The sequence below is a fragment of the Chlorocebus sabaeus genome, chromosome X (assembly GCF_047675955.1).
Source record: "Chlorocebus sabaeus isolate Y175 chromosome X, mChlSab1.0.hap1, whole genome shotgun sequence".
NCBI classification, from domain to species: domain Eukaryota; kingdom Metazoa; phylum Chordata; class Mammalia; order Primates; family Cercopithecidae; genus Chlorocebus; species Chlorocebus sabaeus.
The window spans coordinates 72595456-72883813 of NC_132933.1; the positions used below are offsets into that span (position 1 = coordinate 72595456).

Consider the following 288358-nt stretch of genomic DNA (forward strand, 5'->3'; position numbering starts at 1 on the left):
ATTAGAAATGGCTGCAGAATTGTCAACATACATTATTTATGTCTGCTAGATGTCAAAATTTGGTATGAGGGTTATAAATCTGTAAATGCGGCTCAAAAGAATTATCTTTGTTTACATAAAATGTAATAAATAAGGCATTTAATACTGGTTGGTTAATGAAAACAACTAAATCTTGACTTATTGGCAAACAAACAAATAACATCAAAACAAAAAACTCACATTTATCTAATCTTAATGATCTTACTTAGGAAAACCTGGAATCCATAGGTTATAAAAATGTTTAACAAGAAAACTTTGAACTTTAACTATCATAGTTTTCATAAGTAATCTGGGTAAACTATTAAAAAATGATAATTAATTATGACAAAAATGCTGATAGTGACATGAACAATAAGGTCTAGGCTGAGGTGGTCTCAGACGGAGATGAGGAACTTGTTAGGAACTAGAGCAAAGGTGATTCTTATTATGTTTTAGCAAAGTGACTGGCAGCATTTTGCCCCTGCCCCAGAGATTTGTGGAACTTTGAACTTGAGAGAGATGATTTAGCGTTATCTGGCAGAAGAAATTGCTAAGCAGCAAAGCATTCAAAAGGTGACTTGTGTGCTGTTAAAAGCATTCCATTTTAAAAGGAAAACAGAGCAAAAAGTTCAGAAAACATGCAGCTTGACAATGCAGTGGAAAAGAAAAACAAATTTTTTGAAGAGAAATTCAAGCCAGCTGCAGAAATTTGCATAAGTATCAAGGAGCCTAATGTTAATCCCCAAGACCATGGGGAAAATGTCTCCAGGCCATGTCAGAGACCTTCATGGCAACCTCTCCTGTCACAGGCCCCGGGGCCCAGGAGGAAAACGTGGTTTCGTGGGCCAGGTCCAGGGTCCTCCTGCTGTGTGCAGCTTAGGGACTTGGTGTCCTGTGTCCCAGCCGCTCCAACTATGGCTGAAAGGGGCCAACATACAGCTCGAGCTGTGACTCCAGAGGGTGGAAGCCCCAATCCTTGGCAGCTTCCATGTGGCATTGAGCCTGCAGGTGCACAGAAGTCAAGAATTGAGGTTTGGGAACCTCTGCCTAGATTTTAGAATATGTACGGAAATGCCTGGATGCCCAGGCAAAAGTTTGCTGCAGGGCTGGGGCCCCTCTGTTAGGGCAGTGTGGAAGGGAAATGTGGGGTTGGAGCACCCATACAGAGTCCTTACTAGGGCACTGCCTAGTGGAGCTGTGAGAAGATGGCCACCATCCTCCAGATCCCAGAATGGTAGATCCCCTGGCAGTTTGCACTGTGTGCCTCGAAAAGCCATAGACTCTCAAAGTAAATTAATAATTAATTAGGTAAATGTAATGGAATAAATGCTTGTAGATAATCTTGTCATATAATTTAAAATCTAAAGTTATATTAAGCTAAATAATAGATAGTTATTAAATGTCTGGATCATTTCCAATTTTTTTATTACAAGAAAACATTTTTTTCTGAAAAAAATAAATGTGCTCTTATTAAAAAACACTTTTTGTCTAATTCAAAAGTTATTTAAAAGTTATTTAAAAAATGATGTAAATGTAATCAGTAAATAAGAACAATGTAAAGAAAGTTATAAACATAAAGAGGAATTTTTTGCAAGAAAAGTTAAAAGAAAAATAATTTTATATGAGAAAAAATCTTGTACAGTAAATTTTTGTCCCAAAATAAAATGACTGGTTAAGAAAGAGGAATGCCTAGGATAAAACAGGAAGTTCAAGCATGTAGTAAATGATTTGTATCAATTTGTCTATAATTAAAGAGAAATTATAATAGTCTTTCTAGAGATTGGGTTTTGACGTTAAGAAAACCACTTATACACTAAAGACTTGGTTAGAACACTGAAATTTTCTTAACGGATTGATTTACTCTTAATAAATTATAAGAGATTTTAATTCTTTATAAACTCGAAGTTCAACTTTTATTGTGTCTCACTGTTTTCAGTTTTCTCTCCTCTTTTAAAGGGTGCAAAATAATAACGCTCTCCTGCAACTCATTTTCAGTTCATATAATTTTCTTCCCCCTCGGGTTCTGTTTCTTGTGGCCTGATGCTAAAGATGTTTTCTCAAGGTCTAAAGGAAGTGTTTCCTTCCAACATAATATTCTGTGTACCGCAGAAGGTCTTTTCTTTTGCCTTTTCCTGGCCTAACAGATTTATGTTTTATTGAAATAATTCCTATTTCAGTATTATTAAGTTTTGGTTTGCTTAGAAAAAAAACTCGAAATTATAAAAATTCTTTAAATTAAGGTTATTACATCCATGTAACTTTCTTGTGCCATTGTGCCAAAAGTCCTTGTGCCATTGAGTTACAGGGCTTTGACTCCTGTGTCTAAAAAGGACACCAGGTCCTGCTAAATTTTAAACACTGACAGCAATTAAAGCCACATTTTCAGGCCTGGTAGAAGATGCCAGTAAAAATAAACTGCATTTGTGAAACACAGGGCCAGAAATTAAAACGATAGTTTTTATTGGTTTTTTTTTTTTTTTTTTTTACTCTTTTTTATTGTTTTATTTACTCCTCAAGGCCCAAAAAGTATTGTGTAAGAGGTGAGTGCAGGAAATTGTAAGGGCCGATTTTAAGAGATAATATTAGTTCAGTTTCTATAGAAATTAACCATTAATATCAAAGGCACACTGATACAAAACCAGTATGTGGGCCCCTGTGTCAGATAAACAAGGTTTTCTTGGAGCATTAACACACTCCTTAATTCAAAATTATAAAGGTTACAAGCAAGTTTATGGAAATTATATCTTATGGTCAAGATTCTTAAAACTTTATAGATTGTTTACAAGATTTTGAGATACAGATTTAACTGGTCTTGTGCTATCTTTATTAAGTCATATTGTTTCAGAAATTAAGTCTCCTCTCTCAAAGAATAAAGGTATCTTTTTTTTTGAAATCTCTGAGTTATCACTTTGGCTAAATGAATGACTTATTTTACAATGACCCGTGATCCTATTCTGATGATATGGTTTTAAACTTTTTATAAATGTTATTATTTTATTAATGTTATTAAATGCAGATTAACTGAACTAGACTAAATTGTGTATTCAGTGGAAGGCTGGTCAAGAACTCAAACAAATGCAGTCTTTTTGTCTCTTATCTATTTCTAACCTGCAAGCCCCTACTTCAAGTTGTCCCACCTTACCGGACCAAACCAATGTACATCACACATATATTGATTGATGTCTCATGTCTTGCTAAAATGTATAAAAGCAAACTGTACTCCTGACCACCTTGGGTACATGTCTCAGGACTTCCTCAGGGGTGTGTTCTTAACCTTGGCAAAATAAACTTTCTAAATTGACTGAGACATGTCTCAGATATTTGGGGCTCACAATTGTTACAAGGGTCAAACCGCCCAAAGTAATCTACAAATTCCACCCAAGCAGATATCTGGCAATGTCTGGAGGCATTTGTGGTTGGCACCACTAGGGGCAAGAGGACTGCTACTGGCCATCTAGTGGATAGAAGCTAGGGATACTCTAAACATCTTATAAAGCACAGGGAAGCTTGCCACAACAAAGAATTATCTAGCCTAAATGTCAACAGTGTTGAGGTTGAGAAACCCAGTGTTATTAGAAAACACTGATATATACTCAGATTCGATGAGATGTATTGCTAGTAAAAGATGCCAAGGTCTCTAAAACCATCAGATATCATTTTGTAAAAACTGCGAGAAAATGCTGGTTTAAGAAGAGAAAATAAGAGCATGTTATCAGGTAAATAACAATGTCTTAAGGGTATTTTACCTTGTCATTGGGCTAATTTTTGTGTAAGATTCAATTTTTTAAACCTTAAGAAAAAATCAGACTATTTTTAATTTTTACTTGAAATGTATTTAATTGTTTATGAGTGTATTTTAATATCATTGATACATGTTCACTTGAAAATATTTGAGCAACAGTAAAAAATACAAATATGAGTGAAACAAATTACCTTTAAACCTACCAGCATCAACATTTGAAGAACCACTCTCTGGAGCACTTTGCTCTCACTGTGCATGCATCATATGGACGTTAAAAATAAATAATTTTACACCATAGGGAGAGATAGATTGCAATGCAATAATAGTAGGGGGCTTCAGCACCCCACTTTCAATAATGGAAAGATCATCCAGACATAAAATTAATAAGCAAACATGGATGTGAAAATATTTTAGGCCAAATGGACCTAACAGCCATATACTGAACATTCTATCTAATGGCAACAGAATACACATTTTCTTAAGTACACACACAACATTCTACAGAATGGATCATGTTAGCCTATGAGGCAAGTCTTAGAAAGTTTAAGAACACTGATATTATATCAAGTAACTTTTCCAGCCACAATGGTATGAGACCAAAAATGAGTAACAGGAGAAATTATATAAAATTCACAAATACATGAAAATTAAACATGTATAATAGAATGAAAGACATAAATCATATGATCATCTCATTAAATGCAGAAAAAAATGACAAAATTCACCATCCTTTTATAGTAAATACACTCCTGAAAAAACAATGGGCCAATTAAGAAAAGGGAGACTTAAATATTTCTGGAGACAAATGGATACGGAAACACAACATACCAAATTTATGGGCTGCAGCAAAAGCAGTTCTAAAAGGAAAGTCTTTAGCAATAAATACTTATAACAAAAAAGAAGACTGCAGATAAACAAGTTAATGTGCTGTTAATGAAACAGAAAAAATAACAAACTAAGACCAAAGTTAGCAGAAGGAAAAAATAATAAATATCAGAGAAGAAATAAATGGAACCACAACTAGAAAAACAGTACAAGAAATCTACAAAACTGAGTTAGTTTATTGAAAAGACAAACAAAATTGGCAAACCCTTAACTAGTCTAACCAAGAACAAAAGAGAAGGAACTCAAATAAATAAAATCAGAAATAAAATAAGAGACATTACAATTGACACCACAGAAATACAATGGATCCTAGCAGACTACTATCAACAATTATATGCCAAAAATTAGATAACCTAGGAAAAACAGATAAATTTCTAGACACGTACAACCCCTACCAAGATTGAATCCTGAAAAATATAGAAAATCTTAACAGATCAATAACAAGTGAGAAGATTGAATCAGTAACAAAAAGTCTCTCATCAAAGAAAAGCCCAAGTGCTGATGGTTTCACTGTTGAATTTTACCAAACATTTAAAGAAGAGCTAATACCAATTCTCCACAAACTTTATCAAAACATTTCAGAGAGAATACTTCCAAACTCGTTATATAAGGCCAGAATTATCCTGATACCAAAGCCAGACCAAGAATGTCACAAGAAAAGAAACCTACAGGCCAGTATTCTTGATTAACATAGTTTAAAAATCCTCAACAAAATACGAGCAAGCTAAATTCAACAACATATTAGAAGGATCATTCGCCATGATCAAGTGGATTTATCCCTAGATGCAAAGATAGTTCAACATTCACACATTAATAAATGTGAGATATCACATTAACAGAATGAAAGACATAAATCATATGATCATCTCATTAAATGCAGAAAAAAATGACAAAATTCACCATCCTTTTATAGTAAACACACTAAAAAAAGCAGGTATAGGAAGAATGTACTTCAACACAAAAAAGTCACAAATAATAGGCCCACTACTAACATTATACTTGAAGGTAAAAAAGTAGAACCTTTTTCTTTAAGATCATGAACAAGATAAGGAAACCTACTTTTACCACATCTATTCAACATAGTAGTGCACATCCTTGCCAGAACAATAAGGCAAAAGAAAGAAATAAAAGGCATCTGAACAGGAAAAGAGGTGAAACTTTTGCTGTTTGCTGATGACACGATCTTATATATAGAATACCCTAAACACCTTAGCAGAAACCTGTTAAAACTGATAAATGAATTCAGTAAAGTTACAGAATGCAAAGTTAATATGCAAAAATTGGTAGCATTTCTCTACATTAACAACATACTTTCCAAAAAAGATATCAAGAATAATCTTGTTTATGATAGCTACAAAAATATATATGGTTAAAAATAAATTTAACCAAAAACGTGAAAGACTTTTATAATGAAAACTATAAAATGTTATCAAAAGAGACTGAAGAAGACATAAATAAATGGAAAGATAGCCTACATTCGTGGATTTAAAAACACAATATTGTTATAATGTCCATACTATTCAAAGTGATCTACAGATTCAATGCAATCACTATAAAAATTCCAATGTCACTTTTCAAACATATAGAAAAAATAATCCAAAAATTAATATGGAGCACCAAAACATAAAACCCAAATAGCCAAGGCAATCGTGAGCAAAAGGAACAAAGATGGAGACATCATACTACTTGATTTCAAACTATACTACAAGGTGCCTATCATAATTCTGAAAGACACAATTCCGAATGCCATAATCCCGAATGTCGAAATCCTGAACTGAAACCATGAAAAATGACAATCCCTAAAGTCTAAATCCCTAGGGTCTAAAAATCTCTAACATCAAATCCAGAAAATCACAATCACAAAACATTAAAATTCTGAATGCTGAAATCCTGAAAGTCAAATTCGGGAGAACAGATTAGTGCGTTTTCAGTCGCCTATAGGGTATTTGCATCATATTCACTGCATCGTGTTAGGCAGAACTATAACCCTGTTATTGTCATTATTTGGAAATTAAGTATTGTTGAAGGAGATGTGTGTGGATGCCAAGTTGACAAGAGATGAATTCGTGGGCTTCATTTTAGGTGTAAACTTGAGTGGATTAAGAAATCCCTGGAAACCCAGTAAAGCGTTATTTTGGGTGTACCCGTGAGGGTGTTTCCATAGGAAATTAGGATGTGAGTCTGTCCTTAGTGAAGATCTGTCCTCAGTGTTGGTGGGCACAATTTAATAGGCCAGAGACCCATAAAGAACACATTCAGAAGGCAAATTGGTCTCTCTTTGATAGCTGAGACTTTTCTTCTGCTGCCTTGGACATCAGAACTCTAGATTCACTGGCCTTTGGACTACAGGACTTAACAGTAATATCCCTCTGGGTCCTGAGGTTTTTGGCTCTGGACTGAGAGTTACACCATCAGCTAGCTTCCCTGGTTCTGGAGCCTTCAGACTTGGACTGAGTCATATTACCTGCATCCCAGGATGTCCAGCTTGCAGAAGGCCTGTCATGGGATACCTTGGCCACCTTAATCATCTGAGCCAATTCCCCTAATATATTCCCTCCCAAATATCTATATGCATATCTTATTGCTTCTGTCTCTCTGGAGAGCCCTGACTAATATAGATTTGGTGTTTGGGAAGTCAAATATAATTTCTTCTTACTGTATTCCCTACAACACAATGGAAGAGATCTGTGAAATTGTTTCCTCACTAAAAGGCTGTAATAAGTGTATAAGGCTACTTAATGGTGAAAAAAAAAAAAGTTTAAAAGCTAATCATTATTGGTGCTGTGAAAGCAGAGAATCACTTAATTGCAATTTTATTGTGTAAAATGGCCTATGCAGTGTTCTGTTGTATTTTTGCTTCTCCAATAATTCCCCTTTAAAAATGTTAATACGTGTCTTTTGAATAGTTTTAACATTCTTTTTTACTGAATTATATTTTCGGGATTTTGATTTTTCAGGTTTTCAACATTCAGGATTATGGCATTCAGATTGTGTCTGCTGGGATTATGTCCAAAACCCACTACAAAGTGATAGTAATTAAAATAGCATGGCACTAGCATAAACATAGACACATCAATGAATGGGAAAGAAAAGAAAGCCTTGAAATAAATTCACATATCTATAGTCAATTTATTTTCTAAAAGGATGCCAAGACTATACAATGCAAAAAGGATAGCCTCTCCAAAAGTAGTGTTGGGAAAACCAATATCCACATGCAAAAGAATTAAATTGGACTCTCATTTCACACAATATATAAAAATTAATTCAAAATGAATTAAAGACTTAAATATGAGACTTGAAACTATAAGACAATGAGTAGAAAAACACAGGGGAGAAAACTACATGACACTGTTCTGGGTAATGATCTTTTACATTTGATCCCCAAAGCTCAGGTAACAAAAGCAAAAATAGACAAGTGAGATTTCATCAAAATAAAAAGATTCTGCACAACAAAGGACACATTAACAAAATGAAGAGACAACCTAGAGATTGGGAGAAAATATCTGCAAACCATACATATGGGAAGGGATTATTGTCCAAAATATATAAGGAACTTAACACTTAACACTACAGAATGAAAACAATCTAATTTAAAAATGAGTAAGGTCTGGTAGTACGATACATGCAACTTTGTTATTTTTGGTCAGGTTTTCTTTGGCTATTCCGGGTCTTCTGTGGTTCCATAGAAATTTTAGTATTTTGTTTCTGACCCCAAAATGTACCACAAAGCTGTAGTAACCAAAACAGCAAGGCACTGGCATTAAAAAAAAAAGACACATAGATCTATGGAACAGAATAGAAAATCCAGAAATTAATCCACATGTCTTCAGCCAATTGATCTTTGACAAAGGTACCAAGAAAATTAATTGGTGAAAGGACAATCTCTTCAATAAATGGTACTGGGAAAACTAGATATCCACATACACGAGGATGAAACTAGGCTACCACTCCTTACCCTACATAAAAATCAACTCGAAATAGAACAAAACATAAATGTAAGGCCTGAAATGATAAAACGACTGAAAGAAAACACAGGTGAAATATTTCAAAACATGGGTCTGGGAAAAGATTGTATAAATAAAGACCCCAAGATGCAGGTAACAAAAGCAAATACAGAAAACAGGATTATATCAAACCAAAAACTTCTGCACAGCAAAGGAAATGTTCCATATAACAGAGTGGAAAGACAATGTACAGAATAGTAGAAAATATTTGCAAGCTACTCATCTGAGGGGATTAATATCCAGAATATATAATGTAACCTTTGACTATCATTTCCTTATTCCCATCACCTCCCAGCCTCTGATAACCACCATTTTACTCCCTGCTTTTATGAGCTACATTATTCTAGAGTCCCTGTATAAGTGAAACCATGCAGTATTTGTTTTTTTTGTGTGTGTGTGTTTGGCTTATTACAACTTAGCATAATATTCTGCAATTCTATCCATGTTTTTGCAAATGACAGAATATCTTCCATTTCAAGGCTGAATAACATTCCATTATTTATATATACCATATTTTTACCCACTCAATTGATGGAATGAACACTTAAGTTATTTCCACGTCTTGGTTATTGTGAATAGTGCTGCAATGAACATTACAATGCAGACATTTCTACAACATATTGGTCTCAAATATTTCATGTAAATGCCTAGAAGTGGGATTGCTGGATCATGTGGTAATCCTATCTTTAGTTTTTTGAGGAACCTGCATTGCCAAGACAATTCTAAGCAAAAAAACAAAGGTGGAGGCATCATGCTACCTTCATTTTGCTTTTGAAAAAAGCAAAGGACCTGAATAGATATTTCTCAAAAGAAAACATACAAATGGCCAATGAATACATGGAAAAAAAAAAAAAACAAACCAAAACTGCTCAACATCACTAATCGTTAAGGAAATGAAATTCAAAAGTTAATTCAAGATGGATTAAAGACTTAAATGTTGGACCTAAACCCATAAAAACCCTAGAAGAAAACCTAGGCAATACCATTCAGGACACAGGCATGGACAAGGACTTCATGTCTAAAACACCAAAAGCAATGTCAACAAATGCCAAAATTGACAAATGGGAACTAACGAAACTAAAGAGCTTCTGTACAGCAAAAGAAACTGCCATCAGAGTAAAGAGGCAACCTACAGAATGGGAGAACATTTTTGCAATCTACCCATCTGACAAACGGCTAACATCCACAATCTACAAAGAACTTACACAAATTTACAAGAAAAAATGAAACAACCCCATCAAAAAGTGGGCAAAGGATATGAACAGACACTTTTCAAAAGAAGACATTTATGCAGTCAACAGTCACATGAAAAAATGCTCATCATCACTAGCCATCAGAGAAATGTAAATCAAAACTACAATGAGATACCATCTCACACCAGTTAGAATGGCGATCATTAAAAAGTCAGGAAACCACAGGTGCTGGAGAGGATGTGGAGAAATAGGAATGCTTTTACACTGTTGGTGGGAGTGTAAACTAGTTCAACCATTGTGGAAGACAGTGTGGTGATTCCTCAAGGATCTAAAACTAGAAATACCATTTGACCCAATGATCCCATTACTGGGTATATACCCAAAGGATTATAAATCATGCTACTATAAAGACACATGCACATGTATGTTTATTGTGGCACTATTCACAATAGCAAAGACTTGGAACCAACCCAAATGTCCATCAATGATAGATTGGATAAAGGAAATGTGGCACATATACACCATGGAATACTATGTAGCCATAAAAAGGATGAGTTCATGTCCTTTGTAGGGACATAGATGAAGCTAGAAACCATTATTCTGAGGAAACTATCGCAAGGATAGAAAACCAAACACCACATGTTCTCACTCATAGGTGGGAACTGAACAATGAGAACACTTGGACACAGGGTGGGGAACATCACACACTGGGGCCTGTCATGGGTTGGGGGGTTGGGGGAGGGATAGCATTAGGAGAAATACCTAATGTAAATGATGAGTTAATGGGTGCAGCAAACCACCATGGCACAGGTATACATATGTAACAAACCTGCACGTTGTGCACTTGTTCCCTAGAACTTAAAGTACAATTTAAAAAAAGAACCATTTTGCATAATGATTAATGATTATCACCAATCTAGCAACATTATAATCAATTAATATAAAAGTTAAGTTTGGGTAAGTATATGAATTAAAGTCATCGCCAATTATTTGATAGGAAGTTGTAATAATCCTTCCCTTTAAGATTATTATCTGTAAGGATCACTTTCACTTGGAGTGTCTGTTGACCATAAAGACTAAACATGAAAAAAATAAAAATTGGGGAAATAAGCAGACTGACCCCAGTAGCCCCCTATAATAGTCATTATCCCTACTGATAGTGTCCTCTCCCTGACTCAGGTGCTCACTATATTCTTAACATGTCTTGAATTTCCTATTGTAATTAACTATGTATCATGATCTAGGAAGTAAAGTGTTAAATATTTATTATGAGTGCTAAAACGGAAGTGAAAAGATATAAATAATTCAAAACAATGGATAACACCCCAAACTGCTATGTTTGACTTTAAAATACATTACAGCTATGTTTGACCTTAAAATACATTACAGACCTGTGACAGAAAATTCACTTTTCTATGGGATTTCTGATTAGAGAATATAATAAGATTAAATTTTAATTCCTTGAATATACATACATTGGCTACTCAGCAAGAAAAACCTACATGGGGAAAGCTAAAATCTAGCAAGGATTTTATGCACAAAATAATCAGCACATGAACAACAGAGACCCAATAACATGATAGTATGTAGCCAATTTTAAAATAGTTTTTTAAAACACATATGCTTATTGCACATTCTGTTAAATTCAAAAAGAATGTTTGACCAAAGATGGCCTAGACACGAGAAATTAGGAGAGGATGTGAAAATTTACTACAATACATAAAGGAAAGTAACATGCCAAAGGAAAAGGTGAATTTTAGCCATCCGTGTTTAAATAAAAGACATAATTATCTGACTACAGCCGTCTAACAGATACATTTTTGATATATATTCTGTTACCTAATTATGATAGAAAACAGCAATACTGTAAAGGTACAGAAACTTTTCAGTACTTTACTGATTTTATAAAGGAAGAATAACAAAAAAGAAAAAAATAAGATTTAAAATTCAGTATTTACTTCTTGTTTTTTAAACAGAGGAAAATTAAAATCAAATGGTAAAAACAATTGGGCCGTAAACGTTAATTACTACAAGTAGTGAAATATACCAAACTGTCTTAGAGATCTATCATATACTCCTCAAAGAAAAATAAACAAAACTCTGAAACTTCTTATGTAGTCCAACAGTGTGAACATTTCAGAAAACTTGTTATTCAATTTACTATCTAGACACATAAAAATATATTTCAATCAAATAAAAACAAAACATCATATGGCACATAGTACTTATGGCCTTACTTATTACAATCAGGTATTCCATTTCGCCAGAACATCAATAAATACAAAGCTAAAATCTTAAGAGAATAAAAATAACAACAGCACTCTACAAAATTTATCAGAACTCTGCAGGCTAGATATTTGAGTTTTCAAATTATTTGTCATTAAACGTTTCTGATTTTTGTTAAGAGATACTATGAAATAATTATCATGTAAGGTTTCACTAAAAATTAACATGAGTTGCATTAACATCATAGAAACAGTGCTTTCCGTGGAGAAGTTTCTTGTCCAGAAATGAGTACATAAAGGAGGTATAAAATAAAGAGAAAAAAAGCAAATGGATGAAAGGTCACCTGAATTAAACTGACTGAATATATACATGGACAAATTGTACAAAATACAATTAGAAACCTGTAAACAATGAGGACTTTATCAGTGCAGCAAAACAGATAAAGTTATCATGCCTTCAATATTGCAAACCACATGCTTATTGAGCACCTATTGCAATAAGACACTTTAGGAACCACAAAAAAATTAGGCACTGTCCTTGCCTACTAAGAATTTACAAGCAAGCTAGGAAAATAAGATACATACACCTGAGAAGTCAACTAGCAACATAAGCAGTGCATACACAAGCAGTACATACAATACACAATTAACTGCACAGAAAATGAGTGTAACAGGTAAGAGAACAGAGAGAATGAGTATGATCAGAAAAGGTTTCTAGACGTAAAGGTGAACAATTCTACTAGCAGGGGCTCGGGACTGCCTAGTTTCATTAGAAGCTGCATGTCAAACACTGGGTCATTCTGAGTGAAAGCTCAAAGGACTGTCCCCGGGAGCTCTAGGCCCCCCCAACGGAAGCCAATTGTAAAGGAAATAAGTGTTTTATTCTTTTTTTTTATTATTATACTTTAAGTTCTGGGTTACATGTGCAGAACGTGCAGTTTTGTTACATAGGTATACACGTGCCCTGGTGGTTTATTGCACCCATCAACCTGTCACCTACATTAGGTATTTTATTCTTTAAATATTCTCATACCACAGTGAACATCTAATGTCTTATTTATTTATTTATTTATTTATTTATTTATTTAATTTTTATTTATTTATTTATTTATTTATTAATTATTATTATTATACTTTAAGTTCTAGGGTACATGTGCATAATGTGTAGGTTTGTTACATATGTATACTTGTGCCATGTTGGTGTGCTGCACCTATCAACTCGTCAGCACCCATCAATTCGTCATTTACATCAGGTATAACTCCCAATGCAATCCCTCCCCCTTCCCCCTCCCTGTGATAGGCCCCAGTGTGTGATGTTCCCCTTCCCGAGTCCAAGTGATCTCATTGGGAAAACACCTGAACCTGCATGTGTCCTGTGTCCAGCCAGACTTCAAGGAGTTGGTGCTGTGAGACCTGAAGTGAAAGTTCTCTAAAACTGAATCCTATGTCAGCAGGGCCTGTGGTGGTTCCATGTGTGCTGCGTGTGCTCGTGACAGGACCAAGTGTGCTTTCCTTATTGAGGAGCAGAATATTGTTGTGGAAGTGTCGAAGGCACAGTCAGAAAGCTAAATAAAAAATGAAGCTTTTGTGAGTAACAAAAAAAAAAAAGAAAGAAAAGGTTTCTAAGTATGAAACAAGTTTTATTTTGAATTCTGATAGGTAGAATTCTGATAAATGGATAACAGGGATAAAATGAATATTCCAGAAAAGAAAAAAATTTAAACTAGAAGTGGAAACAGAATGCAAGACAATAGCAATGAAAGAACAGAAATGGAATACACAAAGCATACATGTGGGAGGCAATGAAAAAATCAGACAGGTTTATATAGACAATAGAATAGTTGTAGGAGACCAAGTTGAAAACACAGGTTGATCATCCAAAATCCAAAAATCTGAAAGTTGAAATGCTCCAGAATCCAAAACTTTCTGAAAGCTGACATGACACCACCCAAAAATGCTCAATAGAGTATTTCTTATTTTCAGATTTAGGATGTTTAACCAGTAAAATGCAAATATTCCAAAGTCCAAAACAATTTGAAATCCGAAACCCTTCTGGTCCTAAGTATTTTGGATAAGGGATACTCAACCTGTATATCTATATGTTAGGTTTCATCTTGTAGGTCACAGGGAGACTGAAAATTTCTGAGTATGACAGTGAACTATTAAAAATGATGCTTTTAACTGCAACAAAAGCAAAAATTGACAAATGAGATCTAATTAAACTTTTGCATGTCAAAAGAAACTATCAACATTACTGATCATGACAGAAAGGTAAATCAAAACCACAATGAGATACCATCTCACAACAGTCAGAATGGCTATTATTAAAAAGTCAAAAAAATAAAAAAATCACCAAACAGGTGCTAGCAAGGTTATGGAGAAAAAGGAATACTTGTATACTGCTGGTGGGAGAGGAAATTAGTTCAACAATTGTTGAAAACAGTGTGGTGAGTCCTCAAAAACTTAAGAACACAACTACCACTTGACCCAGCAACAGTAATCCCATTACTGGGTATATATCCAAAGGAATATAAATCTTCTATTATGCACACGTGTGTTCACTGCAGCACTATTCACAATAGAAAATACATGGAATCAACCTAAATGCCTGCCCATCAATGGTAGACTGGATAAAGAAAATGTGGTGTATACACACCATGGAATACTACACAGCCAAAAAACACTTGAGATCATGTCCTTTGCAGGGACATGGTTGGAATTGGAGGTCATTAACCTTAGCAAACTAATGCGGGAACAGAAAACCAAATACTACATGTTCTCACTTATAAGTGGGAGCTAAATGATGAGAACACATGGACACATAGGGGAAACAACACACAATGAGGACTTTCAGAGGGTGGGGGGTGGAAGGAGGGAGAGCAACAGGAAAATAACTAATCAGTACTAGGCTTAATACCTGGGTGACAAAGTAATCTGTAAAACAAACCCAATGACATATGAGTTTACCTACATAACAAACCTGCACATGTACCCCTGAACTTAAAAGTTTAAAAAATGCTTTTGTGAAGATTAATCTAAAAAATGTACATAAAATATATTAGATGGGTAACAGACAAAAGCCCAGGAGCATGATAACAGCAGAGAAAGCAGAAAAATGGGGAGATGCCAAGCATTATAGCTTTAGAATCAATTGCACTTGGTAATGTGATTAAATATATATGGGAGAAAAGGATTAACCAAGAGGAATAGATATATAGCTTTGGCCAAATTATTTAACCTTCCTGTGCCTCATTTTCTTTATCTATTTTAAGAAGTTTCTCCAGAGTTCATTCCAAATTCAAATCTAAGTCCAGCCTCATGACTAAAAGAACAATGGAAATTAGGCTAATTAATAACCCTACAGTGGCCTCTAAATGGTCAAGCAAAAGGAAGAGTCACATGTCTCTCACCTTAAATCACAAGCTAAAAACAATTAAGCTTAGTGAATAAGGCATTTCAAAAGCTACAACGGGTTGAAAATTAGAAGCAGATCATATTCCAAAAAGACAGGATCCTGAATGCCAAGATCCCAAATATTGAAATTCCGAGAAATCAAAATCCCTAAATTATAAAGTCTAGAACATCACAATCCTGAATGATCAAAATTCTGGAAATGTAATTCTGAAAAAAATAATTTTAAAAATTACTTTTAAAAATATCTATTTACATTTTAAAGGGGAAACTTATTTGAGAAACATATACACATGACAGGATACTTCAGAGGCCATTTTACACAATGAAATAGGTAATAGCAACACACATATTTTTGCAATACTAGCGACAGTCGTGTAGGTATAACAGTTAAGAGCAGACAAATGGTATTCATTAAGATACAGGCAAAAAGGGAAATGCATAAATACATATCACTATGGTTGATAATTATGTGCACCTAGCTTTGGAACTTTGGTAATATGAAATATAGTAACAAGCAATCTAATCCTTTTTTTTTTTTTTTTTTGAGATGGAGTCTCACTCCGTTGCCCAGGCTGGAGTGCAGTGGCATGATCTCGGCTCACTGCAACCTCCACCGCCCGGGTTCAAGCGATTCTCCTGCCTCAGCCTCCTGAGTAGCTGGGATTACAGGTGCGTGCTACCACGCTTGGCTAGTTTTTGTATTTTTAGCACCGACGGAGTTTCACCATGTTGGTCAGGCTGTTCTCAAACTCCTGACCTCAAGTGATCTGCACACCTCAGCCTTCCAAAGTGCTGGGATTACAGGCGTGAGCCACTGCACCTGGCTCAACCTAATCCTTTTTATGAGATCAATCAAAATCCATGATGGTTCAACATTACATATGCAATCATCCAACAAGACGAGAGCTCTAGAAATTTTATCTTTCACAAATATAGATATACAAAAAAGACTTCTCTTCATTTACTGAAGAAGTTTCAATGTTTTTACATACACACACAATGCTTACACACAGCCAATATCATGATAATGTGCTTTTGTAAAGTTAAATTTGCAAAAATAAATGCACAAAATGAATTAAAATTCTCTAAAGTCTCTACCCAATTTATACCTATAGTATTGAAAATAATGTGAAGATGAAATACATAGTATAACAAATTGCTTTACCAGGTTTCTAGGTATTCCTGAATCTAGTCAAGTTGACAGCTAAAATTAAATCTACAAGTCCACCCCTTGTCAACTTGACATCCTTACACCATCTCCTTAAACTATACTTAATTTACACATAAAGACAACTAAAAGGTTAGAGTTCTGCCTAACATAATGCAACTATCTTCAGATTGGGATTTTTGGAATTTTAGATGTTAGAAATTGAAGACTTTAGTAATTTAAACTTCAGGGAATTTGCTCTTTCAGGATTTTGATCAACATTTGGTATCATGGCGTTCAGGATTGAGTCTTTTGGGATTGTGATGATCCAACTCCTGTAAACTAAGCCTCTTGCCCCAAATAGCCAATTTGTGAATGCAAATAAAAAGCTATTAAAGGACATTAAAAGTGATACTCTAGTGAACACAGCATTGATGAGAAATATGAATGCAGTGATAAGAAATCGTAAGAGCCTTATTGTTGATATGGAGAAAGTTTTAGTGGTCTGGATAGAAGTTCAAAGGAGCCACAACATTCCCTTGAATGAAAGCCTAATCCAAAGCAAGGCCCCAACTCTTTCCAATTCTATGAAGGCTGAGAGCAGCGAGAATGCTACACAAGAAATGTTTGAAGCTAGCAGAGGTTGGTTCATGAGGTTTAAGGAAAGAAGCTATCTCCAAAACATAAACATGCAAAGTGAAACAGGTGCTGAAGGAGAAGCTACAGGAAGATCTAAGATAAATGATAAAGGTGGCTACATTAAACAAAATATTTTCAGTGTAGATGAAAAAGTCTTCTATTGGAAGAAGATGCAATCTATGAGTTGCATAGCTGTAGAAGAGAAGTCAGTGCCTAGCTTCACAGCTTCAAAGGACAGTCTGACTCCCCATTGTTAGGGGATAATGCAGCTGGTGACTTTGAGTTGAAGCCAATGCTCTTTTACCATCCTGAAAATCCTAGAACTCTTACTAATTATGATAAATGTACTCTTTCTATGCCCTATAAATAGAAAAACAAAGCCTGGATGATAGCCTATATCTCTACAGCATGGTTTAGAGGATATTTTAAGCCCACTGTTAAGACCTACTGCTCAGAAAAAAAAAAAAAAAAAAAGATTTCTCTCAAAATAGTACTTCCAAGTTCCCAGGTAATGCTGACACTGCCAGTCTAGGGATCATACTCTGAGAAAGTCTCTCTTAGGAGATGAGAAGAAGTTCAACAAAATGGAATCATTATACACTTCCATTTGGAATGGTTCTCATGATAATTTCCCAAATACTCAAGAAATTATTCTCCTTATCACTGCTGAATAACTAAGTTTTGTGAAATTTTACATGAGCAAGTGAAATCAAAGAATTATATAGTTTCATACAGAGTTATAGTTGTTTCCTCCTCTGATTTCCTTAGCATATTGACATATACATAGTTTTTCATATTGTATTGTTAAAACTTCATATTGTATTGCCATATCATTTGTTTACAAGTCTGTCTCCTTCATTAGATCCTCAAGTCCCAGAAGTAACAACATATCTTATTTATCTTTTATTGCCAATGTCTATTAATTCTGTAAATATACTAAAAAAATACAATGAGATAGCATATTTGCTTAAACTAGGAATTAAAAAATAAATATAAACAAAGATTTACGCACAAAGATATTTACTGAAACTTAAGCCTCTAGTAAAAGAAAAGTCAGACACATTTTAGATAACAGACTATTAAGCAGCCATTTAAAGTCATTTTAAAATATTACTTAATAGTATTGAAAAACATTCAATATGTTAAAACTGTATACAAAATTGCATATAATATGATCCAAATTGTGAAACATATGCTATACAGATACACATGAGTAGAAAACTATTGGGAAAAATATAAATTGTGTACCTCGTGGTGATTTTTAAAGACTTTTTCTGTATTTTCAACAATTAACATGTATTTTATAATCAGAAAAGTACTTTAAGTCAAAAAAGTATATAATTTCATCATCCACTCAAGGTTTAATTGTAGCATATCACATCAGAGTTGAATGCAAACAATTTGGCTGTTTTTTTATTTGTCTCCTATAATTAGCAAGGTTTATGGGCCAGGCGTGGTGGCTCATACAAGTAATCCCATCACTTTGGAGGCCAAGACAGGAAGAATACTTGAGGTCAGTAGTTTGAGGCCAGCATGGGTTGCACAGTGAGACTCTATCTCTACCAAAAATGAATTTTAAGAAATTAAAAAAAACATAGTTGGGTATGGTGGCACGTGCCTGTCACCCCAGCTACTCAGGAGAATGAGGTGGAAGGATCCCTTGAGCCCAGGAGTTTGAGGCTATAGTGAGCTATGGTCTGATCTTGTCACTCACTCCAGGCTGAGAGACAGCAAGAGACTCTCTCTAAAAAATAAAAATAAAAAATAAATAAATGCTTATGAAGAAACTACAGTCATCCCTTGGTATCCACTGGGGACTGATTCAAGGACACCACCCCCTCAACACCTACAGATATCAAAATCCATAATACTCATGTCCTACAGGCAGCCCTGCCAAACCTGCATATAAGACAAATGGGACTTACGTATCTATGGGTTCACATCTCACTAATACTGTATTTTCCATCTGTATTTGGCTGTAGATGGGGAACCTGTAAGTATGGAGGATCTAACTACATTTGTTTTTTTAAAAATATAGAAGTGAACAAGTGCAATTCAAACCATGTTGTTAAAGGGTCAACTGTACTCTAGGTAACCATAATATAAGCTGTTGGGGATAAAAAGTATTTTGACCTGTTTTCTTTGGAACTTACCAATTGACATATAAAGTTTCCTTCTAAATGCTAGCTAACTCATTTCAAATGTTAGGGATCTGGCATTTTTTCTGTCTTGATCTTTCATAGTTGTATTTTTCAAAATTCCCTTTATTTTACGCATTCAGAATGGAATGTTTCTTCAGGACAAAGATGAAAATCTAAGTATAGTCTAAATATGATTCTCCTTATGTTTGGATTTTTATTTTGAATTCCTATTTGAGAACATTTGCATGTGCTATGAAACATCTCTTTCCTTTAAGTCATGATATAGAATTAATAATGTTCATGTCCATGAAAAACTTCAAGATTCTTGATTAAAATTTGTCTAACACAAGTGAAATATCATACAAAGAAAACAGACACTAATTGAATAATCCAAGCCCTCAAGTCACTTGTACCTGATATCATTGGATAACTGCAGCAAAAATCAGCACAATGTGTATACACAAGGGCAAGTCCAGAGATATTTTATATTTCTGGGTTTTCTTGACAGTATCTAGGGAAAGACCTGGCAAAAAAAATAAGAGCTGAAGAAATACTTATTGAAATAACATAGACATAATGTTGAACTTTTGCCATTCACAAGTGATAGTAACTGGTGTTTTAAAGAAAAAAAAGTTGATATAAGCAGCAAGTTCCTGATTTACAAGGTCCCCAAGCTTTCTGAGTATGAGGAGCTATTTTAAACACCAAAAAGATTCACACAACCCCACCTGACAGTTGTCATCTTCAGCGTCACTGACTGAACAACTATATAACAATAATACTAATTCAGTAACAGGTCTAAGTAATTGTGTTTTAAAAATATATACATTTGTATAAGGCATTTTATTTAAGCTACGGTCAATTCTTGTTGCCAATAAAAACATGTCAACCTCTTGCAATGACTCAGATCAGTTGGTGGAAGATAATCACTGCTCAAATGTGTACAGCTTTGGCAAAGATATAAAAAAATTTAAATCAATTGACTGCAATAAATAATTCTCAAACACCTACTAGGTGCCAGGCACTATGAGAGACCAACAAGATAAAAGATGAATAGAGTCTCTGCCTTCAAAAAGTTCAATAGAGTTGAAAACAATAACCCAAAAAGTAGAAATGTAACCTGTCAGTGCAGAGAATAGTATACAAGAAGGCAGTGGGGAATGGCCAAGAAAAGGTTCCTATAATTGACACCTTAGCCAAGTCTTAAATGCATGAATTACTGGGGTTTGAGAAAAGATGGAACTCCAGGCTGAGTGAAAGTCAAGGAGGACCTCACTGTTCTAGGAAATATAATTCCAGAGTTTGCTAACTCAAACCAGGGAATATGTACAGAGAATGGATCCTGCAGATAAGTTTTTCTTCAACTAGTTTCAGAATTGTTTCTTCTGGGTAATTTTAAAATTATTTTAATTTTATGGGTACACAGTAAATGTATATATTTATAGAATACATGAGGTATTTTGGTACAGGAATGCAACACATAATAATCACATGAGAAGATGGATGAACAGGAACAGCTCCAGGCTACAGCTCCCAGCGTGAGCTACACAGAAGACGGGTGATTTCTGCATTTCCAACTGAGGTACTGGGTTCATCTCACTGGGGCATGTCAGACAGTGGGTGCAGGACAGTGGGTGCAGCCCATTGAGTGAGAGTCAAAGCAGAGTGAAGCATCACCTCTCCTGGGAAGCGCAAGGGGTAAGGGAATATCCTTTCCTAGCCAAGGGAAACCGTGGCACACAGCACCTGGAAAATTGGGTCACTCGCACCCTAATACTGCGCTTTTCCAAGGGTCTTAGCAAACGGCACACCAGGAGATTATATCTCACGCCTGGCTCAGAGGGTCCCATGCCTGGCTCAGAGGGTCCCACGCCCACAGAGCCTCCCTCATTGCTAGCACAGCAGTCTGAGATCTAACAGCAAGGCAGCAGCGAGGCTGGGGGAGGGGTGCCCCCCACTGCTGAGGCTTGAGTAGGTAAACAAAGGGGCAGGGAAGCTCGAACTGAGTGGAGCCCACCACAGCTCAAGGAGGCCTGCCTGCCTGCCTCTGTAAACTCTACCTCTGGGGACAGGGCATAGCCAAACAAAAGGCAGCAGAAACCTCTGCAGATTTAAATGTCCCTGTCTGACAGCTTTGAAGACAGTAGAGGTTCTCCCAGCACGGAGTTTGAGATCTGAGAATGGACAGACTGCCTGCTCAAGTGCGTCCCTGACCCCCGAGTAGCCTAACTGAGAAGCACCCCCCAGTAGGGGCAGACTGATACCTCACATGGCCGGGTACACCTCTGAGACGAAGCTTCCAGAAGAATGATCAGGCAGCAATATTTGCTGTTCAGCAATATTCACTCTTCTGCAGCCTCTGGTGCTGATGCCCAGGCAAACAGGGTCTGGAGTGGACATCCAGCAAACTCCAACAGACCTGCAGCTGAGGGTCCTGACTGTTAGAAGGAAAACTAACAAACAGAAAGCACATCCACAGCAAAAACCCATCTGTACGTCACCATCATCAAAGACCAAAGGTAGATAAAACCTCAAAGATGGGGAAAAAACAGAGCAGAAAAGCTGAAAATTCTAAAAATCAGAGCACCTCTCTCCCTCCCAAGGAACACAGCTCCTCGCCAGCAACAGAACAAAGCTGGACAGAGAATGACATTGACAAGTTGAGAGAAGAAGGCTTCAGACGATCAAACTTCTCTGAGCTAAAGGAGGAAGTTCGAGCCCATTGCAAAGAAGCTAAAAACCTTGAAAAAAGATTAGACAAATGCCTAACTAGAATAACCAATGTAGAGAAGTCCTTAAATTACTTGAGAGAGCTGAAAACCATGGCACAAGAACTACATGACAAACGCACAAGCTTCAATAACCAATTTGATCAACTGGAAGAAAGGGTATCAGTGATTGAAGAGCAAATGAATGAAATGAAGCGAGAAGAGAAATTTAGAGAAAAAAAGAGTAAAAAGAGACAAACAAAGTCTCCAAGAAATATGAGGCTGTGTGCAAAGACCACATCTACATCTGTCTGGTGTACCTGAAAGTGACGGGGAGAATGGAACCAAGTTGGAAAACACTCTGCAGGATATTACCCAAAAGAACTTCCCCAACCTAGCAAGGCAGGCCAACATTCAAATTCAGGAAGTGCAGAGAACACCACAAAGATATTCCTCGAGAAGAGCAACTCCAAGACACATAATTGTCAGATTCACCAAAGTTGAAATGAAGGAAAAAATGTTAAGGGCAGCCAGAGAGAAAGGTCAGGTTACTGACAAAGGGAAGCCCATCAGACTAACAGCGGATCTCTCGGCAGAAACTTGACAAGCCAGAAGAGACTGGGGGCCAATATTCAACATTCTTAAAGAAAAGAATTTTCAACCCAGAATTCATATCAGCCAAACTAAGTTTCATAAGTGAAGGAGAAATAAAATCCTTTACACACAAGCAAATGCTAAGAGATTCTGTCACCACCAGGCCTGCCTTACAAGAGCTCCTGAAGGAAGCACTAAACATGGAAAGGAACAACCGGTACCAGCCACTGCAAAAACATGCCAAAATGTAAAGACCATAGAAGCTAGGAAGAAACTGCATCAACTAACAAGCAAAAAAACCAGCTAACATCATAATGACAAGATCAGATGCATACATAACAATATTAACCTTAAATGTAAAAGGGCTAAATGCCCCAATAAAAAGACACAGACTGGCAAATTGGATAAAGAGTCAAGACCCATCAGGGTGCTGTATTCAGGAGACCTATCTCACGTGAGAAACACACATAGGCTCAAAATAAAGGGATGGAGGAAGATCTACCAAGCAAATGGAAAACAAAAAAAGGCAGGGGTTGCAATCTTAATCTCTGATAAAACAGACTTTAAATCAACAAACATCAAAAGAGACAAAGAAGGCCGTTACATAATGGTAGAGGGATCAATTCAACAAGAAGAGCTAACTATCGTAAATATATATGCACCCAATACAGGAGCACCCAGATTCACAAAGCTAGTTCTTAGAGACCTACAAAGAGACTTACACTCCCACACAATAATAATGGGAGACTTTAACACTCCACTGTCAATATTCGACAGATCAATGAGACAGAAGGTTAACAAAGATACCCAGGACTTGAACTGAGCTCTGCACCAAGCAGACCTAACAGACATCTACAGAACTCTCCACCCCAAATCAACAGAATATACATTCATCTCAGCATCACATCACACTTATTCCAAAACTGACCACATAGTTGGAAGTAAAGCACTCCTCAGCAAATGTAAAAGAACAGAAATTATAACAAACTGTCTCTCACACCACAGTGCAATCAAACTAGAACACAGGATTAAGAAACTCACTCAAAACCACTCAACTACATGGAAACTGAACAAGTTGCTCCTGAATGACTACTGGGTACATAATGAAATGAAGGCAGAAATAAAGATGTTCCTTGAAACCAATGAGAACAAAGGTACAACATACCTGAATCTCTCGGACACATTTAAAGCAGTGTGTAGAGGGAAATTTATAGAACTAAATGCCCACAAGAGAAAGCTGGAAAGATCTAAAATTGACACTCTAACATCACAATTAAAAGAACTAGAGAAGCAAGAGCAAAAACATTCAAAAGCTAGCAGAAGGCAAGAAATAACTAAGATCAGAGCAGAACTGAAGGAGATAGAGACACAAAAACCCTTCAAAAAATCAATGAATCCAGGAGATGTTTTTTTGAAAAGATCAACAAAATTGATAGACCACTAGCCAGACTAGTAAAGAAGAAAAGAGAGAAGAATCAAACAGATGCAATAAAAAATGATAAAGGGGATATCACCACCAACCCCACAGAAATCCAAACTACCATCAGAGAATACTATAAACACCTCTACGCAAATAAACTAGAAAACCTATAAGAAATGCATAAATTCCTGGACACATACACTCTCCCAAGACCAAACCAGGAAGTTGAATCCCCGAATAGACCAATAACAGGCTCTGAAATTGAGGCAATAATAAATAGCCTACCAACCAAAAAAAGTCCAGGACCAGATAGATTCACAGCCGAATTCTACCAGAAGTACGAGGAGCTGGTACCATTCCTTCTGAAACTACTTCAATCAATAGAAAAAGAGGGTATCCTCCCTAACTCATTTTATGAGGCCAACATCATCCAGAAACCAAAGCCTGACAGAGAAACAACAAACAAAGAGAATTTTAGACTAATATCCCTGATGAACATCGATGCAAAAATCCTCAATAAAATACTGACAAACCAAATCCAACAGCACATCAAAAAGCTTATCCAGCATGATCAAGTAGGCTTCATCCCTGGGATGCAAGGCTGGTACATACGCAAATCAGTAAACGTAATCCAGCGTATACACAGAACCAAAGACAAAAACCACATGATTATCTCAATAGATGCAGAAAAGGCCTTTGACAAAATTCAACAGCCCTTCATGCTAAAAACTTTCAATAAATTTGGTATTGATGGAACGTATCTCAAAATAATATGAGCTATTTATCACAAACCCACAGCCAATATCATACTGAATGGGCAAAAACTGGAAGCGTCCCCTTTGAAAACCGGCTCAAGACAGGGATGCCCTCTCTCACCACTCCTATTCAACATAGTGTTGGAGGTGCTGGCCAGGGCAATCAGGCAAGAGAAAGAAATAAAGAGTATTCAATTAGAAAAAGAGGAAGTCAAATTGTCCCTGTTCACAGGTGACACGATTGTATATTTAGAAAACCCCATCGTCTCAGCTCCAAATCTCCTCAAGCTGATAAGCAACTTCAGCAAAGTCTCAGGATACAAAATCAATGTGCAAAAATCACAAGCTTTCCTATACATCGATAACAGACAAACAGAGAGCCAAATCATGAGTGAACTCCCATTCACAATTGCTTCAAAGAGAATGAAATTCCTAGGAATCCAACTTACAAGGGATGTGAAGGACCTCTTCAAGAACTAGAAACCACTGCTCAACGAAATAAAAGAGGACACAAACAAATGGAAGAACATTTCATGCTCATGAATCAGTATCGTGAAAATGGCCATACTGCCCAAGGTAATTTATAGATTCAATGCCATCCCCATTAAGCTACCAATGACTTTCTTCACAGAATTGGAAAACACTACTTTAAAGTTCAGATGGAACCAAAAAAGACCCCACATTGCCAAGACAATCCTAAGCCAAAAGAACAAAGCTGGAGGCATCACGCTACCTGACTTCAAACTATACTACAAGGCTACAGTAACCAAAACAGCATGGTACTGGTACCAAAACAGAGATATAGACCAATGGAACAGAACAGAGCCCTCAGAAGTAATACCACAAATCTACAACCATCTGATCTTTGACAAACCTCAGAAAAACAAGAAATGGGGAAAGGATTACCTACTTAATAAATGGCGCTGGGAAAACTGGCTAGCCATATGTAGAAAGCTGAAACTGGATCCCTTCCTTATACAAAAACTAATTCAAGATGGATTAGAGACTTAAATGTAAGACCTAAAACCATAAAAATCCTAGAAGAAAACCTAGGCAATACCATTCAGGACATAGGTATGGGCAAGGACTTCATGTCTAAAACACCAAAAGCAATGGCAACAAAAGCCAAAATTGACAAATGGGATCTAATTAAACTAAAGAGCTTCGGCACAGGAAAAGAAACTACCATCAGAGTGAACAGGCAACCTACAGAATGGGAGAAAATTTTTGCAATCTACTCATCTGACAAAGGGCTAATATCCAGAGTCTACAAAGAACTCAAACAAATTTGCAAGAAAAAAACAAACAATCCCATCAAAAAGTGGGCAAAGGATATGAACAGACACTTCTCAAAAGAAGACATTTATGTGGCCAACAGACACATCCAAAAATGCTCACATGGTTGTTATGAAAATTAAGATATTATGTAAGTGTACCCAGCATGGTACCTTGAACATTATAGATTCTTCAATAAAGATTTAAAGCAGAATTGTATAGTAGAAAATATGATCTTCTTGGAGTCCTAACATACCTGCCCTTTAATCTGAATATCTGTAATTCATAAACTATGCTATTATGAATAAATTACTTAATCTTTGTTACTTTAGTTTTCTCATCAATTAAATGTGGAAAACAATAATATACTTCATATGGCTATTTGATGATTAAGTCAGAAAATGTGTAGTGAGTATTTAATAAAGCATTCATTCTCTTATCCCTTTTCTAAAAATCAAGCAGAATACATGACTTTTTCTTTTAAAAACTGCTTATCTGTTATGCAACTTCAAAAACATTTAGCACTTGTGTTTTCTGTGAGAAAGGGATAATTGCAAAATTTCTTTAACAAGTAAAATGATAAGCAATAGGCAAAAACTTGTTTTTACTTGTTTGGGAAAGTATTACTACTTTAAGTGCATGGCAATAAAAAGGTAAAATTCTAAAGGTACTTCATAGAGTAAATTATATTAAGATCTACATTAAACCCAAAGTACTAGGTAAAGAAGACATCTTACTATTTTCTCAATAAGAATGTTTACTTCATTAAATAACTTGTATAATTAAGACTTCATAATACATTTGTGGAATAAGTCCGTATGGAACACATACACACACACTCACACACACACACACACACAATCCCTGTCTTCTTTCTTTTTCTCTCTCTCAAGCTCACCACTAGAGCAATCTATTTAATATTATAAGAAATGACACTGTCAATACTTTCAACTTTTCTTAACATACCATGAAATACTAATGAACAGTACAAGTGAGACCTTTGAATTAATCAGTTAGTTAAAAGTCTCCTGGGAGAGAGTCCACATTTGCTATGACACAATAAAATATGGTGACAAGAACAACTACTATTACTATTACAATTATTCTATTACTGCTGCTTTTTAATAAAATAATGACTCCTACCTTTCACTGAACATTGTCTGCCTTGTAGTTTGCTAAATACTTTAAGTATATTGTCTCATTTAATCTCTTTTAAGTCATTTATTTATTTATTTATTTGAGGCAGAGTCTTGCTCTATCCCCCAGGCTGGAGTGCAGTGGCACAATCTCGGCTCACTGTAACCTCTGTCTCTTGGGTTCAAGTGATTCTCCTGCCTCAGTCTCCCAAGTAGCTGGGATTGCAGGCGTCTGCCACTGTGCCTGTATATTTTTTGTATTTTTAGTAGAGACGGGGTTTCTCCATGTCAGCCAGGCTGGTCTCGAACTCCTGACCTCAAGTGATCCACCTGCCTTGGCCTCCCAAAGTGCTGGGATTACGGGCATAAGCCACCGAGCTCGGCCTAAAACTACTCTTTATGGACTCCTATATTTCTGGGAGCTTTAGTTTTAGACAGCTCTAAATATATAAAATTTCATAAATTTTTTTCACGCATTTAAAAAGTAAACACCAAGCCATGAAAACATATGCAGTGGATGATTCTGATGTTTCTTACATAGAAAATAAGCAGAATACTTACTCTGTATCAGGCAATTTTCCATAAACAATAGGCTTCTTAACATTTGGAATACTACTAACTATATCATTAAAAATTTTTTAAAAAGTACTTTGAAAACTTGGAAATATAATTCCTGACTATTTTTTTCCTGATCTCACAAAATTTTAAGTATAATCTACAATGTCTTGGTAACACCAAAATTTGAATACCAGCATCTAAGTTCCATAACTCCCAATTTCCCATGAAAATGGCCAAAGGAATACGTAAAGAAGAAAAACAACCCTTGTCATTACTAGAGATTCTGGAGTGGTATTTCCATACCAGAAAGAAACTTTGAGATATTTCTGTTCTATATAGGTGAAGCTAGGCTGAAGGAAGGCACCAAGGACTTACTTTATGCTCTCCATCCTGACAAAGAAAAGTGGCATCAACAAATGAGGGAGGACCTTGCTATGGATTTTTTATGCAGGATTTCCCATATGAAAAAAAAGAAAAACAAAACCTCTCTTGGAGATAAAATATCACTATATATTTATATTTTCAAACAGAAACTCTAGAATAATGTTTTTAAAGTAAAAAGTTACCTAATTGTGGGTAGGGTAGATCAGCCAGTGAGAAATACAAATAAAGAGGAAACTTCTCACTAATATATAGTAATATATTTTATATATCTATATGTAATATATAGATATATATTTTAAGCCAAGACTTCAAAGTTACATATTCAAACAAAATATTAATAAAAACAAAGAAAAGTGACCCCTGATCTTTCATCCTCCTCTTCAAAAGAGTCTTTTCACTCACTTTTAACCCTATGCAATCTTACCTTCCCTATCCTAACTGTATTAAAACTCTTAAGTTTATATATCTATATATAAGATATATAAATTTTGAGAAACCCAGTGAGTAGTTTTCAGTACCATTTCATTTTAAATAGAGATACATTAACAGATCCAGAAATGTTTTTGAGGTAGAGTCCATATGAACTAATAATGGATCAAATGTGAAATGTGAGAAAGAGGAGTAAAGAATTAATCTCTACCTTCTGGTTTGACAAAGTGGGCAAATACCGGTGTAATTTACTGCGCGTGGAGTAAATAGAGTAACAAAAAGTGTGTGTGTATGGGTGTGTATGCACCTGTCCTGAAGTAGGGGGAATCATTAGTTCATTTATAGACATGCTAAATTTGAGATGCCTGAGAGACATCAGCTTGTAAAATAGGCAGTGGGGTTTTTGAGGCTAGAGTTCAGGGTTTTGGAGATCTAAATTTGGGAGTAATTTGTATAAAGATGCTGTTAAAAGTTATGAAAATGGTCAAATGGCACAAGTTTTCAGCTATAAGATGAGTAAGTTCTAGAGACCTAATAATGTACAGGATGGTGACTACAGTTAATAATACTGTATTGTTTACTTGAAATTTGCTAAGACAGTAGATCTCAAGTGTTCTCATCACACATGCACAAAGGTAATTATGTCAGGTAATGGATATGTTAATTAGCTTGATTGTGGTTAAACATTTCACAATGTCTACATGTATCAAAACATCACACCGTATATCTTAAATAAACACAATTTTTACTTGTCAAAAATATTATGGAAATAGAAGAACCAATCTAGGAAGAAAACATAGAGACAGAAGAGGAACCAGGACAAATGCTTTATGAACTACAACTTTAGAGAACAGATACAGGAGAAGGCAACAAAGGAGACTGAGAAGACATGGGCAGAGTCAGGAGTAAAATAAGAACAGTATGTTATGGAAACTAAGACAGGAAATGATTTTACAAAGAACAGTGTTTCTAACTTTATGGCACATTGCAATTAATGAACACTGGATTATATAATCAAATAAAATATTAAATAAAGCCATTAAATAGTTTTGTATAAAAAACATAAAAGTATGCACTTTTTAAAGTCACTGTTAGTAGTAGGGTTTAGAACAAAACATTAACTTTGTAAAGTTTACGGGACTAACAGTAAAATTTTAACATTGGTCAAAATATCCTCTAACCTGGATATACTCATAAAATGACTTCTATGCCACATCTTGCATTAAGAAAGTTAATTTAACAGGAAACTTTGGTTTTTATATTCAATGTGTTCTAAGTTAATGCTATACATTAGGAAATGCAGTAATTGGTTTATTATCAATTCAATAATTATATATCAAAATGTCATGGTATTTTAAAATATTCAGTTAACAAAGACCCTATTCTAAGCTTGCCAAGGACACAGAAAAGCAGTGTAATAGCTGGTTAAAATAAATATTGAATGAGAATCGTAAAGACATTTTAAGTACCTTTTAACACCCCCCCCCAATTCTTCATTATAATTACATGGCTTTTATTAAACTAATAACAGCTTAGACAAAACAAAAATTTTACTGTATGACTAGATTTATTTGTAGAGCAATATACAAAGCTTTCCACATGTTAATTTATCTTAAACAGGTTTGAGATTTTTATTCAGTCTTGTTTATGCTTTTATATTTACCTTAACCTAGAAACACTTTTTTTTCTGACAATGAAAATAATAGGTGAAGGTATTGACACTGATTAATTACATCTAAGAATTGTCTAATGCATTTGGCTGATTTCTGGTTTTATCTCACAATCTTTAGCAAGAGCAATGGCAACTTCTGGATTAAATGGAATAGAGTCCCATTAGAAGGAAGAGGCTCTTGGACCACAGTGAGCTGTATTATTATGCTAAGTCTTTAGGATAAGGATTTTAGGAAAAATTGGATCAGTTGACAGGGAACTAATTAGGTGGAAAAAATGGACACAAAGGAGATATAGCAAGGAAAAGGGCAAAACTCCAAGATGCTGGCAGTCAGCTACTACACAGGGAGTAGAAGATAACTAAAGTATTTACCTTAAAAATTGGGCTGAGATGAAATACTATAAAGTCATAAAAAATGATAAAATTGGCCAGGTGTGGTGGCTCATGTCTGTAATCCCAGCACTTTGCGAGGCCAAGGCAGGCAGATCACGAGGTCAGGAGATCGAGACCATCCTGGTAAAACCCCGTCTCCATTAAAAGTATAAAAAATTAGGCAGGTGTGGTGGCATGCACCTATAGTCCCAGCTACTCGGGAGGCTGAGGCAGGAGAATGGCGTGAACCCGGGAAGTGGAGCTTCCAGTGAGCTGAGATGGCACCACTGCACTCCACCCTAGTCAACAGAGCGAGACTCCGTCTCAAAAAAAAAAAAAAAAAAAAAAGATAAAATCATGTTTTTTGCAGCAACATGGATGCAGCTGGAGGCCATTATCCTATGTGAATTAATGCAGGAACAGAAAACCGAATAGCACATATTCTCACATTTAAGTACAACACCTGGTACATATGGATACAAAGATGGGAACAAGAGACACTGAGGACTCCAAAAAAGGGGGAATGGAGGAAGAGGAGAAAGGGATAAAAAACTACCTATTGGGTCCTATGCTTACTACCTCAGCGTCACATACCCCAAACCTCAGCATCACATACCCCAAACCTTAGCATCATGCAATATACCAATGTAACCAACCTGCACATGCAGCACCTGAATCTAAAATAAAAGTTGAAATTTAAATGAATAAATAATGACATTTAAAAAATAGTGCTGAGTACATGTTATCAAGGCTGTAGACACATGTCCAAGGATTGTATCTATATTAGGTGGCACTGCAATATTAAAAGCATCTGATGCAACTCAGGTTACTTATAACACTATAAACCGAGGTTTTTTGAGATAATTTGTATTTAATTACAAAATAAAGATATACTAAAGTTATCATCAAAAAATTTCAACATGATAAATAAAATACAAAATGAAGAGAGATAATTCCACATACGTACTTAAGTTTGAGAGCAGCTATACATCATTAACTGGAGTGAAAGAAATGATAAAAACATACCAAAAAAAAGACATTTCCTATCAGACTAGGAAGCACTAAAAACACAGTAAGAATACATGTACAGTTGATTCTCATTATTTGCAGTAATTACGTTTTATAAAGTCACCATAAACACTGAATTAGCAAATACTGAATCATTGCTCCTAGGGGAAATATGGGGTTAAGTCTCCTTGAACCTCTGGTCATAACATTTTCTAGACCTTTCCTTTTCCCTTTCTGTATCAGAACTTACCCGAGCCCCATCTTCTCTAGATTTTGAAATTTTTAACTACTGATAAACTAATGCATGCTGAAATGTTGCTGGCCATATTGTGTTATCTCCTTTGGGAATATCAAAACAGGATAACATAAGAATCATGAATACTGAGGTGTATGAGAGGACAGTGATGAAGTATATTTGGGTTAGTACCTTTTAAACAACAAACTTTAAATCACATAGGAAATACAGTAAAAACAAAGACTAGATTGGAAGGAAGGAGATCTTGATGCTAAGATTGACTCTAATATTGTATATGGCACTTGGCAAGTCACCTGACCACTATGAACCTCAGTTTGCTTCTCTGCAAAATGGAAGTGCTAAACTAGATCTTTAAGAGTTACCATATCCAGGGGGCGGAGCAAGATGGCCGAATAGGAACAGCTCCAGTCTCCAACTCCCAGCGCGAGTGACACAGAAGACTGGTGATTTCTGCATTTTCAACTGAGGTACTGGGTTCATCTCACTGGGGAGTGCCAGACGATCGGTGCTGGTCAGCTGCTGCAGCCCGACCAGCGAGAGCTGAAGCAGGGCGAGGCATTGCCTCACCTGGAAAGCGCAAGGGGGAAGGGAATCCCTTTTCCTAGCCAGGGGAACTGAGACACACAACACCTGGAAAATCGGGTAACTCCCACCCCAAAACTGCGCTTTAAGCAAACAGGCACACCAGGAGATCATATCCCACACCTGGCCGGGAGGGTCCCACACCCACGGAGCCTCCCTCATTGCTAGCACAGCAGTCTGTGATCTACCGGCAAGGCAGCAGCGAGGCTGGGGGAGGGGCGCCCGCCATTGCTGAGGCTTAAGTAGGTAAACAAAGCTGCTGGGAAGCTCGAACTGGGTGGAGCTCACAGCAGCTCAAGGAAACCTGCCTGTCTCTGTAGACTCCACCTCTGGGGACAGGGCACAGTAAACAATAACAAACGCAGCAGCTCTGCAGATGCAAACGACTCTGTCTGACAGCTTTGAAGAGAGCAGTGGATCTCCCATCACGGAGGTTGAGATCTGAGAAGGGACAGACTCCCTGCTCAAGTGGGTCCCTGACCCCTGAGTAGCCTAACAGGGAGACATCCCCCACTAGGGGCAGTCTGACACCCCACACCTCACAGGGTGGAGTACACCCCTGAGAGGAAGCTTTCAAAGCAAGAATCAGACAGGTACACTCGCTGTTCAGAAATATTCTATCTTCTGCAGCCTCTGCTGCTGATACCCAGGCAAACAGGGTCTGGAGTGGACCTCAAGCAATCTCCTACAGCTACAACCTACAGCTGAGGATCCTGACTGTTAGAAGGAAAGCTATCAAACAGGAAGGACACCTACACCAAAACCCCATCAGTACATCACCATCATCAAAGACCAGAGGCAGATAAAACCACAAAGATGGGGAAAAAGCAGGGCAGAAAAGCTGGAAATTCAAAAAATAAGAGTGCATCTCCCCCAGCAAAGGAGCGCAGCTCATCGCCAGCAACGGATCAAAGCTGGACGGAGAATGACTTTGACGACATGAGAGAAGAAGGCTTCAGTCCATCAAATTCCTCAGAGCTAAAGGAGGAATTACGTACCCAGCGCAAAGAAACTAAAAATCTTGAAAAAAAAGTGGAAGAATTGATGGCTAGAGTAATTAATGCAGAGAAGCTCACAAATGAAATGAAAGAGACGAAAACCATGGCACGAGAAATACGTGACAAATGCACAAGCTTCAGTAACCGACTCGATCAACTGGAAGAAAGAATGTCAGCGATGGAGGATCAAATGAATGAAATGAAGCGAGAAGAGAAACCAAAAGAAAAAAGAAGAAAAAGAAATGAACAAAGCCTGCAAGAAGTATGGGATTATGTAAAAAGACCACATCTACGTCTGATTGGGGTGCCTGAAAGTGAGGGGGAAAATGGAACCAAGTTGGAAAACACTCTTCAGGATATCATCCAGGAGAACTTCTCCAACCTAGTAGGGCAGGCCAACATTCAAATCCAGGAAATACAGAGAACGCCACAAAGATACTCCTCGAGAAGAGCAACTCCAAGACACATAATTGCCAGATTCACCAAAGTTGAAATGAAGGAAAAAATCTTAAGGGCAGCCAGAGAGAAAGGTCGGGTTACCCACAAAGGGAAGCCCATCAGACTAACAGCAGATCTCTCGGCAGAAACTCTTCAAGCCAGAAGAGAGTGGGGGCCAATATTCAACATTCTTAAAGAAAAGAATTTTAAACCCAGAATTTTATATCCAGCCAAACTAAGTTTCATAAGCGAAAGAGAAATAAAATCCTTTACAAATAAGCAAATGCTTAGAGATTTTGTCACCACTAGGCCTGCCTTACAAGAGACCCTGAAGGAAGCACTAAACATGGAAAGGAACAACCGGTACCAGCCATTGCAAAAACATGCCAAAATGTAAAGACCATCAAGGCTAGGAAGAAACTGCATCAACTAACGAGCAAAATAACCAGTTAATATCATAATGGCAGGATCAAGTTCACACATAACAATCTTAACCTTAAATGTAAATGGACTAAATGCTCCAATTAAAAGACACAGACTGGCAAACTGGATAAAGAGTCAAGATCCATCAGTCTGCTGTATTCAGGAGACCCATCTCACACGCAGAGACATACATAGGCTCAAAATAAAGGGATGGAGGAAGATTTACCAAGCAAATGGAGAACACAAAAAAGCGGGGGTTGCAATACTAGTCTCTGATAAAACAGACTTTAAACCATCAAAGATCAAAAGAGACAAAGAAGGCCATTACATAATGGTAAAGGGATCAATTCAAAAGGAAGAGCTAACTATCCTAAATATATATGCACCCAATACAGGAGCACCCAGATTCATAAAGCAAGTCCTTAGAGACTTACAAAGAGACTTAGACTCCCATACAATAATCATGGGAGACTTCAACACTCCACTGTCAACATTAGACAGATCAACGAGACAGAAAGTTAACAAGGATATCCAGGAATTGAACTCATCTCTGCAGCAAGCAGACCTAATAGACATCTATAGAACTCTCCACCCCAAATCAACAGAATATACATTCTTCTCAGCACCACATCGTACTTACTCCAAAATTGACCACGTAATTGGAAGTAAAGCACTCCTCAGCAAATGTACAAGAACAGAAATTATAACAAACTGTCTCTCAGACCACAGTGCAATCAAATTAGAACTCAGAACTAAGAAACTCAATCAAAACTGCTCAACTACATGGAAACTGAACAACCTGCTCCTGAATGACTACTGGGTACATAAGGAAATGAAGGCAGAAATAAAGATGTTCTTTGAAACCAATGAGAACAAAGATACAACATACCAGAATCTCTGGGACACATTTAAAGCAGTGTGTAGAGGGAAATTTATAGCACTAAATGCCCACAAGAGAAAGCAGGAAAGATCTAAAATTGACACTCTAACATCGCAATTAAAAGAACTAGAGAAGCAAGAGCAAACACATTCGAAAGCTAGCAGAAGGCAAGAAATAACTAAGATCAGAGCAGAACTGAAGGAGATAGAGACACAAAAAACCCTCCAAAAAATCAATGAATCCAGGAGTTGGTTTTTTGAAAAGATCAACAAAATTGACAGACCACTAGCAAGACTAATAAAGAAGAAAAGAGAGAAGAATCAAATCGACGCAATTAAAAATGATAAAGGGGATATCACCACCGACCCCACAGAAATACAAACTACCATCAGAGAATACTATAAACACCTCTATGCAAATAAACTGGAAAATCTAGAAGAAATGGATAATTTCCTGGACACTTACACTCTTCCAAGACTAAACCAGGAAGAAGTTGAATCCCTGAATAGACCAATAGTAGGCTCTGAAATTGAGGCAATAATTAATAGCCTACCAACCAAAAAAAGTCCAGGACCAGATGGATTCACAGCTGAATTCTACCAGAGGTACAAGGAGGAGCTGGTACCATTCCTTCTGAAACTATTCCAATCAATAGAAAAAGAGGGAATCCTCCCTAACTCATTTTATGAGGCCAACATCATCCTGATACCAAAGCCTGGCAGAGACACAACAAAAAAAGAGAATTTTAGACCAATATCCCTGATGAACATCGATGCAAAAATCCTCAATAAAATACTGGCAAACCGGATTCAGCAACACATCAAAAAGCTTATCCACCATGATCAAGTGGGCTTCATCCCTGGGATGCAGGGCTGGTTCAACATTCGCAAATCAATAAACATAATCCAGCATATAAACAGCACCAAAGACAAGAACCACATCATTATCTCAATAGATGCAGAAAAGGCTTTTGACAAAATTCAACAGCCCTTCATGCTAAAAACGCTCAATAAATTCGGTATTGATGGAATGTACCTCAAAATAATAAGAGCTATTTATGACAAACCCACAGCCAATATCATACTGAATGGGCAAAAACTGGAAAATTTCCCGTTGAAAACTGGCACAAGACAGGGATGCCCTCTCTCACCACTCCTATTCAACGTAGTGTTGGAAGTTCTGGCTAGGGCAATCAGGCAAGAGAAAGAAATCAAGGGGATTCAGTTAGGAAAAGAAGAAGTCAAATTGTCCCTGTTTGCAGACGACATGATTGTATATTTAGAAAACCCCATTGTCTCAGCCCAAAATCTCCTTAAGCTGATAAGCAACTTCAGCAAAGTCTCAGGATACAAAATTAATGTGCAAAAATCACAAGCATTCTTATACACCAGTGACAGTCAAACAGAGAGCCAAATCAGGAATGAACTTCCATTCACAATTGCTTCAAAGAGAATAAAATACCTAGGAATCCAACTTACAAGGGATGTAAAGGACCTCTTCAAGGAGAACTACAAACCACTGCTCAGTGAAATCAAAGAGGACACAAACAAATGGAAGAACATACCATGCTCATGGATAGGAAGAATCAATATCGTGAAAATGGCCATACTGCCCAAGGTAATTTATAGATTCAATGCCATTCCCATCAAGCTACCAATGAGCTTCTTCACAGAATTGGAAAAAACTGCTTTAAAGTTCATATGGAACCAAAAAAGAGCCCGCATCTCCAAGACAATCCTAAGTCAAAAGAACAAAGCTGGAGGCATCACGCTACCTGACTTCAAACTATACTACAAGGCTACAGTAACCAAAACAGTATGGTACTGGTACCAAAACAGAGATATAGACCAATGGAACAGAACAGAGTCCTCAGAAATAATACCACACATCTACAGCCATCTGATCTTTGACAAACCTGAGAGAAACAAGAAATGGGGAAAGGATTCCCTATTTAATAAATGGTGCTGGGAAAATTGGCTAGCCATAAGTAGAAAGCTGAAACTGGATCCTTTCCTTACTCCTTATACGAAAATTAATTCAAGATGGATTAGAGACTTAAATGTTAGACCTAATACCATAAAAATCCTAGAGGAAAACCTAGGTAGTACCATTCAGGACATAGGCATGGGCAAAGACTTCATGTCTAAAACACCAAAAGCAACGGCAGCAAAAGCCAAAATTGACAAATGGGATCTCATTAAACTAAAGAGCTTCTGCACAGCAAAAGAAACTACCATCAGAGTGAACAGGCAACCTACAGAATGGGAGAAAATTTTTGCAATCTACTCATCTGACAAAGGGCTAATATCCAGAACCTACAGAGAACTCAAACAAATTTACAAGAAAAAAACAAACAACCCCATCAAAAAGTGGGCAAAGGATATGAACAGACATTTCTCAAAAGAAGACATTCATACAGCCAACAGACACATGAAAAAATGCTCATCATCACTGGCCATCAGAGAAATGCAAATCAAAACCACAATGAGATACCATCTCACACCAGTTAGAATGGCGATCATTAAAAAGTCAGGAAACAACAGGTGCTGGAGAGGATGTGGAGAAATAGGAACACTTTTACACTGTTGGTGGGATTGTAAACTAGTTCAACCATTATGGAAAACAGTATGGCGATTCCTCAAGGATCTAGAACTAGATGTACCATATGACCCAGCCATCCCATTACTAGGTATATACCCAAAGGATTATAAATCATGCTGCTATAAAGACACATGCACACGTATGTTTATTGCAACACTATTCACAATAGCAAAGACTTGGAATCAACCCAAATGTCCATCAGTGACAGATTGGATTAAGAAAATGTGGCACATATACACCATGGAATACTATGCAGCCATAAAAAAGGATGAGTTTGTGTCCTTTGTAGGGACATGGATGCAGCTGGAAACCATCATTCTTAGCAAACTATCACAAGAACAGAAAACCAAACACCGCATGTTCTCACTCATAGGCGGGAACTGAACAATGAGATCACTTGGACTCGGGAAGGGGAACATCACACACAGGGGCCTATCATGGGGAGGGGGGAGGGGGGAGGGATTGCATTGGGAGTTATACCTGATGTAAATGACGAGTTGATGGGTGCAGCACACCAACATGGCACAAGTATACATATGTAACAAACCTGCACGTTGTGCACATGTACCCTACAACTTGAAGTTTAATAATAATAAATAAATTAAAAAAAAAAAATGAGAGACAATATAAAGAACCCATAATAAAGAAGAAACAAAAAAAAAAAAAAAAAGAGTTACCATATCCAGCTTTTTAAGATTCTCATCTAAAAAACCTTAAGGCCAACTATACTGAGAATACTGCATAAAACTAATTTGCTTGACTTGGAACTATATTTTTAATACTTTTCAAGTTTACTTCAATATGTACAGTTATCAGTAAAGAGTTTCCTTGGTTCTTCCAATATATGTGCCTTTATCCCATATATCCAGAGAATCTGAGCTACTCTTCTGTAACCTCTCTGAACACAGACTATCATAAACCACATTCTCTCATATTACGTGTAGCCAACAATAATCTGCAACCCTCCTAGTAACTTCTTAAGACCAAAAACTTTAAGAAAAATAATTATCATAATTTAATGAAAACTATTTCATAGTTCTAGTTTAGACTAAATGCAAAATTATTTTATTCTAAAATTCTGACTTAAATAACATTTAGCCAGTTTGAATAGGGCTAGCACTAACAATTTCTAAAATAAATGACTCAAACTATCAAAATATTAACCAATTTATACTTGAACTAAAATGTCGCTTATTTTGGTTGAAATGCCTAAATTGGATTCTATGTTATTCCTCTATTAAAACTGTAAACATCTCATTCAAAAAAAAATGGTAGTTATTTAAAATTTCTTCAAAGGAGAAAAAAGAACATGGTTTTCAATATCAACAACCTAAATTTTATTCACAAATTATAAATTGCCTAGTTCTCTGGCCATTGAGTTAGTTCTAATGAGATCTTATTGTGGCATCATTACTTTTGTATTATATTAAGTGCAATGGGGAAAGATGATGTTGTAATTAGGTAGTATAGGAAAAGCTATAAACTGATTTCTCAATCTCACTCATCTGATTCAGAAACGTATAAAACTCTTTTAATATCACATAGCCCTGAACCAACTGCGATCTTTAATATGGATTTACTAGTTAGGAGAAAGTTGATTATCTTTAATATGCTTATTTGATTTATAGTGGTTTTGCTAGTGAACATATGCTATAAAATAAACAAGAAATACCTCGTTTAATTATATAAAAACCAGAATTCTATAATCTCCCAGTTAGGATTTAACGTAGAGTTCCTGACTCAACCAACACAGCCATATCTCTAGAGTGGAAACAGGTATTAATTTTTAAAAATATACTTTAAGTTCTGGAATACATGTGCAGAATATGCAGGTTACATAGGTATACATGTGCCATGGTGGTTTGCTTCACCCATCAACCTGCCATCTACATTAGGTATTTCTCCAAATGCTATCCCTCCCCAGCCCCCTACTCCCTGACAGGTCCTGGTGTGTGATGTTCCCCTCCCTGTGTCCATGTGTTCTCATTGTACAACTCCCACTTACGAGTGAGAACATGCGGTGCTTGGTTTTCTGTTGTTGTGTTAGTGTGCTGAGAATTATGGTTTCTAGCTTCATCCATGATGAACTCATCCTTTTTTATGGTTGCATTGTATTTCATGGTGTACATGTGCCACATTTTCTTTTTTTTTTTTTTATACTTTCAGTTCTAGGGTACATGTGCACAATGTGCAGGTTTGTTACAAATGTATACATATGCCATGTTGGTGTGCTGCACCCATTAACTCGTCATTTACATTAGATATATCTCCTAATGCTATCCCTCCCCCCTCCCCACAATAGGCCCCAGTGTGTGATGTTACCTTTCCTGTGTCCAAGTGATCTCATTGTTCAATTCCCACCTATGAGTGGGAATATGCGGTGTTTGGTTTTCCGTTCTTGCGATAGTTTGCTGGGAATGATGGTTTCCAGAGGCACCCATGTCCCTACAAAGGACACAAAGGACACGAACTCATCCTTTTTTATGGCTGCATAGTATTCCATGGTGTATATGTGCCATATTTTCTTAATCCAGTCTGTCACTGATGGACATCTGGGTTGATTCCAAGTCTTTGCTATTGTGAATAGTGCCGCAATAAGCATACGTGTGCAGCCACATTTTCTTTATCCAGTCTATCATTGATGGACATTTGGGTTGGTGTGTAGCCACATTTTCTTTATTCAGTCTATCACTGATGGACATTTGGGTTGGTTCCAAGTCTTTGCTATTGTAAACAGTGCTGCAATAAACATATGTGTGCATGTGTCTTTATAGTAGAATGATTTACAATTCTTTGGGTATATACCTAGTAATGGGATTGCTGGGTCAAATTGTATTTTTGGTTCCAGATCCCTGAGGAATCACCACACTGTCTTCCACAATGGTTGAAGTAATCTATACTCCCACCAACAGTGTAAAAGCATTCCTATTTCTCCACATCCTCTCCAGCATCTGTTGTTTCCTGACTTTTTAATGATTGCCATTCTAACTGGCGTGAGATGGTAACTCATTGTGGTTTTGATTTGCATTTCTCTAATGACCAATGATGATGAGCTTTTTTTCATATGTTTGCTGGCCGCATAAACGTTTTCTTTTGAGAAGTGTTGGAAACAGGTATTAATCTTTACTTCTGTGTATTTGATCTAGTTGTTCTACCTATCTGGCAATACTTTCCTTCATCCCTTGGCCTATCCAAATTTTTTAAGTCTGATCTCTTTCATGAAACCTTAAACCTTCTAGTCAACACTATTTTCTTAAACTTAGAGCCAGTGCTGCAAAGTTAACACAATGTTCTCTACGTGTTTAATATACGCCAGTTTGGTTTCTACAACTGAATTTTAACTTCCTTGAGGACAGAATTCACGTTTTACATTTCTTTCTTATACTGAGCTGTGAAATAATAGAAGATATCCAAAAATGTATACTAATTGACTGGTTAGATTTAACAAAGATATCACCTGACTATTATGACATTTGTACAAAGATATTATATAAGAAACTATTCTCCACAGAATATTTCCAAAAAATAAAAAATAAATAAAACCATAGACAGCTTCATGCAAAAGGTAAACTATTGGTTATAATACGATATGTGTATTCTTTGTGAAGTGTCTGATCACAATTTTTCTGTGATTACAAGCTTCACTATAGTTCATTTTTACTCCATTTTGGAGAGAGTATTTTAAAACTTCTTTCTATATTTCTATACTAAAATACTTAATATACAATTAAAAATAATAATAAAACAGAACTTGCTCCCTTTAATACTTAACTATATTGGTATTGTAAGTTCTTTTCAAGATATTCACAATAAGAATCTTTCGTGTTAGGATAATACATTTCTCTTAAAAAGTAATCTAACAACAAGGGTGTTCTAACTGATATATATTTAATAACTGTAAAATTATAAGATCAGTCAACTAACTTGTAATTATACCACTCATAAAGATATCAGAGTCATAAAATCAGGAACAATTTTACTATCACCAAAGTTGGTCAGTTTTTCTCATTATTTGCCCAAAGACACCTACGGCCCATAAGAGACTATTTTACACTGGTCATTTTATTTGAAGTTGATTCATGCTGTTACTGATATCAAAAGTAGCCAAAAGACTCTGTTATTTATATTGAATAGGCTATTCTCAACTTTAGATATATTCACTTAAAGAGAAAGATGATTTTAACAGACATTTTTGTCTGTTGTAAATAAACTAGGAGTTTCTCTTCCAAGCCATTTATCTGTTCCAAATTTCTTACCCCTCAAACATTTACATATCTCTCCGAATTACAGATATGTAACTGAATATGAAGACAGCTCTATGTCTGAATAAAAGGAAGAGCTCTAATACAAAAAGTAATAATAAAAGCTTAAAATATTTAAAGTGGGACTGCCTTCCTAGATGGGGTATCATCTCCATGGCTGCATCCTCTTGGCTTTGGCACTCACCAGGTGGCTCTGCCTCAGCCTCTGTGGCCCCATGAACTGCAGGTACTGGGAGTTCCACAGATAGGATACCGGGACACCCTAGAAGTCGGGAAATAAACAAGAGCCAAGATGGTCAACTAGTCCAGCTGGGAAGAGCTTCTCCTGCCGAGAGAGACCATGGCATCAAGTAGACTGGCCCACTCCTAACAGATCTTTGGAAAGAATGCACTGAAAGTAGACAGAAAGAGGTTGCAGACCCCAGGCTGAAAAGGGAGGAAGCTGGGAACCCTACACAAGGTTGTGGAGCAACAGGAATCAATCCTGGCCCCCAGCAGCTCTAGAAAAGAGGTGAATGACAAGGGAATAGAATGGCTCACTCTGGTCACAAACCTCCAGGATCCCTAGCTGTAGGAGACCCAACAACCCCCATAGACATTTGAGCTGGCAGAGAAAACTGCCTGGAGAGTTGGCAGAGACATAATTCCAGCCTGTGCAGAGCCCAGAAGGTTTGCCCCAGGAACAGCTGCAGTGGACCATGGCCATAGGCACCCATCTCTCAAGGTTTGCCATATTCCTTTAGGTGGCTTTATCTTTTGTTAGCTGCTGAACCCGGACAGAGCAGGGCTGTCTTGGCCGTGGGACAGGGTCAGTCTAATCTCAGCAACCCTCTCTCCCAGAGCCTCTGCCTGGCCACACCCACTTGCAAAACAGCCTCAGCTGCCCAAAGTGCTTGCCTGCAGTCACCATTACAGCTCTTTTGCCAGCAAAGCCCAACTACCCACTGAAGTGCTTTTGCAGGCGGAACCCCACTAGAGCTCACTCACCCATGACTAGCTACTACCCTGCCAGTGGAATTCGCCAGCAGCCCCTTTTGGAGTGTTGTTGCCGGCTGACTAAAAACACCTCTGCCACTCTAGTATAGCAGGTACTTAGCTTCAAAGGGCCAGAGAACAAAGCTGTGGTTCTGGTCAAAGCCCTCGGGGTTAGAACAAATGGCCCAGGTGTGCTGAGCTGAGCACTGGTCCCCCGAAAGCATCCAGAAACAAAGCTAATTGACTAAATGCAACTCATGTCACAATCAAACCCTCAAGGGCATCAAGGAATAAAAGTAAAAGGCCCCATCGAAAAGACAGCAACTTCAAATATCAAAAGAACATCAGCCCACACGGATGATTAAAAACAACAACAAACAAAAACAGAAACAAAAACAAAAACAAAAAACAGCGCAATAACTCTGTCCACTCTAAAAGTCAGAGTATTTTCCTTCCTCCAAACGAATGCAGTAGCTTCTCAGCAGTGGTTCTTAACCAGACTGAAATGGATGAAATGACAGGCATAGAATTCAGAATCTGGATAACAAGGAAGCCCAATGACATACAGAAGGTTGAAACCTAATCCAAAAAATACAGTAAAACAGCCCAAGAATTGAAAGATAACATTGCCATTTTAAGAAAGAACCAAACTGAACTTCTGGAAAAGAAAAAAAAAATCACTACAGGAATTTCAGAAAGCATTGGAACCATTAATAACAGAATAGATTGAGCTGAGGAAAGAATTTCACAGCTTGAAGACCCCTCCTGTGAATCAATACAGGTAGACAAAAATTTTAAAAGGTAGGAAATTGAACAAAATCTCCAAGAAATATAGGGTAAAGAAACCAAACCTATGATTCACTGGCAGTCCTGAAAGACATGGAGAGAGAGCAAACAACTTGAAAAACATATCTGAGGATATTGTCCACAAAAATTTCTTCAACCTCGCTAGAAAGATCAACACGCAAATTCAGAGAATCCCTGTGAGATACCATACAAGACAACTGTCCCCTAGACACATAGTCATTAGATTCTCCAAAGTCAATACAAAAGAAAAATTCTTGAAGGCAGGTAGGAAAAAATGACAGGTCACAGACATTTTTGTAAAGAAGACATACATGTGGCCAACAAGCATATGAAAAAATGCTCAACATCACTAATCATAAGGAAAATGCAAATCAAAGCCACAATGAGATACCATTTCATATCAGACAGAATGGTAATTGTTCAAAAGTAAAAATAATAATAATAATAATAATAATAATAATAATAATAACAACACATTCTGCCAAAGCTGTGGAAACAAGGGAATGCTTGTACACTCCAGGTGGGAATGTAAATTAGTTCAGCCACTGTGAAAGGCAGTTTGGCAATGTCTCTAAGAATTTAAAACAGATCTACCATTCAACCCAGCAATTCCAGTGTTGGGTGTATACCCAAAGGAATATACATTGCTCTACCTACCATAAAGATACATGCATGCATATGTTCATTTTAGCACTATTCACAATAGCAAAGACATAGAATCAAACTCAATGACCTTTAATGGTAGTCTGGATTAAAAATTGGGGTACACACACACCATGGAACACTATGCAGCCATAAAAAGAATGAGATCATCTCCTTTGCAGCAACATGGATGGAGCTGGAGGTAAGTATCCTAAGTAAGGTAACACGGAAAAAGAAAAGCAAACACCACATGCTCTCGCTTATAAGTGGGAGCTAAACATTGAGTACACATAGACACAAAGAAGGGCACAATAGACACCAGGGCCTAGATGAAGGCGGAGGATAGGAGGAGGGCGACAATTAAAAACAAAACAAAACAAAACAAAATTACCTATAGGGTACTATGCTTATTGCCTATGTGACAAAATAATATGTAAACCAAACTCCCATGAAACACAATTTATCTATTGAACAAACCTGCATATGCATCCCTGAAAGTAAAACAAAAGTTGAAAAATAAGATAATGAAAGAACAAGCCATAAGCTGGGAGATAATATTTGCAAGTCACATACCCTACAAAGAACTTATAGCCAGATTATGCAAAGAAATCTCAAAACTTAAGAATAAGACAAACCAATTAAAAAGCAAACAAGGGCTGCTGGCAAGATGGCCAAAGAGGAACAGCTCCAGTCTGCAGCTTCCAGGGAGACCAATGCAGAAGGCAGGTGATTTCTGCATTTCCAACTGAGGTAGCCTGTTCATCTCACTGGGACTGGTTAGGCAGTGGGTGCAGCCCACGGAAGGTCAGCAGAAGCAGGGTGGGGTGTTGACTCACCCAGGAAGTGCAAGGAGTTGGGGGCCTCCCTCCCCCAGCCAAGGAAATCCGTGAGAGACTGTGCTACCTGGCCCAGATACTATGCTTTTCCCATGGTTTTTCCAGTCCACAGACCAGGAGATTCCTTTGTGTGCCTCTACCATCAGAACCCTGGGTTTCAAGGACAAAACTGGGCAGCTGTTCAGGCAGACACCAAGCTAGCTGCAGGAGTTTTTGTTTTGTTTTGTTTTGTTTTTTCTTCGCACCGCAGCGGCACCTGGAACACCAGAGAGACAGAACCATTCATTCCCCCGGAAAGGGGGCTCAAGTCAGGGAGCCAAGTGGTCTCGTTCAACAGGTCCCACTCCCAAAGAGCCCAGCAAGCTAAGAACCACTGGCTTGAAATTCTTGCTGCCAGCACAGCAGTCTGAAGTCCACCTGGAACAACGCAGCTTGCAGGGGGGAGGGGCATCCACCATTACTGAGGCTTGAGTAGGTGGTTTTCCCGACAGCGCTAAAAAGGCCTGGAAGTTCGCACTGGGGATAACTCAACAAAGTGCCGCAAAGCGACTGTGGCCAGACTGCCTCTCTAGATTCCTCTTCACTGGGCAGGCCATCTCTGAAAGAAAGGCAGCAGCCTGTCAGTGGCTTATAGATAAAACTCCCATCTCACTGGGACAGAGCACTTGGAGGAAGTGGGGGCTGTGGCCGTAACTTCAGCGGACTTAAACATTCCTGCCTGCCAGTTCTGAAGAGAGCAGCAGATCCTGAGAAGGAGGATTCTACCATCACAGTGCTCGAGCTCTGCTAAGGGGCGGACTGCCTCTTCAAGTGGGTCCCTGACCTCTGTGCCTCCTGACTGGGAGAACACCTCCCAACAAGGGTTGATATATACCTCATACAGGAGAGTTCTGGCTGGTATCAGGCTGGCGCCCCTCTGGGACGAAGCTTCCAGAGAAAGGAACAGGCCACAGTCTTTGCTGTTCTGCAGCCTCCACTAGTGATACCCAAGCAAATAGGGTCTAGAGTGGACCTCCAGCAAACTGCAGCAGAGCTGCAGAAGAGAGGCCTATCAGAAGAAAACTACCAAACAGAAAGCAATAACATCAACATCAACAAAAAGAACCCCCACACAGAAACCCCATCCAAGGTCATCAACCTCAAAGATCAAAGGTAGATAAATCCACGAACATGCGAAAAAACCAGCGAAAAAGACTGAAAATTCCAAAAACCAGAATGCCTCCTCTCCTCCAAATGATCGCAACTCCTCTCCAGCAAGGGCACAAAACTGGGCAGAGAAGGAGTTTGATGAGTTGAAGAAGTAGGCTTCAGAAGTTGGGTAATAACAAACCTCTTTGAGCTAAAGGCACATGCTGTAACTGAATGCAAGGAAGCTAAGAACCTTGACGAAGATGACAGGACTGCTAACTAGAATAACCAGTTTAGAGAAGAACATAAATGACCCAATGGAGCTGAAAAACAGCACAAGAAGTTCGTGAAGCATACACAAGTATCAACAGCCAAATCAATCAAGCAGAAGAAAGAATACCAGAGACTGAAGATCAACTTACTGAAATGAGGAGTGAAGAAGATAAGATTAGAGAAAAAAACACTGAAAAGGAATGAACAAGCCTCCAAAAAATATGGGACCATGTAAAAAGACCAAACCTACGATTGATTGGGGTCCTGAAAGTGATGGGGGGAATGCAACCAAGTCGAAAAACACACTTCAGGATATTATCCAGGAGAACTTCCCCAACCTAGCAAGACAGGTCAACACTCAAACTCAGGAAACATAGAGAACATCACTAAGATACTCCTTGAGAAGAGCAACCCCAAGACACATAATCGTCAGATTCTCCAAGGTTGAAATGAAGGAAAAAATGTTAAGGGCAGCCAGAGAGAAAGGTCAGGATACCTTAAAAGGTAAGCCCATCAGACTAACAGCAGATCTCTCTGCAGAAACCCTACAAGCCAGAAGAGAATGGAGGTCAATATTCAACATTATTAAAGAATTTTCAACCCAGAATTTCATATCCAGCCAAACTAAGTTTCATAAGTGAAGGAGAAATAAAATCATTTACAGACAGCAAATGCTGAGGGATTTTGTCACCACCAGGCTTGACATACAAGAGCTCCTGAAGGAAGCACTAAATATGGAAAGGAAAAACCGATACCAGTAACTGCAAAAACATGCTAAAATATAAAGACCAATGACACTATGAAGAAACTGCATCAAATAGTGTGCAAAATAATCAGTTAGCATCATGATGACAAGATCAAATTCACAAATAACAATATTAACCTTAAATGTAAATGGACTAAATGCCCCAATTAAAAGACACAAAGTGCCAAATCAGATAAAGAGACAAGACCCATCGGTGTGCTATATTCAGGAGACCCATCTCATGTGCAAAGACACAGATAGGCTCAAAATAAGGGGATAGGGGAATATTTATCAAGCAAATGGAAAGCAAAAAACAAAAAACAAAAAACAAAAAGCAGGGGTGGCAACACTAGCTTGTGATAAAACAGACTTTAAACCAACAAAGATAAAAAAGACAAGGGCATTATGAAATGATAAAGGGATCAATGTAACAAGAAGAGCTAACTAACCTAAATAAATATGTACCCAACACATGAGCAACCAGATTTACAAAACAAGTTCTTAGGGAACTACAAAGAGACTTAGACTCCCACACAATTATAGTAGGAGACTTTAACACCCCACTGTCAATATCAGACAGATCAACAAGACAGAAAATTAACAAGGATATTCAGGACTTGAACTCACCTCTGGACCAAGCAGACCTAGTACACATCAACAGAACTCTCCACTGAAATCAACAGAATATACATTCTTCTCAGAACCACATAGCACTTATTCTAAAATCGTCCACATAATTGGAAGTAAAACACTCCTCGGCAAATGCAAAATAATGGAAATCATAATAAACAGCCTCTCAGACAACAGTGCAATCAAATTAGAACTCAGGATTAAGAAACTCACTCAAAACTGCACAACTACATGAAAACTGAACAACCTGCTCCTGAATGACTATAGGGTAAATAATGAAATTAAGGCAAAAATAACGAAGTTCTTTGAAAACAAGGAGAACAAAGAGAAAATGTATCAGAATCTCTGGAACACAGGTAAAGCAGAGGTTAGAGGGAAATTTAAAGTACTAAATGCCCACATCAGAAAGTAGGAAAGAGCTAAAATCGACACCCTAACATCATAATTAAAAGAACTAGAGAAGCAAGAGCAAACAAATTTAAAAGCTAGCAGAAGACAAGAAATAGCTAAGATCAGAGCAGAACTGAAGGAGATAGAGACAGGAAAAACCCTTCAAAAAATCAATGAATCCAGAAGCTTCTTTTTAAAAAAAAAGATTAACAAAATAGACCACTAGCAAGACTAATAAAGAAGACAAGACAGACAAATCAAACAGACACACAAAAAAAATTATAAAGGGGATACACCACTGATCCCACAGAAATACAAACTATCATCAGAGAATACTATAAACACCTCTATGCAAATAAACTAGAAAATCTAGAACCAACAGATAAATTCTTGAACACATACACCATCCTAAGACTAAACCAGGAAGAAGTCGAATCCCTGAATAGACCAATAACCAGTTCTGTAATTGAGGAAGTAATTAATAGCTTAACAACAACAACAACAACAACAACAAAACAGCCCAGGACCAGATAGAATAACAGTCAAATTCTACCAGAGGTACAAAGAGGAGCTGGTACATTCCTTCTAAAACTATTCCAATCAATAGAAAAAGAGGAACTCCCCGTTAACTCATTTTATGAGGCCAGCATCATCCTGATTCCAAAACCTGGTAAAGACACAAAAACAACAAAAATTCAGGACAATATCGTTGATGAACATAGATGTGAAAATCCTCAATAAAATATTGGCAAACCAAATCCAGCAGCACATCAAAAAGGTTATCCACCACAATCAAGATGGCTTCATCCCTGGGATTCAAGGCTGATTCAACATACATAAATCAATAAGTGTAATCCAACACATACACAGAACCAATGACAAAAACCACATGATTATCTCAGTAGATGCAGAAAAGATGCTGGGCGCGGTGGCTCACGCCTGTAATCCCAGCACTTTGGAAGGCCAAGGCGGGCGGATCACAAGGTCAGGAGATCGAGACCACGGTGAAACCCCGTCTCTACTAAAAATACAAAAAATTAGCCGGGCGCGGTTGCGGGCGCCTGTAGTCCCAGCTACTCGGGAGGCTGAGCCAGGAGAATGGCGGGAACCTGGGAGGCGGAGCTTGCAGCGAGCCGAGACCGCGCCACTGCACTCCAGCCTGGGCGACAGAGGGAGACTCTGTCTCAAAAAAAAAAAAAAAAAAAAAAAAAAAAAAAAAAAAAAAAAAATAGGACTTCAATAAAATTCAACACCCCTTCATGTTAAAGACTCTCAGTAAACTTGGTATTGACGGAACACATCTCAAAATAATAAGAGCTATTTATAACGAACCCATAGCCAATATCATACTGAATGGGCAAAAGTTGGAAGCATTCCCTTTGAAAACCAGCACAAGACAAGGACGCCCTCTCTTACCACTCCTATTCAACATAATGTTGGAAGTTCTGGCCACAGCAATCACGCAAGAGAAAGAAATAAAGGGTATTCAAATAGGAAGAGGGGAAGTCAAATTGTCTCAGTTTGCAGATGACATGATTGCATATTTAGGAAACCCCACCATCTCAGCCCAAAATCTCCTTAAGCTGATAAACAACTGCAGCAAAGTCTCAGGATACAAAATCAATGTACAAAAATCACAAGCATTCCTATACACCAATAATAGACAAGCAGAGAGCCAAATTATGAGTGAACTCCCATTCACAATTGCTACCAAGATAATAAAATACCTAGAAATACAACTTGCAAGGGATGTGAAGGGCCTCTTCAAGGAGAGCTACATACCATTACTCAAGGAAATAAGAGAGGACACAAACAAATTGAAAAAACATTCCATGCTTATGGATAGGAAGAATCAATATCGTGAAAATGTCCATACTGTCCAAAGTAATTTATAGATTTAAGGGTATCTCCATCAAGCTACCACTGACTTTCTTCAAATAATTAGAAAAAAATACTTTAAATTTCATGTGGAACCAAAAAGGAGCCAAGATCATCTTAAGCAAAAAGAGCAAAGCTAGAGGCATCACGCTACCTGACTTCCAACTATACAAGGCTACAGTAACCAAAACAGGATGATACTGGTGCCAAAACAGATATATAGACCAATGGAATAGAACAGAGGCCTCAGAAAAAAACACCACACATCTACAACCATGTTATCTTCAACAAATCTGAGAAAAACTAAGCAATGGGGAAAGGATTCCCTATTTAATATGGTGCTGGGAAAACTGGCTAGCCACATGCAGAAAACAGAAACCGGACCCCTTCCTTACACCTTATACAAATATTAACTCAAGATGTATTAAAGACTTAAATGTAAAACGTGAAACTATGAAAACCATAGAAGAAAACCTAGGAGATACCATTCAGGACATAGGCATGGGCAAAGACTTCATGACGAAAACACCTAAAGCAATTGCAACAAAAGCCAAAATTGACAAATGGGATCTAATTAAACTAAAGAGCTTCTGCTCAGCAAAAGAAACTATCATCAGAGTGAACAGGCAACCTACAGAATGGGAGAGAAGTTTTGCAATCTATCCATCTGACAAAAGTTTAATATCTAGAATCTACAAGGAACTTAAACAAATTTACAAGAAAAAAACCAAACAACTCCATCAAAAAGTAGACAAAGGATATGAACAGATACTTCTCAAAAGAAGACATTTATGTGGCTAACAAACATATGAAAAAAAGCTAATCATCACTGGTCATTAGAGAAATGCAAATCAAAACCATAACGAGATAGCATCTCACACCAGTTAGAATGGCGATCATTAAAAAGTCTGGAAACAACAGATGCTGGTAAGGATGTGGAGAAATAGGAATGCTTTTAAGCTGTTGGTGGTAGTGTAAATTAGTTCAACCACTGTGGAAGACAGTGTGGCAATTCCTCAAGGATCTAGAACCAGGAATACCATTTGACCCAGCAATCCCATTACTGGGTATATACCCACAGGATTATAAATCATTCTCCTATAAAGAAACATGCACACATATGTTTATTGCAGCAATATTTACAATAGAAAAGACTTGCAACTAACCCAAATGCCCATCAATGATATACTGGATAAAGAAAATGTGGTCCATATACACTATGGAATATTATGCAGCCATAAAAAAGAATGAGTTCATTTCCTTTGCAGGGACATGGATGAAGCTGGAAACCATCATCCTCGCAAACTAACACTGGAACAGAAAACCAAACACCGCATGTTCTCACTCATAAGAGGGAGCTGAACAATGAGAACACATGGACATAGGGAGGGGAACATCACACACTAGGGCCTCTCGAGGGCTGGCGGGAAAGGGGAGGGAGAGCATTAGGACAAATACCTAATGCATGCAGGGCTGAAAATCTAGATGATGAGTTGATAGGTGCAGCAAACCACCATGGCACATGTATACCTATGTAACAAACCCGTACATTCAGCACATGTATCCCAGAACTTAAAGTAAAAAACAAAAAAGTAAACAAAATAATCAACAGACACTTGACTAAAGATGATATAAATATGACAAGTAAGCACATTAAAGCGGTGCACTCTCATGAGCCTTTAGATAAACGCAAATGAAAAATGTGATGAGATACAAGCACACACCTATAAGAATAGCTAAAATAAAAGATAATGACAATACTCAGTGCTGGTGAAGGCATGTGGCAACTAGAACTCTTGTATAGTACTGGTAAGAATGCAAGATGGTACTACAACTCCAGAAAACAGTTTTGAAGTTTCTTATAAAGTTAAGCATACTTATCACATGACCCAGCAATCCCATACCTGGCTGTTGGTATACCAATGTACACAGCAGTTATATTTGTAAATATCCCAAAGATATTTGGGAATAACTGAAATATCATTCTGCAGGTGTATGGACAAACAAACTTGGTACATTCATATAATGGGATACTACTCAGCAATAAAAAGGAATACTTTTTTTATACAGTGAACAACTTATAGATGAATCCCAAAGGCATTATGCTGAGTTAAAGAAGCCAGTCACATATTACATGCTGTATGATTCCATTTAAATGACAATTCTTGAAGGGTTATAACTGTTCAGTGATTGCCAGGGTTAGTCAACGAAGAATATGACTATAACAGATCTACACACAGGGTTATTAAATAGACAAGAATAGGAATGAAAAATGTAAGAGTTACTCCTCAATAATTAGGGAGAGAGGACATAAAAAGGCAAGGAAGACACTGGATTAGGACAAAATGGTCTTTCTTCAGAGTTTGGTCATGGCAAAAGCCAGAGTGACAAGAGAATTACAGCAAGGACAAAAGGGACCCTTATGGAAACCCTGAAGATTACCATTGTATGCTCTGACGAGGCAACTCTGGCAATAGAAAGAAAAGAGGAGAAGCTAAGTTAGCTAAAGAGAGAGCCAAGATTTGCTACAGAGAGGGCTTGAAGACAAAATGATAAATGGATATCCTAGTTTTTATTGCTCCAGAGAGTATGCAGGAAAAAGGGAATCCTTCTATTAACAATCACTCATATGTTTGGAAAATTAAAGTGGGACAAGTAAGGCAGCGATGCTAATAGGGTAATCCCTGGGAGCACCTTTCCCACTTTATCACAGTGATGATATGCTAGGTAGACTCCTCATCATTATGTCGTAACTCCTCACCTCCAATATACACCTGGATTGTGACCCCAGGTGATGAAGAAATATGTCTCAAGTCAAATAGTCTGCACTCCAAAAGGAATGTTCCAGTTAGAAGACCTACTAGAATGTTTGGTAGATCTTTCAAGATCCCCTTAGGAATTAAGTTCTAAGGAAGTCAAGATGAAGAGGTGAGGACAAAGGGGAAATGGTCTGGCATTTTACAAAGGGACTCTCAAGCGAAACTGGAAGGAATCTCTAGAATCTCTGATGATATAGGGATATAGGGTTCACAAAGCAAGAAAAACCAGACATATGACAAAGAACTAGGTGTAAGGGGAAGTGATAATAAAAAATGTTCCAACTTTTCTGACCATTCTTTGAAGAAGGAGCTAGTTTCTTAAACTGTCACTATTTCTGAGTACTAGCACTCATTATAAATAAACATTATTGAGAGTAATTCTGTTTTTAAAAGTGAGTGTTCTTTAATCTTTCTATACTTACAGGTAAAGACCTAGATCTTCTATGTATAAGAGCAAATATAAGAGGTACTGACATTGAGTGAGTGTGCTATGAATGAAAGCACTGGAAACTAACTTGGGTTAAAATTAGTGTTCACAGGCTTCAAAATATATAAATTAATCTTTTGCTTGGGAAGGGGTCTCTTAAGCAAACAGGTAATAATATTTAATTGAGAACACAACATTTCCATTCTTAATATTATTTAGGAAATTGTTTATTGAAATTTCTTTGTGAAATGTGTGCTTAACCTAGAAGAGTGCTACTCATGGAATGTTATTAAGCACTACTAGTTCTGCTATGATCCATGAATATCAAAGTTATTGAAGTTCAATAACCTTGTGACAATTCAACTAAAGTGTTATCAGGAAAAAAGAAGACACATACATGGTCAACAAGCATAAAAAATGCTCATCTTCATTAATCATCAGAGAAATGCAAATCAAAACCATAAGATATACCATTGCACATCAGTCAGTATGGCTGTTATTAAAAAACCAAACCATAACAGATGTTGGTGAGTTTGCAGAGAAAAGGCAATGCTTATATACTGCTGGTGGGAATGCAAATTAGTTCAGCCACTGTGGAAAGCAGTTTAGAGATTTCTCAAAAAACTTTAATTTAAAACAGAACTACCATTTGACCCAGGAATCTCATTACTGGGTATATACCCAAAGAAATATAAGTTGTTCTACCAAAATGACACATGCACTCATATGTTCACTACAACACTATTCACAATAGCAAAGAGATGGAATCAACTCAGGTACCCATCAATGGTGGACTAGATAAAGAAAATGTGGTACATATACACCATGGAATGTTACACAGCCATAAGAAAGAACAAAATCATGTCCTTTGCAGCAACATAGATGCATCTTGAGGCCATTATCCTAAGGGAATTAGTTCAGGAAAAGAAAACCAAATATCACATGTTCTCATTCAGAAGTGAGAGCTAAACCTTGAGTACCCATTGATTCAGAGGGGAAAAACAGACACCAGGGCCTACTTGAGGGTGGAGGATGGAAGGAGGGTGAGATTCAGAAAAGTGCCTATTGGGTATTATGTTCACTCTACCAGGTAACAAAATAATTTGTATACCAAACCCTAGCAACTTGCATGTAACAAATCTGTTACCCATGTAACAAATCTGCACATGTACCCCCTGAACCTAAAATAAAAGGCGACTAATTAAAAAAATAAACCATTAAAAGTATACAAAGTTTATTTGCAAGGAGTTCTTATGGTTCCAGGTGTCCAAAGTCATATAAGAAATAAAATGGGCCGGGTGCAGTGGCTCATGCCTGTAATCTCAGCACTTTGGGAGGCTGAGGCGGGTGGATCACCTGAGGTTGGGAGTTGGAGACCAGCCTGACCAACATGGTCTCTACCCGTCTCTACTAAAAATACAAAAAAATCAATCAGGCGTGGAGGCGCATGCCTGTAATCCCAGCTACTCGGGAGGCTGAGGCAGGAGAATGGCTTAAACTCAGCAGGTGGAGGTTGCGGTGAGCCAAGATCATGCCATTGCACTCCAGTCAGGGTGACAAGAGTGAAACTTCATCTCAAAAACAAAAATAAAATATAAAATTAAATAAATAAATAAATAAATAAAATGACCTGGGAAAGTTATAAACTAAAGAAATAAGGCACACATATTAAAATATAATAACAATTTATGTTTTAACCAAAGTTGTTTACTAGGGGATGCCACAGTGATTGCACTACTCTGAATATTCAGTACGAAATTTCTAGATGGCACCTTGTCAGAAGTTAATAGGCTTCTAGCAAATATCAAGAAACGTGATATCTGAGCATTAATGCACTCCTGCACCTGGTATGAGCTGCATTTGTATAATATGACTATTAACTAAATCTTCATCTTAATTGTACTGCATTCTATGAATTCCTGTAGATCCTATTCTGGGTGTAAAGTATAGAAAATAGGTTGAACTAGAGTTTCCTTTATAAAGTTGACTTAAAAGTATCCAGAGAGTTGTAATGAGAATTAATATGGCAATTTGCAAAAAAAAAAAATAATAATAATAATAATTAAAAGTAGACTAATAAGGAGAAACTAACAGAAAAAATGCTTGCCAAATACATGTACATAATATTTTCTCTCTGTTCAAATTTGAACAACTGCTTATTGAAATCATACATTATTTATTAATTTAATCGTCAAAGAGAATTTTCGAGATACTCTTTTCTACCCTGTTCATAAATACATCTTGAATTATGGGTTGTCTAAAAGCTGAAATAAAAGATGAAAGGGTTAATTCACACTAATCTGATGTTTGGTCTTTGACAAGTTAAATAATCCCTCATTATTCCTCCAATTTATACATTTATTTCTCTCTGACCTTTTTATCTTACCTCCAGCTAGAGAAATTCCAGTTAGATAGATGAGAAGTATTGGATAATTTCTTTTCACAAATAATTAATCTGAATAAAAAAGAAATAGAAAGTTATTAATTTCTGTATAGTCTGGATCATTGCCTCATTCTGATTAAGCTTCAGTTTAGGACCTGACTTAGAAATGGGTCAGTTGAACTCAGTTACCATAGACTCTCACTGTTTTGTTTTCAGGCAGCTTAGACACACAATCATTTATGAAACAAAATTGTATGGTTTTGGGGCCAAATATGGAATTTGAGACATGTTGTAGTGAAAGTGAACATCTTAATGAAAAGTTCTATGAAAAGTCTGTTAAATATCATTTGAGTAAGTTGCTGTCATCTAAGGCCAAAGGTACCCATGAGATTGGCTTCTTATAGTTCCTTTTTAAAATAAATTATTATTTTGAATTTATCTTTTAATTGAATGTCTCTTTTATTCTAGTTACATGGTAGGTTAAATGATATGTATTTTTCTCTATATATCTTCGCATGCCTTACCCAATACACATTTTAAGAAAAGAATTATTTTCAGTATACCTTAGCTACAACTGACAAACAATGGTTTTTACAATTCTGAGGTTCAGAGAGGATAAAAGCATATTACCAACCTAGATCAGAGCTAGCAATGAAAATCAGATAGGAATTTAACCTGATATACTTATGCTTTATGGACTTTTGCCTTATACACTGATCTTGTCCTGTAAATAATATTTCCTTTTGAATGAACAAGAACATAATAAAAGCCATTTTGGATCAGACCCATAGTCTATCCAGCTCAGTATTCTGTTTCTGATATGTCAGATGAGCAATGCTGCACACACAGTAGGCAATCAATATTTCATTGAACTCTTTTTGAAATAAACAGTCACATCTGACTTTTAAGGCACAAATCCGAAATAAAAGCCAGCTCTTCTATAAGATGTATGCTAATTTAACTCCTTTCTGAATCATCATTTGCAATATATAAAATCTTTTAACATACAAAATAGTATTTCTTTTATTTACAGTAAAATAACTATTTCTACCCTGTGTCTCAGTAATCCCACTTCTGATAAATATCTCAGAGAATTTTTGCAAATGTGCACAGTCACAAATGAATGATTCCAAATGCCCTGTTCTTTCCACTGCCTCCAAAGTGAAAATTTTTACAACGACTTCAAAGTCTTGGATTCATATTTTACTAACTTTAGAAAACTGGTTCAAAAGCTAGGAATGATGTTGTTGTTGTGCTTTTGCTGTGGCTAATCCTGAAAAAGAGTGGGCTGAAAGATATTTCTGTTGCTATTGTCGTCATTTATCTGTTGGTTTAATGTAAAGGCAGCATTAGATAATTCTATAGCTAGATAAATGGTTAACTGGGGGTGATCCTGTCCTTCAAAGGATATTTGGCAATGTCTGGAGACATTTTTGGCTGTCAAAACTTGGGAAAGAAGGTGCTATTGGAATTTGGGGAGTAGAGGTCAGAGATGCTGCTAAGTATTACACTGCATAGGACAGTCTCCTTAAAACATTGTCCAGCCCAACATGTCTATAGTTCTGTTTGAGAAACTATGATCTAGAGGTGAGAATTTTGGTACATACTATTGCAAATTTTAGAAAAAATATTCAAAAATCATATAATGTGGGTAATAAAACAGAGAGAAATTAAGAAATTTACAAAGCATGCTACACTCTGCTCTAACCAATTACCAGGTAAAGTAATAAAATCCATGACTTTGACAGATTTCGGACTAGAGACTCCAGAATTAATCTAGAATGAAGAGTAGTAAGAAAGTAACAGTAAATAAAAGCCATATCTAGAATTGAATATGTAGGTTCTATGGTAAGTAAAATGGGATACAGGAGTGCAGAGCAGTATAGTCCTTTAAGAGAGCTTTTTTTGTTTTGTTTTGTTTTTAACCTTGCCCTCACCTGCCCTTCTTTTTGCTTTTTCTTCCCTTAAGAGTTTTTTTCAAACAGCTCTTGGATAGTAAAATCATAGAGATAAGGAAAATGTTTATTAAAAACGAGTTTTCTGAGCACTATGCTTACATTAAAGAATTTTCGAATCTTACAATTCTCAAACCTAATGTGGAATTATCCCTAAAGTATCTGTAATAATAGCAAATGTTTTATGATTTCCTACCATATCATCTATTAATAATCAATCAACTCTAGTAATAATAAAACTTTGTTTTTATTATTCAAGTTTTGAAAAGGTTTCCTGTCAAAGAGAAATTGTAAGTCTTGGCTACTCTGTTAAAATCAAAGATTTTTAGAGAAATAATCTTTTTGATAACTCTCTCTCTCTATATATATATATATACACACACACACACACACACATATTTCTGATAACTATATATTATAATCACCAAACGTGACATTTATTATTAAAATAAAGATCAAATATTAGCACTTTGAGAAATGGTAAATATGCAGATTTTTTTTTTCATTTTATTCTATTCACTTAAATCCTACATTCAGCATCTCATCTTGTCTTCTTATGTTTATCTGTCACTTCCAAATTATGAATTGGATAGTTTTTCAGGTCACCTGTGACAACCACTCAAACCCACTTCTCTTGTCTTTAAGCTTCTGTTCCCTATGATATCATCTATTTGCCTCTGCTAATAGTGCTTTACCTCTTCTATAGCTCTACTCTCTTTTACCTGTCACTTGAAGAGTTCTAGGCTAGGCTAATGTTCAAATTAAACCTAAAACGCCAGAACTATGAAACCAGCAAAGTGTATTCTGCCTGCCCGGGGGAAAAAACAGTTTTTCTCTTATAAGTAGGAAACACCCTCAGTTTCAGTCTCTCTCAAATTTTTAGGAAACTGAGTCTATTTCTTCATATACAAACTAGAAAGACTGCCAGTCAGTTAGAATAATTCCTCATTTTACTCTTATACTAAATGGGCACCTGAGCTATAGAAAGCAAGCAACAGAAGTGGTCTTATTTGAGATTCTGCTTTGCCTATCTGCTACACACATTCAAAAGTACTGCATTGGGAATCAAGAAGACCTAGGTTGAACACCTAGGCAAACCAAATAATCTCTTTGAGCTTCTGTTTTTGTTGTTGTTGCTGTGTTTGTTTTAGGATTTTTTGTTGTTTTTCTAATTGGTTAAAAATAAAGGATAATGCCTGGCCAGATTACCTCAGATTACTTTAGGTATCAAATGAAATGATGTATGTGAGACATTCTGTAAACTATTAAGTTTTATCCCAGTTAAGCTATTTTATGCAAGAAATGACTTGTATAATTCTATATTTCCATTACACAAACAGAAGCAAAACACAGACTCCTGGATCTCACTGCCAATTTACTCCATCAGAATCTACAGAAGTGAGGTCTAGTCATCTGCATTTTTAATAAGGACATCAAAATTTGAGAAATATTATATGATACTATGCTCTCTTCATTTCTAGTGAACTCTTTTTACTTCAATGGGAGTTTGTCAAGTACCATTTAATTTTCTGATCATCTTAAAATCACTTGTTAGAAGATGACAAAAAACGTGTTAACACAAAACAATCATAATATTAAAAATTAAGTGGCTTAGAATCTTAACTGGAATTGTTTCATAAATATTTTTAACTTAAAGTTTGTTCTCTGTAACACACTAGGTTCAAAACATTTAGAGAATTAAGCATAATTAATCATAAAAAGTTACTCAATTTACTGAGGAATTATAATTTTCCACATTAGTTTTGCTCATGTCAAATTTTAACATGCTCAATAGCTGCTGAGTTAAGATACTGTATTGGTTCTTTACATCTCAATTATCCCAGTCAAATTCACAACCTTCTAACTATCCACCATATCTGATTTATCAATATGTGACTGATGTTACTTTAGTTAAGCTTTCATAAGTACAGTTAATTAGGTCCCAAAAGAACAATTTGGAAGATCCTACACGTATTGTCTCTATTATTGTAGCCCTGTTCTAAGGGTGAAAGGAGAAAAAGGTAGCTGCCTATTTAGGTGAAACAGTGTAGAAGGTATTGCTAAATCTGGTAGACAGGAAGAAACAAAGCTAAGATATAAGATAATCCAAAACAAAAAATCTGAATAAATATAATAAAGAATGAATAATTCTCTCTACAGTCAAAGAGGTAAATTATCACGCCTGTAATTCTAGCACTTTGGGAGGATGAGGCGGGTGGATTGCCTGAGCTCACGAGTTTGAGACCAGCCTGGGCAACACGGTGAAACCCCGTCTCTACTAAAATACAAAAAAATTAGCCGGATGTGGCGGCCTGTGCCTGTAGTCCTAGCTACTCGGGAGGCTGAGGCAGGAGAATCGCTTGAACCCAGGAAGCAGAAGTTGCAGTGAGCCGAGATCGCACTGCACTCCAGCCTGGGAGACAGAGCGAGACTCCAATTCCAAAAAAAAAAAAAAAAAAGGAAAATTATATTTTTAGAGATAACATTTGGATTCTTAAAAGTTAACCTTAATCATTACTATGATAAAATAAGCATATCCAGATTTCATCCTAACACATTTAATGGAAATGACCCAAATGTCCATCACTGGAACAGATAAATTACAATATATTCATATGGTGGAAAACTCCAGAATGGTGAAAATGAATAAGCAAGCCATACCTATGTACAATAACCTGGTTGAGGAACATTATGAGTTACAAAAATCACAGAAGAAGAAAAGCAGTCTCATTTCATTTATACAAAGTTCAAAAATAGGCAGCACTGAAGGATATGTTGGTTAGAGACGCAAATACTATAGTAAAACCATAAAACAGAAAATTTATACATAAATTCAAGACAGCAGCTGCCTCTAAAAAAATGAAGAAAATAAATGCAATTAGAAAGGAATACACAAGGGAATTTAAAGGGTATAATATCCTTTTGCTTAAATTGGGTGATAGCTCACAAGTTTATACTTGTTATATTGCTTTTATTTTGTACATACATTTTATAACTATTTTATAGGTATTCAATATTTAATATACAACTAAAATTTTATATATTCTTTCCTTTTAATATTTTCTCTATAATAAAAAGTTTTAACAGATTTGTTTGTTGCTTTTAACAACAGCAGTTATAACTGAATATACATGTACTTTAAATAAATCATGCTATTCCTGTGCCTAAGTTTTAAGAAAAATATAAACCTCGTTTTAAGAAATCAGATATCTAAGAAAAAACAAGAGGGAAATTTTTGGAGTCAAATTTAGTTCAGAACTCACAAAAACAAAAACCACTTCTTAATTTTCTAAGTGGTTAGCACAGGCTACTATTCATTTTTTACTTAAGGCGGACATTAACAACAAATACTCTAACAACAAATATCTTCAGATTTTAATTTTACTAAAAAACTGATCCTATCCTGAAGATCTTTTCCTTAAGAAATTCCATAAAACATTTTCAAAACACTTCTTAAAAAAGGCTTATTCTTATAGCTTACCTACATATAAGTCTAGTAACTCTATATGAAACTTGAAAATGCTTTCGCTTTGGTGGATTGTTGTGGTCTATATATGGATTTTTTTTTTTTTTAAATAGTTGTGTTAAAAAATACTAAGTGTCCAGGGAAAACCTTTTTTTTAAATGTTTTTTATCTTTATACCAAAAGACGTTCTCCAACGGTGAAATACAATTGTTTATCTAGTATAGAAATTGATTAAATTGATGAAATCTGCTAAGTTTTATCCGTTTCTGTAAAGTAAGTATTCTCAAATATATAGGGACATCAAAAACAAAGCAATCTTTATACATTTTCACCTACTGAAGTGGTTTCCAGGTTGTACTTTCCTAAAACCTTGTATTTTAAAAGGTTTGTTTTTCCAGCATGGAAGGTTTGTAGTTAGGGTAACAGTCTGAAGCCTACCACCAATTACATTAACACTACAGAGTAAAACAGTAGTTTTTAGATCCATGTTTGGTTCAAAAGGAAATAAAGATAAAAACAAGCTTATCCAATGAGATGCTTATTTCCTCTATATACTGAAATACTAAAGATGGGAAAAAATTTCGTCCAACTTGTTAAATTCCTTAGTAAGAGAATATAATAATTTTTTTCCCCAAAGCAAAATCTCAGTTCTTCCTTGGAATTTCCAAGGGTTTTGAATTGAAATGAATCGACAATTCCCAAGATGCCCTTCCTTTCCATAAATCCACAGTGTCTAATAACTTCGGAACATTTTCATGTCACATATAAAACGCCAACTACTATCTAGTATTTCACTTAACCTCCCTGCACATTACAGACTTTGTAGTAATTTTCGTATCTTATATATCTATTGAGAAAAAAAAGTGCGAATATATATTTCACATAAACTTTACCTGTTAAGTCTAGCCTAAAACTTTAAGAATCATGAACCCTTTTAACGCCGTAAGTGAACTTCACAACTCAAATTTACCAGCCGCACTATCCCTTAGGCCCTTATTTTATACGATTATAATTTTTCGAAAAATACGTTAAAAGCCCTATACCTTTTTCCTTCATCCGTTAAGGCTTAAACTCTGAGACAATGGTCGGGGGCCAAGGATAGAGTGAAATCTGAGGAAAGAGGTGGGGCGGAAGGTTAAGAAGACTTTGGAGTAGGACAAAAGAAAGAACTAGAAGGTTGGTTGGGTGACGAAACCTTTAGGTGCCAGGTTAGACTGGGTGCAGGCGAAGGACCCAAGGTAGGAGCTGGGGCGCGTAACCTCTTGCCCTCGAGCCCCCCAACGCCCCCAAGCGACTGGAACCCGTCCTAACCGCCGCTCCCTGCGGCAGCCATTTTGGAGTTGCATCAGCCCCGCCCCTCGGAGGCACCCGGCCCCGCCCCCTCGGGCCAGGAGGAGAAACAGGAAATGGGATTGCAAACCTAGTAGTTGCGCGTGTCGGCTGTTCAGGACTAGCGCAGGACTCCGGGCGCCCTCCCAGCCTACTCGTGCCGCTGTCCGGGCACTAGCTTCCCGAGAAAAGTCGTGGGACCATGTCGAATATGGGGAGTATCCTTTCCTGTTTGTAAAGCTGCTCTTAGGCATAGGGAAAGGAGGGGAGGGCAGAGGTTGGGACCCTGGGAAGTGCCTGGTAGTGACCTTTTTGGTCTAGCTGGGGAGGGGTGAGAACGCTGACACCGATTGGTGGGCTCCAGCAGCTTGGTTTTAGTTTTTCTGTTTTTTTTTTTTTTTTTTCCTTGGGACTCGCTGCCATCCTAGAATCAGGGGAGATGGGACTGCTTTAGGGAATGGTCAGGGGAGTCGCCGCACTGGTTTGAGATTTAGAGCGCGAGCCCTCCCACTCTGAGAGCTTCTGTCACCTGTCCTTTAGTGAATTCGTCCTCTTTGAAATTGTTGGGAAACTGTGCGAGAACAGAGGCAAGGCGACAGTTTGCCAGAGGTTTAGGGTGTAGGTGTAGGTTTTGATTGCAGTACGAGGGCAGATAGCTTTTGTTGAACTTCACTTCTTTTACTGGATGGAGGTGACCAGTAAGGAGGTAAAGTGCTTAACACCAAGCCTCCAAACTAAGATGATTGCTTGCTTAATAATAAGATTTAACACATGAGGAAACTCATATAGTTCCCTAAAGCTATAAAATTCATCAGTTGCACCTGTGTTCCCACTTAAGAAATGAGGTCGGAGTTTAGAACCAAGCTGTGTAAAGCCCTGAATTGAAGGATGAAATTGTTTTTCTCAACCGAAATGTTGCTGTAATTCCTCTTCTTCAAGGAGTTGGTATTGTGGAAAATAGAATAGCTTGGTATACTGCCAATGAATGAAACTTGGCAAAATAATAAAATGCAAGTAATAGTAGTTGTTTGATAGCTCATGTTAAAGCTCTTTTGGCTTCATTCGTTGGTAAGCCTAAAATATAGAAAGACATTTGGTGAAAGAATTATGTAAACCATACTGAGAATATTGTTAACATTATATCGTGTGCTGGACTGGCCGAGAATAAAATATGAACCCTTGAGGAGGGGCACTGATAGGGCATTTCATTAATATAGTAGATGACTAAAAGGCCTACTTATCACTACAGTTTAAAGGATAATAAAGGAAGTGTAGTTGTATCAGCATAATAAAGGGAAGAGCACTGGAATATGAGTCAAATCAATTTCTAATCCCAGTTTCTCTTAAGCCTGTGAGTTAGGACAAGTCATATAGCCTCTCCTGCAAAGCTTACTGATCTGTAATGCATAACTGACCTGCCAACCTTATAAAGCTGTTGTGAAGATGAAATGGAAGGGCTTATTAAATTGTAAAGTTTTGAACATGCTTTTAAGTATGAGGAAGTAAATTACAAATCATTATCCCTTTTCCCCAAACCTTTAGAAGTATTTGAGGTAATAGCTCTAAATGTGTTTTTGTTTCCTATTCCAATCAAGTTATTTTTGGTCTAAATCTATCTTACATAATTTCTGATAACAAGATAACTATTATACTGACCAATTTTCTTTAACTGAAAGGAATGCCTGACTGTAATCAAAGTTAATGGTACTGTTATCAATAATTTAATACCCAACAAAAGTGAACGATTAACTTCCCTTCAGTCTACCATAAAAAGAAAAGGAGGTTTAACTTGACTCATACCATCTGGCTGTGATTAAGTCTCTTGGTTCATTTATGTGGAATATGTTCAGTCCAGACCTTTTTCTTGGAGTATAGAACAGGAGAATGACATATGGACTCAGAGCTGTCTTCCATAAATAAGTCGAACTGAATCTTGAGTAACACTTATCACCTTTATAAATGCAAAAATGCCTTTGTTATAGTGTATAAGAAGACTGTGCTGACACAATTCGATTAACATGATCATTTTGACTTCTGTCTTTGGAGCAATATTTACACAAGGTGTTTAGGGACTAGGGTTAGATTAACTCTAGGGATGAAACAATAGTAAAAAAAGTAAGGGATACTTTTCTGGTCCAAGCGCTCTCTCTCTGACACACACGCCATCACTCTGTCTCGCTTGCTTTCTCTCTTTTTGCTTCTCTACAGTTTTACCTCTCTTCTGGGTAACTCATAACTCATTTTGTTGTTGTTGTACTTAGCTCAAGCGTACTTCATTTACAGGAGGTTTTCCATCTTCCTAATCTTCTAACCTACCATCCCCTCCAAAACTAGGAATTTGAGAGTATCAGTTCCCACCAGTTTCTATCCCGTCCTCTTTTCCCCATGTTTTACCATCCATAGCCTCCCCAAGCCTCCCATTGTAATCATATATTTACTTATTTATCTCTTTCATTAGACTGTGAGTTCTCGAAGGATGGCTTTTATATTTATAATCTTTGTATCCTCATTTCTGTGAATGGCGCTGGGCCCATAGTGGACACAAAATAAGGGACCTTCTATTAAGACTTAGTTATTAGCATATATTTGAATCCTACGCTATGGATATATAGAGGGTTATAAGATCCATCTTCAACTTTGAGCAGCTTTTGATCTAGTGAAGCCAGGACACACATGGGTGGGAATAAGTAACAATACAAGGAAGCACATATTAACTGAGATGAATGCTAGAACAGCAATTAAAAAAAATTATCCTTTAAATTCTGTGATAACATGTGCAGAACGTGCAGGTCTGTTACATAGGGTATACATGTGCTATGGTGGTTTGCTGCACTCATCAACCCGTCATCTGCATTAGGTATCTCTCCTAATGCTATCCCTTCTCTTGCCCCCCATGCCCCGACAGGCCCCGGTGTGTGATGTTCACCTCCCTGTGCGCATATGTTCTCATTGTAGAACAGCAGTTCTTGATCCCATTGTGGACTTGCTAAACTCTTTGAAATTGTGTGCAAAAGTTTGTATGATAGCATATGCATTTTCTTGAGAAGACTGTCTACAGCTGTCATCTTTCTCTAAGAGATTCTAACCTGAGAAAAGTTGAGAACCAACACAGTAGGTAATACGTACTGTAGATATTCTGAAAGTAGAGAGATGGATGTTCTAGATTGGTATTGTCTCCTTCTGTAGTCACCCAGACAGCTGAGACTGCGTTACAGGCAGATTGCCAGCTACCTTAAAGATATGTTATCCATTTTGAACCTTCTGAATCACTCTAAATCCTAAAGCAGAACTAATAAAAAAGCAGGCTTTGATAATGCTGACAAATGTATTATATTTTGACTAAGATATTAATATTTCAATTTTGCTTTTACAATATACTTGACAGTAGCCCTATAATTTATGGCCTAATATGTTTTATAATAAGTATTAAATATAACGATTGTTTATGGTTCATCATTTGACTCCATTTGAGGGCCAATTCTGAGCAATTCCCTATGAAAGTTAAAATGCAAAGAGGGAAATAAGAGTTGAGCTGGACTTGAATTCCTCGATGTTCTGGTATTCAGCATTTTTTTTCTCGGTTATTCATCTCTGGACTTCAGTTTTCACATCAGTAAAATGAAGGGGCTGACAAATTATCTGTAAAGTTCCTTTCAATTATGATAATCCTCCTGTGATTCTCTGATTCCAAACTCTACTTCCCCTAAATATACAAAGAATGCTTAAGATGCTGTGAGCTGAAAAGGAGGAAAGTTGGATGCAAAATGCCACTTGTTGTCAAATGCATGAATAAACAATCTATAGTATTGGTACTGCTGCCTTATTTTAGGACAGCTGCTAGTGAAACATTTTTATTTCCTTTCTCTTACCTACTTTTTATCTAACTTCTGCATACCCAGGAGATTGCATAATCCTGCTTTTGACACTTGGAATAAAATAGCTTCTGCCATGTTGTGTTTAGATAACTTATTTTCACTTGGTGTTTCTCCATCCATTTCAGAGAGGCAAGGGGCCATATTTCTACTATGAATTTCTATGGTAAACTGAGTATCACAATTTTTATTCAGGAAACTAATTGCATTCAATTCTAAAAGCAAGGCTTCCTTCTATATGTACAATAAATATGTTGAACCCTAATGATTCTTATTTAGATTTCAAAGCAATAATCTAAGACATAGCTGATTTCCATACTTTCTCTGTCAACAGTGTAACTACAAATAAAATAAATTATATTAATGTTTTAAAGAGATATTCAGACTTTTTATTATTACCCAATTAATGTAGGTGACTTAGCAAAGTCATGAGGAGGTAATTACAATAGCTCTCATTTGTTGAACAACTACTGTATGCCAAATTTTGTGTTGAGGATTTTGTATACATTATCTGTGATCCTCAAAGCAGCACTGGGAGACAAATGATATTATCTCCATTTTATGGAAGAGGAAATTAAAGCTATGAAAGCCACAGCGCTTGTAAGTATAGAGTAAAGGACCTAGGCTGGGCTCTGAAGTCTCTTCATTTTCTGCAGTGCCTCTAGAACATACAGCACAATTAAGTTAAGTTTGATGGAGTCCTATGGGTTATGCAGAGCTACTTTTTCTATGTATTGATATTCTACTTGGGATTTTGCTTTAAAAGGAATTTGAAAAAGATGAATCTACACAATCACTTTATGGGAAAAGCTAGCCTAGATTCTCTTGAAGACAAGTCTGTTTCATAGATATTCCCATTTAAAAGGTAATATGTAAAATTTTGATTTTCTAAAATTGGAAGGAAGGGAATTAATACTTTTTGAAAATTTGAAATTTAAATGTTCAGCTATTTATTGATTTCCTTATTTATCAATCTCAAGGTCCAAGTGAGGTAGTTTTTTGCTTTTGCATGGATTTGGGGACAAGGAAAGAAACCTGATGCCATTAGTGGAGACCTTTGAAATCAGTTTCTCAGAGTCAGGGTTATTGTTTATATTAACTGATATTAACTGAAATGCAAGCATAATGGTATGTGCTAAACCTCACAGGAGCTGGATAAATCTAACCCAAGGAAGTAAGATACCTCCAGTTAAGAATCCTACTACCTAGATCAGGTATTGAAAAGATAGTGACTGTGAACGAGAGGACTGAGTTACTGCCCTAGTTCTATCTCTAGCTATGTGAGCTCTCTGGCCCACCTGTCATTGTAAATCAGAACTTGCTGACTTATTTTTTTCCAAAATCTACCATCTTTAATTATTTCTTAGACCTTCATATTAACAACAGAGAGAGAGAGAGAGAGAGAGGGAGAAAGAGAGAGAGAGCTACAAGACATAGGTATACAAACAGTAGAAGTGACAATTGACAACCTGACATCAAAGGAGGAAACAGAAAACTATCAATTACATAAAATAACAGTTATTAACAACTATCAGATGGATTCTGAGTGATTAGGAAAATGTATACCATTTTGTATATTACTCAAAGGATGCATAAATCATTTTTAAGGTATTCCCAATTTTTAAAAAAAGAAGTTTAGGCATTTAAAATTGAACCTGAACCACAGCTTAAAATGTCTTTATGTGAAACGCCATAGTACTTGAGAATATTGTTTAAGTAAGGTATTAAAGCATTAATGTTGGCAGCAGTGGCAGCAATAGGAATAATAATCCATTGAGTCATGGGGAAAATTACTTTTGAGTTAGAGGAATTCATTTTGCAACAAAGGATGCCTGAAGCACCACTGCCAAATGCATTCATATGTGTATATGTGGCCCAGTTAGCTTATGACACCAGCGTTTCTCTGATGATGAATCTTTTGTGGTAAGCTAGAAATGAAAACATCCCTAGGTCTAAATGCTGCTTCTAACTATTGGGTAGTTTCTAAAGCCAGGATATGAGATTCCCTTAAATTCAAGTGTCTGCTATTCAAATAACTATCATCTATGTATACTACAATAAGTGAGTGTTCTCTATATTGAAGTGGATAAAATAGATTGCTGATGTGGAAAATAATAGCATCAGTGTAGCTACTGAATTGAGTTATGAACCAAATTTGAAATATTGTGCAATATGTTGGCCTGTGATGAGGTTTCATGATCAAGTCAAAATGGGAAAAATTAAAAAGGGTAATCTATTTTGCAAAGCTAAATGTACTCAGTTTTAAGAGCTACCCTTTCTTTTGAGACTCTCCTTTCTACATTTTTGGTGCTGATATATTTGTACTTTTAATTATATCAGTTCATGAAGTAAAAATGTTGCAGAACATCTATGACATTAGTTTTCTAACTTTCAGCAGCAGAGCCCTTTTATTCTGAATGAAATTGTATGTGGAATCCTAGTATATAACACAAATAAACAGCATTCTTTTGGTATAAATTTGTTTGTAAATTTAAATGTATAACTGAGTCCTCTTCCCCAACATCAGTTGTGCTTTTTTCTTCACAATTCATATAACACTGCAAGAACACTTTTCTACTATTACTTTACTTAAAGATATCAAATACTTCACTTCTGTTAAGCATTATACTAGGCTAATGATACAATCATGATTAGAACTCATGCTTATTCCCAGAATACCAATAGTCTAGTTGAAGAATTAGATATGTAAACAGAGTTATAGTAAAGTACATAAAAGTATATAATGTTATATGTGAAATAAAAGGAATTTCAGAGTAAGTAGCTACTGACATTGTATAAACTTCAAATTTGTGTTTCTAACAGAGTATACTTAAAGTTTAGGAAAAGAAGATGTGAAAACAGATTCCTGAAAAGCTGCTAGTTTATATTAAATTCATATCAAGGACAAACATGTTCAGTAATAATATTGTTAGACATTCCTGATGGTGTTGTCCATATTCTAGCAGCGATTTACTTTGAATTTTTTGACTTCACCATAGTGTGAAAGTGATATGCAATTTAGTAGACACCATATTTTGAGTACCTATACAACCATTATTTCAACCATTCTTTATATAATAAGTGTTGAATATCTTATGTAATTTATTGAATATTGTACAGTATATTTAAATAAGTATTCTCTAAATTACAATATTCAAGAAATTGCATGAGATATCCAGCGCTTTCTTATATAATTGGCTTTGTGTTAGTTGATCTTTGCCCAACTGTAGGCTAATGTAAGTATTCTGAGCACATTTGAAGGCTAGGCTAAGCTACGATGTTCAGTGGGTTAGGTGCTAAATGGATTTTCAACTTAGGATATTTTTAACTTACAATGGGTTTATCCAAACATAACCTCATTGTAAGTTGAGGAACATCTGTTTATATTTAATATGAACTTTTTTTTCTTTTAATTTTCAAACAACCCTCCATTTTAAAATAAAGATACAGTCTCATGGAACAAGGACCATAAGCTCTTAATCTAACCTTTTATTTGAATGATTTTAAAAAATTATGTAATTTTAATCTTTATCTCCCTAAAAACCACAATAAATAAAACAAACAGTTACCTACCACTAGGCTTAAGAAATAAAATATTACCAACTCACCTTCCTTCTCCCACCAAAGCTACCACTATCTAAACATTGATGTTTATGATTTCCATGTGTTTCTTTATGTTTTACCACATGATCCTAAGATATAGTTATATATTAGATATTTCCAAATTTTATGTGTAGAATTATATTGCTATTTTCTTTTTTTATCAAAATGGTATTTGGGATTCATTCATGATATTCATTTTCGCTTCTATATAGATTTTAATTGTAGAAATATACTAACATTTATCCATTCTTTTTGTAACATGAAGAGAATTCACATGTCAATTAGTAAATTATTGAACAATGGTTAGATAGTAGATTTGTCTGGTATCTCTTATTTCAGAATTGCTTTATGGCCCAATGCATGATGAGTTTTCATATACTTGAGGAAGATGTGTATTCTCAAATTATTGAGGCAGAACTAGCTATGATTCTCTGTATGATTATGAAAGTCTGCTTCTTAGTAGGGTCTTTCATACTTCTATCTCCTTATGTAGTTTTGTTAGTTAACTGAAAGAATTTTATTAGTATCTCCCAAGATTTGTTAATTTCTGTCAATTTAAAATATGTATACACAAAGACACCTTGAAGCTATGCTAGAAGTACATGGAAATCTTTAATTATTTCATCAATTTGTGAATGTACTTTTTATCATTTTATAGTGACCCCTCTTTAAAATTATACTACTGCTTTTACGTAGTCTGTTTTGATTAATACTAATGAAGATATAGCTACTTATTTTAGGACAGTATTTGTCTGTCATAACTTTTTCTGACTTTTTACCTCTAACCTTTCTATGCCTTCATGTCTTAAAGTCCTGTTTAAAGCACATCATTGTAATTTGTGTTAATATTTTCTTAGTTTATCCTGACATTTTGGGTGTATTTCTGTCCTTTTATTGTGTGATTTCTGTGTGGCCTGTTTTCTTTGCGATTCACTTCTCTTTTTCTGCTTTTTGGATTTATTAAGTGGTTCACCCCATTTTTTCCTTTATTGTTTTGGAAATTACACACTGCTTCTTCAGCAGTACCCATGACATTTCAACATGGGTAGTTTATTTAATGTCAATTTAATCAGAAATGTTTTCTTTCTGAATAATACAAAGATTTTAAAATATTGAACTTCAGTCACTCCATTGTCTGTATTGTATTTTCATTGTGTATACTAGTTCTGCCTTCTTGTCCAAAGTTAAACATTATGATTATCTTGTATAATCAGTATTTCTCTGGATTTACCCATGTGGTTACTAATATCTATGCTCAACTAAACTTTTCATTACGTCAAACATAGTTTTGTTTCTTACAAAATACAGTTGATATTCATTATCCTAAGACTCTATTTGCAAATTTTCCTGCCTTCTAAAATTGGTAACCTGAAAAATCAATAGTTGGGGCAATTTCGTGGTTATTCCAGGACATAAACAGAGCAGTAAAAATTGAGTTTGCCCAATGTGCGTGTTCCCAGCTGAGGTAGGACAAGCCATTTAATGCTCTTTCTTCTTTCTTCAGTCCGCATACTGTAAACAAGTGTCTTTTTTGCTTCCTACTTAGTGCCACATATTTTTGTATTTTTGTGCTTTTTGTTGGTAATTTTATTGTTTAAAATGGTCCTCAAGCATACTGCTGAAGTGCTTCCTAGTGTTCCTAAGGGCAGTAAGGTTGTGATGTGTCTTATGGAGAAAATCCATGCATTAGAGAAGCTTTCAGGCATGAATCATAGTGCTGTTGCCTGTGAAGTCAATGTTAATGAATCAACAATATATACTAAATAAGGTGTGTTATAACAGAAACCCATATAAGATAAGATTATATATATATATAATTTACTATACTCTAAGTTCTAAGGTACATGTGCACAACGTGCAGGTTTGTTACATATGTATACATGTGCCATGTTGGTTTGCTGCACCCATTAATTTGTCATGTAAGTTAGGTATTTCTCCTAATATTATCCCTCCCCCATCCCCCCATCCCACGACAGGCCCCAGTGTGTGATGTTCCCTGCCCTGTGTCCAAGTGTTCACATTGTTCAGTTCCCACCTATGAGTGAGAACATGCGGTGTTTGGTTTTCTGTCCTTGCGATAGTTTCCTCAGAATGATGGTTTCCAGCTTCATCCAAGTCCCTACAAAGGACATGAACTCATCCTTTTTTATGGTTGCATAGTATTCCATGGTGTATATGTGCCACATTTTCTTAATCCAGTCTATCATTTATGGACATTTGGGTTGGTTCCAAGTCTTTGCTATTGTGAATAGTGCCACAATAAACATATGTGTGTGTGTGTTTTTATAGTAGCATGATTTATAACCCTTTGGGTATATACCCAGTAATGGGATGGCTGGGACGAATGGTATTTCTAGCTCTAGATCCTTGAGGAATCGCCACACTGTCTTCCACAATGGTTGAACTAGTTTACACTCCCAACAAACAGTGAAAAAGTGTTCCTGTTTCTCCACATCCTCTCCGGCACCTGTGGTTTCCTGACTTTTTAATGATCGCAGTTCTAATGGGCATGAGATGGTATCTCATTGTGGTTTTGATTTGCATTTCTCTGATGGCGAGTGATGATGAGCATTTTTTCATGTGTCTGTTGGCTGCATAAATGTCTTGTTTTGAGAAGTGTCTGTTCAAATAATTTGCCTACTTTTTGATGGGGTTGTTTGATTTTTTCTTGTAAATTTGTTTAAGTTCTTTGTAGATTCTGGATGTTAGCCCTTTGTCGGATGCGTAGATTGCAAAAATATTCTCCCATTCTGTAGGTTGCCTGTTCACTCTGATGGCAGTTTCTTTTGCTGTGCGGAAGCTCTTTAGTTAATTAGATCTCATTTATCTTTTTAGTTTTTGTGCCATTACTTTTGGTGTTTTTGTTATGAAGTCCTTACCTATGCCTATGTTATGAATGGTATTGCCTAGGTTTTCTCCTAGGTTTTTTTTATGGTTTTAGGTCTAACATTTAAGTCTTTAATCCATCTTGAATTAATTTTTGTATAAAGTGTAAGGAAGGGATCCAGTTTCGGCTTTCTATATATAGCTAGCCAGTTTTCACAGCACCACTTATTAAATAGGGAATCCTTTCCCCATTTCTTGTTTTTGTCAGGTTTGTTAAAGATCAGATGGGTATAGATGTGTGGTGTTATTTCTGAGGCCTCTGTTCCATTCCATTGGTCAATATCTCTGTTTTGGTACCAGTACCATGCTGTTTTGGTTACTGTAGCCTTGTAGTATAGTTTGAAGTCAGGTAGCATGATGCCTCCAGCTTTGTTCTTTTTTTTTTTTTTAATTTATTTATTATTATTATACTTTAAGTTGTAGGGTACATGTGCATAACGTGCAGGTTTGTTACATATGTATACTTGTGCCATGTTGGTGTGCTGCACCCATCAACTCGTCATTTACATCAGGTATAACTCCCAATGCAATCCCTCCCCGCTCCCCGCTCCCCATGATAGGCCCCGGTGTGTGATGTTCCCCTTCCCGAGTCCAAGTGATCTCATTGTTCAGTTCCCACCTATGAGTGAGAACATGCGGTGTTTGGTTTTCTGTTCTTGTGATAGTTTGCTAAGAATGATGGTTTCCAGCTGCATCCATGTCCCTACAAAGGACACAAACTCATCCTTTTTTATGGCTGCATAGTATTCCATGGTGTATATGTGCCACATTTTCTTAATCCAATCTGTCACTGATGGACATTTGGGTTGATTCCAAGTCTTTGCTATTGTGAATAGTGCTGCAATAAACATACGTGTGCATGTGTCTTTATAGCAGCATAATTTATAATCCTTTGGGCATATACCCAGTAATGGGATGGCTGGGTCATATGGTACATCTAGTTCTAGATCCTTGAGGAATCGCCATACTGTTTTCCATAATGGTTGAACTAGTTTACAATCCCACCAACAGTGTAAAAGTGTTCCTATTTCTCCACATCCTCTCCAGCACCTGTTGTTTCCTGACTTTTGAATGATCGCCATTCTAACTGGTGTGAGATGGTATCTCATTGTGGTTTTGATTTGCATTTCTCTGATGGCCAGTGATGATGAGCATTTTTTCATGTGTCTGTTGGCTGTATGAATGTCTTCTTTTGAGAAATGTCTGTTCATATCCTTTGCCCACTTTTTGATGGGGTTGTTTGTTTTTTTCTTGTAAATTTGTTTGAGTTCTTTGTAGGTTCTGGATATTAGCCCTTTGTCAGATGAGTAGATTGCAAAAATTTTCTCCCATTCTGTAGGTTGCCTGTTCACTCTGATGGTAGTTTCTTTTGCTGTGCAGAAGCTCTTTAGTTTAATGAGATCCCATTTGTCAATTTTGGCTTTTGCTGCCGTTGCTTTTGGTGTTTTAGACATGAAGTCTTTGCCCATGCCTATGTCCTGAATGGTACTACCTAGGTTTTCCTCTAGGATTTTTATGGTATTAGGTCTAACATTTAAGTCTCTAATCCATCTTGAATTAATTTTCGTATAAGGAGTAAGGAAAGGATCCAGTTTCAGCTTTCTACTTATGGCTAGCCAATTTTCCCAGCACCATTTATTAAATAGGGAATCCTTTCCCCATTTCTTGTTTCTCTCAGGTTTATCAAAGATCAGATGGCTGTAGATGTGTGGTATGATTTCTGAGGACTCTGTTCTGTTCCATTGGTCTATATCTCTGTTTTGGTACCAGTACCATGCTGTTTTGGTTACTGTAGCCTTGTAGTATAGTTTGAAGTCAGGTAGCGTGATGCCTCCAGCTTTGTTCTTTTGACTTTTTACTTAGGATTGTCTTGGCAATGTGGGCTCTTTTTTTGGTTCCATATGTACTTTAAAGTAGTTTTTTCCGATTCTGTGAAGAAAGTCATTGGTAGCTTGATGGGGATACCCTGGAATCTGTAAATTACCTTGGCAGTATGGCCATTTTCAAGATATTGATTCTTCCTATCCATGAGCATGGAATGTTCTTCCATTTGTTTGTGTCCTCTTTTATTTCGTTGAGCGGTGATTTGTAGTTCTCCTTGAAGAGATCCTTCACATCCCTTGTAAGTTGGATTCCTAGGTATTTTATTCTGTTTGTAGCAATTGCGAATGGAGTTCACTCATGATTTGGCCCTCTGTTTGTCTGTTATTGGTGTATAGGAATGCTTATGATTTTTGCATATTGATTTTGTATCCTGAGACTTTGCCGAGGTTGCTTATTAGCTTAAGGAGATTTTGGGCTGAAAATCTCCTTAAAAACGATGGGGTTTTCTAAATATACAATCATGTCATCTGCAAACAGGGACAATTTGATTTCCTCTTTTCCTAATTGAATACCCTTTATTTATTTCGCCTGCCTGATTGACCTGGCCAGAATTTCCAACACTGCGTTGAATAGGAGTGGTGAGAGAGGGCATCCCTGTCTTGTGCCAGTTTTCAAAGGGAATTTTTCCAGTTTTAGCCCATTCAGTATGATATTGGCTGTGGGTTTGTCATAAATAGCTTTTATTATTTTGAGATATGTTTCATCAATACCTAGTTTATTGAGAGTTTTTAGCGTGAAGGGCTGTTGAATTTTGTCAACGGCCTGTTCTGCATCTATTGAGATAATCATGTGGTTTTTGTCTCTGGTTCTGTTTGTGTGATGGATTACGTTTATTGATTTGCGTAGATTGATCCAGCATTGCATCCCGGGGATGAAGCCAGCTTGATCTTGGTGGATAAGCTTTTTGATGTGCTTTTGAATTTGGTTTGCCAGTATTTTATTGAGGATTTTCACATCAATATTTATCAAGGATATTCGTCTAAAATTCTCTTTTTGTGTGTGTCTCTGCCAGGCTTTGGTATTGGGATGATGCTGATCTCAAAAAATGAGTTCCTAGGATTCCCTCTTTTTCTGTTGACTGGAATGGTTTCGGAAGGAATAGTGCCAGCTCCTCTCTGTACCTCTGGTAGAATTTGGCTGTGAATCCGTCTGGTCCTGGACTTTTTTTGATTGGTAGGCTATTAATTATTGCCTCAATTTCAGAGCCTGTTACTGGTGTTTTCAGGGATTCAGCATCTTCCTGGTTTATTCTTGGTAGGGTTTATGTGTCTAGGAATTTATCAATTTATTCTAGATTTTCTAGTTTATTTGCAGAGAGGTGTTTATAGTATTCTCTGATGGTAGTTTGTATTTCTTTGGGTTCAGTGGTGAGATCCCCTTTATCATTTTTTTATTGCGTCTATTTGATTCTTCTCTCTTATCTTCTTTATTAGTCTTGCTAGCAGTCTATCAATTTTTTTGATCTTTTCAACACACCAGCTCCTGATTTCATTGATTTTTTGAAGGCCTTTTTGTGTCTCTACCTCCTTCAGTTCTGCTCTGATCTTAGTTATTTCTTGTCTTCTGCTAGCTTTTGAATTTGTTTGCTCTTGCTTCTCTAGTTCTCTTAATTGTGATGTTAGGGTGACGATTTTAGATCTATCCTGCTTTCTCTTGTGGGTATTTAGTGCTATAAATTTCCCTCTACACACTGCTTTAAATTTGTATCAGAGATTCTGGTATTTTGTGTCTTTGTTCTCATTGGTTTCAAAGAACATCTTTATTTCTGCCTTCATTTCATTATTTACTCAGTTGTGATTCAGGAGCAGGTTGTTCAGTTTCCTTGTACATGTGCAGTTTTGAGTAAGTTTCTTAATCCTGAGTTCTAATTTGATTTCACTGTGCTGTAAGAGACTATTTGTTGTGATTTCTGCTCTTTTACATTTGCTGAGGAGTGCTTTACTTCCAACTATATGATCATTTTTGGAATAAATGTGATGTGGTGCTGAGAAGAATGTATATTCTGTTGATTTGGAGTGGAGAGTTCTGTAGATGTCTATTAGGTCCACTTGGTCCAGAGCTGAGTTCAAGTCCTGGATATCCTTGTTAACCTTCTGTCTTGTTGATTTGTCTAATATTTACAGTGGTGTATTGAAGTCTCCCATTGTTATTATGTGGGAGTCTAAGTCTCTTTGTAGGTCTCTAAGGACTTGCTTTATGAATCTGGGTGCTCCTGTATTGGGTACATATATGTTTAGGATAGTTAGCTCTTCTTGTTGAATTGACCCCTTTACCATTATGTAATGTTCTTTTTTGCCTGTTTTGATTTTTGTTGATTTAAAGTCTGTTTTATCAGAGACGAGGATTGCAACCCCTGCTTTTTTTTTATTTTGCTTTCCATTTGCTTGGTAGATCTTCCTCCATCCCTTTATTTTGAGCCTATGTGTGTCTCTGCATGTGAGATGGGCCTCCTGAATACAGCACACTGATGGGTCTTTACTCTGTATCCAATTTGTCAGTCCGTGTCTTTAAATTGGGGCATTTAGCCCATTTACATTTAAGGTTAATATTGTTATGTGTGAATTTGATCCTATCATTATGATGTTAGCTGGTTATTTTGCGTGTTAGTTCACGCAGTTTTTTCCTAGCATCGATAGTCTTTACAGTTTGGCATGTTTTTGCAGTGGATGGTACTCTTTTTTTTTTTTTTTTTCCATGTTTAGTGCTTCCTTCAGGAGCTCTTGTAAGACAGGTCTGGTGGTTGCAGAATCTCTCAGCATTTGCTTGTCTGTAAAGGATTTTATTTCTCCTTCACTTATTAATCTTAGTTTGGCAGGATATGAAATTCTGGGTTGAAAATCTTTTTCTTTAAGAATGTTGAATATTGGCCCCCACTCTCTTCTGACTTGTAGAGTTTCTGCAGAGAGAGCCGCTGTTAGTCTGCTGGGCTTCCCTCTGTGGGTAACCTGACCTTTCTTCTGGCTGCCCTTAACATTTTTTCCTTCATTTCAACGTTGCTGGATCTGACAATTATGTGTCTTGGGGTTACTCTTCTTGCAGAGTATCTTTGTGGTGGTCCCTGTATTTCCTAAATTTGATATTGGCCTTCCTTGCTAGGTTGGGGAAGTTCTTTGGGATAGTATCCTGATGAGTGTTTTCCAGCTTTGTTCCATTTTCCCTGTCACTTTCAGGTACACCAATCAGACATAGATTTGGTCTTTTCACATAGTCCCATATTTCTTGGAGACTTTCTTAATTTTTTTTTTTTACTCTTTTTTCCTTAAACTTGTTGCCGAGATCTGCTTGGTCGGGGAGACACTAACCTAGTGGTGCTAGAGGAATTAAAGACACACACACAGAAATATAGAGGTGTGAAGTGGGAAATCGGTTTCACAGCCTTCAGAGCTGAGGGCCCTGAACAGAGAATTATCCACATATTTATTAACAGCAAGCCAGTCATTAGCATTGTTTCTATAGATATTAAATTAACTAAAAGTATCCCTTATGGGAAATGAAGGGATGGGCCGAATTAAAGGAATAGGTTGGGCTAGTTAACTGCAACAGGAACATGCCCTTAAAGACACGGATCACTCATGCTATTGTTTGTGGCTTAAGAATGCCTTTAAGCGGTTTTCCATCTTCGGAGGGCCAGGTGTTCCTTGACCTCATTCCCGTAAACCCACAACCTTCCAGCTTGGGTGTTAGGACCATTATGAACATGTTACAGTGCTGCAGAGATTTTGTTTATGGCCAGTTTTGGGGCCAGTTTATGGTCAGATTTTGAGGGGCCTGCTCCCAACATGTCCTCCTTCTTTATTTGCAAATTGATAAATGCAAAGGTCACGTTGTCATGGTGAGCTGCTTCTCACAGGAGTCAGGATCCACATCTGCACACTATACAAAGAGAAACAACACAGATTAAAAGCACAATCATCATGAAATCATAGAGCTTCCAAGTGTTTTTATCCATTTTAATGGGTTAGTAGCTGCTAATTTGTCTGCAAATCCTTCAGGCACTCCAGTTCCTGGCATTAAGGTCAAGTGTGTCTGGGATGCTTTAAATATTTGTTCTTTTAATTTTAAATCCTTATGTTAAGCTCCAAGAGCAGGCCATATCATTTGAGGTTGAGGTGCCACTATACTGCCATGGTTCCAGATAATAGGAAATTTTGTCATACTTCTTAACATTTCTACCATCTGACCATTTTGTTCAGATCAGCTGAATGTAGTGTGACCGTGGCACGCAGACTGTGAGGTACAATTCAAGCTAAACATCTCCTTAGGGGATCAATCAATAAGGATTCCATAGGAATAGTGCAGCACTTCTGCCTGTTCTGCAGTGCAATCTTCTGAAACAAGTATGATTTTTTTCTAACTGGGTCCAATCCTGTTTACAAAAAGGTTTTTGAGGGCGGTATCCCTCAATTATAGGAGCAGATTTATTATGTTAAATACTGAGATCAGAAAGCATGTGTAACTGTGTCATAGAGTGATTGCATCTAGGCATTATTGCCAGCCAAGATTGATAAATATACCCAATAAGTATAATTGTTCTCTGTGTCAGCCCTTATTGAAGGAATACTCATGGCAGTGGTGGTAACCGCTATCATAGCTACCATTAAATTATTCATTGTGACTGGCTGTCCTGCTTTCCTCAGGTTTTCTCCCGCCATCTGTGACAGCTTCTTGATCTGTTCCCAGGTGGTTGGCTGTGTTTGATGGATGTTGCTTGTGACAGTTGGGGTCCTCCTCAGTGTCAGTCTTGGATGCAACCAAGGGGTCCGTGGGATCCTCTTGGAATCTCTTCCTCGGAATCTGGCTCATGATAAGGTTTCAGGTGTCTTGATGGTATTCAGATCGGCTGTAGATTTTGGCCTGGATAAATACAAGCATAACCTCTACCCCAAGTTATTATTTTACCTATTTCCCAACTTTTTGTTATTGGAGCTCTACACCAAATCAGTTGTTCTGCTTCTGTCTTTGCAGCTGGTTTCTGTAGATGCTCTTCAGTTACTGATACCATCTGACCTTTGGGAAGGCTCAAAAAATTTAAAGTTAATAATGCTAGATTCAGTTGTATCTGCGGTGTTCCATATTGTCTATTTTTTCCTTTCTGCTTTTGCAATTGCTGTTTTAGTGAAAGATTCATTCTTTCCACTATGGCTTGTCCTTGAGAATTGTATGGGATACCAGTAATGTGTTTAATATTCCACATAGAGAAAAATGTAGCTAGAGCTTGGCTAGTATAGCCTGGGGCATTATCTGTTGTAATAGAAGCTGGAATGCCCATCACCGCAAAACACTGCAAAAGATGACATTTAATGTAGGCAGAAGACTCTCCTGTTTGGCATGTAGCCCAGACAAAGTGAGAAAAGGTGTCCACACATATGTGTACATAAGCTAGTCTCCCAAATGAGGGAACATGTATGGCATACATTTGCCAAAGAGAGTTAGGTTCCAATCCTCGAGGATTAACTCCTCCTGTAAAAGTTGAGGAATGTACCATTTGGTAAGTTGGGCATTGCTGGATAATAGCTTTAGCTTCTTTCCAGGTAATGCTGTATCTGCGTTTGAGACCAGAGGCATTAACATGGGTTAAATTGTGAAAGTGTCTAGCATTAGATATTGCATTAGCAAACAGACGATCAGCCATTTGATTCCCTTCAGTCAAAGGTCCTGGAAGACGTGTATGAACCCTAATATGAGTGATGAAAAAAGGGTGCATTCTACTTCTAACTGCTGTTTGCAATTGGGTAAATAAAGTCATCAATTGTTCATCTGTATGAAATTGTAACTGAACATTTTCAATTAACTGTGTGGAATGAACCATGTATGAAGAATCAGAAATCACATTAATAGGCATATCAAAAGCAGTCAATACCTTAATTACCACTACAAGCTCTGCTTTTTGAGCTGACGTATAGGGCGTCTGGAAAACTTTACCTTTTGATCCAGAATAAGAAGGTTTACCATTACTAGACCCATCTGTGAAACAATGAAAACGCTTAGCAGGCTGCAGGTTGTTTACTGCAGGAATTATAAATGCAAACCGTTTATAGTCTTGCTCAGCTAAAGGGATAGTAAAGAAACAGTCTTTTAAATCTATGACGATTAAAGGCCAATTTTTTGGAATTATTAGTCAGGAGAAGGCAATCCTGGCTGTAATGCTCCCATAGGTTGTATAACTGAATTGATGACTCTTAAGTCAGTTAACATTCTCCATTTACCTGATTTTTTCTTAATTACAAAAACTGGAGAATTCCAAGGGGAAAATGTTGGAGCTAAGTGCCCATTTTCTAATGGTTCGGTAGCTAATTTCTCTAAAGCCTCCACTTTCTCTTTGCTTAGCGGCCATTGTTGTATCCAAATTGGCTTATCTGTTAACCATTTTAAAGGTATAGGTTCTGGAGGCTTAACAATGACTGCCATCAAAAATGATATCCTAATCCTTGGCAGGAACTTTTTAAACCTTGCAAAAAATTGTTTTCTAGTCCCATACCAGGGACATACCCCATTTCATGCATCATATGTTGACTTTGAGGGCTCTATAATTATTCTGGAATTAGAACTTGTGTTCCCCATTGTTGTAATAAATGTCTTCCCCATAAATTTATAGGTACAGAAGTTATAATTGGTTGAATAGTCCCAGGTTGTCCATTGGGCCCTTCACAATGCAAAATATAACTACTTTGATATGCTTCAGGGGCTTTACCAACTCCAACTATGTTAAATTGAGCAGGTTGAATTGGCCACTTGGACGGCCAGCACTGTAGAGAAATGATTGAAATGTCCACTCCTGTATCTACCAAACCTTTAAATTTCTTTCCCTGAATAGTTATTTCACAGGTGGAATGTTTATCAGTAATTTGATTTACCCAGTAAGCTGCTTTGCCTTGTTTATTTGTGCTTCCAAATCCTCCTGTTCATTTAGTTTCACTTTTTCCCGTTCCCACATAAAACACTGTCTGGAGCTGTGCTGTACGCTCTCCTGGCTCTACTTTCCAGGGAACAGAAGTAGATATAATGATTTGAATTTCCCCATTGTAATCTGAATCAATGACTCCCGTATGTATTTGTACCCCTTTTAAACTTAAACTAGACTTTCCTAAAAGTAATCCTGTCGTACCCTCTTGCAAGAGTTCACAGACTCCTGTTGGGACCTTTTGCAGAGATTCCCCAGGCAGAAGGCTCACAGTTTTTATGCAGCATAAATCTATTGCGGCACTACTGGCTGTGGCAAGGGACAGACATTGTATAGGGGTGAGGGAATGGCCTGATCTGGAAATGCCCCAGTTTAGAATGGGGCCCGGGACGGGCCCCTCATGGCATTTCCCAAAATCATATTCCCATCTTTATCAAACTTAGAGTGACACTGATTAGCCCAATGTTTTCCTTTTTTACATTTTGGACATATTTCAGGCTCAGCAGTTTCCTTTTTTTCCTTATCTGGCAGCCTGACTTGCTGATTTTTTCTACATTTTTATTTAGTATGACCATGCTTCCCATAGTTAAAACAAGCTCCAGAAAATGGAGTATTTCCTTTATCCACCCTCAGTCCTGCCATTGCCTATGCCAACAAAGTACCTTTATGCAGGTTACCTCTGATACCATCACAGGCCTTGATATAATCAACTAAATGTGCTTTCCAGAATTTAAAAGGAAAAGGCTCAGATGTAACTATAATATTTCCCTGTTGATCTTGGGGGTGTATTCTAACAGGGAATTGCCAAGCCTCTAAATCACCCTCTAATCTAGCTAGCTGAATTCCTGCCTGAATAAAACTAAGAGCGGTCACTCAAGGTGCTGCTCGAACAATCACTGGGGCAACTACTTTTGCCCAGTGTCCTCTGGAAAAGAAAGATCTGGAGGGTCTTTTTCTTCAAAATAATAATGAGGGGGATCAGAAGGGTAGGGATGAACCTCTCCTTCCTTTGCTGCTTTAGCTTTAGCTGGCAAATAAACATGCTCTGTAACCTCTTCTGTTACTTCGCTATACTCTCGTTCCTCCTCATCATCAGTGTGAAAAAGTTCCAAGGTGAAATGAACCAGACCACACACCTGTCCCATTGTTACCCTGATGCTTCTGAGCTCCCCTTCTTTCTCACCATGGGGATTGCTTTAAGAGTACTCGGGTGTCCTCCAGCTGGTTTTCCATTCCAACCGTCGCTCTGGCGACCCTTCAGCCTGGATTTGAGCCCCCATGATGGACGCCACTTGCCAAGGCCAGCTTGGTCGGGGAGACCCTAACCCAGTGATACTAGAGGAATTAAAGACACACACACAGAAATATAGAGGTGTGAAGTGGGGAATCGGGGGTCTCACAGCCTTCAGAGCTGAGGGCTCTGAACTGAGATTTACCCACATATTTATTAACAACAAGCCAGTCATTAGCATTGTTTCTATAGATATTAAATTAACTATTAAATTAACTAAAATTGTCCCTTATGGGAAACAAAGGGATGGGCCGATTTAAAAGAATAGATTGGGCTAGTTAACTGCAGCAGGAACATGTCCTTAAGGCACAGATCACTCATGCTATTGTTTGTGGCTTAAGAATGCCTTTAAGCGGTTTCCTGTCTTGGGCAGGACAGGTGTTCCTTGCCCTCATTCCCATAAACCCACAACCTTCCAGCTTGGGTGTTAGGACCATTATGAACATGTTACAGTGCTGCAGAGATTTTGTTTATGGCCAGTTTTGAGGCCAGTTTATGGCCAGATTTTGGGGGGCCTTCTGCCAACACCTTGTCTTCTTGCTTTATTTCATTAACTTGATCTTCAATCACTAATATCCTTTCTTCCACTTGATTGAATTGGCTATTGAAGCTTGTGCATGTGTTACATAGTTCTTGTGCCATGGTTTTCAGCTCCATCAGGTCATTTAAGGTCTTCTACACTGTTAATTCTAGTTAGCCATTCGTCTAATCTTTTTTCAAGGTTTTTAGCTTCCTTGCGATGGGTTTGAACATCCTCCTTTAGCTCAGAGGAGTTTGTTATTACCAACCTTCTGAAGCCTACTTCTGTCAACTTGTCAAAGTCATTCTCTATCCAGCTTTGTTCTGTCGCTGTCAAGGAGCTGCTATCCTTTGGAGGGGAAGAAGCACTCTGGTATTTAGAATTTTCAGCTTTTCTGCTCTGGTTTCTCCCCATCTTTGTGATTTTATCTACCTTTGGTCTTTGATGATAGTGACCTACAGATGGGGTTTTGGTGTGGATGTCCTTTTTGTTGATGTTGATGCGATTCCTTTCTGTTTGTTAGTTTTCCTTCTAACAGTCAGGACCCTTGGATGCAGGTCTGTTTGAGCTTTCTGGAGGTCCACTCCAGACCTTATTTGCCTTGGTATCATCAGCGGAGGCTGCAGAACAGCAAATATTGCTGCCTGATCCTTCCTTTGGAAGCTTTGTCTCAGAGGGGCATCCGTCTGTATGAGGTGTCAGTCGGCCCCTACTGGAGTGTGTCTGGGAGGTGTCTCCCAGTTAGACTACATGGGGGTCAGGGACCCACTCGAGGAGGTAGTCTGTCCATTCTCAGAGCTCAAACACTGTGCTCGGACAACCACTGCTCTCTTCAGAGCTGTCAGACAGGGACGCTTAAGTCTGCAGAAGTTTCTGCTGCCTTTTGTTCAGCTATGCCCTGCCCTCAGAGGTGGACTCTACAGAGGCAGGCAAGCATTGTTGAGCTGCGGTGGGCTCCACCCAGTGTGAGCTTCCCAACCAGTTTTTTTACCTACTTAAGCCTCAGCAATGGTGGTTGCCCCTCCCTCAGTCAGGCTGCTGCCTCGCAGTTCGATCTTGGACTGCTGCGCTAGCACTGAGCAGGCTCTGTGGCCGTGGGACTTGCTGAGCTAGGCATGGGATATGATCTCCTGGTGTGCCATTTGCTAAGACCATTGGAAAAGCACAGTATTAAGGTGGGAGTGTCCCGGTTTTCCCAGTGCAGTCTGTCATGGCTTCCCTTGGCTAGGAAAGGGAAATCCCGTGACCCCTTGCACTTCTTAGGTGAGGCAATGCCCTGCCCTGCTTTGGCCCGCCCTCAGTGGGCTGCACCCACTGTCCAACCAGTCCCAGTGAGATGAACCAGGTACCTCAGTTGGAAATGCAGAAATTACCTGTCTTGTACATCATTCACTCTGGGTGCTGCAGACTGGAGCTGTTACTATTCAGCCATCTTAGGATAAGGTTATATATTGATCAGTTCATGAAAATGTAACCACCTAGAAGGTCATAGGAACCCAATCCTGTATTTCCCCTAGAAGGAGTGGTTCAGTATTTGCTAATTTGGTATTCTCAGCAATTTATTAGAACATGACTACCTTGGACAACATTAATCAATTGTACTTCCTTTGGAAATGGAGTCTAATTTTAGATCTTTTGTAAATTATCTGAACTTTCACTGTGACTCTTTTTAAAGTTTTTATAGTTTTTGGTAGTCAGAGGCTTACTGTAATATATCTAATGTGGATTTATTTTTATTCTGCTTGGCATTTTTTGTGCTTCCTGAATTAAAATATTAAAGGTTACTTTCATCAGTTATGCAAAGAGTCTCATGCATCATCTCCTTGAATATAACTTTTACGTATTTTCTATTACAGTTTGCATTACAATCTGTGCAATCTGTATTACAGTTTGCTATTTTTCTCCTCAAATTTATTTAATTTTTGGTTTTATCTGTCTATTCATTGAAACCTAAGGGAATCCTAAAATTCCTGGGTTGAGGATGTTCCTCCAACTTGGAAGTACTTTAATATTTCAGAATGGGATTTCCCAGACCCTTCCAGGAGTACACATTTGAACCCCAACTCCACATGAAGACATTGCTATGGCTATAAATTTGTAGGGGAGCCTTTGTTTCACCCGCAGCTCCCACCCAAGGCCCGTAGAAAGTTAATCTTCTTATCTTATAATCCCTTACTGGCTGATAGGATATTTTTCTACCTACCCTTGTGCTAATGTTGTAACCTTCAAGGGTTCTATCATTATTAAAAAAGCTCAGTTCCAACACTGTGGGAGTTTCAGGAGCTTCAGTGCTTGCTTACTAATAGTTCCTTCTTCCTGTTTTGTTCTGTCCCAGCGGATTTTCCTTCTTTTGGACTTCTGTTATAGTTTATTCAGTATTTCAAAGTGTTTTTCTAAATCTTTAGGCCTCTATATTTCTAGAAATAGCTCTAAGTCTTTTAAGGATGAAGGGGGAAAAAGCATTATGGAACAGAATGCACTGTTGTGAAAGATCTTTTTTTTGGCCAGTATTTTATACCATAATCCTAATTATTAAATAAGAGTGGGTTATAAGAGGTATTCGGTACTCAGTCCTCAGTATTTGAAGTTTACAGTAAATTTCAGGTTTAATCATAGCTGAAACAATTCTTTAAAAAACATAAAAGAATATGTTAACAATATTAACTCATCAAAAATAATTGGTATTGTAAGAATTAAAAAAGAGGACACATGAAAGTTTCTTTCGAAAGAGGGTGAAGATTGGCAGTTACCCAAGAGACTTTCCCCCCACCTCCCTCTGTGCCCGAGCTGTCTTATCTGTGTTTTACTGTCTGCTCTTTCTGGCTGCTTGTAGTTAGAAGAGAAGTGATTTCCTTGAAATGCATGAGGCTAGAATGGGAGCTGGAACTGAAAGTGACGGTGTTTGTCTGAAATGATGGTGCTCCTGCTCCATCCAGACCCTATAGTTATAAAAGGATGAGGGGCAATGTGTTCTTTCGGGTTACTTCCTGCTGATGGGGGTGCAGAGAGTTTCTTGGTCTCGGATTGACTGCAGGAGCAATACCATATGTAGATGTTTTGGGGTAGTTGTCTGCAAAATGGCCATGATTCTGTCAGTTAAAAAAAAAATTGAAAAAGGTTAATTAGGCAGGATTAAACAGTCCTAGGCTTTTCAGCAGTGTTTCTTATTAGGCCCCATTGGTTGAGTTAGAAGCAGCATTTCTTTCCCAATGAGAGGCAGAGGCGTATGTTTGGAAAGACCCATGTGTTATTTTTTGTTAGTAACTGTTACTCCTTCTATGAGGATAATAATTAACCAAAATGCTATGGCAATTGAGATTCTCTGTCGGATATTCCACTCTGATAGTGCTATAGTATATAGTTCTGCTGCAAATAGTAGAGTAAGTAAAGCAATTCCCACAAGGGTGGCATAGTAAATTTCCATTAAAAAGGTTTTAATATTTGGATTAAATGGAGAGGTAGAAATGACGAAAGTATTTGGTCAGGCAGGGTTGAGATTGAGTAAGATGAGTAATTTTTACTTAGTTACTTATCTTTTATGATTTTCAGCGTAAGATTTCTTATTGTTTTTACATTGATATTTAGGGCATTTTTCTGGGCTGTTAGGGGTTGCTTTCTTAGCTCTGTAGGCTTTTACTTGAGTGTGATGTATCCAGGAGTTGATTTCTGTAACGGATATAATTTAAACTGTAGAAAATAATAAAAACTGAAAAACATTAGGCAAGACTAGAATTTAACGACAGGTGTGCTAGTTTTTGAAACATACTTTTCTGTCTTCAGTTTCACATTTTTATTAAAATACAAATCACGGTAAAACTGGTTTGCTTTATTATACTTGGCTTAATATTTGTATACAGTGCAGCAAGAATAATTAATTACTTGCTACATAGGCCTTTTAAATCGTCTTTGATGGAACTTTGTTGTATAGAAGTATTTGAGATAAGACTTTTAAAAGCCAAGCCTAGTGATGGATTTTTACCATTAAATACCTGTGAGTTGGGTGAATTCCTCTCCTCTTGAGGTGTTAAGATAACTTGGGGTTCCTGGCCTGTCAGAAATGAATATTCTTTACTTACCACAGATCAGAAAGTTTGTACAGGGACTGTGTACACAAAATATGAGGCCAGTTTTCCAAGGGCTTTATTGGCTCCATAAGTCAAGTTTGATTCCTTAAAGGAGAGCACACCATTCTAGTCAAAGCTTTGGTAAAATAACCAGTTTTTCCAATTGTGTTCTGTTACAAAAGAAAAGAGATTCCCACAGCCCCCCTCCCCACCTATTTTTTTTAGACAGAGTCTTGCTCTGTTGCCAGGCTGGAATGCAGTGGTGAGATCTTGGCTCACTGCAACCTCGGCCTCATGAGCTCAAGCAACTACCCTGCCTCAGCCTCTGGAGCATCTGGGGCTACAGGCATGCACCACTACACTCTGCTAATTTTCTGTATTTTAATAGAGACAGGGCTTCACCATGTTGGCCAGGATGGTCTTGATCTCCTGACCTCGTGATCCGCTGGCCTCAGCCTCCCAGTGTGCTGGAATTACAGGTGTGAGCCACTGCGCCCAGCCACAAAAGAAAATAGATTCTTATTGCACTGATGCAAACAAATGTATTGTTTAAGAATACTTGTAACTAGTTTTCAAATTCTGGAGGAACTAGCAGAGAGAAACACACTTTAAATTCTGTTTACAGGAGTATACTTTACTTAGTTGTAAAAGGCTGTAGCTAGTTTAAGATAAGTTTTCTTGACTCTGAAAAATAAAATAAAGATTAGCAGTGTTCCAAGCAAAAGGTAAAACTTGTTTTTGTTTTTTATTAGTTTAGTCCATTTTATTAACTTTTGTTTTGCTTGAGATTTATAAACATTTTAGCTTTTCATGAGTTCTGTATATTTTTTGTTATGAGAAGCCCAAATTTGAGAGCACTTGTTCTACAGCTTCGTTAAAAAACATCTTTAGAAGAGAATTAAAACAAAATAACAATTGTCTGTAAATAACAAAACGTCCAGGTTGGATACAGTTAGAAACACAACTGACAAAGAAATTTGGTCATTTTTGTGATTTACAGTAACCCAACATAACAACCGTAATTGTGATTAATAACACATATTTAGACACTAGAACCTTAGACATTCCATACAGTTTTGGAACATATGTTAATACTATCCCCTAAAATATAACCTATTAGACATTATTTTGGCAATTTTATGTACCTAAATATGTTAAATAATCCTGTTTACCTTTTTTCCCAGATGCTGCAGGGGTTAGGAGAGACAATTTTGAGACTAAAGTTTGATTTTGAAAAGCCTGCTAAATATGTTTAAAATTTAAAATGCTTGATATTAAAATGTAATTTTAGATTACCATAAGTTTTTTGTTTGTTTTTTTGGTTTTGTTTTGCCAAAATGATGAGTTAAAAATTTGGAAAAGCAAAAGTCATTTATTAACCTTTTGTATTACATGAAAATTCTGTTTAAGAGAGAAAGTTGGCCGGGCGCGGTGGCTCAAGCCTGTAATCCCAGCACTTTGGGAGGTCGAGACGGGCGGATCACGAGGTCAGGAGATTGAGACCATCCTGGCTAACACGGTGAAACCCCGTCTCTACTAAAAAATACAAAAAACTAGCCGGGCGAGGTGGCGGGCCTCTGTAGTCCCAGCTACTCGGGAGGTGAAGGCAGGAGAATGGCGTGAACCCGGGAGGCGGAGCTTGCTGTGAGCCGAGATCTGGCCACTGCACTCCAGCCTGGGTGACAGAGCGAGACTCCGTCTAAAAAAAAAAAGAATTAAAAAAAAAAAAAAAAGAAAGTTAAATTTTACCCTTACATCAGTTTGCTATTAATGTTAACCCTAATTCTAGACAATTTTATTTAATTTTAACCAGTTTGTAAGATTTTTTCATACCCATTATAACTCTTGACAAGTTTTGCTAAAGAGTATATTAGCATTTTAAGAAAACCTTGTGGTGCTTTTAGTGTTTAATTTACAGAAAAAAAATATCTAATACCCCCTTGAATTTAGTTAATATGTTTACACAGTTTTCTTTGCAGGATTAATTTTTAACAATGTTTTTACAATCTGCTTAAACCATCCATTTTATTTAATTTTAAGACAAGTTTTTATTCTTAAGCAAAATGTACATTTTTATGCCTTCTTATAATTTTTAACTAAAAACACTTTTTACTGTTTTTATATACCTTGCATGCAAATCCATGTTCAGTAGTTTTAATTACATCTTATAATGGTAACTTTTAGCAATTTTCAACTTTAACGTAAAACCTGTTTTTTTTTTTTTTTTTTTAAATTATGTGCTAGATGCAGATGAAGTTTGACTTCTTCCAGCATAATTAGGGGCATGGTTACTTCCATCTTCCATATGTTTCTGGCCTTACCAATTGTGAAGCAGGGAAGTTGACAGTTTTTAAAGACTAAAGAAGCAATTTACAACCTTAAAACATTTAGCAAACCTAGTATTTGACTTGCATAATGTAGACCACATTTTTACACCTTAAAGACATTGGTATTTTACCAATAATTCCTAAGACTGTTTTTATTTTTAAATATTAAAGTTACATGAACTGAAAGTTACCACAGCTTTTACTTTTTGCTTAAAAATATTTGATTTAGCTGCTTATTTTTCTTAGCCCAATCAATTAATTAGAGCTCTTTTTAATACACATTGCACACATAACACGTATATAGCCACACAGACAACCAGAAGAAGATCCAGTAGTTATGAGATTTACATTTGCTAATTTCCTAACTGGATTATTGGCCTCTGGGTGAGGCCCTTTAAGAACAGGGCTAGGAAAACAATTTTCAGGGCCTAATAAACAGGCATAGCTGGAAGACAAAGATAGATTTTGAGAGGTACTTATTCACCTCTAATTCCAGGGGTTCCATAAGAAAAACAGAGATTTTTCTCAAAATGGGATTTGTGGTGCCTTTTCTGTTTTCCCAAGGAGTCCCAGGCCACCAGAAGTTATTCTAGGGTCTTTTATGCATGCACCAAGACTGGCAAGACAGAGTGGAGAAAAGTAATTTCAACTGGGAAAAAAACTTTTTCAGGAAAACAAGATTTATGAAGAGAAAAACATAAAGGCCTTTTAAATATACTTATAGCTTGGATATCCATTTTAATTAAGCTCAGCACTCTTTTTTATTAAGGGTGAGAGTAGAGGTTAGAATTATAAAAATGTTATGCCAACTTAAATTAAAGGATTGGGTTATGTGCAGGAATTCCCTACAATAATGAGAGGGATTTTTAGAGAAAGATCCCAGAAACTGTTCAATCTGCCACAAATCAGACATAGAGAAGGGGACATGAACCCAAGCAATACCTTTAACCATAGCCACTTCCCATAGAGGGAGAATGGCAGAGGAGGTTTGACTGGTTGGAATAGTTTTTGAAGGGGTGGAGAAGAGGAGAGGCAGGATTTAAGGTAGAAGAAAGCCTGAATATGGGAAACCTCTTGTCATTTGCTGTTTCTGATGATAAAGTTGTTAAGGTACCTGAGAATTTGAAAGATAAAGGTGCTGTTTTTGGGCCATCAGCTGTTATTATCTAGTCTGTATTGGGGCCAAGCCATGTTGCAGTAGAAAATTAAATGCTTTGGATTTAGGGTCCCCTGTAAGCCAAGTTTGGTGAGGTTGTGAAGACAACAGCCCCATGGGGAGGATGTAGGAATGCGGATTGTTTGGCACCCTTGTGGACTGGTAAGAGGAAGCCGAGGGTGTCTGTTTTGTTCTAGATGTCCCCAGACAAAAGACAGAGACTCGGAATTCTCTTTCTGAAAGAGGATGGTTAAGCTGAGAAGGAAGTGGGCATCCCCAAGATTTCCTCTAGCTTAGTCCCATTAGTCCTCCGAGGACCTGGATGGCAGGCCAGACTTTCTCCAGTACCGGGAAAGAGTTAGGAGAAGGCAGATCTTATCAGTCTGCTGAATTAGTGTCTGATGTTGGATATTCTGGTTGGAATTGGCAAAGGGCCCCCCAGACTGGAGCCACACAAGGAAGAGAGAGAGAGAGAAAGAAGAGGGAGGAAGAGAGAGCAAGGGTTAGGGAGTGAAATACCCATTGTGTGTGGTCAGAGGTGGATTCCTGAGACCTGAGGGTTTTGAGAGCCCACTGGGGAGTAGCCCAGGCCCGAGCCTCACAGTTCCCTTCAGGTTAGTTGTCCTCCTCATGCAAATCGCTCAAAAAGTAAAGTGAGAGTAAAGGTGGGGTGGGCGACCAGAGACCTTCAGGATCCAGGAGTTAACTCAGGATAAGCTGCCATTACCCACTGCTTCCTGGGTTGCAAGAGAGCCTCTGCCCCCAACACCCATCCTGGGTTTTGGCACCAAATGTAAGAATTAAAGAAAGAGGAAAGAAACATGAAAGGTGGCTTGACAGTCAAGGACAGGTTTATTTTAGAGAAAACAAACATGAGATGGGCTTCTGGCTGAGTTAGGTTAAACTTAAACTCTTATAGATTAAGAGTTTTTTTAAGGATTTAGGGTGGGAGAGTTTGTCAGAGGCTCGGACTCCTTCTTGTCTCTTTGTTGTGTTTATCTGGGAGGGAGAATTTTGTGTCTGTTCCTATATGTCCTTTTGCAGCTGCAGGCATACCCCACTGAGTCTGCTTTTAGCTTCCCTATCTTAGTGTACCTGAAGGAAAAGAAATGTGCTTATTAAGGGCCGCTGTTTTACTGGAGCCCATTGTATGAGGGTGAAGTTTGGCAGTTATGAAGAGACTTTCCCCCGACCTCCCTCTGTGCCCAAGCTGTCTTATCTGTGTTTTACTGTCTACTCTTTCTGGTTGTAGTTAGAAGTGATTTCCTTGAAATGCATGAGGCTAGAAAGGGAGCTAGAACTTAAAGTGGCAGTATTTGTCTGAGATGTTGGTGCTCCTGCTCTGTCAGTATCATAATTCAGGTTTTAACTTTAGTGACTTTTTCTACAGAGACAGCAATTATATTGGGGACATAATTTAGAAAATGAAGACAAAGAAAGGAAAAATGATATTTCATCTATATCAGTGATGATTTTCAACAGAATTGGATTTTCCCTCCCCCACTCCAAGTGACTTTTGGCAATGTTTGGAGACGTTATTGGTTGTTACAACTGAGAGGAGCAGGTGCTTCTGACATCTACTGGATAAAGGCCAGGGATGCTGCTAAATTTCCTAGAATTTATAGGACAGCCCCACAGAGAACTATCTGGCCCCAAATTGAGAAACCTTGGCAAACCGTGTGTGTGTGTGTACATATACATATATGTGTGTTTATGTATAAGGACATATAACTTAGTCACCAAGCTGAAATTGTTAAATCTTACAAATTTAAGCTATATTTTATATTAAAATTACCCAGAAATGTATACATATGCACTTACTTTATTTACAGTTCTAGGTATATCTAGAATTTATAGCGTGGCAACTACTCAGGGCAGTAAATTTATTCCTGTCATTATCCATAAATAAGGCATTGAATTAAAGCCATGAAGCCAGTGAGAAATGAACAAGATAACTTTAGTTTTGGTAAATTAAGAAACCATTCTTGTTTTCTAATAGCAATATTATCAATCCAAAAGTTAACCTCTTTAAATTGTATCATATGTTTGCACTTTCAAAAAAAAAAATAAATAAAATAAATAAAAAGGAACCTTCCATCGTTTTTGTAAATGTCCTAAAGAAACACAGAAACAAGGTTTAAAAAGTACATTTGACCTTTTTTCAGAGGTCATTTACCTTTTTTCAGAGGTCATAAAATACATAGAATCTTTAGGAATTGAATTAGAGCCATGAAGCAACTGAGAGATGAACAAGATAGCTTAATTTATTATTTAGTTTTGGTAAATTAAGCAAGCCATTCTTGTTTTCTGATAATGATACAATCAATTCAAAAGCCAGCCCTTTAAACCAATACTTTAGTAATTTAGTCATTACATAATCTGGTTGTTTTTTTAATAATTCACAGCACTTTTAATATATATGTGCATATACTTCATATTTATTTTTGTTTGTGACATGAAAATGAAAGATTTATGGTATTCATTGTGGTTTTATTTATGAGAGTGCTTTTATTCGTAGTTTTTTAAATGATTTTTTTCTTTTTTAATTAAAAGTTTTAAAATTATTTTAGATTTAAAGAAAAGTTGTAAAAGTAGTACAGCAAGTCCTTGTATACCTTCTACCAAGCTTTTGCTAATGTTAATGTCTTACAGAACCATAGTATAATTATCAACATAAGGAAATCAACATCTCTACAAGATAAATAATTAAACCACAGATCTTATTTGGATTTACCAGTATTTCCATTAACATCCTCTTTCTATTCCAGGATCCTACATTGCATTTAGTTGCCATATCTCCTTAGTCTCCTCCAGTCTGTGACTGCTTCTTCAGTCTTTCCTTGCTTTTCATGAATTTGACACTTGAAAAGTATGCTAGTCTGTTATATCAAATGTCTCTCAGTTCAGGATTGTCTCATGTTTTCTCTTGAGTATATTAAAGTTATGTTTTTGGCAACCACGCCATAGAGATGATGCTATTCCCGTCTCAGTTTATCATTTCAGAATGTAAATTATACTGAAATATTTTATCACTGGTGATGTTAACCTTGGTTAAGTGGTATCTGCCAGGTTTCTCCACAGTAATTTCTCCCCTTATAATCAATGGTTTTTATTAATTTGGTTTTTTTTAACAGAAAACAAACGTAGAATAAAGAAATTGTTCCAGTTCCTCAAAAGCATTGTGACTAGTTGGTTAATACTAATCTTATCTCATATGTTTTATAATTTTAACATCTTGTTTGCGGGTAGTTACGTTGGGGAAATAACTTTTTGAATAGCCTTAACCTTAATGGCTCTTTTCAGAGCCGTTATTTAACTTGAAGTTTGCTGCAAAAGAACTTAATAGGAATGCCAAGAAATGTGATGAAGAAGAAAAAGCTGAAAAGGCCAAGATTAAAAGGTAAGTCACTTTTAATGTATTTACTTTTTTAACTCATGAAATGAGCACAATTAATCATGGAGCAATGATTAATTATACACAGTTTATTTCATGTGAAGAAAGATTAATACCTTTAGCATTCAAAGCAAGAATCCGTTTAAATAAATTCCTTATTATCCTACATAGTTAATAATGGATTTTTTATTACTGTGTTAAATTGCACACACTATTTATATGTACAATTATGACCCACAAGGCTAAGTCGCAACTATGCTATGTTACGTACATCTAAAGACTATCCTTTGATTTATAGCTAAAACCACTTACTCTGAAGTATAAAGCTTATATCTAAGAAGAGTATTAAACATTTTTTACTAATTTTTGAATTTTTACAGGTTCTAAAGTTTTATATCTAAACATTGCATTAATGTTTACTGTGATTTGTGTATTTGCTAGGAGGATTCACAGAACTCAGTGTATAGTTGTACTTATGCCTATGATTTATTAGATTAAACGGATATAAAGCAGGATCAACAAATGGAAAATGTGTATAGGGTGAAGTGTGGAGGATCCATGTCCAAGCTGGCAAGATTCCTCTCCCAATGGAGTCACATGGAACAAGCTTATTTCCTCCAGCTACTTATCATGATACATGTGAAATGTCTACCAGGGAAGTCCCCCTGGGCTTAAGAGTTCCCATTTTTTATCAGTAGTCAGTCATGGGCACATTCTGCCTAGCACATACCAAAATTCCATATCCCCAGAAGGAAATCAGGTGTTTGGCATAAATCACCATTATTTGCACAAACAGTTTAGGTACAGTGAGTCACTCATCAATTCTGGGAATCTTCCATAAATCCAAGTTCCTAGATGCCAGCCAAGTGTCAAACTTCAAGTAGGCCTACCTAAGGATAGTAGCATAAGGTATGCTATGCTAATTCTTTTCTGTAAGTGTGTATTCATAGATCTATTTTAGTTTATTACCTTAGATATTCAGATATATAATAGTGTATGTCTAATCCTTAAAATGAGTCAATTGAGTCACTTAGGTTATTTTGTCTATACTCTTAATTGAGAAAACTTTATGAGAGGAATACTTCTAGAAAAGGATATGGAAGTCTTTAGGCTGAGTCTGCAGAAAAAGTAAACTTAAAGTTGATGTATTAGGATTATCCCTTTCTAAAAACATGGGCCAAATATTGCAAGGAAAGAAACCCCCAAAAGGTTTCTGGTCTAATATTTTTGTATACTGAGGAGTTTAGAAATTATTAAGGAATGTATCAAATCTCAGACAAGCACAGCAGTATTAAAACATGCAGTTTACTCCACCATATGCAATCCTAATTATTTTTCTATTTTGCAGTTGACTGACAAGGAGTAGTGGTTCCTTAGCATGTGTCTAGTGCATTGCAGTTCTACTCTTGCAAGATTTCTTTGCAGTTTACTTTTCCTTTTCCTCTAGTTTTTCAGTCCTCATCCTCCTTTAACTGTTAATTTTTCCAAACTTCCCAACACATGGCCTACAACAATCATTTTTTATTAAAACATATTAAAGTCACTTTTCATTGAAATGTACTCACAAAGGGTTTGACTTCAAAATGTGTAAATCCATGTAACAACATATGTTTTATGTGGATCAAATACAGAAATTCATAAAAATAAAACCATATACATACTAGAAGAGAAAATGAGGGGTGAGTTTTTTTATAGTCTTGGAGGAAGGGCTGCAGAACACAAAACCCAGAAGCCAAAAAAGAAAGACTGATAAATTTGACTGTGTTGAAAAAAATTCTATACATCTAAAAATGTAATTAAAAGAAAAATACCTGGGAATGAATATTTGTAGAAATATTAAAGCTTATCTGTTTAATATGTAAAGAGCTCTTAAACCAATTAATAAGAAAATGGCTAACAATTTATTAAAAATTAGGCAAAGCATATAAAATAAAATGTCTTTTAAACACAAAAGAGCTTACCCTTACTCAGTCTTTAAATACATTACTTTTAAAATATAAATTAAGATACAGAGGAGAAGCAAGATAGTGGAATAGAAAGTGTACCAATCGTCCCTGCTCCCCCACCCCCACAAGGACACCAGTTAACAACTAACATTACACAGAAAAAATTACCTTCATAGAACCGAAAATCAGGTGAACACTCACAATACCTGTTTTTAAGTTCATATTGCTGAAAGAGGCACTGAAGAGATAGAAAAAGCAGTTATGAATCTACGACACCAACCCTTTCCCACCCCTGGCGGCTGCAGCCTGGTACAGAGAGCATCTGTGGGCACTGGGTGAGGGAGAGGACAGCATTTATAAGGCATTGAACTCAGTGCTGTTCTGTTAAAGCAGAAAGGAATTTCAGACCAAACTCAGCTGATGCCCACCCACACAGGGAGCATTTAAACCATCCCTTGCCAGAGGGAAATTACCAATCCCAGGGGTCTGAACTTGAGTGCCTGCAAATCTTACCACTTAGGGCCAAAGTGCTCTTGGTTTCTAGGTAAACTTGAAAGGCAATCTCGGCCATAAGAATTGCAACTCGGCCGGGCACGGTGGCTCACGCCTGTAATCCCAGCACTTTGGGAGGCCAAGGAGGGTGGATCACGAGGTCAGAGTTCAAGACCAGCCTGGCCAAGAAGGTGAAACCCTGTCTCTACTAAAAATACAAAAAAGTAGTCGGGTGCGGTGGCCGGCACCTGTAATCCCAGCTACTCGGGAGGCTGAGGCAGGAGAATCGCTTGAACTCAGAGGGCACAGGTTGCAGTGAGCCGAGATCATGCCACTGCACTCCAGCCTAGAATGATAGATGATAGAGTAAGACTCCATCTCAAAAAAACAAAAAACAAAAACAAAAACAAAAACAAAACCTCTTGGGTGAGTCCTATGGCAAAACTAGGCCCAGAGACAGTAGACTGTGGGGACACACGACACACTGAAACACCACCTGGGGCAGTCAAGGGAGTGTTGGCATCACCCTTCCGTTAATCGCAGGCTGCACAGCTGGTGGCTCCAAAAGAAACACCTTTTGCTGGAGGAGAGGAAGTGGAAGAGTGGGACAGACTTTGTCTTGCATCTTGGATGCCAGCTAAGCCACCACAGGATAGGGCACTGGTCATAGTCGTGAAACCCCTGTTCCAGGCCCTACCTCTCAGGGCACATTTCTAGACACACTCTAGATCAGGAGGGAACTCATTGTCGGGAAGGAAAGGACCCAGTCCTGCCAGCATTCATCGCCTGCCAACTGAATAACTGAATAATAGCCTTGAATAATAGCCTTGAATAACCAGCAGTCATACTCAGGTGCTACATTGAGGGCTTGTTGAACCTCTGAGACTTGCTGGCTTCACATACCAACACTGCCATGGGGGTTAGAGCACCAAGTGGGCTCTTGGGGTCCCCTATGTCAGGTCTTGACTCTTGGACAGCATTTCTGAACCTGTCCTGGGCCATAGGGGAGGTCACTACCCTGAAGGGTGAGTCCCTGGCCAGGCAGTATTCATCACAACCTGTCTTAGGAGACCTTAAGCCTTAAGCAAACATCAGTGATAGCCTGACAGTACTCCTCCTGGCCAGGTGTGGCTTTGGCTATGGGGTGAAGCTCCTCTGTCTTTGGAAAGGGGAAGGAAGACTGACAAGGACTGTGTCTTGTGGTTTGAGTGCCAGCTCAGCCACATTACAGTAGAATACCAGGTAGACTTCTAAGGTTTTTGACTGAAGTTCCTGACTCCTGGACAGCACTTTTGAACTCACATGGGGCCTGGAGGACCTTGCCGCACTGAAGGGAAGGATATAGGCCTGGCTGGCTTTTCCAACAGCTGGTCGTAGAGCCCCAGGACCTTGACAAAACATAAGCAGTAGTCAGGGAGTGGTTATAGCAGGACTTGGGTGACAACCAAGGCTGTGCTGGCATCAGCTCTGGCCCCATGCAGTCATACTGGTGGTATGACACAGTGTTGCTTGTGTCACTCTGACCCCAGATGTAGGTGGCTCAGAACAGAGAGAGAGAGAAAGAAACTCTGTATGTCTGGAAGAATGTAAGGGAAGAGAACAAAAGTCTCTGCCTGGTAATTCAGATAATTCTCCTGGATCTTGTTTAAGGCCATCAAGATGGTACCTCTACGAGTCTGCAAGCACCACAGGGTTATGGAGCTTGGGGTGCCTCTTAAAGCAGAAACAGATTAGATCACAACACTCAAGTCTTTTCAAATATCTAGAAAGCATTATCAAGAAGGATGGCTACAGATAAGGCCATACAGTGAAAACTACAATAAATACCATATTCTTCAGTGCCCAGACAGCAAAGAACATCTACAGGCATTAACACCATCCAGGAAAACATGACCTCAACAAATGAACTAAATAAGATATCAGGGACCAATCCTGGAGAAACAGAGATATGTGACTTTTCAGACAGATAATTCAAAATAGCTGTGTTGAGGAAATTCAAAGAAATTCAGGATAACAGGGAATAAATTTAGAATTCTATCAGATAAATTTAAGAGAGATTGAAATAAGTACAAAGAAGCAGACATTCTAGTGCTTAAAAATACAATTCACATACTGAAAAATGCATCAGAGTTCTTTAATAGCAGAATGGATCTAGTAGAAGAAAGAATCAGTGAGCTTGAAGGCAATCTGTTTGAAAACACACAGTCAAAGGAGACTAAAGGAAAAAAAAAGAATGAAAAAATGAAGCATGACTATAGGATCTAGAAAAATACCCTCAAAAGGGCAAATATCAGAGGTATTGGCCTTAAAGGGGAGGTCAAGAAAGAGATGGGGTAGAAAGTTCATTGAAAGGGATACTAATAGAGAACTTCACAAACCTAGAGAATAATATCAATACCCAAGTACAAGAAGGTTATAGAACACCAAGCCAATTTCATCAAAAGCAGACTACCTCAAGGCATTTAATAAACTCCTAAAGGTCAAGGATAAAGAAAGGATCCTGAAAGCATCAAGAGAAAAGAAATAAATAACATACAATGGAGCTCCAATACATCTGGCAGCAAATCTTTCAGTGGAAACCTTACAGACCCAGAGAGAGTGGAATGACATATTTAAAGTGCTGAAGGATAAAACCTTTTATTCTAGAATAGTGTATTTAGCAAAAATATCCTTCAAACATGAAGGAGAAATAAAGACCTTCCCAGACAAACAAAAGCTGAGGAACTTCTACCAGACCTGTCCTACAAGAAATGCCAAAGGGAGTACCTCAATCAGAAAGTAAAGGATATTAATGAGCAACAGATAATCATCTGAAGGCACAAAAGTAACTGGTAATAGTAAGTACACAGAAAACCACAAAATAATATAACACTGTAACTGTGGTGTATAAATTACTCTTATCCTAAGTAGAAAGACTTAAAGATTAGCCAATTGAAAATAATAACTACAACAACTTTTCAAGACATAGTACAATAAGATATACATAGAAACAATAGAAAGTTAAAAAGTGAGGGATGAAGTTAAGGTAAAGTTTTTATTAGTTTTCTTTTCACTTGTTTGTTTATGCAAATAGTGTTAAGTTGTTATCAGGTTAACATAATGAGTTACAAGATAGTATTTGCAAGCCTCATGGTAACCTCAAACCAAAAAACACAGTGGATACACAAAAAATGAAAAGCAAAAAACTAAATTGTCACCAGAGAAAAATCATCTTCACTAGAGGATGACAGGAATGAAAGAAGAAAGAGAAGATTACAAAAGAACAAAAAAACAAATAACAAAATTGCAAGAGTAAGTCTTTACTTATCAATGATAACATTGAATGTAAATAGACTAAACCCTCCAATCAAAAGACATAGTTTGGCTGTATGGATGAAAACAAGACCCATTTATTCATCTGTTGCCTACAAAAAACACACTTCACCTATAAAGACACACATAGACTGAAAAAAAAGAAAAAAAAAAAAGGGGGGGGGGATGGAAAAAGATATTCCATGCCAATGGAAACCAGAAAAGAGCAGGAGTAGCTATAGTTACATAAAACAAAATAGATATCAAGACAAAAAGTATAAGAAGAGACAAAGAATGTTACTATATAATAGTAAAAAGGGGTCAATTCATCAAGAAGATATAACAATTTAAAAAACATATATACACCCAACACTGGAGCACCCAGATATATAAGGGAAATATTATTAGAGCAAAAGAGATAGACTGCCCCCAACACAATAAAAGCTAGATACTTTAACAGTCCACTTTCAGAATTTGATCAATCTTCCCAGAGGAAAATCAGCAAAGAAACAACATTATACTTAAATATTCACTATTGACCAAAAGGTTCCAATAGATATTTACTGGACATTTCGTACAAGAACTGCAGAATACACATTCTCTTTCTCAGAACATGATCATTCTTAAGGACAGACCATATGTTAGGCTACAAAACAAATCTTAAAACGTTAAAAAAAAAAAAAAAAAAAAACACTGAAATAATATGAAGCATCTTCTCTGACCACAATGGAATAAAGCATCCTCTTTGACCACAATGGAATAAAACTAGAAATTAATAACAAGGAGTTTTGGAAGTTCTACACCTACATGGAAATGCTCCCAAATGATCAGTAGGTCAACAAATAGATTAAGAAGGAAATTGAAATATTTATTGAAATAAATGATAATGGAAACATACCAAAACTGGTGGGATACAGCAAAAGCAATACTAAGAGGGAAATGTATAGCTCTAAGTGCCTACAACAAAAAACAGGGAAAACTATATAAACAATTTAACGGTGCCTCTTAAAGAACCAGAAAAGCAAGAGTAAATCAAACCAAAACAGTAGAAGAGAAGAAATAATAAAGGTCAGAGCAGAAAGAAATGCAATTGAAATAAAAAAAGGACAAAAGATCAATGAAAAGTTGGTTTTATGAAAAGTTAAACAAAATTGTCAAACGTTTAGCCAGAATAAAAAAATAGAGAATATCTAAGTAAAATAAGAAATGAAAATGGAGATATTACAACTGATACTGCAGAAATGCAAAGGATCATTAGTTGCTACTATGAGCAACAATATGCCAATAAATTCGAAAAATCTAGAAGAAATGGACAAATTCCTAGATGTATACAGCCTACTAAGATTGAACCAGGAAGAAATCCAAAACCTGAACACACCAATAACAAGTAACAAGATAGAAATCGTAACAAAAATTCTCCTAGTAAAGAAAATCCTGGGACATGATGGCTTCACTGCTGAATTATACCGAACATTTAAAGAACTAATAATACCAATCCTACTCAAATTATTTGGGAAAACAGAGGTGGAGGGAACACTTTCAAACTCATTCTTTGTGGCCAGTATTACCCTGCTACTAAAACCAGACAAAGATACATCCAAAAACAAAAAAAAAACAAAACAAAAACAAGCAAACACACACACACACACACACACACAACTACGGGCTGGCATCACTCATGAATATTGATGCAAAAATCCTCAACAAAATACTAGCAAACCAAATTCAACAGTAAATTGAAAAGGGCATGCATCATGACTAAGTGGGATTTATCCCTGGGATACAAGGATGGTTCAACAAACACAAATCAACCCATGTGATACATTATATCAACAGAATGTAGGATAAAAATCATATGATGATTTAAATTGATGCTGAAAAAAACTTGATAAAATTCAACATTCATGATTAAAAAAAAAAAACCCTCAAAAAACTGGGTATAGAAGGAACATACCTCAACATCATAAATGCCATATAGGACAGACCCACAGCTAATATACTTAATGAGGAAAAAACTGAAAGCCTTTCCTCGATCTGGAACACGACAAGGATTCCTATTTTTACAATTGTTATTCAACATAGTACTGGAAGTTCTAGTTAGAGCAATCAGACAGTAGAAAGATACAAAGGGCATCCAAGTTGGAAAGGAAGAATTCAAATTATCCTTGTTTGCAGGTGATATTGGAAAAATCCAAAAGATTCCACAAGGAAACTGTTAGAACTGATCAGGAAACTCAGTAAAGTTGCAGGATACAAAATCAACATACAAAAATCAGTAGCATTTCTCTGTGCCAACAGTGAACAATGTGAAAAAGAAATTTAAAAGGTAATCCCATTTACAGTAGCCACACAGAAAATTAAATACCTAGGAATTAACCAAAGAAGTGAAAGATCTCTATAATGAAAACTATAAAACCTTGATTTAAAAAAATGAAGAGGACCAAAAAACAAAAACAAAAAAAAAGGAAAAATATTCCATGTTCATGGATTGGAAGAATAAATATTGTTAAAATGTCCATACTACCCAAAACAGTATACAGATTCAGCGTAATCCATATCAAAATACCAATGACATTCTTTATAGAAATAGAAAAAACAATCTTAATATGTATGGAGAACCACAGAAGATCAAGAATAGCCAAAGCTATGTTAAACAAAAAGAACAATACTGGAAGAATTACATTACCTGACTTCAAATTATACTAGAGGTATAGTAACCAAAACAGCAGGGTACCAGTATAAAAACAGACACATGGACCAGTGGATCAGAATAGAGAACCCAGAAACAAATCCACACATTTTTGTCAAACTTATTTTCCACAATGGCGCCAAGAATGTACACTGGAGAAAAGATGGTCTCTACATTAAATGGTACTGGGAAAACTGGATATTCATATCCAGAAGAATGAAACTAGACCTTTATCTTTTTCCATATACAAAAAAAAAAAAAAAATCAAATCAAAATAGATTAAGGACTTAAATCTAAGACCTCAAATTATGTAACTATTACAATAAAACATTTGGGTAAATCTGGACATTTATCTGGGCAAAAAACTCCTTGAGCAATACTGTACAAGTCCAGGCAACCAAAGCAAAAGTGAACAAATGGGATCACATCAAGTTAAAAAGCTTCTGCACAGCAAAGGAAACAATTCACAAAGTAAAGAGACAACCTCCAGAAAGACAGAAAATATTTGCAAATTACTCATCTGACAAGGGATTAATAACCAGAATATATAAGGAGCTCAAACAACTCTATAGAAAAAAAAATCTAATAATCTGATCACAAGATGGCCAAAAGATTTGAATAGACCTTTCTCCAAAGAAGACGTACACATGGCAAACAAAGGTGCTATAAACATCATTGATCATCAGAGAAATGTAAGTCAAAACTACAATGGGAAATCGTCTCTGTTCAGTTAAAATGGTTTGTGTCCAAAAGGCAGGCAAGAACAAATGCGAGGATGTGGAGAAAAGGGAACTCTTGTATACTTTAGATGGGAATATAAGTTAGTACATCCACTATGAAGAACAGTTTGGAAGTTCCTCAAAAAACTAAAAATAGAACTACCATATGATCTAGCAGTCCCACTGTTGAGTATATACCATAAAGAAAGCAAATCAGTATATCGAAGAGAGATGTGCACTCCTATGTTTGTTGCAGCACTGTTTACAACAGCTAAGATTTGGTAGCACCTTAAGTATTCATCATCGGATGAATGGATAAAAAAAATTTACATATACACAATGGAGAGCTACTATTCAGCCATAAAAAGAATGAGATCCAGTCATTTGCAACAACATGGATGGAACTTGAGATCATTGCGTTAAGTGAAATAAGTCAGGCACAGAAAGACAAAAATCACATGTTCTCACTTATTTGTGGGATCTAAACATAAAAACAATTGAATTCATGGACATATAGTGTAGTAGGATGGTTACCAGAGGCTGGGAATGGTAATGTGGGGCTGGGACAGATGTGGGAATGCTTAATGGGTACAAAAATAGTTAGAAATCATGAATACAACCTACTATTTGATACCACAATAGAGTGGCTATAGTCAATAATAACCATATGTTTAAAAATAACAAGTGTAATTGGATTATTTGCAACTCAATGGATAAATGTTTGAGGGGATAGATAACCCTTTCTTCATGATGTATTTATTTCATATTGCATGCCTGTATCAAAGCCTCTCATGTACCCCATAAATATGTACACCTACCATGTACCCACTAAAAATAAAAATTATAAAAATTAAGTAAAATATAATTAAAATAGTATTTTTCAGGCTTAGAAATACCAGAAAGTTTGCTAATATGTTTTGTTATCAAAGACATGGGGAAACAGGCACATAATACTTCGATGAGAATGAAAATTATTATAATTTTGGAAGGCAGTTTGGCAATATATCTCCAAAATGTAAATTCATGTACTTTTTGATATAGTAATGCTATTTCTAGGACTTTTTCCTGAAGACATATTTGCATATGTTTGTGGACATGCCAGATTTCATCTGTATAGCATCATTTGCCATAAACAGAAAATAAATAAAAATAGATACAACCCTCTTGCTCATTGCATTATGAAACTGTCTTATAATAGAGTACTACAGAGACATTGAAAAGACTGAGATAAGCATGTATATTGAAACAGAATACTGCTAATGAGAAAAGCAAGGTGAACAGTTCTCCATCTATTCAACAATGCCAGTTTCTCTACTCTCTTGCCAGCGTTAGATATTAAAAAACTAGTCTTATGCCAATATGATTGGTAAAATAAGGTATTTCATTGTTTCAGTTTGTATTTCTTGTGAATAAGTTTGAGCATCTTTTCATGGTTGGGCATTTTTATTTGTGACCTTGTTCATAACCTTTGTGTCTTTTTTTGTTCATTTTTTTTAACTAATTTGAGAGTTATAAATTTTATGATCATGAAAACAGCGATCCCTTTAAAAGCAGACACATAGATCAATGGAACAGAATAAAGAGCCCAGAAATAAATCCACATGGATGGGATTGATCAGGGAGATGAGGGTAAGGAGTGAGGACTACATCAGGTTGAAGAAGCCTATATGGTAAACATCAATATTTAATGGGATTGGGGATGGAAGGTGGGAAAAGAAGAACCAAAAAGGTTCAAAAAGGAACAACCAGAGAAGTAGGAAGGAGAACCAGGAGAAAAAGAGGTATATTGGAAGCCTGGGGAGAAGGGAGATTCAAGGAGAGAATGAATGGTTGGCAGGACAAAATCTAGCAAGTAAGAAGGTTAAAATACAGCCAGTAGAATGAGAGTGATGACCTTAGGAAGAGCAATTTCAGTAGAGTGAAGGAGGCAAAATCCAGGTTACAGCAAGTTGAGGTATGAATGAGAGGTAAGAATGGGAAGATAGATACCCTCATCACCCTTATTTCTTCCTTGTACTATAGACTCTCATATCTGGCAATCATTTTGTCATCTGTCCTTGGGTATCTAACAGGCATCACAAACCTAATATTTTCAAAAACTAGAATGCTTGACTTCTACCCCTGTTTACACTAAAGCATAATCATTACCGTTCTGCTACAGTATTTTCCATTTTAGTCAATGGCAACTCTGCACTCATTTGTTTAAGCCAGAAGCCAGGGAGTCATCATTACTTACTCTTTTATCCCACATCCAGTTCATAGCAAGTCTACTTTCAGAATATATCCTGAAGCTGACTAGGTCTCACCACCTCCATTGCTAATGTCCTAAGCCAAATCACATCATTTTTTGTCTGCCCTACTGCCCTGAGCTCTCAGCTGGTCTCTCTGCATCTACCATTGCCCCCTATGGCCAATTATTTCCTCAATAGCCAGAGTGGTCATTTAACAGTAGAGCGTGATCATGTCATTGTGCTGCTTAGAGCCCTTCAGTGTCTTCCCGATGCACCAGAACAAAATTCAAAATCCTTACCATCAAAGCTCTAAATGATCTGGCCCTGCATGCAACTCCAGCCTCATCTCTTACTACTCTCCCCTTCAGTCACACTACTCCAGCACACAGTGGACTTCACATTTTTCCTGGAACACATCTCCCTTAACCTTGTCTTGACTTTGCATTAGGCATTTCCTCTACCTGAACAGATTTTTTTCCCTTCAGAGTTTTTTTTTTTTTTTTAATTTATTTATTATTATTATACTTTAAGTTGTAGGGTACATGTGCACAACGTGCAGGTTTGTTACATATGTACACTTGTGCCATGTTGGTGTGCTGCACCCATCAACTCATCATTTACATCAGGTATAACTCCCAACGCAATCTCTCCCCGCTCCGCCCTCCCCGTGATAGGCCCTGGTGTGTGATGTTCCCCTTCCCGAGTCCAAGTGATCTCATTGTTCAGTTCCCACCTATGAGTGAGAACATGCGGTGTTTGGTTTTCTGTTCTTGTGATAGTTTGCTAAGAATGATGGTCCCTTCAGAGTTTTGCAGGGCTGTTTCCTTCTGGCCATTCAGTTTTCAACCTAAATGTTATTTCCCTCAAGTTACCTTTCCTAACTACCCAGCCTAAAGTGGCCCATCTACTCTGTTACCCTACCGTATTGTCCTGTTTTATTCTCAATAAAGGACTTGCTACTAATATAGTTGCCTTTTTTTTTTTCCTTTTTTTTTTTTTTTTTTTTTTTTTTTTGGGAGGGGGTCTCTTTCTACCAGTAGAGACCTTGTCCTACTCAGTTTTGTATCCCCAGTGCCTGATACATAATAGGCTTTCAATGAGTGTTAGTAGATATACAAATGGGTGAAGGGACCTGCCTACCCCCTTTGCATATTATTTATATTGTGATTAGCTATTGTTTGAAACTTGACTTTTTAGATTAATAAAACAGTATTCTATCATATTAATGTAAGTTACTTAATTTTCCTTTTATTATTGGACATATAAGTGATAGCTAACCTATTTTTTTGTTACTTTAAATAGCACCATAAGTGAACATTCTTTTTTTTTGCATTTTTTAAAACTAGAAATTTAATTGAGGTAACATGCAGAAATCATACAAGTACAGCTTCTTGATGAATTTTCACAAATCATATAAGCATTTAGATGAGAAAACAGAACTTACCAGAATATAAGTCTCCTTATTCTCCCTTAACAGGCACTACTCCACTGAGAGTAAACTCCCTCCTGACTTTCAAACACCACGGATTACTTTTGTCTTTTTCTGAACTTTTATATAAGTGGATTTACATGGCATGGACCCTTTTGTGTCTGGCTTCCTTTTGCTCAGCATATATGTGAGATTAATTCATATTGTTAAGCATAATTGCAATTTCTTCAATCTCCCTTCTATGTAGTGTTAAGATTTTGTTTGGGGTTACATGGAACCTATAGACAAATTTGGGGAGAATTGATCTTTATAATGTCAAGCTTTCCAATCTACGAGCATGATCTGTCCTTCCATTTATTGAGAATTCTTTAATTTTTCTTAGTGTTTTCTAGTTTTCAGTATAAGCATCTTTTTGTGTGTTTGTTTTTTTGTTTTGTTTTTTTGAGACAGGGTCTCCAGCCCTGGCTGTAGTGCAGTGGCGTGATCACAGCTCACTCTATCCTCAACCTCCCAGGCTCAGGTGATCCTCCCAGCCCAGCCTCCCTCATAGCCAGGACTACAGGCACACATCACCATGCCCAACTAATTTTTTTTTTTTTTTTTTTAGAGATGGCGTTATAAATCTTTATGTTAATTTGGTTGTGTCCTTAGTATGAGTTCCTAGAAGTAAAATTGCTGGGTCAGAGAGTATGTTTTGATTGTTATTTACATCTTGTGAAGTTGTTCAATTTAAAAGAGAAGAGAATCCATGTGACTTGGTGATATTTCCATAATCCATTTATTCTTCCTCTTTCTTAAATGGCGATTTTATGTTTTTTCTTCTCTTAAACCTCAAAAAACTCCTCTCCCACTCACTTTCAGCTAATGACCATGCTTTCTATTTCACTGAGAAATCTCTGACTACTATACCTACCTGCATCTCTGCCCAGAAACTTTCCCTTCCCTTCACACGATACATGAACTGTCCATACTCCTAGCAAAGGCCAACTTCTCCCTTTGTGTACTAGGTTCCATCCCTCTCTCCTACCAGATGTTACTGCCCTAGAAGTTCTCTCTCCTGCGTCACCAGTTTTACTCTTTTCCTGAATCAATTCTATCAGCATAAAAACATCCTTAAATCTTTAAAAGCTGTCTCCTGACAGCCGGGCCTGGTGGCTCATGCCTGTAATCTCAGCACTTTGGGAGGCTGAGGTGGGCAGGTCACCTGAGGTTGGGAGTTCGCCACCAGCCTGACCAACATGGAGATACCTCGTCTCTACTGAAAATACAAAATTAACCGGGTGTGGTGGCACATGCCTGTAATCCCAGCTACTCAGGAGGGTAAGGCAGGAGAATCGCTTGAACCCAGGAGGCAGAGGTTGCAGTGAGCCAAGATTGCGCCATTGTACTCCAGCCTGGGCAACAAGGGCGAAACTCCATCTCGAAACAAAAACAAAAACAAATGAACAAACAAAAAAACTGTCTCCTGACTCCATTTTAACCTCTTGCTATCCTTCCTTCTCTTTGTATTTCTAACAAAACTGTATGAAAGAGTTGTCTATATTTATTAATTCTTTCTAATTCCTCTCCTTTCATTCTCTGCTGTACTCAATCCATTTAGGGTTATACCACCACCATTCACTAATATTGAAGCTTTTACTTTGGTTTAATGGTCAGTTGATCTACCACTAGCTTTTGTCGCAAGATGACTTCCCAATGTACATCTCTAGCCTAGCCTTTTCCCTTGAACTCCAGGATGTCCAAGGAGCAAACCAAACTTAAAACTGAAGCCCTTATGTGGCGTCCTTTCCAATATGTTTTTTTTTTTTTTAATCAGTTAAAGGTAATTCTGTTAGACAAAATCAAAACCAAATATTATTAGAGTACAGTCATGTTTAAGCCCTCTGATTTTTCATACTCTACATCTGATCTATCATACTCTACATCTGATCTATCAGCAAATCTTATCATTTCTACCTTTAAAATGTATTCAAAATCTAATCATTTCTTATCTAATCTCTAATGCACCTACCTGACCCAAGCAATCATTATATCTTTCCTCAGTTAGTACAGTGAACTTCTAATTTGTCTCCATGTTCCTAACTTTTGTCCCCTAAGTATTATCTTAACACAGCAGCCAGAGACAGCATTTTAAAAACAGAAGCTAGATCATGTCACTCGTCTGTTCAAAATTGTTTATTGGTCTCATCCTACTCCAAGTAAAGCCAGAGTCTTAAAATGGCTTATAAAGCCATATATGATCTGGCCGTTACCTATCTGACTCTATCTCCTCTTCTCCCCTTCATTCACTCTGCTTCAGACACATTGTACTACTGTGTAAGTGACACATGCTTGCATAAGTTCCCCTTTTTTGCTCTTTTTCTTGCTGCTGTACTGAATATCCATATGTCTAGCTTCTTATCTTCCTTCAGCAGAGAGAAAACCATTTTTCTTTCAGATATTTACTTAGATGTCACCTTCACAGTAAGCCTTTCTGGGCTGTCTTCTGTAAAATTTCAACAACCCCAATCCTAACTCTTCCTATCTTCATTCCCTGCTCTATTTTTGCTTTCTGATACCTGCCACTACTTAACATACTATATATTTTAATTATCTGGTTTATTGTCAGATTCTTTAACCAAAATATAAGCTCCATAACAACAGGGTTTTTTTGGTGTTTTTTTGTTCACTACTGAATTCCATGTGCCTAGAATACTGTCTGGCATTTGCTAGATGCTCAATAAATATTTGAATAAATGAATGTATGTATATTAAGACAGTTACCTCTAGGATATGAGACAGGGCAACTGGGGTAGGAGGAAAACCTGATTATTAACTATGTACTCCTTTCTACTTGAATACTGTACCCATGTGCGTGCATTTCTTTTATAATGTTAATTTTAAAACTAGCTAAAATAAAATTAGGCACCAGACAAGAATATTTTAAATATATTTAAGGAGGAAACGAGGGAATACTTTAGTAAATGGCATTAGAAAACTATAGATCACTACATTATACTTTTCACCAAAATAAATGCTAAATTTAGTAAATAAAAGATTAAAATGACAAAATTACCTTGAGATGCAGACGGATGTTCTGAACATAGTAAACAACCATAAAGGAAATATCTGACCATAAAAGAATTAGACATTTTTATATCCTATCCAACGTACACAAAATAGAAGTTCATCCAACAATCCTAGAAAAGGCCGTATTTAACAAGAAGTAATTTTCGTATGAAATTTTCTTGCAAATCAATAAGAAAAAGCCCAAGAAAGGTGGACAAAGACACAAATGACTCAAGAAAGAAGAAGTACAAATGGTTAAGCATAAAAAGTTTAACCTCACTTTTAAGCAAAGAGATACAAATATCTACCACTTCTCACCTCTCAGATATATCTCATAATACCGCATATTGATAACTATGCAAGAGAAACAGAAACTCTCTTATACTGCTGGAAGAGATGTAAGTCCCTACCAGAGTTCGGTGTGGGACAATTAAAATTGTGCATACCTCTGCATCCAGTAATTCTGAATCTGGGAACTTATGAAGATTCTTGGAAAGAGTGTAGGGTTGCATGTACTAGTGTGGTTATCACATTGCTGTTTATATTATTGAAGAATTGAAAAAAATATATAATAATCAGGGATCCAATCTTCATTGTCAAATTTCAGTCACTTTTAAATTTTTTTTTAATTTTTGTGGGTACATAGTAGGTGTATGTATTTATGAGGCACATGAGATGTTTTGATACAGACATGCAATATGAAATAAGCACATCAAGGAGAATGGGGTGTCCATCCTCTCAAGCATTTATCCCTTGAGTGGCAAACAATCTAATTACCTTCTTGGTTTTGCCATATTGGAGGACCGTGTGAGCTATTCATTTACTTTTCTTTTAAATTCACTTAACTTTAGCCCTGTCCTAAGTTTTTACACTAGAAAAAAAACATGGATTTATGTTAGTTAACATTATTTTCATATACACATTTAAATAAATGCATAGAGAAGAAACTTACATCTATATAACATGTAGTATCATTTACTGTACCATCAGTAGTGTTTGCAGCACATGAAAACCCTGGTTAATGGTACATCCTTACAGTTCAGCCTTTAGAAATAATGATGTAGTTATATATTTTTGACTTTAAAACATTTAAAAAATATATATATATATATAAAGCATGAAAAAACAAGTTCCAAAACAATATGCTCTATGTATGTACTTTTGTAATATATGATAATAAATATATTTATGTACTTGAAATGCCCTATGCTAAAATATTAACAGTGGTAATGGCTCAGTGATGTTATTATGGGCAATTTTTTACAGTTTTATGTTCGCCCCTCCCCTCCCCTCCCCTCCCCGTCCCTTCTTTTCAAAAGAGTCTGTGTTGCCCAGGCTGGAGTGCAGTGGCGTGATCTTGGTTCACTGCAACCTCCGCCTCCTGGGTTCAAGTGATTCTCTTGTCTCAGTCACCTGAGTAGCTGGGATTACAGACACGTGTCACCACACCCGGATAATTTTTGTATTTTTAGTAGAAACGGGGTTTCACCATGTTGGTCAGGCTGGTCTTGAACTCCTGACCTCATGATCTGCCTGCCTTGGCCTCCCAAAGTGCTGGGATTACAAGCGTGAGCCACCATGCCCGGCCTGTGTTCTAATTTCTTAAACTATCAATGAACATATATTCTCTAATCATAAGATTAAAAATTATAGGACTATACATTCTCTTAATAATTAAGGGCATAATTATTTCCTGAAAAGCTAATTATAAGCTCTTACAGATTATAGGTTAATTTGGGATTATTTTCCTCTTTTTAAAATATGTGTACTTTTGCTCTCTGTCTTTGCCAATATTTACTTTTGATCTTTGTTTTTGCCTTTATTTACTTTTGCTCTGTTTAAAACAGGCCATTCAGAAAGGCAATAAGCAAGCTCTAAGAATACATGCTGAAAATACAATCCACCAGAAAAAGCAAGCAATTGATTTCTTAAGAGTGAGTGCTAGAGTTGATGCTGTGGCAGCCAGAGTTCAAAATGCAGTAACAATGGGTAGGGTAAGACTTGAGATCTATAAATAATAAGAACTCTTGATTTAAGTTTAGTAAGAGTATTAAGTTATCAGAACTCTAAATTTGTTGCAGGGTGCTGGTAAAGGTGCAACATATTCAAAGTACTTGGTGAGGAAAGTGATTTTGGCAGTGGATTTTGAACTAAGATTTAATTGTCTTTTAAAAAACTTTTAAGTTCAGGGATACATGTACAGGATGTATAGGTTTGTTACATAGGTAAATGTGTGCCATGGGGGTTTGTTTTACAGATTATTTCATCACCCAGGTATTAAGCATAGTATCCATTAGTTATTTTTCCTGATCCTCTCCCTCCTCCCACCCTTCACCCTCCCTTCACCCTCCAGTAGGTCCCAGTGCACATTGTTCCCCTCTATGTGTCCTTGTGTTCTCATCATTTTGCTCCCACTTATAAATGAGAACATGTGGTATTTGGTTTTCTGTTTCTGCATTAGCTTGCTAAGTATCATGGCTTCCAGCTCCATCTATGTTCCTGTCAAGGACATGGTCTTATTCTTTTTAATGGCTACATAGTATTGTATGGTGTATATATACCACATTTTCTTTATCCAGTCTGTCATTGATGAATATTTAGGTTGATTCCATATGTTTACTATTGTGAATAGTACTGCAGTAAACATACGTGTGCATGTGTCTTTGTAGTAGAATGATATATATTACTTTGGCTATATACCCAGTAATGAGAATGCTGGGTCGAGTGCTATTTCTGTCTCTAGGTCTTTGAGGAATCACCACACTGTCTTCAACAATGGTTGAATTAGTTGTCTTTTAATGAAGTGAAAGTCAAAGAAATAAGATAGCCAATGCCTAGACTATAAATGCATAACATTGTATATTTACTGTTAAAGAAAAGGTAGACAAGTTTCATAAGTTGATTTGTAAGTAATATATTTAGGAGACTACAAAAATTTTGAGACTGTGTATATCATGGGATACTGTTTGTTTGTATCCTCCAAATAGGTAACAAGTCCATATGAGGCATAGTTAAGTCTGTGGGTGCTTCATTGAGGAGTAGAACCTTGAAAAGGTAAAAAAAAAAAAAAAAAAGAATTATGCTCAGATAGCATCTTTTCAGTGTAAGTTTTTCTAATAACTATATTTATTTTTACAGACTTCTGCCTTGAACAAATTCGAACACCAGTTTGAAATATTGGATATTCAAACACAACAAATGGAAGATAAAATGAGTAACTCTACAACCCTAACAACACCACAAGTAAGTATAGCTTCTCTACTTAGAATAACTTTTTAAAATTATCCCACTTCAAATTATAATGGTATTGTGAGCCTAAATGATCTCTAGAATGCTAAATTAACATGATGTATCTTTACAATGATGGTAGGAAGTTACTGCTCATCCCCTAGATTGCTGAGGAGGTATTTTCCCTAGCTTGGTTTGAAGTTCTGGGAATTGTACTGAGTTGCGTGTCTAGAGTCTAGATCCTGGTTCTATCTGACTGCCAGTGGTACTTACTGATGAAGGCCATAGCACTAAAGGCTCACTGAGGCCAGTTGGTATTAGATATTATCCCATGCCTCAGCTAGTTCATCTCATTGCAAATTTTCTTATGTTGCCTGCCTACTCTTTAAGTGTTTTATGTATGCAGGAGTCAGAGGTGAACCAAATAGAAAATCTCACACCAGTTAGAATGGCGATCATTAAAAAGTCAGGAAACAACAGGTGCTGGAGAGGATGTGGAGAAATAGGAACACTTTTACACTGTTGGTGGGATTGTAAACTAGTTCAACCATTATGGAAAACAGTATGGCGATTCCTCAAGGATTTAGAACTAGATGTACCATATGACCCAGCCATCCCATTACTAGGTATATACCCAAAGGATTATAAATTATGCTGCTATAAAGACACATGCACACGTATGTTTATTGCAGCACTATTCACAATAGCAAAGACTTGGAATCAACCCAAATGTCCATCAGTGACAGATTGGATTAAGAAAATGTGGCACATATACACCATGGAATACTATGCAGCCATAAAAAAGGATGAGTTTGTGTCCTTTGTAGGGACATGGATGCAGCTGGAAACCATCATTCTCAGCAAACTATCACAAGAACAGAAAACCAAACACCGCATGTTCTCACTCATAGGCGGGAACTGAACAATGAGATCACTTGGACTCGGGAAGGGGAACATCACACACCGGGGCCTATCATGGGGAGGGGGGAGGGGGGAGGGATTGCATTGGGAGTTATACCTTATGTAAATGACGAGTTGATGGGTGCAGCACACCAACATGGCACAAGTATACATATGTAGCAAACCTGCACGTTGTGCACATGTACCCTACAACTTGAAGTTTAATAATAATAAATAAATTAAAAAAAAAAAAAAAAGAAAATACAAGATAAATTAATTTTCAGAAAACTGGGATATTTTCTAAACCTGGAACCTGGACAGAGACCTCCTATGAAGAAAATTAAAATTTGAAACTAGTTTGTGTGTGACACATGTCAGAAACAAAGTTTTGTAAAATTTAAATATTCAGATAGAAAATTTATTTCATTATCACTCTTCTCTTTGATCCCAGCACCTATCATGTAGTTGGCCAAATGAAAAGAGAACTTGTTATTACTATTTTGGAGGCTAATATGGAAAAAACATGATTTACAAAGTCGATTAAGAAGAAATCGACAACTGTCCATCAACATTTTACCACAAACAGCTCTTTTCACAAAAAGGTAAACAATGAAAGAACAGGCTTATACTCAGGGTTTAGAGTTAAGAAGAAAGAATATATGTGTATATCTTAAAGTGAGGATATATTTAACCATTCTTTTATACCCTCCCCTAGAGCTTTGTTCCCTAAAGTGTGTAGGACAAGATTCCGGCACACTCTTAACACCCTGGAAGCTCATTAGGAATATAAAATTTCAGAACCCCACCCCCAGATATATTGAATCAGAATCTTCATTTTAACCAGATTCTCACGTGATTTGTATGCACAGAGTTTGAGAAGCACTGTCCTAGAGTTTCTGATTTTTATTCGGTTACCTTAGGAATCCTGAGGTGATTTTATGATCAGTCAAGTTAAGAAAACCCAACTGTATTTGAAAAGTGACTTGAAGTCAGGACACTTGGATTTATTAATTTTTTAAAAAATCTGTAATTGACAGATAATTGTACATAAGTATGGAGTACAGTGTCAGTGCATGCATGCATTGTATAGTAATTAAATTAACATTGTCATATCCATAATTTTACATGTTTATCACTTTGCGGTGTAGCATTCAAAATCTTCTCGTCTAACTATCTTAAAATATACACTACGGTGTTATCGGTTATAGCCACCCTACTGTGTAACACCAGAACTTATCCTTTCTGCCAAACTAACTCTGTACCCATTGACACATTTCTGCTTGTCCCTCCTTTTACCAACTCTTTTCCATCCCCAGCCCCTGGTAACCACTATTCTACTCTCTACTTCCACGAAATCAACTTTTTTGAATTCCACAGATGCGTAAGATCATGCAATATTTGTCTTTCTGTGCCATGTTTCTTTCACTTAACCTTATAGCCTGCAAGTTTATCCATTTTGAGCAAATGACAGGATTTTATTTTGTGTTATGGCTGAGTGGTGTGTTGTATTATGTAGATATACCACATTTTCTTCATCTTTAGATGAACCAAATTGATCCCATATTTTGACTATTGTGAATAGTGTTGTAATAAACATGGGATTGCAGGTATCTCTTTGACATACTCATTTCATTTTATTTGAATATATACCAAGGAAGGGGATTGCTGGATCATATGGAAGTTCTATTTTTTAAATTTTTGAGGAAACTACATATTCCTTTTCATAATATCTGTACTAAATTAACATCCTTACGAACAGTGCATAAGAATTCTCCTTTCTCCATATCCTTACAAGCAATTGTTATTTTTTGTCTTTTTGATAAGAGACATTCTCACTGGAGTGAGGTGATAGTTCACTGTGGTTTTGACTCACATTTCCCTGATGATTACTGATGTTGAGCATTTTCACATACCTGTTGGCCGTTTGTATGTCTTTTGAAAAATGTCTATTCAGGTCTTTTGCAACTACTTTCTCCCTTTCTGTAGGTACTCTCTTCACTGTATGTATTTGTTTTTTTCCTGTGCAGAAGCTTTTTAATTTGATATGATTTATCTACTTTTACTTTTGCTGCCTGTGCTTTTTGGTTTGTTTTTGAGACGGAGTCTTGCTTGGTCACCCAGGCTGGAGTGCATGGCGTGATTATAGGTCACTGTGACTTCGAACTCCTGGGCTCAAGCAGTCCTCATGCTTTGGCCTCCCAAGTAGCTCGGACTACATGAATGTGCGCCTGCACCCAGCCAGTTTCTTTTTTTTTTTTTTTTTTTGGTATAGATGGGGGTCTCGCTATGTTGCCCAGTCTGGTCTTGAACTCCTGGCCCCAAGCGATTCTCCCACCTCAGCATCCCAAAGGTACTTTTTAAAAAACGATATTTGGGGGTACAGATGCAGTTTTGTTACCTGGATATGCAGCATAGCAGCAGTGTCTGAGCTTTCAGTGCAACCGTCACACGAATAGACCTGTGCTTTTGATATCTTATTCAAAAAATCCTTGCCTGATCCAATTTTATGAAGCATTTTCCCTATGTTCTATTTTATTATTTTCATAATTTAAGGTTTTACATTTAGGTCTTTAATCCATTTAGAGTTGATTTTTCTATATGGTAAGAGATAGGAGTCTGTTTTATTCTTCTACATATGGTTGTCTAGTTTTCCCAGCACCATTTATTGAAGAAACTGTTCTTTCCCCAGTGTATGTTCTTGGTGCCTTTGTCAAATACACATTGGCTGTAAACATGTGAATTTATTTCTGGTTTATCTATTCTGTTCTATTTGTCTGTGTGTTTGTTGTTAGGCCAATAACATGCAGTTTGGGTTACTATAGCTTTGTGGTGTATTTTAAAGTTAAGTGTATAATTCCCTTAGCTTGGTACATTTTGCTCATGATTGCTTTAGCTATCCGGGTTCTTTTGCATTTCCATATGAATTTGAAGATTGTCTTTTTTTTTCTGCTTCTGAGAAAAATCTCTCTCTCCTTGATGTTTCAAGGATAAGTTTGCTGGATACAGTAGTCTCAATTGGCAGGCATTTTTTCTTCAGTACTTCAAGTATTTCATCCCATTTTCTCATGGCCTATAAGGTTTTTGCTAAGTCTGCCACCCAACCTATTGCAGTGCCTTTGTGTATTATTTGATTCTTTTGTCTCACTGCTTACAGGATCCTCTCTTTGTCCTTGACCTTTGAGAATTTGATTATTTTTGTCTGAGGTTGTCTTTACTTGAATTAAATCTGCTTGGTAATCTTTGACCTACCTGTATTTGGATATTTATATATTTCTCTAGGTTTAGAATGTTTTCTGTTATTTTTTCTTTGAATAAGCTTCCTACCCCTTTCTCTTTCTTTATCCCATCTTGAAGGCCAGTGACTCATACATTTGCCCTTTTGATGCTATCCAATAGATTTCATGAACATTTTCATTGCTTTTTCTTTTTTTCCTTTGTTTATTTTCAAATAGACTGTTGTTAAGCTCACTGGTCCTTTGTTTTGCTTGATTAATTCTCCTAATAAGACACAAATGCATTTCTTAAATCTCATTCACTGTATTTTTCAGCTCCAGGATTACTGTTTGATTTTTTCAATCCCTTTGTAAAATTTCTCTGATATATTTCTGAATTGCTTCTCTTTGCTTTTGTGAAGTTTGTTAGGCTTACTGAAAACACCTGTTTTGGGTTTTCTGTCTGAGAATGCACACATCTCCATCTCTCCAGGGTTGTTCACTGTCATTTTAGTCTGTTTGGTGAGGTCATATTGCCCTTAATGTTGTTGATTCTTGTGAATGTGCATTGATGTCTGGGCACTGAAAAATTATGTATTTATTCCAGTCTTTGCAGTCTGGCCTTGTATGTCCTCATCCTTCTTCAGAAGGCTTTCCAGAAGTTCAAATAAACGTGGCTGACTTTTGAATTCACCAAGTTTGTGTGCACTGCAGCAGTTTCAGCACTAGAGGGTGCCCTAAGCTTAGGTTTGCTGCCACTCTCTTGAGGGCTTTGAGGCCTCCAGCCCTAATGGACTTGGGAAAATTCAGGGAGAGTTCCATGGGCAAAGTCCCTCACTCACTTCTTTTCTCTCCAAGTGGAAAGAGTATTTATCCATGCTATACTGCCTGAGGTTGGGGGAGGGGTGAAGTGGATAGTCTGTGTCCTCTGCAGCTGATGTAACAGTGTGTCAAACCAAAAGCCCCAGACCAGTGCATCACTAGGGCTCAGTCAAGGACTGCAGTTGTGATAGCCTTCCTGCCACTGAAATTTATTCCGAGCCTAAGGCTACTTTTGTCAGCTGTTGGTGAAGCAGGCTGTAACTTGGGTTCATCATGTTGACACCACAGATTCCCATCTGGCCTGTGGCAGATGTAGGAGCTCCATCCTTGGGCACAAGCCTAGAATGAGGGGCCTTAGGGTTCTGCTTGGTGCTGTGTTTTACTATGGCAGGCTGGTACTGATTCCAAGGCAAAGTCCCATACACACTTCCCTCTCCCTCCCACAAGCAGACAGATTCTGTCTCCATGCTGTGCTGCCTACAGTTGCAGGAAGGGTAATGTAGGCAATGCGAGACTGTCCACCCTCTTCATTGCATCTTTTCTTGTGATTATTCTAAAACCAGGTACTGTGACCATTCACCTGGTTTCTTTGGCTCTTGTGAAGGTGTTTTTGTTGTTGTTGTTGTTTGTTGTTTTTGTTTGGCATGGATAGTTGTTCAATTTGATGTTCCTGCAGGGGGTGTGATTGCTATAAGGTTCTGTTTCAGTATCTTGGTTACTTTGATTTCTAGTCATCACTCTGCTTCTAATTAACTTTGGAACCTTGACTCAGATACTGACTACCCCAGGCCTCAGTTTTCATAACTGTAAAATGTAGGAGTTGGATTTAATGATATCTGAAGTGCCTCTCAGCTCATTCACCTGACATTCACTGAGCACCTTCTCCTGTTTCAGGTATTGTGCCAGGTGCTGGAGACATTCATATATATATATATATATATATATATATATATAGAAAACATTAGTCATAAAAACTTAACCAAAATTTACAGCAGAAATTGAGAGAGATCTGGCTGAACACACTTAGTTGCCCAAATTCTCACACTCTGCTAATGAGTAGTAATTAGAATTCAAATTGGCACATCCCCGTTGGAAAAGCAATTTGATAATATCTACAGTCTGTTCTCAACATAGCAACGAGAGCAATCCTGTTAGTACAAGTCAGATCACGTCATTCCTCTCAAAACTTTCAAGTGGTTCAATGTTTTCCTCAGTAAAAGCCAGATTGTTTTCAAAGGTCCATAAAGTTCTACATGGCCTGCCTTACCCTGATCTGTCCTAACATGTTGTTGCTCATCAGTCTACTCAGGCACCTGGATTTGTTGTTATTTGTCAAACACACCAAGTATATTTCTGCCTGACAGCTATTCCACTTGTAGTTTCTTCTCCCTTGAATGTTCTTTCTCTGGACATCCTCGTTGCTTACTATCTTACCTCCTTTAGGTCTTTAAGTCATTTTTATACGAGGTTTTTCCTGACCATCCTACTTAAAATTGCATCAACAGTGTACCTACCATGCCTCCTATTCTCTGCCTTCCCTGCTTTATTTTTCTCTATGGTATATATCGCTTTCTAATATACCATATACTGCTTAAAAAATGTGTTTGCCCTCTCTTCTCTAGTACACACTAGAGTTTAAGCTTAAGGAGGACATCATTGATGCCTCCCTAGCATGTAAAATATCTGGCATAAAGTAGATGTTCAAAATTTTTGAATATTGTTGAATAAATCACAGTATATGAAGTGTATGTAACCTAGTATTTTCACTTCCACATTTATACACAAAGCAGCCCCTACATATGTAGACAAAGATATATATATGTATATATAGATCAGTCTCTTTCTCTCTCTCTGCACACACACACACAAACACACACACGAAAATCTTTATTGCACCATTTTCTGTAATAGGGAGAAATTAAGAAAAATCAAAATTCCAAAAATACAATGGATAAATAAAATTTAGTCTATTTCTGTGTTGCAACATCATACAGTAGTTTAAAGTGAATGAACTAGATCTAGATCTCAATATAATCTTACCAGGTTGAATGAGGAAAGGAAGTTATGGAATAAAATCATTGTATAATACAATTTAAGTAAATTCTCATAACACGAATAATGCTATTTTAGGTATGAATTAAAACCAAAATGTTAATGCACATAGGAATCTGCTATTTCATGAACTTTTTCGGTATTTAGGAAATATTTTTAAAGTGAATGAAAGAGAATAAGAACTAAGGCCCAGCAGCAAAGTTAGCGATTTGCTTAAAATCATACTCATTGTTAATGGTAGAGCTGGGACCATATCTTAGAACTCCCAACTGTATATTAAAAATATTTTCAATAACTTAGTTAAAAACTAGAAGAGTTTTAAAAATTATTAATCAGACTCTATTGCCTGAGAATGTCTGTACCTTAGTAAATATCTCAATACTTATAATTTATTCATCTCTGACATTTGAAAAAGTTATCCTTGGTATCAGATTTACATCAACTGGCTGAAAGAACAGTTCTGATTATTGTAATCTAAAATTTAAATCTATGACACACAGTAAAAGTGAAGTGGGTTAGAATGGAGCTTTTGTAAATTGGTTCACTTGGAGAGCTCTGTATTACTCAGATTTAAATTATATGTGAACCTCACTGCTAATATTTTTCCATAACCTCATAGTTTTAAGTTTTAGAATTTAGTATTATTCAGAAAAAAAAAAAATACATTTTGAAATTATGCAGCTCCCTCTGGTGGTACAAAATATATATTTTTAATGCTTTCTTTTAAAAAATTAGAGACTAGTTTCCCTCTTTTAAGAGAAAACCAAAAGCCATGCAAAAAGCAAATGCTTAATAGCAATCCTCATTTTCTTATCCTAGAACCAAATGGATATGCTGCTTCAGGAAATGCCAGATGAAGCTAGGTAAGAAGTTATCCAGGTGATTGTGGAAAATCTTGATTTAATATCTAGAGGTTCTAAAATTCTGTGATATAGATGAAAATATTTCTCTTTTCCACAAACTGCCAGAGTTAGGTTTGTGACCCTAGAATTTAGTGTTTCAAGGGACTTTAAACAGTCATCCAATTCCTTGCCATGCTCATAAAAATTTGACTGTGTTTCAATCATCTTAGTATTTTCTTAAAAATTTCTGGAAATAGACTCATTTAGTGTGTGTAAAGAAATAGGCAAAGGTGATCAAAGGAAGCAGGAATGTTTGAACATTTGCTCAATACCTACTGTTCACTGCATATATGAAACATATGGTGTTTTTTTTATATATATATAAAAAGGACCTTCCAAAATAATTCTGCTATGATTAGGCCATTGAGTCATAAGTCTAGTTTGAGTACTGCAAACTGAGCAATATGTGCAAAATGTGCAAGGGGCTCAAAAGACAGCAATATTACACATAATGATTTGATTATTTCTTTTAAGTAAATAATTCATACCCTTTTGTGATATTGTTATTGGAAATAGGGTGTATAATACAAGCTGTTTATTTCAGGCCCTTCATGTCATGGGAGAATGACTTATCTATGATATCTTTGCTATAGAAGTCATGTTGTATCATTATTCTCTGGTGTAATGTTTGCTTCAAGATAATGTAGTAAAAAATAAAAATTGATACTAATGTTTTATAATTTATTTTCAAAGGTAGAGAACTAGTTTGAAATGAGACTTAGTCTTATTTTGTTCTTTTCTCCTGGGAAGAGAAGATTTGAAGACATCTGGAAAACAGAGTTGATAAATACTACTCTCTTATCTAAGCTAATACCTGATTAGAATAAACAGTTAAGTTTATCAACTCTTTCGATCACTAATATATTACTAAAGAATTAAAATCGAGATTAATAAATTAAAAATCAGGTTAGTAATGTTCGAGAACAAGGCCATGGGTTAAGTTGTGTGCTATTTTGTTTTGTTAGTATCCTAAAGTAGCCCATATATGGAGGGGAACAAGAAAGGTGATTTTCGTTAAATATTATAACAAAAGCATTGTGTGTCAGAAGACTCCGTCTTCTAAACATAGTCTTTATAAGAGACTAAGGACTTGTTTAGTTTCTGCTAAAGACTAAATTAGATGATTTGGCTTGAAAATGCAGCAAGGGAAGTCTTATAAAATGAATGCTGCCACGTTATGGCCTTATTGACCCTCAGTGGTAAATAAAATCAGTAGGCAACTTTTTGATAAGATTTAGAGCAGGATTTCACAACCTCGATACTATTGACATTTTGGGATGGATAATCCTGGGGGCTGTCATGTGCATTGCAGAATGTTTAGCCGCATCTTTGGCCTCTACCCACTAGGAACCAATGGCACCCCTCCCTACAGTTGTGACAGCCAAGCGTGTCTCCAGACATTTCCAGATGTTCCTTGGGGTAGTGACTAAAAAATCAAGAGACTAATTATGTCAATGTGTGATGACTGGCAGTAGAAACAGGTATAACCACTGATGTAGAAATACCAATGCCCATCTTTAAAGATGTTTAACTATCTAATTGCTGATTGAGTTAGTGATTCCCCCAACTAAATTTCATGTCTTTACTTTTTCAATAGAAATCTGTCTGTAGAATCTCATAATGGGCTGGGCACAGTGGCTCACACCTGTAATCCCAGCACTTTGGGAGGCTGAGGTGGGTGGATCACCTGAGGTCAGGAGTTCGAGACCAGCCTGGCCAACATGGCAAAACCCCATCTCTACTAAAAATACAAAAATTAGTCGAATGTGTTGGTACACGGATATAATCCCAAGTACTCTAGAGGCTGAGACAGGAGAATTGCTTGAACCCACCCAGGAGGCAGTGGTTGCAGTGAGCCGAAAGCATGCCACTACACTCCAGCCTGGGTGACAGAATGAGACTCTGTCTCCAAAAAAAAAAAAAAAAAAAAAACTCATAATGACTGTTAATGTCATGATATTATATTCTCTGTAGTATTTTCATACTGAAGTTGGCATACACTCCAATGATTTAGAGACAAGCAGAAAGGATAGTTTATATACTAGAGGAGTGGTGCAGTGGAGATTAAAATCATAGGCTTTGGAGACAGTCAAACCTAGATTAAAATCCTATGTCTATCACTAGAATGATCTCAGACAAGTATACTTAACTTTTCTGAAACTCAGTTGTATGGTTGGATGCAAATAATGATTCTTGCTAAGGGTAGCCCAGGAGCTAAAAACTGAAATTGAGGTTAATTCAAATATTAGGTATAGATCCTGAGGCTAGAGTTATCTAGCCTGTTTTATCTTTTTTAGCATATTAGTTTTCCTTCACAGTAGGAAGCGGAGTAGTCTACAGTACATCTAATATATTGGATAACCATTAGTTTAGCCTTTTGTTCTGAAGACCAGATCATTTCCCAGTATTATTATCTTTTATATCTTAAGTACCTTCCACGTGGATCACTTTTAGAACTCAACAAAAGTACTTTAAAATTAGTAAATTCATTATCTTAAGGTAGATATTCAGAAGATATTTAAGCTCAGTTAATATTTATAAAATTGAACATGTTTTATTTTTATGTAAATGAAGGTAAAATGGAAGATGGAATATTCAGATTTACAATACATATTAAGTAAAGAAGAAAAATGCCTATATTACATTCATATGCTAATTATTATTTAAGTTTATTTATTATACTTTAAGTTCTAAGATACATGTGTAGAATATGCAGGTTTGTTATATAGGTATACGTGCCATGGTGGTTTGCTACACCCATCAACCCATTATCTACATTAGGTATTTCTCCTAATGCTATCTCTCCCCTAGCCTCCCACCCCCTGACAGGCCCTGGTATGTGATGTTCACCTCTCAGTGTCCATGTGTTCTCATTGTTCAACTCCCACTTATGAGTGAAAACGTGGTGTTTGGTTTTCTGTTTTTGTGTTAGTTTACTGAGAATGAAGGTTTCCAGCTTCATCCATGTCCCTCCAAATGACATGAACTCATCCTTTTTTTATGGCTGCATAGTATTCCATGGTATATATATGCCACATTTTCTTTATCTAGTATATCACTGGTGGACATTTGTGTTGGTTCCAAGTCTTTGCTGTTGTGAACAGTACTGCAGTAAACATATGTGTGCATGTGTCTTTATAGTAGAATGATTTATAAACCTTTGGGTATATACCCAATAATGGGATCGCTGGGTCAAATGGTATTTCTGGTTCTAGATCCTTGAGGCATAGCCACACTGTCCTCTACAATGGTTGAAGTAATTTACACTCCCACCAACAGTGTAAAAGCATCCCTATTTCTCCACATCCTCTCCAGCATCTGTTGTTTCCTAACTTTTTAATGATCGCCATTCTAACTGATGTGAGATGGTATCTTATTGTGGTTTTGATTTGTATTTCTCTAATGACCAGTGATGATGAGCTTTTTTTCATATGTTTGTTGGTCACATAAATGTCTTCTTTTGAGAAGTATCTGTTCATATTCTTCACCTACTTTTTGATATTTCCTTCACCTACTTTTTGATGTCCTGTGTGTGTGTGTGTGTGTGTGTCTGTGTGTGTGTGTGTTTGTGTTTTAAGTTTTTTGTAGATTCTGGATATCAGCCCTTTGTTGTGATGGATAGATTGCAAAACTTTTCTCCCATCCTGTAGGTTGCCTGTTCACTCTGATGATAGTTTCTTTTGCTGATCAGAAGCTGTTTACTTTAATTAGATCCCATTTGTCTGTTTTGGCTTTTGTTGCCATTGCTTTTGATGTTTTAGTCATGAAGTCTTTGCCCATGCCTGTGTCCTGAATGGTATTGCCTAGGTAAATGGTAAAACTTTCCAGGGTTTTTATGGTTTTAGGTCTAACATTTAAGCCTTAAATCCATCTTGAGTTACTTTTTGTATAAAGTGTAAGGAAGGGGTCCAGTCTCAGTTTTCTGCATAGGGCTAGCCAGTTTTCCCAACACCATTTATTAAATAGGAAATACTTTCCCCATTGCTTGTTTTTGTCATGTTTGTCAAAGATCAGATGGTTGTAGACGTGTGATGTTATTTCTGAGGCCTCTGTTCTGTTCCATTGGTCTATATATCTATTTTGGTACCAGTACCATGCTGTTTTGGTTACTGTAGCCTTGTAGTATAGTTTTAAGTCAGGTAGCATGATGCCTCCAGCTTTGTTCTTTTTGCTTAGGATTGTCTTGGCTATGCGGGCTCTCTTTTGGTTCCACATGAAATTTAAAGTAGCTTTTTCCAATTCTGTGAAGAAACTCAGTGGTAGCTTGATGGGGATAGCATTGAATCTATAAATTACTTTGGGCAGTATGGCCATTTTCATGATATTGATTCTTCCTACCCATGACCATGGAATGTCTTTCCATTTGTTTCCTGTCGTATTTCCTTGAGCAGTGGTTTGTAGTTCACCTTGAAGAGGTCCTTCATATCTCTTGTAAGTTGGATTCCTAGGTATTTTATTCTCTTGGTAGCAATTGTGAATGGGAGTTCACTCATAATTTGACTCTCTGCATGTGTATTATTGGTGTATAGGAATGCTTGTGATTTTTGCACATTGATTTTGTATCCTGAGACTTTGCTGAAGTTGCTTATCAGCTTAAGGAGATTTGGGGCTGAGATGATGGGGTTTTCTAAATATACAATCATGTCATCTGCAAACAGAGACAATTTGACTTCCTCTCTTTCTATTTGAATACCCATTATTTCTTTCTCTTGTCTGATTGCCCTGGCCAGAATTTCCAATACCGTGGTAAAAGAAAGCATCCTTGTCTTGTGCTGATTTTCAAAGGGAATGCTTCCAGCTTTTGCCCATTCAGTATGACATTGACTGTGGGTTTGTCATAAATAGCTCTTATTATTTTGAGATATGTTCCATCAATACCTAGTTTATTGAGGGTTTTTAGCTTGAAGGTGTGTTGCATTTTATCAAAGGCCTTTTCTCCATCTATTGAGATAATCATGTGATTTTTGTCATTGGTTCTGTTTATGTGATGGATTACGTTTATTGAGTTGCATATGTTGAACCATCCTTGCATCCCAGGGATGAAGCCGACTTGATCATGGTGGATAAGCTTTTTGATGTGCTGCTGGATTTGGCTTGTCAGTACTTTATTGAAGATTTTTGAATCGACATTCATCAGGGATATTGGCCTGAAATTTTCTTTTTTTGTTGTATCTTTGCCAGGTTTTGGAATCAGGATGATGCTGGCCTTGTAAAATGAGTTAGGGAGGAGTCCCTCTTTTTCTGTTGTTTGGAATAATTTCAGAAGGAATGGTATCAGCTTCTCTTTGTACCTCTGGTAGAATTTGGCTGTTAATCTGTCTGGTTCTGGGCTTTTTTGGGTTGGTAGGCTGTTAATTACTACCTGAATTTCAGAACTTGTTATTGGTCTATTCAGGGATTCAACTTCTTCCTACTTTAGTCTTGAGAAGGTGTTTGTGTCCAGGAATTTATCCATTTCTTCTAAATTTTCTAGTTTATTTGTGTAGAGGTGTTTATTGTATTCTCTGATGGTAGTTTATATTTCTGTGGGATCAGTGGTGATATCCCCTTTATCACTTTTTGTTGTGTCATTTGTTTCTTCTCTCTTTCCTTCTTTATTATTCTGGCTAGCAGTCTATCTATTTTGTTGATCTCTTCAGCACACCAGCTCCTGGATTCATTGATTTTTTGAAGGGTTTTCATGTCTCTATCTCCTTCAGTTCTGCTCTGGTCTTAGTTATTTCTTGTCTTCTGCTAGCTTTTGCATTTGTTTGCTCTTACTTCTCTAGTTCTTTTAATTGTGATATTAGGGTGTTGATTTTAGATCGTTCTTGCTTTCTCCTGTGGCATTTAGTGCTATAAGTTTCCCTCTGAACACTGCTTTAGCTGTGTCCCTGATATTCTGGTACATTGTGTCTTTGTTCTCATTGGTTTCAAATAGCTTATTTATTTCTGATTTAATTTCATTATTCACCCAGTAGTCATTCAGGAGCAGGTTGTTCAGCTTCCATGTAGTTGTGTGGTTTTGAATGAGTTTCTTAATCCTGAGTTCTAATTTGATTACACTTTGGTATGAGAAACTGTTTGTTATGATTTCTGTTCTTTTGCATTTGCTGAGGAGTGTTTTACTTTGTATTATGTGCTCAAGTTTAGAGTAAGTGTGATGTAGTTCTGAGAAGAATGTATATTCTATTGATTTGTGGTGGAGAGTTCTGTAGATGTCTATTAGGTCTGCTTGGTCCAGAGCTGAGTTCAAGTCCTGAATATCTTTTTTAATTTTCCATCTCATTGATCTGTCTAATATTGACAGTGGGGTGTTGAAGTCTCCCACTATTATTGTATGGGAGTCTAAGTCTCTTTGTAGGTCTCAACTTGCTTTATGAATCTGGGTGCTCCTATATTGGGTGCAGATATATTTAGGATAGTTATCTCTTCTTGTTGCATTGATCCCTTTACCATTATGTAATGCCTATCTTTTTTTTTTTTTTAGTCTAAAGTCTGTTTTATCAGAGACTAGGATTGCAATGCCTGCTTTTTTTTTTTTTTCTTTCTGTTTGCTTGGTACATATTCCTCCATCCCTTTATTTTGAGCCTATGTATGTCTTTGTATGTGAGATGGTCTCCTGAATACAGCACACTGGTAGGTCTTGACTCTTTATCCAATTTTCCAGTCTGTATCTTTTAATTGGGGCATTCAGGCCGTTTGCATTTAAAGTTAATATTGTTAATTGTGAATTTGATCCTGTCATTATGATGCTTGCTGGTTATTTTGCCTGTTAGTTGATGCTGTTTCTTCCTAGTGTCAATGGTCTTTACAATTTGGTGTATTTTTGTGGTGGCTAGTACTGGTTTTTTGTTTTTTTCATGTTTAGTGCTTCCTTCAGGAGCTCTTGTAAGGCAGGCCTGGTGGTGACAAAATTTCTCAGCATTTGCTTGTCTGTAAAGGAGTTTATTTCTCCTTTGCTTATGAAGCTTAATTTTGCTGGATATGAAATTCTAGGTTGAAAATTCTTTTCTCTAATATTGTTGAATATTGGCCCCCACTCTCTTCTGACTTTTAGGGTTTCTGCAGAAAGAACTGCTGTTAGTTTGATGGGCTTCCCTTTGTGGGTAACCTGACCTTTCTCTCTGGCTGCCCTTAACATTTTTTCCTTCGTTTCTACCTTGGTGAATCTGACTTGGGGTTTCTCTTCTCGAGGAGTATCTTTATGGTGTTCTCTATATTTCCTGAATTTGAATGTTGGCCTGTCTTGCTAGGTTGGGGACATTCTCCTGGATAATATCCTGAAGAGTGTTTTCCAACTTGGCTACTTTCTCCACGTCACTTTTAGGTATGCCAATAAAATGTAGGTTTGGTATTTTCATGTAGTCCCATATTACTTGGATGCTTTGTTCATTCCATTTCATTCTTTTTTTCTCTAATCTTGTCTTCATGCTTTACTTCATTAAGTCGATCTTCAATCTCTGATATCCTTTCTTCTGCTTGACCGATTTGGCTATTGATACTTGTGTGTGCTTCATGAAGTTCTTCTGCTCTGTTTTTCATCTCCATCATGACATTTATGTTTTTCTCTAAACTGGGTATTGTAGTTAGCAATTCCTCTAACCTTTTTTCAAGGTTCTTAGCTTCCTTGCATTGGGTTAGAACATGCTCCTTTAGCTCAGAGGAGTTTGTTATTACCCACCTTCTGAAGCCTACTTCTGTCAATTCATCAAACTCATTCTCCATCCTGTTTTTCTCCCTTTCTAGCAAGGAGTTGTGATCCTTTGGAGGAGAAGAGGCATACTGGTTTTTGGAATTTTCAGCATTTTTGCAGTGGTTTTACCTGTTCTTCATGGATTTATCTACCTTTGGTCTTTGATGCTGGTGACTTTTAGATGGTGTTTCTGTGTGGACATTCTTTTTGTTGATGTTGATGCTGTTCCTTTCTGTTCATTAGTTTTCCTTCTAACAGGCTCTTCTCCTGCTGGTCTGCTGGAGTTTGCTGGAAGTTCACTCCAGACCCTGTTTGCCTGGTTATCATGAGTGGAGGCTGCAGAACAGCAAATATTGCTGCCTGTTTCTTCCTCTGGAAGCTTCAATCCAGAGGGGCACCCACCAGATGTCAACTGGAGCTCTCCTGTATGAGACCCCTGCTGGGAGGTGTCTCCCAATCTGGAGGCACGGGGGTCAGGGACCGACTTGAGGTGGCAGTCTCTCCCTTAGCAGAGCTCGACCACTGTTCTGGGAGACCTGCTGCTCTCTTCAGAGTCAGTAGGCAGGAACTTTTAACTCTGCTACAGCTGTGCCCACAGCCCCTTCCCCAGGTGCTCTGCCCCAGGGAGATGGGAGTTTTATCTATAAGCACCTTACTAGGGCTGCTGCCTTTCTTTCAGAGATGCCCTGCCCAGAGAGGAAGTATCTAGAGAGGCAGTCTGGCTACAACGGCCTTGCGGAGCTGCAGTGGGCTCCACCCAGTTTGAACTTCCAGGCAGCTTTATTTGCACTGTGAGTGGAAAACTGCCTACTCAAGCCTCAGCAGTGGTGGACACCCCTCCCCCAACCAAGCTCCAGTGTCACAGGTCCACTTCATACTGCTGTGCTGGCAGCTAGAATTTCAAGCTAGTGGTTCTTAGCTTGCTGGGCTCCATGGGGATGGGATCCATTGAGCTAGACCACGTGACTCCCTGGCTTCAGCCCCCTTTCCAGCACAGTGAATGGTTCTGTCTTGCTGGCATTCCCGGCGCCACTGAGGTATGAAAAAAAAAACTCCTCCAGCTAGCTCGGTGTCTGTCCAAACGGCCACCCAGGTTTGTGCTTGAATCCCAGGACCCTGCTGGCATAGGCACCCAAGGGAATCTCCAGGTCTGTGGGTTGCGAAGACCATGGGAAAAGCATCGTATCTGGGGCTGGATTGCAGCATCCCTCACGGCACAGTCCCTCAAGACTTCCTTTGGCTAGGATAGGGAGTTCCCTGACCCCTGTACCCCACCCTACTTTGGCTCACTCTCCATGGGCTGCACCCACTCTAACCAGTCCCACTGAGATGAGCTGGTTACCTCAGTTGGAAATGCAGAAATCACCCACCTTCTGCATCAGACTGGAGCTGTTCCTATTTGGCCATCTTGCCAGCCACCAACCGCTAATTATTTTTAAGTTGTAGCCTTGATCTCAATATGGAACGACCACAGGGTCACATAGATTCTCTTGGCACAAATGTTACTTCCATGGAACAAGTAGAGATTGGATTTTATCTTTGCTGTTGTGTGTTTGATGTGTATTGAAGTAATTTAGGATATATACATATATATATAATACATAGTATATAATTTAAACATGTATAAATTAAATATAAGTATATATTCACCTTTTATAAAGAGTATTTTTCTACTGTAATATAAATCAGAAAAATATGATCAGCCTTTAGCTCTGTAATGATGGGAATTTTCTATTTGCATGCACATTTTGTTTGGATATAGAATTTGCTCCCGTTCATAGCTTCTGCTCTATTAAGAGCTTCATTTTTTTCTGAAAAGTTTAAAAAATTAAACTCTTAATGTTGATTTTAGTGTGAATATTTGAGGCAGGATTTTAAATCATATTTAAAATGTGAACTATTTAAAATATTAGTGTTACGTGATGGTTACTATGGGACTGAACGAAGGGGGACGAATGCAGAAATGAAAACAAAGATGAAAGGATTTGTTTTAAAGAAGGGGTTGGGGGCTCCTTGCTTCTAGTGAGCAAAGGCAGCCCTGAGCTTCTACAGTCCTTCTTATTTATTTATTTATTTATTTATTGAGACGGAGTCTCACTCTGTCGCCCAGGCTGGAGTGCAGTGGCACGATCTGGGCTCATTGCAAACTCCGCCTCCTGCGTTCATGCCATTCTCCTGCCTCAGCCTCCCGAGTAGCTGGGACTACAGGTGTCCGCCACCACGCCTGGCTAATTTTTTGTATTTTTAGTAGAGACGGGGTTTTACCATGTTAGCCAGAATGGTCTCGATTTCCTGACCTTGTGACCCGCCCATTTTGGCCTCCCAAAGTGCTGGGACAACAGGCATGAGCCACCTTGCCAGCCGCCCTTCGTGTTTATTGGGTAGAAAGAACAGGGAGGAGGAGGTAACAATTGATCAGTTGTTTGATTGATCACAGGTTCACATTATTGCTAACAGGCTTCAGATATGCCTATTCACAAGAAACACTTGTGCCTGGGTGGTGACTGCCCTCAGCATTCCTTCTGGGTGGCAGATGCAGTTTGGCAATTTGCCAATATCCTGCTTTCATGAGTAAACAGTTTGCTGTTTATTCATATAGCCTCCATTGGTGTACTGAGTTGATCGTGACCCTCATTCTTTCGGCCTTCAACAGTGTTATATATTTTTCACTGCTTTGGTGACTTGTAAAATTTGGTTTCTCTAGGATGAACTATCACAGACTTGCTCTTTTCCATGATTGAATGTAATTTAAAGAGCTACTGCTTCTGTTTGCTTCACTTGCTTCTGAAACATTCTTTGTTTGTATAAATAAGTTATACTCCACTTACACTAAGAATACTATATATGTCAGATGCTTTTTTGCCTAAACACTGTGTGTGTGTGTGTGTGTGTGTGTGTGTGTGTGTGTGTATATATATATATATATATATATATATAATGCTTTCTTTTGCCTTGCTATACTTTTCAATACATTAAGAAATTCCAGGGAGTTTCCATCTTGACAGATTTTATATATATATTTATAACTATATATTTTATATATAGTTCTATATATTATATGTAAAAGTGTGAGGGATGTATTTTTGACAGAGCTAGAATTAGCTTCTTGTATATTAACCATCTTCCTCAAAAGTTAGATAAAAAATTCAGCACCAACGTATTACAAAGTACTTCATACAGAATGGAGTACAGAATAAAAGTTTTGGGATTTTAAAAATTCAAAGTAGTTTTAAATCTGTCTGCAGTGAGACGTGATACATAAAAATAAAGGCATGGAAACATGTTTATTTAATGTTTACATAGTGAAAATCACCTCATTTAGTGTCATACAATGGGTATGACGTATTTTTGTTTTGTGTTTTATGTTTCTGTTACCCAAGCAGAAATGCAGTTGACTTTAATCTGTATTTATCAGCTTTTAAATTTAAATTAGTTTTAGAATTTTCAACCAGTAATTTAATGACTATTTAAATTCCTTAAATTAAAGACAGTTCCATTGATAATGTTCCTACTTTACTAGAAAGAAATATGTAGCATTAAACCAGAGAAATTAAGGTTTGTTCAGTTTTACAATTTTCTATTTGCTAAATATCATTGTTAAGACTCTCCCCAAAATTTAACTTTTCATACTTCGAATGAAATTGTGAAACACATTTTAATGATTATCCTATTTCTACTCAACCCTTATCATGCTGTATTTGTATTTTATTTTATTTTTAGTAGAGATGGGGTCTCACAATGTTGGCCAGGCTGGTCTCGCACTACTGACCTCAAGCGATCCTTATGCCTCGGCCTCCCAAATTGCTGGGATTACAAGTGTGAGCCACCACACCCGACCTGTATTTTAAAAGGAGGTTAATACATATGGTATTAATATAATTTACTTATCATACACATTTTTTCATAAGATTATTGATTGATTTCCATGACTCTTAACCTGTGTTTTTAAACCAACTGATAAAATAACAATGAGAACAAAACTGAATCAACTCAAGTTACATGTACTAGAATTCCTGGTTAAATGTGTTCATTCTTTTAAAACAACTCTTTAATAACTGGAAAAAATGAAGTGGATAATAAATACCTTAAATGTTTTGCTCAGACATGTGAATTACATCCAGCTCAATGGAAGTTGGGAGCATAACATGGGGTTATTGTGGGGACACAAAAGTTATAAGACTGTAAAGAAGAACAAATTCTGGAAGGCCAGGATCCTTGAGTTTAAAAACAAAATGACCTGTTGTATTACTTGTCATCTCCTCAGGAATACCTATATTTTACCCAGATAAAATTAACAAATTCACATGAGTATGCAATTTTCTGATATAACATTCTCAAATGTGGAGAAGTGATGAAGTTTTATTTTAGCAAGTATGCTGCTACTAATCTAGGTTAAGTAAGTTAGATGTTTTTTTCTTATTTACTGCAAGATTGATCCATGAACAAATTCCAATAGTTTGTGAAGTTCTATTGAAGAGCAGATTTGTTTAGAAAATCTTTTCATTGTAAGTCATGAAGGCCTTCAAAGTGCAATTGCAGAGAGAGTTCTTTGCTAATTGTTCACTATTCATATATGGTGTTTCCCACCATGTATGAGAACGTGTATGAGTGAAGACTATATTCACTGATTAATGAAATGAGAAATTATACTTTTTTTTTTATTTTATTTTTTTTTAAATTTATTTATTATTATTAAACTTTAAGTCGTAGGGTACATGTGCACAACGTGCAGGTTTGCTACATATGTATACTTGTGCCATGTTGGTGTGCTGCACCCATCAACTCGTCATTTACATCAGGTATAACTCCCAATGCAATCCCTCCCCCCTCCCCCCTCCCCATGATAGGCCCCGGTGTGTGATGTTCCCCTTCCCGAGTCCAAGTGATCTCATTGTTCAGTTCCCACCTACGAGTGAGAACATGCGGTGTTTGGTTTTCTGTTCTTGTGATAGTTTGCTAAGAATGATGGTTTCCAGCTGCATCCATGTCCCTACAAAGGACACAAACTCATCCTTTTTTAAAGACTTGGAATCAACCCAAATGTCCATCAGTGACAGATTGGATTGAGAAATTATACTTTTATAAATTTGGGTTAAACCTATTTAAATATGTTTGATTTAAATATGATTACTATTTAAATATGATTACTGAATGATTGTGACCTCCATGCTGGAATCTTCTATTTTGTTTATAATTGATGCTTTGTCCTTTCTACTTAAAGGGTAAGTTTGTTTTTGTTTTAGCCATAGAAGAGATTATGGCACGCTAAAATTTCTATGGAATATAGAGTTTTCTTACTTTCCATTGTTAGAAATTGTGTAGTTTCTGTTCTTTTGACTTTAATAAACATTGTTAAATTGTCAATACCACTTACTTAAATGTACATGATTTGATCAAAAGATAACTGCTCATGCTTTTAGTTTATAGTCCTGTCATACTTGTCTTTTAAAAAATATTGATAGACACCAAGTTTTACTTTTAGATACACCTATTATCTTACAAATGTAACAAAAATTCCTTTCTTAGAATTTGTTCTTAAACCAATAGCACCACAACCTGTGACCTCTTATGTTTTTAGTATAATTACATTTCTAATTTGATAATTGATTTAATAATTGAAAAGTAGTACATGTCAGACTATACTGTCATGAAAAACAGACATCATAGCACCTTTCATTTACCTTGTTTTAGTTCCCCATCAATCTTATTTTCTCCTGATTTTTTTTCTTATGTATTTGATTGTGTCATTTATTTCAATATATAAGGTCAAATGCTCAGAAAAATGTTGCTGTACCTTCATCCTTTAGACAATGTGGCTGACAAAAATTACTTCCCTACTCATATGCTTATATACCTGAAATTTTCCACCTTCCAGTGAACCATTTTAGGTAAACTTTCTGGGCTGGATTATTTTGCCTGGTTAACTTATTACCAATGGCTACTACAGAGAGGAAACAGGAGTAGGAGATGGAACAAGTAATTATGATCAGAGATGAGTTTGCTTTATAGTTTAGAAAGTTATAGGAAAGGACCATCTGGACTATCTGAACAGAAATTTAAGGGTACTAGCTATCTATGGATAAAGTAAGAACCTAAGATTGCTAGGATGCAAAGAAAATAACAAAAAAATAACTGAGCTTAATTTGCTATCGATTAAATGAAGCTAGTAGATAACAGTTTCAAAATAAAGTCTAAATTGGCTCTTGTGTAGACTGTAGAGGAAAAAGTCCTGGTTCTGACTTACAATAATTTCATGTAAAGTGTAGACCTAGCTCTGATACTAACTTCTAACTTGGATAATAATTTACCCATTTCTGGGCCTTAGATCCCCTTTCTGCAGATCTTTTCAGAGTACATTGGTTGCATTACCCCAAATGGTAATAGAAAAGAATGAAGGGAATGCACTGAACTAGTGAAACACTGCACTTACCCCAAAACTCACTACTATTACCCCCAAAAGAATTCTAAATTTGGTATTACGGTGTTATGGACCTTTGCATTTTTCTTTCTCCAAAGACATAGAAACCATCTAGTTTAACCCCATCTCCCATTTTACAGAAGAGGAGAGTGAACAACAGAGAGATTCGGATCCACCACATTAATTGAGCACCTATTTATGTTAGGAACTGATCTGGACTTTGATATATTATAGTTTGTTTAATCATCAAAAGAATCCTTTGTGCAAGGTGGGGTGATTGTTATTTTGATTTTTAGAGAACGGGAAATAGGCTGACAATTTAAGTAGATGGCATGGATTCATACAGCTAAGAAACAGCTGGGATTTGATCACAGCTCTGTCTCATTTCAAATCTATATCACACCTTGTCTTAATCCTCATCCGTAATGCTATTCGAAGTGTATCATGTGCTAATTTTTTTGCTGACACAGACGCTGAAAACTACTAGTAAAATGATTGATTGAAGGTAGTTCATCCAGAGAAAAGCAAGTATTTAGCAGAATGTTTCAAGGTGAGGATTGGTTCTTTTTTCCACCTTGTGAATTGTCAGAAAAATAAGACTTTCCTTCCTTGGAAATCACAGCAGTTTTTCCACAAGTTAACAAATGGAATCAATTTGTTACAAAGTTAACTAAGTTGTATTCATACTCAAGCTTTTCATTTTCCACACTGGAAAATGCTCTCAAGCAGAAAGATTTATTGGTAAAATAATTCAACTGAAATTTCCAAAATGAAATATATTGTTATTGCCTATATTCTTCTAAATATACTGCTTCCTTACTGTAGTAGGTACAAAGTTGTTGAAAGTGCCTTGCTACAAATAAATGACTAAAGTGCCCGTGGTACTTAATAAGTAGTTTAGATATTAACCGCTAATCCATTTTGTCTACCAGACAGCTGAAAGCCTTCCAACTTCAGTTAGAAAAGTCCAAATTGAATGTTAAAGGGACATTTATTCGTGTAAAATGTATTACGTGGACTGTTTTATGTTCTTACATTTTGCAAGGGAAGAAAAAAAAATTCTTCGTTTAATATGTTGGTTGGTCATTAAGGTTCTTAAATTTTGTAAAGGAAGAAAAAAATTCTTCATTTAATATGTTGCTTGGTCATTAAAGTTAGGTCCCATATTCCAAATGAAGGTTCATAAAATGAACTCTGTATACATATTTCTTAGAAATCTTGCTCAAACTTGATCATGCTGGAACTTGCTATGTTTAGCTTTTTTTTTTTTTTTTTTTTAATTAATTTATTATTATTATACTTTAAGTTGTAGGGTACATGTGCACAACGTGCAGGTTTGTTACATATGTATACTTGTGCCATGTTGGTGTGCTGCACCCATCAACTCGTCATTTACATCAGGTATAACTCCCAATGCAATCCCTCCCCCCTCCCCCCTCCCCATGATAGGCCCCGGTGTGTGATATTCCCCTTCCCGAGTCCAAGTGATCTCATTGTTCAGTTCCCACCTATGAGTGAGAACAAGCGGTGTTTGGTTTTCTGTTCTTGTGATAGTTTGCTAAGAATGATGGTTTCCAGCCGCATCCATGTCCCTACAAAGGACACAAACTCATCCTTTTTTATGGCTGCATAGTATTCCATGGTGTATATGTGCCACATTTTCTTAATCCAATCTGTCACTGATGGACATTTGGGTTGATTCCAAGTCTTTGCTATTGTGAATAGTGCTGCAATAAACATACGTGTGCATGTGTCTTTATAGCAGCATAATTTATAATCCTTTGGGTATACACCCAGTAATGGGATGGCTGGGTCATATGGTACATCTAGTTCTAGATCCTTGAGGAATCGCCATACTCTTTTCCATAATGGTTGAACTAGTTTACAATCCCACCAACAGTGTAAAAGTGTTCCTATTTCTCCACATCCTCTCCAGCACCTGTTGTTTCCTGACTTTTTAATGATCGCCATTCTAACTGGTGTGAGATGGTATCTCATTGTGGTTTTGATTTGCATTTCTCTGATGGCCAGTGATGATGAGCATTTTTTCATGTGTCTGTTGGCTGTATGAATGTCTTCTTTTGAGAAATGTGTGTTCATATCCTTTGCCCACTTTTTGATGGGGTTGTTTGTTTTTTTCTTGTAGATTTGTTTGAGTTCTTTGTAGGTTCTGGATATTAGCCCTTTGTCAGATGAGTAGATTGCAAAAATTTTCTCCCATTCTGTAGGTTGCCTGTTCACTCTGATGGTAGTTTCTTTTGCTGTGCAGAAGCTCTTTAGTTTAATGAGATCCCATTTGTCAATTTTGGCTTTTGCTGCCGTTGCTTTTGGTGTTTTAGACATGAAGTCTTTGCCCATGCCTATGTCCTGAATGCTACTACCTAGGTTTTCCTCTAGGATTTTTATGGTATTAGGTCTAACATTTAAGTCTCTAATCCATCTTGAATTAATTTTCGTATAAGGAGTAAGGAAAGGATCCAGTTTCAGCTTTCTACTTATGGCTAGCCAATTTTCCCAGCACCATTTATTAAATAGGGAATCCTTTCCCCATTTCTTGTTTCTCTCAGGTTTGTCAAAGATCAGATGGCTGTAGATGTGTGGTATTATTTCTGAGGACTCTGTTCTGTTCCATTGGTCTATATCTCTGTTTTGGTACCAGTACCATGCTGTTTTGGTTACTGTAGCCTTGTAGTATAGTTTGAAGTCAGGTAGCGTGATGCCTCCAGCTTTGTTCTTTTGACTTAGGATTGTCTTGGAGATGCGAGCTCTTTTTTGGTTCCATATGAACTTTAAAGCAGTTTTTTCCAATTCTGTGAAGAAGCTCATTGGTAGCTTGATGGGGATGGCATTGAATCTATAAATTACCTTGGGCAGTATGGCCATTTTCACGATATTGATTCTTCCTATCCATGAGCATGGTATGTTCTTCCATTTGTTTGTGTCCTGTTTTATTTCACTGAGCAGTGGTTTGTAGTTCTCTTTGAAGAGGTCCTTTACATCCCTTGTAAGTTGGATTCCTAGGTATTTTATTCTCTTTGAAGCAATTGTGAATGGAAGTTCATTCCTGATTTGGCTCTCTGTTTGTCTGTTACTGGTGTATAAGAATGCTTGTGATTTTTGCACATTAATTTTGTATCCTGAGACTTTGCTGAAGTTGCTTATCAGCTTAAGGAGATTTTGGGCTGAGACAATGGGGTTTTCTAAATATACAATCATGTCATCTGCAAACAGGGACAATTTGACTTCTTCTTTTCCTAACTGAATCCCCTTGATTTCTTTCTCTTGCCTGATTGCCCTAGCCAGAACTTCCAACACTGTGTTGAATAGGAGTGGTGAGAGTGGGCATCCCTGTCTTGTGCCAGTTTTCAAAGGGAATTTTTCCAGTTTTTGCCCATTCAGTATGATATTGGCTGTGGGTTTGTCATAAATAGCTCTTATTATTTTGAGGTACGTTCCATCAATACCGAATTTATTGAGCGTTTTTAGCATGAAGGGCTGTTGAAGTTTGTCAAAAGCCTTTTCTGCATCTATTGAGATAATCATGTGGTTCTTGTCTTTGGTTCTGTTTATATGCTGGATTATGTTTATTGATTTGCGAATGTTGAACCAGCCTTGCATCCCAGGGATGAAGCCCACTTGATCATGGTGGATAAGCTTTTTGATGTGTTGCTGAATCCGGTTTGCCAGTATTTTATTGAGGATTTTTGCATCGATGTTCATCAGGGATGTTGGTCTAAAATTCTCTTTTTTGGTTGTGTCTCTGCCAGGCTTTGGTATCAGGATGATGTTGGCCTCATAAAATGAGTTAGGGAGGATTCCCTCTTTTTCTATTGATTGGAATAGTTTCAGAAGGAATGGTACCAACTCCTCCTTGTACCTCTGGTAGAATTCAGCTGTGAATCCATCTGGTCCTGGACTTTTTTTGGTTGGTAGGCTATTAATTATTGCCTCAATTTCAGAGCCTGCTATTGGTCTATTCAGGGATTCAACTTCTTCCTGGTTTAGTCTTGGAAGAGTGTAAGTGTCCAGGAAATTATCCATTTCTTCTAGATTTTCCAGTTTATTTGCGTAGAGGTGTTTATAGTATTCTCTGATGGTAGTTTGTATTTCTGTGGGGTCGGTGGTGATATCCCCTTTATCATTTTTAATTGCGTCGATTTGATTCTTCTCTCTTTTCTTCTTTATTAGTCTTGCTAGTGGTCTGTCAATTTTGTTGATCTTTTCAAAAAACCAACTCCTGGATTCATTGATTTTTTGGAGGGTTTTTTGTGTCTCTATCTCCTTCAGTTCTGCTCTGATCTTAGTTATTTCTTGCCTTCTGCTAGCTTTCGAATGTGTTTGCTCTTGCTTCTCTAGTTCTTTTAATTGCGATGTCAGAGTGTCAATTTTAGATCTTTCCTGCTTTCTCTTGTGGGCATTTAGTGCTATAAATTTCCCTCTACAGACTGCTTTAAATGTGTCCCAGAGATTCTGGTATGTTGTATCTTTGTTCTCATTGGTTTCAAAGAACATCTTTATTTCTGCCTTCATTTCGTTATGTACCCAGTAGTCATTCAGGAGCAGGTTGTTCAGTTTCCATGTAGTTGAGCGGTTTTGATTGAGTTTCTTAGTCCTGAGTTCTAGTTTGATTGCACTGTGGTCTGAGAGACAGTTTGTTATAATTTCTGTTCTTGTACATTTGCTGAGGAGTGCTTTACTTCCAATTATGTGGTCAATTTTGGAGTAAGTACGATGTGGTGCTGAGAAGAATGTATATTCTGTTGATTTGGGGTGGAGAGTTCTATAGATGTCTATTAGGTCTGCTTGCTGCAGAGATGAGTTCAATTCCTGGATATCCTTGTTAACTTTCTGTCTCGTTGATCTGTCTAATGTTGACAGTGGAGTGTTGAAGTCTCCCATGATTATTGTATGGGAGTCTAAGTCTCTTTGTAAGTCTCTAAGGACTTGCTTTATGAATCTGGGTGCTCCTGTATTGGGTGCATATATATTTAGGATAGTTAGCTCTTCCTGTTGAATTGATCCCTTTACCATTATGTAATGGCCTTCTTTGTCTCTTTTGATCTTTGATGGTTTAAAGTCTGTTTTATCAGAGACTAGTATTGCAACCCCCGCTTTTTTTTGTTCTCCATTTGCTTGGTAAATCTTCCTCCATCCCTTTATTTTGAGCCTATGTATGTCTCTGCGTGTGAGATGGGTCTCCTGAATACAGCAGACTGATGGGTCTTGACTCTTTTTCCAGTTTGCCAGTCTGTGTCTTTTAATTGGAGCATTTAGTCCATTTACATTTAAGGTTAAGATTGTTATGTGTGAACTTGATCCTGCCATTATGATATTAACTGGTTATTTTGCTCGTTAGTTGATGCAGTTTCTTCCTAGCCTCGATGGTCTTTACATTTTGGCATGTTTTTGCAATGGCTGGTACCGGTTGTTCCTTTCCATGTTTAGTGCTTCCTTCAGGGTCTCTTGTAAGGCAGGCCTAGTGGTGACAAAATCTCTAAGCATTTGCTTATCTGTAAAGGATTTTATTTCTCCTTCAGTTATGTAACTTAGTTTGGCTGGATATAAAATTCTGGGTTGAAAATTCTTTTCTTTAAGAATGTTGAATATTGGCCCCCACTCTCTTCTGGCTTGAAGAGTTTCTGCCGAGAGATCTGCTGTTAGTCTGATGGGCTTCCCTTTGTGGGTAACCCGACCTTTCTCTCTGGCTGCCCTTAAGATTTTTTCCTTCATTTCAACTTTGGTGAATCTGGCAATTATGTGTCTTGGAGTTGCTCTTCTCGAGGAGTATCTTTGTGGCGTTCTCTGTATTTCCTGGATCTGAATGTTGGCCTGCCCTACTAGGTTGGGGAAGTTCTCCTGGATGATATCCTGAAGAGTGTTTTCCAACTTGGTTCCATTTTCCCCCTCACTTTCAGGCACCCCAATCAGACGTAGATTTGGTCTTTTTACATAATCCCATACTTCTTGCAGGCTTTGTTCATTTCTTTTTCTTCTTTTTTCTTTTGGTTTCTCTTCTCGCTTCATTTCATTCATTTGATCCTCAATCGCTGACATTCTTTCTTCCAGTTGATCGAGTCGGTTACTGAAGCTTGTGCATTTGTCACGTATTTCTCGTGTCATGGTTTTAGTCTCTTTCATTTCGTTTATGACCTTCTCTGCATTAATTACTCTAGCCATCAATTCTTCCACTTTTTTTTCAAGATTTTTAGTTTCTTTGCGCTGGGTACGTAATTCCTCCTTTAGCTCTGAGAAATTTGATGGACTGAAGCCTTCTTCTCTCATCTCGTCGAAGTCATTCTCCGTCCAGCTTTGATCCGTTGCTGGCGATTAGCTGCGCTCCTTTGCCGGGGGAGACGCGCTCTTATTTTTTGAATTTCCAGCTTTTCTGCCCTGCTTTTTCCCCATCTTTTTGGTTTTATCTGCCTCTGGTCTTTGATGATGGTGATGTACTGATGGGGTTTTGGTGTAGGTGTCCTTCCTGTTTGATAGTTTTCCTTCTACCAGTCAGGACCCTCAGCTGTAGGTCTGTTGGAGATTGCTTGAGGTCCACTCCAGACCCTGTTTGCCTGGGTATCAGCAGCAGAGGCTGCAGAAGATAGAATATTTCTGAACAGCTAGTGTACCTGTCTGATTCTTGCTTTGGAAGCTTCCTCTCAGGAGTGTACTCCACCCTGTGAGGTGTGGGGTGTCAGACTGCCCCTAGTGGGGGATGTCTCCCAGTTAGGCTACTCAGGGGTCAGGGACCCACTTGAGCAGGGAGTCTGTCCCTTCTCAGATCTCAACCTCCGTGTTGGGAGATCCACTGCTCTCTTCAAAGCTGTCAGACAGAGTCGTTTGCGTCTGCAGAGCTTTCTGTTGTTATTGTTTACTGTGCCCTGTCCCCAGAGGTGGAGTCTACAGAGACAGGCAGGTTTCCTTGAGCTGCTGTGAGCTCCACCCAGTTCGAGCTTCCCAGCAGCTTTGTTTACCTACTTAAGCCTCAGCAATGGCGGGTGCCCCTCCCCCAGCCTCGCTGCTGCCTTGCCGGTAGATCACAGACTGCCGTGCTAGCAATGAGGGAGGCTCCGTGGGTGTGGGACCCTCCCGGCCAGGTGTGGGATATGATCTCCTGGTGTGCCTGTTTGCTTAAAGCGCAGTTTTGGGGTGGGAGTTACCCGATTTTCCAGGTGTTGTGTGTCTCAGTTCCCCTGGCTAGGAAAAGGGATTCCCTTCCCCCTTGCGCTTTCCAGGTGAGGGGATGCCTCGCCCTGCTTCAGCTCTTGCTGGTCGGGCTGCAGCAGCTGAGCAGCACCGATCATCTGGCACTCCCCAGTGAAATGAACCCAGTACCTCAGTTGAAAATGCAGAAATCACCTGTCTTCTGTGTCGCTGGCGCTGGGAGTTGGAGACTGGAGCTGTTCCTATTCGGCCATCTTGCTCCGCCCCCATGTTTAGCTTTTAATTTATCAAAATGACATGAAATAATTGTGAGGAAAAGATAAAAACATTAAAAAAAAAAAACATAGCATGGTGATTTTGCCACTTAAAGGGACTTGACTGTTGAACAAATAATCAACAAGAGTTTTCTCTGTGGAATTTTGAATATTGTTTAGATTCAATCAGATATAAAGTCTAAGAACCAGTCTGGGGTTAAATGAAAAGGAGAAAGCAGTGATGGAGGATGCTTTTCTAGGTAAAGAGGGGGAAAAGAAAAATTTCAAATTGTTATCATCTATTGAGATTTGCTAGCTTAATATGCTTTTTTGAGACCCTCCAGGTGGAAATGCCCTTTACAGAATAAATAATTTTGAATCTGAAGCTAAATTTTTTTATTTCTATGCGTGACACTTATTGTAAGCCTCATAGAGAATGAGCATTGCTTAGCTAGGGTGAGGATAGTGACATCATCCCTCTGTAAGAGACTAGACATTATCTTGCTTCCTTTTAACTCACCAGGAAGGCCTGGCCATACGGAAAGATTTTTGATATAAATCTCCAAATAAAAACCATACCTGAGCCATCCCAATTCTTCTGAACCTGGGTATATAAGCGTAGAGGGTGAGAGAGAAGTTCACAGTGGCAACACTCATTGAAGTGGAAACTTTTCACAATATCTATGTATTCAGCACCTATAATGCACAAAACTCAAAGTTATTTTTACTATTCTGCCTAGAAGAGTGTTTCATAATTCAAAATATTTAAAGATTTTGTTTTTAAGGGAAGGAAAATGATAGTCAACATATGTGAAGTACCAGATATATAGCTATGCACTATTTTACCTGTGTTACTTCATCTAATCCTCCCAAATACTTCAGGAGGTGAATATAATCCCATTTCACAGATAAGAAAACAGACTCAGAAGCTGTTACTTGAATAGGTAACAATTTTTGAACACTTAACCATGTGCCAAACACTAATCTAAATGTTTTGCATGTACCAACTCAATCCTCACACTTCCCATTTTACATATGAGAAAACTAGTGAGTGGCAGGGCTGAAATTTGCACCCAAATATTTCTATGTTCTTAGGAACCTAGATATACTCAGGTCACCTCTGCTGAAAATGATTTATTATAAAGATATATGGAGAGGCACAGAGGGTGGTACACCATTTTACTAACTGCAAAAACAGACTGCTCTAGCAGTTTGACAAGATCTGGATTATTAATAATTCTAATAAATGTTCCCCTCAGAAGCTGATGTCTGTTGCTTCTGCCTCTAGAATTACAGCTTTGTGGTGATGTAATGATCACCATCATCAACTTACTCTGTTTCTTCTCCAGTCAGCACCCATTATTGACATAACCAATCTTTCTTTTAAACTCTATGAGACAGGTTCCAATGGGATTATCCCATCAGTGCCCCAGCAGCCCACCTACTGGGTAAAGTTCTTATGCTAGACTGTCTCAAATCCCGTCAAAAAGCCCATTGTGTGTCTGCAGATGTGGGATGGTCATCTAAGAGCACCTCAGGAGGGTACAGTGAGCATGGAAGAAACCTTGAATGTCCTAGCTTGAACATTGATCCCCCGAGCCCATTTTTATTATGGTGTACTAACATATCTGTGGCGCTGGATTCTTACATCATTTCCATTAACTCAGCAAATTTCCCACCTCGTAGATCAGGGCCACAGGGCATAAAGTCTACATGCTTTCCTGAGAAAAAAACGAATGTTTGTTGGGTGCTTACTGTGTACAGGTGTGTCACAAACTTTTGTGTTGTAATTCTCCTAACAATCCCATAAGGTAAGATATTATTCCCTCTTTATAATAGGCTGGACCTGAGGTTCATAACAATACAGTGTTCTCAGACGTAGAGATTGAAAAAGGCTGAATTTAAAACCAGGTCTGTTTGGATCCAAAGCCCATAATGTTTACACTCTGCCAAATTGTCTCTGAAAGAGAGGCGTCTGCCAAATTCACTAATGGAGATTTATTCTGCAGGACAGTTTGGATTTTAGGTAGCAATAGCAGCTACCTTTTTTCCCCAGCATTTCTTATGTACTGAACACTGTGTTAAGCAGTTACTAAATGTTATTGCTAATCACAATTCTGGTGAAGGTATTATTGCTTACCCTTTTTTACGCATGAGGAAACTAAACTTTAGAAAAATTAAGCAACTTGACTATGATGAAGACTTAGTACATAGCCCAGCCCTTATTGGAGCCTTGGCTCTTAATCATTAGATGTACTGTTTCCCATTTGAAGGCCTCAGAAAACAGCAATACTTAAACACTCACTACCAGTAGAATTTGAGGCATAATGGCCAGGTTTGTAAGATTTTTTTTTTTAAGTGAGAGATTGTAATACTTCTATTTATAGGGTGATCTCTGTCTGAGGTTCTCTTCTTTGTGGAGATAAACATATCAGAAACGCTGTCTGTTACCCACCACGGCAACCCCAATCTTTAAGCCCCAGTGCAACTATGAAATGACTTGATACCCACCTTATGCAGGGATGTTAATCTCCTCATTACAGTCCTCTGCTTTTTCTCCTGGAGCAAATAGTGCTGGATAACCATGGGTGCTGGGTCTGACCAGTTAGGAGTCACTGCTCTTCTGAGGATGGCAGACTGTTAGGGTCTTTGGGGTCGAACACACAGTTTTATTGTTTTAAGCCTTCTCTGCATGAGCAGGCTCTGCTCATGTAAATTACTACTGAGAGGTGGGGGTTGAGGGTTGCCATTACTAGGGCAAATACATCAAGAGCCTGTAAGTTAACTGCTTCTCTACAGTAGAATGATTCAAAGAGAAGTGGCCTCAGATCATTTCAAGTCCTTGGAGTATTTGCTATTGACTGAGCTATCATTTTCTGCTTATGACGTGGAGCTATGCTAGTGTAGACCAGCGTCTTAGTGTCCTGAAGGGTCTCGAGTACTTGTAAATCTTCCACTGAAAGCAGCTCACTAGGGGGGAACAGCAGTGGGCCACTCAGGGTCCTCCAAGAAGCCTCCAATGTATACATCCCTACAAAGTGTTACTGTTTCTTCTCTGGCTCTTGGGCTATCCCCTCTGAACAGGAGAGGAGGAAGCAGTGGCAGCCAGCTTCCTTGGTGACTTCTTTCCTCCCTATGAATACCCAGAAAATGGTGTTATTTGTGACTATCCAGGCCTCCTACTCCCTCATGGAACTGATGCGGACATTGAGACCCACAGAAGAACATGCCTGATAAATATGCTCTATCCACATCAAATCAATGGATTTTCATGGCTCCAAGATATGAGGTATGGTAATATTTAATTTGACAACATCAACAGTACCTTTTTTTTTTTTTGGAGACAGAGTCTCGCTCTGTTGCCAAGGCTGGAGTGCAGTGGTGCAATCCCGGCTGACTTCAGTCTCTGCCTTTGGGTTCAAGCAATTCTCCTGTCTCAGCCTCTGAGTAGCTGGGGTTACAGGCACGCGCCACCATGTTTGGGTCATTTTTGTATTTTTAGTAGAGACGGGGTTTCGCCATGTTGACCAGCTTGGTCTTGAACTCCTGACCTCAGGCAATCCTCCCATCTCGGCCTCTCAAAGTGCTAGAATTACAGGCGTGAGCCACTGCGCCTAGCCAAGAGTGCTTTTTATTCAGTAGATCTTTTCTGGTGTGTGAAACTTTACTAACCTTCAACCTATTTTTCTCATGTGGCTAAGGATTTATCATTTATTTCATCATTGTCATCATTGTCATTACTATTATTCAAAAACTTGAATTTCTCTAACACCTACTAATTTACAGCATGCCTTCACATATGCCATGAAAATTCAGTCTCACAACTCAAAAGAGGGAGGCCGGACAGGATATTATTAACCTCGTTTTATAGATGAATGTCAGGAGATAAAGATATTGAGCGATTGCTCCAACGTCAAACCCATCCACCTGTGGAACTAAGTTTCTAGGAGTCTCCCCACTTTATCTGCTCCAGAGAATATTGGCATGCTTTGCCCAAATGCCACCCTAGCAACCAAATTATTTTAACAACTATGCCACCAGCCGCATTGCCTGGCTTTCCATTATTTGAGACTCATTCTTTTGAGCTACTGCTTTTGCTACAAATTCCTTGGAAAAAAAAAAATATCCCATTAAGCAGTACTTACCACTCACACATTCAATGTGATTTTTTTTTTTTTTTTTTTTTTTTTTTTGAGACAGAGTTTTGCTCTTGTTGCCCAGGCTGGAGTGCCATGGCACGATCACGGCTCACTGCAACCTCTGCCTTCCAGTTTTAAGCAATTCTCCTGCCTCAGCCTCCCGAGTAGCTGGGATTACAGGTGCCACCGCCATGCCCAACTAATTTTTTTGGATTTTTAGTAGAAACAGGGTTTCACCATGTTGGCCAGGCTGGTCTCGAACTCCTGACCTCGTGATCCACCCACCTCGGCCTCCCAAAGTGCTGCGATTACAGACGTGAGCCACCACGCTCAGCGTCAATGTGATTTTTATTTATTTATTTACTTTCTTGAGATGGCGTTTTGGTCTTGTTGCCCAGGCTGGAGTGCAATGTCGCGACCTTGGCTCACTGCAACCTCTGCCTCCTGGGTTCAAGGTATTTTCCTGCCTCAGCCTCCCGAGTAGCTGGGATTACAGGTGCCCGCCACCATGACCGGCTAATTTTGTATTTTTAGTAGAGATGGGGTTTCTCCATGTTGGTCAGGCTGGTCTGGAACTCCCAACCTCAGGTGATCCGCCGGCCTCAGCCTCCCATAGTGCTGGGATTACATGCGTGAGGCACCGCACCCGGCTGATTTGTTTTCTTTTTTTTGAGACAGAGTTTCACTCTTGTTTCCCAGACTGGAGTACAATGGCACAATCTCGGCTCACTGCAACCTCCACTGAAGCGATTCTCCTGCCTCAGCCTCCTGAGTAGCTGGGATTAACAGGCATGCACCACCATGCCCCACTAATTTTGTATTTTTAGTAGAGACAGGGTTTCACCATGTTGGTCAGGCTGGTCTCAAACTTCTGACCTCAGGTCATCCGCCCGCCTCGGCCTCCCAGAGTGCTGGGACTACAGGTGTGAGCCACCACGCCCGGCCAGTGTGTATTTATATATCTAAATTCAGCAAGTTAACTGCCTAGCCTTGATCAGATAATAGAGAATTAGAAAGTCCAAATAGACTTTGATTGGGGTGGAGGTTATCAAGGATAATATCTGCTGCCCAGAAACAGAGTGATGGTTGAAGAGTTGGAAATCCAGTGCTGGAGGGGAGTACTTCACAGGGACACAAAAAAGTAGAAAGTATGCTGCAAATACGTTTGCCAGCCTCCTTATTGGGCTTGCAGCCAGCCTTATCCCTTCCACAATTGATTACTTCAGTAGCTGTCAGGGTTGGGGGAGAAATTTGTCAGCCTTAGTCTATTTGTCAGAACCTCTCCAGACACTGGAAAACATCCTTATTTCTGTGACACTTTTTGGTAGGAAACAATCACATTCCCGTCAATCTTAATGTGTTTTATAAGCCTTGGAATACATTTAAACAGGAATTTAACCCTTCTGTGAAGACGTGCCACTTTAGTGGCATCTTTTTTAAATTAGAGGAGAGACTGAAGGAGGGGAAAGGGCCGCTCTCATTAAATGGTGCTGAAAAGAAAAAGCAAAAAATATGAAGCTTCCTCTACCCTGTTACAAAATCTCATTTAGAGCAGCCTCTGTGCTGTCTCCTGCTTTGCAAAATAGCCCAGGGAAGCTGACATGGACTCACTTTAAAATTAAGTGTAGTCAGCTTTTTACAAGGATATCGCTTGTCCCCAAATACTTCTCCACTATTTGTCAACTGAAGTATCTTAAGTTCCACCATAATACCATCCTTGAGGTTTTTGAATGTATCAATACTCAGTTGAGGGATCACACCTGTAATCCCAGCACTTTGGGAGGCTGAGATGGGCAGGTCATTTGAGATTAGGAGTTCGAGACCAGTGTGACCAACATGGTGAAACCCTGTCTCTACTGAAAATACAAAAATTAGCTGGGTGTGGTAGCACATTCCTGTAATCCCAGCTACTTGTGAGGCTGAGGCAGGAGAATCGCTTGAACCCCAGAGGCAGAGGTTGCAGTGAGCTGAGATCGCCAGTGCATGCCAGCCTGGGCAACAGAGTGAGACTCTGTTTCAAAAAACAAAAACAAAAACAAAAAAACAAACAAAAACCTCATTTGGAGGGGAATCTGAAACTGAAGCTAATATTTTGTTATGGAGCTTCTCAAACTACAATGTTCAAACTAGTTGCATCAGTATCATCTGGGAACTTGTTACAAGTGCATATTATTGGTTTCACCCCAGACATAAAGTATAGGTAGAGAGAGGCAATCTGTGTTTTAATAAGCCTTCAGGTGATTCTGATGGATGCTAAAGTTTGAGAACCATTGCCTTAGTAAGATTTTGTTTATCAGATACTTTTTATCCTGCATAGTAATTTATCATTATAGCTAGTTTTTTAGCACTTACTACATGCCAGATACTAGCCCTTTACAAACATTATTTAATTCTCAGAATAACCTCACAATGTGAATATTATTATTTTTTTTTTGTTTAAGATGAAAAAAACTATGTCTGAGATTAAGTTACTTACCCAAGTTTAGCTAGTGAGTGGTGAAGCCTATGTAGTAGATCATAGGCCTTCTGGATAGATAAGTGATTTTCAACCTTGTATCTACATTAATATCACTTGAGAGCTTATAAAAATCTCCAGATCAAGTTTATACCCCAAAACAATTACATCAGCATTTCTGGTGGTGGTGCACTTTGTTAACTTTTGAAATCTCTCCAGATGATTTTAATATGCAGCCAAGACTGAGAACAACATTTGTTCTGTACCCCGACTGCACATTAGAACCACCTGAAAAGCTTAAATCTTGACGCTAAATTAAACTATTTGAATCTAATTCTCTAAAATGAGGCTAAAGATTCCCAGCTGGCCAGTGAGAATTGGGAACCTTTGCTCTAGATAATGCTTTACCACCTCTATGGGCTTTAGAGAATATGGCCTATGGAAATAAATCTTGATTGGTACTGGACGCCTGATGGGGATAGAGATGTTAAAAGGCAGCAAAGGCAAACTGTATTCACAGTGTTGCCAAGGGCATGCCTGCCCAAAGCAAGTTTATGCTTTCTGTAATTATGGGTGTTTCTTCTATCCTGACCCCCTATTCCCAAATGCAAGATTCCATTTGGTCCTTACAAAATAAGCAGTATATAGTATAAATGTTAAGTGCAAGGCTCTGAAACATAGGCATTTGCCACCTGAGTGACCATGGGCAAATCAGGGATCCTCTTTGTCCCTCAGTGTCTTCATCTGTAAAATGTAAATAATATATTACCTACCATAAAACTCTTCAGAGGGTCATTGTATGGACTAAGGGAGATGATTCATGTAACATGCTTAGCAAGTAAAAGTGTAAGTGTTCACTAAGTGTTAGCCTCTGAGCCTCAGTTTCTTTATCTGTCAACTGGGGATGAATGCACCCACTCTGCCTATCTCAGAAGGCTATTGCTAGGATGGATCAAAGAACATATGTATGTGAAGGGAACTTTGTAAACTGAACTAGGCTTTATACCTATTAGAGGTTATGAGTTCTTACCATTTCCCTTAAGGCAGACAAAAAGAGTCATTGCCAGAGAGGTTAAAGGGGTCCTTAAAGTCACTGACTCTTGGGGCAAAAAAAAAAAAAAAAAAAAAAAAAAACCTTTAGAAATCACTAGTTCTACACATTCATTGTTCAGATGATACAAATGGAATTCAGGGAGGAAGAGGGACTTGTCCAGGTCACCAGAAATTAGTGGCACAGCTCAGAGGAGATTCCAGTATTGCTGATGCTAGGTCCTAAGCTTTTGCAGCTATTTCACATTCTCTACTTCATTTTGTCCCTGTCTGCCTTCCTCCCACACCACCCCAGCTCCCAAGCTCTACTCTTCATATCCTGAACTATAAACACAGGCTGACCTGCTGTGCATCATTAAACACCAGGACTGCTTCTTTTTAGAGTCCATGGAATTAATGTGATTAAGATTCACCCTCACAGGCTGTGTAAAGCAAAGACTGTGTGAGTCAGGAACTTAGGGATCCTTCTGAACTGAGAAGTGAAGGTGGCGTATTTCTAATGGTCTGTACTTTTGGACCTCACTCAACTAGTACACACTGCTCTGGCCTCCCTAACACACTAAACAGGAAACTTGCAGATATTGAACAGGATCTATCTCACCTTCCTTATCTAGTTTCCAGATAAGACATGATAGTTTTTATTTCTGGTCAGATTTGATGATAGTCTAAAAAAATTGTTATTTGATGGTTAGAGGTGGGCTGAGGGGAGGATGGTGTGTTTAGTCTTAAAGTTAAGGCCAGACTTATGCCAGATAGGGCAGAGGAATTGACTTCCCATGCCACGTTATGTGTGGTAGCTTAGAAGTTTCACTTATGAGAAACTATCTCATTGATACTTAAGGTATGATGCCTGAAATCCCACAACTATTTGTTTATTGTCACTACCCCATTTTGTACATGGGATTCCATGTGTGGAAGTGCTCTGCACCTATCTTCCAATAATTTTTAAAGAGCAAAAACTAAATCTACCTGCATCTCCTTTCTCCCTCTCTGTCCCATACACTAAAAAATTAAAAATAATAAATACATGACTTAAAAGCATCTGTAAAGATTTCCTTTACAATTAATCATGAAAACCCTTAAATTGCCCTCCATCTGTGTTACAAATTAGTTTCAGTCTGTTTTAAAAGACCAAAACGAATTGATATGACCTGCAAATTAATAAAATTTATGACATTCACACTAACTTCTTCTTAAGAAGTTAACAAATAGAATCACTTTGAACATCCCCAAAGGCCTGTCCTCTCATCTTCTGCAGGCCTACATAGTTTCCATGATGAAATGTTAATGTCCTGATTTCTATTGACTTGTGCAGCAGGTATCTAGATTTATTGAGGCCAAAAGAATGGCTGAATTATTTAATAAGGAGGAAGGGTGGAGAATGCTGTTAGAAATCCTATTTTATTTAGGCCATATACATTCAAAGCCCATGGATCATTTGTATACTTTTTAATGTTTCAGTGTTTAAATTCTAAACAACTCATTTTTGAAGCAACTGTATTCTAAGTTCTAAATATAGTTGCTTCAAAGGAGAGCCAGTTGGCAGGATATGATGACTATAGGCTCACATTTTGATAGCCTGGAATCAATGGTAAATAGGACTGGCTCATGATGGTCTATGTTTAAATTTTCAAAAAATGTGAGCTGGTTGACATCAAGCAGCTTGAAAATGGCTATGGTGGGAGCACACACACAACAGCACATCAACTTTTTCATTTTATTTATTTTCAGAGACTCAGTTGTAAAATTTTATTAGCTTCTGCATGGATTCAAAATGTTCATTTGTTTACTGATATATACAAGCAAACATTGTGAAAATAGCATTTTTACTTCCTTTCCCAGCATCGATTGTGTGGTATTAATCACTCCAGTTTTCACTTGATTAATTATAGCATTGTATACCGACTTCCATCTTTTTACATTTTAACTTATTTATGGCTTTATATTTGCAGTGAACTTCTTGTAAGTATATCCTAGGGTATTGTTTTTCTTTATCCAGCATGACAACCTCTGCCTTTTAATTGGGGTATTAAAAGACTATGACTAATTGGAGCATTAAAAGACTAGACTATTCTCATTTAATGTTTCTAATGATACAGTTAGGCTTAAATCTACCTTCTAGTTTGTATTTCATTTGTCCCATCTCTTAATTGTACATTTTCACTTTTTTCTGCCTTCATTTGGATTGACCATTTTTGTGATGGCATTTTTACTCTTTTGTTGCCTTATTAGCTATAATTTATCACAGTCTACCTTAAAATATGTATTAGTTCATGTACAGTATAGGAACTTTGCCTTTGTTTACTTTCATTTTTCTCTCTCCCAGCCTTATTGCTATTGTCATATATTTTACTTCTACATATGTTTTCGATAACACATTTTAATTTTTTTGTCTAAAGACAGTTATCTTTTAAAGACATTTAAATAAGATATATGTGTGTATATATGCGTATATATATGTACATATGTGTGTATATATATGTATATAGAGAGATAGATATTTTCATGTTGTTACCATTATCACTGCTCTATATTCCATTATATAGGTACATATTTCCATCTGGTATTGTTTTCATTCTGCCCAAATCATTTCCTTTGATGTTTCTGATAGCTCAAGTCTGATGGTGATGAATTCTTTCAACTTTTATATATGTTAAGAAGTCTTTATTTCATTTTTGAAAAACATTTTATTTAGTATAGTATTGTGGCTTTGTATTTGTACATTCTTGCATACTACAAATACATACTTGAAATTGGGTAATTTATAAAGAAAATAGTTTTAATTGGCTCATGGTTCTGCAGGCTGTACAGGCTTCTGTTTCTGGGGATGCCTCCCGAAACTTACAATCATGATAGAAGGCAAAGGGGGAGCAGGCACGGGTCTTATGTGGCTGGAGTAGGAGGAACAGAGAGAAGCGGGGAGGTGTCATACATGTATAAACAACCAGCTCTCATGATAACTCACTCTCACAAGAACAGCAAGGCGGAAGTCCTCTCCCATGATCCAGTCACACCTCCCACCAGGCCCCTCATCCAACATTGGGAATTACAATTCAACATAAGATTGGGGTGAGGATACAAGTCCAAACCATGGAAGTCCTCCCCCATGATCCAGTCACCTGCCACCAGGTCCCTCATCCAACACTGGGGTTTACAATTCAACATGAGATTTGGGTGGGGAGGCACAAATCCAAACCATATCTTTCTACCTTTTGCCCCTCCCAAATCTCATGTCCTTCTCACACTGTAAAACATAATAATCACTTCTCAACAGTCCCCAAAGTCTTAATCTATTTCAACATTAACTCAACAGGCCACACTCCACCTGTGAGTGTGTAAAATAAAAAACAAGTTAGTGACTTCCAAAACACAATGAGGGTACAGGCATTGGCTAAATACTCCTGATCTGAAAGGGAGAAATTGGCCAAAACAAAGGGGCTACAGACTCCATGCAAGTCCATAACCCATTGGGACGGTCATTAAATCTTAAAGCTCCAAAATAATCTTTGACTCCATGTCTTATATCCAGGCCACACTGATACAAGAGGTGGGCTCCCAAGGCCTTGGGCAGCTCTGCAACTATGTCTCTGCAGGGCTTATCTCCTATGGCTGCACTCAACAGCTGGTGTTGAATGCCTGTGGCTTTTCCACGTACACAGTGCAAGCCATTGGTGGATCTACTATTCAAGGATCTACTATTCACAGCTCCACTAGGAAGTGTCCCAGTGGGGACTTTGTGTGGAGGCTCCAACCCCACGTTTTCCCTCCTTACTACTCTAGTAGAGGTTATCCCTGAGGACTCTGCCCCTACAGCAGACTTCTGCCTGGGCATCCAGATGTTTCCATACATCTTCTGGAATCTAACTGGAGGCTTCCAAGACTCAACTCTTGCTGTCTGCACACCCGCAGGCTTAGCACCACATAGAAGCTGCCAAGGCTTATGGCTTGTACCCTCTGGAGCAGCAGCCTGAGACATATCTGGGGCCCTTTTAGCCATGGCTAGAGCTGGAGTGTCTGGGACACAGGGAGTAATGTCCCAAAGTTGCATAGGGCAGCAGCACCCTGGGCACGGCCAATAAAACCATTCTTCCCTCCTTTGCCTCTGGGAATATGATGGGAGGGGCTGCCACGAAGATCTCTGAAATGGCTTGGAGGCATTTCCCGCATTGTCTTGGCTATTAACATTTGGCTCCTCTTATGAAAATTTCTGTAGTTTTCTTGAATTCCTCCCAAGAAAATGAATTTTATGTTTCTGCCATATGGTCAGGCAGCACATATTCCAAAACTGTATGCTCTGCTTTCCTTTTAAATATAAGTTCCAGTTTCAGATCATCTTTTTGCTCATGCATATGTACGTACACTGTTAGAAGCAGCGAGGTTAAATCTTGAATGTTTCGCTGTTTAGAAATGTCTTCCGCTAGATACCCTAAATCATCATTCTCAAGTTTAAAGTTCCACAGATCCCTAGAGCAGGGGCACAAAGATAGCAGTCCATTTGCTAAAGCATAGCAAGAGTGACCTTCAGTTCCCAATAAATGCCTCATCTTCATCTGAGACCTCATCAGCCTGCCCATCTCTGTCCATATCACTATCAGCATTTTGGTTAAAACCATTCAATAAGTCGCTAGGAATTTCAAAATGTTCCCTCATCTTTCTGTCTTTCTGAGTCCTCCAAACTGTTCCAACCTCTTCCCATGACCCAGTTCCATATTTAGTTCCACATTTTCAGGTATCTTTATAGCAGTGTCCCATTCCTAGGGACCAATTTTGTATATTCATCTATTCTCATACTGCTATAAAGAAATACCTGAAACTATGTAATTTATATTTTAAAAAGAGGTTTAGTTGACTGATGGTTCTGCCGTCTGTACAGCCTTCTCATTCTGGGGAGGCCTGAAGAAACTTGTAATCATGGCAAAAAGTGAAGGGGAAGCAGCACATCTTACATCGCTAGAGCAGGAGGAAGAGAGATAAGGGGTAGGTGCTGTACACTTTTAAACAACCAGATCTCATGAGAACTCACTATCACAAGAACAGCAAGGAGGAAGTCTTCCCCAGTGATTCAGTTACCTCCCACCAGGCCCTTGTACAAAAATTGGGGATTACAATTCAACATGAAACTTGGGTGGGGATACACATCCAAACAAGCTTCATTGCTGTTTTTTTTTTTTTCTTCCTGTGCTTTAAAGATGTTACTCCAGTGTCTTCTGCTTTCATCATTCCTGAGAAGAAAAATGCTGTCATTGTCATCTTTGTTCCTCTGTATGTATTGTGTGTTTTTTTTCTCTTGGCGAGTTTGAGATTTTCTCTGTATCACTTTTTTTGTTTGTTTTTTTGTTTGTTTGTTTGTTTGTTTTTAGCAATTAGATCAGGATATATTTCAATGTAGTTAGTTTTCTTCATGTTTCTTATATTTGGGTGTCATTGAACTTCTTGCATGGATCTATGAATTTATAATTTTCATCAGCTATAGAAAATTTTTAGCCATTGTGTCTTCAAATATTGTTCTGCCTCTCCTCTCTTGAATACTGTAACTACACATATATTTGGTCTTTTGAAGTTGTCCCAGAGGTAGCTGATCTTTCTTTTCACTCTTTCAAATTATTTATTCCTGTATGAGTTTCATTTTGAATTTTTCGTATTACTCTGTCTTCAAGTACACTAACATTTTGTTATGAGATTTGTAATTTTGTAATTTGCTGCTAATCCCAGCCAGTGAATTTTAAATCTGAAGCATTGTAGATTTCATCTTCAGAAGTTTGACCTGGGTCTTTTTATATATTTCATGTCTCTACTTAGCTTACTTAATATATGTAATACAGTTATAGAAACTGTTTTAACATCCCTGTATGCTAATTCTAACACTTGTTTCAATTTTGTATTACTTTTGATTGGTTGATTTCTTCTTAGGGCATGTATTTTCTTATTTTCATGACTGCTAATTTTTGGTTAGATGTCAAATGTGAATTTTACCTTTTTGGATGCTGTATATTTTTGAATTTCTATAGATATTCTTAAGTTTTATTCTGGGCCATAATTAAATTACTTGGAATGATTTTTATTATTCTAGGTATTTATTGTAAGATTTGTTAGGGAACCAGAGTGACATTTAATCTGTAGTCTAGATTCAAGTCTCATTATTCCCTACAACTGAGGCAAGCTCAATAAGTCAATAAGTCAAGCTCAGTCGTGAGTAAGTACCTTATTGACTGTGAATTGTGAAGTTTTCCAATCTGGTGGTAACAGGAACTAATTCTGGCCATCTATGAACACTGTTTTATTTAATCTTTTTTTCTCTAGTAATTTCCTTATATGCATACACTGATGAGTACTCTACTGAATATTCAGAGGGTATCTTCTGCAGTTCCCCAAAGTTCTTTCTCTGCAGCTCTCTCCTCTCTGGTATTTTGTTTTGCAGACTCCACCAATTTGTTCTCCTTGGATGCTCAGCTTTCTTTCCTCAACACAGAGATTATGTTCTACCAGAGTTTCGTTTCCCTATTTTGTGGCCTGGAAACCGTCTCTTGACAGTAACCTGGACAATCATAGGGCTCATCTCATTTCTTTGCCATCTTTCAGGGATCACTGTCATTTTTTGCCTGAAATCCAGTGTCTTAAAAATTTGCACTTCATATATTTTATTTGACTTTCTTGGTTGTTTCAGGCAGGAGAGTGAATCCGATCTCCCTTACTCCATTTTGACCAGATATGGAAGATGAGGAAACTGAATGTGATCTGATATTCAAGATAGCTGCTTTGCAATATTTCCCTCCATGGTTATACAGGATTTTGACTTCAGCATGTGTGTGGTCTTGAAGGCCACTTAGGATGAGACTGATTGCAGGAGACTAAGGATATTGGCTATGATACCTTCTATATTTATAAGGTAGAGTATGGCTTACAAAATGCCATATTATTATTATTATTATTATTATTATTATTATTATTTTACCAACATTTATTCCTTCTTTTTATAGTAACCACATACTGATTTTTTCTGGTAAAGATGCCCTTTTCACTCTCTGTCTGTGTGGGTCTGGCAGGGATGACATCACTCTGAAACAAGCAGAGTTGTCACGTGACCCAGATCTGACCAACCAGAATCTCTGCCACCTAAATCATAGATATTTAGTTTAGGGATGGGCAAATTGGTCTAGGAATTAACTCCATAATTTTTGCTAGATCTGTCAGAAAGAATCCATTTCATTCTACTGGATTTGTAGTTAGTTAGATATAGGAATAGAGCTACTGAAGGCAACCTGCATGCCCAGTCATACATACACAGAAAGAAAAATAGAGACCAACTCTTTTTGACATTTTTGAGACCCTGGATTTTCCTAGAGTTTTCAATTATGAATGAATTCCCTTTATTTCTAAAACCAATTTGAGTTAGGTTTCTACCAATTGCACATGGAAAATTCTGACTCACACATAAGTGATTATTGTCAGAGATAAGGGAGATAAGTAAGGAGATAAATAATTTCACCAATGCTTGAAATACAAAGTAGAAAGTATTCACTCCTACATGATTTCAGGGAAAAGAGAAATTGTGATAAAAATATAGAAGTACAGGCCGGGCGCGGTGGCTCAAGCCTGTAATCCCAGCACTTTGGGAGGTCGAGACGGGCAGATCACGAGGTCAGGAGATCGAGACCATCCTGGCGAACACGGTGAAACCCCGTCTGTACTAAAAAATACAAAAAAAAAAAAAAAAAAAAAAAAACTAGCCGGGCGAGGTGGCGGGCGCCTGTAGTCCCAGCTACTCGGGAGGCTGAGGCAGGAGAATGGTGTGAACCCGGGAGGCGGAGCTTGCAGTGAGCTGAGATCCGGCCACTGTACTCCAGCCCAGGCGACAGAGCGAGACTCCGTCTCAAAAAAAAAAAAAAAAAAAAAAAAAATATATATATATATATATATGTACGATTTCTTGTGTAGCTATGCTAAATATTGTATATACATGATCTCATTTAATCCCCAGGTAAGCCTAAGTCAGTAAATATTTATTTAATTGATAAAGAAACATAGCCTTGGAGAGATTAGATAATTTTCCTAAAATCATGCAGCTAGAAAATGGCAGAAGCAAAGGAGTAATCTCTCTTTCTTGCTTCAATGTTTTAAAACTTCATGATTCTTCGGTGTGGCATTGAGGAATCTGAGAGGGCTTTGTGAAGAAAATGGACCTTGGAAGATGAGTGTTGGAGGAAAGGAAGGGTATTCCAGGTAGCAAGAAGGGCAAGAACAAAGGGACAATGTTAAATGTCTGAATTTGATTATTGTACCATTATCATGTAAAAATCTGTGCTTGTTGTTTGGAAATACACACTGAAATATTTAGAAGTGAAGAGTCATAATTTTTGCAATTTACTCTTAAATGATTCAGTAGGAAAAACAAAAGAGCAATAATTATTTTTTAAGAGAAAGATTTTGTATAATTTGAAAGTAAAAAGGCATCAGTTTTCTGTATTTGACTGAAGCCACTGGCTGTAGCAAAAAAAAAAGCCACATTTTCTTGCCCCAGGCCTTACAGCTGGAAATTGACAGAGCTGGAACGGAAACCTATAGTTCCTGCCTCTTATTCTATTGTTTAAAAGTGGGTGTGCTGACATCTAAGTTTAAGAAATTTATTTTCATTTGTGACCTATAGAAAATGAATCCTAAAATTGGGGTGAAAATATTGTTGGTATATTTCTCTTTAAACTCAATTTTTGTTGACAAAATAATTCAGATGAAGACTTTGCTAAATGCCTCAAGCAAATGAAACAACTATAATTTCCTCTTTAAGCTAATTCACAGTGCGTCTTGCTACTCTTTACTATACATGAGATGCCAGATGTTGCCAGACAGGGACTGTCAAAACATGGTGTGTCTGCTTTAGGGAACTGAGTGAATCACAATTTACTTGTTTCGTCTTTATTTTTTTCTCTTAAGAAACGTTGCATTCACCCTCATATAAATAATACACACAGATTGTTGTTTGAACAATGTCCAGTAAGGGAGCATTGAGAATCTCAGGCATACATAGACAGAGTATATATTTAATTTGGGAATATCTTCCAAATAAAATATTATTTGAAAACCTAATTGGACACATTACAAATGTATATCACTGTGATTCTTTGTAGAGAACCTTGGGAATCAGAAAAAGCTACAAATTTACAAAATGTTTTTTACAACAAACACAAAGCATGAAATATGCCAGCCACTGTTAAGACACACACTGTTTAGTTCATAATTCCATAATAATGTGGCATTCATTAAGGGTTTGCTTTTGATTTAAATCAGAACTCTATATTATCTCCCTTTGATCATAATAATGCATAGTTCTCAGACACACAAATTAAATACTTTCTCATCAGGTTATTTTAAAAATATGAGAGATGGGGAAGGAGAAAACAAAACAACTTGGAAGAGTTCTCTCATTGTTCTTGGGTCTCCTTGGGTAGCCAATGACTGAATGCCACAGAAACTTCAAGGCAGCTGGTAACTATATTGAATGTTGGGGAGTTTGTCACACTTGTGTATGTTAAATTAATTCCCTTGGACAGTGAACAGCAAACAGATTAGGTGACCTAAATGGAACTGAAGAATGGGTTCCTGCAAATCAATTACTATCTCAGTGTTGGTTAATAGAAACACATCTTGCAGGTATGTGGGGACAGGCAGCAGGGTGGAGTGACAGCAACACATGGGAGCTGGAGGGACAACTCTTACCTCCTAGAGTGACTGATCTCTGCTCCCCTACATGAAAGCCAAACAAGAGGCAAACAGGAGCTGAAAGAATCAGTAAATCACAGAGCTGGATTATGCAGCACTGATAAGGATGCTTCCAAAAGTTTGATTCATGTTCGTTGGTTGATTAAAAGTGAGACATAGCAAAGTCGTACAGTCACGAAATCTGTCTAGCAGAGACCAGTGAAGGACAATGTCTGCCTGCCTTAATTCCACTGATGTGGGGGAAAGTGGGAGAAAGAAAATGATCATATTCTCTCTATTTCCCTCCTTCTTGATAACTGATGATCTGAAACTTTTCTGTCTTTGGCTCTTTCCTATATGAATTACTTATCACCACTCCTTGACCTCACCTTCAAGAAAACAAAAAATTAAGGAAAAAATAGTACTGTGACCCCTATTACTTTGCAATATGATTCTATGTGCCATAAAGGAAAACCATGTAACAAGGCCCAGATGCTATTAACAGGACAATTGAAACCCAAGGCTTGCCCTGACTTTCTTTCCTAATCTGGTGTTTTGAGAGTAAAAAGAACAAATGAAAGAAAATGAAAAAAACGGTGAAAGAGAATTTAAAAAGCAGGGAAAAAAAAAAGCAGACAATGGAAAACCTTTACTTTTTAGTCATTTTCTGCTACTCAGTTTTATCAATTGAAAATTATGGGCCATTTCTGTCCTGGACAGGCTTTCTGTTTCCACATTGGTGAAAGATACTTTTGTATGCATAGTGTGCATGCTATGTATCAAGTACTTGAAATTGATCAAGAAATGGATAACGATGAATTAAATCATATTTGTGGTTGCACATTATGCTGAACATAAAAAAATTACTGGCAAGTCTAAGTCACTTACATTTTTTTCTTAAAATAGAAAAGACAAGGTGATTGTATTGAGGAAAGAAAAGGGAAGGCCATTAGCAGAGGATGAAAAAGTACGTAAGAGGTAAAGGCTGCAAGCAAAAGAACTAGACAATTATGAGAGTTCAGATCTAGGTCCCTTAGAGTTAATTTAGTTGAATGGAAAAATCATGAGCCAGAATATCTAGACCTAGTCTGTGCTTTTGCTCACTGAAGATGTGATCTTGGATAAGTCATTAAACTTTTGACAAAGGGCCTCAGTTTCATCATACATGAAGTAGAGAGTATAAGCTATTTGTTTACCTCAATTATGGAGTACCAAAAATATTTATGAAGTCCTTATTAAAAAGTTAAAGCTATATAAATGTTAATGGTATGGTTATGATTATGATTATTTCTTACCACACTGATAAAGCTCCTACTGAGCGAGTGAGAAGCTAGGTCTTATCCTGCACTGGAGCCAACAGAAGCTAGAATAAAACAGCTAGTGTTGCTTAAATACTTGTCAGGTGTCAAGAACTGCAGTAAATCCTTTGTGTGCATCAAATCATTTAATCATTACAGCTCTCTAAACTAGAAATATTGTTAGCCCCATTTTATAGATAGGGAAACAGAATCAGTGATTTGCCCAAAGTCATGTGGCTAGGAAGTGGCAACGCTGTGATGTGAATCTAGGCCTATGTCAGTTACCCTAAACTTGCTGCTTCCAAATTGAGATGGAGAACCCAGGTTAGATCAGGTTTCCTGAATGGAGTGCACTATATCAGAGCTGCCCTAAGGAAAGTGGTTCACATTTGGGGATTCCTTTCTTCAAATAATGCCTGTTAGTATTAATGTGATAAACTCATTCATGCTGAGATGCTATTCCTTCCAAGAGTCTAAAGAGGGTAATGCTTAACCTGTATAATGAAGTAATAGCAGTAGTACTAAAGACCTTGGAAAGAGAAGGAAGGAAGAGAAGGAAACTGAAGGAACTGGAAGGATTTTGTGGCAGGGCCTTTTTCAAATCACGCTTTATAGACAGTTGCCTCCTATGTCTACATTTATGCATGTTCTTAGCTCTTCAGAACACTAACATTAGTATTTTCTTAGTTTTCTAGGGTACAACATATTCATCTGGATTAGAATTATGCTCTGACTGTACTGTGTACCCACAGAGGAATGTTAAACTCTCCTGAGCTTTGGCCTGTTTGCAAAACAAAAAGTAATTATTACCTTAAGGAGTTGTTTTGAGGATTAGATGACACAGTGTATGCCAAAGTGCCTGTTTCATGCTGTTGTTCCTTTCATAACAATAACAATAATAGCTAACAATTTTACAGTATTTACTATGTATCAAACATTGTTATAAGCACTTAATTCCCATCAACTTACGTAATCACAATGACCCTGTGAAGTAGATACTATTATTATTCCCACATTATAGATGAGGAAACTGAAGCACACAGGAATTGACGTGCCTGAGGTCACACAGCTGTGGTTTCAAATAAGTAGCTTGGTCTCTAATTGTTGCCTTCCTCTACAAATTTTCGGAAAACAAATCCATAAAAGAAAGGAAGTGAAAGTTTTGAGTGATGAAAACACAGTTGGATTCTGTGTTACTTCTGAAGCTGAAGATTTTTGAAAGCACAATGGGTAAGCCCAGGATTATCTTTTTTAAAAAATGAACAACAGCAACATTAACGTAGCTAACATTTATAAAGCCTTTCGTACGTACTAGGTCCTATAGTACCTCTCAGTAACCCTGACCTATAAAAATTCAATAGGTATTAATATTTGGTATCATGATTATAAAGGTCACAATCTAGTAGGATAAATATAACATGTATTAATTAGAATACAAACTAAAAAGTGCAAAGTGATAAGAAACATTAAGAGAAAGTGATATTGGAGTTCAGAAGCAAGAGAGTCACTTTAAAGGTGAGAACTTACATGCTGCAGACAACTAAAGAAGGTTTAAAAGGGAACGCAGTTTACAAGAAGGAACTTGAAGACAAGGTAAGGTTTGCAAGATGCAGAACAGGAAGGGGAGTTGAATTCTGAATAGAAGACACAGAGTCAGTGAAATGAACAGAATGTTTTGGGAACAAATAAATCATTTTGTTTGTGAAGGGGGCTATAGGAGATAAAGTCAGCAAATTAGGATGAGGTTTGAAGGGTGGGAGATTTGAAAGTAAGGCTAATGACTCTGAACCTCATTATGTGGAAAACAGGGAGTTATTGGATACTTTTTAAAATGCTCTTGTCAATAAAGAGTTCAACTTCAGTAAAATTAATGCAACAAATGTGGAATGGATTCGATTAGAGGAGAAGGTAATAAAGGTAGGGAATTGGTTGGGCATGATGGCTCACACCTGTAATCCCAGCACTTTGGGAGGCTGAGACGAGCAGGTCACTAAGTCAGGAGTTCGAGACCAGCCTGGCCAACATGGTGACACCCCATCTCTGCTAAAAATACAAAAATTAGCTGGGCATGGTGGCGGGTGCCTGTAATCCCAGCTACTTGGGAGGCAGAGGCAGGAAAATTGCTTGAACCTGGGAGACGGAGGTTGCAGTGAGCTGAGATGGTGCCACTGCACTTCAGCCTGGGCGACAGAGCAAGACTCTATCTCAAAAAAAAAAAAAAAAAAAAAAAAAAAAAAAAAAAAAGTCAGGGAATCTAGTTAGGTGGTTATTGCTGTGATCAGTTGACACTGATATACAGAAAAAGAGAGCCTTTGTTTCTGTGCCAAGGGATTGATTCAAATATTTCTTCAAATGCATTTACTAATTCTTACTGTGTGCCAAGCACTTGTTGAGTTGAGCAGAATCCCTCTCCTAGAGGGGCTTAGTAGATTATAATTTAGAATTGTAACTTTAAAACTCCTCTGAAGCTCATTCTGTGAAAAAGAAGCCTTAATAAACAGCATAAGATTGCATTTTTTCAGGAAGCAATATGAACTATGCAGTCAAAGAGATAAATAATTACTTCATAGAGACAGACAATGTTCAAACATGCAAATACTCATAAATACCCTGCTGCAACCTGTACTTAAATCCTGTAGCCAGTAGATGGCGATTATAAGCTTTCATTTAGACAACAAGTACGTTTCATCTCTTAGGATAGAGAAAGGAAGAGAAAGAGGAATGAAAAAGAATGGGAAATAAGGGGAGAGGGAGAGGATAAGTAAAGGTATGAAATGAAAGATTGTGGAGAAAGAGTGGGAGATGGCAGGGTGATAGAAGCTATGCTTGCTGTTCAGAAGTCTCCCTATTACATGCTTAGTTCAGCTCCGTGTTTTCTGCAGTTAAATATGCAGTTAGCCTTGCTTGTGAGGAAGAAATTTGTATTGTCTTCCAGGCAGATACCTGTGTAGAGAGTATTCCTGTTCCATAGTCCCTCCAACTGAGTTTAATAAAGAGAAGGCATAGCTGTGTTTTAAATATGCTATACAGGCATTTTGACCCTTTGTAGCAAAAAGTGTGGCTTGAAATATCTCCTAATTATTTTGCTCCCCAAGTGTCTCTTTCTAGTTCAGCTGAAAATCCTACCAGAGGAAGAGCAAAGTTGGAATGAAAAGTTTCCAATAAATTACTACAGGCATTTACTAAAGGCAGAAAAAAAAAAAAAAGAAAAGAAAAGAAAGAAATTCTGGTCAAGCTGACCTTTTGACAACCAGGTAGGGACCATCTCCAAAGGGAGAATAGGGGAAGAAGAAGAAAATAGAAGACCATCCTGCTTCTTTCTTAGGGAATGTGAATTCATTCTACTTCATTATAGTACAGTCAGAATATCTTGAGTTGAGTTGCCATTGGATCCATACTCCTGAGAAGGGATGGAAAGATAAGGGGTTCAGAGGTTTAGGGAAATTTGTCAAGATATCCTAAGTATTTTCAACTGGAAATTTCTGTAGGTCAGAAGTTCAACATGGGTTTCACCAGGCTAAAATCAAGGTCTTTGCCCCCTTCTGGACACTGTAGGGGAAATTCTATTTTGTTGCCTTCTCCAGCTTCCAGAAGACACCTGTACTTCTTGGCTCATGGCTCCCTTTTGTCATATTCAGAGCCATCAATATTGCACATCTCTGACCATTCTTCTTTGGTCGCGTGTAATCACAGCCCACAGAGTTCTCCCACTTTTAAGAATGCAATATTTTATTGGACTCACTCAGATAATCCAGGCCAATCTCATTGTTTCAGTCTACCTTATGATACTATAACAGAACACCTGAAACTGGGTAATTTATAAAAAAGCATATATTTATTTCTTACAATTCTGGGGGCTGGGAATTTCAAGGTTGAGGGGCCTCATCTGGTCAGGGCCTGCTTATTCCATTATCCCATGGTGGAAGGCAGAGGACAAGAGAGCAGGAAAAAGAGAAAGATTAATGGAGGGAGGGAGGGGTATATGTAGAGATAGAAAATGCTAACACAAGGCAGGTTGAATTCATTTGCATACCAAACCAATACCTCTGATAATGACATTAATCCTCATGGATGGATTAATTACCATTTAAAGATCCCATATTTAAACACTGTTGCACTGAGAATTAAGCTTCCAACACATGGACTTTGGGGAACACATTAAAACCATAACACTTATCTCAAGGTTTGCAACATTAATCATATCTGTAACAAAGCCCTTTTGCCATGTAAAGTAACATATTCACATGTTCTAGAGACTGACAGAGGGAGAGAGAAGGATGGAGGGAGGCGAGAGAGAGAGAGAGAGAGAAAGAGAGAGAGAGAGAATGAATGAATAACAAGTTCACATAATAGATGACCAAATCTTATAGTCTCATATTATTATTCAACAGAACTTCTTGGAAGTACGTATAGTAGGTCAGTCAGACAATCAGATGGGCACTTTGAATGGCTCTAATTAGAAGGCCATTGTTTTTGGTGGTGTAAATTTGGCAGTGATAGATGAAGGTTAAGGGTAAATTTTAAAAAAATAAAAAGGTACGGTAGTCCTGCCTAATACTGCACTAGATGGGATGATTATATTTATTCATCAGTTGCTAACTGTCTGGTATTACTCTAAGCATTTTACATGAAAACCTCATTTAGTCCTTCAAACAAACTTAAACCCATTTACAGATGAGGAAAATGAGATAGAAGTTATTTGACCAAGACCACACACTTATAAATGGTAGAATCAAGAACCCATCTGACTGACTCTGGAGCTCAAGTTCTTAACCACTATATTCTACTGCTTCTAAGATATTTGATCTTTAATAAAGTACTAAAGAAAATTATACAACTGTTTCTAAAAACCAAATAAACATATATAGCCCATATATGTATATATAAACATATGTAGCCCATCAGGTGTCCTGATTGTTAAGGGACCATATTTCTTGTGTTGACTTTGAACAGAGAGATGATTTTAAAGTATATCATTTTTACTCCTTTTCAAAGTTGGATAATTTGAAATAACCTTAAAGACTCCTTTATATTCACTGGTATTTGTCTTAATTGCTATGTTAGCAGCCATGCCCTACCAGGGATTATGAGAGGTAGCAAAAAAACAATTTTCTCCAGTACAATAGTTTTCTGCCAATTTCATTTGAATGAGTTTCTCTGCATCTCTTCTAGGACAAAGCTTAAAGGAAAATGATGTGTTTGCAAGCCAAAGATAAGTGTAAAGTGCCTGATATAGGCATAACTCAGAGACATAGTATGTTGGCTTCCAGACCACTACTATAAAATGAATATCACAGTAAAGTGAGTCACAAAATATTTTTTGGTTTCCCAGAGCATATAAAAATTACGTTTATGGCAGGGCGTGGTGGCTTCCAGCACTTTGGGAGGCCGAGGTGGGCGGATCATGAGGTCAGGAAATTGAGACCATCCTGGCTAACATGGTGAAACCCCATCTCCACTAAAAATACAAAAAAAAAAAAAAAAAAAAGCCGGGCATGGAGGTGGGTGCCTGTAGTCCCAACTACTCGGGAGGCTGAGGCAGGAGAATGGTGTGAACCTGGGAGGAGGAGCTTGCAGTAAGCCAAGATCACACCACTGCACTCCAGCCTGGGCAACAGAGCGAGACTCTGTCATCCCCCCCCGCCCAAAAAAATTATGTTTACAGGCCAGGTGCGGTAGCTCACGCCTGTAATCCCAGCACTTTGGGAGGCTGAGGCAGGTGGATCAACTGAGGTCAGGAGTTCGAGATCAGCCTGACCAATATGGAGAAACCCCATCTCTACTAAAAATATAAAATTACCTGGGCGTGGTGTCGCATACCTGTAATCCCATCTACTCGGGAGACTGAGGCAGGAGAATCGCTTGAACCCGAGAGCTGGTGGTTGCACTGAGCTGGGATTATGCCATTGCATTCCAGCCTGGGCAACAAGAGTGAAACTCAGTCTCAAAAAAAAAAAAAAAAAATTAAAAAAAATTATTTTTATACTGTAGTTCATTGTGTGCAATAGCATTATGTCTAAAAAATGTACATATCTTAATTTATAATACTTTACTGCTAAAAAATTATGGCACTCCTCTGAGCTTTCCGCAAGTCATAATCTTTTTGCTGGTGGAGGGTCTTGCCTCTGTTGATGGCTGCTAACTGATTAGGGTGGTGATTGCTATGGTTGGGATGGCTGTGACAATTTCTTAAAATAGGACAATGATGAAGTTTGCCACATTGATTGACTCTTCCTTTTATGAAACATTTCTCTGTAGCATGGGATGCTGTTTGACAGTATTTTACCCACAATAAAACTTTTTAAATTGGAGTCAATACTCTCAAATCCTGCTGTTTTATTAATGAACTTCATGTAATATTCTAACTCATTTGTTATCATTTCAGCAGTGCTCACAGAATCTTACCCAGAAGTAAATTCCATTTCAAGAAACCACTTTCTTTGCTCATCCATAAATAAGCAACTCCTAATCTATTAAAATTTTATCATTAGATTGTAGCAATTCAGTCACATCTTCAGGCTCTCCTTCTAACTCTAGGGCATGAAATCAACATCAATCTCTCTTGTATATCTCTATCAGTGCTCTTGGGTGACTAAATGCATTGTCAGGGAGAAATAATACCTTGAATCTTTTTTTTCTTTTTTTTCTTTCTGAGTAGCAGGTCTCAACAGTGGACCTAAAATATTCACTAAACCGTGCTGAAATCAGATGTTCTATCATTCAGGCTTTGTTGTTCCATTTAGAGTGCAGAGGCAGAGAAGATAATTCTTAAGGGACCTGGGATTTTCTGAATGATAAATGAACATTGACTTTAAGTTAAAATCACGAGCTTCATTAATCCCTAATAAGAGTCACAATGTTCTTGGAAATTTTGAAGCTAGGTGTTGACTTCTCCTCTCTAGTTATGAAATTCCTAGATGTCATCTTCTTATAATAGGAAGCTGTATTGTCTACATTGAGTATCTGTTGTGTACTCTAGCCACCTTCATCAATTATATTAGCTAGACTTTCTGGATAACTTGCTGTAGTTTCTACATCAGTACTTGCATCACCTTGCATTTTTATGTTATGGAAACAGCGTCTTCCCTTAAACCTGTGAACCAACCTCTGCCACCTGTATGCTTTTCATCTGCAGCTTCCTTGCCTCTCTCAGCTGTTAACTGGGAAAAGTATGAATTAGAAAAGGAGAAGAGACTTTATTTCTTGTAAGGCATGTAGCCTAAAAGGTGACCATCCCACAGGCTGGGAAGCACAGCCTGCGGCCAAGATCAGAAACAAGCACTTCAAAGAAGGAGGGGTTGGAGTAGGAAGTTTATGCTAAAGAGGCAAGCTAAACATACATATTTGACAGGTGACAGGAGGAGCTGTGAATATTTATGAAGGTGTTCCTGACATTTCCATATTGAAGAAACATGCACATAACATATAAGTAATGTTCGCTTTGGGATGGAGAAAACATTTAAATTTATTACATTTAGGTACTATACATCAAAAAGTATTTTCAGGACATGAAGGCACATGAGTGTGCAACCTCTGAAAACTGGCCAGAGCCAGTCCATTGTCAGTGGTCTTCTTATCAAGATAAAGTTATTGCAGTCTCTTTTCCAGTGAAATCTGTAGTTATGGCTAGTAGAACAGGGTTTGGTTAGCATCTGTGAACTGGATGAGTTGTGATTGTTTTAATATTGCCTATCTCGAGGCTAGTGCTTGTTTAGTTGCTAGAGAAAAAGAAAACCCTTGTGGTAGTTAGAACATAGTTTATTCTTTACTTTTAGGGTATGTGACTTAACCATTGTCTGGCATGGGCTTAAGTCCTTTATAATTTGGTATCCTATTGCCAAAAAGAGTATGTTCTGTCAGTCTTATGATCTCTATTTTAACATAAATGCTGGTCAGTTGTGTCTAATCTGCAAAAGGGAGGAAGTATAAGGAAGCATGTCTGACCTCCTGTCCCATCATAACTGGGAACTGATTTTTAAGTTTTTTCTGGGGTCCTTTGGCCACAGTGGAGTCCGTTCAGTCAGTGGGGGGCTTAGAATTTTATTTTTAGTTTACACAGCCTACATATCATTGAAGAGATTCAGGGCCTTGCTCTGAAGTAGGCTTATGTTGGGAATTGTTTGATCTTCTATGCAGACTACTGAAACCATCTCCATATCAGCAACAAGGCTGTATTTTTCTTATCATTCATGTGTTCACTGAAGTAGGACTTCAGTTACTTTTCTTTTCATTCACATCTTAGCTGTTTGCCACAAGAGGCCTAGCTTTTGATCTGTCTTAGCTTTCAACATGTCTTCCTCACTAAGCTTAGTCATGTCTAACTTTTGATTTAAAGTAAGAAAAGTACAACTCTTCCTTTCACTTGAACACTTACAGTCTATTGTAGGATTATTTATTGGCCTAACTTCAATATTGTTGCATCTCAAGGAATAGAGAGGCTTGAAGAGAGGAAGACAGATAAGGGAATAGCCTGTCAGTGCAGCAGTCAGAGCACACAAAGCATTTATCAATTAAGTTTGCATTATTATTATTATTATTATTATTATTATTATTATTATTATTTTGAGATGGAGTCTCACTATGTCACCCAGACTGGAATGCAGTGGTGCAATCTCAGCTCACTGCAACCTCCACTTTCTAGGTTCAAGCAATTCTCCTGCCTCGACTACAGACGCTGCCATGCCTGGCTAATTTTTTTTTTTGTATTTTAATAGAGATGGGGTTTCACCATGTTACCCAGGCTGGTCTCAAACTCATGAGCTCAGGCAATCTGCCCACCTCAGCCTCCCAACGTGCTAGGATTACAGGCATGAACTACCGTGCCTCGCCTGCCATCTTATGAGAGCGTGGTTCATGGTACTCCAAAACAATTATAATAGTAACATCAAGTATCATCAATCACAGATCATCATAACATATAATAATAATGAAAACATTTGAAATATTATGAGAATTACCAAAATGTGACACCGTAACACAAAGTGAACACATGCTGTTTGAAAAATGGTGCCAATAGACTTGTTTGATACAGGGTTGCCACAAAGCTTCAATCTAAAAAATGTAATCTTTGCATAGCACAATAAAGTGAAGTCAATAGAATGAGGTATGCTTCTACTTTCTAAGTATAACTCTTCTTTTCCTGGATATCATGGCCTGCCATTCTCAAAGTAAAAGGTGAATAGCATGAGGCCCTATTAAACCAGCCCTGGGTTCTCACAGGTATTGGTAATGGAGAAATAATACAGAAAATACATCTAGTCAAATATTTTTTCCATCAAGATATAATTATTTATTAAATAAAATATTGTTTAAATTACTTACATTACTAAATATTTATATCCCATTTATTACAAGTAACTACTGGTTAGTCATTTTTAGAAGACAATATGTGATTTCTCTGCTCATGCCCGCAGCACACCACAGCTTCCCTACAGAGAGGCCAGTCTGTCTCCTCTGTGAGCCCCTGACACCCTCTTCACCAGACAGGGCCCCTAGCTTGGGCCCATAGTGCAGCCACCCCACCCTGTTACAGTAGATAGCTTAGTCAGGTGTGAGCAGAGCAGGAGAGAGCTCCATGCTCCCCTCCCCTACCACACACACACACCAGGAATGTCAGGCAACCATCAGTGCTCAGGTGGTTGGTAACTGTCTCTCTAAAATAATAATTGGTCACAGCTGAAACCAGGGAAAGGCAGTTTTCCATATAAACAGAAAAAATCCTGAAACTGGTGATCAGCATCCCAATAAGATCTCAGGATTCAGGCAAGTGGCTCAGGCATGTACACTAAGAGCCAAAATGGTTCAATTTAACTGGTATGTGACCTCCCTCTAGGAATACTATACTGTTAAGGGGAGTTGATATGGTTTGGCTGTGTCACCACGCAAATCTCATCTTGAATTGTAGCTCCCAAAATTCCCATGTGCTCTGGGAGGGACCCTGTTGGAGATAATCTATTCCTGGAGTCCATTTCCACCATACTGTACTCCTGGTAGTGAATAAGTCTCATGAGATCTGATGGTTTTATAAGGGGTTTCCCCTTTTGCTTGGCTCCCATTCTTTCTTGCCTGCCACCATGTAAGGCATGCCTTTTACCCTCCGTCATGATTGTGAGGCCTCCCCTGCCACGTGGAACTGTGAGTCCGTTAAACCTCTTTTTCTTTATAAATTACCCAGACTTGGATATGTCTTTATCAGCAACATGAAAATGGACTAATATAGGAAGCATGCCTGAAGTGAACATGTGTACAACTCTAGTAAACATACTGTGCATGGGGCCCCTCCCAAGTGCGAGCAGGCCACTGCTCATGTGGACAGTGCATTGGGAGGGAAGAATCAGGGGAGAAGAGACACAAGAACCTGGAAACATGCCAACATATAAAACCTCAAGTCAAAAAGTCAAATTATTCACTCAATCTCTCAAGTCACCTGCTTAGCCCTCTCCAAGTGTATTTTACTCCCTTTCATTCCTGCTCTAAAGCTTTTTATTAAACTTTCATTTCTGCTGTAAAATTTGCCTTGGTTTCTCACTCTGCCTTATACCCTTGGTTAAATTCTTCTATGGAGGCCAGGATTGAGGTTGCTGCACATCCTTACAGATTTGCTGCCACTAACATATTTTGGTGCTATGAGACTCGAGTACTTTTTACCACTGACATACTTTGGTGCTGAGTGACTTGGATATGGATATGTTCCCTATTGGTAAGAGACCTCTACACCTCCCCTTCTTTGGCCAGAGGTATTCAACCCCTGTACACCTTTTTTTCTTCTCCTTTTCTCTCTCCTGCTTACTAACAAACCCCAAGAATGATTCCTCTCCACCGAAAGTGGCTCTCCTCACCCTGGTTTCTCTCTCAGCTCACCCTGAGGAGTGGCTGTGGGAGTGGGAAGGACATTGGGGTATGCACCAAGTAGAACTGAGGCACTAATGGCCCTCCTGGACAGGAGGCTCACAAGAGTGGTAGAGCTAGCACTCAAAACTGTGCAATGTCTGGAGTTTCTTCTGCTTTTTCAACTAAAAATGGTCTTTTTCTCAAAAGCCCACATTGCCTATTGCCCTGTTTTCTCTCTGTGTGTTCTGAATGGCCTTGCACACTCTCTGGACCAACCACCCCATGGTCAAGTCTGCCTCTTTGCATGCCATGTGACTTCTTAAACAAATACTGCCAGTAATTCATGCACCTGCAGTTCTTGCTGTATTCACACAGCATCAAAGACACAGACTGCCTTCCAGATATCCCCTGAGATTTATACTTGTTTTTACTCTAGCAGTTGAGATGACCTGCAACCCTTCCTCTGTCTGGTAGCACATTGCTGGGACAGACACTAATTGAAACTCAGGCTCTGCCAGCTCCTTATGACTTACCATATGCTTTTCATTCCTGTTATGCCAAGGGCCAAGTTTTCTCGTAGCTTTTGAAGTGGTTTGTCCACCAGCATATGGCCTCACTCTGGCCCTTTAAGATCCCATCCACTTGCTTTTTTTGAGTTAGCATCTTTTTGGGAGGAGGAGAAATTCTTCTTTTGCAGTTTGTATGTTCTTGCCTCAAACCCCAAGTACTCCAAAGGTTACTATTTTGTATGAAGGGGGCAAATAAACATCCTCTCAAATCCAAGTGCTGCTGTTTTTGCGAGCATATGAAGGCTTTCCACGAGTATTATTCTCACTTGCTCCCACTTCCTCTGTAGCCTCCATTTCTCTACTTCCACATCCTTCTTAACATGCATCAAGACCTTCAAGGTTATATGTGAAGGGCGTGCGGAGGGAACTTCAGCCCCCTTGTGGCAGTTTACTGAAAAACAAGCTTCTCCTCTACTTAAGGAACATGGGAATTGGGAATCTGAGAAAAGTGACAATTGTTTTGTTGTTAGAATGCACTGAATGAGAGTCACTATAAGTTCATGAAGACAAGGATATAGGCAAGCCCAAGGCCACAAGCACAAGACACCAATAGGACAGAGACGAAGGTTGGTCCCAGGCTGACAAATTACTATGAAAATAGAGATGAAAGCAAGATTGGGGTACAGAGTAAGACCAGTTCATAATGGAACCCCAAGGATGAATAGTTTGCCCACTGTTCACTCCAGTATATCAGGTTCTCAAGTAGGTAATTGTGATGAGTTGAGACCAAGGTTAAGTGTACACAATAAGACTGATTCATTCGAGAACCCTAAGGAAGAATGGGAAATGCCCTATTAAGGGTCAGAGGAAAGTAAGAGGGGATACCTTTTTCCTTTTGTTCCTTTTCTCTTCAGTTCTCTCTTCACAGATGGGTAATCTTGTCTCCATACCACAAACCATGCCCCTCAGATGCATCCCCCAAAACTGGGAAGTGTGATTTCTCCAAACCTTAAAAATACTAGTTTTCCTTTATAATACTATTTGGCCTATAAAATAAATGGAGGAAATAACAAAAGTCAGCCTTAGAACCTGGTGCCCTTATGCAGGAAATCCTCAAATTAACCTCCTCTGTCTCTTATAACTGAAAGTAGAATAAGGAGTACAGGGCCAAGGAAAAGGAGAAATGCAGGGAAAGGAGGCAGGCTTAACTGTTGGCTGCTCTGCAAGCCCACCAGCCCCCTTCCAATTGCCCTAAGGACACTCCTCTAGGGAACTGCCATTGGGGCAGGAAGCCAGGCCACTGGAAGGCAAACTGTTGTAATGGAATACATGGGAAAAAACTGTGCATGACTTGGCCCCTCTACCACAAGCTCAGCCACTGGAAATGGGACTGTCAAGAGGGCCAAATGGCCTCTGGAAAAGAATCCCAACCCCTGATGGCCTTGAGTGAAGGGGCTTTCTACTCTGTCTGGCTTCTAAATCAGACATCAGTGTTGTCAATGGTACAAAGCCAAGAGTAACTCTGGAGGTGGCAAGTAAAGTTATAAGTTTCTCTTTTGGGTTCAAGAGCTAACTGCTCTGTGCTAATTCTCTCCTAAGCAACTCTTCCAAATCCTGTTGGGTAACGGGGGCATATAGCGCCACCTCACTCCAAAAGAGAAGATTCACACCTCTTTGGGGCAAAAACTCTACAGTGCACAGATAAACTCCTTCTGCCCTTCACAGGACTCATACAGTAACATGTAGTTCAAACCATAACTTCCTAACAGAAGTAAAATTATTTTTATCTAATCCAAAGGTTATAAAAGTAAAGGTATTTCTGGTAAGGAAAGTTATAAAGAAAAAGATTTCGTATAAAAAAAGGATCTTGTATGGTAAGTTATTGTCCTAAAATAAAATGACTGGTTGTTTAAAAAGAGGGATTTTAGGACAAGTCAGAAAGTCAAAGCGTGTCATAGATGGTCTGTGTAAGTTATGAAAAAATCAAACAGAAGTTATGAAAATGTACAATTTTAAGGGATATTAAATGCTCCATAAACTGCTTCTATTACTTAACTATACAACTTGCCTGCTTTAAACCTAGGTAAGGAATGGGGGACATACAGGGTTAGCCATGCTTCTAGCTATACTGGAATCAAACTTTATCTACACTTTTGTCTGGTGTCCTAGGCTCCAAACGTAGTACATAATTAGAATCACTTATTTATCAGGTTTTTCACCAAAAGTAAAAATTGCTAAGAGTTAACAGTGTAACATGTACTTGATACTGCTGGAAAAACAGCTGTACATGCAAGACGTGTAAGGAAAATAGAATGTGCTTTTGGCAAAGGGTTGTAAGAAGACATGGGAATGCAGATTTTTTTTTTTTTTTTTTTTTTTTTTTGGCCTGGTTTAGAGGGTTAAAGGATTATTTTAAGTTAGATAGGATAAGTTGAAGATTTAAGCAAGTTTTGCAAGTTTTTTGAAAGATTAATATTATAAAATCTGTATGTAACTTATTGGCTAAAGTTAAAGGAGTATTATTCAGTTTTTCCATAAATTAAACATTGGAATAAAAGCATAACAGTTTTATTAAAGCATTAATCTACTTTTTATAAATTTGTAGTTGGTATGTGTTCCAAAATTATGCAAAACTCCTATAATTCTGATACAACTTAGTATAAGTTATCAGTGATCATTGTAATTGTTATATTATTATGTGCCACAGAGGTAACAAATATCCTTCTCAATTGTATCTTTGACTATCGGTGCCCTAAGACTTTTTGTCATCCATAGACAATTGTTGTTTAATTCTATTTAAAAGGTGTTGTTTTCATCAACTAAAACTCTAACAGATGATCTTAAATGCAGGTTTCTGATGACTTCAGAGATTTTGATGTTACAATAGAGGAAAAGCTTTCAGAACTCTCATGGAAAGCTGAAATGTTCATGAAGATCAAGCAGAACAGGAGTTAACTGCATGGACTAAACTAATAAAAGACTGTTAATAATCCTTACAGCTTTTAACAGTTGAGTAAAGCATGTGCCTGTAAACAAAATTTAGAGCATATTACTTTCTCTTTACTTGATTTCTCCAGAATTTAGATACTACTTGTAAGTATTTTTGACTCATGGCAATATAGTTACTTGCCTTAGTGCAATAAGAATCTACTTTCTTTTACACAGGACACAATTGGAGAAACTGGTTATTTTACCAAGGTTTTGACTGGAATGGCATACTTGCAGGTGGCTTTAAGGAATCAACTTTGACTTAGAGAGCCAATAAATACACCTTGGGGAAAACTGGCCTCATACTTTGTCTAAATAGTCACTGTACACATCTCTTGACCTCTGGTAAGTAAAGAATGTTATTTTCCAGTAGGCCAAGTAGCCCCAAGTTGTCTTGGGACCTCAAGAGGAGAGGAATTTCCCCAACTCATATAGGTAATTGATGACACTAACCCATGGCTGGGATTAAGTCTTCAAAAAAGTCTTATCTGATTCCTCATGAAATGAAGTTCCATCAAAGACAATTTAAAAGGGAGCCTACATGACAAGTAATTATTCTTGCTGTTCTTTATGCAAATAATCAGGTCAAGTATAATAAGACTAAAGTTTATTCTGCAAACTAATCAATCCTGTCATGATATTTTTTAAACAAAGGAGGACTGGAAAGAGAAAAATCATGTTTCAAGAACTATAATATACCTATTACTAGATTCTAGTCTCATCAGTTGTTTTTGAGTGTTTGTCTGCAATTCAGACTAACCCTGCTTATTCCTGTGAACCAACTAGTGAACTCTGGCTACAACTCAGAAGAAACAAGAGAGATGGGTCATGTAAAAACCTGAATCAATGTGCTAATTCTGGGCAATAGAAGAATTGGCTAGCAACCCCATGCACCCACGTCTTATCAGGCATGAATATAGCCACCAACTACCAGTGCATGTTGGCAGCTTCTGGATTTTTTGGAGGTGTCTTCTCCCCCTTATTTTGTTTTGACATTATTCTCAATCTACTAACCTGATGTCTTTCCTCTTGTGTTCAGGCTATCAAGCTCCAAAATATGCTCAGTGATGGATACTGTCCTCTCAATACTAGAGTCACACTTCTAGAGGGGACCCCTAGACTGCCCATCAGTGGAACATGACAGAGGCAAAATCTTGCCACTGTCTTCCTTGGCCCTGGGTGGCTACCACTTTCACCAATCCATGGAACTACCCTGCTCTGACAGCTAACTTCTGTCAGAAGGAAACAATTACAGAAGACTGACTTATATCAATTTTCCCCAAAGAATTGGGGTCTTGGATTGTTGAGAGGGGACATGGTAACAGTAAGTAGCTAGTAAGACATGAGCAGAGCAGGGGAGGTCTCTCCCCCACCACACACACACCAGGAATGTCAGGTGGTTTTTAAGTGTCTCCCTAAAGTAATAATTGGTCACAGCTTGTGCAAGGGAAAGGCAGTCTCCCAATAGGAAAATACTGAAACTAGTGATCAGCTTCCTGATGAGATCTCAGGAATCAGGCGAGTGGGCTCAGGCATGTGCACCAAGAGGCAAAATGGTGGAGTTTAACTGATGTATGACCTTCTGAGGACATTTGACTGTTAAGGGAAGAACTCCTCAAGAGAACATGCATACAACTCCAGTAAACACACTGTGCCTGTGGCCCTTCCCAAGTGCTAGCAGGCCACTGTGCATGTGGACAGCCCACCACAAGGGAAGAATCAGAGAAGAAGGGACGCAAGACCCTTGAAGCCTATCAACATATATATATATATATATATATATATATATATATATATATAACACAAGTCAAAAGATCAAACTGTGCACTTATCTCTGAAGTACCCGCTTGTTCCTCTTACAAGAGTATTTCACTTTCTTTCATTCCTGCTCTAATGCTTTTTAATATACTTTTAGGCCTGCTTTAAACTTGCTTTGGTTTCTCACTCTGCCTTATGCCCCTCAGTCAAAAGCCTTCTGAGGAGTCAAGAGTTGAGGTTGCTGCAGACCTGTACAGATTTGCCACTGGTAACAACGCCTGGCTGAACATTCCATTGGCAGTAGCTCTGTGTTTCTGTGAGGTGGAGTTCCCAGAAGCAACTGATAGTCCCTCTGCTCCTGCCTTCCACAGTACTTGCTGCCCCCAGGGTGGAAAAGTCACAAAGAGCTTGAGTACTGTACTCGCACTTCCAGCATGCTACAGCCACCCTACAGAGAGGAGATCAGACTGTGTTCCCAGGAGCCGCCCCCCAACCCCATCTCTTCACCAGGCAGGGCCCTCTGGCTTGGGCCTGCAGCAAAGAAGTGTCACCCCCAGCTGATCATTGCAATTTGCAGTAGCTCTGTGTTTCTCTGTCATATAGCTCCCAGAGACAAATGAGAAGGCCGACGGCCATCATTGCTGCTGAGGTCCCCACCCCTGCTGCCCCAAGCTGAATAGGGAACAAGAAGCCTAAACATACCCCAGGGCTACTGTGCATAGCTTAGGAGTGTCAAATGGTGATCTGTGGCCAGCACACGAGCAGGAGAGGAACCCACACTCTCAGAGTCCTGAGAGGTTAGAGTCAAAGCTTCAGGAACTGTGCAGAAACACAGCATGCCTCCATCTGCAGGTTCCACCTGGGAAAGTTATGGCCTATCTCCCCGTCATGGCCCCTGCCCATGGAAGTCCTGCAGCCTAGAATGCCTAACAAAAGAAAAGCGGATGCCATGCCAGTGATTATAGGGAGTTCTTCCATGACACAGGAGTGGACCTAGTGAGGGAGTCACCTCTCTCCACCCCGCACCAAAGAGCACACCTGAAAGCATGAAGAAATACAGAGAAGCCACATGGTATAATAAGAGCCTATTTACTATTACTCTTAAACACCATCTACTGAATTGTAGCCCAAACTAGAACACCAAAATTATTTTGCTAATATACTCATCTGTGAAACCAAGGGCAATAATTTCAGCCACACACAAGAAAAGACCCACCACAGAGCCTTGGCCCTCTGAAAACATCCAGAAATAAATGCAACTGACTATACTCAAACTACACTACAGTTGAAGGAATGTCAGTCCTCCCAGTTGAGAAAGAATGAGCCCAAGAATTCTGGCAAAACAAATAGCCAGAGTGTCCCCCTACCCTTAAACAAGTCCACTAGCTCCCCAAGAATGGTCCTTAACATTTTGGAAATGACTGAAGTGACAGACATACAACTCAAAATTTATATGGCAAGGAAGCTTCAGGAGAAAGTTAAAATTTCAATCCAAGGAATCTAAAAAATCCAGTAAAATGAAATGAGCTGAAAGACAAAATAACCGTTTTAACAAAGAATCAAACTGATAGAGCTGAAAACTCACTACAAGAATTTCATAATAAAATTGGAAATATTAACAGCAGAATAGGCCAAACTGAAGAAAGATGAGACCCAAACATCTGCTGTCTTCAAAAGACACATATCTCATTTAATAACACCCCCAGGCTCATAGTAAAGGGTTGGAGAAAGATCTACCATGCAAATTAAAAAGAGCAGGTGTTGCTATTTTTATATCAGATAAACAGATTTTAAACTAATAAAAGTTATAGACATTGTGTAATGATAAAGCATACAATACAACAAGAAGATATAACTAGACTAAATGTATATTCAGCTGACATTAGAGCACTGAGATTCAAAAACAGTTATTTTTGACCTACGAAGACTTCAACAACCATGGAATAATAGTGAGAGACTTGAACACCACACTGACAACATTAGACAGGACATCAAGGCAGAAAACTAACAAAGAAATTCTGGACTTAAACTTGAAACTTGACCAATTGGGTTAAAAAGACATCTACACAACACTCCACCCAAAAACCATAGAATATATAATCTTCTCATCTGCATATGAAACATATTCTAAGATTGACCACATGCCCAGTCATAAGGAAAGTCTCAAAAAATTAAAAAAATTGAAATCATAACAAGCACACACTCGGACCACAATCCTCACGGAATACTATGAACAACTATATGCATGCAAATTAGCAAATCCAGAGTAAATGGATAAATTCCTGGAAAAACACACATTCCCAAAATTAAATCAGGAATGTATTGAAACCCTGAATAGATCAATATAGAGCTCTGAAATTAAATCAGTAATTAAAATGAAAAACTACCAATAAAAAAAAAAAGCCCAGGACAAGATGGATTCACAGGTGAATTCTACCAGGTGAACAAAGAAGAATTTGTAGTAATCCTTCTGAAACAGTTCCAAAAAATTGAGGAGGAGTGTCTGCTAACTGTCTCATTCAGTGAAGCCAACGTCAGCCTAATACCAAAATCTGGCAGACAACGTGAGAAAGGAAATTTCAGACTAATATTCTTCATGAATATAGAAGCAAATATCCTCAACAAAATACTAGTAAATTGAATCCAGCAGCACATCGAAAAGTTAATGCACCACAACCAAGTAGGATTTGCAAAGCTGGTTCAATATATGCAAATCAATAAATGTGATTCCCCACAGAAACGAAATTAAAAACTAATACCACATGATCATCTCAATAGGCAAAAAGATTTTGAAAAAAATCCAACTTGTTCATGTCCAAACCCCTCAAAAAATTTTGATACGGGATTTTTCTCAGCCCCTTTGCTAGACTTGCAGCAGGGGGCTCCCCATCTACTTGATCCACCAAGATCAGCCCCTGGCAGGAGGAAACACATGAACAAGTGCAGGGTCTGGCCGGCCACTCTGAGCACCAACAGGAGAAAACTCCATGTGGGTCCCATGGCCCGACCAAAGTTATTGCACTGAGGAGAACATGGCTGAACCCAGGCAGGTGTGCCTGCAAGCCCAAAGCCCCCAAGGGAGTGTTACAGTGTACTAATTAGCTCTTTTAGTTCCACTGTCCACAGCCCGGTAGATGGTGGCATGTTAGCAGCTCAATCAGCCTTTTGCCTCACCCTGGCATGTGACTCCAGAAACAGTGTGGCTCCAGGGCCGGCTTGGACCCACCACTGTTTCTGTCACATGGGACAACTGCCATCCTTTGGTGAGAGCAAAGGGCCATTGTTACAGCCTTTTTGGGTACAGGTGTTCAGTGGGTCCTGAGCTTTTCTTCTGTGTCCAAGAAGAATGAGGTCGTGCTGACAATTGAAAGGTGATGAAGGTAGAGAATTTCATTGAGTGGCAAAACAGCTCTCAGTGGAGAAGGGAGGGGACAGGAGGGTCGGTTCATCTCTTCCAAAGTCAGGTCATCTCTTCCCTGATGTGGCTGAGTCTGGGGCTCCTATAGGCACAGGGGAGGGGAGTGCTTGCTGATTGGTTTGTGAGTATGCACAAAAGGTTAAAACAAAGGCACCAGTCAAAGGTGGGCACAGTGTAAAAAGAATTAGGGAAGGGTAGATAAATGTAAAATAGGTGAAAGGTGGGGATCAATCAAAGGAAAGCATGTAAAATGGGAAGACAGGTTTGCAACCTGGTCTGTGAATTTTACTTGTAACTTGGCCTTTAGGGTTTAAACTGTCTTTGGCTTGAAGGTGGGATTTCACTGGGTACCTGCCCCTGTTTTAGGATTTCTCTACCTTCTGCCTCTATCATTTCCCCCTCTGAAGAGGTACATGTAACTGCCATTAGAACAGGGATGATGACTGATCTTAGCTACTTCCTGCTGACAGGGAGCATTGTTTTCAGGGCAGTGACAGTCAGATTTCTCTCAGAGGCCTATCTAAGGGAACCCTGTAAAAGGGAACCATTGTCTGAGGCTCTGGTTGCATGACTGGAGTTTGTTGGCCTGTAGGCAAGAAGAAACAAATTTTACAAGGCTAACTATGCATGGATCAAATATGGGTGTTATACAAAGAGAAGTTAAAAGAAACGAATCTAGTGTCAAAGATAACAGAAATAAGAAGTGAAATATACTAATAATTCTGAAAACAATATTGTGCCCCGATGAAAGAAATTAAATATTGTATGGGAGCAATTAAACTTTAGAAAAGAGATAACTGTTTAGAGGAGTAGGTATTTCTGTTTGTGTTCAGGATTAAGGGACCCTTGGTAAAGATACCTCATGGTGACGAACAAAGTGAAGGTAAGAACAGCAAGCATAGGCAAGACTATAAAGAGGATATCCATGGAAGGTCAATTATTAACACTTATCTTTTGTGATTTTTAGCTTAAGGTCCCAGATTTTTTCACATTCATACTTTGGGTGCTCTGCTGGGTTGATGAAGGTAATGCTGTCAGCTTCCCCGTGCATTTACTTGAGTATAATGAATCCAAGAATCTGTTCCAGTGACCTTCCCTGCTATAGGAGTGGAAAGAAGTAATGTACTTCCCAATCTTCCCTCCCGATCTGGGCCTAGAGAGGGAGAAAGGAAGAGAAGTGCCTTTACCAGTACTAGGTCCCCTGGATTGAACATAATTTTATCATTTTGAGATTGTTATATAAATGAAAGTAGATAGTGTTTAACCTTTTGAGATTGACTTTTTCACTGAACAAGATATCCTTGAGATCTATGAAAGTTTTTGATGTATCAATAATTTGTTCATTTTTATTGCTGCATAGTATTCCACAGTATAGATGCACCAGTTTGTTTAACCATTCGCCTTCTAAGAGGCAACTGCAATATTGGCAGTTTTGGGATATTACCAATAAAGCTGCAGTGAACATGTGTGTAAAGGTTTTGTTGTAAAAATGTTTTAAATTTTCTGGAGTAAGTGCCCCCAAGTGCAAATTACTGGGCCAAATGATGTGTATTTTTAACTTTCTAAGAAACAATCATATTCTTCCAGAGTGGCTGTACCATTTTCTATTCTCACCAACAATGTATGATCTAGCTTTTCTGAATCCTCACCTGCATTTTGTACTGTCACTGTTGTCTATTTTAGCCATTTTGATAGGTATGTAGTGATAACATAGTTTTAATTTATATTTCCGTAATGGCTAAGCATATTGAACACCTTTCCACGTGATTATTGTCACATGTATATATTCTTTGGTGAAAAGTCTGTTCATGTCTTCTGCCTACTTTCTAGTGATACAATAAACTTTATTATTTTTTGCATTTTGTTTTTTTCTTTAAAAAGATTACTTCCTAACACCCACATTATATATCATGTACTTTAATGCTTTTATAATCTTAATTTTTATTTTGAAGACTTTGTTTCTAAAGGAATTTTCTGAATTATGTGAGATATGGCTTTAATTTTATTTTTTTCCAAATCAACACCCAATTGTCCCAATAAGTGAGCAATCAAATGCTTTATTCACCCCTGCTCTGAAATCCTATTTTTATTATTTACTATGTATTCATATATATTATAAACTAATTGCTAATTATATTTTTATAAAATCATAATACTAATTATATATACTAATTATGTGATATACTAATTAATCTGTTTCCAAACTCTTTAGTTCTATTGAGTTATTTGTTTAGTCTTTAACTGATACCACTCTGTTTTCATTTTTATGGTTCTATCACATGCCATAATACCTAGTAGAACAGATTTTACCCCATGTGCCTTTTTTCCAAACATGAATTGGTGACTGTATATTTGCCCTAACATATGAATTTAAAATTAGTTTTAAAAAAATTCTTTTTGAGGTTTTGGTTGACATAGCATTGAAATGATGGATTATTTGGGGGTAGGAGTGTTGGTATATTTACAATGTTGTTTCACCCCTCCAGTAGCGTTATATCACTCTCAGTTCACTCAAATCTCATTTTATTTCATTGCCTGTCATTTTTCTACCATAGCACATTGGCTCTATGAGTTTTGAACATGAAGTTAAAGTTTGGTAGGCACAAGCAAGATTAGACCCTTCCTAGGTATCCCAGTTTAGCATGTGGAGGTCTAAGCTTGGAAGTTATGATTCAGATAGGAGGAGATTTTAGGTGCAAGGACAAAGAAATACTGATAGTGTGGTTCTTTCATTTCAGACCTCCATGCACAACTCTGGGAGATTCTTGGAGGCACCTGTAGCTTCCCAAAGCTGATTGCAAGCTCTAATGCTAGAAGAGTGGGGCAAGACTGGAAGGGAAAATTGGCATCACAAATTTGTTGCAACCTGAGAAGATTTTTTTAAAGCTTAATTTAAATGATGAAAAACACAGAGAAACTGAATCAGGGCTTATCCTAAATGAACTAATACAATAACAGAAAACTAAATAATGCATGTTCTCATTTATAAATGTGAGCTAAACATTGAGTACAAGTACACATGGACATAAAGATGGGAACAAAAAACACTGGGGACTACTAGAAGTGGGAGGAAGGGAGGAGGCCATGTGTGGAAAAACTACATATAGGATACTGTGCTCACTACCTGAGTGATCGGATCATCTATACCCCAAACCTCAGCATCATGCAATGTATGCATGTAACAAACCTGCACATGTACCCTACAAATCTAAAATAAAACTAGAAATAAAATATATATTACTCCCTTCTAGAAGACATTCTAATATATACATTACAATAAAATACTCAGCAATAAGTTTAATCAAAAAGGTGAAAGACCTATGCACTGAATCCTATAAAACACTGATGAAAGAAATTAAAGAAGACACATAAAAATAAAAAAGGTGTTCCAATACATATGAATTGGAAGAATTAATATGATTAAAGTTTTCATACTACCAAAAGAAATCTACAGTCTTACTGCAGTCTCTATTCAAATTTTAATAACAATTCACAAAACTTCAGAAATAATCAAAAAGTTTTTATGGAACAACAAAAGATTCTGATAGGAAAAGCAGCCTTGAGAGAAAAAAATAAATAAATATCACACTACCTGATATTAAAATATACTACAAAGTTATAGTAAAACAAAATGGTAATGGCATAAAAATAGAACATAGGCCAATAAAACAAAATAAAGGGCCTAGAAATAAATCCACATATTTACAGTCAATTAGTTTTCAATAAAGTTGTCCAGACCACAGAACAAAGGATGGTCTTTTTTAATAAATGGTATTGAGGAAGCTAAATTTCTACATGCAGAAGAATGAAATTAGATCCTTCTCTTACACCATATACAATAATCAACTCAAAATGGTTTAAAGACTTAAACAGAGGGCCAGAACTATGAAGTTACTGGAAGAAAACATAAGGAAAAGATCCATGATACTAGCCTTGTCAATGATTTTTTTTTTTAATATATGACTACAAAAGCACAAGCAACAACAGCAAATTAAAAAACTGTAATTAAACCAAACTGAAAGTGTTTGCACAGGAAAACAAACACCAGAGGGAAGAGACAACTTACAGAATGAAAGAAAGTCTTTGCAAACCATACGTCTTGTTGGGGGTTAAAGTCCATAATATATAAACAATTTATATGATTCAATAAGAAGAAAACAACCTGTTTAGAAAATGGGCCAAATATCTTAGTTTGGGTATTCATCACCTCCAAATCTCAAGTTGAAATTTGATTTCCAGTGTTGGAGGTGGAGCATGGTTGAAATTGTTTGGATTATGGGTCAGATGCCTTATGAATGGCTTGGTGTCATTCTCATGGGATCGAGTGAGTTCTCACTCTTAGTTCTCATGAGACCTGTCAGTTAAAAAAGAACCTGATATCTCCTCCTCTCTCCCTTGCTTTCGCTTTTGCCATGTGACATGCTGCCTCTTCTTCCCCATCCACCGTGGTTGGAAACTTTCTGTGAAACCCTCACCAAAAGCAGGTGCTGATGCCACGCTTTTTGTACAGCCTATGTTGTAATTTGTGTTATAATACAAATGAAAACCACAATGAAATATCACCTCATGTCCATTACAATGGGTATTATATATATATATAAAGATGAATGATTACAAAAAGTGTTGAAACTGATGTGGAGAAAAGAAACTACACATTGTTGGTGGGAATTTGTAGCCATTTTGGAAAACTTTATAGAGGTTACCTAAAAAATTAAAAATGCCATATTATCCACCAATCCCACTACTGGCTATGTTTCCAAAGGAAATGTAATCAGTATGTCAAATAAATATCTGGACTTTCATGTTCATTGTAGCATTATTCACAATAGCCAAGATACAGAATTAGCCTGTCCATCAGCAGATGAATAGATAAATAAAATGTGATATTAACTTTTTATTTATGTGTTTAATTTTGTGAGAGGATGTGGAGTAAGATGGCCAAATAGAACAATCCAGTGATCATCTCCCCTCAGGAGCACCAAATTGTACAACTATCCATGCAAAAGAGCCTTCATTAAAAAAAAAAAAAACAGACAACAACAACAACAACAACAAAACTGAAACAAAAACAAAAACCAGATGAGAAATTACATCATCTTGTTTTAACAAATAATAGGAGAAGAAGCATTGAAGAGGGTAGAAAGGATAGCCTTGCATTGCCTACAAGAAATACAGTGAAATGCCACCAGTGGAGGCCATGGAAGTGCCTGCATCACCCTTCACCCAACTCCAGACAGCCCAGCATAGAGAGATACACCTAATTGGGAGAAAGTAGGAGGAATGGAATGAGGGACTTTACATGGAAATTGACAGAATTATTATCTTCAAGACCACCAAGGCTACGTATCTGAACATGAAAGAGTCACAGCATTCCTGGGCTTAGGTGGTCCCCTAGTCCTGAAATGGCTATAATGACAACAGGCTTAGGTAACAACACTCAATCCCCCTTGAATATTTGGAAAGTCCTCTCAGGAGGGATGAGAAAAACAAGCAAATAGTTGAAATAAATACCTTACTCTATTAGTCCATTTTTATACACTACAAAGAACTACCTGAGACTGGGAAATTTATAAAGAAAGGAGGTTTAATTGACTCACAGTTACACATGGCTGGGTAGGTGTTAGGACCCTTACAATCATGGTGGAAGGCAAAGGGGAAGCAAGGACGTGGTGGAAGGAGAGAGCAAGGGGGGAAGTGCCACACTTTCAAACAATCAGATATCATGAGAACTCACTATCATGAGAACATGGGGGAAATCTGCCCCCTTGATCTAATCACCTGTCACTATATCCCTGCCTTGACATGTAGGAATTGCAGTTTGACATAAGATTTGTGTGGGGACACAGCCAAACCATATCATTCCTCTTCTGGTTTTTCCCAAATCTCATGTTATTTTCCCATTGCAAAATCTATCATGCATTTTCAGTAGTCCCCCAAAGTCTTAATTCATTCCACCATTAACTCAAAAGTCCAAGTCCGAAGTCTCACCTGAGACAAGGCAAGTCCCTTCTGCCTATGAGCCTGTAAAATATTAATAAAAAACAAGTTAGTTACTTCCAATATTCAATGAAGGCACAGTCATTGGGTAAATAATCCCATTCTAAAGGGAAGAAATTGGCCAAATCGTAGGGGTTACAGGCCCCACGGAAGTGTGAAACCCAGCAGGGCAGTCATTAAATCTTAAAGTTCCAAAATAATCTCCTTTTACTCCATGTCTCACATCCAAGGCATGCTGATGCAAGAGGTGGGCTTCCAAGGCCTTGGGCAGCTCCACCTCTGTGGCTGTGCAGGGCTCAGCTCCCATGGCTTCTCTCAAGGACCGGCATTGAGTGTTTGTGGCTTTTTCAAGTACACAGTGCAAGCTGTTATTGGATCTAACTTTCTTCTGGTATATGGTGGCCCTTTACTCACAGCTCTACTAGGCAAGGCCCCCAGAAAATGTGTATTTCTTTTCTTTTCTACCACATAGTCAAGGTGCAAAATTTTCAAACTTTTATGCTGTGATTCACTTTTTCATTATTAAAAAAAAAATTAAATTTTTTATTTTTTAATTTATTTTAAGTTCTGAAATACACATGCAGGACATGCAGGTTTGTTACATAGGTAAATGTGTGCCTTGGTGATTTCCTGCATGTATCAACCCAATACCTAGGTATTAAGCCCTACGTGCATTATCTGTCCTGATGCTGTCCTTCCCCCTGCTTCCTGAACAGGCCCCAGTGAGTGTTGTTCCCTTCCCTGTTTCCTTGTGTTCTCATTGTTCAGCTCCTACTTATAAGTGAGAACATTTGGTGTTTCATTTTCTGTTCCTATGTTAGTTTGCTGAGGATAATGGCTTCTAGCTCTATCCATGTCCCTGCAAAGGACAAGATCTTGTTCCTTTTTATGACTGCATAATATTTCATGGCATATATGTACCACATTTTCTTTATCCAGTCTATCATGGATGGGCATTTGGGTTGATTCCATATCTTTGCTATTTGGAATAGTGCCGCAGTGATCATATGTGTGTATGTATCTTTACAATAGAATGATTTCTATTCTTTTGTGTATATACCTAATAATGGGATTGCTGGGTCAAATGGTATTTCTGGTTCTAGGTCTTTGAGGAATCACCACACTGTCTTCCACAATGATTGAATTAATTTATATTCCCACCAACAGTGTAAAAGCATTTCTTTTTCTCCATAGCTTCTCCAGCATCCATTGTTTCTTGAGTTTTTAATAATTGTCATTCTGACTAGTGTGAGATGGTATCTAATTAAACTAAAATGCTTCTGCACAACAAAACAAACTATCACCAGAGCAAACAGACAACCTACAGAATGGGAGGAAATTTTTGCAATCTATCCATCTGACAAAGGCCAAATATCCAGAATCTACAGGGCACTTAAACAAATTTACAAGAAGCAAACAACCCTAGATGTTTCTCAAAAGAAGACATTTATGTGGCCAAAAAATATGTAAAAAAACCTCAACATCACTGATCACTACAGAAATGCTCTGATTCTCTTTTAATCATAAGTTCCAATTTCAGACCATGTCTTTTGTGAACCCATATGACTGTATGCTGTTAGGAGCAACAGGTTACTTCTTGAATGTTTTGCTGCCTAGAAGTTTCTTCTACCAGATATCGTAAATCATCTCTCTCAAGTTCAAAGTTCCACAGATCCCTAGAGCAGAAACACAATAGCACCAGTCTCCTTGCTAAAGCATAATAAGAGTGGCCTTTGCTCCAGTTCCCACCAAGTTTCTTATCTCTATCAGACACCGTCTCAGCCTGGATTTCATTGTCCATATCACTACCAGTATTTTGGTGCAAAGCATTCCACAAGTTTCTAGGAAGTTCCAAACTTTCCCACATCTTCTTGTCTTTTTCCGAGCTTTCCAAAGTGTTTCACCCTCTGCATGTTACCCAGTTCCAATGTTGCTTCCACATTTTCTGTTATTGTTATAACAGTGCCCTACTCCTGGTACCATTTTTTTGTATTAGTCCATTTTCACACTGCTATGAAGAAATACCTGAGACTGTTTAATTTATAAAGAAAAGAGGTTTAATTGACTCAGAATTCTGCATGGCTGGAGAGGCCTCAGGAAATTTACATTCATGGTGGAAGGTGAAAGGGAAGCAAGTCACAACTTACATGGTGGCACGAGAGAGAGAGAGGTGGGGGGAAAGTGCCACCCCATCAGATCTCTTGAGAACTCACCATAATTAGAATAGCATCGGGGAAATCTGCCCCCATGATCCAATCACCTCCCACCAGGTCCCTCCCTTGACATATAGGGATTACAGTTTGACATGAGATTTGGATTGGGACACAGAACCAAACCAAATCAATAACCCTTCAAAGCCCAGACATCAACTGACATGTGCAAGCATCAAAAACATGCAGGAAAACATTACCTCACCATATGGAATCAATAAACCATCAGAGACCAATCCTGCAGTGACAGATATGTGACCACTCAGAGGGAATTCAAAATAGCTGGTTTAGGGAAGTTCAACAAAATTCTAAACAACTAAGGGAATAAATTCAGAATTCTATTAGATAAATTTAATAAACAGATTTTAAGAAACAGAAATTTAGGAGCTGAAAAATTCAATTGACGAAGTTTTAAAAAATGGACAGTCTCAACAAAATTGATCAAGCAGATTTAGTGATCTCAAAGATGGGCTATATTTAAATACAGAGTCAAAAGAGAATGAGAAAATAATAAAAAAGAAAAAAAATGTACTTATAAGATCTAGATTTTAGCCTTCAAAGGACAAATCAAAAAGTTATTGGCCTTAAAGAAGATGTAGAGAAAATATGGGATTAGAAAGTTTATTCAAATAAATAATAAACTTTCCAAACCTAGGGAAAGGTATGAATCTGCAGGTACAATAAGATAAAGAACAATAAGCAGATTTAACCCAAATAAGACTACCTCAATGCATTTACTAATTAAATTCACAAATGTCAAGGACAAAAAAATTCTAAAGGTGACAAGAAGGAAGAAGAAAAAGAAAACATAACGAAGAGCTCAGACATGTCTTTCAAGAGACTTCTCAGTGAAAACTTTACAGGTCAGTGGCAGTGGGATGACATTCCAAGATACAGAAGGAAAAAAAATCAAGCTAAAATTATTCAAACATGAAGAAGAAATAAAGACTTTCCCAGACAAACAAAAACTGAGAGATTTCATGAACACCAGGCCTGTCTTACAAGAAATCCTTAAGTGAGTTATTTATTATGAAAGAAAATAATACTAATGATCAACTAGAAATAATCTAAAAGTATAAAACCTGTTAGTAAAAGTAAGCACACAGACAAGAATACTCTAAGACTGCAATTGTTGTGTATAAACCACTCATATCTTTAGTAGACATACTAACAGATAAACTTATGAAAAATAATTACAACAATGTGTTAATAGATAGACAATAAAAATGACATAAATGGAACAACAGAAGTGAAAAAGTGGGGAGGACAAAGTGGGAAGTTTTACATTTTCTCAGTTTTTTTCTTTGTGATTATCAGTTCAAAATAATTGGCCACAAGACGTTATTTGCAAGACTCATGGTGGCCACAAAGCAGAAACCTACAATAGATATAGAAAAATAAAATTTAAAAATTAAGTATACCAAGAAAGAATACTACACGGTCATAAAAAAGAATGAAATCATGTCATTTGCAGCAACACAGATGCAGCTGGATATTATAAGTCTAAGTGAATTATTGCAGGAACAGAAAACCAAATACTTCGTGTTCTCAGCGATAAGTGGGAGCTAAACAATGGAAACTCAGGGAAATAAAGATGGCAACAATAGACACTGATGACTACTGTGAGGTAGAGATGGAGGCAGATGAACGTTAAAAAAAACTAACTACTGGGTACTATGTGCAGGACTTGGGTAACAGAAACAATTGTATCCCAAACCTCTGCATTACACAATATATGCAGGTGACAAACCTCCATATGTGCCCCGAGTCTAAAATAAAAGTTAAAATTTTATTAAAGAATAAAAATAAAAATGGGCAAGTATCAATAGACATTTTTTCCAAAAGACTCTAAACATTTATACATACATGTATATATACACATACATATAATTTCAAATATTCAAAAGTTCAATAAATATGTAAAAGGATGCTATGTTCACCTCTTCTTGCATTGCTATAAAGAAATATCAAAGAGTGCATGCTTTATTTTATTTTATTTGAGTGATTTATTTTAAAAAGATTTTTAATTGGCTCACAGTTCACAGGAAGCATGACACCAACATCTGCTTGGTTTTTGGGTAAACCTCAGGGAGCTTTTACTCATGGCAAAAGGTGAAGCAGGAGCAGACACATCACATGTTGAAGACAGGAAGAAGGGTGCAAGGGAGTTGCCACACCTTTAAACAACGAGATGTTGGGTGAACGCACTTATAACCCAGGGGATGATGCTGAGCCATTCATACAGGATATGCCCCCATGATCCAAACACCTCCTACCAGGTCCCACCTTCAACACTGAGGATTACATTTTAATATGAGATTTGGCAGGGACACAAATCCAAACCATATGATTCTACCCTTGGCTACCAAAATCTCATGTTCTTCTCACATTGCAAAATACAGAGATCTCTTCCCAACACTCCCCTAAAAGTCTCAACTCATTCAAGTACCAGGTCCAAAGTTTTAAGTCTTATCTGAGACCCATTTTATTCTGCCTATGAGCCTGTAACATTGAAAATATGATACTTATTTTCAAGATGCAATCGGGGTATATGCATTTGTTAAACCTTCCCCATCAAAAGGGGAGAAATTAGCAAAGAGAAAGAGGCTACAGGCTTCACACAAGTTCAAAACTCAGCAGGAAAGTAATTAAATCTTTAAACTCCAAAATAATCTCTTTTGACTACATGTTGCATTACAAATCAAAACCACAAAGGGTACACTGGTGCAAAACGTGGGCTTCCAAGGCCTTCAGCAACTCTGCCCCTGGGGCTGCTTTCAGAGTTTCTTAAATGTGTGCTGCTTTTCCAGATGTGAGGTGCAAGCTTCTGGTGGAGCTGCCATTCTAGGGTTTGGAGGATGTTGACACCCTTCTCACAGCTGCATTAGGCACTGACTCAGTGGGGACCTCCAATTCTACATTTCTCTTCTGTACTACCCTAGTAGAAGTTCTCTGTGAGGGCTCCACATCTGTAGCAGGCTTCTGCTTGGGCACTCAGGCTTTTTTATACATCCTGTGAAGTCAAGCCAATGCTGCCAAGCTTCCTTCATTCTTGCATTCTGTTTTCCACAGACTAAACACCACGTGGATGCTGCCAAGGCTTACTATTGCTTGCACCCTCTGAAACAGTGGTCTGAATGGTATTTGTGCCCCTTTGATATGTGGCTGGAGCTGAAGTGGCCAGGTTGTGGGGAGCAGTTTCCTGAGGCTTTGCAGGGCAGCAAGGCCCTAGGCCTGGCCTACAAAGCTATTCTCCTTCTAAGCTTCTGAGCCTTTGATGGGAGGAGCCACCACAAAGTTCTGAAAATTCTTCAAGGTTTTCTTCTCATTTTCTTTACTATTAGCACTTGGTTCCTTTTAATTTATGCAAATTTCTTGAGCACATTGTTTCTCCACAACCTGCTTTTATTTTTCCTTGGAAAATAGACTTTTCTTTTCTACCACACAGCCAGGTGGCAAATTTTTCAAAGTTTTATGCTCTGCTTCCAGTTTAAATATAAATTCCAACTTTAAGTCATTCCTTTGCTTCCACATCTTAGTGTAGGTTGTTAGAAACAGCCAGGCCACATCTTCAATGCTTTGCTGCTTTGACATTTCTTCTACCAAATATGCTGAGTGCTCACTCTCAAGATCAAATTTCCACAGATCCCTAGGACATGAATACAATACAGCTAAGTTATTTGCTAGGGCATATCAATAATTACCTTCACTCTAACTTCTAATAAGTTTGTCATTTCTGTCTGAGACTTTATCAGCCTGGACTTCACTGTCCATATTATTATTAGTATTTTGGTCACAAGCATTTAATCAGTCTCTAAGGATGTCCAAACTTTCCCTTGTCTACCTGTGTTCTTCTGTGCCCACCAATCTCTTTCAACCTGTGCCCATTACCCAGTTCCAAAGTTGCGTCCACATTTTCAGTTATCTTTACAGTAATTCCCCCCTCCTCACTACCAATTTACTGTGCTAGGCCATTCTTGAATTGTTATTAAGAAATATATGAGGCTGGGTAATTTATAAGAAAAGAAGTTTAATTGGCTTATGTTTCTGCAGGCTGTACAGTAAACATGGTACCCATATCTGCTGGCTTCTGGGTAGGCCTCAGGGAAATTTTATTTATGGCAGAAGGCAAAATGGGAGCAGTCACATCACATGGAAAAAGCAGGAGCAAGAGTGGGGAGAAATGACACATGTTGAAACCAGATTGCCTGTGAATTTACTTATCAGTGAGGAGATCATGCTGAGTCATTCATGAGGGATATACCACCGTGATCCACACACTTCCCAACATGCTCCACTTCCAACACTGGGGATTCCATTTCAACATTAGATTTTGCAGGGACATGATTCAAACCATATCAGTTGCCCAACAATATTAGTCATCTATTAGTCATCATGGAATTACAAATCAAAACCTCAATGACATAAAACTCTACAACTAGGACAGATGTAATTAAAAGATAAATAATAGCAGACAAAAAGTGAATAAATTGGATCCCTCATGCACTGCTGGTAAGAATATAAAATTGCAAAGTCACTTTGGAAAATGGCCTGGCAGTTCCTCAGCAGGTTAACGACAGAGTTACCATATGACTCAATAATTCCAGCATAGGTATGTATCTGAGAATTGAAAAACAGAAATTTAAAAAGAAAACATATGCTAACACAAAACTTGTGTATGAATGTTTAAAGCCTCATTATTCTTTATAGTCAAAAATAGGAAAATTCAAATACCCATAAATTGATCAATGAGTAAATAAAGTGTACATCCATGGAATAAATATTTTTAGGGAAGAAAAAGGAATGAAGTGCTTACACATGCTATAACATAGATGTGCCTCAAAAACAATGCTAAGTGAAAGAAGTCAGTTACAACAGCCCACATGTTGTATGATTCAATTTATGCAAAATTTTCAGGACAGAAACAAATACAAAGGCAGAAACTGGAATAATTCTTGGTTAGAAAGGGAGGAATGACAAGATTGATGATTAACAGCTAGAAGGTATGGAATTTCTATTTGGCATGTTGAAAATGTTCTAACATTGATTGTGTTAATGGTTACACAACACTCTACATACACTACAAAGCATTGACTTGTACATTTATTAGGCATGATGTACAGTATGTGAATGATATTATGTAAACTCAATAAGTTTATTTTTTAAATAGTACATAGAAGTCTTGTTTACCCTTCACCCTGTTGTAGAATTTTATGTCATTGTGGTTTTGATTTGTAATTCCATGATGACTAATATTGTTGGGCATCTGATATGGTTTGAATTGTGTCCCTGCAAAATCTAATGTTGAAATGGAATCCCCAGTTTTGGAAGTGGAGTGTGTTGGGAGGTGTGTGGATCATGGTGGTGTACCCATCATGAATGACTCAGCATTATCTTGTTTTCCCTCAATGGTAATATCTTATATAATGATAGTACAGTATCAAAAGCCAGTAATAATGATACAATCTATAGATTTAAATTAGATTTCATCAGTTCTTATATGCATTTATTGGTATATGTATTTATAGTTCTGTGCAATATTATCACATGTACGTATTTGTGTAACTACAACCACAATCAAAATATAAAACTGTTTTATTACCACAAAGGAACTGTGTTGTACTATTCCCCACCATCTCCTCATCCCTATAAGTACTTGCTTTTTGTCACATCAACTGCAGTAAACCTGGCTTCACAAAAAAATAACAAAGTCAAAATAAATGTAATATGATATAATGTTTAAATGGTACTTATTTCAGACCAGTAGAATTAGTAATACAATGTGTGTGTGACAGCTGTTGACTAATGCTGTATTTTCTCAAAATTATTAAATAACTTGTGCAATACCTATGAGTTCGTTAAGATGCTCCAGAGTGTCACATTGCATAGTTTGAGGAATGCAACTGTAAGTAGCTTGTGAGATTTCTAAAATAGGTAGGAAGCCCTATATCTGCCAGACATTTCTTTCAGGGAGCTCCCTCTACCTACTCAAGCCTTGATCTTGAAGAATAATTTTTGACATATGAGCCCAGGGGTTAATTACTATGCTCTTTCCACAGCTTATCTAACATGCCAGAGGGTAAGATAATCTCCATTTTAGTTGTTCTTTCAAACAATGCAGTAGTTTCCCTGCAAACAGCAGAAACAGGAAACTTCACCTCTCTAAAAGTTAATATAAACTCATGACTTTAGCTATACATGAATCTGCCACATGTGACCCGCAACTATGGCAACTTTATCTAAATGACTTCTGCCTTCTGATTGCTTTGTAGTGACTAGAGCTTCTTAGAGCATTATTTCTCTCCTACAGTGCAAGCCTAAAAAGTTAGGATGTGAGTGGTCATATCAGCTTCAATCATTTCTAAGATTGAATATCTTTGATGTTCTGGTTGAGATTGTGTCCTAAAATGGTATAACATAAATATCTTTATCCTCTCTTTTCCCTTTATCTTATCCTACAAACCTTTGCTTATTATAATTTAGTGGAAATAAACTAAGGTGGGAATTGGAAGATATAAATTTTGGGCTCAGCATTGCCACTAACTTGCTGTGTGCTTTTGGTTAAGCAACTCACTCTCTTTAAACCTCAGGTTTCTTACCTATAAAGGTGAAAGTAATTTCTAAGTTCCCTTCTTTCTCTAATATCATGAAGCTCTATGTTGAGTTTCTGCTCTGAGTAGTCCTCGGTATACGAATAGACCTCATTATGCTTTTTCTTGTTCCATGTCTCTAGTTTCTATGTATAAGCTAATGTCTGAAAAATGTTTAGATGTTTTTTGAAGAAAGAAATGCTATATAAATAAATGTCATCCTGATACCATAAATGGCAAATAAAAAAAAGAATGACAAGTCTACCAGTGGTAATATGAAAGCATATTATACTATGAAAGCACAGGTACATATTGAAGCAATTGAATTATTTAGAACAATTCTTTTTCATTTTATAATCCTGTAGATTATTACCTCATTTTTTTTTGTAAAATAAATATAAGGAGTCTTTATCTTCCAAGTAAAAAACTGAAACTGTGGGCACCTTGGAAATTTGAAGCAAAACACACTTTAAGGCATTAGAAAACTAATTTGACTGGAGAGTTAAATTGAGATCATGCCTGACACTTTGATCAAAGAAGTTAGAAATCAGAAAGCAGACTTGTTCAAAATGGGGAAAAAAACACCTTATAGACCTGTCAGCTCAGTTGATGTGAATTAAGCCAACAATTATAATGTACCTCAGGGGAATGTTTCCCTTGCAGAAATAAACTGATAGTGTATAATTGTGTAATTGAACAAATTACTTGAATGACAGCTTTATGTTTCTGCTTGTTCTTGTTTAGTGTTTGCTTGGGCTAACAGACTAACTTATGTGCTTTATGTAGCTTACCATTATAAGTAATAAAACTTCAGGGGATGGAAGTCGAGGTCTCTCAAGTAATGGTTTTCTTTCTAAAAGACTTTAATATTTCTGTTGCTAAAGTGTAGATTTCATAGGTATATAAAAAAAGAAACTTTTGTCTCTGTAAGCCCAGAATATATGAAATACAGAGGAAATATATCCACTATGAAAATGCTTTACTCTATATCTCCAAAATAATGATAAATTACAGCCCACAAAAATTATATCCAAATGTTGATGTCTGGGGAACAGATGATAATTGTATACAAAGAATGGGCTATTGGTAAATGATGATTGATAGCACAGGTCAGAATGTGGAGAGCATGTGTTGGATTCCTTCAGATCCTGGGGAGTTGCTGACAGCTCACTCTACAGTTCACTTCCTTCTCACTCCAACAGCAATTTAGGATGGATGCTTAAGTTTGCTCAACCTGGAAAAATAAATCCCATTGAAAACTTGTTTTTTTCTCACCAATGTGAAATTTTTCTAGACAAAATGGAGCATTATATCTTGGTCATTTCCAATTAAGAAATGTTGTGATATGGGAAAATATGTTTCTAAAAATTGTGGAATTGTTCTTATTTATAAAAAGCTCATATTTGATAGTTCAGGATTTTTTGTTTTTTAGGGGTTCATTACAATTTAAGGTAACTAAGGATAAGAATTATAGTTTATATATCATTCTGTAAATAAAATATGCCAAAACGTACATTATTAGTGAAAAAAAAAGGATAAAAAATCTAAAAGTTACTTCAAATTACAGATTTGAAAAGCTAATTCATGGAACAGGTAGTAAGGAATCAGTAAGTAAGGGAGAGAAATATTAAGAAAGTTATTTATATGAAGACGTGTTTTTGGTAAAGAAGTTTATAAAAAAAGATAATAATTTTGTCTGAGAAAGGATCATGTATGGTAAGTTTTTTTGGGCCTACAGTAAAATGGCTGGTTATCTAAAGAAGAATAAGGAGAAGAAGAAAATCTGGGACTGAATGAAAAGCCCAGGAGTGTTGTGTATGGTCTGTGTAAGTCATATGTAATCTTTCCTGTTTCTCAGTGTGTCTATCTTCATGCACATATAGGGAAAATAGAAAGTCACAAACATTTAGATAATAAAATACTCTTTAAAACCTGATAGAGAATTGGAGAAATTCAGCTAATTAACATTTTCATAGCTAAAGCTCTTAGTCTTGATTAAAGAAAACAATAAATATTGTAAAGAAATGCATCAGCAGTTTGGCAATTCTTTTTTAATATACTTAAGCATGAAGCTGGATTTAGTGTGGTCAAATTTCACATTTATGTTTGCATTGCTTCACACTGTGTGTACTGTTTTGCATGAATAGTGCTGGCACTGGAGTGCTTACTGGTCATGTGCTTAGAGTGAATTTCTTGGTTACACAGGATGTATGGTGATATTGGTGGACCTAAGGATATTGAATTGTGTATCAAGAATAAAATATTCATTATTAGGGTTTTGGAGATTCAGGGGAACACTGTAGCCTCCAGTGTAGACTGAGTAAGAAAAATTTAGGGGTGATTTCCTCTTTCAATAGTTTTGGTTGATATCAGATTTCTTCCTTTGATGAAAAAAAATCTGTGATATGGGTAAAACATTTTAATGTTAAGGAAATATTGGCTTTGTTCTTCAGGAAATTATATTGATTAGGATTTCTCTGAAGCTAATTTAGTTGTGTTTACTACTATTAAATTAATGTGACATTTATTTGGATTAAGTAGCAGAAAAAGGTGAGACTTTCTAGTGATTTTTTATCTCAAGCTGCCAATCACTGATGGGTCTTCATGTGTGTACTTGAAAATAAAATATGTACAAGTGTTGCAATGGTTTGAAAACTTTGGGGGTTAAAGTTACCTAATCACTTGTCATTACTGTATCTAGAAACCAATCTTGGAAATGTGTGATGATATGCTTTTGAAAATAGCTGAAAAGAAATTGATTGCTTGTTTTTACCTTGTCCTTGTTTTGTTGCATAGCATTTAAGTGAAAGATTATTTCTCATATTGAATTTTCAAAACTGATATTTGAAATTGCCATTTTTTATGATTGAAAGAAAAATTAGTTGTCTTTGATAAGTTTATCATAGAACTTATCACATTTTTTATGCTTTTGGTAACAGTTCTGTCACTAGAATACTAGCAAGTAGACATATGCAATGAGTAACCTAACTACTTTAATACATTGGTTTAAAGTACTACAGGCAGTAATTCCTAAACACCAAATCACAGTGTTTTAATTTGCAACATGTTAGAGAAAAATGATAGGACCTTCTACAGTAGAAATATCCTATTAACTCATGCTTCTGCACCAACCACTGTTAAATTTTGATCACTGACATCAGTCAAAGCCTCATCTTCAGACTTGGGAGGTGACACTCAAAATGCTCCTTTGAGATACAAGACTAGTAATTAAACTATTCAGTTCCCTAGGCCCAGGGACTACCGTGAAAGAGGTGAACTCATGAGATTGTAAGGGCTGATCTTGAGGGATAAGATTAGTTTACAGATTCTCTATAAATTAAACATTAATATAAAAAAGGACACTGATGCAAGACCAGTATCTGTACCCATGTGTTACAATAACAGTGTTTTATTGGAGCATTTTTCTGCTCTTTAAAAGAAAATTATAAAAGGTTATAAAAGTTTATGGAAATCTTACCTTATGGTCAAACTGATTAAAATTAGATTTGTTCATAAGGTTTTATTAAAATTAACTTTAACATTATTAATACCCAATACAAAGGTAAAATTTTGGTTTTCTCTTTTGAACAAAATGTGTAATATTAAGGGATAAAAAATTTTGTTTAAAAATCTTGAAACAAGAGAAAATGGACAGACAACATACCAAAATATAGGATATGCAACTAAAGCAGTTCCAGGGGGAAATGTATAGAAATAAACAAATAAGAAAAAAATATATTGAACCTCAATTTATACCTCAAGGAACTCGAAAAAGAAAAACAAACTATTTTCAAAGTCATCAGAATGAAAGAAATAACAAGAACTGAGCAGAAAGAAATAAAATAGACGCTGCAAAACAATAGAAAATATCAAGGAATTTGAGAGCTGATTTTCTGAAAAGTAAAGCTGACAAACCTTTAACTAGATCAAAAAAGAAAAGAGCTTCCAGTTCAAGATGACTGACTAGAAGCAGCTAGTATTTGCCTGTCTCATAGAGAAGAAACAAAGTTATAAATAAATACTAAGTCTTTAGATGGATTACATCAGAGAGCTTACGCTGGGATTCACCAGGAAATCAATGGGATCAACAGATAGCCAAAAAGAGTGAAGCCATGAAGTCAGGCTGCTGCCCACCTGGGATTGGCTTGGAGCTGGGGGAAGCTCCTCAACATGGGAAATAGGTGAGTGAGTGAGAGTCTCCTGGGGGTTCCACAATTCTATCACAGATCTTTGCAATGCTGAGCATGGGATAGCACTCTTGACACCCCCAGGCATTCAGCCTGACACAGAGAGTCATCTGGTATCTGTGAAGAGGCAACACTCAAGCCCACATGAAACCTCACAGGTTTTTGATCTCTAAGCAGCTCAGTGTCAGCTTCTGTTGTCCCACAAAGAGGAGAGGCAAAGTACTTTTGCACATCTCTAGGATAAATGTCACAGCTGTAGTACTGAGGAGCAGCCAGGCTGCATACTGTGTGACCCCTACTTCCACTGCCCCTTGTCAGGTGGGGCTTGCTGAGTTGGGCCCCCAGTGCAGTTGTCCCAACCCTGCCTGATCACTGTGGTTATGGCTGTGTTCCTCTGAGTGCATAATTCTAAAAGGTATTTGGCAACTTCTTTAAAATTGCCACTGTCGCTGTCCTATCCCCTGCTGTTGCCAGGCCAGGGAGAGAACAAGGAGGTGGGGGCACTTTCACATGCCTCCAGCACAGATGTCACAGGGGAGATGTCGAATAGTAGCAGGCAGGCTCCATGCTCCACAACTCCCCACCTCTGCTACCCCCTGCCAAATGGGGACTTGCCACCTTCTGGCCCACAGTGCAGCTGCCCCACTCCCACTTGGACACAATGGCCACAGAACAGTTCCTCTGAAAGACCAGTTCCCTAAGGGCAGCAACAAGCTTTTGGCAGTTGTCACTACCACTGCTTCTGCCCCTACCACACACAGACCAGCACAGGTATGAGGAAGAGTGAAATCCAGTGTCATTTGTGTGGGAAGGAAGTGTAAATGTGCCATGTACCTGACAGTCACCAGTCTCTATTGCCCTAGCTTAGGGGACTTGCCTTCTTCTGTGAAAGGCCTATAGCCTATAGCTGCCCTGCCCTCATGTGAACATTTTAACTGCAGCCCAAAGACCTTCTGAAAACCCAACTCCCACAGATCTGTGATCTTCCCACAGACTCCTTCTGCTTAAGTGTTCTGCCTATTCCATCCTGAGATTTCTGCTGGTGGTCTGGGGACCAGTCCACTCCTTTTCATCATAGCCAGCACTTGAACTCTGGGATAACCTGACCCTACTCTAGCACCTTCAGGACTTATACACATTGTCCAGTGGCCATCTAGGGGCCTCGGAACTGTAGAACTACCCGGGCCGTCCTAACATTGCTGGTATGTGGCCACTTCCCCCATAGCCTAAAGTAGAGCCGAGCCAAGTAGCCGTCACCACAACCAACACCCACCCACATAGGTTGAAAGGTGGAGCCTCCTACTCCACGTGAAGCAGCATCATCACCACATCAGAGAACAAGAGCACCATAAAGTTATGTTTCAGACTGAGTGAAGAGGTTCCACCCAAAAACAACTCCCATGGAGAGTTGCAAGACAAGCATTTCCTGTGATTCTAAAGTAGCGTTGTTTTCTGAGGTAAATACCCAAGATGCATTGTCTCACGGCCACGGAAAGCTAGGACTTGGACACAGAAGAGTGAAGTTAGGAGCAGAAGTTTAATAGAAAAAAGAAAGAGAAGAGCTCTCTCTTGAAGAAAGAGGGGCCCCAAACGGGTTTCTGTTTTGAGGCGAAATGCAGGGGGTTTATAGATAAGCCTGAGGAGGCAGTGTGTAATTTATATAGGGCATGAAAGATTGATCAGACCAGGTGTGCCAATTGCATAAGGTGTGAAAAACCGGTTAGGGCTAAGTATGCCATTTCCATAGGGTGCAAATAGCTGGCTGCCCCCACCCTCATCTTTTGTTATGCAGATGAGTTCTCTACTTGACTGGCACCATGTTGCCTGTTTCTTTACTGTACGTTTGGTAACAAAAGGAAAGATGAAGGTTCCATGCTGGATATGCCGGGCCGCCAGGTAGCCTTTTTCCATTGACACAGCCGCCGGCATTTCCCCATGCAAGCTTCCAGCTTGCATATCTATGTTTATAGCTTGATTTTTTTAGGCTGCTCTTTATTAGGATAAAAATAATTTCTTGGGCTTCTTTTTGTTAGAAAGGAAGCCCTGCCAAAAACTCTTTTACCCTCACTATGTGCCTAAATAATTTTTCTTCTAGCTCCTGTATCAGTTCTCAATCACACTGTGGTCTGGGTATACACGGCAGTGTGCATTTGAACTGAGACTCACAAGCCCTAGGACAGGGGCATGATAGGGAAACAAATATCATTCCTGCCTATCTAATATGTTGAGCCAGTGCAGCCATCTCGCCCCACACAGAGACCTCAGCATATTTCACCAGGAGCTCTCTGCAGCCACCCTTATCAGGGATGGTGCCTGAGCTTGCCATTGGGGTATCGATTGGCAAGCCAGGAGTTCAAGCTCTGCCCAGCTGTGTCCCCTGCTTGTGAAGAACACTAAGTTCCAGGCACCACAAACTCCACTATCCATCCCCTCACCTGAAACAACAGAGATCACCTCACATTAAAGAAAGGTCAAGTTCTCACCCATATATTTGTGCTGCTGCTGGCTCTTACCTCTAATCACCATCTACTGGCCTGTATGTTGAACTGCACAGCTCATGATAAAACCTGCTAACAAAAGTGCATAGGACCATAGAAGCAGCCAAAAGACCCTACCCAACATACTCTACAGTCATATCCTGTAAGAAGGGGTGGGGGTGGGGGGAATAAAATAATATGGAAAGGGAAAAAATCCTTTCTTCGTGAAGATAATTTAAAAATTAGAAGTGGTAGCTACTCTAGATGAGAAGAAACCAGCATAAGAATTCTGGCACCATGAAATACCTGAATGTTGTGACCACCAAGGGATCACACTAGCTCTCCAGCAATAAGCCTTAACCAAAATGGAAACTCAGAAATGACGGATAAAAAATTCAAGGTAAGAGTTACAAGGAAGCTCAAGGAGGCCAAAGATAAGATTGAAAATCAATACAAAGAAACTACTGAAGCAATCCAGGAAATGAAGGATGAGATAAATATCTTTAAAAAATCAATCATAATTCTGGAATTGAAAAGAGTACTTAAGGAATTTCAAAACACAATGGAAAGCTTTAATAGACTACACTAAGCAGAAGAATTTCAGAGGTTGAAGACTGGTCTTTTGGAGTAACAAATTCAGACCCAAATAGAGAAAAAGAATTTAAGAAAATAAACAAAATGTTCAAGAAATATGAGATTGAGTGACCAAACTTATGAATTATTGGCATTCCTGAGAGAAAAATAGAAAAAGTAAACAACCTAGAAAACATGTTTGATGGAATAACTCAAAAAAATTGTTTTCAGTCTCATTAGAGAGTTAGACATTCAGGTACAAGAAATTCGGAGAACACCTGTGAGATGCTATACAAAATGAGCATCACCAAGGCATATAATCACCAGACTATGAAATGTCAATACTAAAGAAAAAAATCTTAGAGGTAGCTAGAGAAAAAAGGTCAGATCAACTACAAAGATAAACCAAGCAGATCGACATTGAACAGCAGAAACTCTACAAGCCAGAAGAGACAGAAAACCTATTTTCAGGCTCCTTAAAGGGAAAAAATTACAGTGAAAAATTTTGTATCCTGCTAAGCTAAGCTTCATAAATGAAAGAGAAATACAGTCTTTCCTAGATAAGCAATCACTAAGAGCGTGTGTCAAGATTAGACCATAGCTACCAGAAATGCTCAAAACAGTTATAACTATGGGACTGAAAGGACAATAGTCATCATCAGGAAAGGACATATAAAGCTTGCAGATTCTTTAAAGCAAATACATAATTGAAATTTAAAAGCAAAAAGCAAATAACACTGTGTCAGGAACAAAACTACACATATCATAATTAGTCTTGATTGTAAAAGGCCTAGATTCCCCACTTAAAGACATAGAGTGGCAAATTGGCTTAAAAACAAAAAGATACAACCATTGACTGTCTACAAGAGACCAATGTACTGGCTAAAGACACATTCAGACTCAAAGTAAAATAGTCAAAAAAGATATATCACACAAATGGTAAATAAATGGGAGCAGAAGTAGCTATTCTCATATCAGATAAAACATAAATCAATAAAAGTAAAAAAATACAAAGAAGGACATTGCATAATGATAATGTGTTCAATACAACAAAAATATTTATACTAAATATATATGCAACCAACACTGGAGAATACTTATTTATAAAACAAATACTACCAGACCTCAGAAAATAATTAACACCAATACGAGGATAGTGGAGGACTTCAGCACCCCACTGACAGCACTAGAAAGATTGAGTCAAAAAAATCAGCAAAGAAAATTTGAACTTAAAATGTTCTGTAGAGCGAATGGACCTACATAGACATATACAAAATATTTTATCCAACAACTGCCGAATATGCAGTCTTCTCATCTGTACATGGAACATTCTCTAAAATCGACCTTATGTCTAGCAATCAGGCAAGTCTCAATGAAAAAAAAATGAAATTGTCTCAGTTATCCTCTTGAATAACAGCAGAACAAAATAAGAAATAAGAACTGAGAGAAATTCTCAAAACTACACAAGTACATGGAAAGTAAACAACATGCTCCTGAATGACTTTTGGGTAAACAACAAAATCAAGGCAAAATTTTTTTAAAAAAATCCTTTAAATGAATGAAAATAGAGACACAACATAGTAAAACCTCTAGAATACAGCAAAAGCAGTGCTAAAAAAGAAAGTTTATAGCTACATCCAAAAGATAAAAAGATCTCAAATTAACAGTCTAATGTTGTTACTCAAGGAACTAGAAAACCAAGAACAAACTAACCCCAAAGTTTGCAGAAGAAAGGAAATATCAAAGATCAGAGCAAAACTAAATGAGACTGAGACCAAAAAAAGATACAGAGGATTGAAAAAAAGGAAATTTTTTTTGAAAGGACAAAAAAATTGATAAATTAATAGCTAGACTGAGAAAACCAAAAGTTTCATATATATACAATCAGAAATAATAAAGATGACATAAATAAAACTGACACCAGGAAATAAAAAAGACCATCAGAGCCTGCTAGAAATACCTCTATGAACACAAACTAGACAACCTAGATGAATTGAGTAAGTTCATGGGAAAATACAATCTTCCCAGATTGAACCAGGAAAAAATATAAAACCTGAACAGACCAATAATGAGCAATGAAATCAAATCAGTAATAAATAATCTCCAAATAAAAAAAGTCCAGTAGCAGTCGGATTCACAGCCAAATTTTATCCAACATACAAATGATAGCTGGTTCCAATCTAAGTGAAAATATTCCATAAACTCAAGGAGTTTAAATTCCTTCCTAACTCATTATATGAATCCAGTATCAATATGATATAAAAATTGGCCAGCACAGAAGAAAAGAAGAAAACTACGGGCCAGTATCTCTGATGAACATAAATGGAAAAGTCCTCAATAGTAGCAAACCAAATCCAAAAGCACATAAAAATATAATTTACCACAATCAAGTGGGCTTTAATCCAGGGATGCAAGGATGTTTTCAGCATACACAAATCAATAAGCATGACCCACAACATAAACAGATCTAAGAACAAAAATCATGTAATCACATCAATAAATTAAGAGAAAAAAGCACTGGATGAAATCCAACATCACTTCCTGATAAAAACCCTCAACAAACTAAGCATAAATGGAAATTCCACAAAATAATAAGACAACCCATATATGACAAACGCATAGCCAACATCCTACTGAATGGGGAGATATTGGAAGCACTTTCCCTAAGAATTGAAAACAAGATAATGATGCCCACTGTTAGCACTCCTGTTCAACATAGTACTGAAAGTACTAGCCAGAGCTATCAGGCAAGAGAAAAAAAAAAGGCTTTAAAATAAGAAAAGAGAAAGTCAAGTTATTTCCATCTATTAATGACATAATTGGATACCTAGAAACCTGCAATGACTCCTCTGGAAGACCTCTAGACCTGATTAGCAACTTCAGTAAAGTCTTGGAATACAGTATCAATGTATAAAAATTAGTAGCGTTTCTGTACACTAATATTGTTCAAGCTAAGAATGAAATCCCATTTACTATAACCAGAAAAAAAATAAAATACCTAGGAATAATTTAACCATGGAGACGAAAATTCTGTACAAAGAGGATTAGAGAACACTGATGGAAGAAATTGTAGATATCACAAATAAATGGAAATTCACCTCATGCTCAGGCATAATAAGAATCAATATTATTAAAATGACCATACCACCCAAAGCAATCAACAGATTCAATATAATTCCTATCAAATAACCAGTGTCATTTTTCACAGAATTTTTTAAAAATAAAATTCATATAAAACCAAAAATCCTGAATAGCCAAAGCACTCCTAAAAAATAATAAACCTGGAGACCTCACATTGCCTGACATGAATTTATACTACAAGGTTATAGTAACTAAAAAAGTAGGGTACTGGTACAAAAATAGATACAAAAATCAATGGAACAGAATAGAGAACCCAGAAATAAAACCACATGCCTAGATTAAGTGTGGGTCTGACAGCACCAGTCTCCAACTCCCAGCGCAAGCAACACAGAAGACCGGTGATTTCTGCATTTTCAACTGAGGCACTGGGTTCATCTAACTGGGGAGTGCCGGACAATCGGTGCTGGTCAGATGCTGCAGCCTGACCAGCCAGAGCTGAAGCAGGGCGAGGCATTGCCTCACCTGGAAAGTGCAAGGGGGAAGGTAATCCCTTTTCCTAGCCAGGGGAACTGAGACACACAACACCTGGAAAATCGGGTAACTCCCACCCCAATACTGCGCTTTAAGCAGACAGGCACACCAGGAGATCATATCCCACACCTGGCCGGGAGGGTCCCACACCCACGGAGCCTCCCTCATTGCTAGCACAGCAGTCTGTAATCTACCGGCAAGGCAGCAGCGAGGCTGGGGGAGGGGCACCCGCCATTGCTGAGGCTTAAGTAGGTAAACAAAGCTGCTGGGAAGCTCCAACTGGGTGGAGCTCACAGCAGCTCAAGGAAACCTGCCTGTCTCTGTAGACTCCACCTCTGGGGACAGGGCACAGTAAACAATAACAAACGAAGCAGAAAGCTCTGCAGACGCAAACGACTCTGTCTGACAGCTTTGAAGAGAGCAGTGGATCTCCCAACAGGGAGGTTGAGATCTGAGAAGGGACAGACTCCCTGCTCAAGTGGGTCCCTGACCCCTGAGTAGCCTAACAGGGAGAAATCCCCCACTAGGGGCAGTCTGACACCCCATACCTCACAGGGTGGAGTACACCCCTGAGAGGAAGCTTCCAAAGCAAGAATCAGACAGGTACACTCGCTGTTCAGAAATATTCTATCTTCTGCAGCCTCTGCTGCTGATACCCAGGCAAACAGGGTCTGGAGTGGACCTCAAGCAATCTCCAACAGACGTACAGCTGAGGGTCCTGACTGTTAGAAGGAAAACTATCAAACAGGAAGGACACCTACACCAAAACCCCATCAGTACATCACCATTTTCAAAGACCAGAGGCAGATAAAACCACAAAGATGGGGAAAAAGCAGGGAAGAAAAGCTGGAAATTCAAAAAATAAGAGCGCATCTCCCCCTGCAAAGGAACGCAGCTCATCGCCAGCAACGGATCAAAGCTGGACGGAGAATGACTTTGACAAGATGAGAGAAGAAGGCTTCAGTCCATCAAATTTCTCAGAGCTAAAGGAGGAATTACGTACCCAGCGCAAAGAAACTAAAAATCTTGAAAAAAAAGTGGAAGAATTGATGGCTAGAGTAATTAATGCAGAGAAGGTCATAAACGAAATGAAAGAGATGAAAACCATGACACGAGAAATGCGTGACAAATACACAAGCTTCAGTAACCGACTCGATCAACTGGAAGAAGGAGTATCAGCAATTGAGGATCAAATGAATGAAATGAAGCAGGAAGAGAAACCAAAAGAAAAAAGAAGAAAAAGAAATGAACAAAGCCTGCAAGAAGTATGGGATTATGTAAAAAGACCAAATCTACGTCTGATTGGGGTGCCTGAAAGTGAGGGGGAAAATGGAACCAAGTTGGAAAACATTCTACAGGATATCATCCAGGAGAACTTCCCCAACCTAGTAGGGCAGGCCAAAATTCAAATCCAGGAAATACAGAGAATGCCACAAAGATACTCCTCGAGAAGAGCAACTCCAAGACACATAATTGCCAGATTCACCAAAGTTGAAATGAAGGAAAAAATCTTAAGGGCAGTCAGAGAGAAAGGTCGGGTTACCCACAAAGGGAAGCCCATCAGACTAACAGCAGATCTCTTGGCAGAAACTCTCCAAGCCAGAAGAGAGTGGGGGCCAATATTCAACATTCTTAAAGAAAAGAATTTTAAACCCAGAATTTCATATCCAGCCAAACTAAGTTTCATAAGTGAAGGAGAAATAAAATCCTTTACAGATAAGCAAATGCTTAGAGATTTTGTCACCACCAGGCCTGCCTTACAAGAGACCCTAAAGGAAGCACTAAACATGGAAAGGAACAACCAGTACCAGCCATTGCAAAAACATGCCAAAATGTAAAGACCATCGAGGCTAGGAAGAAACTGCATCAACTAACGAGCAAAATAACCAGTTAATATCATAATGGAAGGATCAAGTTCACACATAACAATCTTAACCTTAAATGTAAATGGACTAAATGCTCCAAGTAAAAGACACAGACTGGCAAACTGGATAAAGAGTCAAGACCCATCAGTCTGCTGTATTCAGGAGACCCATCTCACATGCAGAGACATACATAGACTCAAAATAAAGGGATGGAGGAAGATTTACCAAGCAAATGGAAAACAAAAAAAAGCAGGGGTTGCAATACTAGTCTCTGATAAAATAGACTTTCAACCATCAAAGATCAAAAGAGACAAAGAAGGCCATTACATAATGGTAAAGGGATCAATTCAACAGGAAGAGCTAACTATCCTAAATATATATGCACCCAATACAGGAGCACCCAGATTCATAAAGCAAGTCCTTAGAGACTTACAGAGACTTAGACTCCCATACAGTAATAATGGGAGACTTCAACACTCCACTGTCAACATTAGACAGATCAACGAGACAGAAAGTTAACAAGGATATCAAGGAATTGAACTCATCTCTGCAGCAAGCAGACCTAATAGACATCTATGGAACTCTTCACCCCAAATCAACAGAATATACATTCTTCTCAGCACCACATCGCACTTACTCCAAAATTGACCACGTAATTGGAAGTAAAGCACTCCTCAGCAAATGTACAAGAACAGAAATTATAACCAACTGTCTCTCAGACCACAGCGCAATCAAACTAGAACTCAGGACTAAGAAACTCAATCAAAACCGCTCAACTACATGGAAACTGAACAACCTGCTCCTGAATGACTACTGGGTACATAACGAAATGAAGGCAGAAATAAAGATGTTCTTTGAAACCAATGAGAACAAAGATACAACATACCAGAATCTCTGGGACACATTTAAAGCAGTGTGTAGAGGGAAATTTATAGCACTAAATGCCCACAAGAGGAAGCAGGAAAGATCTAAAATTGACATTCTAACATCGCAATTAAAAGAACTAGAGAAGCAAGAGCAAACACATTCGAAAGCTAGCAGAAGGCAAGAAATAACTAAGATCAGAGCAGAACTGAAGGAGATAGAGACACAAAAAACCCTCCAAAAAATCAATGAATCCAGGAGTTGGTTTTTTGAAAAGATCAACAAAATTGACAGACCACTAGCAAGACTAATAAAGAAGAAAAGAGAGAAGAATCAAATCGACGCAATTAAAAATGATAAAGGGGATATCACCACCGACCCCACAGAAATACAAACTACCATCAGAGAATACTATAAACACCTCTACGCAAATAAACTGGAAAACCTAGAAGAAATGGATAATTTCCTGGACACTTACACTCTTCCAAGACTAAACCAGGAAGAAGTTGAATCCCTGAATAGACCAATAGCAGGCTCTGAAATTGAGGCAATAATTAATAGCCTACCAACCAAAAAAAGTCCAGGACCAGATGGATTCACAGCTGAATTCTACCAGAGGTACAAGGAGGAGTTGGTACCATTCCTTCTGAAACTATTCCAATCAATAGAAAAAGAGGGAATCCTCCCTAACTCATTTTATGAGGCCAACATCATCCTGATACCAAAGCCTGGCAGAGACACAACAAAAAAAGAGAATTTTACACCAATATCCCTGATGAACATTGATGCAAAAATCCTCAATAAAATACTGGCAAACCAGATTCAGCAACACATCAAAAAGCTTATCCACCATGATCAAGTGGGCTTCATCCCTGGGATGCAGGGCTGGTTCAACATTCGCAAATCAATAAACATAATCCAGCATATAAACAGAACCAAAGACAAGAACCACATCATTATCTCAATAGATGCAGAAAAGGCTTTTGACAAAATTCAACAGCCCTTCATGCTAAAAACGCTCAATAAATTCGGTATTGATGGAACGTACCTCAAAATAATAAGAGCTATTTATGACAAACCCACAGCCAATACCATACTGAATGGGCAAAAACTGGAAAAATTCCCTTTGAAAACTGGCACAAGACAGGGATGCCCTCTCTCACCACTCCTATTCAACATAGTGTTGGAAGTTCTGGCTAGGGCAATCAGGCAAGAGAAAGAAATCAAGGGTATTCAGTTAGGAAAAGAAGAAGTCAAATTGTCCCTGTTTGCAGATGACATGATTGTATATTTAGAAAACCCCATTGTCCCAGCCCAAAATCTCCTTAAGCTGATAAGTAACTTCAGCAAAGTCTCAGGATACAAAATTAATGTGCAAAAATCACAAACATTTTTATACACCAGTAGCAGACAAACAGAGAGCCAAATCAGGAATGAACTTCCATTCACCATTGCTTCAAAGAGAATAAAATACCTAGGAATCCAACTTCCAAGGGATGTAAAGGACCTCTTCAAGGAGAACTACAAACCACTGCTCAGTGAAATAAAAGAGGACACAAACAAATGGAAGAACATACCATGCTCATGGATAGGAAGAATCAATATCGTGAAAATGGCCATACTGCCCAAGGTAATTTATAGATTCAATGCCATCCCCATCAAGCTACCAACGAGTTTCTTCACAGAATTGGAAAAAACTGCTTTAAAGTTCATATGGAACCAAAAAAGAGCCCACATCTCCAAGACAATCCTAAGCCAAAAGAACAAACCTGGAGGCATCACGCTACCTGACTTCAAACTATACTACAAGGCTACAGTAACCAAAACAGCATGGTACTGGTACCAAAACAGAGATGTAGACCAATGGAACAGAACAGAGTCCTCAGAAATAATACCACACATCTACAGCCATCTGATCTTTGACAAACCTGAGAGAAACAAGAAATGGGGAAAGGATTCCCTATTTAATAAATGGTGCTGGGAAAATTGGCTAGCCATAAGTAGAAAGCTGAAACTGGATCCTTTCCTTACTCCTTATACGAAAATTAATTCAAGATGGATTAGAGACTTAAATGTTAGACCTAATACCATAAAAATCCTAGAAGAAAACCTAGGTAGTAGCATTCCGGACATAGGCATGGGCAAAGACTTCATGTCTAAAACACCAAAAGCAACGGCAGCAAAACCCAAAATTGACAAATGGGATCTAATTAAACCAAAGAGCTTCTGCACAGCAAAAGAAACTACCATCAGAGTGAACAGGCAACCTACAGAATGGGAGAAAATTTTTGCAATCTACTCATCTGACAAAAGGCTAATATCCAGAACTTACAAAGAACTCAAACAAATTTACAAGAAATAAACAAACAACCCCATCAAAAAGTGGGCAAAGGATATGAACAGACATTTCTCAAAAGAAGACATTCATACAGCCAACAGACACATGAAAAAATGCTCATCATCACTGGCCATCAGAGAAATGCAAATCAAAACCACAATGAGATACCATCTCACACCAGTTAGAATGGCGATCATTCAAAAGTCAGGAAACAACAGGTGCTGGAGAGGATGTGGAGAAATAGGAACACTTTTACACTGTTGGTGGGATTGTAAACTAGTTCAACCATTATGGAAAACAGTATGGTGATTCCTCAAGGATCTAGAACTAGATGTACCATATGACCCAGCCATCCCATTACTGGGTATATACCCAAAGGATTATAAATCATGCTGCTAGAAAGACACATGCACACGTATGTTTATTGTGGCACTATTCACAATAGCAAAGACTTGGAATCAACCCAAATGTCCATCAGTGACAGACGGGATTAAGAAAATGTGGCACATATACACCATGGAATACTATGCAGCCATAAAAAAGGATGAGTTTGTGTCCTTTGTAGGGACATGGGTGCAGCTGGAAACCATCATTCTTAGCAAACTATCACAAGAACAGAAAACCAAACACCGCATGTTCTCACTCATAGGTGGGAACTGAACAATGAGATCACTTGGACTCGGGAAGGGGAACATCACACATCGGGGCCTATCATGGGGAGGGGTGAGGGGGGAGGGATTGCATTGGCAGTTATACCTGATATAAATGACGAGTTGATGGGTGCTGACGAGTTGATGGGTGCAGCACAGCAACATGGCACAAGTATACATATGTAACAAACCTGCACGTTATGCACATGTACCCTACAACTTAAAGTATAATAATAATAATAAATAAATAAATAAAAATAATACTGAATTTTGCAGATTTTTTTCTGTGTATATTGACATAATCATATGATATTTGCCTTTCATTGTTTTTAAGTGCTGAATCACATTTATTGTTAAAACATCCTTGTATCAAAGGGATAACTCCTTATTGATCATGGTGTATCATCCTTTTAATGTGCTCTTAATTTGTTTTGCTATGCTTTTGTTAAGAAATTTTACATCAATTTTCATTGGGAATATTAACTTGTAGTTTTCTTTTCTTGCAGTATCCCTGTGTAGCTTTTGTATCAGGGTAATACAGGCCTCATAAAATGCATTTGAAAGTGTTTAGTCCTCAGTTTTTTGGAAGAGTTTTAAAGGATTGGTATTATCTATTTAAATATTTGGTAGAATTCAGCATTAAAGTTTTCATGTCTTGAGCTTTTCTCTATTGGGAGGTTTTTGATTAGTAATTCAATCTCCTCACTCATTATTGGTAAGTTCAGACTTTCTGTTTCTTTATGTTTCAGTCTTAGTAGGTTGTATTTGTCTAGAAAGTTACCAATTTCTTCTACGTTATCCAATATGTTGGCATATATTTGTTTATAGTAATCTATTAGGATACTTTGTATTTCTGTAGTATCAGTTGTAATGTGCCCTTTTTCATTTCTAATTTTATTAGTTTGAATCTTCTCTTTTTGTATATTTTTATTTTAAATGTGTGGTATATACGGTTCTTACATGCTATTGCATATATAATGGTGGGAGTTGGGTTTCTAATGTATCCATCACCCAAATATTGGACATTGTACCAAGTAGATGATTTTTAACTCTCCCTCAACCCTCTCTTCTTTGGAGGCCTCAAAGTTTGTTTTCTTATCTCTATGTTCATGTGTACCTTTTGTTTAGCTCACACTTATAAGTGAGAACATGTGGTATTTGACCTTCAGCTTCTCTGTGTGTTCATTTAGATTAATAGCTTCCAACTCAATCCATATTGTTTCAAAGGACATGATTTTGTCCATTTTTGTGGTTGTGTAGTATTCCATCACGTATATATTCCACATTTTCTTTATCCAATCAACTGCTGGTGGACACTTAGGTTGTTTCCATGACTTTGCCATTGTAAATAGTGCTGTGATAAACAGATTAGTGCACCTGTCTTTTTGACATAATGATTTTTCCCTTTGGGTAGATACTCCCTTTGGGTAGAATTACTATTCTATCTAAAGGTAATAATTCTATTTTTGGTTCTTTGAAAGATCTCCATTCTGTTTTCCATAAAGGTTAAACTAATTCACCTTCCTCCCAACAATGCACGAGTGTTCCTTTTCTCTGCATTGATGCCACCATCTGTAGTTTTTTTGACATTTTAATAAAAGTCATTCTGACTGGTGTAAGATAGTATATTGGTGTGGTTTTATTTTGCATTTATCTGATTACTAGTGATGTTCAGCATTTTTTCATGTGTTTGCTGTCTGCTTCTGTTTCTTCTTTTGAAAAATATATGTTCATGTTTTTAGTCCAGTTTTTATGGGGCTGTTTATTTTTGTCTTGTTGAATCATTTTAGTTCTTTCCATATTTTAGGTATTAATCCTTTCTCAGATGCATAATTTGTAAATATTTTCTCCTATTCTGTAGATTGTCTGTTGATTCTGTTTGTTATTTCTTTTGCTGTGCCAAAATTTTTTAATTTGATTAAGTATCATTTGTCTATTTTTGGTCTTGTTGCAGTTGCTTTTGGGGTCTTGATCATGAGTTCTTTGCCTAGGATGATGTTCAGAAGAGTTTTTACTAAGTGTTTTCTAAGATTTTTACAGCTTCACATTATATATTTAGCTCTTTAATTCATCTTGATTTAATTTTTGTATATGCTGAGAGATAGGGGTGCACTTTTATTCTGCATATGACTGGCCATTTTTCACAGGATAATTTATTTAATAAGGTGTCCTTTTCTCATTGTCTACTTTTGTCTCCGTTATTGAAGACCAGTTTATTGTAGGCATGTGGGTTTTTTTTTTTTTTTTTTTTTTTTTATACTTTAAGTTGTAGGGTACATGTGCATAACGCGCAGCTTTGTTACATATGTATACTTGTGCCATGTTGCTGTGCTGCACCCATCAACTCGTCATTTACATCAGGTACAACTCCCAATGCAATCCCTCCCCCCTCCCCCCTCCCCATGATAGGCCCCTGTGTGTGATGTTCCCCTTCCCGAGTCCAAGTGATCTCATTGTTCAGTTCCCACCTATGAGTGAGAACATGCGGTGTTTGGTTTTCTGTTCTTGTGATAGTTTGCTAAGAATGATGGTTTCCAGCTGCATCCATGTCCCTACAAAGGACACAAACTCATCCTTTTTTATGGCTGCATAGTATTCCATGGTGTATATGTGCCACATTTTCTTAATCCAATCTGTCACTGACGGACATTTGGGTTGATTCCAAGTCTTTGCTATTGTGAATAGTGCTGCAATAAACATACGTGTGCATGTGTCTTTATAGCAGCATAATTTATAATCCTTTGGGTATATACCCAGTAATGGGATGGCTGGGTCATATGGTACATCTAGTTCTAGATCCTTGAGGAATCGCCATACTGTTATCCATAATGGTTGAACTAGTTTACAATCCCACCAACAGTGTAAAAGTGTTCCTATTTCTCCACATCCTCTCCAGCACGTGTTGTTTCCTGACTTTTGAATGATCGCCATTCTAACTGGTGTGAGATGATATCTCATTGTGGTTTTGATATGCATTTCTCTGATGGCCAGTGATGATGAGCATTTTTTCATGTGTCTGTTGGCTGTATGAATGTCTTCTTTTGAGAAATGTCTGTTCATATCCTTTGCCCACTTTTTGATGGGGTTGTTTGTTTTTTTCCTGTAAATTTGTTTGAGTTCTTTGTAGGTTCTAGATACTAGCCCTTTGTCAGATGAGTAGATTGCACAAATTTTCTCCCATTCTGTAGGTTGCCTGTTCACTCTGATGGTAGTTTCTTTTGCTGTGCAGAAGCTCTTTAGTTTAATGAGATCCCATTTGTCAATTTTGGCTTTTGCTGCTGTTGCTTTTGGTGTTTTAGACATGAAGTCTTTGCCCATGCCTATGTCCTGAATGCTACTACCGAGGTTTTCCTCTAGGATTTTCATGGTATTAGGTCTAACATTTAAGTCTCTAACCCATCTTGAATTAATTTTCGTATAAGGAGTAAGGAAAGGATCCAGTTTCAGCTTTCTACTTATGGCTAGCCAATTTTCCCAGCACCATTTATTAAATAGGGAATCCTTTCCCCATTTCTTGTTTCTCTCAGGTTTGTCAAAGATCAGATGGCTGTAGATGTGTGGTATTATTTCTGAGGACTCTGTTCTGTTCCATTGGTCTATATCTCTGTTTTGGTACCAGTACCATGCTGTTTTGGTTACTGTAGCCTTGTAGTATAGTTTGAAGTCAGGTAGCGTGATGCCTCCAGCTTTGTTCTTTTGACTTAGGATTGTCTTGGAGATGTGGGCTCTTTTTTGGTTCCATATGAACTTTAAAGCAGTTTTTTCCAATTCTGTGAAGAAACTCGTTGGTAGCTTGATGGGGATGGCATTGAATCTATAAATTACCTTGGGCAGTATGGCCATTTTCACGATATTGATTCTTCCTATCCATGAGCATGGTATGTTCTTCCATTTGTTTGTGTCCTCTTTTATTTCACTGAGCAGTGGTTTGTAGTTCTCCTTGAAGAGGTCCTTTACATCCCTTGGAAGTTGGATTCCTAGGTATTTTATTCTCTTTGAAGCAATGGTGAATGGAAGTTCATTCATGATTTGGCTCTCTGTTTGTCTGCTACTGGTGTATAAAAATGTTTGTGATTTTTGCACATTAATTTTGTATCCTGAGACTTTGCTGAAGTTACTTATCAGCTTAAGGAGATTTTGGGCTGGGACAATGGGGTTTTCTAAATATACAATCATGTCATCTGCAAACAGGGACAATTTGATTTCTTCTTTTCCTAACTGAATCCCCTTGATTTCTTTCTCTTGCCTGATTGCCCTAGCCAGAACTTCCAACACTATGTTGAATAGGAGTGGTGAGAGAGGGCATCCCTGTCTTGTGCCAGTTTTCAAAGGGAATTTTTCCAGTTTTTGCCCATTCAGTATGGTATTGGCTGTGGGTTTGTCATAAATAGCTCTTATTATTTTGAGGTACGTTCCATCAATACCAAATTTATTGAGCGTTTTTAGCATGAAGGGCTGTTGAATTTTGTCAAAAGCCTTTTCTGCATCTATTGAGATAATGATGTGGTTCTTGTCTTTGGTTCTGTTTATATGCTGGATTATGTTTATTGATTTGCGAATGTTGAACCAGCCCTGCATCCCAGGGATGAAGCCCACTTGATCATGGTGGATAAGCTTTTTGATGTGTTGCTGAATCTGGTTTGCCAGTATTTTATTGAGGATTTTTGCATCGATGTTCATCAGGGATATTGGTCTAAAATTCTCTTTTTTTGTTGTGTCTCTGCCAGGCTTTGGTATCAGGATGATTTTGGCCTCTTAAAATGAGTTAGGGAGGATTCCCTCTTTTTCTATTGATTGGAATAGTTTCAGAAGGAATGGTACCAACTCCTCCTTGTACCTCTGGTAGAATTCAGCTGTGAATCCATCTGGTCCTGGACTTTTTTTGGTTGGTAGGCTATTAATTATTGCCTCAATTTCAGAGCCTGCTATTGGTCTATTCAGGGATTCAACTTCTTCCTGGTTTAGTCTTGGAAGAGTGTAAGTGTCCAGGAAATTATCCATTTCTTCTAGGTTTTCCAGTTTATTTGCGTAGAGGTGTTTATAGTATTCTCTGATGGTAGTTTGTATTTCTGTGGGGTCGGTGGTGATATCCCCTTTATCATTTTTAATTGCGTCGATTTGATTCTTCTCTCTTTTCTTCTTTATTAGTCTTGCTAGTGGTCTGTCAATTTTGTTGATCTTTTCAAAAAACCAACTCCTGGATTCATTGATTTTTTGGAGGGTTTTTTGTGTCTCTATCTCCTTCAGTTCTGCTCTGATCTTAGTTATTTCTTGCCTTCTGCTAGCTTTCGAATGTGTTTGCTCTTGCTTCTCTAGTTCTTTTAATTGCGATGTTAGAATGTCAATTTTAGATCTTTCCTGCTTCCTCTTGTGGGCATTTAGTGCTATAAATTTCCCTCTACACACTGCTTTAAATGTGTCCCAGAGATTCTGGTATGTTGTATCTTTGTTCTCATTGGTTTCAAAGAACATCTTTATTTCTGCCTTCATTTCGTTATGTACCCAGTAGTCATTCAGGAGCAGGTTGTTCAGTTTCCATGTAGTTGAGCGGTTTTGATTGAGTTTCTTAGTCCTGAGTTCTAGTTTGATTGCGCTGTGGTCTGAGAGACAGTTGGTTATAATTTCTGTTCTTGTACATTTGCTGAGGAGTGCTTTACTTCCAATTACGTGGTCAATTTTGGAGTAAGTGCGATGTGGTGCTGAGAAGAATGTATATTCTGTTGATTTGGGGTGAAGAGTTCCATAGATGTCTATTAGGTCTGCTTGCTGCAGAGATGAGTTCAATTCCTTGATATCCTTGTTAACTTTCTGTCTCGTTGATCTGTCTAATGTTGACAGTGGAGTGTTGAAGTCTCCCATTATTACTGTATGGGAGTCTAAGTCTCTGTAAGTCTCTAAGGACTTGCTTTATGAATCTGGGTGCTCCTGTATTGGGTGCATATATATTTAGGATAGTTAGCTCTTCCTGTTGAATTGATCCCTTTACCATTATGTAATGGCCTTCTTTGTCTCTTTTGATCTTTGATGGTTGAAAGTCTATTTTATCAGAGACTAGTATTGCAACCCCTGCTTTTTTTTGTTTTCCATTTGCTTGGTAAATCTTCCTCCATCCCTTTATTTTGAGTCTATGTATGTCTCTGCATGTGAGATGGGTCTCCTGAATACAGCAGACTGATGGGTCTTGACTCTTTATCCAGTTTGCCAGTCTGTGTCTTTTACTTGGAGCATTTAGTCCATTTACATTTAAGGTTAAGATTGTTATGTGTGAACTTGATCCTTCCATTATGATATTAACTGGTTATTTTGCTCGTTAGTTGATGCAGTTTCTTCCTAGCCTCGATGGTCTTTACATTTTGGCATGTTTTTGCAATGGCTGGTACTGGTTGTTCCTTTCCATGTTTAGTGCTTCCTTTAGGGTCTCTTGTAAGGCAGGCCTGGTGGTGACAAAATCTCTAAGCATTTGCTTATCTGTAAAGGATTTTATTTCTCCTTCACTTATGAAACTTAGTTTGGCTGGATATGAAATTCTGGGTTTAAAATTCTTTTCTTTAAGAATGTTGAATATTGGCCCCCACTCTCTTCTGGCTTGGAGAGTTTCTGCCAAGAGATCTGCTGTTAGTCTGATGGGCTTCCCTTTGTGGGTAACCCGACCTTTCTCTCTGACTGCCCTTAAGATTTTTTCCTTCATTTCAACTTTGGTGAATCTGGCAATTATGTGTCTTGGAGTTGCTCTTCTCGAGGAGTATCTTTGTGGCATTCTCTGTATTTCCTGGATTTGAATTTTGGCCTGCCCTACTAGGTTGGGGAAGTTCTCCTGGATGATATCCTGTAGAATGTTTTCCAACTTGGTTCCATTTTCCCCCTCACTTTCAGGCACCCCAATCAGACGTAGATTTGGTCTTTTTACATAATCCCATACTTCTTGCAGGCTTTGTTCATTTCTTTTTCTTCTTTTTTCTTTTGGTTTCTCTTCCTGCTTCATTTCATTCATTTGATCCTCAATCACTGATACTCTTTCTTCTAGTTGATCGAGTCCGTTACTGAAGCTTGTGCATTTGTCACGTATTTCTCGTGTCATGGTTTTCATCTCTTTCATTTCGTTTATGACCTTCTCTGCATTAATTACTCTAGCTATCAATTCTTCCACTTTTTCTTCAAGATTTTTAGTTTCTTTGCGCTGGGTATGTAATTCCTCCTTTAGCTCTGAGAAGTTTGATGTACTGAAGCCTTCTTCTCTCATCCTGTCAAAGTCATTCTCCATACAGCTTTGATGCGTTGCTGGCGATGAGCTGCACTCCTTTGCCCGGGAAGACGCACTCTTATTTTTTGAATTTCCAGCTTTTCTTCCCTGCTTTTTCCCCATCTTTGTGGTTTTATCTGCCTCTGATCTTTGATGATGGTGACATACTGATGGGGTTTTGGTGTAGGTGTCCTTCCTGTTTGATAGTTTTCCTTCTACCAGTCAGGACCCTCAGCTGTAGGTCTGTTGGAGATTGCTTGAGGTCCACTCCAGACCCTGTTTGCCTGGGTATCAGCAGCAGAGGTTGCAGAAGATAGAATATTGCTGAACAGCGAGTGTATCTGTCTGATTCTTGCTTTGGAAGCTTCCTCTCAGGGGTGTACTCTACCCTGTGAGGTGTGGGGTGTCAGACTGCCCCTAGTGGGTGATGTCTCCCATTTAGGCTACTCAGGGGTCAGGGACCCACTTGAACAGGCAGTCTGTCCCTTCTCAGATCTCAACCTCTGTGTTGGGAGATCCACTGCTCTCTTCAAAGCTTTCAGACAGAGTCGTTTGTGTCTGCAGAGGTTTCTGCTGCTTTTGTTGTTGTTTAGTTGTGCCCTGTCCCCAGAGGTGGAGTCTACAGAGACAGGCAGGTTTCCTTGAGCTGCTGTGAGCTCCACCCAGTTCGAGCTTCCCAGCGGCTTTGTTTACCTACTTAAGCCTCAGCAATGGTGAGCGCCCCTCCCCTAGCCTCACTGCTGCCTTGCTTTTAGATTGCAGACTGCTGTGCTAGCAATGAGGGAGGCTCCGTGGGTGTGGGATACAATCTTCTGGTGTGCCCGTTTGCTTAAAGTGCAGTATTGGGGTGGGAGTTACCCGATTTTCCAGGTGTTGTGTGTCTCAGTTCCCCTGGCTGGGAAAGGGTATTCCCTTCCCCCTTGCCCTTCCCAGGTGAGGCGATACCTCATCCTGCTTCAGCTCTGACTGGTGGGGCTGCAGCAGCTGACCAGCACCGATTGTCCGGCACACCCTAGTGAGATTAACCCAGTACCTCAGTTGAAAATGCAGAAATCACTGGTCTTCTGTGTCACTTGCGCTGTGAGTTGGAAACTGGAGCTGTTCCTATTCGGCCATCTTGCCTCACCATTCTTTTACAATAAAACCTCTCAACAACAAAAAAGGTACAGAAGGAATTTACCTCAAGATAATAAAAGCCATATATGATAATTACACAGCTAACATCATACTCAATGCTGAATAGCTGAAAGGTTTTTCTGTAAGATCAGTAACAAGACAAGGTTGCTTACTCTAGTCACTTCTATTAAATATAGTAGTGGAGGTTTTAGCCAGATAATTTAAGCAAGAAAAAATATAAGTGACATCTAAATAGAAAATTAGAAATAAAATCATCTCTGCAGATTACATGTTCTTATACACAGAAAACCATAAAAGACTCCACAGAACCTGTTAGAAATAGCAAATTCATTAAAGTTGTAGGATATAAAAACAACATGAAAAAAAGTAGTGATTTATTCATTAGCAATGAACTATCTGAAAAAGAAATTAATAATACAATTCCAAATACAAGTCTCCAAAAATAGAAAAAACAATTAACCAAAGAGATAAAAGATCTGTACACTGAGTACTATAAAACATTGATGAAAAGAAATGAATAAGACACATATCAGCGGAAAGATATTCCATGTGTACGTATTAAAAATAAAAATATTGCAAAATATACATACTATCCACAGATTTTTATAGATTAAATGCAATCTTCATTAAAATTCTAATTTTTTTACAGAAATAGAATAAACAATCCTCAATTTCATATGGAACAAAAAAATGCCCCAAATAACTAAAGCAAGCTTATACTGAAAGAACAAATATTGTGATAAGACACTACCTGATATGAAAATATACTACAAAGTTATAGCAACAAAAATAATATGATAATGGATTATAAAAACATACATATTGACTAATGGAAAAATGGTTCAGAAATAAATTCATTCATGTGTGTTCAATTGATCTTCAATCAATGTATTAGGAAGACACAATGGGGAAAAGGGCAGTCTCTTCAATACATGGTAGTGGGAAAATTGAATATTAATATTTGGGAGAATAAACCTAGACCATTGTCTTACACCATATGTAGAAATAAATTCGCAATAGGTTAAAGACTTATATGTAATACCTGAGAAAGTAAAACCATTATGAAAAAATACAGCAGATCAGCACCATAACGTGTATGGGCACTAAGTTTTTGAGTAGGACACCAAAAACACAGGCAACAAAAGCAAAAATAGGATCAAGCTACACCCCGTCTGCACAACAAAGAAAAAAATTAACAAAGTGAAGAGTAAACCTATGGAATGGGAAATATTGCAAATCATATATGTGAAACAAGGTTAATATCCAAAATATATAAGAAACATAACTCAATAGCAAGAGAAAACAAATAATGTGATAAATGAATGGGCAAAAGACCTTAATCTACATTTCTTAGAAGGAGACATACAAATGGCCAAAAGATATATGGAAATGTGCTTAACATCACTAATAATCAAGGAAATGCAAATAAAAAACAAGATATCGCTTTCAACCTTTTAGAATGGGTTTTATATCTAAAAATCAAGATAAGTATTGGTGAGTATGTGGTGTAAAGAGGACCCTAGTTCACTATTGATGGAAATGTAAATTGGTAAAGCTGCTATGTAAAATATTATGGAGATTCTCAAAAAAGTGAAAATAGAGCTACTGTATGATTCAAAGTTCCATTTCTGTGTAAATATCCAGAGGAAATAAAATTTTAATTTCAAAAAGATGTCTTCATTCTCATATTTTTGCAGCATTATTCATGACAGGCAAGATATGAAAACAACCTGTGTCCATAAATGGAGAAATGGATAAAGACTATGTAATACACACACACACACACACACACACACACACACACGTAAATGAAATATAATTCAGCCTTTGGAAAGGACAACCTGCCATTTGTGACAATGTGAATGAAACTGGAGGACGTTATACTAAGTGAAATAAGCCAGGAAGAGAAAGACAAATACAGCATAATCTTATCTATACATGGAGTCTAAAAAGTTGAACTCATAGAAGCAGTAAGTAGAATGATTACCAGTGGCTGTAGGATGGTGAAATTTGTGTATTGTTGGTCAAAGGGTACAAAGTTTCAGATATGAAAGGTGATTATGGTCTGAAGATCTAATGTACAATATGCTGAGCATAGTTGATAATACTGTATTATATACTTGAAATTTACTAACACAGTAGATCTTATATGTTCTCAGCACAAAAGTATGGTAACAATGTGAAGTGTTGTACATATTAATTAGTATGATTTTTGTAATTATTTAAATATAAATATATAATTCAAAATGATCTACACCTTAAATATATACAATTTTTATTTTTCAATTACAGATGAACAGAGGTGAAAATATAAAATGAAACATCTTATTCTTCCACTTAAAATGGCATATGCATAATTTATATAGATATTTAGTCATATTTTAATGGAGTAATTATACATGTATTTTTTGATGTATACTAGAATACTGTACATGATATTCTACACTTTGCTTTTTCCACATTTCAATTATGTTTTTCACTGTTCAGTACTCTATTGTATGTATTATTACACTTTTTCAATCTTTGCGTTATATTTTTTTCTGCAGTCCTAATCATGCAATATGTAAACCAAATGGTCAATATATACGTAATTTTGCTAGATAATGCTGTATTTTTATTTACAGAAAATATACATATTATGTTTCCAACAGCAGTTTGTGAGAATGCATTTGCCTCCACAGTCTCAGCCATATATGTATCAAATAGTAAACATCTGTCAGTCTAATAGGTGAAAAATAGTATCATGCAGTTTTGTTGTGCTGTTCTCTTGTTATAGACAGGGTTAAGCATGTTTTCATATGTTTAAAGGACATTTGCATTTGTTTTTCTGTGATATGCTTGTTCATGGCTTTATATTACATTTCTGCAAGATTATTGGTCTCTTTCTTCTCTATTTTACCAAGCTTTTACAACTTAGAAGTATTAACTCTTTGAAGGTGATATAAATTGTAAATATTTTCCAAATTCTGTCGTTTGTTTTTTCACATTGTTCAGAGTATTTGTAATTTTTTAAAATTATTTTTATTGTAATTTAATGAGTATATTAATGTTTGCTCTTCATATATCTTTAATCTGAATAATAACTAGAAACTTTCTCTATTTGGGGGTGATGGAAGAATTCACCCATGATTTTATTCTGTAATACAGGTTTTAATTTTTTATTATTTTAAATATCAGGTTTATTTTAAATCTATCTTGTTGCATAGTAAAAAAGGATAACTCCAATTTTCTCTTTCTTCCATATGGCTATTCAGTATTCAGATGTGTTTTTTAAAAAATCCATCATTACTCCATTTATTTGAGAACATACAGTAAATTTCAATTTGAAAATATGCTTGTTTCTTGATTTTGTATTTATCTTTCATAATGAAACAAGTTTTGTTTCAGCATTTTAAGAATGAAATATAAAACCATTCAAACCAGAAAGAAAGATATTAAATTATTTCTGTTAGCAAATGACATAATCTTATGTAAAGAAAACCCTGATAACTTTACCAAAAAACCATTGGAACAAAAATTAGTAAAGTTGCAGGATACAAAATAAATAAAATAAAATAATCTTTTACATTTCTATACACTAACAGTGGATTATTAAAAGAAGACATTTTAAAAAGTCACATTTACAATGGTATCAAAAAGAATGAAATAATTCAGAATAAGTTTAAACATGGAGATAAAAATTCTGTACACTGAAAACTCTATGATATTGATTAAGGAAACTGAGGAACACAAATAAATTGAAAACTATCCTGTGCTTATAAATTGGAAAATATAATATTGCTCAAATGTCTATAATACTCAAAGCAATCTACAGAAACAATATAATCTTTTATCAAACTTCCAATGAGTTTTTTCACAAAAATAGAAACAAACAATTTCTAAAATTTGTATGGAAATTCTAAACACTTGAATAGCCAAAGAAATCATGAATAAGAACAAAGCTAGGGCCACCACACTTCATGATTTGAAATTGTATTACAAAGCCAAAGTAATCAAAATATGATGGTAATATACAAACAGACACAGACTGACAGAAGAAAATAGAGAGCCCAGAAATATACTCACCCATATACAGTCAAATTTTCTTGGACAAGGGTATTCAGAATACACTATGGGAAAAAGATAGCTTCTTTTTTTGTTGAAATTTTTATTTTTAATTTTTTTTTATTATACTTTAAGCTCTGGGGTACATGTCCAGAACGTGCAGGTTTGTTACATGGGTATACACGTGCCATGGTGGTTTGCTGCACCCATCTTCCCATCATCTACATTAGGCATTTCTTCTAATGCTATCCCTCCTGTGGCCCCCAACCCCCTGACAGGCTCCAGTGTGTGATGGTCCCCTCCCTGTGTCCATGTGTTGTCATTATTCAACTCCCACTTATGAATGAGAACATGTAGTGTTTGGTTTTCTGTTCTTGTGTTAGTTTGCTGCGGTTTTCTGTTCTTGTGTTAGTTTGCTGAGAATGATGGTTTCCAGATTCATCCATGTCCCTGCAAAGGACATGAACTCATTCATTTTTATGTCTGCATAGCATTCCATGGTATATATGTGCCACATTTTCTTTATCCAGTCTATCATTGATGGGCATTTGGGTTGGTTCCAAGTCTTTGCTATTTTGAACAGGGCCACAATAAACATACATGTGCATGTGTCTTGTCTTCACAGTAGAATGATTTATAATCCTTTGGATATGTACCCAGTAATGGGATTGCTGGATCAAATGGTATTTCTGGTTCTAGATACTTGAGGAATTGCCACACTGTCTTCACAATGCTTGAACTAATTTACACTGCCACCAACAGTGTAAAAGCATTCCTATTTCCCACATGCTCTCCAGCATCTGTTGTTTCCTGACTTTTTAATGATTGCCATTCTAACTGGTGTGAGATGGTATCTCACTGTGGTTTTGATTTGCATTTCTCTAATGACCAGTGATGATGAGCTTCTTTTTCATATGCTTGTTGGCTGCATAAATGTCTTCTTTTGAGAAGTGTCTGTTCATATCCTTCACCCACTTTTTGATGAGGTTGTTTTTTTTCTTGTAAATTTGTTTAAGTTCTTTGTAGATTCTGGATATTAGTCCTTTGTCATATGGATAGATTGCAATTTTTTTCCCATTCTGTAGGTTGCATGTTCACTCTGATGATAGTTTGGTTTTTTGTTTGTTTGTTTGTTTGTTTGTTTGTTTTCCTGTGCAGAAGCTTATTAGTTTGATCAGATCCCAATTGTCAATTTTGACTTTTGTTCCAATTGTTTTTGGTGTTTAAGTCATGAAGTTTTTGCCCTGAATGGTATTGTCCTGAATGGTATTGCCTATGTTTTCTTCTAGGGTTTTTTATGGTTTTAGGTCTTACGTTTAAGTCTTTAACCCATCTTGACTTAATTTTTTATAACTTGTAGGAAGGGATCCAGTTTCAACTTTGTGCATAAGGCTAGCGAGTTTTCCCAACACCATTTATTAAATAGGGAATCCTTTCCCCATTGCTTGTTTTTGTCAGGTTTGTCAAAGGTCAGATGGTTGTAGATGTGTGGAGTTATTTCTGAGGCCTCTGTTCTGTTCCATTTATCTATAAATCTGGATAGCCTCTTTTATAAATGATGTTGGGAAAACTGGTTACCAACATGGAAAAGAATTAAATTGAATCCTTATCTTACGTGAGAGATGAGTTGAAGACTTAAATATAAGACTTGAAACCATGAAAATTCTAAAAAACACTTTGAGATAAGGCTTTTATACATTAATCTTCACAGTGATGTTTTGGATAAAATATAAAAGGACAGGCAACACAAAACTAAACAAATGACACTACATCAAAAAAAAAGTCTGCACCGCAAAAGTAAGTAAGTAAATAAATAAATAAAACAACTATTTACAAAATGAAAAGGGAACCTATGGAATGGGAGAAAATATTTGCAAACCAAAATATATAAGGAACTCATAAAACTCAATAACATAAAAAAAAATAACCTGATTACTAAATGGGAAAATTACCTAAATAGACATTTTTCCATGAAAGACATACGAATGGACAACAGGTATATAAAACAAAACTCAACATCGCTAATGATAAGGAAATTTCTGATCAAAACCATAGTGAAATAACACTTCACACATCTTAAAATGGGAATTATCAAAAAGGCAAAGGAAAGCAAGAGTTGGCAAAGGTGTGAAAAAGAGAAACCCTAGTTCACTATTATGGAAATATATATTAGCTATTATGTAAAACAGTGTGGAGATTTCTCAAAATAATAACATAGGTAGAACTACCATGTAATTTAGCAATTCCACTTCTGTGTGTGTGTGTGTGTGTCTATCTATATTTAAATATATAAATATAAATAAATATGTATAATATAAATAAATATATAATATATTTATAATATACAGTATATATTATATCTAATACATATATAATATAAATATATAAATAAATATATGTATATGTGTTTATAAAATCTGGATCTAGAGGAGATGTCTGCACTTCCATGTTTATTGCAACATTATTCACAATAGCCTAGATATAAAATCAAATTAGGGATCATTGATGAATGACTGGATAAAGAAAATTTATGTATATATATATGAACATTATTCAGCCAAATGAAAGGAAATTCTACCATTTGCAGCAACATAGATAAACCTGGAGAGTATTGGACCACGTGAATCAAGCCAGAGATACACACAAATATATTGTATGATCTCACTTATATGTGGAATTTGAACTCATAGATTCAGAAGTAGAATGATGGTTGCCAGTGGCTGAAAGGTGGGGCAGAGGAAATCATGTTGGTCAAAGTTAATAAACTTTCAGCATCAGATGAATAAGTTCTGATGGTCTTATGTACAGCATGATAAAAATAGTTAAAAATATTTTATTGTATACTTAAAATTTGTGAAGAAATATTTTAAGCATTCTCACCCCAGAAAAGTAGCGACTATGCTAGCTCAAAAGATGTGTTAATTAGCATTATTTTTAAATTATTTCACAAGGTATATGTATATCAAATCACTGCATTGTACACCTTAAATATACACAATTTTTACTTTGTCAATTATACCTTAATAAAGCTGAAAGAAAGGAAAATGAAAGGATGGAAAATAATATCTCATGAACATCACAACAGAAAGAAAGCAGAGGTAGCCATGCAAATATAATGCAAAGTAGATTTTAAGTAAATAATCTGTTGTAAGTGACAATGAGAAATATTACATAATGGTAAAATAACCAATTTACCAGTAAGATGTAACAATCATTATTATATATGTACCAAACATTGGAGCTTCTAAATACAGTGAGCAAGCTTAGAACTAATGTAAGAAACAGACAAATTTACAATAATAGAAGGAGACTTCAAGGTACCATTTTTTACAGAAATAAAAGAATCCATCCTAAAATTTATGTGAAATCCCATGGGATCCTGTGTGGCCCAAATGATGATGAAAAAAGAATAGCTGAAGGTATCATAATTCCTGCTTTCAAAACTTATTACAAAGCTATAGTAATCAAAATACTGATACTGGCACGAATACAGACATAAAGACCAATGGGATAGAATTGAAAGCCCAGAAATAGACCCTCGTATATCTGGTTACATATTTTTTAACAAGGGTGACATGACATTAAATGAGAGAAGGACAATCTTTTCAACAAATGGTTTGGGACAGTTGAATCTTCACATGCAAATAAATGATGTTGAACACAAAGATAAGTTAAGTAAAGATATGCAAAAATTAACTCAAAATAAATCAGAGACCTAAATATAAGGACTAAATTATAAATATTGTAGAAGCAGACAGGGGAAAAGCTCATGATATTAGATTTGGCAATGTATTCTTGAATATGACACAAAAGTACTGGCAATAAAATTAAATTAGACTATAGAAAAAATGAAAACTTTTGTACATCAAAAACCATAGTCAACTGATTCAAAATGCAACCTATGAAATTAAATGAAGTATTTTCAAATTAAATATCTGATAAGAAATTAATGTTAAGAATATACAATGAACTACTGCACCTCAACAACAGAAATAAAACAACCAAATTTTAAAAATGGTCAAAATACATGAATAACTATTTTTTTTAAAAGACATACATACAAATGGCCAAGAAGTACATGAAAAGATTCTCAACATAACTAATCATCAGGGAAATGCAAATCAAAACCACAGTCAGATGTTACCATATACATATTGGGATAAGTACTATTAAAAAACAGAAAACAGGTTTTCTTCTAGGGTTTTTGTGGTTTTAGGTATTACATTTAAGTCTTTAATCCATCTTGAGTTAATTTTTGTATAAGGTGTAAGGAAGGAGTCCAGTTTCAGTTTTTTGCATAGGGTTAGCCAGTTTTCCCAACACCGTTTATTAAATAGGGAACCCTTTCCCCATTGCTTCTTTTTGTCAGGTTTGTCAAAGATCAGATGGTTGTAAATGTGTGCTGTTATTTCTGAGGCCTCTGTTCTGTTCCATTGGTCTATATATCTATTTTGGTAATAGTGCCATGCTGTTTTGGTTATAGTAGCCTTGTAGTATAATTTGTGTAAGTTAGCATGATGCTTCCAGCTTTGTTTTTTGTTGTTGTTGTTGTTTGTTTGTTTATTTTTGTTGTTGTTTTTGCTTAGGGTTGTCTTGGCTATGCAGGCTCTTTTTTGATTTCATATAAAATTTAAAGTAGTTTTTTTCCAATTCTATGAAGAAAGTCAGTGGAAGTTTGATGGGGATAGCATTGAATCTATAAAATACTTTGGGCAGTATGACCATTTTCATGATATTTATTCTTCCTATCCGTGAGCATGGAATGTTTTTCCATTTGTTTGTGTCCTCTCTTACTTCCTTGAGCAGTGGTTTATAGTTCTCCACGAAGAGGTCCCTCACCTCCCTTGTAAGTTGTATTCCTAGGTATTTTATTCTCTTGGTAGCAATTGTGAATGGGAGTTCCCTCATGATTTGGCTCTCTATTTGTTTGTTATTGGTGCATAGGAATGCTTGTGAGGTTTACACATTGATTTTGTGTACTGAGACTTTGCTGAGGTTGCTTATCAGCTTAAGGAGATTTTGGGCTGAGACAGTGGGGTTTTCTAAGTATACAATCATGCCATCTGCAAACAGGGCCAATTTGACTTCCTCTGTTCCTATTTGATTACCCTTTATTTCTTTCTCTTGCCTGATTGCCCTGGGCAGAAATTCCAATACTGTGTTGAATAAGAGTGGTGAGAGAGGGCATCCTTGTCTTGTGTCAGTTTCCAAAGAGAATGCTTCCAGTTTTTGCCCATTCAGTATGATATTGGTTGTGGATTTGTCATAAATAGCTCTTTTTATTTTGAGATACGTTCCATTAATACCTAGTTTATTCAGAGCTTTTAGCATGAAGTGCTGTTGAATTTTGTCAAAAGCCTTTTCTGCATCTACTGAGATAATCACGTTTTTTTTTTTTTTTTTTCCATTGGTTTTGTTTATGTGATGGATTACATTTGTTGATTTGTGTATGTTGAACCAGCCTTGCATCCCAGGGATGAAGCCGACTTGATCATGGTGGATAAGCTTTTTGATGTGCTACTGGGTTTGGTTTGCCAGTATTTTATTGAGGATTTTTGTACCGATGTTCATCAAGGATATTGGCCTGAAATTTTCTTTTTTTGTTGTGTCTCTGCCAGGTTTTGGTTTCAGGATAATGCTGGCCTCATAAAATAAGTTGGGGAGGATTCCCTCTTTTTCTGTTGTTTCGAATAGTTTCAGAAGGAATGATACCAGCTCCTCTTTGTACCTCTGGGAGAATTCGGCTGTGAATCTGTCTGGCCCTGGACTTTTTTTGGTAGGTAGGCTATTAACTACTGCTTCAATTACAGAACTTGTTATGTTCTATTCAGAGATTTGACCTTTTCCTGGTTTAGACTTGGGAGGGTGTATGTGTCCAGGAATTTATTCATTCCTTCTAAATTTTCTAGTTTATTTGCATAGAGGTGTTTATAGTATTCTCTGATGCAGTTTCTATTTATGTGGGAACAGTGGTGATATTCCCTGTATCATTTTTTTTTGTGTATTTGATTCTTTTCTCTTTTGTTCTTTATTAGTCAGGCTAGCAGTCTATCTATTTTGTTGATCTTTTCAAAAAACCAGCTCCTGGCTTAATTGATTTTTTTGAAGGGTTTTTTGAGTCTCTATCTCCTTCAGATCTGCTCTGATCTTCGTTATTTCTTGCCTTCTGCTAGCTTTTGAATGTGTTTGTTCTTGTTTCTCTAGTTCTTTTAATTGTGATGTTAGGGTGTCAATTTTAGATCTTTCCTACTTTCTCCTGTGGGCATTTAGTGCTATAAGTTTCCCTCTAAACACTGCTTTAGCTGTGTCCCAGAGATTCTGGTACATTGTGTCTTTGTTCTCATTGGTTTCAAATAACTTATTTATTTCTGCCTTAATTTCATTTTTCACCCAGTAGTCATTCAGGAACAGGTTGTTCAGTTTCCATGTAGTTGTGTGGTTTTGAGTGAGTTACTTAATCCTGAGCTCTAATGTGATTGCACTGTGGTCTAAGAGACTATTTGTTATGATTTCTGTTCTTTTGCATTTGCTGAGGAATGCTTTACTTCTAATTATGTGGTCAGTTTTAGAATGTGTGTGATGTGGTGCTGAGAAGAATGTATATTCTGTTGTTTTGGGGTGGAAAGTTCTGTAGATGTCTATTAGGTCTGCTTGGTCCAGAGCTGAGTTCAAGTCCTGAATATCCTTGTTAATTTTCTGTCCTTTTGATCTAATATTGACAGTGGGGTATTAAAGTTTCCCACTGTTTTTGTGTGGAAGTCTAAGTGTCTTTCTAGGTCTCTAAGAACTTGCTATATGAATCTGGTTGCTCCTGTATTGGGTGCATATTTATTCAGGATAGTTAGCTCTTCTTGTTGCGTTGATCCCTTTACCTTTATGTAATCCCCTTCTTGGTCTCTTTTGACCTTTGTGGGTTTAAAGTCTTTCTTAGAGACTGGGATTGCATCTCATGCTTGTTTTGTTTTGTTTTGTTTGTTTGTTTGTTTTGCTTTCCATTTCCCAGAAGAAAATCTAGGCGGTATCGTTCAGTATATAGGCATGGGCAAAGACTTAATGACTAAAACACCAAAAGCCATGGCAACAAAATCCAAAATTGACAAATGGAATCTAATTAAACTGAAGTGTTCTTTTTACAGCAAGAGAAACTATCATCAGAGTGAACAGGCAAGCTACAGAATGGGAGAAAAATTTGTAATCTATCCATCTGACAATGGGCTAATATCCAGAATCTACAAAGAACTTAAACAAATTTACGAGAAAAAATAACCCCAACAAAAAGTGGGCAAAAGATTTGAACAGACACTTCTCAAAAGAAGACATTTATGCAGCCAACAAGCACATGAAAAAAACTCATCATCACTGCTCATTAGAGAAATGCAAATCAAAACCACAATGAAATACCATCTCATGCCAATTAGAAAGGTGATCATTAAAAAATCAGGAAACAACAGAGTCTCAAGAGGATGTGGAGAAATAGGAACACTTTTACACTATCGGTGGGAGTGTATGTTAGTTCAACCATTGTGGAAAACAGCGTGGCGATTTCTCAAGGATCTAGAATCAGAAATACCATTTGACCCAGCATTCCCATTACTGGGTATTTACCCAAAAGATTATAAATCATTCTACTATAAAGACACATGCACACGTACATTTATTGCAGCGCTATTCACAACACCAGTCTTGGAACCAACCCAAATGCCCATCAATGATAGACTGGATAAAGAAAATGTGGCACATATACACCATGGAATACTGTGTAGCTATAAAAAAGGATGAGTTCATGTCCTTTTCAGGAACTTGGATGAAGCCGGAAACCATCATTCTCAGCAAACCAACACAAGAACAGAAAACCAAACACTGCGTGTTCTCACTCATAATTGGGAGTTGAATAATGACAACACATGGACACAGGGAGAGAAACATTACACACTGGGGTCTGTGAGAGAGTGGGGAGCTAGGGGAGGGATAGCATTAGGAGAAATACCTCATGTAGATGATGGGTTGATGGGTGCAGCAAACAACCACGGCATGTGTATACCTATGTAAGAAAACTGCACGTTCTGCACATGTACCCCAGAAATTAAAAATTAAAAAAAAAAAAACAGGAAACAATAATTGTTGAGAATGTGGAAAAATTGGAACCGATGTACGTTGTTGGTGAAAATGTAAAATGGTACAGTTGCTATGAAGAACAGTATGGTTGTTTCTCAAATAAATCTCTGAAAATATAATTACCATATAATCCTGCAATTCTGTTTTGGGCATAAAACCAAAAGATTTCAAAGCCGTGTACTGAAGAGATATTTTTACAACTATGTTCATAGCAGCATAATTCACTATAGCTAAAAGATGGAATCAACTCACACATGTATTAATGAATGAATGGATAAACAAAGTGTGGTATATACATGCAATGAAATATTATTCAACCTTTAAAAAGGATTTCTTATTGTCTTCAATATGGATGAGACTTGAAGACATCATGCTAAGTTAAACAAGTCAGTCACAGAAAGATAAATACAGGGTGGAGGTGGGGATAGGGAGTGGCTTGATGAATATAAAGTTACCATTTCATAAGATAAAAAGAGATCTGATAATTGGTTGCAACAGTATTAATATACCTAGCACTACTAAATTGTACGTGTTAAGTGATTAATGTTAAGTTTCATGTTACATGTAATTTTTCCACCATTAAAAATAAAGAAGTAGGTCGGGCTCAGTGGCTCACACCTGTAATCCCAGCACTTTGGGAGGCCAAGGCAGGTGGATCACCTCAGGTCAGGAGTTCAAGACCAGCCTGACCAACATGGTAAAACCCCATCTCTACTGAAAATACAAAAATTAGCAGGGCGTGGTGTCAGATATTTGTAATTCCAGCTACTTGGGAGGCTGAGGCAGGAGAATCACTTGAACCCAGGAGGTGGAGGTTGCCATGAGCCGAGATCACACGATTGAACTCTAGCCTGGGTGACAGAGCGAGACTTTGTCTCAAAAAAAAAAAAAAAAAAAAAGTAAAAAATAATAATAATTTAAAAGTACACACACACACAAGTGCACATACACTGCTCTGGGTATGCACACAGAGAGAAAATGAATTTGTAAATGTAACAGAATGTTGAAAATTGGTGAGCATAGAACAGTATGAGTGCTCATGGTTCGATTCTTGCAATTTTTTGAAGATATGAAATATTTAAAATAGCTAAAATTATTGCTAAGAAATGGAAATGACAAGAGAATAAGGTTTAAAAGTTCAGAAATCAAGAAGCATCAGAATGGGCAAAAAATCCAATAGGGTAAATACAATAAACTTTACTGATTGTCATGAGTTTCTTAGATCACTTGATAATTAAATGAAAAATTGCAATACTATCTGAATGTGGTGCTCAGTGTATATAGAGGAAAAGCATAAGACAATTATATTTATAAAGTGGGGAGGGAAATAGGATCTAAGTGCTAGAAAGTTTTTACCCTAGACTCAAATTTGCTGCCAGTGGACTCTGATAACTTAGGTCTGCATGTTGCAATACCTAGAGCAACCATCAAGAATATAATACAGGGCAATATAGTCAAAAGCACTATACATGTCAAGATGGGATCCTATGATAAGAACACATGGACACATAGGGTGGAACCACACACACTGGGACCTGTCAGAGGGTGGAGGGTAAGAAGAGGGAGAGCATTAGGAAGAATAGATAATAGATGCCTGGCTTAGTACCTGGGTGATGGGATGATCTGTGTAGCAAACCACCGCAGTACACGTTTACCTGTGTAATCTGAACATCCTGCACATGTACTCCTGAACTTATAAGTTGGAAAGAAAAAAAAAGATAGGATTCTAAAAATGTTCCAAGTAACTCACAGGAATGTAATAAACAGAAGAAAGAAAATAAAAGAAACAACAAAAAAATACAAACATATAACCAGTTTCTGCCCTAGCATAAAAATAATCTTAAAGGTAATTAGCCTAAATACACCAATTAAAAAACAGAGATTTGCAGAATGGATTACAAAATATGATACAACTGCAAGCTCTGTAAAATAAACTCACTTTAGATACAATTTAGGTTGAAAGTAAAAGGATGGAAACATAAAATTGCCAAATTTATATTTGATTTTTCGTAAGGTTGTGCTAACATTATTTATAACAAGTAACTGTTTACAACAAATTATTATTATGGCAAAAATTCAAAATTCTTGTCATTTCTTACCTAGGCACTCATTTTTAAGATTTTTTTTCATGTTTTAAACTGTTTTAGGTCTGTGCTGTTGTGAAACAATATCTGATGCTGCCTATTTTATGAAAAAAGGTTTTATTTGGCAAATAGTTCTGCAGGCTATACAAGAAGCATAGCACCAGTATCTACTGCTGTAGAGAGCTTCAGGCTGCTTCCACTTATGGTAGAAGGCAAACGGAAGCTGCATGTACAGAAATCACATGGAGAGAGGGGAACCAGGAGAGAAAGCAGAATAGGTGCCAGGTTCTTTTCAACAACCAGTACTCATGGGAACAAAGAGTGAGCACTTACTCATACCCACAAGAATGGCACCAAGCTATTCATAAGATATCTACCCTCATGACCCAAATACTTCCCAACAGGCCCCACATCCAACAATGGGATTACATTTGAAAATGAGACTTGGTAGGGCCAAACAAATCATATCCAAACCATAGCATAAACTTCTTATTTTTAGATAACTTTGGACTTACAAAATACTTGCTAAAATAATAGAGAATTTTTGGTCTTCACTGAGCTTTCCCTTATTTTTACATTTTACATTTTGGTTATAAACCTTGGTATAATACTATTGACTAAACTAACTTGTTAAGAATTTATTAAGATCTCACTAGTTTGGTTACTATTGTCCTTTCTTCTGTTCCAGATCTAATCCATTATCTCATGTTATAGTATCTCATGTCTTCTTAGTTTCCTTTAATTATGACAGTTCTTAAGTCTTTCCTGGTCTTTTTTGATCTTGAGGTTTTTGAATAGCACTAGCTAGTTATTTTGGTTAATACCCTTCAATGGAGGCTCTTTGGATGTTTTCTCATGATTAGACTGAGGTGCATTATACAGGAAAGGTTACACAGTGTTTATCTGCCCTTCTCTGTGTTTATATCAATGGGTATGTCATCTTGATATGTATTATGGGTGATAATCTTTATCATTTGGATAAGGTGGTGTCCATGACTATTACCCACTGTAATTGTTTCTCTTTGCAATAACTAAATATTTGGGGGAAATATTTAGGAAAGTATGCAATATTCTATTTCTGCTTAAAATTTGCCCACTAATATTAGCATTCATCAGTTGATTTTGCCTACAGTAATTATTACTGTAATATTCTAATGGTGATTTTCTAATTCCTCATTCCTTCTTACATTAATTGGAATTTTTTATAAGAAAGAGTTGTTTTTACACCTCCATTTATTTTATTATCTGTTTAAAAAGCATAGACTAACAGATATTTATTATATTCTTTGAGTATTAGTCATGTTTTACCTTTATTTTGTTTGTCACTCAAATTGTTCCAACTTTGGCCATTAGAATCTCTTTCAGATTGGTCCTTGTAACCTTTCAACATTCCTGACCCATGCTTTTGTTGTTCTTGTTGTTGAGCATTTCTTTTTACATTCATCACCACAAGATGCATCAGGTGCCCATTTCTATTTTCCCTTCTCCAGCCCCAGAATCAACCAGGCAGTCATTTATTGGAGAATGATATTTCAAAACCATAATCTATGCCATAAATGTGCTTGCTATTGAGGCTATCACTACTTCTAGCCCCTCTTGATGCAGAACAGGTGTGCTCCAAATTGGGGCTTTGCCTGTGACGATTCTTGGATTTGTCCAGGAAATAATTCAGGGGTGATCTGTTGTTAGGGTAGAAGAACATCTTTATTGAAGCAGTAGTGTTACAGTTCCAGCCATGTTACAGCTCTGCTACTGCTCCTACAGAGAAGGGCTACCCCACAGGCAGTGTGCTGAGAATAGCAGCTCAGGGCAGTTTTGCAGTCATATTTATACCTATTATTAAATACATATACATTAAGGGGTAGTTTATGCAGAAATTTCTAGGAAAACGGTAACTTTTGAGTCATCAGGTCATTGCCATTGAAAGTGGCAGTAACTCCCAGGTGTTGCCATGGCAATGGTAAACTGACATGGCACACTAGTGAGTGTGTATTACAGAAAGCTTCTTCTGCACCATTTCTGTTTTAGCTAGTCTTCCATTTGGTCCACTTAGACCCACCTCTAGAGTCGAGTCCTGTCTCCTACCTCATTCCCTACTCAGACAAAAGATACTCCTCCTTAATCTTAAGGGAGCGGAAGAAGGGCAGAAGTCTGTATTCTGTAACTGCTTCCTGCTGAGTTTGTGGGCGTAGGACCTGCCTAGCATTGGAGGAGTAAAAACCTCTGAATACCTGATATAAGGGGCCCAGAGGCAGGATCCTTCCATTCTCTGGGTGAGCAGGCAGGATGGGTTGGAAGCCTTATGCCATCATCGTCTTTACCTGAAACTGTTGTAATCTAGAAGACACAAACTTTACTTACAGATTAAACAAGCAAGGGCCAAAAATTAGTAACAACAAGACAGCTATTAAAGGTCCTAGAAAAGTTAAAAAACAGGTGAGACCTGGGAAGGCACTTTTGGTAGTCAATCAGAAATAGTTGGAATTAGTGCCCTTGTTATATCTGTGTAACTAGGTAGCTTACTCATAGATCTTTGAATGTTCATCTCAACTTGTCCAGAGTTGTTAATATATGTACAGCAGGTTAATATATGTACACAGACTTCACCTTGTTCAGCTAGTAAATAATCCAATGCTAGTCTGTTATCAGGAACTACATTTGTCAAATAGTCTAAAGATTCTTGAATTCCTTTTTGTGCCTGACCTGTGCTGATGGCTAAGGACTCGAGGGTTTGAGTCAAGTTCTTTAGGGTTTACCAAGGGTGCTGCTAGTTCTATCGCTGCCTCAATTCCTGCCAGAATTAACCCTATTGCTTGTTTCTTGGTTCTTATGGGGTTATATAAAGTGACTCCTGGAGGGGCGAGGGTGGCCAACAAACATTCACCTCTGTTCCAAGTTTATAACATACAAGGGAAAGCTACTCCCAGAAGAACAGGTGGCTGCCTGTGGAGTTGACAACAGTTACAGCATGTGACTTCTTCCCATTCATGGCCACAAACAAAAATAAGCCCAGTTGGGACACAAACAGAGGCCCTGCGGTGTGTGATGTTTATCCTTTGCTGCCAAGTTGGGTATATAGAGATATTTTTTCTCCTGTTCCAATGGGAGAGGCTGAACAATCTTTGTTTTCCAGAAGGGGGCAGTGTTTCCACCTTCCCATACCAGGCAGCTGTTTTTCCCTTGTATGTTCTGATCCAGGAGAAGGCCCCAATATATGGTCTCCTTGCTTACAAGTAGGATCCCATTTACCTTATTGTGGCTTTGGGAGGTTGGCAGCTAAAGTTATATCAGAGCATCACAGGAAAGCTTCCAGTTTTGTATCATTAACACAACAGTGGGAGCAAAGATAGAATCATTAGTGCAACAGAGATATAGACACTCAACATCCCAGGTCCAGGTAATAGTGATTGTGGATGTCCAGGTAGAATCCATTAAGTGGGAGAGAGTTTCACTTAACATTTAGGGTTTTGAGTATTTCAGGATTTCTATGGTGAGTTACAAGGTGGCAGGGGATGGTCATACAATTTTCTAGGTAAACCCAAAGATAGAGTTCTCTGTCTTGAGGATGTTGATTACAAATCCAGCAAAATGATGCTATAATTTTTGAAATATTTACCATAGAGTTATGTTCTTACCCACACTTGATCAGGTAATCAGAAGAGCAAACAGGACAAACAATAACAGCATGGCATCTGGTTGAGCCTTAGAGTGGCATCTACACCCAAGAAGGACAAAAAAGGTCTTTCCCAAGAGGCTGGCTAAAGCGACAGAAAAGAAGTATTACAATCAGGAAGAAGATAAAAATTAAAGCTCCTGTTCCCTCCTACATCATCACCTTACCACTCCTGTCTGAGTATTTATTCTTTTAAATAGGTAGCAGAAGTCCTTCGAGGCCTCATAAATGTAGATTATGGTGTCCTTCTTTTGTACCTGCAACTCATAACAAACAGGTTTAATCTTAAATAGGTGTACTCAGCTAGTTCTTCCCTGAAGTTTAACAATAGTGAGGGCACTCAACAACATCTGATAGGATGCCTTCCATTTTGGTTGTAAATGATCCTCAGGGGATCCTTCTTTCTAAGTTTTTAGCAAGACTAAGTCTCTGGGTTGGATAGAGGGGGTTAATTCTTTCCCTTGTGGGATAGGAAAATATTTTGTTTTCATAGGCTTGGTGGGCCTTTTGAACCTGGCCTAAGTTGATAATATTGGTGAGTGTTCTATGTATCTCTTTATCAAACAGTGCCTAAGGCTGAGAAAGCTTGCTGGCTCCCTTTAGCTGTGAAAGAGGGTCAGTTTTTACCCCACAGACTTTTATGTAAATCAAACCTTTGGATGATCTAAACAAAAATTTGAATACTTCTATTGCCTTCTCTGTCCTTGTGGGAAAGTCTCTATTCACCCAGTGAGAGTCTATAAATATTAACAAATATTTTAAACTCCTGTATAATGGCATCTGATTTAAATCCATTGGTCAGTCTTCTCGAGGGTATGTTCCCCAATGTTGTACAACTCTGAGTAGGAATGGGGGTATGTGGTGGCTTTCTGGGTTATTATGGGCACAAAGTTCACAGGCCCTGGTTACCCTTTTTGCAGTCTGGAATAGTTTCTTTCCTAAGAAGATTTGAGAAACCAATTTGAATAGGGAGTTCCATCCCAAATGTGAGGAGTTACGAAAATGTTTAAACATTTTTCATTTGTTCAGCCTTGGGAAGAAAGAGTTTGTTGCTTCCTAGTACATCCTGAGGGATTCTTTGTGAACTTTTCTGTTCTGCCTATTTAATTTCCTCAGGGGTAGAGTGTGGTGTTGCTGACATGGGTGAAGTACCTGGCATAAATACAGCGGTCTGTACTACCTGTGTTTCTTTAGTTGTGGTCTTAGCTGCTCTGTTTGCCAGAGCATTTCCTTTGACAATTCATACCTTTTGCTACCTCCTTTGGGAGCTGGACAGTATCTAAAAGTTCGAAGATCTCAGATTGATGTATGGGGGATTCCTTAGCTGTTAGCAGTCAGTTTCCTTTCTTTCCATATAGCAGCATGAGCATGTAGCATAAAAACCCGTATTTGGAATTAGTAAATATATTGACTCTTAAATCCTTTCCCAATTGGAGGACCCTAATTAAAGCAATTAGTTCCACTTTTGCACTGAAGTCTGGGGTGGCAGACTTTTGCCTCAATGATCTCTTATTGGCTAGCTACCATAAAACCTACCCTTCTTACTCTCTCATGCATAACACCACTCCCATTTGTAAGCCACTCAACATTGGATTAGGAAAAGATTCATTTTTGAGGTTAGGCCTGCTAGAGTTGGTCTGTCCTGTGATTTCTACACAGGATTGAATGAGTTTGGGGATTTGTTTCATGGAATGTGAAGTCTGGCAACAGGATAGCAGGGTTTAAAACTCAACATACTTTAAGGGTAAATCTGGGGTGTCAAGCAGAAGAGCTTGGTATTTAAGTAGTTGACTTCCTGTTAGTTATTGGTATCCTTTTGCTTCTAGGACACCCTGTACATGGTGGAAGATTTGCAACATCTAATTGTTGTCTGAAGATAAACTTACTGGCTTCTACCAATAGAGTGGTGGCAGCCACAGCTCACAAGCATCCTGGCCATACAGCTGTCATCTGGTCTAGCTTTCAATAAAAGTAAGCCACTTGTCTAGGGCGATTTCCAACCCTTTGAGTTAGGATTCCCAAATTCATCCCTTGCTTTTGAAGCACATAGTAGGTGAAAGGATTTTCTATGTTAGGGAGTCCCAAAGCAGGAGCTATTCTCAGTTTTTATTTAGGGTTGAGAATGGATGTTGGAAGGTTCCGTATGAATTCAAAGGCTTATTGTCCCTCCATTTTAAACATTCATAGAATGCCTTTAGTATAATCCCAAACCTAGGAATCTAGATCTGGCAGAATCCAGCCATTTTCCAAAAGACTCTTAGTCTGAGGGGCTGGAGTGACAGGATGGTCTGTTTTCACTCCAGGGCCAAAGTTCTTGTCCCAGGAGTGAGCACATACCCCTAATGTTTAATCCTTTGCACAGAGATCTGGGCCTTGTTGGGTAATATCTGACACCCTTATTTTCACAGAAAATTAAGGAGCTGAATTGTGTTTCTGTCAGAGTCTTCCCTAGTAGGGCTAGAAATTAATAGATCATTTACATATTGTAAGAGAGACTGCAGTTAACTGTAGTTCCTTTAACTGTAGTTCCCTTACTTGAGAAGTGATGTGCAGTGGAATGGGAGTCTTCTTCTCTCTGTTAAGGCAAACACTTAGAGCTAGGAAAAATGTTCCTTCCTGACCTGCTGCCTTCTCATGAGGCACCCCAAATTAAACTGTGGCCTGTAATTGGAAAAAGTAAATCTTTCCACAGTAGAGAGATAGAACACTCAGGCATAAGTAATCACCTGTGGGAAAATGTATGGTCCACCATGGTGCAATGAAGGAGGTGGGTGAATCTCCTAATTTTTGGCTGGCCATAAATTCTTGTTACTGTGCAAGCGTGGAAAGACAGTGGCGCAGAAAAAAAAAATGGTTTATAACCGAGAAGGATGCTCTAATTTCCAATACAAACTTAATATTTGTACCTGTTACATCAAGAGTTAACTGAGGCTACACCATGGAGATGGTAAGGCATCCAGCAAGAGCTGTAGAGGTCCCGAGACCCCATTAGACCTCTGCTTTCTTAGCCATTATGGGTCTGGGTGTCTCATGCTCTCTCTTAAGCCTGGGGAAGTCCTTCCTCCAGTGGCCTTCTTGCTTATAGAAGGCACATTTACTTTTGGCCAAGAAGTTGGTGAGTGAAGAGCTCTTGTCTGAGCATCCTAGATGCTAATTTTACCACTTTCTTTCAAGGTAGATAACCCTGAGGCAGCAAGGGGCCTAAAGCAGCCACTAATAACACTAATAATTGTGCTTTTTGGCTAAGTCTTTTGGTTTTTGCCTCTTTCTCTGCCCTATCTCAATTATTGCACACCCCAAAGGCAATGTCTAAGAGTTGACTCATAGGGATTTGGGATTCCATTGCTACTTTTTATATTATAGCTTCCTCTGAATGTTAGGGGAAGATGAAGTAATACAGTGCACACCCAGGAGAGCTCATCCTTCTGGGGATTCTGGGACTGTATTAGTATATTTTCTGAGTGCCTCAACCAAACAGCCCTAAAATAGAGTTAGAATTTTAAATTTCTCCCAAGTTACTTCTCTCACCTTATCATAATTAACTGGCTTAACCACTCACACTTTCAGCATATGATTTCTGCATTCAAGATCTTGAGATCCTCTCTGGTAATTCCATTGATTGTCTAGCTCTGGAACTGCATCTCCTCCCATATGATAAATAGCATGGCCTGGGTTACACACAGCCACTCCATCTGCATATTCATGAGCAGTACCTAGAATTATTTTTCTTCTATAATACAAAAAGCAGGTAATAATATTTGCATGTTATGTCAAGTGAAATCAAAATACATGATCAACTTAACAAATTTTTCTACAAACCTCCCTGGATCTTCCCAAAATCAATCAACTTTTTCATTGCTTAAAGCCAAATCAGACATGGAAAAAGGCACATATAATCTAATTTTTTTCATCTCCATTAGCTACCCTGCATGATGGACACAAGTTTGATTTTGGGCGCTCATATGGGGTCCCACTCCTGGTGGTATTGCTTGGGCTTACTTCCTCAAGTACTGGGGGATATGGGCCAGGGCTCATTGGATAGGGAAAACGGGTACCTGATGACCTTGGGGTATAATCCTGCACTAGATAACTGGTAGGGTCTCCCTCATAACTAGGGGACTGAGGAGGCTCTGAAGTAGGGGCATGAGCATCCTAGGGGGAGCAGCTAGCAGGCAGTAATCTAGGATATCTGGTGTAGCTTCTGGGTGCCTGGGAGTGTCATAAGACAGACACATTGTACAGCTAGCCTTTAGAATCCTGGTAGAGGGCCATAAAAGCCTGCATATAAGGAACGTCTTCCCATTTTTCTTACTTTTTACAAAGCAAATCTAGTTGTACAATATTATTATAACATAAGGAAACATGCCTAGGCCAAATCTGTTGGTTTGGCAATTTGTATTGAACCCAAACATTATTGCAATAGTAAATGAGGTTTTCTTTTTCAATTTGCCTATTAATTTGAATGTGCTCCAATTGTCTAAAAGACACCCAAGTAGTGGCAAGTCTTTTTGGATGCTTATTGTTGTCCCCATGTCCAGTAAGGATCTCTACAGGGGGTTTCCATTAGCCTAAGTTTAACAAATTCTTAGTTTTCTCTTTAAATTTTCCATTTTCTACAAAATATAGATAGCAATGTGTTACAAAGGCAGATTATGAACTACAAATGAACAGTTTGTTGCTGAGCCTAAATTCCACAGATAGCAAGGGTTGGTAAGAAAAGGAGGGCTTAACAAATGATTACTGTGGGAGGGAGGAAGAGAAAGAGTCAACAGCACTTCCCAAGGGAAAGACTCAGAGGCCTTGACTTGCTTAATAACCTACAAAGTAGCAGAAACACTGAAAATGTTGGATGGCCACTTGTATGCTTTAGGAGGCCGTTCATCAGGCCAGGGGCCTGGAAAATCCCAGGTTTGTTTTGTTGTTGTTGTTTGTTTGTTTGTTTTTCATCAAGAGGGGCTTGGGCCGGGCCCTGTGGCTCACGCATGTAATCCCAGCACTTTGGGAGGCCAAGGCGGGCAGATCACGAGAACAGGAGATTGAGACCATCCTGGCTAACACAGTGAAACCCCATCTCTACTAAAAATACAAAAAATTAGCTGGATGTGGTGGCAGATGCCTGTAGTCCCAGCTCCTCAGGAGACTAAGACAGGAGAATGGCCTGAACCCAGGAGGCAGAGCTTACAGTGAGCCGAGATTGTGCTAATGCACTCCAGCCTGGGCAACAGAGTGAGACTCTGTCTCAAAAAAAAAAAAAAAAAAAAAAGGAGGGGCTGGAACAAAGCAGTAGAAAGTTAGTATAAAGGAGAGGGTCAGAAACTGGCTATTAGGAAAATAATACTTCTTTCTTCAGGGCAAAAAATAAAGTGAAACTATTACACTGTCATGAATGTACCACAGTGTAGCAGTCTGTCATTGTTAGGTATCACCCAGAGTTCTGTGTCTCATGGCCAAGAAAATTAAGAAGTGTAGCCACAAAGAGTGAGCTAGAAGTGAAAGTTTAATAAGCAATAGAAAGTTCTCTGCAGTGGAGAGGGAGGGCCAAGTGGGTTGCCCACTATGAGGATGGGTCTGGGGGTTTTACAGACTGGGAAGGGAAGAAATATGCTGACTGGTCTTGGAGAAACTGTTACTTAGCCTGACCCAGGACCTTGGCCTGGGATCAATCAGGAGATGAAGTGAAAGCTTGGTCTGGATATTGGCCTGGGACCAGAGACTGAAGTGATTATTCACAGTGGCTCAGCTCATAGTCCAAAGCATGTCCAGAAAAGAAATGAAAATGCCCACTGGAACCCACCAGAGCCCACCATGTACATGCCCAGAAAAGAAGAGATTATTTCTTGGAAACCCACTGGTTATACAAAAGACAAAGGCATTTCTATGTTGGGTCTTGTTCCCTTATCAGTGTGGCTGTGGGAATATCTTTAGGCACAAATAACAAAGGTGTTTTCTGTTGGGCCTTGTTCCATTATCTGAGTGGGCTGGAGGTTTTTGCAATTTCCTTATCTTTGCCTGCAGCCTGATTTTTCAGGATGTTTCTCTGTTTAAAGGAGTTTTACCCATCCATAAGCATGGGATGTGTTGCCATTTCTTTGTGTCATCTATAATTCCCACCAAAATACCAGCATCATTCTTAACAGAGGTACAAAAAAAATCCTAAAATTCATATGGAGCCAAAAAAAAAGCCTGCATAGCCAAAGCAAGACTAAGCAAAAAGAACAAATACGGAGACATCACAATATCTGATTTCAAACTATACTATAAGGCCATACTCACCAAGACAGCATGGTACTGGCGTATGAAAATAGGCACATAGACCAATGGAAAAGAATAGAGAACTCAGAAATAAACCCAAATAGTTACAGCCAACTGATCTTTGACAAAGTAAACAAAAACATAAAGTGGGGGAAAGGACACCCTTTTCAACAGATGGTGTGGGGATAATTGGCAAGCCATATGTAGAAGAATACAGCTGAATCCTCATGACTCACCTTATACAAAAATCAACTCATGATGAATCAAGTACTTAAATCTAAGTCCTGAAACTATAAACATTTCGAAGATAACATCCGAAAAATCCTTTTAGACATTGGCTTGGGCAAAGATTTCATGACCAAGAACCCAAAAGTAAATGCAGCAAAAACAAAAACAAAAAAAATAGGTGGGACTTAATTAAACTGAAGAGCTTTCTCACGGCAAAAGGAATACTCGGCAGAGTAAACAGACAACCCAAAGAATGGGAGAAAATCTTCACAATATATACACCTGACAAAGGACTAACATCCAGAATCTACAAGGAACTCAAAGAAACTAGCAAGAAAAAAAAAAAAAAAAAAAAAAAAAAAAAAAAAAAAAAAAAAAACACGAAAAACCAAACAATCCCATCAAAAAGTGGGCTAAGGACATGAATAGACAATTCTGATAAGAAGATATACAAATAACCAACAAACATATGAAAGAATGCTCAGCATCACTAATGATCAGGGAAATGCAAGTCAAAACCACAGTGCAATACCACCTTACTCCCACAAGAATGGCCGTAATTAAAAAATCAAAAAATAATAGATGATGTGGATGTGGTGAAAAGGGAAACTTCTTCACTATTGTTGGGAATGTAAACTAGTACAACAGTGTGGAGATTACTTAAAGAACTAAAAGTAGAATTACCATTTGATCCAGCAATCCCACTACTGAATATGTTCCCGGAGGAAAAGAAGACATTATACTAAAAAGATACTTGAACACATGTTTATAGCAGCACAGTTCACAATTACAAAAATATGGACCCACCTAAATGCCTATCAATCAACGAGTAGATAAAGAAACCGATATATATATATGAAGGAGTTAATGAAATCAACTATAACCTAATAGTAGTAGTAATAGAAATTTTAAAATCCTCTTAAAGTTGCTGTAAAGTGTGACCCCCACTTACACTGAAGTTAAAAGAGAATATTAACAGCCTGTCTTCTCTCTGTGGACAGTGGACCTTATCTATACTCCCCAACTCCACATTCCTCAAAGTTTAGTGCAGGCCCAGTGAGTTCCTGCATGATTGTAGGGTCACAAGACTGATAAGTTTAAGTTGCAAGTCATGTCTTTCTCAAAATGTAAGAAATATTTCAATGCCGCCTTTGTTTCTGGCTTCTGTAACTCGCTTCCTGCTTCATGTAGTTTTTGCCTTAAGATGTTTAAAAGTAGGAAAAGCCCTTTGTTCGGGGCTCAGACTTTCTGGACATATGTCCGACTGGGCCACTGATCACCTTAATAGACTCTCCTGAACTTTTTTGGTCTCTCCGATCTTTGTCCTGCAACATATATATATATATATACTAATCCATAAACAAATGAATGAATTAATGGCATTTGTAGCAAACTGGGTGGGATTGGAGGCTATTATTCGAAGTGAAGTAACTCAGGAATGGAAAATCAAACATTGTATGTTCTCACACATAAGTGGGATGTAAGCTATGAGGATACAAAAGTATAAGAATGATACAGTGGATTTTGGCGACTCAAGGGGAAAGGGTGGGAAAAGGGTGAGATAAAAGGATACAAATTGGGTTCAGTGTACACTGCTCAGGTGATGGGTGCACCAAAATCTCACAAATCAACACTAAAAATGTACTCATGTAACCAAATACCACTTGTTTCCCAAAAACGAATGGAAATAAAAAATAAGAAAAATAAAGAAAAAAGGAGTTTTACCAATGACCCACCCTAACTACCTAACTTTGCTCTCTCAAAACCAAAGTTCCCTAACCCAAATCCTAAAGGGAATATCAATACCAAATACCCGAGGGCATCTGGGGGGTGGCCGCAACCACTACTGAAAACCTGGGGTGCCTGAGTTACAGCCAATGAGGGTCCCCACACCAAATGCTGAGACCCCTGGGACACCAGGAGGAGTGGCCAGTAGTTAACCTAACATCAAGTTTGGGTCATCAAAATGACTCTGGCATCCCAGAGTCAAAACAATGGGAAATCTCCCACAACCAAGTGTCCTGCCTTAAACAATTGCTCACAGTTAACAAAAAGTTAAAAGCAAGCATAAGACTACAAATAAAACATACATTTTAGAACTGAAAATAATGTGACTATTGGAATAACAAAATGGAATCAGAGGAGAAAGAACTGGGGGTAGGGATATCAAAAACATGTCTTGGCGCACACAAATGATGGGGACCTTCTAACCGATCACCTAGCCAAAGGCTTTCATTTTATTCTCTAGCTCTCCTGATACTATGGCGGTGGGGACAAAGGGGACACTCACTCATCCACTGTAACCAAAATAGCACTGACTAATCTTCCACGTGGGACCCAGGTGAAGATCTTTTCAGGATCTCTTAGCTTGGGTTGGCTAAGCTTCCATAGTGAAAAGGGCTAGTATGGGGATCAGTAACCAATTGATCTTGTAGAGCAGCAGGTCTCACACAAGGCAGCAGTATTAAGGCCACTTGCCTGTCTGTTCAGTTCTTCTGCCTGCCAAAGAAAATGATGACTCTGGAAATAGCCTTTGGCTGGTGGTGTTAACAGCTCTTAAGTGTTAACAGCTCTGTTTTGCTGCCTTTCACTGTCTCTGTGCTCATTGTCTTACCAATTTTCATTTCTTACCATCTCACCAACTGCCACCTCACTGGCTGCCATTCCACTGACTTTTCATCCCACCAAATGCCATTTCACTGACTGTCTCCCTGTTGATCACCAACTGTCAGCTGCCATTTCTTCAGCCATATCTCGTGCTGCCATCTTCTCTCTTCATTCCGCTTTGGGTACCATGCTGATACAGGGCAAATGAGCCCCAAATTGGGGCTTCACCCATTAGACTTCTTGGCTTTGCCCAGGAAAGAATTTAAGGGTGAGCCACTGGTAGGGTAGAAGAAAACAGCCTTATTGAAGTGGCAGTATTACAGCTCTGGCAATATTACAGCTTCATGACTGCTCCTGCAGAGCAGGGCTATACCCCATAGGCAGTGTACTCAGAATCCTCCTACCTTTTCTTATTTGCATTTTTCTCCAACACTGAGAAACTTGATTCTTATTATCTACAAATTATTTAAATTTTCAACCTTAGTATACTAATAAAATTGTTTCAGAATTATTAAGCTATACCCTGTAACAAACACATTTATGAACTATAGTACAGTCTCTTTGTATAGTAAAAATTTTAAACATGTTTAAATAATTTAGATTTATAGAAATTTACAAATTTAATTTTTAACCTCACACTCAGTTCCTCTATTATTGACAGCTTATATTACTATGTTTTATTTGCCACAACTGATAGACTAATAATGACAAATTATTTTTAACTAATGTCCATAGTTTATTCAGGATTTTAAAGTTTATACCTAATGGCTATTCTTATATTGCAGGATACCATATTACATTGAGTGGTCATGACTTCTTAGGCTCCTCATGGCTGTGACAGTTTCCGAGACATTCCTTGTTTTTGTTGGCCTTGACAGTTTAGAGGAGTACTGCTCTAATTTTATAGAGTGTCCTTTTATTTGAATTTGTCTGACTTTTTCTCATAATTAGACTGGCGTTATGAGTTTGGGGATTGAAAACTATAGAGGTAAAGACTTTGTGGATAATTAATTTTATGTGTCAACTTGAAGGGTGTTTTTGGATGAGATTAACATTTAAATTAGTGAACTTTGGGTAACCAGATTGCCCTCCGTAATGTGCATTGGCTTCACTCAATCAGTTAAAGGCCTGAATTGAACAAAAAGACTAGATTTCTTTAGCAGGAAAGAATTTTCCAGCAGACTTCCTTCAGACTTCATCTGTACCATTTGCTCTCCAGGGTCTCTGCCTGCCAACAAACATTGCAGATTTAGACTTGCTGGTCTGCATAATTATGCGAGCCAACTCATTATAATCTATCTTATTGATGCTATTGGTTCTGTTTCTCTGGAGAACCAGAAGTAATAAAAATTTTGGTACCAGAAGTATTTCTAAAGGAACATAATATTAAGGATGAGTTTTCTGAAATCTGGGTTTTGTGGAACTGGCTCTGTAATCTTAATAGATTTAAAGATACTAATAACTCTATTGCCAGTAATAAAGAAAACACCAACAGTGTATGGCATCATCTGGCAATATAGATAAACAAAATCTTGCCATTAGTTACTCCTAATGAAACATAATAATCAGGGATCTGAGTGGCTGTGTATATGATAATTTTAAACATTTTTATCAAACTAACAAGCACAATGAGATTGGCTTGTTGCTTCTAATGTCGATGGACACATGGGGGATAAAGCTCTATAATTCAAATTTCCAGCTCAACCTCAGCATAAATCACCTTAAAGTTCACATTTCTTTCCTGAAAAAGATACTTATCTCCTGTAGCTGCAGAGCTAAAATTGCTGAAAACAAAATTCTAAATTTCATTCTACTAGTGGTTAAATTACAACGCAAACTGAATTTTCGGCCTTTCAAGGTGTCTTTTATTAAAGTTAGAGCACTGATTGGAAAGAAATGGGATCCTGAAAGTTAGAATGAGAACCTGAAAGTTGCAGGGATGGTTATTGCCACCTCATCCCCATTCAACTTGTTATTGGCCTGTGCTGAAGACAGATTGGTCTTGGAGAATGACAGCGGCTTATGGAAAATTTAATCAAACGGTGACTCCAATTGCAGCTACTTTACCAGATGAAATTTATTGCTAGATAAAATCAACACATATTCTGTTATCTAGTGTGAAGCTATTTGTATGGCACATGTATTTTTCTCTATCATGTTAATAAAGACCATTAGAAGCAGCTCACTTTCAACTGAGAAGACCAACAATACACCATCACTGTCTTACCTCAGGGGTATAGCCACTCTCTAGGCACACGTGATAATTTAATTAAAAGGGATCTTGATCACCTTTTACTTCCACTAGCTATTACACTGGTCCAATACATTGATAACATTATGCTAACTGGGTCTAGTAAGCAAGAAATAGTAACTACTCTCCATTGATGAGTAAGATATTTACATGCCAGGGAGTGGGAATAAATCTGACAAAAATTGAGGTACCTTCTACTCCTAGTGAAATTTCTAGGAGTCCAGGGTTGTAAGAAATATTAAGATAGTCCTGCTAAGATGAAGGCTAAATTGTTGCGTCTGGCCACTCCTGTAACTAAAAAGGAGGCACAATACCTAGTGGTCTTTTTTGACTTTTAGCAGCAACATATTCTTCATTTGGGCAGGCTACCCCAGCCCATTTACCTAGTGACTTGAGAAGCTGCCAGTTTTGTGTGGGGATCAGAACAAGAAAAGGCTTTGCAACAATTCCAGGCTGCCGTACAAGCTTCTCCACTTCTTGGACTTCATGATCCAGCAGATCCAATAGTGCATGAAGTGTCAGTGGAATATGGAGTTGCTCTTTGGAGCCTTTGCCAACCCCTAATAGGTAAATTGTACTGCAGGCTTTTAGTATTTTGGAGCAAGGCCCTGATCTCTTCTGAAGATAACTACTCTCCTTTTGGGAGACAGCTCTTGGCCTGCTATTGGGCTTTAGTAGAAACTGCACACTTGATCATGGGTTATCAAGTTACCATGTGACCTGAGCCACGTATCATGAGCTTGGTGTTATCTGACCCACCAATCCATAAAGTTGAGCATGCCCAGGAATATTTTATCATCGAATAGAAGTGGTATATAGCTGATGAGGCCTAAGCAGAACTTGAATACATAAGTTACATGAATAAGTGGTCCAAATGCCCATAACCCTCACCCATGTTGCACTGTATTTTATATCTCAGTGTCATAATTTTCATTCATATTAACACATTATACAATGTTAGCCTAGAGATCTTAGTTCAAAAGGGAGAAATGCTTCCACTATGAAAAGCAACAATACTTATATTGAACTGGAAGCTAAGTGAGCAACAGTAACTTTGGGCTCCACATGCTTCTGAATCAACAGGTAAAGAAGAAGAAAGTTACTATGCTGGCTGAGGTTATTGATCCTGACTACCAAGGATAAATTGGACTGCTACTCCACAATGGAGGTAAGAAAGAGTATGTCGGGAATATAAGAGTTCCCTTACAGTGTCTCTTAGTATTACCATGCCTTGTGCCAAAAGTCAATTAAAAACTACAGTAATCCAACTCAGGTAAACTACGTATGGTCCAGACCATTCAGAAATGAAGATTTGAAGAAAAACAGACAGTTGAGATTATTGCTGAAGTCAAAAAGGATACTGAATGAGGAGTGGGAAAATTTAGTTGTGAATACCAGCTATGATCGTATGACCAGTCACAGAAATGAAGACTGCAGTTGTTATGAGTGTTTGCTCTTTGTATGTTTTTAATGTGTGTTTAATGTGTGTGTGTATCAGACATCTATTTTTTTCTTTTTTTTAAATTTTAAGTTCAAGTGTACATGTACAGAGTGTGTAGGTTTGTTACATAGGTAAATGTGTGTCATGGGGGGTTGTTGTACAGACTATTTTATCGCTCAGTTATTAAGCCTAGTATCCATTAGTTAATTTTCCTGATCCTTCCCTCCTCCCACCCTCTGCACTCCAAAAGGCCCCATGTGTGTTGCTCCCTTCTATGTGTCCACGTGTTCTCATTGTTCAGCTCCCACTTATAAGTGAGAACATGTGGTCTTTGGTTTTCTGTTCTTGCAATAGTTTGCTAAGAATAATGGCCTCCAGCATCATTCATGTTCCTGCAAAGGACATGATCTTGTTCTTTTTTATGGCTGCATAGTATTCCATGGTGTAAACATACCACATTTTCTTTATATGTTTTACTGATGAGCACTTAGGTTGACTCCATGCCTTTGCTACTGTGAACAGTGCTGCAAGGAACATACACATGCACATGTATATATGATAGAGCAATTTATATTCCTTTGGGTATATACCCAGTAATGGGATTGCTGCATTGAATAGTCTTCAGGTCTTTGAGGATTTGCCACACTGTCTTCCACAGTGGTTGAACTAATTTACACTTCCACCAGATTTTAAAAGCATTTTGTTTTCTCCACAACCTCACCAGCACCTATTATTTTTTGACTTGTGTTTTTTTTTTTTTTTTTTTTTCCCCAAGACAGAGTCTCCCTCTGTCACCAGGCTGGAGTGCAGTGGCACGATCTTGGCTCACTGCAACTTCTGACTCCCTGGTTCAAGCGATTCTCCTGCCTCAACCTCCCGAGTAGCTGGGATTATAGGCACGTGCCACCAAGCCCAGCTAATTTTTGTATTTTTAGTAGAGATGGGGTTTCACCATGTTGTCTGGAAGAGTCTCGATCTCCTGACCTTGTGATCCACCCACCTCGGCCTCCCAAAGTGCTGGGATTGCAGGCATGAGCCACTGCACCCAGCCTATTTTTTGACTTTAGTAATAGCCATTCTGAATGGCGTGAGATGGTATCTCACTGTGGTTTTGATTTGCTTTTCTCTAATTATTAGTGATGTTGAACTTTTTTTTATATGCTTTTTGGCCACATATATGTCTTCTTTTGAGAAGTGTCTGTTCTTGTCCTTTGCCTACTTTTTAATGGGGTTGTTTTTCTTTGTAAATGTGTTTGAGTTCCTTATAGATGCTAGATACTAGAATTTTGTCAGATGTATAGTTTGTAAAATTTTTCTCCAATTCTGTAGATCGTCTGTTTACTCGATTGATAGTTTTATTTGTTTGTTTTTTGTTTTTTGTTTTTTGATGTGAAGAAGCTCTTTAGCTTAATTAGATTACATTTCTCAATTTTTGCTTTTGTTCCAATTGCTTTTGGCATCTTGGTCATGAAATCTTTGCCCATGCCTGTGTCCTGAATGGTATTGCCTAGGTTTTCTTCTAGAGTTTTAACAGTTTGTGGTTTCACAGTTAAGTCTTTAACCCATATTGACTTGATTATTGTATATGGTAGAAGAAAGGAGTCCAGTTTGATTTTTCCACATATGGCTAGTCAGTTATTCCAGGACCATTTATTAAATATGGAATCTTCTTCCCATTGCTTGTTTTTGTGAGGTTTGTAGATCAGATGATACAATGTACCAGAATCCCTGGGTCATAGCTAAGGCAGTGTTAAGAGGAAAATTTATAGCACTAAATGCCCACATCAAAAAGCTTGAAAGATCTCAAGTTGACGACCTAACATCACAACTAAAAGAAGTGGAGAACCAAGAGCAAACAATCCCCAAACCTAGCAGAAGAGGAGAAATTACCAAAATCAGAGCAGAGCAGGAGAGAAAGATGAGAAAAACCATTCCAAAGATCAATGAGTCCAGGAGCTGTTTTTTGAAAAAATTAATAGAATAGTCCAATAGCTAGACTAATAAAGAAGAGAAGAGAAACAATTCAGATAAACAAAATCAGAAATCATAAGGGAGATATCACCACTGACCCACAGAAACACAAAAAACCATCAGCAAATATAAATACCTCTATGCACACAAGCTAGAAAATCTAGAAGAAATGGACAAATTCCTGGACACATACATCCTCCCAAGACTGAGCCAGTAAGAAATTAAATCCCTGAACAGACCAATAATGATTTCTGAAATTGAGGCAGTAATAAATAGCCCACCAAACCAAAATAGTTTAGGCCAGATGGATTCAGAGCTGAATTCTACCAGTTGTACAAAGAAGAGCTGGTACCATTCCTACTGAAACTATTCCCAAAAAAAGGTGGGGGGGAAAGGATGGACTCCTTGCTAGTTCATTCTATGAAGCCAGCATCATCCTGATACTAAAACCTGGCAGAGACACAACAAAAAAAGAACTATCCTTGATATTTCAGGCCAATATCCCTGATGGACATCAATGCAAAAGTCCTCAACAAAATATTGGCAAACCAAATCCAGCAGCATATCAAGAAACTGATCCACCACTATCAAGTAGGCTTCATCCCCAGGATGCAAGGTTGGTTCAACATATGCAAATCAATAAATGTGATTTGTCACATAAACAGAACTAAAGACAAAAACCACATGATTATCTCAATAGATACAGGAAAGACTATTGATAAAACTTAACATTACTTCATGTTAAATACTCTCAATGAATTAGATATTAAAAGAACATACCTCAAAATATTAAGAGACATCTGTGACAAACTCACAGCCATTATCGTACTGAATGGGCAAAGGCTTGAAGCATTCCCCTTGAAAACCAGCACAGAATAAGGATGGCCTCTTTCACCTCTCCTATTCAACATGGTATGGGAAGTTCTGGCCAGGGCAATCAGGTGAAAGAGAGAAATAAGGGGCATCCAAATAAAAAGAGAGGAAGTCAAACTATCCCTGTTTGCAGATGACATGATCCTATATCTTGAAAACTCTGTCGTCTCAGCCCAAAGGCTTCCTAAGCTGATAAGTAACTTCAGCAAAGGCTCAGGATACAAAAGTCAATGTGCAAAAGTCACTAGCATTCCTATCAGCCAGCAACAGTAGCCGATAGCCAAATCAGAAAAGCAACCCCATTTACAATTGCCACAAAAAGAATAAAATCCTAGGAATACATGTAACAAGGGAAGTGACGGATCTCTACAAGGAGAACTACAAATTACTGCTCAAGGAAATCAGAGAGGACACAAGCAAATGGAAAAACTTTCCATGCTCATGGATAGGAAGAATCAATATTGTGAAAATGACCATACTGTCCAAAGCAATTTATACATTCAATGCTATTCCCATTAAACTACCATTGACATTCTTTACAGAACTAGAGGAAGAAGAAGCTATTTTAAAATTCATATGAAACAAAAATGAACCTGAATAGCCAAGGCAATCCTAAGCAAGAAGGACAAACCTAAAGGCATCACATTACCTGACTGAAAACTATGCTAGAGGGCTATAGCAACCAAAACAGCATGGTACTGATACAAGAACAGGCACATAGACCAATGGAACAGAATAGAGAACCCAGAAATAAGAACATACACTTACAAACATCTATTTTTTTCCTTTCTTCTCCTAGCCTTCGATCATATAACATAAAATGAATTGAGTTAATATAGTAGTTAAGTATTGTTAACTTTATACTGTTAAAGTTACAGACTATTAAGGAGAAAAATACGTAACATTTAAAAACTTTTCATCCTTTTCTGGGGAAAGGGAATGGTTAATGTATATTTGGTTTTATCTAGGATAGTTGAATTATGATTAGTTAGAAGTATGACCTAGTTATCAGTCAAAGTCCTGAATAGAATAAAAGACCAGCCTCCTTGAGCAAGATAAAATTTCCTAGCGGACTGACCAGATTTCTTGAGCATCATTGTCTTTCCTAGGTCTCCAGGTTACCCTCCTGTGTACTGTAACTGCACAATGGGCTTTCCTGGGTTTCAAGTCTCCCAGCCCACACTTCATATTTAGACTTGTCAGTCTCCATAATCATGAGAACCAGGTCCTTATAACAAATTACACATACAAGCACATCTACACACGTGCACGTGCACACACACACACACAAACACACACACCGCCTATTGATTTTGTTTATCTTGAGAATCCTAATACAAGTCCATTCTTATTACATCAGGGTTACTGACTTACAACTGATTATGTTAACTTTGATTGTTTTACTGATGTAGTGTCACCACATTTTTAATGTAAAGTTGTTGTATTCCCCCCATTTATACTCTACTTTTTGTAAGCAAGTCACTAAGTATAATTTCCACTTGAGTGGTTGTGGGAGATGGTAGCTAAGGTCTACTTCCTTGAAGAGAATTAGCAGTGTACACATTATTTGTAATTGTTAGGTACAAGAGATTTTCCTCCTCTCTCATTTTTTTACTTTTTGATCATTTTATTTGTATCAGTATGAAATAATGGAAAATTACTTCATATATTATGTTATAATCTGATAGCATTACACATTATTATTATTTTGCTTGAATTCTTCCAACTTTTGTATTGGGAGCATTTTCATCATGGTGCCTCAATCCCTTTAGCATGCCTCTATCACTTTTTGTTGTTCTTGAGAATTTCATAACTTTCAAGTACTACAAGACGCTGCATTGTCATCTTGTATATTCCCTGTCTCCATCCTAAAATAAGTTATGTTTCCAAGGAGCCCTGGGTTCTTTTATTGGAAAATAATATTTAGAAACTGAGATCTTAATTCAGAATGTACTCATTGCTACTGCAGAGCCACTGTTTCTAGGCCCTCTCATCTGTATTATATTAAACTATACATGAGTTTATACTGATGTCTCTGCCCTATTCCAGTGCCATGTGGTTTAGTCTTTCCCTCTTACTTACCTGTACCCTCCTTTTCTAAAGGTAGGAAGCCTGGCTCCTACTATCTGCCATCCATTTACTTATTTATTTTGCTTATACATGTACAGCAGTTTCAGAATTGTCAACTTATAACCCCATAAGAAACAACTTTACTAACTAGACAATAGTGCTTATGGATTGTGATGGTTAATATTGAGTATCAACTTGATTAGATTGAAGGATGCAAAGTATTGTTCCTGGGTGTCTGTGAGCATATTGCCAAAGAAGATTAACATTTGAGTCAGTGGTTTTGATTTGCATTTCTCTGATGGCCAGTGATGATGAGCATTTTTTCATGTGTCTGTTGGCTGTATGAATGTCTTCTTTTGAGAAATGTCTGTTCATATCTTTTGCCCACTTTTTATTGGGGTTGTTTGTTTTTTTCTTGTAAATTTGTTTGAGTTCTTTGTAGGTTCTGGATATTAGCCCTTTGTCAGATGAGTAGATTGCAAAAATTTTCTCCCATTCTGTAGGTTGCCTGTTCACTCTGATGGTAGTTTCTTTTGCTGTGGCTGTGCAGAAGCTCTTTAGTTTAATGAGATCCCATTTGTCAATTTTGGCTTTTGCTGCCGTTGCTTTTGGTGTTTTAGACATGAAGTCTTTGCCCATGCCTATGTCCTGAATGGTACTACCTAGGTTTTCCTCTAGGATTTTTATGGTATTAGGTCTAACATTTAAGTCTCTAATCCATCTTGAATTAATTTTCGTATAAGGAGTAAGGAAAGGATCCAGTTTCAGCTTTCTGCTTATGGCTAGCCAATTTTCCCAGCACCATTTATTAAATAGGGAATCCTTTCCCCATTTCTTGTTTCTCTCAGGTTTGTCAAAGATCAGATGGCTGTAGATGTGTGGTATTATTTCTGAGTACTCTGTTCTGTTCCATTGGTCTATATCTCTGTTTTGGTACCAGTACCATGCTGTTTTGGTTACTGTAGCCTTGTAGTATAGTTTGAAGTCAGGTAGCATGATGCCTCCAACTTTGTTCTTTTGGCTTAGGATTGTCTTGGAGATGCGGGCTCTTTTTTGGTTCCATATGAACTTTAAAGCAGTTTTTTCCAATTCTGTGAAGAAACTCGTTGGTAGCTTGATGGGGATGGCATTGAATCTATAAATAACCTTGGGCTGTATGGCCATTTTCACAATATTGACTATTCCTATCCATGAGCATGGTATGTTCTTCCATTTGTTTGTGTCCTCTTTTATTTCACTGAGCAGTGGTTTGTACTTCTCCTTGAAGAGGTCCTTTACATCCCTTGTAAGTTGGATTCCTAGGTATTTTATTCTCTTTGAAGCAATTGTCAATGGAAGTTCATTCCTGATTTGGCTCTCTGTTTGTCTGTTACTGGTGTATAAGAATGCTTGTGATTTTTGCACATTAATTTTGTATCCTGAGATTTGCTGAAGTTGCTTATCAGCTTAAGGAGATTTTGGGCTGAGACAATGGGATTTTCTAAATATACAATCATGTCATCTGCAAAGAGGGACAATTTGACTTCTTCTTTTCCTAACTGAATCCCCTTGATTTCTTTCTCTTGCCTGATTGCCCTAGCCAGAACTTCCAACACTATGAGATACCATCTCACACCAGTTAGAATGGCAATCATTAAAAAGTCAGGAAACAACAGGTGCTGGAGAGGATGTGGAGAAATAGGAACACTTTTACACTGTTGGTGGGATTGTAAACTAGTTCAACCATTATGGAAAACAGTATGGCGATTCCTCAAGGATCTGGAACTAGATGTACCATATGACCCAGCCATCCCATTACTGGGTATATACCCAAAGGATTATAAATCATGCTGCTATAAAGACACATGCATACGTATGTTTATTGTGGCACTATTCACAATAGCAAAGACTTGGAATCAACCCAAATGTCCATCAGTGACAGATTGGATTAAGAAAATGTGGCACATATACACCATGGAATACTATGCAGTCATAAAAAAGGATGAGTTTGTGTCCTTTGTAGGGACATGGATGCAGCTGGAAACCATCATTCTTAGCAAACTATCACAAGAACAGAAAACCAAACACCGCATGTTCTCACTCATAGGTGGGAACTGAACAATGAGATCACTTGGACTCGGGAAGGGGAACATCACACACCGGGGCCTATCATGGGGAGGGGGCAGGGGGGAGGGATTGCATTGGGAGTTATACCTGATGTAAATGACGAGTTGATGGGTGGTGACGAGTTGATGGGTGCAGCACAGCAACATGGCACAAGTATACATATGTAACAAACCTGCACGTTATGCACATGTACCCTAGAACTTAAAGTATAATAATAAAATAAAATAAAATAAAATAAAATAAAATAAAATAAAATAAAAAGAGAATGTAAAACATTTGAGTCAGTGGACTGAGAGAGACAGACCCACCCTAAACCTGGGTAGGCACTATGTAATTAGCTGCCAGTGTGCGTAGGATAAAAGCAGGCAGAACATGGAAAGACTAGACTGGCTAAGCCTTCTGGGCTCCATCTTTTTCCCATACTGGATGCTTCCTGCTCTGGAACATCAGACTCCAAGTTCTTCAGGTTTTGGATTATTGGACTTACACAAGTGATTTGTCAGGGGCTCTCAGGCCTTTGGCCACAGACTGGAGGCTGCACTATCAGCTTCCCCACTTTCGAAGTTTTGGAACTCCCACTGGCTTCCTGGCTTCTCATCTTGCAGACAGCCTATTGTGGGATTTCACCTTGTGATCATGTGTCAGCACTCCTAATAAACCCACCCTCATATATTCATCTACCCTATTAGTTCTGTCCCTTTAGAGAACCCTGACTGATACATGGATTATTCCTTTTGTCATAATATGTGGTCTTGCTTTACAAGTTTTTAGTGATTTCTAAAGTTACTTTGGTCAGCACCTTTCCCTCAACTCCCTTCAGTGAGGTTACTCTATATATGGGTAATGCAGTGAGAATATTTTCTCACAATCTGCACTTCATCCTGTCATTTCCCCAACCCCCTAGTTGACTTTTTTTTTTTTATGGATACATAATGTTTTTACATGTTTATGGCATGCATACATGTGGAATTTTGCTACATTCATGCAATGTGTAATAATCACATCAAGGTATTTAGGATACCCATCACATTAAACGTTTATCATTCCTTTGTGTTGGAAAAATTCCAAATTTTCTCCTTCAGCTATTTTGAAATATATAAAATATTGTTAATTGTAGTCACCTTACTGTACTATAGAACACTAGAATGTATTATTTGTGTTTAAATGTATGTTTGTAACCATTACCTAACCTCTCTTCATTCTACCTCTTACAAACATCTCACCCTTTGGTAATTATCATTCTACTCTTCTGCCTCCATTAGAGGGACGAGTTTTATCTCCCACATGTGAGTGAGAACACACAATGTTTGTCTTTCTATGCCTGGCTTATTTCGCTTAAAATTATGACCTCCAGTTACATTCATATTGTTGCCAATGACAGAATTTTATTCTTTTATATGGCTAAATAGTATTATATTGGGCATTATTTACCACATTTTCTGTATCCATTCATCTGTTGATGAAAATAGAGGTTGAATCTATATTTAACTATTGTGAATAGTGCTACAGTAAATGTGGGGGTGCAGGAATCCCTTTAATATACCAATTTTCTTTACCTTGGATAAATACCCAGTACTGAGATTGACAGATTATATGGTAGTTCCATTTTCAGTTTTTTAAGAAACCTCCATAATCTGGTTCATAATGACTATACTAAGGTGAATTCCTAAAAACAGTATGTATTACCTTTTCTGTGCATCCTGTCCAGAATTTTACATGTTTTGTCTTTCTGATAACAGTCATTCTAACTGGGGTAGCGTGCTCTCTCATTATTAGTTGGATTTGCATTTCCTTGATGATTAGTCATGTTTAACTTCTTTTAAGGCACCTGTTGGCCATTTATATGTCTTCTTTTGAGAGATGTCTTTGCAGATCCTTTGCCCACTTTTAATAGTATTATTTGGTTGTTTTGCCATTGAGTTGTTTGAGTTCCTTGTATATTCTGTATAATAGTCCTTTGTCACATTAATAGTTTGAAAACATCTTTCCCCCATTCTACAGTTAGTCTCTTAATTCTGGCAATTGTTTCATTTTCTGTGCAGAAGATTTTAGTTTCATATGTACCTGCTTGTCTATTTTTATTTTTATTGAGGTCTTAAGTTTGTACTTTTCAGGTCTTAAGTTTGCTTAGACAAGTAGCCTAAGGTATTTCCCCTGTGTTTTCTTCTAGTAGTTTTATAGTTTCATGTCTTTCATTTATGCCTTTAATCAGTTTTTTAATTGATATTTAAATGTAATATGAGACAGGGTCTCGTTCATCATTTTGCATATGAATATCAACTTTGCTCAGCACCGTTTATTAAACAAGATGCCTTTCCCTCAATATATGTTCTTGGCACCTTTGTCAAAAATCAATTGACTATAAATACATGAATTTTTTCTGGGTTCTCTATTCTGTTCCATGAAATGATGTGTCTATTTTCATACCAATACCATTCTGTTTTGGTTATTATAGCTTTGTAGTATATTTTGAAGTAAGGTATTATGAAGCATGTAACTTTGTTCCTTTTTCTCAGGATTTCTTTGGCTTTCTAGGGCAGCAGCTGCCAACCTTTTTGGCACCAGTGACCAGTTTCATGGAAGATAATTTTTCCACAGATGGAGTGGGGAGGGAAAGTTTTGAGATGAAACTGTTCCACCTCAGATAATCAGGCATTAGTTAGATTCTCATAAGGATTGCACAACCTAGATCCCTCAGATGCACAGTTCACCATAGGGTTCATGCTTCTATGAAAATCTAATGCTGCAACTGATCTGACAGAAGGTGGAACTCAGGCAGTAATGCTCACTTGCCACTTACCTCCTGATGTGTGGCCTGGTTCCTAAGAGGCTATGGACCAGTATGGCCTGGGGTTTGGGAACCCCTGATTTAAGGCCTTTTATGGTTTCACAAAATTTTATGATGATTTTTCCTACTTCTGTTAGAATGTCATTGTTATTTTGAAAGGGATTGTAATAAATTTGTAAATTTTGGGGGGTAGGATGATCACTTTAACAAACAGCCCAATTAAAAAGTGGACAAATGACATGAACAGACACTTATCAAAAGAAGACATACATGTCGCCAACAGACATGTGAAAAAAACCTCAACATCACGTATCATTCGAGAAATGCCAATTAAAACCTCCACGAGATACCATCATACACCAGTCAGAATGGTAATTATTAAATAGTCAAGAAAAAAACAGATACTGGTGGGGTTGCAGAGAAAAAGGGACAATTTAACACTGTTGGTGGGAATGCAAATTAGTTCAACTCTTGTGAAAGACAGTGTGGAGATTCCTCAAAGATTTAGAACTAGAAATACCATTTGACCCAGCAATCCCATTACTGGGTATATACCCAAAGGAATATAAATTATTCTATTATAAAGATACATGCACGCATATGTTCATTGCACCACTATTCACAATAGCAAATACATTAAATCAACCTAAATGCCCATCAATGACAGATTGGATAAAGAAAATGCAGTACATATACACCATGGAATACTATGCAGCCATAAAAAGGAACAAGATCATGTTCCTTGCAGTGACATCAATGAAGCTGGAAGCTATTATCCTAAGCAAACTAACAAAGGAAGAGGAAAGCAAACACTGCATATTCTTACTTATAAGTGGGAGCTGAATGATGAGAACACATGGTCACAGGGAGGGGCACAGCACATACTGGGGCCTGTCAGGTGAGGGTGCAGGGGAGGAGCATCAGGATAAAAGACTAATGCATGCCAGGCTTAATACTTAGGTGATGGATTGATTGGTGCAGTAAACCACCATGACAAATATTTACTTATGTAATAAACCTGCATATCCTGTACATGTACCCCAGAACTTAAAATAAAATAATTAGAAAGGAAAAAAACTATTAATTCTTCTGATCCATTAGCATTGGATGTCTTTCTATTTTTTGTGTACAATTCAAATTTCTTTCATCAGTGTCTGTTTTTTTTTTTTTTTGTTTTGTTTTGTTTTGTTTTATTTTTTTTTTTTGTAGACACCTTTCACTTCCTGGGTTAAATTTATTCATAGGTATCTTATTTTTTGTAGTCATTGTAAATGTGATTGCTTTATCAATTCCTTTTAGGAATTTATAGAAACATTACAGATTTTCATATGTTGATTTTTGTATTCTATGACTTTTGTGAACTTGTTTTTAGTACAAATAGATTCTTTGTGGAATCTTTAGGTTTTTCTTTATGTATAAGGTCATGTAATCTGTAAAGAGGGGCAGTTTGACTTCCTTTTTTTCCAAATTGGATGCCCTTTATTTCTTTCTATAGCCTTATTGCTGTCATTATGACCTTCTAAATAAGTTGAATAACAGTGGTGAAATTGGGCATCCTTGCCTGGTTCTAGTTTTTAAAGAAAAGACTTTCAGCTTTTTCCCATCCAATATGATGTTAGCTGTGGGTTTGTCAGTATGGTGTTTAATTTGTTGAGGTATGTTTCTTCTATGCCTAAATTTTTGAGAGTTATTAATATGAAAAGATAATATTCTTTTCAAATGCTTTTTCTATATCCGTTGATATAATCATATATTTTTATCCTTCATTTTGTTGATGTAACATATCACATTCATTGATTTGCATATATTTAACCATCCTTGCATCAAGTGGATAGATTCCACTTGATCATGATATAGTATTATCATTGTTATTACTTTTTCCTGAGACGGAATCTTGCTCTGTCACGCAGGCTGGAGTGCAGTGACACAATCTTGAGTCACTGCAACCTCCACCTGCAGGGTTCAAGCGATTCTCCTGCCTCAGCCTCACGAGTAGCTGGGACTACAGGCATGCACCACCATGCCCAGCTAATTTTTGTATTTTTTAGTAAAGACGGGGTTTCACCATGTTGGCCAGGATGGTCTCAAACTCCTGGCCTCAAGTGATTCACCTGCCTTGGCCTCCCAAAATGCTGGGATTACAGATGTGAGCCACTGCACCCAGCCTAAGTATTATTATTGTTGTTATTATTATTATTATTATTATTTTTATGTGTTGCTGGATTCATTTTGCTAGTATTTTGTTTGGGATTTTTTGTGTCTAGGTTCCTCAGGTATATTGCCCTGTAGTCTTCTTTTTTGTTGTGTCCTTGTATAGTTTTCGTGTCACGGCAGTGCTGGCCTTGTAGAATGAATTAGCAATAATTCCCTTCTCTTCATTGCTTTTGAATGTTTTGAAGAGTTAGTTAGCCTTAGTTGTTTATAAATTTGGTAGAATTCAGCAGTAAAGCCATTTGGTCCTTGGTTTTTATTTATTGGGAGACTTTTTATTACTGATTCAATCTCATTACTTCATATTGGTCTGTTCAGTTCAGGTTATATCTTTCTTCCTGGTTCGATTTTGTAATTTGTGTATGTTCAGGAATTCATCTATTTCTACTAGATTTTTGTATTTGTTAGCTTATACTTGTTCATAATAGTCTTTGATGAACTTTTTCATTTCTGTGTTCAGTTGTAATATCTCTCTTTTATTTCTGATTTTGTTTATTTTGGTATTTCTCATTTTTTTTATTAGTCTTGGTAGTGGTTTTTTGATTTTGTTTATATTTTCAAAAACCAACTTTTCATTTTTTTATCCTTTGTATTTGTTAAATTTAACTTTTATTTTAAGTTCAGGGATGCTTGTGCAGATTTGTTACGTAGGTCAACTTGTGTTATGGGGTTTTTTATACAGATTATTTCATTGTCCAGGAATTATGCCTAGTACCCATTAGTTACTTTTTCTGATCCTCCTCATCCTTTCACCTTCTATTCTCTTATAGGCCCCAGTGTGTGTTGTTCTTTCTATGTGTTCGTGTGTTCACATCATTTAGCTCCTACTTATAAGTGAGAACATGTGGCATTTGGTTTTCTGTTTCTGTGTTACTTTCCTAAGGATAATGGCCTGTAGCTCCATTCATGTTCCTGCAAAGGATGTGATCTTGTCCTTTTTGTGGCTGCATAGTATTCCATGGTGTAAATGGGAATCAGAAGGCTGAGTGGGCACCAGAAGGCCCACCAGTGCATAAATGCCCAAGTTTTCTTTATGTGTTTTATCACTGATGAGTATTTAGGTTGATTCTATGTCTTTGCTATTGTGAATAGTGCTACAATGAACATACATATGCATATGTCTATATCATAGAACAATTTGTATTTCTTTGGGTATATACCCTGCAATGAGATTGCTGGGTTGAATAATATTTATGTCTTCAGGTCTTTGAGGATTTGCCACACTGTCTTCTACAGTGGTTGACCTAATTTACATTTCCACCAAATTTTAAAAGCATTTCTTTTTCTCTACAAAATTATTTTTTATCTATGTGCTTTCACCGCTCAAATCTCTCCTACACTTGAAAACACTACTTGCTTCAGATGTCTGCAGTACTGCAGCTCATAAACCTGTTTCATATTTAAAAACAATACCTATTTTTTAAGGCATAAGACAAGAATTATGGGGGATCATTTCCCTGGAGCCTAAATAGAGTTTTTTCAATAAAATAAAAGCTTAAGGCTACAGGTCATGCTGTGTTGGTGACAACTGCCAGATTTCACATACTAGAAATTTTCATATGTTCTTTAATATATTTGTGTGTGTGTGTGTGTGTGTGTGAGAGAGAGAGAGAGAGAGAGAGAGAGAGAGAGAGAGAGAGGGAGAGGGAGAGAGTGGGTACCTCTAAACTACAGGGTCTAGCAGCGTCTAGAGAAGGAGCTTTTCATTTCCAAGTCAAACTGCTCCCACTTTTGGAGGTGTCTAGTTTTCAGTGGTTTCAAATGTGTGTTCTCAGGGGACCTTCGTTGTTAATAAGTCAGTTTTAAATGGTAGCTTTTTTGGAAAACACTTCAGTTCTAAATTCCTCAGTTATGCCAAGTCATTTACCAATCTTCATCTGTTTTTAATCTTCAAAAAAATTTATTTGAAATATCTTAACCTCTGTTGTCATTTTCTATCCTTTTTGTCCTTGTGGAATCACATATTTTTATTTCTATATGCTCATTTTAGTAAAGTATGAGGAGAGAAATTAGACTAAACCCATATATTTGATTCACACATTTAAATTAATCTTATCTGTTTTCCATTGGAATTTTTATTAATATTGATTAGTAAAATGATTTCACTACTTTAATTTTTGTTATATCATACACTTGTACACATTAGTTTTAATATGTTTTTTGTCTACTGTTATATCCATTTCTTCCTGGACTCAAAGTACCTAATATGTTAGGCCATTTGTTGTTGACTAAAGTTCATGAGACTCTGTTTATTTTTTTCTATATATATTTTTCTATATAATTTTAAAATTGAGTAATTTCTATTACACTGTCTTCAAGTTTGCTGATGTTCCTTTATTGTCACTATTCTACTATTAAATCCATCAGATGATCTTTTATTAAATTCAAATACTATATTTTCAGTTATTAAATTTCTATCATTTTCTACATTTTTTTTATTCTACTGGGCTTTCCTGTTTTTTTCTTCATTGTGAGCCAATTTCCATTCATCTCATTGAGCATTATAATGATAGAAGCACTTCCTAAAACTTATTGAGAATTTCAGAAGAGCCATTGTTTATGTTAATTACACATATGAAAATTTCCCATATTGGAAGTTAAAAATTAGTCTTTAAATGTAAGAATGCATGTGATGATGTTAGAGCAATGGTGTCATCGCATATTGTAAAACCTCTGGGAAACTTCAATGTACACCTGTGAGATAATATTGTGTGAAAAATATTTTGACTTTATAGATTCACTAGAAGAATCTCAGCTTGTACTTTGAAAACTACTGTTATAACGGTTACTTACTTTGAAATTTTTTACTGTTAATTCTAACATCCAGGTTGACCTCTGTTTGATTGCATTTTCCCTTAGGAATGGGTGACATTTTCTGAATACCTTATATATCAAGTAATTTTGGTTTGTATTTAAAACACGAACAATGTTATGTCATGGAGACTTTGGATTCTGTTATATCGAAAATTGTGTTGACAATTTTGTTTTGATAGGCAAATGAATGCCCAAAATTCAAAAATTTGGTTGCTCAGTAGTGTTCTATATATCACATAGGCTTTTTTCATTCTTTTCATTCAATTTTCTTTCTCTTTCACGTCTGACTGAGTCATTCAAAATGACTTTATTCTTTTTTACTTAATGTAGTCTACTGTAGGTCTAGATTATATTTTTTATTTTATTCACTGACTTCAATTCGAAGACTTCTGTTTGGTTCTTTTTTATAATATCTATCTCATTGAATTTCTCTTTTAGATAACAAATTGTTTTCCTGATTGTTTTTGTATTTCTTGTCTGCATTCTCTTGTTTTACTAAGAATATTCTTACTAAAGAATATTATTGAATAATATTGCTTTCAGACATTTCATAGATTTGTTTTTTGTTATTATAGTAAACCTACTGTGTAATATAACACCAGAACATGTTATTGCTGTCTAACTATAACTTTGTACCCATTGACTCAACTTCTCTTAGTTTATCCCTTCACTCCTCCTCCCATCACCAGCCTTCATATAACCACTATTTTACCCTTAACTTCTATGAGATCCTTTTTTTAGATTCCACACATGAGATTTATGCAATATTTATTTTTTAGGCCTGGGTTATTTTACTTAGAGTAATGTCCATGTTGTTACAAATAAGAGGATTTCATCCTTTTATGGCTGAGTAGTATTCCATCATGTACATATACATATTTTCTTTATTCCTTTTTATTTATTTTTATTTTATTTTTCCATAATTTACTGGGGTAAAGGTGGCATTTGGTTACATGAGTAAGTTCTTTAGTGGTGATTTGTGAGATTTGGTGCACCCATCACTCGGGCAGTATACATTGCACTATATTTGTAGTCTTTTATCCCTTGCCCCCTCCCAATATGGCAAAAATGGCATACAAGGGACATACCTCAATATAATAAAAGCCATCTGTGACAAACCCACAGTCAACATAATACTGCATGGGAAAAAGTTGAAAGCATTCCCTGTGAGAACAGGAATAAGACAAGGATGACAACTTTCACCAGTCCTCTTCAACATAGTACTGGAAGTCCTAGCCAGAGCAATCAGCCAAGAGGAAGAAATAAAGGACATCCAAATCGGTAAAGAGGAAGTCAAACTCACTGTTTGCTGACAATATGATTGTTTACCTTGAAAACCCTAAGGACTCTTCCAGAAAGTTCCTAGAACTGATAAAATAATTTGGCAAAGTTTCTGGACACAAGATTAATGTATACAAATCAGTAGCTCTTCTATACTCCAACAGCAACCAAGCAGAGAATTAAATCAAGAACTCAACCCCTTTTACAATAGCTGCAAAAAATATGATACTTAGGAATATACATAACAAAGGAGTTGAAAGACTTCCACAAGGAAAACTACAAAACACTGCTGAAAGAAATCATAGATGACACGAACAAATGGAAACACATTCCATGCTTATGGATGCTTAGAATCAATATTGTGAAAATTATCATGCTGCCAAAAGCAATCTACAAATTCAGTGCAATCCCCATCAAAATACCACCATAATTCTTCACAGAGTTAGAAAAAACAATTCTAAAATTCATATGGAACCAAAACAGAGCCCACATAGCCAAAGCAGGACTAAGCAAAAAGAACAAATCTGGAGGCATCACATTACCTGATTTCAAACTATACTATAAGGCCATTGTCACCAAAACAACATAGTACTGGTATAAAAATAGGCACTTAGACCAATGGAACAGAATAGAGAACCCAGAAGTAAACCCAAATACTTACAGCCAACTGGTCTTTGAGCAAGCAAACAAAAATATAAAGTGGGGAAAGGACACCCTTTTCAACAAATTGTGCTGGGATAATTGGCTAGCCACATGTAGGAGAATGAAACTGAATCTTTCTTCCTTTCTTCCTCTCATTTCTTTACTTAATTTAGTAAAAATTTTGAAGGTTCTGAATTTGTCTCAGACTACAACTTTGATAGCCTACTGAGAGAGGAGAAAGTAAGAAACCATTCATGCAGGCAGTTAGGACAGGTCCTTGGTAAAACTGCTTCAAACAAAGAACACCCTGAAAAATCAAGCTATAGGTCTCAGATAAGAAAGAGCCTGTGGTCTTGGATGTAAATGCTTACTCTGTGAACTGAGGTAAACAAATTCCACTCACTTTTAGGACACATTTTTCTCTCAGCATGCCTTAGTCTCTTACTTTTCACCTATTTGTCTCTTGCTTTTCACCTCTATTACATATGCTTACCTTTCTGTAATTGACTGCAGGCTAATTCTTCATTTACATAGGGTGAATCATCACTTTAACCCCTAATTGGTCCCAGGCCAACGTCCTGAACCAAGCCTTCACCTCTGCCTCCAGTTGATGCTTTACATTATCATACTTCTTTATAAGTGGTGCTTTCTTCAAAAGAGCCTGCAGACCAGTCAGCACATTCCTCTCCTTCCCAGTCCATAAAAACTCCAGACTCAGCATTATAATTGACAACCCTCTTTGGGGCCCCCTCTCCACTACAGAGTGCTTTCTTCTTTTGCTTATTAAACTTTTGCTCCAACCTCACCCTTGTGTCCATGCTCCTTAATTTTCTTGGTTGTGAGACAAAAGAACTCTGGTGGTTGTCTCAAACAGAGGCTGCTACGTTGTGGCACATTGGAGAGACTGTAACACTACCAACTTCATGTCAGAAATGCTCATGAGATTTTTTGTTTGTTTGTTTTTAGAAATTTGGGACTAGAAAGCAAAACCTCAAACCTACTAAATAAAACCTCTTGTGAGGGAAGCTCCAGCATCTTTTGCAATGAAAGCAAAACCAATAAGCTAACATGCAGAAACTTCACCTGAGATTATTTTGTGTAGCCAGGGTGAAGAGATACTGTCAGCTATGTTGCATCCTGATTTTATTTGCATTTTATTTTACTTTAGAGTTCCTAGCCCCAGGAATGGTTTATGAGTTTTTTTTTTCTTTCATTTTAATGTCAGTGAAATGTTTCTTTCCTTTTCTACTTAAACGTTATTGATTTTTTATCTTTGTCAAAGAATATAGCCTGTACAATTTCTACTTTCTTGTGCTATGTTGAATTTTCTTTGTCCTTAAGAAATGATTGAGTTGCAGCTGGGTGTGGTGTCTCATGCTTGTAATCCCAGCACTTTGGCAGACCAAGGCAGGTGGATCACCTGAAGTCAGGAGTTCGAGACCAGCCTGACCAACATGGAGAAACCCTGTCTCCACTAAAAATGCAAAATTAGCAGGGCATGGTGGTGCATGCCTGTAATCCCAGCTAGTTGGGAGGCTGAGGCAGGAGAATTGCTTGAACCCCAGAGGCAGAAGTTACAGTGAGCCAAGATCACACCATTGCACTCCAGCCTGGGCAACAAGAGCAACACTCTGTCTCAAAAAAAAAAAAAAAAAAAAAAAAAAAAGAAAAAAGAAAAAAAAACAGAAAAAAAATGATAAGTTGCTGACTGTGTACAGTGGTTCATGCCTGTAATCCCAGCACTTTGGGATGTGAGTGGATCACCTGAGGCCTGGAGTTTGAGACCAGCCTGGCCAAAATGGTGAAACTGATCTCTACTAAAAGTACAAAAAATTAGCCAGATGTGGTAGTGGGTGCCTGTAATCCTAGCTAATTGGGAGGCTGAGGCAAGAGTATCACTTGAACCTAGGGGGCGAAGGTTGCAGTGAGCCGAGATCACACCAAAGCATTCCAGCCTGGGCAACAGGAGCAAAACTCCATCTCAAAAAAAAAAAAAAAAAAAAAGAAATGATAAGTTGCATAAATATTCAATGGACACTAGAAAAAAGCAATATTCTCTATTTCTAGAATGGAAAATCCAATTTATATAACAATCAAACTTTCAAACTATATAATAAAATTTTCTGTCTTTTTTTTTGGCTATTTTGATCATTCTAAGAATGAGTAGATGAATAACCTCAATTATGCTCTTTTCAGATTTCCCTTCCTCTCTAACAGTTTTCTCCCATATACATTTTTTTGCCTTGTTATTCTGAAAAGAAAGCGTGATAACCATTATACCTTCATATTAGATTACACTTTGGATAAAAACAAACTAAGCCTTTTTAATATAATACTTTTAACTTGAATTCTACGTGTCTGAAGTTAATTTTGCTATTCTAACTTTGTTTTTGTTTGGGTTGCCCACTAAATATTCTTGCATTGTTCAGTGATTAATCTTCTCGTATAATTTGTTTAAATTGTGTATTTTATAAGCATTTTGGAGTTGAATTCTGATATTTAACCTAATCTAAAAGTATTTTTTATTTCAATAGCTAGGTTAAAACTCTTTGTATTTATTGTCATGCATGAGATGTAGTAATTCAGTGTACATTTATTGTGAGTTCTTTTTAGTGGCATGCTCTTCCCATTTACATTCTGTCAATCAAGGAAAATGACTGAGGCAAGTAGCAATTGTTTTAAGAGATTAATTTGCCAAAGTTAAGGATGCACTCCTGAAAGACAAATCTATGCCTTTCTACTAAGATGATTTTGATGGCTTCAATATTTAAAGAGGAAAGGGTGAGATATTGAGAAATACACAATTTTCATGTGAGAGAGGGGTAAGGGAAAATATTCTTGCCTTTGTCTGGATCAGCAAATCTGCATTTTTACATAAGATAAAGTAGACAATAGGGCAGAGGAAATAATCAGATATGCATTTTTCCCAAGTGGATAGAGGATGACTTTGAATTCTGTCCTATTTCCCCACACCTGTGAGGATAAGCTATAAGTTTACATTGCCATGGTAAATGTTAACAGCATCGTTTTGGGGTAAAGATCTTGGAGCCCACCAGAAATTTCCTTGTGGGAAAAATGTGAGGGAGGTACATAGCTTTTCATCTTTGTAGCCACCTTATTTAGGAACCAAAATGGGAGGCACATTTGCATGACCCAGTTCCCAGCTTGACTTTGCCCGTTGGCTCAATGAATTTGGGGTCACAAGATTTATTTTCGTTTAGCAGTTCCGTTTTTACTTGTTTTTTTCTTGCTATATTATCTAAGTTTATTTGTCTCCTCTCCCATATTTTGAAAAGTGTACATTTTTATGAGGAAAAAATCTTCCAGAGATTTTCAATTAAAGTTATCAAAAAGATTCTTTATGTTATGTTCTCTATTTAGGAAAGCCAAGAAAAAAATAGTGCCTTCTGAGTCTTCCTCTCTAAATATAATTCACTTTATATTCAAATTCAGTCTTTTAATTCAATTTGAATTTTTGAAAATACAGATCAATGATTATATGGTTTCTTTTTTTTTTTTTTTTTTTGAGACGGAGTCTGGCTCTGTCACCCAGGCTGGAGTGCAGTGGCCGGATCTCAGCTCACTGCAAGCTCCGCCTCCCGGGTTTACGCCATTCTCCTACCTCAGCCTCCCGAGTAGCTGGGACTACAGGCCCCGCCACCACGCCCGGCTAGTTTTTTGTATTTTTTAGTAGAGACGGGGTTTCACTGTGTTAGCCAGGATGGTCTCGATCTCCTGACCTCGTGATCCGCCCGTCTCGGCCTCCCAAAGTGCTGGGATTACAGGCTTGAGCCACCGCGCCCGGCGATTATATGGTTTCAATGATCATTCTCAAATATCCTTATAAGTGACTTCCCTATTTATGTGTTCTTAATTTCCATTAATTTGCTTGGAATACATGTGCAAGCAATTTTCAAGTAAGAACAAATAAATTATCTGTTTTCTGAGTTCCAGACTATTAGAGAAAGTCTATTTCCTATTACCTAGGTACATTCAACGTAATGTGGGAATAAAATTACTGGTTTTCAATTTCTTTCCCTAAAAACTGAATATTTTGCTTCATTATCCTTTCATTATCTTTTAATGTTTGATGTAAAAGAGTAGAATTTTAAGAACAGACAATTTTTTTTAGGTAGCTATTTTCTCTCTGGTTATTTCTATAGTTTTGTCTTTATCCTGGTATTTCAAAATTTTTGCCAAGATTTTTCTACATGTGGGTATTTTTTCTGATTTATCTTGAAACATGGTAAGTTTTTTTTTTCATCTAAATACTGAGGCTTTAAATTCACCTAATGTTCCCTCAATTATATATTTGATTATTGTTTTTGCTCAAATTATTCAGTATTTTTCTAAAATAGTGATTATATTGCAGTTTAATTCATTGTCTTTCATATCTAATGTTCTCTGTCATCTTGTTTCATATCTTTATTCTCCTTATTCTCTTAATATTTATTGAGAGAATGTCTCAACTTTGTCTGTTCTTCTATTGCAGTACTTTTTACTGACTCTAGGTTAGATTTTTAAAATTTTGTCAAATGCATTTTTAGTTTTCTTGTAATTCCTGCTTTGTAATCTAGTTCTCTGTCTTGGAATCTAGTTCATTCATCTCTGCTTTTATTCAATATTATTGTGGTTTTTATCTGTTCATTTATTCTGTATAACTTCTGGATCTTGCTTCATATGAAAAAAAATACATTGATATCTTTTTTTCTTTTTAATCTTCAAGGTCATCTTACCTTAACTTTCTCCTGGAGGGTTTTTAAAATTTGTTTGTTTTGTTTTTTCTTGTCCCTGTGTTTATCAACAGAAAGACTGATTAGAATGTACCTTATTTAAATTTGTCTACTTGGTATTGGTTAAATCCCCTTCTAAGATGCACAGTTGAACAACAGAATGAAATGCATATATCTGGGTATAGTTCTAAGATTAATATCAGGAATTCATCTATTACAATTCTCCTAAACTTAAAGGATATATCCTACTCAACATTCCTGATTTTCTGACATTCAGAACAGAGGGAGAATGTAAAATATTTCAGTTCCCAGCATGCACTGCTACCATAACTTTCTTTTTCAGCCCCACTACCATACTTTGTTACATGTTCACAGAGCAATGTATTGTTATTTTCTGAGAAACACAATTTTTGACTTGATACAGGGATGTATCAATATAGATGCAGGGAATAGAAAAAAATGCCCTCTGGCTGCCTCAGTATGTGGCATTTATGCAATATAGTGACAGTTTCCTGGTTTTCTGGTGGGTACCAAGTTTCTACTTCTGAATCAGATAATGTGGAAAAACAATGAATCTTTCTACTTACTCATATTTAGAAAAGGCTCCCCTGTATAATACTGGTACATTATCAATTTTGCTTTTCAATCTACTTCATTTTATATTTAGTTATATACAAGTTCTTTCCAGATACTAGTAATCCATTCTAGATTTTAGAGCTAGTATACACTAAATACCTCCTGAAATTATCCACTTTATTCTAACTCCACCCCATTCTGAAGTATCATCTCTTCCCTAGATTTCCACAGTAGCCTCCTGACTGGTACACCTCCATCCATTCTGGTCTGCTAGCTATTCAATCTCCAATCGCCATATAAAGCTGGAAGACATTTGATTTTAAAAAGAAGTCTGATCTGCCACTGCCCAACTTTACCTGGCTTAAAATACTTCTGACTGCTCTTTAGACAAAAACAAAATTCTTAACGTGTCCTATAAATCCCTGCAAGGTCTGGTCATATTATCTTTTCGTTCTCATCTCATAGTACACTCTCATTTACTTTCTGTGATTTAGCCACAAGGTGTGTCTTTCAGATCCTTTAATGTGTGATGCTCCCATCCTCCACAGGATCTATACATATTTCATTGCTTTTGTCTGAAATGCTCATTTACTTAATTTGTCCAGTTCATTCCTTGAGAACCTATTGTGATTATGAAAACAGAAAAGTTAAGGCCTTGTCCCAGTATTGTTGGGGAGATAGAAATGTCAAAAAATAATTAAAATTTAATATGATAAATTAAATATACAGCATAAAACATCTACAGATATAACTCATAGGGGAGAAAGGATCATAAATTCCATCTGAAAAGAGCGTTCTGGGAAGGCTTTAAGGACATGCAAATTTCACTTATAGTTTAGAGGTGTAAGTCAATAATACACTGACTCTGCTGCAGATATAAATATAAACTCTGGGAAATATACACAAAATATCTATTTAAGAGCTCTGGAGAATGAATAAAAAGCAGGCAATTTGAAGAGAGGAGTCAAGATTTGGATGAAGTGACAGACTTCAGTGAGTCTCCTATTTTTGTAGTTTTTGCATAAGCTGGTTTTAGTCACAGCACAGCTGAAACTCTGATAGAAAGCCTGAAAATTTTGCTGCCAAATTAAGCAGGGAATCAGTCTTGAAGAAATCATGGCAATCAGGGAGTTAAGGGGAAAACCTGAAAGAAAAAAACACAGAGAAACACACACACACACACACACACACACACACACACACACACACACCAGGCAGATTTTAAATAACTTTCAACCCAAGAATTAAAGAAGTGAGCAGAGAATGGAGCTGTTGTCTACTGCAGGCAAAACAAAGTTTACAGTTGGAATGTAATCAAGTTAATTGCCTGCCAAAACAAAATCATCAACACTCTTCATGTGGCTATGACAGAATCCAAAGTCTCCACAACATAACATTGTTCATGTCTTAAATACAAACCAAAATTACTTGACATATGAGGGATCAGGAAAACATCACCCATTCCTAAGGGAAAATGCAATCAAACAGAGGCCAACCCAGATGTTAGAATCAACAGTCAAAAACTTCAAAGTAAGTAATCATTATAGCAGTAGTTTTCAAAGTATAAACTGGATCCTTTTAGTGAATCTACAAATTCAAAATATTTTTCATAAAAATATTGTCTCACAAGAGTACACTGAAATTTCCCAGAGGTTCTACAATGTGTAATGACACCATTGCTCTAATATCATCATAAATATGCTTACATTTAAAAATCAGTTTTAACTTGCAATATGATAAATTTTGATATGTGTAATTTATATAAACAAAGGTGTTTCTAAAATTTTCAATAATGTTTAAGAAGTGTTTCTATTATTATAATGCTCAATGAGGTGAATGGAAATTTGCTCACAATGAGTAAAAAAACAAGAAAGCTCAGCAGAAAAATAAATAATATAAAAATTAACTATAGAAATTTTATAACTGAAAAGTATAATATTTGAATTTAATGAAAGATAACCTGATAAAAGTAAGGAAAATTTCACCCATTTTGGGGGGAAAATACAATCAAGCAGAAGTCAAGCAGAATGAAGCAGAATGGAGATCACGAAGCAAAAAGTTGGTAAAATTGAAGATAATTCAATAGAAATTACCCAATCACAAAAATACATAGGAAAAATTAGAGAGAAAAAAATAAACAGAGTCTCATGGACTTTAGGTAATATCAAATGTCTAACATATGAGGTAATTTGAGTCCAGGAAGGAAAGGAGAGAGGGAAGGCATTCAAAATTCTCAGGGAAATTATTTTTCAATCTAAAAATCTATAGTCAGCCAAACTAAGACAAAAAGTATAATAAAGGAGTATTCAATTATGCATTGAAACAACATTTACCTCCCATGCACCATTTCTTAGAAAGCTTGTGGAGGGTGTGCGCATGGAAAATGACAAAATAAGCTAAGGCAAAAGAAAATGTAAAATGGAGGGTATAAGGAGAAAGATAAAGAATTCTCTATAATTAAAATTGTTCAGTAAGTCTAGAGAGCAAATAGTGCAGATTGGACTAGGAAAATGGAAGGATCTAGATGCAAGTACCCTCAGAAAACAAATACCAAAGCACATTTTAAAAAGCAGGAATTCATAATCTGATAGTGTTGATTCCGAAAAAACTATACTGGGATGCTCTTGGAAGATGAGTGAAAAATAACAATAGATGCAAGGGAAACTAAGCACATGGAAAAAGGAGGCCACTTTCAATCCCAGGAAAATAATGAGCCAAATATAAACAACAAGAAAAAAAGTTGCATGCAAAGAAATATAATCATTGTACACTCCTCAATTCAGCTGTGAGTAGCATTTACATGACTATTAAGCCAATAAATAATTGTGTTATAACTATATTTGGAAGATGGAGGTAGGTGAACTCATAGCAGGGTCGTGTCAGTTAATAAGACATCATTGATAAGGTCTAACGTGTTAAGTATAAGCACATTTTTTAAAGCATGGAGTTGCATGCCAGAAAAAATACCTTCAACTGTTGAAGGAGATTATCTCTGAAGACTTAGGGAGGGATAAGAAAGGGATGGCTATTTTTTTGTAAGAAATGTACTAATTTTTATAGTTTTGTTTGATAGCTATTACTCTAATAAAAGTAAAAATTAAATTTAAAAGCTTGAGTAGGAAAAAAAATTCCTGAAACAGAACTTGAAATCTATAGTTTAAATGAACAAACCATATCTAGGGAAAAACTAATAAAACATAATCCATATAAAGACATACTTTGATGAACTTACAAAATTTTAAGTGTAAAGACGGAATTTTTAATGGATATAATGTAGGTCATTTGAGCAATGGATACCTTAAAAACCTTGAGTTGACCACCATGCATGTAACAAAATTGCACTTGTACTCCACAAATGTATATAAATAAAAAATAAAGACGTAAAAACAAATATGACAATTAGAAAAGACCAATAGCTATGAAGTGGAGAAGAGGAGGAAATATGGTAATCAGGAACAGGCCAAAAAGGTGGTTGCCAAAACTGAGCCCAAATGCAGCTTTCCATTCCTAAGGAGACAAAGCAAAAGTTAAATATACTGTGTTATGTAGTTCTTATGATCTGATAAAAATACATAAATTGAGCCAAAAAAGCAGACTTCTTTGTAATGTCAAACTCAAATGAATAAATCTTGTTAATTTTTATAAACAGAACATCTGTACCCCACAAGACACAGTGAATAAAACATGGAATTTGGTGTTAGCACAACCAGGCTAAAATTCTAGCAATATCATATACTTTGGGCCATTTTAAGCCTCAGTTTCTTGTTTGTAATAATCAGGATAATAGTATCTCTCTTACAGGATATTTTCTGAGCATTATGTAAGATAATATAGGTAAACGCTTACCACAGTGTCTTCCTCATGTTAATTATTCAGTAAGCATTGGAGTCTATGTGTATGGGTGCCTTTTAAATGGAGGCTTTACTAAACACACAAATACTTTTTTCATATGGTCATTTGTCATATCAATTCTCAGTAAAAGTCAAGGATATGATAGTAACATATATTTCTGTGAGGAAATTTCAAAGAAAGCTGAAGCTCACTGTCACATAGCCTAAGTGTGGTAGAGTCTGGAGTAAAACTCAAGTGTCCTGATTTCCAGTTCATGCTTCTTTCACCATGCCTTATCTTGCTGCTTGAAAATATCAAAACTTAACTAGATGTTGGCAATTACATTGCCTGCAATGGTTTCCTCTAGCCCATCCATTTGGTTTGGCTGATTCCTAGTTGTGCAGCAAGCAAAGGGGATGTTATAATTGTTTATTATTGTAACAGTATTGAGATCTGAGTAGGGAAGAAATTTTTACTTGCTTTACACAGCCATTTTATTAGCTGTTTTCCTCTCTGCAGGCCTGTGTCTGCCACATGTTACACTGTTTTCTTTTCTGTTACTTAAACTGGCCCCAAAGCCTGCAATTCGATGCTGCTTTAACTACCCCCCAACAGGCAGAGTGTCAGGAGGTCACTGGTCTGGCATGTGCCTTCCCTTTTAAACATATGTTTGTCAAACTGTCGTTTAACCTTTAAGACCATTAATTTGTTAGTAGATTTTCAACAGGCCTTATAAGGGCATAACATCCCTGATGAGCCAAAGCATTTCAAGAGAGATTACCACTTTAAGGACCATTCCACCTGGAGCCACCAGTGCCTGAGAAATGTGGGTTCTTATTTCAGGTGACTGGAATGTGTGTGTGCAGAAAACAGACTTTTATGCAACACTCAAAAGTCTAATAGCCAAGAGCCATTTGTATGTAGATAGCAGCTATAATCGAATACTTATTCAAGACAACTCAAGTAGTTAGGCATGCTATTTATTATTTGTTGGACCCAAAGGAAGGTTTTAATGTGGAGAATTAGAAAATTGGAAGAGAATAATGTTTGGAAGTAGAATTTCATGGAATGAACAGGATTAGGCAGCACAGCTTAATTAAAACTCATGCCTGACTCACAACTTGAGTTTCAGTGCAGTCTTTTTTTCAGTTAACAGCATGAAGAGTAGGACAATATGAAATGGTAAACGAAGGGCCTAAATTTTCTGAAGTAAAATTTACAGTGAATAGGAATTTGGGTACTGGAGAGATTTGTAGGAAGGAGTTCCATTCCAGTTTAGATCTTCTTTTGGCAAGCTATTCAGTTCATTTATTACACATTTTAGGTAGGTTTATATCCTGGCATTTTGCCAAGCAATTTAAGGTAGCTTACAGGTTAAAACATAAAGCAAAGTAAAATATTTAAGGGAGAAACAAAACAGAACTGTCTATAGTAATGCTTCTCAAACGTGAGCGTCCAACCTGAATAATCTAAAGAGCATGTTAAAAGACAAATTGTATGCCCACCCCCAGAGTATCTATTTCAGTATGTTTGGGGTGAGGCGTGGGATTCTGATTTCTTACAAGCTCTCAGTTGATTTTGATGCTACTGGTCCAAGCACCACACCTTGAAAAACAATGCTCTAAAGGAAACAGAAGAGATGTTGCCTAGGCCCTTGAGATTGGTCAGTTACTACAACTTGACCCCCATTTGGAAGGAAATTAATATTTACCAAGCATCTCTTTTGGACCAGCATTGTGTTAGATACTTGATGCATGTCTTCTTATTTACTTTAATTTAGCATTACGATTCCAGAAAGCTAGGTAAAAAAATATATATAAAAATATATTGGATTCAGTCATTTTAAATTTCTGGTAAGGAGACAGTTTGTTCCTCTGTGGAGACAAAAACGATTTTTTTAAACCAGCACCAAATGTTCCCTTGGAAGAAAGGACCTACCCAAAGCAGAATCATGGAAATGAACAGTTAGTCATTGTTATAACCCCGTCTCCCAGTTTTACATCTCCTACCCCATATATTTTCCCACTCTTTGTCTTTTCCTTACAAAGTCTTACTCCCAAAGATCTATCAACTACTCTATAATAAGGTATCAGTTGATACATTTTGCCAATAACATTCAATGGGTGCCTACTTTTTACCACCTCAATGTTAGATAATACTGAGATGGCTGTAAAGATAACTAAAATAAGCCTGATTTTGAGAAAGAAATAAAAGTAGGAAGAAGAAACTGTTGAATGGGTCCTGTGAATCAAAAGAGAAATCGATCTCGCTAAAGGATGGAAACGTATTACATTTGCTTATGGAAATGAAAGGAATTTAGCTAGTAAATTTAGAAAAGTATGCAAGTTAATGAGAACTTATGGAAAAACAAAACTGAGAAGGATCCAGGAGATCTGTGGGATATTTTCCATTCTTCTGAACAAAATCATGAGAGAAGACAATAATGCAGCGGAATTTGGGTCAGAGTGAAAGTTTCAGTAAGGGCTGAACGGATCTGGAACCATTCCTGAATACTCTGGTAATAAGACTCCCCTTATGATTATGATCATAAAGTTAAAAAGCACATGCACATGAAGTCAATAGTAATTAGGCATGGTAACAAATTTGACTGAGCTGACTTCATCTTGGGGGAGGGTATGGTAAGAAGTGTGAGAGGAGTATGTGTCATAGACAAAAGATGAGGTCATTAGGGAAATGCAGTTTGGTTACATATGAATGAGTCAAATTGAGCCCACACTATTGAGATCTTAAAGGTATGGTGCTTACCAGTTGTTTCTCTCACTGACCTTGGTCAAATTTAATGTACGTTATAAATCATGTGCTTACATATTATTGCCTGGAAAGAACCTTGAATTAGGACATACCAGAGGCTCATTGTCTTGCTGATTTGTAGAAGCTATTTTGGGAATGCAGAAACTTGAGTAGCTGGTTCTCTCTGTGATATTTATTTGCCAGGAGGATTGGCCTTACCCAGATGGAATAGTAAAAAATAACAAGGAACCTGAGTTCTTTGAAGAACCTGAGTATCCCCAGGTCCCAGGGGTATTTCCATTTTAATGAAGAAATTGGAAACACTGACAGATTTTCTGAGACCCCTCAAATGAATCTCTAATGATGGTATCTCAGACACAACAGACACATGTATGGTTCATCTGAATTTATACAAGAGCATAAGAAGCTAAAGTTCTACGTCTTCTTAGACTCTTTTTTCCTCTTGGTCTTGCCTTTCTTTTTCTTTTTGTGTCATTGGTTTCTTTATTACCTGTCCCTCTCACTAGTTTGTAAACTTCACGCAGGTAGGCACCATGTGTATCCCATTTTGTTTAGTCTGGATATGGTTAAGTTTTTTTTTTTTTTTAAAAAGTACTACCTGAGGTCAAAGGAAAGGAGTTAGAAGTCTAGTCAATGTACTCACAGGCTAAGCTGTAAATTTTGCAGAATTTATTTACTTTCAGAAAGCAACACCCAGAACAGTTAGAATAAGCAATGTGTATTTTGATTTGTATCTTCTACTTTTCCACTTCTACTTCTTCCTTTTCCTTTTTAATGCACATGTGCCTCAGAGCCTCAGACTCTCTACTTGGAAATTGTTACAATCAGTCACATTTCAGAGCCAAATCTCCTATGGTGTATTTGAAATCATGAATATCCATCCAGGCCCCGACTAGATCTTGCTTGTTGATTGGGTCGAAGAAGTTTCTTAAAGTGAAAGGACCATCGTTTGAGGTACTGTATCTCCAATTTTTTTTTTTTTTTTTGGCTTTTAGTGACTGCAGTACTGCAAATGGTTTCAACAGTAATCTTCAGAACATTAGACAACTAGAATCCATTACAACTTTGTAGACTTTGGTGTTGGCATATTCACCAGTTATTTTAATTGAATCGACATTGTCTTCGTCTGTTTTTCCTTAGGGTGGCTAGATGTGTCCCATTAAGCCCAGTTTCCTTGCCTCTAAGCACCTTATTTTGATAATGTTATAAAGTAGTTTAGCTCGGTACAGGGCATTTGGTTTGTGGACACATTAATGTAATTAGTTCATGGGATAAACAGCAGCAAGAATACCATATGAAATGAGACGTTCTCTCTTAGTCACTCCTGCATCACTGGCACCTACAAGAGGGTTTAGCCCTTGACAGACACTCGAAAACAAAACAAAAGAAAACAAAAACATACCTATTGACTAAAAAAATGAATCTTCCAAAACTTAAGGTAATGTTTCTAAATGTGAACTTTTTTTTTTTTTTGCTATTAATATTCTTTTTTTTTATTATTATACTTTAAGTTCTAGGGTACATGTGCATAACGTGCAGGTTTGTTACATATGTATACTTGTGCCATGTTGCTGTGCTGCACCCATCAACTCGTCATTTTTAAAATACTGACAATAATATACCCAAAGCAACACTTAATAAGTGAAAGACCAAATAATTTATATCTTAATTTAAATCAAGGTGCCCAGAGTACAGTGTCAGAAACATATGTATATCAATAGCTGTGCCCCAATCAATTGCTTTATGCTTCATGAAAAGAGATTATGTATAAACAGAAAAGATCTATGTTTGTAAGAAATTTAGGAAGGGTTACATCCAAAGAGGGACAATTTTTCAATGTCTCTCAAGACCTTTCCAAAGTGGAGAGTGACCTCACCAGCTGACCTAAGTATTCAATTCCCCATCACAGATTTATCTGCATGATGGAAGGGGTATATGTTATTTTTCTAATAGAGCATATGAATTATTCAACAAGTCAAATAATGTCATCCAGCACACCAGTCTTGCTTTGATTTTGGGCTTAATGGTCACTCTCCAGGTTATAATTTGGTTTATTCATTCATTCATTCATTCATTCATTCAATGAATATGTACTGATATTGTACAAATACGCACTATGCTGGGCATATTCTAAGATTTTGGGTGTTCTAGGGATACAACATTCAACAAGACAACGTCTCTGCCCTAGTGGAGCATACATTGCAGCAAAAGAATACAAAATATAAAAATTAAACAAGAAAAAGTTAGATAATGATAACTGCTATGATGACAATAAAACCAAGTAATGTAATAGACAGTAACTGGATAAGGGGATGGGAGGAGATCATTAGGGAGATGAATACAGACCTCTCTGAGGATATAGTATTTGGGTTGAGGTTCAAATGATAAGAAGAAGAAAGACATGTTAAGATATTAATAAAGAATATTTGAGGAATAGGGGACAGCAGATGCAAAGAACCTAAGGTAGGAAAGAACTTTATATATGAGAGGAACAGAGGAAGGTCAATCTGGTTGAAAAGTGTTGAACATGTGGGAGGCATTGTATGATACGAGGTATGAGAGGTCAACAAGAGCTAGATCTTCTTGAGCCTTGTGGGTATGCAGTTTGGATTTTATTCTACCTATAATAGAAAAGCATTGGGAGGCTTTAAGTGGGGTTGATTATACTGCTGTGTAGAGACTGCAGTTAGTTGAGAGCAAAAGTGGAAGCTTGCAATAATCTAGGAAAGAGATGGTGATGGCTTAGACCAGTGAGGTAGCAGTGGAAGTAAGAAGTGGTTGCAGTCTGCTTATATTTTGAATATACAGCAGCAACAGAATTTGGTGATGGTATTGGATGTAGATATAAGGCAAGAAGAGCAATCAAGATTGACTCTCAGATTTTTGCCCAGTGTGACTAAGTGAACTACATTCAATCTAAAGAAGGAGATTAGTGGATGAGTAGGTTTGTGTGTGTATGTGTGCACATACAGATTGGATTAAGGATTTTTGCTTTAACTTTCTACAGAGTAAAGAATGTGTATATTACCTAAGTGGTTTGTGGGTAACTTATGTGATTTCTATTCTCTATTTTCTTATCTGTAAAATATGTATAATGATTGTACACATCTTAAAAGACTGTTGTGAGTATTAGATGAGAAAATGCACTTAAATGTTTTTACTCAGTGTCTGGAATGAGTAATCCCTGAATAAACGGAAGCTATTATTATGGTTGTATATGCTATATACATGTGATCACTGTCATTATTTCATAGTTTTCAAAGCTTTCCTACAGCTACTATTTCATTTGACTTTCATTATATCCTTATGATGACAATAATAAAGATTACAAACATAACTTGGCCACGTTCAGCCAGCTAATAAGTGGCAGAACCATGAACATATTATTGTATATAGTTGTAAATTAATAAGTTCCAGTTTGGTAGTACACCTTATGAATTTGATTGGATTTTTTAGTACTCTTTATTCTGGTCTACCTTACAAACAATGAATCAAACATATTAATGAACAGCCTAGTGACTGTTTGAATATCTATTTGACTTTCATCTGTCATCACTATATTATTTTGCCCCAGATATGGCAATTTACTTTCACTCTTACCTCTACTTCTTAATAGGCTATTTTTAGTGTAGTCAGATCTAATCCCTTTAATAAGATTTCTTCTTTACTTAGAATCATGTTCTTTATTTAGAATCATGGAATTATAGACAGTGTTCTTTTAAGGTCCAGTGTTTTCAACTATAATTCATGAATTCAACTTAATAATCATGATTAATGGAATTTTTATGGTAGAGAATAAAACAAAATATTAAAGTGCCTCTCATGTAAAATGGGTAAAGTATTGTATCAGAAAACTTCCGTTTAAATCTAGATGCATATATTCATATATAGGCATTCAACTATACTGTAAAATATATTTTCCATCATTCACTTGGAAGGGGACAGGGAAGTGCTAGGTAGAGAAGGATGGGGTCCCTGGTAAGGCCTCCACCCTCGGGCCTGTGTTCACAGACCTAAGTGAGAACAGGCACTCCTGTTTTTATGCCCAAATGTTGCATTTTCCAAGATGACTCTGGACCGCCACACCCCCCATCCTGTGCCCATGAATACCTGAGACCCTAATGGGCGTAGACACAAACAGCTGGACATCAATAGGACCAGAAGAGCACAGCGACAGACACCAGCAGACACTGGCAGGTCATTGAGGTGGGATGACGCAGAATTCAGTCAGGGGCAGTCGGAAGAGAATCTGGCTGCTGAGCAGCCTTATTCTAGGAGCAGACCACCTTCCCACTCCATTCCCCTTTTAGCTCCCCATCCACCTCACTGAGAGCTACCTCCACCACTCAATAAAACCTTGCACCCATCCTCCAAGCGCATGTGTGATTCAATTTTTCCAGTTCACTGGGGCAAGGACCTGGGATACAGAAAGCCCTCTGTCCTTGCAATAAGGCAGAGGGTCTAATTAAACTGATTAACACAAGCTGCCTGCAGATAGCAAAGCTAAAAGAGCATGCTGTAACACATGCCCACTGGGGCTTCAGGGGCTGTAAACACTCAACTCTAGGTGCTGCTTTGGGGTCAGAGTCCAAAATGCTCCCCACAACCTGCCCCTCTGCATACTCCCCCTAGGGATTTGAGCAGCTGGGCATCTAAAAAGCGAACCACACCCCTGTTGCATGCCCTGCAACAGGGATGAGGGAACTTATGTGTAAAGTCTCTAACATAGCTGAATCTCCACTTTTCAAAACTGCTAACTGACACATAATAATTGTACATATTTGTGGAGTACAGTGCGATAGTTTGATACTTATATACAACATGCAATAATCAACTCAGGTAATTTGCATATCTATTACCTCAAACATTTATCATTTCTTTTTGTTGCAAGCATTCAAAATCCTCTCTTCTAGCTATTTGAAAATATAGAATAAATAACTGTTAACTATAGCTACACTATAGTACTATATAACACTATAACCTAGTTATCTTCTCTAGCTCTACTTTTACATCCGTTAATCAACCTCTCTGTAGCCCTCATTCCCCATACCCCTCCCAGCCTGCCTACGTGTAACACTACTAAACTATTAGAATACAACATAGAGGAAATACTTCAGGGCATTGGTCTGGGCAAAGATTTTATGGATAAGACCTCTTTTTTAATAATAAAGAAGCTGAATTTCAGTGAGAGGTAGTCTCTAGCCAAAAGTCACACAACTGACTAGTAGCAATTGAGATTAGGATTTAGATCTGCTGATTTCTTGGCTCTGGAGCATTTTTTTTTAACACCCTGCAATACACTTCATGTCAGAATTTCTTTTGTATTTTCCTAGTGAAGTGATCTCTGCTTACAGCACATTTTAGGGAAAAACACACAAAAAGAACCTTCTTTAATGTGATTCATGTTTATTTGGAGTGAGCTCCCATACCATTCTGATTCATTTCAAACCAAAGTTGATAATATATATGCACAAAGGGACTGTTAATTAACAGGCTGAGCATCAAAATAGCCTTGTTCATCTACGTCGTGTGAAGGACATCTTCAAGGAGAACTACAAACCCCCACTCAACAAAATAAGATACAAACAAATGGAAGAATATTCCATGCTCATGGATAGCAAGAATCAATATTGTGAAAATGGCCATACTGCCCAAGGTAATTTATAGATTCAGTATTATCTCCATCAAGCTACCACAGACTTTCTTCACAGAATTGGGAAAAACGACTTTAAATTTCATATGGAACCAAAAAAGAGCCCACATTGCCAAGACAATCCTAAGCAAAAAGAACAAAGCTGAAAACATCATGCTACCTGACTTAAAACTATACTACAAGGCTGCAGTAACCAAAACAGCATGGTACTGGTACCAAAACAGAGATATAGACCAATGGAACAGAACAGAGCCCTCAGAAATAACACCACACATCTACAACCATCTGATCTTTGACAAACCTGACAAAAACAAGAAATGGGGAAAGGATTCCCTATTTAATGAATGGTCCTGAGAAAACTGGCTAGCCATACGTAGAAAGATGAAACTGGATCCTTTCCTTATACCTTATACAAGAATTAACTCAAGGTGGATTAAAGACTTAAATGTAAGACCTAAAACCATAAAAACCCTAGAAGAAAATGTAGGCAATACCATTCAAGACATAGGCATGGACAAAGACTTTATGACTAAAACACCAAAAGCAATGGCAACAAAAATCAAAATAGACAATTGGGATCTAATTAAACTAAAGAGCTTCTGCACAGCAAAGGGAACTATCATCAGAGTGAACAGACAACCTACAGAATGGGAGAAAATTTTTGCAATCTATCCATATGACAAAGGGCTACTATTTCAAATCTAGAAAGAACTTAAACAAATTTACAAGAAAAAAAAAAAAAAAACATCAAAAAGTGGGCAAAGGATATGAACAGACACTTCCCAAAAGAAGACATGTATGCAGCCAACAGACACATGAAAAAATGCTCATCATCACTGGTCATCAGAGAATTGCAAATCAAAACCACAATGAGATACCACCTCACAGCAGTTAGAATGGCGATCATTAAAAAGTGAGGAAACAACAGATGCTGGAGAGGATGTGGAGAAATAGGAACGCTTTCACACTGTTGGTGGGAGCGTAAATTAGTTCAACCATTGTGGAAAACAGTGTGGCGATTCCTCAATGATCTAGAATTAGAAATACCATTTGACCCAGCAATCCCATTCCTGGATATATACCCAAAGGATTATAAATCATGCTGCTATAAAGACACATGCATACGTGTGTTTATTGCAGCAGTATTCACAATAGCAAAGACTTGGAATGAACCCAAATGTCCATCAATAATAGACTGGATAAAGAAAATGTGGCACATATACCCAATGGGATACTATGCAACCATGAAAAAGGATGAGTTCATGTTCTTTGCAGGGACATGAATGAAGCTGGAAACCATCATTCTCAGCAAAATATCACAAGTACAGAAAACCAAACACCACCTGTTCTCACTCATAAGTGGGAGTTGAACAATGAGAACACATGGACACAGGGTGGGGAACATCACACACTGGGGCCTATTGGGGGGTGGGGGGCTGGGGGAGGGATAGCATTAGGCAAAATACCTAATGTAAATGACAAGTTGATGGGTGCAGCAAACCAACATGGCACATGTATACCTCTGCAACAAACCTGCACATTGTACACATGTACCCTAGAACTTAAAGTATAATAATAAAAAAAGAATTCTCTTTTACAGTTGTATAAAGTACTTCTATGTAATTATATTAGTCCACCATTGCTGCACAACAAATTACTCCCAAACCTAGAAGCTGAAAACAATAAGCATTTATTATCATCCAATTTCTGTGAGTCAGGAATCTAGAGCAGCTTAACTGGCTGATTCTGGTTCCTGCTCTTTTATGAAATTGCAAGATCACTGATGTTACTAGTGTTAGGAGGGCTAATTTCCTTATCATGTTAACTTTTCAATAGAGCTGCTTAAAACATTGTTTCATCTTCAAATTAAGTGATACAAGAAAGAGAGAGAAAGCAAGCAAACAAGAGAATGCCCAAAATGAAGTATTTTTTTTTTTTGTTTTGAGCTGTTATATTTATTTACTTTGTATCTTTTTTTAAAAGAAAGCAAATTTGAAGCCCTCTCTCCAACCTCATTTTCTTCCCTCTCTCCCCACATGTAACTACTATTCCTGAATTTGGTGTTTATCTTCTTCTTGAATTTTTTAAACATAGTACACGTTACTACATATATAATACATATTACAACATATGGATGTATCCATAATATATCACATTGGTGTGCATGCTGTACTTTTCATTCTGCAATGTGCTTTTTCACTCAAGGTTGTTTAAAATATTTACCCATGTTGGGCCAGGCGCAGTTACTCACGCCTGT

The 288358-nt window shown here is 37.3% G+C and overlaps 1 long non-coding RNA gene across 9 annotated transcripts; it reads left to right on the top strand.

Moving 5' to 3' along the window:
• The first annotated feature begins 62926 nt into the window (after positions 1 to 62926).
• LOC103232254 (uncharacterized) lies at positions 62927 to 183204 on the top strand. 9 transcript variants are annotated; one of them, XR_012091940.1, is made up of 6 exons: positions 62927 to 63060; positions 94650 to 94746; positions 113573 to 113639; positions 113724 to 113828; positions 121619 to 121662; positions 176032 to 183204. It is a non-coding gene; the product is annotated as an uncharacterized lncRNA (long non-coding RNA). The 9 variants fall into 9 exon arrangements; XR_005237636.2 differs by lacking the exon at positions 113573 to 113639 and adding an exon at positions 115165 to 115315; XR_012091943.1 differs by lacking the exon at positions 113573 to 113639 and adding an exon at positions 146382 to 146496.
• The last annotated feature ends 105154 nt before the right edge of the window (positions 183205 to 288358 follow it).